At 45.3% G+C, this 220,716-nt stretch overlaps 6 protein-coding genes across 9 annotated transcripts; 2 read left to right on the forward strand and 4 right to left on the reverse strand.

Annotated features, from left to right (window-relative positions):
• Positions 1-1,000: 1,000 nt before the first annotated feature.
• scyl2 (SCY1 like pseudokinase 2) lies at positions 1,001-28,005 on the forward strand. The gene is made up of 18 exons (XM_088923331.1): positions 1,001-1,154; positions 4,189-4,373; positions 6,030-6,187; positions 8,870-9,014; positions 11,420-11,569; positions 12,138-12,359; positions 13,711-13,827; positions 14,653-14,778; positions 15,478-15,654; positions 15,917-16,039; positions 17,143-17,256; positions 20,458-20,590; positions 22,493-22,611; positions 23,142-23,242; positions 23,414-23,477; positions 24,162-24,251; positions 24,673-24,792; positions 25,302-28,005. Exons 2-18 carry the CDS (start codon positions 4,197-4,199, stop codon positions 25,938-25,940), a joined length of 2,775 nt encoding a protein of 924 aa, XP_088779457.1. The 5' UTR covers positions 1,001-1,154; positions 4,189-4,196; the 3' UTR covers positions 25,941-28,005.
• Positions 28,006-29,631: 1,626 nt separating this feature from the next.
• Positions 29,632-43,138, reverse strand: LOC148829975 (uncharacterized). 3 transcript variants are annotated; one of them, XM_088922917.1, is made up of 16 exons: positions 43,004-43,138; positions 41,525-41,556; positions 40,944-40,998; positions 39,553-39,688; positions 38,835-38,982; positions 37,894-38,014; positions 37,326-37,413; positions 36,592-36,697; positions 36,378-36,498; positions 35,863-35,941; positions 34,652-34,748; positions 34,011-34,131; positions 31,688-31,766; positions 31,244-31,328; positions 30,778-30,898; positions 29,632-30,425 (listed from the first exon to the last, which is right to left on the reverse strand). In XM_088922917.1, coding segments are annotated over exons 1-16 (1,452 nt in total). In that variant the 5' UTR covers positions 43,005-43,138; the 3' UTR covers positions 29,632-30,363. The 3 variants fall into 3 exon arrangements, with proteins under 3 accessions (XP_088779043.1, XP_088779044.1, XP_088779045.1); XM_088922918.1 differs by having other exon boundaries at positions 39,559-39,688; positions 43,004-43,134; XM_088922919.1 differs by lacking the exon at positions 41,525-41,556 and having other exon boundaries at positions 43,004-43,136.
• A 755-nt stretch (positions 43,139-43,893) lies between these two features.
• LOC148829976 (uncharacterized) lies at positions 43,894-54,277 on the reverse strand. Of its 2 annotated transcripts, XM_088922922.1 has the most exons (11): positions 54,194-54,277; positions 53,768-53,872; positions 52,340-52,446; positions 50,847-50,988; positions 50,315-50,465; positions 49,349-49,490; positions 47,251-47,362; positions 46,496-46,583; positions 45,912-45,999; positions 45,423-45,522; positions 43,894-44,216 (listed from the first exon to the last, which is right to left on the reverse strand). In XM_088922922.1, exons 2-11 carry the CDS (start codon positions 53,784-53,786, stop codon positions 44,161-44,163), a joined length of 1,005 nt encoding a protein of 334 aa, XP_088779048.1. In that variant the 5' UTR covers positions 53,787-53,872; positions 54,194-54,277; the 3' UTR covers positions 43,894-44,160. The 2 variants fall into 2 exon arrangements, with proteins under 2 accessions (XP_088779048.1, XP_088779047.1); XM_088922921.1 differs by lacking the exon at positions 54,194-54,277 and having other exon boundaries at positions 53,768-53,922.
• A 2,337-nt stretch (positions 54,278-56,614) lies between these two features.
• On the reverse strand, positions 56,615-66,420 carry LOC148829977 (uncharacterized). The gene is made up of 10 exons (XM_088922920.1): positions 66,288-66,420; positions 64,927-65,141; positions 63,659-63,818; positions 63,058-63,202; positions 61,290-61,437; positions 60,078-60,198; positions 59,434-59,530; positions 59,002-59,104; positions 57,961-58,081; positions 56,615-56,948 (listed from the first exon to the last, which is right to left on the reverse strand). Exons 1-10 carry the CDS (start codon positions 66,319-66,321, stop codon positions 56,887-56,889), a joined length of 1,206 nt encoding a protein of 401 aa, XP_088779046.1. The 5' UTR covers positions 66,322-66,420; the 3' UTR covers positions 56,615-56,886.
• A 2,559-nt stretch (positions 66,421-68,979) lies between these two features.
• LOC148829978 (uncharacterized) lies at positions 68,980-200,468 on the forward strand. Its single transcript, XM_088922685.1, has 17 exons — positions 68,980-69,112; positions 72,089-72,331; positions 105,949-106,017; positions 126,439-126,613; positions 133,029-133,487; positions 134,322-134,621; positions 139,391-139,543; positions 145,100-145,318; positions 149,800-149,900; positions 156,399-156,516; positions 161,637-161,723; positions 167,501-167,767; positions 180,295-180,365; positions 184,846-184,956; positions 188,108-188,205; positions 194,671-194,740; positions 200,238-200,468. Exons 1-17 carry the CDS (start codon positions 68,993-68,995, stop codon positions 200,466-200,468), a joined length of 2,892 nt encoding a protein of 963 aa, XP_088778811.1. The 5' UTR covers positions 68,980-68,992.
• Positions 200,469-208,861: 8,393 nt separating this feature from the next.
• ascl1a (achaete-scute family bHLH transcription factor 1a) lies at positions 208,862-210,500 on the reverse strand. The gene has a single exon (XM_088923782.1). The coding sequence runs from the start codon at positions 210,290-210,292 to the stop codon at positions 209,705-209,707; it is 588 nt and encodes a 195-aa protein (XP_088779908.1). The 5' UTR covers positions 210,293-210,500; the 3' UTR covers positions 208,862-209,704.
• Positions 210,501-220,716: the final 10,216 nt, after the last annotated feature.

Consider the following 220,716-nt stretch of genomic DNA (forward strand, 5'->3'; position numbering starts at 1 on the left):
ATTAAATTTGAACAGGCCTAGGTCACCGTAATGAGTCTACACCGCTGTACGCGACGTGACTTCAATGCATTAACTGGCTTCATGCCGTTGCCGCCTTCACTTAATACACTCCCTACGGACACGCAAGAGGATCACTTTTGTTAACACATATCCCTGCAATCACGATGAAGCCCTGACTGGACGGATCAGTACGAAGGTGACGAGGCACACAATTCAATTCAATTCAAGGTGCTTTATTAGCATGACCGATGGGTACAATCAGTGTTGCCAAAGCAAATGAAAGTAATGATATTTACATGAAACAAAACAAAAATAGAAGTAAAATAAAATCTACAGACATATTACAGACATTTACAACAAAGACATATTATACAATATTGACATATTCTGTAGGCGGCTGGAGCATTATTGGGAGACAGACTCACTGTTCCTCAGGCTGTGACAGGAGATCACATACTGGGCTGCCAGTTCAACTGAGTTCCCTCCTCCCTCTCCCAGTAGGATTGGGACCCGTTGTGATTCTGGCAGGTGTGGGAACTCTGGGATTAGATTTCTGAATTTAGGGAAGAATGTTTCTCTAATCCCAGAGTATCTGTCACAGTGCAGTAGGAAGTGCACCTCTGTCTCTATTTCTCCCCGCTGGCAGTGGGAGCACAGCCTGTCCTCTCTGGACAGCCAGGTCTGCCTGTGTCGCCCAGTTTCTATGGCCAGGTTGTGGTCACTGAGCCTGTACTTCGTCAGGGTCTGTTTCTGTTTGTTATTTTTTATTTCTCCCAGCCTGGAAACAAGCAGCCTTCCCTGCTCTGTAAACACAGGCTGCAGTGAACCACGTCGGTGCTCCTGCAACCCGTGATCGGATGCAGTGACGTCAGCGAGTCAGGCACGGGTGCGTTTTTTAAAGTCATTGTGACTGGGCGCTGCGAGCCTCCTCGCGGCGCCCCGCTGATCACGTGGTGCTCCGTGGGCGGAGATAGGGGGGCTGCTGCCGGAAGTGACGTCCGCAAAGCAGGTAGGGCTCTGTATGTGTAAGTACACTACAGTGGTGGGAGACATGGAGGCTTGTGGCTGCTGCCGGGGCTGACAGCTTTCAGCGTCGATTACTCACTGGAGCGCAGCAGCCGTGAAAAGCCGTTGACGTCTGGCCTAACGCGAAGGTAAGAACGCGAGTCCTTCTCGGAAGAGCGTTTCGCTGGCCGCCGGCGCGGTGTGCACAGGCAGGCGAGAGCACCGACAGAGGTAAGGGGGCCTGGAGGTGTTCCGGATTCAGGAAGCGCTGAATAAGCTGCCCGAGCCCTCAGCTTAGATGGCTTCTGTACCGTGCGGGGGATCTGGGATGGGCGAGAACCCGCCGAGGTGGGTGACAGGGCCGGGCGGGGACTTGACACCCGGAGACGGGTGGGGGAAGCATTTTCAACCCCCAGCACCGCGGACGGCGACGGGTCGCGGTGTCTGATGCAGGCGTGAGCAAAGACGCCCCTGCCTTTCTGTCTGTCTCTCTCTCTCCCCCTCCCTGCTGTTGTGTAGCCCCAACTCCGTGAACCGGGTTCGGGTCTTCTCCGCCGGGTTCGGAAGCGGATCGGTTCGGACTGTCGTGCGCGTCGGTGGGGCCCCAAGATTTCCTCACCCCGTTTCAGCAAAACTGCCCGTTTCGCCTCGACTTCCGACTGGTGTCGCAAGCTGAGCTGCCGCGCACAGGAGCCAGCAGGGACGGGCTGGCGCCTGAAGTCTGGACTTCTCCTTCCCAGACGGGACGAAGAGCAGCCGAACGAGCCCGCAGCGGTTGCGGTGCAGGAGTGAGCTCGGACAGCCGGCGCTGTGGCGATCGGGAAGCGGAGACAGGAGCCCGGTGCTTCCACCTGAGCAGAGAGCGACCGCAGAGCCCTCGGTTACAGCTTCTGAATGTCTGGGGGCTCCGAACAAGATGTAGTTCTTTACGATGTTTTAGTTTTAAATTTAAAATGTTCTGTGTTCGCCAACGGCGGCTTGATTTAATCAAGATCCGAAGACACGGCTCTTATTTAAGATTCGTGAAGATGTGAGCAGTGTATAGGTTTCAAGTTTCAAAGTTTCCGGCTTTCAATTTTTCTCCGTCATGTTGTGCCGTTTGCTGTTGCCGTTTCGAGAGCGGTTGTGAGCTGGATGTCTGGAGCACGGCTGTCTTGAAAGGGCCTGATTTCGCTAAGACATTTCAGTCTGCTCGGCTGAGAATTAGTATAATCATTCAAAAGGTGTCAAAGCACTTCACCCAGACCTGCTCCTTTTGGGACTGTTGTGTGAAAGCATGTTTTTTATGATCTTGTCAGAAATAACTGCCGTGACATAAGGTTTCAAGGAGTGGATATAAGGATGATTTTTGAGTGGAGTTGCCACCCTGTAGGCTGATCTGTCCAGATCTCAGGAGCTGAGCAGGGTTGGGCCTGGACAGGTCTGGGAAGGGAGACGTTGCTGCTGCACATGGTCTCGGTGGACCAGTAGCTCTTCCACCTGGGCTGGAGTTTCCAGATGCATGCCCCAGTATGGGGACTGGGGACACTTTGCTGTCGGAGGTGCGGTCCTTTGGGTTCTCTGTTAAACCTAAACTCCACTCGGGGCTTGAGGGTCTTGATGCCCCTCAGGTTGCCCCACCCTGTGTTCGAGGGGGGTGAAGCGGGTCCCCTCCTCACAGAGCCACAGAGGCCCGAGTGTCGCCCATTGAAGAGGCAGCAGCAGGCTCTAGGGTGTGCAGAGAGAACAGCTGCCGTTTGGGAACCGTTTCTGTCCGCGCTGGCAAATAAAAAGAACAGTGGAAACTGCAGTTTTTTATTTGAAGCAGGCGCTTGTGTTTTCGTGGTTGCCAGTCCTCCTGTCGGGGTGAGGGGAGGACCCCAGGGGTTTAACGCAGGCTGTTGTGCCGCTGGTTCACAGGGCCGAGTGGGGGCTTGTCTGAAGCCCCTCGTCTTCCGGAGCACTGCTGAATAATTCGCCACCGCCTGCCTCGTCTGCCAAAAATAAAAATAAAAAGCTCTTTGAATACAAAATTAAAAGGGTAAAAACACAATTTATTTTTCAGGTCACGTTAAACAATTTGGATGGCCTGCAGTAAGAATTCTCATTCGGTGTACCTGCTGCGCTTTTAATTTATCAGCATGTAAAAGCATGCACAGGACTTCAAAGTAAGCGAACGGCTGTATTAATGTCATTGAAGAGAAGGCAGAACCTGTATTGTGTGCTGCATGCTTAAACTACACATGGAGCCCGGTGGTGGTGGGAACGCTGTGTTTCAGATGTAGAGCCCTGTTTAGGGGTACAGCCGCAGCTGGGCTTGTATAGGGGAAAGAGGGGTGTTGACACTATGTTCTTGCCCTGAGTTTTGAGGCCTGGTTTCCCTGTATTATTCAATGAAGTCTTCTCCTCCTGTTGGAGCCTGGAGACGGTGTGTTGACTTGTGGATCACACAGAGCAGGTTCACCTCGTACACGTGCTCAGCGGATGGCCCAGCACAGTTTGAACGATTCCACTTTTTATCATCAGAAACACCAGAGCTAAGCCACCTTTTAAGCCCAGAGGTACACTTTCCTTTGTTCTTCCTTGGTGCTGTGTACTGCACAGTGAAAGCTCTCGCAACAGTAAAATGGCAGCCACAAAAAAAAATGTTCTTTAGGTTTGTGGGTACCACTGGTATTCTTCTGTCATTTTTAATGAAGTGTAGATCAGTGCCCTGTCTGCACTAGGTCACTTCTTTGTCCTCCTGAACCACATCGAGAGGCTTCACAGCAGCCTGTGACCTCCTGTTTCTCACACCTGACAAGTTTCAAAAGGCTAATAGCTACAGCGTGTTTACAGATGCAGGGAGGGCCTGCGGCCCAAGCAGCTCGATTAGGTTTTAGTCGCCTAGTGATCCGAGGACCTCATCCAGATGATTCTTAAAGGAAGCCAAAGTTTATAGCTGCAACAATTAAAGCTGAATAGCTTGTTCCACTCCCACATCCTTTTGTGTGAAGAGGTGCCTCCTGTTCTCGGTTTTAAGCGCACCTCTGGTTTGTCCTTCACTTTGGATTCTGAAACGGTCCATTGGGTTGACTTTGAGAACCCTTTGAGGCTTCTGCATACTCGTATGGGGTCTCCTCGCGGTTCCACAGCTGTGAAGGGGGTCAGTTGTTTCAGGGCCCCTGTGTGTTCCAGACTGAAGGCTGGGTGATGTCTCCTCAGGTGCAGCCATGGAGTCCATGCTCAACAAGCTGAAGAGCACCGTCACCAAGGTGACCGCCGATGTCACCAGCGCGGTGATGGGGAACCCTGTGACCAGGGAGTTTGAGGTCGGCCGGCACATTGCCAGCGGCGGACCGGGACTGTCGTGGAGGATCTACAATGGCACCAAGAAGTCAACCAAGCAGGTCAGCGGAGGATTGCGTGTGGGCAGCAGGGAGGGACGCTTGAGAGAGGCGCTGTGCTATGTAGTGACCAGCAGTGTGCCCTTCTTTTAAATGCAACCGGGCTGAATGCCTTTAAAAGCTGCTGCCGAAGGGCCTCATCACACGTTTCGGTTCCAGGTGTTTGCGTGTCTGGCTTCGCGTGTTTTAAAAGGCAGTTTGGAGTGCTTTTCCATTTCCAGGCGGTGGTGTCTCCACACCTTGCTGCGAACAGGCCTTTCGTGTGGTTACTGAACGCCACACAGATACTGCGGATGCTGCCGTTTCTGCTCTCCTCTCCACCTGGACAGCAAAGGGCGAGATGTGACCCAGCTTCTCGCCTGGCCACTGCATCGCTCCACCTGTTCTGAGTTTCAGAGGGGCCCTTCGAACACGAGCAGGGTGTAAATAAGGATCTTTAGTAGCACTGCTGGATGGCAGCCCTTCAGTTTTAAAAAGCCATTTGCCCTAAGCTGTAATGAGTGCAGTAAGATAGGTTCAGCATATCCCTGACACAGTGCCTACATGATACCGTGTCCTCTTTATCATAATTCACATTCCCTTATGCATGTACTACCGCAGTTTTACTGCATCTGATGCTTATCGACTTGGGATGGTAACCTTGGTTTTAAGTTACTCAAGCTTAGAATTCCCTAACCCACTGTTTTTGTGCCCTGTACAGAGGAACACTGTGTTCCTACGACTGCTGCTTCACAAAGTGTTCTTCTGGTTTGCCTTTCTGGGCTCCTGTGAATGGATGATGTTTTCTCTGCAGTTCCAGTGCTGTTTTTAACATGTTCAACTGTAGTTAACAGTACTCAGACTTCCTGCCTCTGGCTGGGGCTGTTTAACTTTCTGAGAGAAACGAGCACCGTGACACAAGGCTAAGAGCCCCTAGTGAGTGTTTTTGGAGCCCGTTAATCATCCGAGAATCAGGAAGGTAAATTTCCACAGGGAGTGGGGGATTGTCTCGACAAAGTTGTAAAGGGTTTTTGCGGGATTTTCCAACAAACTCTTACCGGCATTTTTTTTTACAGCTTTGAAATGAAAAAGCCTTATTGCTTTTTGTTCTGTTCTGAGAATTGAAATTTCTTTGGATGCCTGTCGCTTTAAAAAAAACACAATGTAGCAGTTTCCTCTTTTCAGTCCTGTCCTTTCATAATATAAACCAGGGCATAATGTATTTAGAAAAGAAGGTGCTGGGTTTACCACGGTTCTGCACTGCAGCACCTGTTACCATCTTTCTGCGCTCCAAACACCTGTTTCTGAACTGTGTGAGTGAATGGAAAAACACATCTAGTGCACTGTTTCTAGAAGGGAAGAGATTTACAGCTGCAGTCCAGCCTGTGGTGTCTGACTGCTGATCAGTTTGGTCTGTAAAACCTTCTTGGAACTGCCTGCATTTTCTGATTTTCTGGCCCTTTAACTGTTCGTTCTCTAGTGTTAGTGTGTCCATGTGCATGAGTGACTGGCTTTCAGTTTTTGGTCATCTTCCTTTCGTTCAGTAGCAGCATGCTGCTGGTTAAAGTAAGATGAGCAGGACTGCTGTGCGGTATGTCCCGTGACTCTCCTGCGCCCTCTGTGCTCAGGCTCTGTCCTGGCAGAGAGCTAAATGGCGGTTTTGTTGCTCTGGCGTTGCAGGAGGTAGCGGTCTTTGTCTTCGACAAGAAGATAATAGACAAGTATCAGAAGTTTGAGAAAGACCAGATTATAGACTCGCTGAAAAGAGGAGTCCAGCAGCTGACCCGACTGCGGCACCCCCGCCTCCTCACCGTCCAGCACCCCCTGGAGGAGTCGCGGTAAGGACCGCCGTTTCCCCCCGAGCTTGACTGACCCCGCGGACAAATCGTTTGACGTCTCCACAAGCCTTTCATACGCTGGTCGCCATTCTGTTAAACTCCTCATTGTCGGATTTCCTGCCAGCCAGCTATGCTCTCCGCAGGCCGAGACGGGCGGCCGGGGCGCTGGGCTGGGACTGGGTCGATTGTGGGTTCGGGTCCCGACCCTAGAGAAGCCTCTTCACCCAGGCTGCTTTAGTGACGCCCAGCAGGGTGATTTTACTGGCTTTCGATAAAATATGGCGCCTCGCACCGCTCATCATTCCCACTCCTGTAACATGTAAAGGAGGTTGAATGTCAGCAAAAGCTGCAAAGAGGTTATAGGAAGTCAGGTTTACAGGTTTGCTGATTGCATTCTGCCCCCTCAGTCCGTACTTGGCCGCCGCACCATTGGAACCAATGTCTGCTCTTGGTATTCACGTTATTATTGGACGTTATAAAATTGCAGTGGGAGATGCCAGGGGCAGACACGGGCACCGATGAAATTGAAGCCCTTCTGAAGAAGAAGGTTTTGAGTCTTGATTTGAAAAGGCACAGGGCAGGTGAGTCTCTGAAGTCCCTGTGCTCTGGGGCGCAGCAGGAGAAGCCCTGTCACCCGTGGTGTGCAAGCGCGCTAGGGGGACACGAGCAAGGGGATTTTGTGAAGTCGACAGGAAACCTGATAGGAATCCAAGTTTTCGGAATTGGCTCTGCTGCAGTTTGTCAAGCCTGTCCGTGGATGTCCGACTGGGCCATTCCCTTGCTTCCATGTGGCTTCGACCAGGTCGTGGTTCAGGTCATTGTCCTGCTGCTCTTGGATTTTCGACTCCCGTTTTCAGATTCCTGAGTGTTGAGGCTTGACGAGACGGATTCATCTAGAGCCTCTCCTCTTGGGTTGTATCCTCCACTTTCCCCTCAGTCCGGACCAGCGTCCCAGTCGCTCATGACGAGAGGCTGTCCCACAGAGGGATGCTGCCACCAGCGTGCTTGACAGCTGGGCTAGTGCCCAGTCTCTGAGGTTCTGTTGTGTTTACAGACATAACACTTTGTATTTGGGTCAAAAAGCTCAGTCTTTGTCCCGTGCAACTCTAAAACCTTCTAGCACATGTCTGCAGTATAACTCGTTTAAGGATTTATGATGACTTTTCTATAAAGTATCACTTGTATTTTTTTATCACTATGTGGGTTGTGGCTTGAGATTCAAGATCTGTCTAAGGGATTTTAACAGAAATGGATGCATTTTTTCTGAAGTCAAGTTTGATTGCACAAAGACAGAGACCATCACACTAATTTGGTGACCTTTCAAATGCACATGAACTGGTCTGGGGCTGAAAGCTTATGCATTTCAGAATCTTCTAATTTAAAAAAATAACACAAAGTTGTAACAAAAAGTGGAAACGAAGCAGGGAGGTGAATCCTTGTACAAGGCACTGTATGTCTTGTGTTTTGAGCTATTGCAGTATGGCAGCATTACATATAAATAGCATTTTTGTTCTGTACATAAAACAGAATTTGCTATTCCCAAAAGAAAAGAAATGCCTTTCAGATATTTTACAGAACCAGACATGAAAGGGTACAGTAAGTCTGTGAGGTGTTCCTGATGAGTAAGAGGATGTGTCAGTTATTCCCGCTCACCCTGTAGCCTGTTACACCTTCTGAAATGAGTGAGGTTCTGAAATGTTACAAAACAAAAGCCTGCAGATGGCATTTAGACCAAGAAGCCTAATGTTTCTGAAAACACCAGGTGAAAGATTACAAACGAGAGGAGATCATTGAGCCCACCTGGCCCGTTGGATGGTTAGTGGATAAGAATCCCATCCAGCTGTTCCTTGAAAGAAGCCAGGGTATCAGCTTCAGCATCATGGCCGGGCAGATTGTTCCACTCTCCCATCACCCTTTGTGTAAAGAAGTGCCCCATGCTGTCAGTTTCCATTTGTTCCCTCTGGTTTGTGTTTCAGTGTTCTTTCTGAAGAAATCTGCTGGGTTGAATTTGTCAGCGCCTTGGAGGATTATAAATACTTGGATCAGGATTCCCTCGTAATCTTTTGTGTTTAGAACTAAAAATGCTTAGATCCTTCTGCTTGTCACTGTGCGACATTTCCCAGACCTGCAATCTATCTGGTTCTTCTTCTCTGGGATGATTCCAGAGCAGCAAATCCATTTTGGAGTGGGTGACCAAAATTGTACTCAATATCTTGATGATGTAAATGATGTGTCAACACCCAAGTCATTTTCATAACTGGTCTAAGCAGTATGATGTAGTTTGAACGCATTTCCAACCGTCCTGTCCTGCTCTGAGTTTTGGTTTTTCAGTTTTTTTTTTCAGACGTTTTGTATGAATGGCTTGGCTGTCGCAGATGGGAAATGCATGTTGTATCTGTCCTCTGGTGTATTTCAGTAATATTTCAGTCTCTTTGCCTTAAATGGCAGCAGTGGACAGCAACAGAAATGAAATTTGTGAAAATAATCCGGAGGGGTATGCGTTGCAGTCCAGACTCCTGTCTTATGAAAAGAAGCTGCCATCCTTTGTATTCATGCACTGAGATTATCTCCGGTAGGCTGATACACTGTTTAACATGACCAAATGACCCAGTCCAAATCCCGCATGGTTAATTCGGAAAAGGAAATAACTTGGTGCCTTTTCTCTTTTTTTTTTTAATACAGAGATTGTTTAGCTTTTTGCACAGAGCCGGTTTTTGCAAGCTTGTCTAACGTGCTTGGACAGTGGGACAACCTGCCCTCCCCGGTGCCTGCGGACATCAAGGAGTATAAGCTTTACGACGTTGAGACCAAATACGGCCTCTTACAGGTGAGTGCCTTGAGCTGGACAGCAGCTCCTTGTGCTGCACGAGCGACACGAACCCGCGCGAAGGCCATCTTCCTTATCCGAGTCGCCGGCGTGAACGAGGCCAGCAGTGCCTTCCATCCTTGCGTGTGACATGCCGTTTCTGGACAGAGGCTGCTCAGACGTGACAAACTAATGAAGTGCTGTTGGTAGAGTTACCATTCATTTTTTAATCTAATGAAATTGAAACTCTTTGTGTGTTAGAAATGCGATCTGTGTCTGGTTCGTGGTCTTGATTCTGTGGCCCTCGCTTCATCACAGACTCGAGGCTTGGTTTAACGGTGGCCTTGGTTAGCAGCAGCTCGTGTCTTGTTTAAGGAGCACCCGAGAAAGATCAGCCTTGTTACATTAAACAAAAAGAGCTAACTTGTTTGCCTTTGGTTGTGATGCTATGCTCCTGAGCCTATTTTAGGATTTTAAGATGTGCTGTAGAGCACAGAATCAGGTTAAGGGTTTCAGTGGGTAGCAGTATGAGCATTTCCAGGATTTACAAACTGCAGACTTTTGTTAAAGCCAACACCATGTACTATGTATTTCAGGCATTTTACCTTATTTAGTGCTTTTGTGGCCTGTACAGTGGTGCAGTGTTTAGCACTGCTGCTTCACAGCACTGGGGCCCTGGGTTCAATTCTGCACCTGAGGTGCTCTCTGTGTGGAGTTTGTGTTCTCCCTGTGTTTACTCTGTATACTTTAGTTTCCTCCCACAGTCCAGAACATAAAGTACTGGTAGATTGATTGGCTTGTGCTCTGGGAAAACTAGCGCTGGTGTGAGTGTGTGTGTCTGTGTCTGTCTGCCCTGTGATGGGCTGGGATCCCCTCCAGGGTGCACACTGTTTTGCGCCCGTTTCTTGCTTGGATAGGCTCAGGCTCCCCCGTGACCCCGTATTGGATGAAGCAGTTAAAAAAAGAAAGGATAGTGCTTTTGAATTTATTTGATGCAAACTGAGTGAGCACTAGCAGCCTCACAGCTCTTGGGTCCTGGGCTAGAGCCCCAGCTGTGTGGTTTGCATTGTGTTTCTCTGGGTATGTTCATGCTTCTAGCTTGAGTCAGTGAATATACATTAACAGGTTATTCCTGCATGACCTACTTTCAAATTCACCCCCGTCACTGGAGTAAAGGCACTGTGGTGAGCAGGTAGAGATGGTGCACATTGTGAAAGAGTCTGCAGCTTGTTGAACCAGAAAATGCTTCAGACCGCTGTCTGGAGAATCTTCATCTGAACAGAATGTTTCACAATGTGTGCTTGGTGATTAATGAGTAACAGCCTGCGCTTTACTCATTAATCGTCACAAATTGCCCAGGCTGCAGTGTCAATAAGTGACTTGGATTCCGTAAAACACAGTCTGCCTATTTTTAATCAGAAATTCAAAGATGCTCATGATTCTCCAAGAGATAAATAACACTGCGTTTGCAGAGCCTCCCACAGTACCTCGGGTTGTTTTGCAATTAGTGGACATCCTTCTGTGGCCTGAATATGTAAAAATTCTGGGTGGATGTCAGAACCCAGGTGTCCAGGAGGGTCTTAATTGAACCCTGTGATATATTAAAGAAATCGCTTTCCTTATCACTAAAAATGTAACCGAGCTGTATGACTCACTGCAGAAAGAAACACCATCTTGCAAAGAAACTGGCATATTACATGTTTCTGTGTTGTTGTGAAAATGCATTGGTAAGCAGTGTTAGCATATGCTGTAAATGCCTTATGCATCATTAAAGAAGTGTTTTATATTAGAGGACCCATTTCATTACTATCAGAAGAATACGTTGCACTTATTAGTAGCTCATCTCAAAAGATTCCGAAGTGCTGTAGACTGAGGAGGAGACCCTCTCTATCCCCCCACTGAAGTGCCGCCTGAGTGACACAAGGCAGCCAGCCTGCACCAGCGGCCCCTGGGCCTGCAGATCAGGCAGAGGGGCTTCGGTCAGGTCACCGGGGTTAACAGCCCTACGTACGATCAGTGGCTGCAGTTTACAGTATAAATCCTGGAAATTAATCTTTATTGTCCAAACGGTGAGGACCTCCATTTAACATCTCACCTGAAGGACAGCACCTCCTGCAGCACTGTGTGCCTGGTGACCATAGTGGGGCATTGGTCTGGACATTGTGGTCCTTAGGGTAGAGCGCCACCTACTGGTCCCCCAGGACTTCTTACAGCCGCAGCCTGGTTATTCCTCAGAGGCCTCCCATGTCTGGACAGCCTTGCTTAGCTTCTGACACCAGACGATGCTGCTGTCAGTCAGATGAGATAAACTCCCAAGAACAGCACGGTGAACGTGTTCTTAAACCTGCTAAAACACGAATCCTGCCAGAAAGTGCTCTTACGCAGTTCTTTTCTTTTTTTTTTCTTTTCTTTTTTTTTTTTTCCAGATCTCCGAAGGATTGTCGTTTTTGCACAGTGGGGTGAAGATGGTTCATGGAAACCTGACCCCCGAGAATATCATTCTAAACAAGAGCGGAGCCTGGAAAATCATGGGTTTCGACTTCAGCATCTCCTCATCCAACCCCTCGGAGCAGGAGGTGGGCGTGAACATTTCCGCTGCTCCTCCTCCTTCCTCGCTTTATGACAAGGGATCCGGCACTCTCCTTGATTGCCAGATGTGTCGTGCAGGGCTGTTGAATTGGCGTTCAATCAACTGCAAAAAAACTGCCTTTACACACATTGTTCTAGTTAGTTTTATCATTCCTTTGAAAGTGTCTGCGTACACAGCTGAGGCAGTAGCACAGACATATCAGAACATTTGTTTATTCTGTAAATACGGTATTTTACAGTATCTTAATGGTAAGCCCCACTGGGGCTCGATCAGCTAGACAAAATGCTTATAGCATGCGGTTGAGCCGCAAAATGACGTGGTTGCTGTTTTTGGTGTTCTCGGTTTCATTTCCTGATTGCTCTCCGCTGCGTGGTGTAATGGCAGACGCGTTGGCAGTTTTCACTGAGAACCATCGGACCCCACCAAACAGAACTGCCAGTTCCAGAGAAACCCTGCAGTCCAATTCGAAAGCCCGCTGAAGCTGGGAGCTGTTTGTCGTAGGGGATCCAGCTGGTCTGCATTCTCACGGTCTTCGTCTTTCTCGCTTTCGAAAGGCAAAGTACTCCTGCAAGGAGTGGGACCCCAACCTCCCCTCTCTCTGCCTGCCCAACCCTGAGTACCTGGCGCCCGAGTACATCCTGTCGGTGAGCTGCGACTCGGCCAGCGACATGTACTCCCTGGGGGTTGTCATCCACGCCGTCTTCGATGAAGGAAAGCCCATCTTCGAAGTGAACAAGCACGACATCTTCAAAAGCTTCAGCCGCCAGCTGGATCAGGTGATAAAGACGGAAGTGTGCTTTCTGCTGCCGGTTCCTGGCTTTGTCTCTGTGCCCGAGAGAGATGAGCACGGCCTGTTTGTTCTCGCGAGCGCGGAAAGATGAAAGGGTGAGGCTGGCGTCTGCTCCTTATCCCTGCGTGCTGATTGTGGGAAAGGAGTTTCAGGAGTGTCCAGTGCTTCATTCCAGCTGCTCGGCATGGTGCTGAAGCCGATACTTGGAAACGGCTGCCCGAGGTCCAGGGATCAGATAGTGGCCTAGATGAGCCAGTCTGCCCCCTCTCATTCTTATGTTCCTATTAAAGACGTAATGAGAGTAGATCCCACCACCAAAACATAATAGTCTTCCATCCATCCATTTTCAGGGGATTAGTCGAGTTAAGTGGCATTTACTTATTGAAAGGAAAAGGTTTTGTCACCAGATAAATTATCTGTGAGATTTTGGTTAAGTACTGACTAATAGATTGTGAGGTTGGTTGCATTTGAAATGGCCAGATATGTTTTCCATTTGTTATTGCAGTTTCTGAAATCAAAATCACCCTTCCCCGCCGATAAATTAGCATACATTTCCAACAAGAGGTTGGTTGACAGTGCAGCAGTACATTAACGACATCGTAGGTGTGCGGTAGATAGTTTTGTTTACTGTAATTTGTAACTTCCGACATCTACAGGGACTGGAAAATAGCAGGGAACATGTTAAGGCAGTAAATAAAAAATGGCATTAAAATCAGTGAATAAATAAAAAGGCCACTTATTTTATCTGCCGATAGTCATCAATGCCTAATCCCTTTTGAGCTTGATATTATTTGTTCTTCTGTAATAAGAAACTAAGAAGTTCTCATGCGTAGAAGGAAGGCTTCCTTTGATAGAAAAATAACTCATTGTGTTTTTGTTGTTGTACAACAACAATTACAGGACTCTCATTCTTTGCACCAGTGTTGAATATTCTGATATTACCAGGTTGTCAAATGATTCTAGATGTGCGTTTACTGTTTTGTTAGATATATAAAATTATAAGAATTCTAAAACATGGGGATATAAAAGAATACGTCTGATCTGATCTGTACATAGAATAACCATTCAGCTACAAATGATGCGTTTGGTGAAAAAGCAATTCAGTGTGTGGAGCAACTAAAAAATAAGTGTTTTTTTCATTCACACAAGGACAGCTTTGTGGCTTTGTCTTTCACTTCATCTCAGCACCTGGTGGTCAGAAATCGGTGTTCTCGCAATATTCTGTGACATGACAAAAAAAACAAAAGCGTGGGGCCCATGGGTGACGTTTGACGTTTGACGGAGCGTTCTCGTGTCTTTACGATGCGTGTCGTGTCCCCTGTATCCCGGAATCCCAGCTGAGCCGCCTGAACCCCAGTGTCCTGACCCGGATCCCGGAGGAGGTGCGGGAGCACACCAAGATGCTGCTGAACGTCACCCCGACCGTGAGGCCCGACGCGGACCAGATGACGAAGGCGAGCGAGGACAGCCGGCCGATATACCACCGCCTTCCAAACCTCTCGTGCATCTGCGGGAACGTGGAATATTTTAGGCTTTCTTTTCAGAGTGGATGTGTGCTGAGAAGCTGGAATTGATTTGTAAGATTATAGAACAGATGAATAGTTCAAAGACGGGATATTCGCATTTCTGTATCCGGGGCAGAAGAGTAGTTTGTGTATTTCGGTGCACAGAGCACTGCCTTCATCAGTGAAGGCTCTGTGGCTCAGGATCTGCGCCTGTGGCCGGTTCGTATCCCCCGGCCGACAGAGGAATCCTACTCCGTTGGGTCCCTGAGCAAGGCCCTTAACCCCTGCTGCTCCAGGGGTGCTGTATAAATGGCTGACCCTGCGCTCTGACCCCCAGCTTCTCTCCCCGTCTGTGTGTCTCATGGAGAGCAAGCTGGGGTGTGTGAACAGACAAAATCCTAAGGCAAGAAATTATATATGGCCAATAAAGTGATCTTATCAGATGCAATTCCATAGGTAGGGACTCACTGTGACAGAATTTCGTAGCTTCTTTCTATTTTTTGATTTTGCTGTACTGAATTACCTCTGGGAGTAAGCAGGCAGGAGCAGCATGTTTGTGTGTATGCATAACGTTCACAGCCGTTACTTTAGAGAAGAAAGCTTTCAATAAAAACAGAATAATCTGGTTATAGGAAGGAAGTCAGATTAAACTGTTTGACATTTAATTTCCTCTTCCTGTATTTGGACAAACAAGATCTTGCACCTTGCTGTCGGTGCTGTTGTCTTTCCTCGCTGTGTGTTGGTGTGTAACATGGCTGATGGTCACTCTTCCAGATCCCTTTCTTCGATGACGTTGGAGCAATGACACTACAGTACTTCGATACCTTATTCCAGAGGGATAACCTGCAGAAATCGCAGTTTTACAAAGGGCTTCCAAAGATCCTCCCGAAGCTGCCCAAGGTACTTGACTGGACCGGAGCCTGCTTGGCTGCCTGGACAGCGCGGTCAGCAGCGGGTGGGGGTTGAGGGTGTCCGGTGCTGTTCCGCCCAGCGAGTACGAACGGGTTTTGTGACAGATGTGCTTTTCTTAATTAGTAATCGACCTCCAACAAAGCTGTTGCGTATGTTTTGTTTAACGATATGTCTGCGGATGTGTGCCGTGTCCGGTTTCGATCAGAACCGTGCTCCAGACTTGGGACAGTGTGAGCTGAGACGGAAACGAGCACCGTGCTGGGCTCACACACGCCCGGACAAGGCGTTCGGCCTTCACGTGCTGTCAGAAAATGTTTATGTGAATCTGTTCTCTCAACCGCTCAAATGTATATTTTTAAGGTTTGGGAAAAGTAATATATGGTTATCACCAGAGTTTGGTTAAGTTACTTTTTAAAAAGTAATCCATTAGCATTCCGGGTTAATTGTGAAAGGGGCTGCTTTCATAAATGAACAACTTGTGGGAATTTTTCAATTTTAAGGGGAAATGTTTGGGTTTAAGTTCCATTTGCACGCGTTGCGGAGATTACCGTGATCGATGACTTCTGAAAAAAAGATTCCAGTCGGCCCGTTGATTTCAAAGCGCGGCCCCTTGTGCGAGTGCCGGTTGTGGCCGTGTGGTGCGGGCGGCCTGGCGCTGGAAGTGCTGACCTGTTCCGTGTCGTCCAGCGCGTCGTTGTGCACCGCGTCCTGCCGGCCCTGACCTCGGAGTTCGTGAACCCCGACATGGTGCCCTTCGTGCTGCCCAACGTGCTGCTGATCGCCGAGCAGTGCACCAAGGAGGAGTACGTGAGGCTGATCCTGCCAGAGCTGAGCCCCGTGTTCCGGCAGCAGGAGCCCGTGCAGGTACTGCACCCCTCCCCCCGAGGGCATAAAACGGCATCCACAAAGAAAAATGTATTTTTTTAAACGTGATCATGTTCTGTTTTTTTTTCATGCACACAGGCTAGCAATATGGTGAGTGGACTTGTTCTGTGAAAGTTGTTCTGTGTTTTTTTCTCTCTTAATTCTTCAAAAATGTTAAGCTGCAAACAATATGTGCATGGCTCGAGGTCGTGGCGTTCGACAGGTTCGCATTTTTAACTCCCCCTTTTTCCCCCCCTTCCAGATTTTGCTAATCTTCTTGCAAAAAATGGATTTACTGCTGACTAAAACCCCGCCTGACGATATTAAGAATAATGTCCTGCCGATGGTTTACAGAGCCCTGGAAGCTCCCTCCATCCAGATCCAGGTGAGGCCAGCAGTCAGGGCTCAGCTGTGCGGAGATGTGCAGGACATGGCCCGAGGCCCGAGGCCTGAGGCCCGAGGCCCTGGGCTCAGGACAGCGCTTGGCCTCGGGTTCTGCTCTGCTCTCGGTGGGGCAGGACACCAGTGGTCTCGGCGACACCAGGCCACACACTGCTGTACTGAAGACCCCACGGTCACGCTTGGCTTGTAAATGGGAGGAGGATCCTTGAATTCGGGTGAAGAAAAGGCAGGAGGAAAACAATCCTGTTAGACTCAATAAAGAAAATAAAAATGTGTAAAAGTTCTAGGTAAGAAAATGGCAGATTGTGCTGCCATCCATGGTGGCAGTTTGAGCAAGGACTCGCATAATTCATCTGCATTTCCACCCATTCGGCTTCTTGCAAGGTGGTACGTTTTGCATTTCTGCAGGCTATATGTATAACAGTGCGTCACTACTGCACTTGACTCAATGCACTGAGTTACAGTTGCCTGTGAAATTGTGATACTTAATTCAGTGCAAACTGATATTTCCATGTAAATTGGAGAAAGACATCAATGAAGTACTAGAAAGATCTGCAGCCCCTAGACTGCCTGAGGTTTTGTCCTCTTATGCATAAGCAAGTTCACAGGAGTGCTGCCAAGGCGGATGATTTTCATGGAATTCTGTATGGAAAGACCTGAATCAGTTTTTATACATTACATATTTGTTTAAGACTAGACTCGGGAATCGGACTGAACTCCCCTTGAGACCCTTAACGCTGTGAGGTCAAAATTGAGCAGAGAGCCGTCAATCTAAAATAAACCCAAAAGGAGGCTTAGATTATGTGACGAGAAGAGTTACTGGGTTTTGCAGATTTCACAAGTGTTTTGTGTCTTCACAATATGAAGACATAGCTGCATGTGGTATTACAGTAATTAGAGAATACCCTTATTTGTAACATTGTTCGTTGTTGGTGTGGAAGAGATGTCCTTCCGTTGAGAAACCCCTAGATGAACGTGGAGACCAGTCCGTCTTTCCAGAGGATGCAGTCAGTTACAGGAAGAAGGGTGACGACAGGGTAGTAGTGAGATGACTAACGTTCATGTTGGTTTTCCCCGTTTCCACAGGAGCTCTGCCTGAACATTATCCCCACGTTTGCCAACCTCATTGATTACCCCTCCATGAAGAACTCTTTAATCCCCAGGATTAAAACGGCCTGTCTGCAGACGTCTTCCCTGGCGGTGAGCTGAACAACTTGCTGTAGTTTGTAGCGCAGTTCATCATTCTGTGCACCTCTCATTACTGGTATAAATGAACCCATTTCAGTTTTATTGGTAACACACCGCATGTGTGCTACACACACCTGGGCGACAGCAGGGCAGTGGTCAGTATTGCGGCCTCGCAGCTCCAGAGCCCCGAGCTCAGCTCCTGGGGTGCTGTCTGTGTGGGTGTGGGTTTCACAAACCGTGTGGGTTTCCTCTGGCGGCTCCAGTTTCCTCTCTCGGTCCAAAGACTTGCTGGTAGATAAATTGGCTTCTGGGAAAGATGGCCTTGGTGTGTGTGTGTCTGTGTGCCCTGCGATGGACAGGCGTCCCGTCCAGGCTGTATCCTGCCTCACGCCTGTTGCTTGCCAGGACAGGCTCCGGCTCCCCTGTGACCCAGTACCGGATGAAGCGGTTTAGAAAATGGATGATAAAGAGATCCACACACTGGTGTCCCACCGAATGACAGGCGAGGAGTGGAAATTCAAAGCTGCCTGTTGCTGTTGGGGTTATAGATAACACTAACTGTAACACTGGGAGGCACTTCAGTAGTACAGATGGCGTTCTGATAAAGGAATTGCTTAGGGCTGGAGAATTTTAAAGTAACAATTCTTCCATATTCGGCATATTTCTGAGATCTTAGCCTGGAACAAGGCATCCAGCCGTGTCGTTAAAGCTGATGCCTTTCCAGCTTTCAGTGAGTAGCAGAACAAGCTCCTCAGGTCATTTAGTACTAATAATTCAATTAGCTACTAGTATCTCAATAAGCGAGATGGCCTGAATGACCACCTCTTGCCCGTAACCCTGCAGTTTTGAGCCTGTAAGGTGTTTTCTTCACTGTGGTCAGTCTGGGCGCCGGCCTGCTGTGGCCTCCATGTGTAGCTCTGCTTTCCCTGGCCTCCGCGACGCCGCTAGCCTCATCTCATCTTGCCTTCCCTGTTGTTGGAGTCCAGCCTGTTTCTGGCTCGTTCTCTCCGCTGGCTACCCGTCGCCTCATCTGGTCCGATCTCGGAAGCCGAGTGAGGCTGGGCCTGGTTGGTACTGGGATGGGACACCTCTGGGGAAAACCTGGGGGTGTTGGTGAACTAGTAGGTGGTGCTCTTGTTTCTGGGCCAGGATTTCAAATCCAGTGCCCCGGTATGGTGACTGGGGACCCTGTGCTGTATGAGGGGTCATCCTTTGGATGAAACATTAAACAGAGTTTTTAGATGGATACTTTATCAGTACTGTATCAGTACAGTCAGTGAGAAGTGCAGTAAAAAAAGAGTATATAGAATGGCTACCGTTACAGATGATACAAAGCAAACCCGAATGTACAGTACACAAAAGATATATTGCACAAATCCCTAGCATATATTGCACAAAAATCAGTTGTAAACAGGAAAACCAGCTGTAAAAAGAGAAATTCATGTTTAGTCCAAAAACCAGTAAATTTCGCTTCTGCCCAGACACGCAGTGGATGAGGTTTAGAGTCTTATGGCAGAAGGCAAGAATGACCTCCTGTAGCGCTCCCTGTCACACCATGGTTGGATCAGCCTGTTGCTAAACGTGCTCTTCATTCTCACAAGCATGTCATAGAGGGGATGGGAGACGTTGTCCATGATGGCCATTAATTTGGACACCATTCTCCTCTCAGCCACTACCTCCAGGGGGTCCAGGTCAGACCCAATGACAGAACTGGCTCTCCTGATGAGCTTGTTCAGCCTGTTAGCATCCCCTGCTCTAATCCCAGAGCCCCAGCATACCACTGAGTAGAAAATGGCGCTCGCAACAACCGACTGATAGAACATACTGTACTGTATGTAGCATCATACTACACACATTGAAGGACCTGAGCCTCCTCAAGAAGTAGAGTCGGCTCTGTCCCTTCTTATAGATGGCCTCGATGTTCTTAGACCATTCCAGTCTATCGTCGATGTGCACTCCCAGGTACTTGTATGAGTCCACTGTCTCCATGCCACTGGATGCAGACAGGAGTAGGTTGGAGTCTCTTCCTCCTCCTTCGTCTTTGCCACATTCAATTGCAGGTGGTTCTCCCCACACCACTCCACAAAGCTGCTGACCAGTCCTCTGTACCATTCCTCCTGCCCACCCTCAATATATCGCACAATTGCAGAGTCATCTGAGAAGTTCTGCAGGAGGCATGACTTTGAGTTGTATTTAAAGTCCAAAGTATAGAGGGTGAAGTGGAACGGAGAAAGAACTGTCCCCTGAGGAGCCCCCTGTGTTACTCACTGCCTGTTCAGACACACAGTCCTGAAGTCTCACAAACTGTGGTCTGCCTGTCAGGTAGTCAGTGATCCACGAGGTCATGGAGGCACCCACTTACATCTCCTCCAGCTTCCTTCCTAGCAATAGGGGCTGGATAGTATTGAAGGCACCGGAGAAGTAAAAAAATGTCATCCTCACAGTGCTGCCAGCCTTGTCCAGGTGTTAGTAGGCCCTTTGCAGCATGTAGATGATTGCATCTTCCACACCAGCACTGGGCCGGTAGGCAAACTGCAGGTTGTCCAGTGATGAACTGACCAGGGGTCTCAGGTGGGACAAGACCAGCCTCTCCAGTGGTATTTTAACTCTTTAGTATTTGGTTTCATGGCACTGTTTTTAAAAATGTGGCTGCCAATCCTAGTGTCATGGCTATCCAGGCTTTGCACAGTTTAGCCTCCTTAGGGTTCTCCTTTAATTCAGTTTAAACTGCTCAAAGTTTATCACTCCTCCCTCTGATCAGCTGTGCAGTGGGGCTGCTGGTGGAGAATTGCCTCTGTGTGTCTCCCAGGTGGGGCTGCTGGTGCAGAATGGCCGCTGTGTGTCTCCCAGGTGCAGCAGTACTACAAGGTAGTACAGTGGGTCCCCTCTAATTTGTAAATGGCTTTGAGATCATTCCGGGTGTAAAGTGCTATACTAATGCAAGGTCTTCCTTGAGGAGACTGCCTGCAGAGGAAGTGCCCTGGGGAGGAATGTCAAAGTTGCAAGGAGTTCAGTTCGTAAGTCTGCTTCAAGGCGAAATGCAGGTTTTCTTCCCTTCGTCGTTTATTGCGGATGTTCTTCAGTATTGCCTAGACCCATAACAAGTACAGCGTAGATGATATAACCCACATCTTTAATGAGCTCTAATCAACAGCGTCCAGCAGCTTGTCGGCTTAGTAGAATTTCTGATCGGACCTTAACTTTCTTCTGCAGGTCCGCGTGAATTCCCTGGTCTGCCTGGGCAAAATCCTGGAGTACCTCGATAAGTGGTACGTGATAGACGAAATTCTGCCCTTCCTGCAGCAGATACCCTCCAGGGAGCCAGCGGTGCTGATGGGAATTTTAGGTAACGTTCTTTCTGTGCCCTTTGCTGATCTGCAGTGCACACGCGTCGGTTTGGGAAAGCATCCGTTCTCGGCACCGTCTGAAAACGTTACGGTCCGCTGGAATTGTCTGCTTGGAAGTAAACGGCAATGTAAAATTAAACATTTAAAAAAAATGATTTGAAGAAGTACTGACTTCGTGGACATTTTAAATGTGGCATTGTATCTGCCAATCACTGTGTGGTCGTGGTTCTCGAACTGTGGGGCGGGGAGCTTCTGTGAGTGCTGGGGGTGCTGGGTGGGGTGTGGGACGAAGGAGGGAGGGCTGTGACCCTCTGAGGAAGTGAGGAGTTGAGCTGCGAGCCCCTGCTCCCATCACTTCACAGAGATCCGTGGCTGCTGCGCTGCCTGCCTCCCAGACTGACGTTGGGAGATCATGATTTATTTTACTTCACAGCCCACAAGTAATGATGGCGTGCACGGTCTCTCAGAAGCACTTGACTGTGTGGGGGGGAACCTTCAGTCATCAGATCTTGCTTAAAGGAGCCATTATAAAGCCATGTGCTATTGCTCTGTAATAGTTACTAATGTCGGGCTCGACACAAAAAGTTTGCATCCTTTTTGTCAACCTTTTTTTAGAATTATTTTTACTTTTGAAGTGATATTAAAAAATAAATAACTGAAATTACAAAACATAAAGAGTAATTACAAGAAGTCAAAATAAAAATTGTAATGATGCCAAAAGGTAAAATGTGATAAGAAGGAATAAAATGTCAATATGAAATATCAACATAAAATAAAAGGGAAAAATAAAAATATAATTAAACAACAAGCAATAAGACAAATATTATCTAAAAGCTAAATTAAGAAATATATTTTGATCTGCTGCTTCTTAAACTAAAAACTAAAAGTGGCTTATATGCGATTGTGGCCTCTTTATTGTGCTCATGTTTGAGAATATCCTTGTTTGTTTCCAAGTTATTTTCTCTGCTCTGCTGTCTGTCCCACAATAGGCCCCTCTTTGAAACAAATTACTGTTGTTTACTGAGGCGGTCTGCCTGAAGCAGTTTTGCCAGATCAGTCATCTGGAGAAATCATTTCACAGCAAACAATATTTTATTCTGCATCCGAATACATTAAGAATAGTAGTCTGGTCTGACTTAGATTTGGTTAAATTTTACACCTGACTTCTAAAAAATAAAAGACAGGACATGCTTTTGATACTTCCATAAATTTCTCTAATGAGGATGCTCTATAAAGCAAACGTGATGTATTTTAAGATTGACCACTGTGTAATAAACCATTAGCTCAGCCAATCCATATGTGTGGCGGTAGTATTGTGATCTTTGAGTGTGTGCTCCAGTGCCATTGTGTTGTAATTCTGGGATTTTATTTTTCTTTCCTGTGGGACAGATTTGCCCTGTGGTCTTTCTGGATGTTACTGTTCTAGAGAAAAGTGAAAATAAGATAAAATCAGTTTATTAGCCCTATACAATTTCTTGCATGAGGAATTTGTCTTTTCGCAGACCCCAGCTTGCTCTCCATGAGACACACAGACAGGGAGAGAGAAGCTTGGGGTCAGAGCGCAGGGTCAACCGTTTATACAGCACCCCTGGAGCAGTTGGGGTTCAGGGTCTTGCTTAGGGGCCCAGCGGAGTAGGATTCCTCTGCCGGCCGCGGGATACGAACCGGCAACCTTCCAGCCACAGGCGCAGATCCTGAGCCACAGAGCCACCGCTCCGCCCCTCCGCCCCAGATGATCTCTGAAATGCTGAAACTAGCTCTTTAGGTTACCACTTAGAATAAAATAGTTCTATACGGTTTACAATGGGTTAAAAGTTCAAGAAAAACTGCCGTTTCATTGAAAGAGTCATTTAAATCATTTGGGGCCGATGTCTCGGAAATGCTGTGACGTGTCTTCACAGGGATCTACAAGTGCACGTTCTCGCACAAGAAGCTGGGGATTCCCAAAGAGCAGCTGGCCGGGAAGACGCTGCCCCACCTCATTCCTCTCAGCATAGACGGCAACCTCAACCTCAACCAGGTGAGTTCAGAGGCGTTTCTGTCCCTGCGCCTCTGGGCTCTCAAGAGGTGCGGAGTAAGAGCAGCCCAAAGCTGAAATAGCCCTGCTTTGGGGGAAAGCATGAGAGCTGCTTGGAGATCTCGTAGTCAGTCTCATTTTGGGCCGGCGTTGAAGAAATTTAATTTTTTTTTACATTTCATTTCTGAACATCACCCGCCCCCCCCCCCCACCCTAAATACTACTATACATCACGAGCAGGGTTCTCTGCTTTCTGCTTAGACTCCCTGGGCTACAGAGTCACCGGGGTGGGGTGGGCTGTGGATAACGATTCACTTGAGGGTCTTGCAGTCTGGCCAGGCAGATGAGCTGCACATGGTTCCCGGAGGAGCCTGTGCTCTGGAATGAAGGCGCTGCGGAAGAGGTGCTGTCATAGACAGGACTGAGAGGCTTGGCGCTGCGCACCACTGGTGACGCGCTCGCCTGCTGACTGCAGCGGTCAGAAAGAGCTCTGCTGTCCCTAAACTGTTTTCTGTATGTTTTTTTTGCACAAGTTCAATTCCTTCATGGCTGTCATCAAAGACATGCTGAGTCGCATGGAGGCCGAGCACAAGACCAAACTGGAGCAGCTGCACATCATGCAGGAGCAGCAGAGGTAGGCACAGCGCGGCGTTGCTCCCGTTGGTTCACATCGTGCCCTCGAGCCGAGCTGCGCGCTCGGGGGGCTTCGGCTGGGCAGGCGTGGCTGTGGCGCTGAGACAGCACCCCGGACGATGTCGTTTTCTGTTGAATCTGCGCTTCACGTTGTCTCTGTTCTGTTGCTCAGGGGGCTGGATATCTCGAGTCAGTTAAACAAGCCCGAAGAGCCGAAGACCAGCCCCGGCAACCAGGTAACCCCCCGGTGACGCTTGCACACAGAAGCTAGCTGTGCTGTGTTCGCCAGTTTCCCCTTCAGGCATCTGTCGTTGTCATCTTCACCACCTGTCCACCTTTTAAAATATGCTGCTCCAGTGGGTTTTGCAACTGGCACAAACTCATTAAAATGGGTGAAGAGAGAAAAAACACGAGAGCCCCGTTTGACTAACCCCACCCCACCCCATCCCGGCGGCACTGCAGGGGGAGTCTGGGGGCAACCGTGACGTGAGCCAGACTCGAACCCGTGGCCACAGAGCTCTTCCTGCTCCTGGGCAAACGCCTGGACAGGTGGAGCCGCTCGGGCCTGTTAAAGAGGGAGTTGAGAAACCACAGCGTGAGAGACTCAGTACAGTGTTGAGGAGGAGGCTCGTGTGGAGCTGTACAAGGAGGGAGAGGCAGAAGGCCTGCTTTATCTACCAGGCTCCAGTCCCGAGTTGCAGCACTTGTTTTCCCGGTCTCTATTAATTAATCCGTCCATTAAAAGACTATCAAAGAACATACGGTCTTCATTCTCAAATTTTTATGAAGGATCTCACAGCGATGGATAAATAACTTATTTCTGCTGACCAAGCCAGTTTAGTTTCCCGCCGTGACTATGCAGTCTGCGCAGGCCAGGTTGTGGGTGCGCTGTGTTTTCAAGCCCGTCTCTCCATTTCCAGATGGACAGGATCTTCGGGGCTGACACGGGGAGCGCCAGCTCGGACGGAAAAGACAGCAGGCCTGCGGCCTCGGCCGCCCCCCCGTCCAGGGTGAGTCCAGCTCCTGGCCTCTCACCCGGCTGGGTTGCCTTCCACCGCAGCCTTAATAGAACCAGCACGTTGCCTGTTTGGAGTACTTGCAAGTTGTTTTTTTTTTCCCCTACTCGGAAGTTTGGGATTTTATTTTACTTCTGCAGCGCACTGGTTATAAGGTGACCAACGTGTTCAGCGGTCCAGAGGTTCCAGTTCAGTCCATTAAGGCACCAGGACTGGGAGCCCCTGTCCCAGAAGATGAGCCGCAGCAGAGGAGGACATTTCTGTGGGGAATAATGCTGTGGAGGCCTGGGGCCCAGGAGCCGAAGTTCCTTTGAGAGCAGCTGTCTGTCCAGCAGGAGCCAGCCTTGGTCCTCTGGCTCCCTCGGCGGGTCAGAGCGCCCTGCGCTGTTTCACTGCATTCGCACTCTTTCTTCAGGTTTCGCTCACGCTGGAGGAGAAGCAGCGACTGGCCAAGGAGCAGGAGCAGGCAGAGAAGCTGAGGAATCAGTTGCCGCTGGCTCCCAGGAACGTGAAGCCGACAGCGTCTGTGAAACAGGTCAGACTGAGGACGCTGTCGGCCGTGAGCGACCAGGGCTGTTCCTCACTGCCGGGGTCTCTTTAGAAACACAGGCAGCTCTGGAATGAAGCTTTATTCGTAATCCGTTGTTTTTCTTGTTGGAAGTTAATTTAATGTGTGTTCAGCTGTGAGTTTATCCAGATCCAAAAGGGACAGTTGTAATTAAATTAAGGAAGAGAGAAAGGAATCCTATTCCCATGGTTTATTGATTTATATTCTTTAGGATGTTTAGCGTGGTTGGAAATGGCCTCTAGACATCTGTGGCAGATTGCAATGCCTCCCTGTGTCAGGGGCACTCCTTGAGCCTTGAGCCAGGTACTTCACTCTGCCCGTTGACAAATGGGAACCAGTTTAAGTTGCTTTGGATTTAAGCGTTGGCCCACTGAATAACAACACCGGGAGGTGGCGCTGACACTTCCTCGGTAAAGGAGAGCTGTGAGCAGGCCTGGCCCGCAGGTGTACTGACGGGTGGTTTTCCTGTGCCCTAGGCGAAGGACCTGACGAGCACTCTGCTGGACAACGTGTCCTCGCTGGGGAACCTGTCTCTGAGCTCCGCCAAACCCGCCGCCCCGCAGGGCCTCGGCTCCGGCTTCTCCTCCGCGTCTCCGATGGGGAGCCTGAGCTCGGCGGGGGCCGTGAGCAACGGCTTCAGCTCCGGCGTGGGCTTCCCGTCCTCGGGCCTGGCCCGCGGGCTGCCCCCCGCCCAGAGCGTGTATGGTGGCATGGCCAGCACCACAAGCACGCCCAGCTTCGGCTCCCTGGCAGGGCTGGGCCAGCCGGGCGCCATGGTGCCCAGCAAGCCGACAGACATGTCCGCCCTGGACTCCCTCTTTGGGTCCCAGAAGCCCAAAGTCAGCTTGAACCAAATGGCCACCAAGCCGGCTCCCGTGACGGCCGCGCCCAGCCCGTGGCTCCACCAGTTTGTGGGACCTCAGGCCCCCCAGAACATGAGCGTGCCCCTGGGCACCGCGCCGCCCGGCATGCTGGGGCAGGGGGGCTTCGGCATGCAGGCGAACCCCTTCTACAGCCCCCAGAACTTCTCCCAGCCTGGCGTGCCCTCCGCGCCCAGCAGCACCATGAAGACCAGCGCCTCCGCCAGCAATGACCTGAAGGACCTCTTCGGCTAAGACTCCGTCAGAGAGACTTCCATCTTCACGTCGAAGAAACCTAAAGAAAAACGGCAGGGGTGCGCTGAAGCAGATCGTTGCTGAAGCAGATCGTTCCTGAATCTCTCCTCTTTCGGCCTCAGTATTCCTCTGGTTATTAGCGTACTGTATTTCGGGCTGTAGGGTGGAAAGGTAGCACTGCAATCATCCTGTATTTCGTGTGCGCGGTTGTAGCACCGTCTGCTTAAAAGGACAGATGTGAGAAACCGTCTAGGGGAGGAATAAGGAAGCTTTTGTACTTATGTATAAGAATGACCTGCAGGTTACACAGGTAACGCACCAGAACGAAAAACTGTTCTTTGATTAATTGGGACCACACCTGAGGTTTCAAAGTGTTTAGTTACACAGAGCTCTACTGTTAAAATGGAGGATTCTGATGTTGACATTCACAAAGTTCTGTGTCTAAACTTCAGACAATCACACAACACTTAAAGGCATATGACAAACCTGTCCATGGTAAAAATGCTGAATAGACTATTCCAGAATACCCCCTGTTTTCTCATTTTCATCTTAAAATCTTCATACCTTCTTTCTCTACTTTATTTTAAGTTTTTGTTTTGCTGCTTCGTAATACCACAGGGCCTTATTCTATGAATGTGATACATACAGGGGTGATGTATTTTTTAAGGAATACTACTGCTGTGCAATTTCCAAACCGAATTGTGATGTCTGTGTTTTTATGGGTAGGCAGAAGCCGTCGCATCACAGGCTGGCACGCTGCCTTGGTTGAAGACGTTTTGCAGGCCTCTATTTTTTTTGGATCTAGGACCAGACAGCGTGGCTTGAGAGTATCGTTGTTATGGAACATCTCAGCCAGTCTTGGGCAGTTGTATCTGCATCTTTTATGTGAAATTCAGTTTGCTGAGCATAACACTGAAGCACTGTAGAAAAGGGTATAGTCCTAGGCTTTTGATCTGCTTAGAAATGAAAGTAAAGATTTAATTGTATATAATTTTTAATTGACTTTGGCAGGGACAGCAATTAAGGGGATGTCTCCTGTTCGTCGACGGATACTTGTCGAAGGCTAAGATGCCTACTTGAAGGAGTTGGGAGGATGGACTAATTTGTAATGTAAAGGATTATCCAAGAAACAGTTGTGTCCAGCAATAGACCACTTTTAAATAGAGCATAGATTTTTTTTATCTTCCAGTGCAACTGTAAGTATACAGTATGTTGTGTTTGTCAGATGTTGAGCCTTAATTGTGTTGTTTTCTTGTGCACGATAATTTATTCAGTGTCATCTTGAGGCTGGTGCCGGTTCACTTTCTCTGCCACATATTTCATTGCCATGGCAACCCGGACCCGTGACACAGCGTTGACAGGCGAGAAACCAGAAGGAAGCCCGACGTTTGTGCCGACTCGATGGCAAGCAAAGAGCTGTCTGCGAATTAATACATTTTTCAGACTTTTTGGGATATGAAAGCTAAAGGCACACCTAATAGTCTTTATTGAGTACAGACCCAAAGGCCCCAGCAGAGGGAGTTAGTTGCAGTACATTGTGCACTAGAACAGAGCAATCCCTGTACAGCGCCTGCTCTGATCTTCAGCCAATTAGATTTCTCGGCTGCATCGTTTTAAGCCTTTGTCTCAGAAAAGACAAAGTACTGGCACTGTGGGGTGTAAATGGTGGAACATTCCCTTTAAACATGGTTTGCATCGGGGATCACAGACCACAGGCGACGTCGGGGTTTTAAGCTGCATGGGATCAGAGCACACAGGTGTGACGGAGAAGGCTTGCTCAGAGCTTGTCCGGGGCCACCCCCAGGAGGACAGTCACCCCCTTTCTGCAGGCAGGCCCCTCAGTAGGGTGCACTGCACCGGTTCCTGTGTTTCAGCACAGGCTGTGATGTCTGCTGGACTGTGATGTTTGGTAGTGGTGTTAGTGAAACAGAAAGGGACAGCCTGGGTATGACATCATTGTATGACATCACTGGACAACTATTTCCAAACAAGTCAGAACTATTCTTATACTGAATTTCAGATTCTTTAGATAAAGATATCTAATAAATGTTCTGTGTTGCATCTTTGTGGGCTTCCTGTGGTGAGACTGTTCTGTGTAAAGGGAAGGCTACTTACACTGCTGAATGTCCAGTTTTCATCCGACTGAACATGCATACATCCTGCCATGGCTGCTATCTGTCGATTTTGAAAGAAACTGGTCGGGAAGGTATGTGTGTTCTTAACCTATTCAGCTGGGCGTAACAGACGTCCCTTTCTAGGGAAGTAAAGCAATACTGCTTATAAGAGGAAGAAAAGATCCTTTCCAGAGGCAACTTCACTGCACGATCAATTCAGTTCAGTTTGCGCTGCACAGCCATGGTGCTTGAGCTGCTGCCCTGAGCTTGAGAGCGGACTGGATGAGAGCCTCCAAGCAGGAGAGGAGGCATCTCTTTACACAAAGGGTGGTGGTAGTGTGGAAAAAAGCAGCCTGATTTCATTCAGAAAAACAGCTGGATAGATCCTCAGATCAGTTTTCTACTACTACCCAAATGGGCTAGATGGGCCACATCCTGTCTCCGTTCTTCACTGCATTTTGAAATATTTTGGAAAATGAATTGTTCGTTTTCCTACATGTGCCTACGTGGTATGGTGTTTTGTAAACAGGAGTTTCTGCAGTTCTGCTCAGTGAAGACAAAGAGGCTTAGTATTATTTTAATGTAAATTTGAGTCCCCACTGTAGAAAAGAAATCCATTACTTGTAAAACCAAAAATTCCCCCTGGCTCTAATCTAAATTAAATCTCTTTTGCATTTGTTTGTTTTTATGGTGTGTTTCAACATTTTGTACTAAGTGCATGAAATTGTTCATGCAGTGAGGCAAATGTTTAAATTGGAAGATGGCATAATGAGATACAAAGATAAGCTCCATTCGTGGCTCTGGTGTGCAGAAGCAAACAGCCTGTTGTGAGTGACTGCTATGTGCCCACTGTGACAGACTAAAGCTCTTGCAGCCCTGTAAGCTGCCTTCACAAGAAGAACGAGGAATACCTCACCTGTTAAGATCCCATGCTACTACTATTTTACCCATTCAGTTTCTAGAACTTAGACATGTTTCTTAATTAGTGAGTCACTGTCTCTATCCCAGCGCTTCCCAGCCATGGTCCTGGAGGGACACTGTCTCTATCCCAGCGCTTCCCAGCCATGGTCGTGGAGGGACACCGTCTCTATCCCAGTGCTTCCCAGCCCCGGTCCTGTAGGAACACCATCTCTATCCCAGCGCTTCCCAGCCCCAGTCCTGTAGGAACACGGTCTCTAATCCATCTGAACTCGAAGTCTTCAGTGTTAATTGATTACTTCATTGGTCTTCTTGTTTCTTTAGTTTTTCCCAGATGCCCAATGTCAAGGGTGTTGAAGTATTTCTGATTAACCAGCTCTTACTGATTAATTAGTTGAACAGACAGGTGGGAATGACACTTTCAGACATGCCTACTGTGGGAGTGGCAGTGTATCAGATACACCCACAATAGGAGGGGTTATTTTGGACATGCCCACTGTGGGAGTGGCATGGTGTTGGACACACCTGCCATGGGAGAGGCTATCAGACATGCGTACTACAGAAGTGACACAGTATCAGGCACGCTCACCATAAGGATAGGATCCATAGGTTCCATTTATTGTTGCTCAGTCCGAAGATGGATTACACCGACAAAGTACTTTGAAAATTGGAATTTGCTTTTATTGCACAGATCCCAGTTTAAAATTGTGCCTGGTTTAGAAAGACTTCTGAAAAGTTAAAAATAAAAAAAAACTATAAATGTGGGGGTTTAATGCATTCCTTAAAGTGCATAAGGAGGCACAAGGGCTATACATGTACTCTTGAATTACAACCCTGATTCCGAAAGCATGGAGGCATTTGAACCACACTGCTGCGTTTCTTCCCTGCAGCTCGATTCCATGTGAGTTTCTTCTCAAGTTAAAGGCAGGACAAGAGCCTTGCTTAGGTCATTATGGCTTTTTACTCAACTACAGCTTAGAAACTTAGAAGCTAGTATGTTCTCTCCAGTCTGAACAGAAATTAAATTTCACGACAGTGTATGCTGATAAAACCAGTGAAAGAACAATCTGAGGGCAAGAGGATCATTATATCACTGAATCAACGGGCAGCTCTGTGGGCAGGAGAGGGTTGCAGGTTGTTCAGAGGGTCTGTGTGGATCAGTGCTGCTGTCTTCAGCTTCACAGTTGGCAGTAAGTCAGTCACAGAATTATTGCTCAGAAACACGACTTGTTTTGGCAAATAACACGCAGGACCAGTTTCTCTCCTCACGCGAACAAGATACAGGCCCTCGTCCCTGAGATCTCGTCTTGGGCAGAAAGAAGTCATGCGCCCCCAAGGCCTTGTGTGCCACTGGGGCTCCCGGTCCCGTTGGCCCCCTCAGAGCAGGGAGGTCACAGCTGGATGCGGCGAACTTGTCGATTCGTACGAGTCATTAGATTCGTCTGTGTCATGGCTGCAAAACATTAAAAATCACATGAGCAGAAAATGCTTTAAACATTACAACCAACCTCATTTTTTAACTCGGGTGGCTTTTTCTTTCAAGAACTATGCGTTCTTAACTGTGAGTTTAAAGATATTCCCACGAACGCAAGATGCTGTCGATTACCCTTCTGGACACTAAACAGAAGGACGTTGTCGGACTCCTCCAGACAACGCCTGCAAGGTCCTAACTCACCGTTTCAGTCCGCTTGAGAAAAACAACCTGCAGTTCTTCAGGTCTGGGGTCAGTTTTATATCCAAAACACGCAATGAGTACTTTTGAAATGTTTTTCTAGGTGATTTCTTAGCTCAATTATGATGCCTACCTGAGAAGTCCAGTATGTAGTTGAAAAGCCCTGCGCTGAAGTTCAAGGTTCCTGCTGGATTCTGCAGGTAACTCCTCTCAATGTCATCACTGGAGACAGAGCTCCCACCTCCAGCTGCACCCTGCAAGAGACACCTGCTTTACTTTTTCAAGCATATAAGGTAGTTATCTCAAACACTCAAGACATAATTACAGTCCTAATTTGCTCTGTAAGATGTAGTTTATGTAATTATTTTGATCGACTGTACATTAGATTTAAATGTGCTGAAAATTTGATGTGAATCAATTTAAATGATTTGAAGGTGCTCAAAACATAAAAGTGACGAACAACTGGCCCTGTCTAGCTTGTTTGGTGGACAGAAGTTTATTGATCCAATTCACTGTTCACCGTTCAAATCCATCAGAAAAACATTCTGTGTAAAAGAGCTGCCTTAGGACAATCGTGAAAGAGGAATTTTCATTTTTACCTGAACATATTCCTTCCAGGTGCCATCCACATCTTGAAACTGCCAGGAACAGTTGGTATTTACTGATGTCTGAAAGGCACTAAAACTGTGTGGAAAGAATATACCAGTACTTTACTCTAGTAGTTCTCCAAAACACAATCTCCAGTCATTATCTAAACTTCAGATAAAAAGAAATAAGACCATCTTGTTTCAGTACTGGAACCACCGAACTCAGATTATTGTCTTAACACACAAAAAGCATATGGTTAAAATTCTTACTCCAGTATTTTGATGAGAAAGACTGAGATAATATGTACACAAATAAACTGCATGAAAAACTGAAAGGGTAAATAATACGTTGGCAGCTTTTCTTTTACGACAACCTATGGAGCTACAATACTGGCCAGCAATCGGAGAAACATTTAACCAGGACCTGTAAACCTGGGACTTTGGCACAGCTCATACCTGCTTGCTGACGAAGTCCCCTTAATTGTTCTTCTCACGTCTCGTTTGGTCCCATATGAGTTATTTTTCTGAAACATTCCTATAAATCAAAAAAGCAGACATTTAACAATGCATGGTTAGATCAAGCTAAACTTATCTTACCTTAACAGTAAAATGCCTTTTATATAATGAGACGTTATCCTACACAATATACACTCTATATATTATATATACAGTGCAGTCCATAAGTATTTGGACAGTGACACTATTCTTGCTGTTTTGGCTCTGTACTCCAGCACATTGGATTTGAAATGAAACAATGACTCTGAGGTTAAAGTGCAGAATGTCAGCTTTAATTTGAGGGAATTAATAGGTGAACCATACAGGAATCACAGCCCATTTTATACAGAGTCCCCCCATTTCATGGGACCAAAAGTAGTTGGACAATTGGCTGCTCAGTTGTCTCTTGGCCAGCTGTGTGTTGTCTAGAGTTGATACTAGATGTGGCATTTACTGTACATCTGGAGTCTCTTACTGTTGTCTCTCAACATGAGGACCAAAGAAGTGTCAATGCCAGTGAAGTGGGCCATCATGAGGCCGCAAAATCAGAATAAATCAATCAGAGACATAGCCAAAACATTAGGTGTGTCAAAATCAACTGTCTGGTACATTGTTAAGAAGCAAGAAGGGACTGGTGAGCTTAGCAATAGCAAACGACCTGGTAGACCACAGTAGTGGATGACCGAAGAAGACTTTCAATCGTGAAGAAAAACCCCTTTTCGACTGTTGAACAGATCAGGAACACTCTTCAGGATGTAGGCACAGATGTGTCAAAGACTACCATAAAGAGAAGAATACACCAGCATAACCTCAGAGGGTCACCACAAGAAGCAAACCATTGTAAGCCTTAAGAACAGAAAGGCCAGGTTACAGTTTGCTAAAAAGTACATAAAAAAGCATCTAGAGTTCTGGGACCAAGCCTTATGGACAGATGAGATGAAGATTAATCTGTACCAGAGTGATGGAAAGAGAAAAGTGTGGAGAAAAAAAGGAACTGCTCATGATCCAAAGCAGACCACCTCATCTGTGAAACATGAAGGTAGTGTCCTGGACTGGGCATGTACAGTATGGCTGCCAGTGGACCTGGCTCACTTGTCTTTCTTGGTGATGTGACTGCAGACGGCCGCAGCAGGATGAATTCTGAAGTGTACAGAAGGATCTTATCTGCTCAGATCCAACCAAATGCTTCAAAACTCACTGGACAGCGTATCACCTTGCAGCAGGACAATGACTCCAAACATACTGCTTAAGAAACTATGGAGTTTTTCAGGGCAAAAAAGTGGAATGTTTTTGACTGGCCAAGTCAATCACCCGACCCGAATCCCACTGAGCCTGTGTTTCACTTAATGCAGACAAGACTGAAAGCAAAAAGCCCCCGAAACAAGCAGGAACTGAAAATGGCTGAATCACCAGGAAAGATACCCAACGTCTGGTGACGTCTATGGGTTGCAGACGCCAGGCAGTCATCAATTGCAAAGGATTTGCAAACATGGCGAATTTTATTTAAGATTATGTTAATGTGTCCATTTACTTCTGGTGCCCTGAAATGGGGGGACTCTGTATAAAAAGGGCTGTGATTCCTATATGGTTTACCCAATACAGACATAAATACCCTCGGATTGAAGGTGACATTCTGCACTTTAACCTCATAGTCACTGTTTCATTTCAATGTGCTGGAGTACAGAGCCAAAACAGCAAGAATAGTGTCACTGTCCAGATACTTATGGACTGCACTGCACTGTACACTATATAGGAGCTAGTATTTTAAAATGGGCAGCTAATTACTATTCACATTGCTGTGATACAAATGTACTGTATGTGTTGGGAAGAGTTCATGTTAAAACCTAATCCTTTATATTTCAGAGCCGATGACTTGAAAAGTTATGGCTTACAATGTGTGTGTAGAGTAATACATATCCTAAAAGCCATTTTCCCTCGTACAAGTGCCTGTAGTGGTGCTGTAACGAGACCCGGTTACGATGACAGAAGCCCTAACATTCTCAATAGAGCTCAGCTCTGCCTGGAGAAGCTGGATTGTCACTGTTGCATCAGGGAAAATGTACAACCACATCCTTTTAAAATGTGAACTAAATAAACAGATACTGCACATAACAGCCCTTCTGCCACACCAGAAGGTGCATTAACCAAAAATATCAGTTTAAAATAAACTCCAGCATTTATACACATTTTATGACATTTATATTTTGTGGCTCAGGGGTAAGGACTGTTGCTGATAAACAGCGATTGAGTGAGCTGCAGGCACTGTCCATGCGGTAGGGCACACCTGGGAAGTCCAGAGTGTAGCTGTATCTCCCTGCGGTGAAGTGGACCTGACCGTGTGGGTTCTGCTGGTAGCTCCTCTCGATGGCATCGCTACTCACAGAGCTCGCCAGTCCTGCGCCGCTCTGGAAACACAGTGCACCAGAGACCTTTCTCATTCCTTCATTAACAAATATTCAGTGTCTCTTAACTCCACACCATATACTCCTCAAGGCTTTGACAACAAAACGTCATTGACTTCAATAAGAGGATTATTGTTTTGCGCTCTTCACACAATTACAGTGAAGCATGACCGATTGCTCCACAATCACAAACTGTATCTCAGACGTAGGAACTGTGGTTTCATTTTTCATTAATCAAGCTGTAGAGCACCTAAATTCCATGATCTAGGTAATGTCACAGAAATGCATAGTCTCTTAGGAATGTAAAGATTATAAGTGAGAGGAGCCATTCAGCCTGTTTAGCCCATGTGTTTGCCAGTTCCTGTTTGACCCAGGGTCTCATCCAGCTGTTAATCTGAAAGAAGCCAGGGTGTTTCACACTCCCACCGCCCTTAGACTTTTACTCAAACCACTGGCTTCAGTAAAATCACGGGTCTGGCAATAGTCCACAAAAAGCAAAGAACCAGATTTGAAACACGCTTACACCAGTATTGTACTCAATCCACACCCCTTCATCGCCTCTGAATTCCCAGACGGGATGGCCAGTGGAGGGCGGGACAGGCAGGGAGAGGCTGGGCATTCTGTTGGGACAAGAAAGAGGTCATGACTGGAGCGAAACAAGGTCTGACATTCATTCAGCAGTCTGACTATCAGTCACTGAACCCCTGCAACCTCCTACACACTGCAGGCAAGCGTCAGCACTGACAGCCTCAGACTCCACACGCCCCCAGGCGAGAGCTGCCTGTGGGGCAGACCAGCGACGTCAGGTCTTGGGCAAATGAGAACTTTTAATAACTGGAGATAATCCTGGATTTTTGCGAATGACCTCAAGTAGATAGAACAGAGCAGAGCAAGATCCTCAGGTACCTTTCCACAGAGCTGTGTCAGTTCAAGAAAGAAGAGCAAGTTAACCCACAGATGATGCTAAATTTTAATGGCACATTTTAAAACAGTAGTACTCTCAGGGACCCCAAGTCTCAGCTGTGTTTTGCCTGTGAACAGCCTCTTAGTATTATAATGTGAAAAAAAAGCTGCTGAATGCTTTACTATATTTCAGCTGTACATTTTCTGATGGTATAATATACAGAAATTGCTTTGGGATTTGTAGTGGAAAACATAAATCTTCAAATCATAATTTTCTTCTGACCAGTTATATACCTTTTCCCTATAAAATGATTTCAAAATGTTCTGACACTTTCCCCGAATGCTATTGACGATGCTAATAATAAGAGCAGCTATTGAACACAGTTGAAAACTACTCTACATAATTTGAAGTGACAGCGTGGCCAACTGCAATAATTATAATAATGCAATAAGATCATTATGAACGAGTGCTTGTTAATGGTGGTTTAGTGAGGAGGCCATATCAGCATCAGGGGGCAGAAGGACTAAAAACACAAGAGCTTATTTCCACGCTGTCAAGTAGAAAGAAGAAACATGGTTTTGGCTGTGAGCTTCCTTCGGGTGTCCAAGTGTGTGCCCGTCCCACCCCTCTGTCCTCTTTCCTGTGGGAGGAAACCCACGCAAACAGGGGGAGAACATACACATTCCACACAGACAGCACCCCAGGAAATGAACTCAGGGCCCCGGCTCTGCGAGGCAGCGTCAACAGTCTGAAGAGGGAGACCGAACTTCAGCATGCTTCCTCAAAGACAGTATGGGCTCGTGACGTGCAGGAGGACTTGCTGCGCTCACCGGACTGTGTGCTGTGCTGGCCTCTGAACTCTCCTCACTGATCTTCTGGTTCCTAAGGCGGAGTTGATTTGAACCATCACTACAAAACAAACACAGCATTTATAAGCCATTTTGTTTCCTAACACCTATTTTCTCTTGTTAGAGAAGACCTGAGAAAAATGTTGACAATTGACTCGGATAAGATGATTGTCTTGACACAGTTGCCAGACATAAAAAGATTTTTAAATGAATGTTTTTTTTTAATGCATCAAAAGCAAGTGATGAATCTCAGCCCAAAATAAAATGAATCGAGTACTGACTGGTTGTAGGAAGCATGAAATATATTTTCAGCAGCTATACCACACTGCAGGGTTCTGACTCTCTGTTGTCATTAAAACGATTCAGTCATGCTCTTGGGTGAACAGCATTCCTGTTTGACTTTGAGAGAAGAAATATTCTGAAAGTGCAAAACACAAGATTGCTCATCAGATGCCCAGTAGCATGTGGGAAACTTTGTGGGAACGAGGAGGAGACACCTAGGAAATCCAGAATGTAGCTGAATCTCCCAGCTGTGAACTGCATCTGGCCCTGCGGGTTCTGCTGGTAGCTCCTCTCCACATCACGGCTGCTGACAGAGCTCGCTGCGCCCGAGCCGCTCTGGAAAACACACAGCCTCTCTTACACCGGCACTCAGCCAGAAGCGCCTGCCGCGAAGGCCACGGGAATTAAGAAGAAGAAGAGGCGTCTTACGTTTAGCCCATATTCCGTCCACACTCCTTCATCTCCCTGGAACTCCCACTTCCAGCCACCAGCAGGGGGCGAGCTCATGGCGTGGCCCTGCACAGAGCCAGCCAGGCTGCAGCACCGCAATGAAATGGATTTAATTACAGCATCTGACTGACTTTATTGTTCAAGTTCACCAACATGAATAATAGCATTTATGACACCTCCCTTGAAAGGGCCATTCTCAGTCATTGCATCTTCACGTTATCCCCATATAGATCCCTATTTCCTGAAGGTAGCAATGAGTATTGGCTTCAACAGCATGGTGGGATAGCTTGTTCCACACTCCCACGACCCTTTGTGTAAAGACGTGTCTGCTGTTCTTGGTTTTAGATGTACTTCCACACAGTTTTCAATTGTGTCCAGTGGTTTATGTCTCACTGTTGAATCAAAGTCCATTGGCTTGACTTTGTCACTGACCTTGGGGATTATGAATACTTTTTTCAGGACTAAAAAGGTTCAGTCCATTCAGCCTGTCAGCGTAGGACATTTCTATAAGTCCTGAAATGTATCCGGATGTTCTTCTCTGGACTGGTTCCAGAGCAGTAATATCTGTTTTGTAACATGGTGATCAGAGACATAGGCAATATGCTAAATGAGGTCTTTCTAGTGCACTGTATATTCTTGAGAAATGATGCCTTCGGGACATTCAAATCAAGGGTGATTCTATATTCACAGTTTTTAACATTTGTTTTCTGCACCTGCTTTTTCTCTTGACAACGGAGTTTAGTTTTGGTCGTCGTCTCACCCTCCTCTGAGTTCCAGTGGACAGGTTAGTTTGGGTCATCGCTGGAAAACACAAGCAAAATGTGGTGTATCTTACATTAAAATGCATTGCCTGCAATCTCTGGATCGCACTTATATGCACTTTTCACTCTAAATTGAACGCATGCTTTGGAATACAACACAATGTTAAATGTTTTGTCTAGCTGTTTTTTTAATACGTTAGCCTTTTAAAGCATTCTGTCTTCAGAATTTCACATTTCTGTTTACAGACTTTTCTGTAATTCAAGAACAGTATCTATTTTTAGGCTCAACTTCTTGAACTGCTGAAATGGGAAAATATTTAGATCTGTTTTTCATTCACAAATAGCATGTATGAAGTAATTTCAATTATCTGCTGCACTGCCAAAGTGTGATAAACCTGTGCAAAACATCTTTACAGAGCACTGAAAAGGAGCAGAAAACTAGATTACTGCCATTAATCCTGTTATCCTTCTGTAGAATGCAGTGTGTCTTGTTGATAAAAAAGCAGTCCAGTTTTCTTACTTGTGAAATTAAGGCAGTAAGACACATTTCCCACTGTGAAGTTGCAAGATCCTCTGGGATTGAGATTATACTGCTGCTCCACATCACTGCTGCACACAGATGAGTTGGAATTTGGCATGGCCTTGGGCAAGAATACCAGAAAAGTTACAAACGAGAGCAATTTGTTCACATCCTCAGGATTATGTGGTAGCTACAGTAGGACTACAGATAATTGACCTGAGGATCTCATCCAGCTTTCTCGAGAGAAGGCAGGATACCTGCCCCTGTGGAAGTACTGAAGGCACTGCTGAGATCTTTTCATACTGAAGAATGTGAAGGTTTATTGGGGGGGGGATGCTGAATTGTGCACATTGGCTCAAAGAGCTACCAGCAGATGATGAAATAGCAGATTTTTTTTTTACGATGCATAAAATAATAAAGCAAATCTCAGTAATGCAAATCTTAATGCTGTTTTTTTTAATTAGAATTCAAGTTATTTTTAAAGCCACCAGGTTTGGAAGAGCCAATTATATATGTTTATCACATCTCCGTTCACAGCTACAAACACTGCATCTACACACAGGAGAGATGAGGAAGTGCTGACTGACTGCTTTGACACGCCCATGCCCTTCAGGCCAATTGTCTATTAACACATGACAGGAAGTACAGCCCCGTACAGAGGCTCAGCGCTGATTGGAGGAGAAGTTTGTCCTTCAGCAACAGCACCACATGGGTGCAAGCGCCCAGGAGGTTGCAGGGGGCACTGTATACTGAGAGCTGACAGAGCCCTGACCCACTAATCCCACGCCACCCTCAGCAGATCTCTGCCTATTCTGCGCCCTCACTTGGGGAGTCTTGGTCCTTCGCCTACTCACAAGACCCAGGCTGATTTCAGGTTTCATAAGCCTGGGCTAATATGTGCTGAGTTTGATTTTTTTTTATTTCTCTGCAATTTTGCTCACCTGGGTCCCAAATTCATACCAGCGCCGATTGTCAAAGAAGTACCAGCCGTGCTCCTCTGTGTCGCCCGGCGCCAGCAGGTTATGACGCAGGAGACTCAGCTGGGCTCCGCCCTGCACCTCCATCTTATCAAAATCAAGGAAAATGGGGCTAAACAGAAACAGAGAACAGGCCGGAGGTGAGGAGGCGTTCGCAAAACAAAACAAGGGTCGCTCAGCTAAGCGTATGAGAAACGCGCAAACACGGGCCGCGAGTGTGAATCTCCATTGCATCAACACATATCCCATATTCCTTTCTGCACGCGGGCACGAATATCTACAGGAAATTCGTTGTTCTGAAAGCAGCGTACCCACGTGTCCGAGAAACTGAAAATACCTACAGCGCGACACACCAACTGCATCGCTAGACTGAAACGGGCGCCAGCCAGGGCACCTTCCGCGGTTGGAGAGCGCGACGCACAGGCTGTAGTGACCTCGGGTTGTGAGGCACGTGTGCACAGGCTGTAGTGACCTCGGGTTGTGAGGCACGTGTGCACAGGCTGTAGTGACCTCGGGTTGTGAGGCACGTGTGCACAGGCTGTAGTGACCTCGGGTTGTGAGGCACGTGTGCACAGGCTGTAGTGACCTCGGGTTGTGAGGCACATGTGCACAGTTAGAACCCATCCAGACACCGCGTCTCGGAACGTGAAGACACACGACAAGCTGGTCCGCCAGTGCCCACCCGTACTGCGGCGTGTTGAGCGTGATGCCCTTCGCTCCCGGCTGGCAGTAATGTGTTTCTATGATGTGGTCATGGCTCAGGTTCAGCCACTGCTGTCCGTCGTGAAGCATCCACTGGTAGGGCTTTTCCTGAGACCCTGGTGGACAAAAGAAGTGTCTTTGTTATCAGGATTTTATCCTGCAGGGGCAAATACAACACAGCAAGCCCTCGCTTGACTTAAACAGACTTTTGATTTAGCTGTTTTAACTCTAGTTCACGTCTAGTGAGGTCAGTGGTGTTGACTTGCGACCTACTGCCAATACACACAGGTCCAACACATGAACGGGAATTTCCCGTGAGGAGCTGGACGGCTTGGCGATTTTGTGATTTTGTGACCATTCCGGTACAGTGAATAAAAGAACCTGTGGTGACCCTCTGAGCACTCCCTCGGAGCAGACAGAACGGTTCAATAAGAAGATGAATAAGTGATACCAAGATGAAGGCGTCGTATTATCCCAACCGTACAGCGCAGATGGAGCTGGTCTCGTCTGGTGTTCACACCCAGAAAACACCCACACATACAAGCAGGGGACATCGACACCGGGTCGTAAAATCAGCCAGGAAAGTATCGGAAATTACCGGACCCCCCTTTCCCCCAGTCTGGTAAAGAGAGGGTACGCTGTACTGTATCACACAACAGTGTATTTAAAGAAACAGTGCAGTGGAGCAATGTATTTATACACATAATGTGGTTATGTAGTGTTTACCTATCCGGAAAGAATATATACCTGTATAATACATATATCTCATGTAACAGTGTGTTTCTGAGGCAGAACAAATGTCATTTTTGATCTGACAGAAATCTGGCAACAATGGACACCCCTTCCCTTCCTATTAGTCCATTAAACGGAGGGTGTACTCTACCTGTGAGAATAGCGCGATCTGAAAGCTTCAGTGACAACCAAGGGGTTACCCAGCTCTCTGAGGGTGGTGGGGACCCCCTTTCCAAGACCTCCATTCTCAATGGGGCTCTCTCACTGTTGAATCTGACTCCAGAACAAACGGGGTCACCAGGCGAATGAATGGTAACAACAAATGCTGGGGAGTCAGTCGCCCAACAGGACAAGCGCTGCCCTCGGGAGGGGGGCAACTGAGTGGGAAAGTGTTCTGATGATATTGGGGTGGCGTGTTCCCACTGCCGGTATTCTTTGGGGACACCCCCTCAGAGTAACTCCACGGAAGAACCAGCACTTGTCAGATCCCGCTGCGGAAAACCGCCATCGTGAGACACGTTTAAACGTTTAAGCTGCTTGAAACTAAATATTTCATTTCAAAACCCGACAGCCAAACTTTTCAGGAAGAGTTTGGCCCGCAGACAACAGCACGACTCTTCACACAGCCAGGGATCTTACCTGAGGAATTCAGGGTCTGGGTCTCCTCGTCCTCTTCATCACTTTCGTATACCGTCTAGCAGAAAAAGATCAAGTACAGCACTAGTTTAAGATACCATTGATAAATATGCTAAATATTTTACAACATATAGTTGGGAAATTATTAAGAATAATTAATTAATCATTGCTACACTTAGACAGTGCTTTTCTGGACACTCCACTCAAAGCTCTTTACGGGTAGTGGGGATCCCCTCCACCACCACCAGTGTGCAGCCCCACCTGGATGATGCACCAGTACTCTCCCCACACACCAGCTCTCAGTGGGGAGGAGAGCAGAGTGCACCAGTACACTCCCCACACACCAGCTCTCAGTGAGGAGGAGAGCAGAGTGATGAAGCCAGCTCACAGACGGGGATTATTGCTCTGTTAAGTGCATCTCAAATGGATGGGATCTGTGCATTCTGCAGCGATCCCAATGTGAGCAAGCCTGTTTTCTGCTCGAGAAGTGCGCTGGGATGTTTTGTTACACGTAAGGCGCTATATTATAGAATAAGGGCGTTGTTCTGAAGCTTTGGAGAGACGAGGGTTTTTTTCGTACGTACCAAAACTGACTGGCTTCCGAAAGAGGTGAACACTGCATAATAAAAGAATATGGATTAATTTAGTGGTAAATCTTGCCCAAAAAGCAACACAGGCACAGGGAAATGTAAAGTATAAAAACGGAAACGTTTAGGTTAACAAACATGAAGCTTCTTATTCGGTGTTAAACAACATACTGCTATCAGATCTACACCACGCCAGTATTGTATATGGCCGATAAAGTGATCTTCCAATAACAGTAAGTCTGATGGTGGGGTGTTAGTAGACAGGATTCGATTTAGTCTCTTAACGTCAATAACAATAAAGTCCATATTATCACTTCAGACTTACTTTTCTATAAAAAAGTATGGAAGCCCGTAAAAAAAGCGCTATGGTATCTCAGAATTACGACTTAAAAACTCAGAATTACAACTTAAAAACTCAGAATTACGACTTTATATCTCGCAATTGTGACTTCGAAATAGCCCACATTTCATTGTCTGTCCTTCTGTTATTGTAACGGATTCGGGTTCTAGGGCTTGTGCCCTCGCCGCTCCCGCCCTCCTTCACTGCATGGGCTCGAACCCGGGTCTTGCCAGCTGAGCTCAAGAAGACCTTCTTTTTTAAGTAAAACAGGACATACAATGGAAATATGTAAAAAGTATACGTTTCAGCTTTTATAACTGTGAATTCCTCTGGATGTGAAGTGTCTAGTTCTGTATCTTTTTTTCAAATTCTGTCTCCGTTTTTGTATTGCTGGTGTTTAAATAAAAACTTTTTTTAAAAAGCCCACCGTCCACTACTCCATCCGGGTACTACGGAAGCCTCACTGGCGGAAATGGGATTCTATAAAAATTAGTGTAATTAATTTGATTTTTACAAGACACGTCTTCAGGCCTATAGATCCTATGATCCTGTACGATTCATGAATCTAGTGTAACGGACCGGCCGAATACAGGTTGTACGATCTGGTTGCAGTGTGGTGACAGCACCGCCCTCCCCTGCGCATAACAGGGCTGCTGGCCGCCGGGGCTACAGAAAGTCTTCTTGAGCTCAGCTGGCAAGACCCGGGTTCGAGCCCATGCAGTGAAGGAGGGTGGGAGCGGCGAGGGCACAAGCCCTAGAACCCGAATCCGTTACAATAACAGAAGGACAGACAATGAAATGTGGGCTATTTCGAAGTCGCAATTGCGAGATAAAAAGTCGGAATTCGGAGATACTAAGTCGGAATTCTGAGATTGCGAGATACCATCATTATCGTCTTCAAATATTAGTATACAAACGACTTTTTTCCCACAATCTAGACAAACAAAAATAACTCGGTAGAGCCAAAACAACACTCGAGCTCAGCACAGAATTAACTTCATCGCGATAAAAGAGCAGCAGGACCGGCGATTTAGGATGGTGCATTTTCTCATTTCTTTACACAAAACGTTGCTGTCATACGTCCTAAAACCTGCAGCTGTACTTCGCTTTGCACACGTTCGGTCGGCCGCGCTTACTTTTGGGTTGTATCCAGCGGACCAGCGGGTCGGGTCAGCCGTCTCTCTCGGCCCAGCGCCGGCTGGAGGGGAGTCGGGAAGAAAGCCCCGTGTCGTGTCGGCGCTGTAGTTTCGGTTCCATTTCTGCGCAGTGACGGCGCAGGAGAGGAGGGGCGGCGCGACCTGCGCTCGCCCAGTACCGGGAAATCAAGGAACCTGCAGAAACCGAAACGGAATGAGAGCAATGCACACATCATTTTCATTTAACACCCCTACTCCTGCCCTGGTATTTGTAATGACCACGGAGAGTTTAACATTTCATCCGAAGGACGGCGCCCTTTTACAGTATAGTGTCCCCGTCACTGTGCTGGGGCATAAGGACCCACACAGACCACAGGGTGAGCGCCCCATACTGGCCCCACTGACACCTCTTCCAGCAGCAGCCTTAGTTGCTGCACACCTGCTGAACGTGCTGTTGCATCCAAACCACAAAATAGGTGTAGACAGTTAATGGTTAATGAAGCAGAGCAGAACTGCATGTGATCAGGTTCTGTTTGAAATTAAGATTGGTTTTAAAATGACAGAACAAATCGAGAAGAGCCATTCTTCCTTTGTCATTTCTCTCACAGTGTGTTTTTTAGTTGATTAAGTGCGGAACAGCTTGTTGATGATGACTGTATCAGTGAAAGCTGGCTCAGGTGAGAGAATGGTGCCCATTTATTGCCAAAGATGTGTTTTACAAATGGCTCCTTCTGACTGTAGGAGAGGCTCTGTTCTCAGGTGGTTTATAGCTTTGCTGGTGCCTGAAGCATTTTGCCTGGTTTCTGTGTAACAGCCTCCAACTGTAAAGCCAGGAGATATCAGAACAGCTAAGTTGTTGCACGTTAGTGAGTTACACAGAGACTCCACCATTTTGGAGGATGCAAATATGTTTAATAACCTCTGTATAAAATAAACCCATAGAAGGCAGAATCCTGAGGAATATATTCTTCATTTTCTTTATTGAGGAATGTTATCCTGCCAGTTCATGTCTTTCTTTATAGTGTTTGTCGAAATTTCCATCCTTCCTAAGGGAACAGGAAGCAGTGTCATGGCCAGTGTGATGTTAAAGCAGGAGAGGGAGAGGCGATGAGGGCAGCGGTTGCTGGTCTCGGCGCTCTTTCTTTCAGGAGAGGTGGCTACACTCTTCGGATTTTCCGAATTTTGCCTGTGTCTTGGTTCTTCTGTGACATTGCTGCAACACGAAAGAGGAGGCACTGTTAACACTCCGCATCTCTGTTTCTAGAGCCCTTATGTATGACATACTGTACAGTACATGCAGTCTGGGGAGGTGCATTTAAAACTGAAAACTGCAGGTACTTCTGTACTCAGAGGGTGGTGGGAGAGTGGAACAAGCTGCCCAGCCATGTGGGTCCGATTCCCCGGTTTCTTTCTAGAAACAGCTGGATGAGGCCACGAACGACCAACCTGGCCAGATGAACTGAATGGCCTGTTCTTGCTCGTGACCGGTCTTGTGGTCTTATTGTGTGTATCTGTGGTCACCAGGGGTCTCCGACCCTTGTCCAGCAGGAGGAGGTCCAATTCTAACATCGCTCTCCTGCTCCCCTCTGTGTAAAAGCACCACGTCTGCACACAGCATGTCTGTATTGACACCCCTCCCTCTCCCTCAACATTGCAGCACTCTCTTCCTCACAGGGCAGAGGAGGAGTGACGGTGTGGGTCTCCAGCCAGCACTGTCATTTCCTCAGCCAGGACAGGTAAAGCCACAGTACTCGGCACGCTGTCCCTTCATATCCGTCAGCTCGTTCCAGCATTGTTCACATTTGACCAAACTGCTGAAGCGAAATGATGGAATTTAGGGATCGCTTGGGACCAAAATCTGTCTACCCTTCAATCCTCAAAGATCGGAGTGCTGTTAATCAAACAGGAGTATTGCTTAATTAATGACTTCTAGTCGATGACAGTCTGCAGAAACGTGTGAGTGATGCGCAAGACGAACTGGGCTGGGCCTGTCCGGGCCCAGGGCTGGGAATACACACAGCTGTCTGCTCCGGTGGGGCTCACTGTCGGATTGAAAGGCATCTGGTTGTGAGGAAGTGGCCACTCTCACAATCGATCATCAGAGTACCACTGAGGTCTCCACATTTACTCATGCCCCTGCTAAACGTTAGCTAAAAGCTGACCTTTCATCCAAATAAAATCCAGGTGTATATTTTTTTGTTTTCACAGAACAGGATACCATGGAGATGGTCTGAATACTTTTGCATTATTTGCATTGCGTAGTCTGTTTATTTTTCAACTCTGTAACAAATATTTTTTAAACAAAATTCACACGCACCTGTTTCTTTACAAAAGGTTTCTTGGATGGATGGGCTGATGGATAATGTATTCAGGTCTGCTGGGGAGTAACTCAAGAAGAGGAGTTTTACACTGTGCTTACCTGAGAAATCTAGCACATATGAGCTTGACCTGATGGTAAATTTCATCTTCCCCTGTGGGTTCTGCTGGTATTCCTGCTCAATGTCCGGGCTTGAACAGCCCTGAAGATACAGAATACAAGCTCTGCTGATGAAACAGTCAGCACACAGTTCTCTGAATCACACCTAGAAACACGTACAGTACAATGTATCTTTTTGTTAAAAAATTCCTTATGCAAAAGTATCTTTCTGAGATCCACTGGAACACCCCAAGCAACATACATCTGTTTGTGCTCAACGTGTTACTGACAATAAAAGCATTAACCTCTGCTGTCTACCTGCTGGAAATTCTTCACACAATAGTCCCACAGAGCACTGTGGAGCCCAGGGAGTTTGCGTAAAACCTAAATACTCTTTTCAATCAGAAAATATGACCATACGTTTTGTTTCTGCGCATGGAATACAGTATATTGGCTGGGAATACTCCCCTGATCTTTGTTGTCCTACTGTACCTCTTCCGTGAAGTCGTGCCAGTTTCCTTTGCTGTCGCTGAACTGCCAAACCCTCCCGCCAGTGAGAGACATTCTAGACATGGACAGACTGCAAAAACAACATTTATTACTTTATAGTTGCAATAAAAATAAAATGTTGTCAGTGCGCATCATGATGTGGGTGCAGGCCTGTGGTCTTTATAGCCACACTTGTCTTTCTCAAGCTATGTTGCTAGTTTCCACATCGTACCATGACCATCTGTGAGCAATAAAGTCTCCGCACCAACTTTTTACCATCAGAGCAGGAATTGTGCTTCAATGTGAATTTTCCTTGATTTTCTGCAAGACAAGTTTCAATCAATAGTAATCCTTGCTACTAATTACAGGCAGTGTCTGGCAGTGTTTTTAAAACCAAGGACAGGTACTTCTTCATTACTCAAAGGGTGGTGGGAGGGTGGAACTACTGTAGATAGCCAGCCATGGTGTTGAAGCTGACGCCCTGAGATGGCTGGATGAGACAAGTGGGTCAGCTAGGGTCGGGCTGGGTGGGCCGAGCGGGCTGTTCCTGTGCCCCGGTCTGCAGGTTGGAGAAGCGGGCCCCTCACCTGCCAGCCCCCGCAGCAGGAGGAACGAACAGGGGGCGCCGCCTCAGCCTCCTCTTGGTGGAGCTGCTCTCGTTGATCTGATTCATGTCTGACGTGACAGCGAGAGACAAACACACACAGGGTGAAGCTGCACACCCGAGACAACGCTGCTTTTCACTTGCTTCCGCTCTTTAAAAAATCACATTCTCCTTGATTTCTTTTGCATTTCCCACACTCAGCTAATTTTTTATGTTAGAAAACTAAAACTGTGCCAAGAGCCTACCTTTTATCGTTCTGTAAATTGATTTTTGTTCAAATTGTAGGATTAATTTTCTTCTAAAGACTTAGTTTAGCAAAGCATAAATTGACTGATCTGATTGCAATTTTCATATTTGAAGATTGGTGGTCATGACTGGCATTACATATACATTATTAAATATCCAGAAATTAAATCGTTTAAGCCTTTTTGTGCTGCTTCAGCCATCTTTTGGGCATTCCAGGTTAGCTCGTGTATGTATGCTGGTTTACAAACATGCTGATGTTTCTACACATAGAAATTAATGTAAATTATTCAACACTGAGCTTTAGAATGCAAACTGCTCTAGTAAAATGGGATAAACAAATTAGGAAACAGGCATAAATTAGGATACTCCAACTTATTTTGATAAGCAATTAAGTGCATATCTGGCGCAAAATATATACAATTATTCTTCCGTAAGCAGATCAAATATCAACATCAAGTATCAACAACAGAGTGAAAATAAACAGTAGCACACCTTTAAAATTGATCACATAGCCTTTTGATCCTACTGAAAACTTGAAGGACCCACATTTATTTTTCTGATATTCTCTCTCAATATCCTTGCTTGTGACAGAACAGTTGGAATTCTACAGAAAAAGTGAGAAAAGAGAGAAAAAAAACTTGAAAAGTGAATCCAAATTGCAGCTTCTCATCCTTCCAAGGCAAACTCAAAATGTTCACAAAGGCAGAAATCTCGTTCTGTATGGGGATCTGAAGTTACAGCTGATGCCCCTAATCACTGCTGGTGGTAGACCAGCCCACTATTAGAGTTTTCCCTGACGTTTTGTTTGAATATATTATCTGTCTATCCATCAGCAAACCCCTTTTGTAACCACTCTATCTAACACAGGGTCACAGGGGAGCCAGAGTCTATCCTGGCAAGCAACGGGCACAAGGCAGGACTCACCCTGGATGTGGTCTCAGCTCACACAGGGTGCACACAGACACACACACTCACAACAGGGCCAGTTTTCCCAGCAGCCAATGAACCCACCAGCTTGTCTTTGAACTGTGGGAGGAAACCAGAGCACCTGGAGGAAACCTTCACGAACACGGGGCGAACGTGCAAACTCCACACAGACAGCACCCCAGGAGCTGAACCTGGGATCCCAGCTCTTCCAGGCAGCAATGATAACCACTGTGCCTCCCAGTATTATATATATATCAACATGTAACACATAAAGGTTAGGATATTTATATCCTGCTGTGCAGGAATTACAATACAGTAGATGTCTGTTATCAGGATCAACAATTTACTTAAAGCCTCCATGAGTGTTTTTACTATTACAGCAGCTTTGATTGTTATTAATCCACCATGTTCTGGGGAGAGAAAACCAGGCTGCAATGCTCACATCAACCTTCATGAAACTGGTCACAGCAACTCAAGGTCAACTAGACATGAGCAGCCAATAGGAACTGCGGTAGTACTGTAGCTACAGCACAACATCACACTTACCAGCCAATTCTAATATGACTGTTTGTCAGCAGTTCTTCATCGATAATATAATTTATTATAACATAATTTATATTCTAATCAATTATTTTAACGTATATATTTAATTTATGCATTATCTAATGTATATATTAATTTATATTATAATATAATTTGTTCCTCTCTGCACATCCATGAAACCAGAGGGCCGTTTTCTGTACTTCACGATACAGATCTATCAGGATTAACAGTTAACTGATCAAAACTGGCTAAAACTGGATGGATGGAAGATAAAACATATAATTGTGTTTCTGCATCAAGAAGGAAATAACACTATCAGCGAAGAGCAGTGCAATGACGGGGTCACTGGGGGTCAAAGTCACCGTGCATGGTGATCACCGGGAAAACAAGGCGCTGTATCTCGGGAACGATAGCAGCACACACGCCACTTTCAACGGCACAAACGCAGCACTAACGAATGAGGGGGGGTTTCATCGTTTGTGCTGTCTGTAGGGGGGCAACTTCACGGGGCTCCTGGTCGGAACCGACTCGCGTCCTGCTGTTTCCCCGACAGCAGCAACATTCCCGCGAGCGCTCAGTCCCGTCCCGCAGACGAGGTCGGGACGTCTTTAAATCAAACCTTCAATTTTTCAGTCAAGCTCCCGATCTATTTCCCAATCACATTAACTCCCTCCTTATTTAAGTCTGTTCAGAACCCTACTATCGCCCCCCCTCTTCCTCTTCTGAATTATAAGCCTGTTGTCCTCCTATCTTTATTCTCTGGCACAACGACTCGGAAGAATCATTTTCGTTAAGAAGTTTTCTTTAAATGGTTCAGGCTCCATCTCGGCAAGAAAGAGGGGTTTGTTTTTCCTTTTAAAGTTTTTCCTTTTCTGCACCGACTCGCCAGCCTTTTGTTATTCCGGCTGGGAGGCGTGTGCCCCTCTCTTACTTTTTTTCCCCCTTTCTTTTCCCTGTTCACCATTTAATTCGGACCGACCTCTTAACAACTGCCTGCATTCAGCCCGTTACTGTCATACCCTGGTCACTGCACACCTAAAAGTGCACTGAGTCCTGCGACAGTACAGTATCGCCTGCTGCACCGTTACACTCGGTATATATTATTAGAGGCCTCCGAGACCTGCTCCCCGCACGGGTGCCATGCTGTGTCTCCGCGGTAGTACCACAGCCAGGTCGTCGGTTGCGGGTCTGTAAATCCCTGCCGCCGAATCCCGAGATCTTTTCCACGGACCTTCATCGCACCGAAGTCGATCGAAAGGCGTCTGCAATTGGAACAGAAATGTTTGTTTATCACCCCCTTAGGTTTAAACCAGTACTTTAAACGCGGGTGACTAAGGCATCTGACCAGTTCCATTAAGTACTCCAACCTTATTATCTTGCGTTTTATTAACTAGAACACCGTCACTGTAACACTCTGCTCTCCTCCCCACTGAGAGCTGGTGTGTGGGGAGTGTACTGGCGCATCATCCAGATGGGGCTGCACACTGGTGGTGGTGGAGGGGATCCCCATTACCTGTAAAGTGCTTTGAGTGGAGTGTCCAGAAAAGAGCTATATACTGTAAGTGTAAGGATTAATAATAGCTTACAAGGGTGTGTAAGTGTTCTACTAACATAGGATTAGTATCATAGATATGATATTAAATATTTAATACAATTAAATAAATTATGCTTTGAGTTCCATTTGTCTCGCATGCTTATTTCCAGATGTGTTGTCTGGACTATTGACCAGTGCAGTTGATTTTGATGGGTGTTGCATAGGCAGCTGAACCTGTAGGTGCTGCCAGAGTCGATAACTTTCATGGACGTCACAGTCCGACAAAACAATGTTCCAAAGTCCCTCTAAACTCTACAGCTGTTGTATTGCTTATCCGTGTGGGAAAGTGTCCAGAATATACAGTAAGATCCAGATGACTGAGAGATGGGCACCAGGTCCTTGGTGTCGATATGGATTTTGGTATTCGTAAGGACCTGCACAGCTGCCATTGTATGTGATTCATTGTCTTTTCTGTATCTTCATTGCAGAGCAGGAATTCACATGATTCCCTTTGTATCTCCAGGAAGTCTTGCAGCAGAGTAGAATCCTTACCCATACTTGGTGTTGTACAGTCTCAGGCCTTTGACTTCGGGCAGTGAATACTGAGCTTCAATAATCCAGTCCTTGTCGATGTCCAGCCATCTTGAGCCTTTCCTGATCTGCCACTGGTATGATTTATTTCTGGGTCTTTCACCAGAGGATCCTAACAAAAGGCAGCACATAAAGAGAGGCTGGTGAGCTTCTGAGTCCAGGTCACAAATCACAAAAGTTAATCTAGAAACTTTAGGAAAAGCTTGAATTATGTGCATATTTGGAAAGTATGGAATGTTCATGGTTGAATTTTTATAGTATGGTGTACCAAAGGGAAAATACATTTAAAAATCTTTATTTTTAAAAAGTGCTTTATTTAGCATACAGATAAAACAACCAATGTTTTCTGAGAGGTAAAATCACTTGTGTCTCCTTCTGTGGGTCTTATAAAAGTATGATCCACAAAGAAACCCTGTCTATCGATGTTTAGTCACTCCAGCATAAAATGAAAAGCTGTATTATTAATAACTGTGAAGAAAATCCCCCAACATACCACTATTATCTTCTTCAGCACTGTGGGACAACTGGCAGCGCTTTCCGTACTTGCAGTGACCATTGAAGAAGTACTTGCAGATGTGGAGGTATGTGCAGTTCCTGCCGTTCTTACACCCACTGTTATTATAGTACCTGCAAGGCTGAGAGAGGAATGGAGAACAAGAATACCAAGAGACTTCTGCAGGTTCAATTATGAACAGAACTGAAATCCGTTTTCCCTAATCTTTTCTCCTCTTTGGTGTCACCCTCGTTATTCGTATTTAGCCTGTGTTACTGTGGAACCGAGCACAAACAGCACATTCACCGAGAGAGTGAGCGAAGGGAAATCTGCCTGAAAGACTGAACCGAACCCAAGAACAATGTGGAGAACCAGCACACCTTGAGGTGTGGCTTGGGAGTCCTGCTGGCACACAGTCATACAGGACTCACTGTTGGCCCCCACTGATTTCCAAAGGCAGCTGGACCGATTTCGCCAGCCCCTGGCCACTCAGACAGTGGTATAAATTGGATCTGAACCAGTTCTTGGCAGGAAGCAGGCCCATCTTACCCTGTGATGTGTCCAGAGCTGTCCGTCGGGAGCTCTGTAGGCCAGTTTATTAATGGGATCTGGCAAGACTGGGGTGGGTCCCGAGTGCCTCAGCTGCACGGACTGAGCCCCGCAGGAAGGCTGGGGTCAGGTCTGAGGCGCGTGGTGCTGCAGCTGTGGCAGCTTCCAGCTGTGCACAGGGCCTGAGCAGGGACTGTCCTGGGGGGTTTGAAAGTCCCTTTTCTCTCGAGGTTCCTGTACAGCCTGCAGCCTGATCACTCAGAGCGGCACTCGAGAGGGAGAATCAAGAAGATTCCTCTCACTTCTATAGCGCTTTTCTGGACACTCCATTCAAAGCTCTTTACAGGTAATGGGGATCCCCTCCACCACCACCAGTGTGCAGCCCCACCTGGTTGATGCGCCAGTACACTCCCCACACACCAGCTCTCAGTGGGGAGGAGACAGAGTGATGGAGCCAGTTCAGAGAGGGGGATTATTAGGTGAAGCCCAGGGGGAAATTTGGCCAGGACGCCAGGGTAACACCCCTACTCTTTTCGAGAAACATTTTTAATGACCACAGAGAGTCAGGATCTCGGTTTTCCATCTCATCTGAAGGATGGCACCTTTTTACAGTATAGTGTGCCTGTCACTATACTGGGGCATTAGGACCCACACAGACCGCAGTGTGAGCGCCCCCTACTGGCCCCACTAACACCTCTTCCAGCAGCAGCCTTAGCTTTCCCAGCAGTCTCCCATCCAGGTACTGACCAGGCTCACACCTGCTGAGCTTCAGTGGGTTGCCAGTGGTGAGTTGCAGGGTGATATGTCATGCTGGGCATAAGGGACTTATCTGACTGTGGTGTAGCTGTAGGAGTATTGGAGATGACACCATAATCCTATGTGATTCTGCTTTCTACACGCTACAGGAATATCACATAGTGGAGCTGTTAGTGTAATCCTCTCACCTGCTGAATGGGAGACAGGTCTCTTTCTTGCTCCCCTTCAGAACTGCTTAAGCTCTCGTCATCACTGCTCTGTGAAACTTCCTGTTCATTGTCGCTGAAAGAAGATGCTTAAAGAGACATGAACGCTAAGTTGGGGAAATGAAGCTGGGTCTGAAGAGCAAAGGTCCTAGATGGTCTTCAAAACCAATTCCTCATTTAATGTGCCTTTTTTAAAATAACAGTTTTTTCCTGTTTTGCCATTCTTGATTATTCTAGAGGAAAGTGTGGCTCCTGACTAGAATTTCAACACAACCCTGTTTATGATTGTGGCTTTAGGGGGGAGAAATGGCAGCTTCACTATGTGTCAGATCCTAAACTTTAAAGGACTGTAGCTCCGATCTTGAGCAGATCCCCTAAGTTTCTGCCTCAGAATCCATCGGACAGCTACAGTAGAAGCCACATTTAGGGATATGACTGTTTTTTACATACTTCAGTTTTGACTAACATGAAAATCATTTCAATTGTTAAAACACTTTAGGGTGATGTTTATGAACGCTGAAGCTCAAAGTGCCTCCTTTTTAAATATATATCTGAAAAGTGCGTGATACTGAACGTTACTGTAACTTCAGATGACACTTTTTCCCAGAGAGAATGATATGATCCACACTCTGTCAGGAAATAATGGAGCTGTGTCTCCTCATGCAATTGTGTACGTAGTGTGAGAGACATTTTGCTTTGATAACCATCTGGAAAAAGTCATGCCTATTGTAAAGTGTTGCTTTATTGTAAAAGCAAAAACACGGAGCAAAGGTTTCATGAAGAGATAAGTACTTGTGGCTGCAGTTCTGCCACTATGTATTAAATTTCTTGTAGTGTTCAAAGGTTGGATCATCTCCCTTCCTTTGTATTCTTTAAATGTGTCTAGATCCAAAACATGGAAGGATTTGTTTTAAGTGATTACAATTCCCAGAACATTTCACCTTCACTAGTCAGATTTTATGTTTTTTGGAAGATAGTAAAACTAAACTAATTGCATATTCTCATTTTGTTACTGTTACTCATTTTAATGCAGCCTCAATATTTCTCATGAATTAAAGGCATTTTCCTTATAGTATTTTTCAAGGAATTAACATAATTGTAACATCCTGAGCATGTGTGCTCAGCCTTAGTTGAAATCTGATCATCAAGCAAAATAAGCACTTCTGAGGGCATTGGCTTCAAACACATTGTAACCACAGTTTTGTGTATATATATATTTTCTCTTTCTATATACTGTTTTCTCCAGCAGGTCACATTTTCCATTAAAAAAAAAACAGAAGTCCAAAAAACAGAAGTTTTTTTTTAGTTATGCAAACATAGATCAAAATTTCAAGATGTGTCCGTACTGCATTTGTAGCTGTTAATTGTATGTTGTCCGGTAGACAGAATATAAATCCGTTCGGACCTTACCTTCTGCTGCGTGAGCCATATCTCTCCCTCTCTTGGCAGGAAAACCCGGCTCGATACAGTCTGTTCACCTCCTTCCTCTTTCCAGAGGCTGAGGTGGAGCTGGTACTGTTGGAAACACAGAGAAGACGGAGCTTAAAAACCCCAAACTGAAAGTGAAACGGATAGATTCTTCAGGAGGGAGTGTTACTTCTGCTATGAGGGTGTGTTTCGAGTGTGAAAAACCACCACCACGCCTCTCCCAGGCAGGGCTGCACTCCTGCAGAGAGTGCTTCAGGCGTCATTCCGGATGGAAAGCTCCGAAGAAATGCAGTGAGTCATGAGCCATGTTTGTTATGAGTGAGATTGCTCATAGCGGTGGAGGGTTCGAAGACACTAGGGCTATGTGTGCCGAGTGTTTAAGGTAAAGGCCTTGTTATCTGGACTCACCCCGTTCTGCAAACCGAATCAGCCTGTGTTGCTGACGACTGACCCTCCTTGTGCTCGGTTAGGATGAGACGTCAAACCTCAGGTTCATCCACTGGTCTCTGCGTGGAATACTGTGGGTGAAAGTGTCCGCTCCTAAATCGCTGCTTACAATCAGTCTAAATACTGTGTGAGACGGGCTGCAGTGTGCCCACCTCCATTTCATGGCATCCTCACTCACCGGTCATCCTGGAATTGTTTTGTGCCGATGGAGGTCACATTAGTAGAGGGCCGTGGAAATGAAATGCTGTATGCAGTGCAAGAATTAAGGGGAGTTTACTGGATCCTGTTAACCTCCTGCCCAGCTTGGTGAGGGAGACCTGAGAACTGATGTGAGCCGAGTTGTGAGCAGAACAAGTGGGAAGCACATCAGTAAGGGGGTGAGACTGCACATGGCCAGCCAGCTGAGGCTTGTGGGATTGTGTTGTCATTGATGTGATTGCATCTGCCCCTCTGTAACACACCGTGTGCCTTAAAATTCCTGTAGATCTGGTTATCTGGGCAGACTGTGGCTGATGCCTGCAGCCAATGTGACATTCCAGTCCCTCTCAACTCTGAAGATAAGAACCCAAATTCCTACGTTATAAACAAAAGAGGAAGCCAGTCAACCCTTCTAGACAGTTTGGTAGTTAGAAGTTAATTGATCAGAGGATCACTTCTTGAAAGAAGCTTCATGACTGGGTAACTTGTTCCATACTCCCACAACCCTTTGGGTAAAGAAGTCCCCCGAAGTCAACTGCAGGAGGAACAGACGCAGCACTGAGGGGTTCCACTCACCTGCTGCAGTTTTCTGTTCGGTCCTGCAGAGACAGAGTGAAGGATGGCTTTACACTGAGGGTGAATAAACCTCATTTATTGACGTGGCTCAAAGAAAGTGAAGCTGTTCTTTGATGGTTTAGCATTGCCTTGTGGAATGACTCACGCTCACGTTTGTGACACTTTAATTTTTCCAGCACACGACATTTGCCTCAGATAAAAGACAGTCATGTGGACTCCAGACACAGAATATTCCCAAATCGGGCGAGGAGCAGTTAAGGAAACTATCAAGCCTGGTGGTAGAGTGGATCTGACAAGAGATCAGAACTTGGATTCATATTTAGATCAAATCATAACTTGGTCCTATAAGCCAGTTGTGGAATACACATGTAATTCTTTAAAAAAAAAATACTGATCATATCCAAAAAACATATTAGTGTGCCCATTCATACATTAGGACATTTTATTAAAACAATCTGGATGAAGTACCAATCAGACCACTCCTCCAAACTGCTGCTCTTTCTTAAAGTCTTTCATGCTTCTGGTTCCGGTGAGTGGACACCTGTAGTCACTGAACAGGACTGTGTTTGTAATTTGCAACTGATGGGGAAGGGGGCTGGATTATTCTGACAAATTTTGCCAACAAAGTCAGGCACAATTTCAGTCCAGATTAATTTGATCTTTATTGAATTGAGGATAATATGGCTTCAGTAATGTATCCTGAGGTTTAATGCTTATTACATCTGCATTTTAGTTATTTAACGAATGCTGATATCATTTAACTAAGAAGTGAGGGAAGCTGTCAAGCTGAAGCAGGTGGCCTTCTGGGACTTGCAGCTGAGAGGCACCAGCAGGTTAAAAGGACTGCTGTGAGACTGGTCGCTGGAGCGAAGGCTCGGGCAGGGGAGGAGTGTGGAGAGGCCATGGAGGAGGACTATCGATGGCCTCGAGGCTGTTCGGGCAATCCGTGTGGCGCCTGGGCAGGGGAAGGGGTGACCTCACCCAGGCTGTCCTAAGCAGGGACGGGGCAGTACTGACCTCTCCTGGGGAAACCGTTGAGCGGTGGAAGGAACACTCTGAGGGAGTCCTCCACCCGGTGGACACGCCCTCCTAGCAGGAGGCAGGGACAGACAGACCTGGTGCAAAGCTCTCAGTTTACCAGTGGATCTACATCCCTGTCCTCACCCGTGGCCATGAGCTGTGGGTACGAGATCGCAGATACAGTACAAGCGGCAGAAATGAGCCTTCTCCGCAGGGCTGCTGGGCTGACTCTCCGTGACAGGGCGAGGAGCTCAGCAATCCGGGAGAGCCTCGGAGCAGAGCCGCTGCTCCCTCAGATCGAGGGGAGCCGGTGGAGGTGGTTTGGGCGTCTCGTTAGGATGCCCCCCGGTCAGCTGTTCCGGGCACATCCCACTGGGCACAGACCCCGTGCCAGACCCAGGACACACTGGAGGGACTATATCTCTCGGGTGGCTTGGGAGCGCCTGGGGATCCCCCAGGAGGAGCTGGAATCTGTCGCTGGGGACTGGGAAGTCTGGGATGGTCTACTCAGCCTGCTGCAACTGCGGCCCTCACCAGAAAAAGCGGAGTGAAGATGGATGGATGGATTCAACTAATGCATTCCTGCGCTTCATAAAACATCAGAAAATGTTTATTTTATTTCTTGGCAGTTTGTGGATGAAAATATGAAAGCGATCAGAACCCAGTCAGACAGGCAGGTGGTATTAACATCTGAGCAAAGAGACGGCAGATTAAAACACATTGCACTTGTATGCTGAACTGATCGCTGCACACCTATCTGAAACAACATGGCAGTGACAGGTACAGTAGGTAATGGTTTGTAAACAACCGAGTCAAATGGCAGTTAATCCACATCCAGTCTGGGATCTGTTGTTTCTCAGCTACATCAGACTCCTTCGGATTCTCCGTTTCTTCGTGGATGTCAGATTGGTCTGTGTCATGTCTGTGTGAAGGGACAAGTCAGTTAGTAAGGCTAGTCCAAAAACAAATTACATTCAAGCCAAAAAAACTACCACGGCTAGTGAACATAGCTCATGACTAAACATTTTTCATTCAGTGAGCTACCTTTGTATTCACTGTATAATGCAAAAGCCTTAGAACGGAAGGCAGGCGGGCCTGACTCTGGTCTTGCAGGCCTGGAGTGTCTGCAGGTCTTCATCCCGGCTCGGCTCTGTCAGGGCTGGGAGACTGGGAGCTTGCAGCCCTCGCTTTCCTCAGCAAAGGAGCCCAGGCCCGCGAGAAGCCGCATTCTGCCCCGGTCCACTCAGACTCGCTCGGGGCAGATTTCCTGATCCCCCTTCGTCCAATTAACCATTCTGTTTATACGCTGTTTTGCCACTGGTGTGGTGCTCTGTCATTGAGCTGCTTCCAAGACTATGATGTGCTTAGCATTCTGACCTGTGTCCCCACAGTTTTCTCTGCCTGAAGAATTCCAAGTCTGTCCTGTACCTGATCTGCCCGATTATGAGTCTCCTGCCGAGCACCTGTCCAGTGGCTCCACGATCTCCACCAGTTTCCATCACAGCAGTGCAGCCTCCCTGTCTGCTCCTGCCCTGAACACTGCGTTCACTATCAGACCAGCCCTGCTCTCAGCACCGCTGTTGAGTCCGTATCTCAGCCCCCACCCCCTTTCCCACCTCCGTCACTCTCCGCCCTGCCTCCGAGCTCCGCCAGCCTCTGGGAATCACCCAGCTCCTGTGTTTGGATGAGCAGCCTGTCGGCAAGACGCGGCTGGCTCTTCCAGCTGGCCACGTCATGACAAGTTCTTCATGTTTTAAGAGACACTGTTATTGGCTAAACTGGACCAGATAATTAATGTCTAGCTCCTCGGGCACTGCTGCTCATAAGAGAACTAGAGGCTCTGCAGACACACCAGGCCTATAGGGGAAGAGTTGGACTGCACTGATATAACAGAAGGAAACATGTTTTAAAAGATGTGTGTGATGTATGTATACCTGAAAAGCTCAAAGAGTACTGGAATCCTCCAGCTTGGAAATTCATCGATCCATCACGGTTGCTCTGAAACTGGGCTTCTATATCTGCGCTTGAGACTGAACACTCAGAGTTGGTACCACTCTAAAGAACACAAAAAGAAATGTGAGTGCAGCTTACCACTTATCACTTACAAGTGATTTTAAATAGCAGAGATCTAATAAAGGTATTAGAAAGACTGATACACTGTAGCTGATCAGACATACAGTATAAGATATGGTTGTAAGCCAACCCTGTTTGCTTACGATACCTCCACCCAGTAAGAGGGAGCAGTCTGAGATAGCAAGGTTCTGTATGAATGAAAAGTAAAATGCAGTTCAGTTCTTTGCAAAAGGCCTCTTTGTTTGCAGCTTTTCAGCGGTTTGAAATGGAAACTGTGACTGAGGACAAGCCTGTGATCTACATCTCCTTCCAATAAGATTTTTCTTGCTTGCCTTTTCTGTAATAAATAATTAAATTCAAACTCAGATACTAAAGGATTGTCCTGGATAATCCCTCGCTATGTGAACAACCTCTATGAGTTTTTGTTTATATGAGATGTAATATTTCCTACTACCTAGGATAGTACCTAATGCTTACGCATTTGCTAAAGACTGTAATGATGCAACTACTGTACTGTATCATAAATAAGCAATAAATGAGCGTTATTGTTTCCTACCATTTATTTATGCATCGGTTTTAAATGACTTTACACACAATACTGGAATAATTAACCAGGAGTGTTATTGTTTTCATACTTCAGCACCGTTCTGTGCTGTATTAAGGTGCAGTTTGGATGTTTGAAGGGATATATTTTTAGTTCAGGATCTAATTGGAAATCATAAATGGGAAGTAAAGGGAATTTAATTTCCGTTACACCAGTTTTCACCTTGCGAGCAGTTTTCGAGGAATGAGCTAAGCTCGCACAACGAGGAATTACCGTATACTTAAACTGCAGGCTTCAAGGCTCGCGTAATTAAAATCACCAAAAACAAATGCTGTGTCGCAGCCCCACGGCCACCTACTCTGTGCTTGAAGGTGTACCATCTTCCACTGTCCCCCTCGAACTGCCAGACCGGGGTGGTGCCTCTTGGAGACACCCGCAGCTGCTGGAGAGAGGATTCCAGGCTGCAGGACGGCCAAAATCAGATTTATTTGCAGCATTTTCTAATAACAGTTCAAAAACAATTAAAAAAGAAAATGTTTTTTGCAAAATAAACAAAGCAGATTTACAGTAGAGGGGATATTTAGAATCACATCTCCATGCTGCTTTACTAAACTCACTTGAAAAGGGACATATCTGTTCCTTTCACATTCCTGAACTGCATAATATCACCCCCGATGAGTTCTGATATGTACGCATTTTCAGAAGCTGTTTATTCCTATTACAAATGCATATCTAAACACTTAAATAAGGCCTTAAGTCAGTCCATCCTCCCAGTTGCAAAAATTCTTACCTTTTATTTTTCCTTCCCTTTTTTTGTGGGAGTATAAACTGTGGCCGTCTTACTATACGCCTCTTATGGCCAGTTGCCATGTTCACCTGCTTCATTTCTGTTTGAAATAAAACACAGGAGTGTGTCTGTGACAGACGTCAGATACTGGGCATTGGGAGGTCACACCTCACTCACTGTAGAGTAATTAAAGTTTTAAAACATCAGATAATTCATTTAGATAATTCATGCCATAGTGTAAGAATCAGTTCATGGTAAGAAAAGACACTTCATCGTCCAGTTTAACATATCTGTCCAGTGCGATCCACTTTTTTGTAAACTGGTATTTTGTACTCTTTTGGAATTTACAGATTAACAAAAACAATGGCTTGTGAACTAGCACATTGATCTGACTAAGAAAACCACTTTTTGATTTTTAAAAATCCAACCAACTTTCTTCTATATCTCTGTTTTATAACTAATAATTATTAAAGGACACAAGTAGAAACTCTGTGGAAGTGCTTTTAAAACAGAAAACAAGAGGCACTACTTTACACAAAGGGTTGTGGGAGTATGGAACAAACTACCCTTGTTCAAACTACCCGAATGGCCTCCTCTCACTTGTAACCTTCTCATCTCTGAACTGAGCTTCCGCGTGTGTGGCATACCTCTGAAATTGATTTCGTACTTCGTCTGACCGCATGTGAACGTGAAGGATCGTCCCGGCCTCTTCTGGAACTCTTTTTCGATTCTAGAGCTCTTCACTGGAGCAGACTTGCCTTTCGGACCCTGCGAGAGACAGACGGCTTGTTTTCTGTCATAGAGCTTCCCCTGGACACCAACATGACATTCACCAGGCCACAAGCACCAGGCGCCCTTATTTAACAGGGGACTCCTAGCTTGTCACTGGTCAAACTCCCTAAACACGTGGAGCACTTAAAACAACATTCTGTTTATTTTGTTTTCTGGAAATAGCCTTATCTCATAACATAAAGAAAGCATTTCCATCCATCCATTTTCTAACTGCTTTATTCAATTCAAGACTGTGGGAGAGCTGGAGCCGATCCCAGCCTATCCCAGCAAGCAGCTGGTGCAGGGCGGAGTACACCCTGGACGAGACACCAGCACATCAGAAGAAAGCACTTCCTCTATGTGTTTTTATTCCACAGTACGCACAGTGTTTTACACTCTCCTAGCAGATGAAGTGAGGCAAAGAATGAATAATGTTAGAGAAGATTCTGCTTTACGGGTGTAATACTGCAGCAGTTACAATAGGAAACAGGCTTCTGAAGCTGAAGGCTGCATCCAAACGCAGGCAAAGGTAAGCGGCCAGTGGTCAGCCAGAGAAAAAAAATCAAATTAAGCACAGAATCGGGAACTTTGTGAAAGTACGGGCGAGAGTGAGAGTTCCCACGATTTGTGATGTGATTCTGGCCCTTCCCGCTCACTAGCCACTATAGTGATGAATGTCATGTGACGTATGTGCGAATAAGTACAGGTTGTGCAGCTGACATTTCACCACAGAAATGTTCCAATGTTATCTGCATGCAGAGTTAACAAGGAAGTTCCATTTATGTGCAAAACTGTCTTGGAGTGAAGAGCAATATTCCCATTGGATGAAAAGAGATGTCCTCACAAGCCTGCTTGTTTACAGTGTCACAGGGCCGGATGTTCTGTTGCCTCGTTCTAAATCACATAACATGGCTCTGTTCTGCGCAGACCTGGAAATGTTGTCTATTTTGTGCTGTAAATTGGAGGTTTTGCACTCTACTGTGTACATTTGACTTTTACTGTGGTTTGTCATGCGCTCATCAATTCTGATTATTTCTAACCCCGAAATATAAAAAGAGCGTTGCAGTTCCCCTTGAACCCCTCTCTACCTTTTCTCCATACAGCGTCCAGCCCTGTTTCCCATGGCAGTACCAAAGCCAGCTTGTTGCCTCCTGACCAGCTCCACTGGGGCTTTTCCGTCGAACTTTGAGTTTTTTCTTCAACACCTTCATCTTAGTAAAGTCTATAGCCACCACCCTGCAGGAAGAACGCCAGGGTCAGACGCTCCTGTTCCAGATGTGAGCCCAGTGGCTCACTCCGGTAAAGCACAGCTTGGCCCCCGTTTCTCTGAGGTCTGTACACGTCTCTGTGCTTCACCTCACCTCCCCCACTCCACTGTGCTGCGCTTTTACTTTCACACCCCTGCATAATGCAAGGATGGATTCCAACAACACTGGTGCGAGGGGATTAGTCTGGCTGCTATAGACAGAGACTGCTTTTCCCCAAACATCAGGGCTGTTCAATCCTACTGCTAGATAACTGGTCTGTAGTAGTGAGTATGGTAGTAATGGTGTCCAGTCCCGGTCCTGGAGGGGTCAGTGTGTCTGTAGCAGGGCCGTCCAGTCCTGGTCCTGGAGGGTCAGTGTGTTTGTAGCAGGGCTGTCCAGTCCTGGTCCTGGAAGGTCAGTGTGTCTGTAGCTGGGCTGTCCAGTCCCGGTCCTGGAGGGTCAGTGTGTCTGTAGCAGGGCCGTCCAGTCCCGGTCCTGGAGGGTCAGTGTGTCTGTAGCAGGGCCGTCCAGTCCCGGTCCTGGAGGGCCAGTGTGTCTGTAGCAGGGCTGTCCAGTCCTGGTCCTGGAGGGTCAGTGTGTCTGTAGCAGGGCTGTCCAGTCCTGGTCCTGGAGGGCCAGTGTGTCTGTAGCAGGGCTGTCCAGTCCTGGTCCTGGAGGGTCAGTGTGTCTGTAGCAGGGCTGTCCAGTCCTGGTCCTGGAGGGCCAGTGTGTCTGTAGCAGGGCTGTCCAGTCCTGGTCCTGGAGGGTCAGTGTGTCTGTAGCAGGGCTGTCCAGTCCTGGTCCTGGAGGGTCAGTGTGTCTGTAGCAGGGCTGTCCAGTCCTGGTCCTGGAGGGTCAGTGTGTCTGTAGCAGGGCTGTCCAGTCCTGGTCCTGGAGGGTCAGTGTGTCTGTAGCAGGGCCGTCCAGTCCTGGTCCTGGAGGGCCAGTGTGTCTGTAGCAGGGCCGTCCAGTCCTGGTCCTGGAGGGTCAGTGTGTCTGTAGCAGGGCCGTCCAGTCCTGGTCCTGGAGGGTCAGTGTGTCTGTAGCAGGGCCGTCCAGTCCTGGTCCTGGAGGGCCAGTGTGTCTGTAGCAGGGCTGTCCAGTCCTGGTCCTGGAGGGTCAGTGTGTTTGTAGCAGGGCTGTCCAGTCCCGGTCCTGGACGGCTGGTGTACTGTATCTCCAGGATTTCAATCCAGCTCAGGTTTTAACCACCTAAGTCAGGTGTTTACTAACTTAACTGCACAATTGTAACAGCTTCTCCCAACTCTTCAGGTGAAGCTGTTTCGAATAGACCTGGAACACATGTGCCGACACTCTGGTCACACAGGACCAGGAACTGACACCTCTGACAGACTGTAGCTGCATCCCTACGTGTCTCTGTCTCTGGAGAGTCTAGTATTGGAGGGTGGGAAGAACGGTGCTCTGGAAGCCTCTGCCAAGCTCTTTCCTACGAGCCGAGGCACTGCAGTAGCTACTCACTATTGCACAATTGCATTACAGTGGTTCTTCTGTACGTTAACTACTTGTATATATTCTTTCTGAAAAAGATCGACCATGGTTCCTGACCCCCTCCAAACTGTCCTGGCTTACTGCTGAGAGTTCTACTCACCCGAAAATCGTGTTGAACAGTTTGATGCCTCTGACGCTGGGGAGGGAGTACTGAGCCTCTATGACGTGGTCATTGGTGATATCAAGCCATCTCTCTCCACTGCTTATCTGCCACCTGTAGGGCCTGTCGCTGTTCCGCTCTGCGCCTGGGATGGAAACACAAAGATGTGGAAGAGCTCCAGCCCGCTCGGCAAGCATCGTTTTGTTCAGAACAGGCACACGCGCTGGGGAGCTGGGTCAGACGGATCTGTTACCGCACAGGACTGGGCCTGGAACAGACAGGGCCCTTCCCCAAGCATCAGACAGAATAAGGCTCGCTCTACAGTAACACCCAGCTGCTCCCTTGAAGGATAATTCAAAAAGCAAAGCAAGTTTAACATAAATACTGAAAGCACAATAAAACCGTCAGTCATCCTGAATGAGACCACCACTATGATTTGTGTTTTTTAAACCCCATAGAGTTGACGAGCAGACTGAAGTTCACCCATCAAAGCGACACTAACCTGCAGTTTTAAGGTTTATTAATATGAAGCTCTGAGAGGGTCAACGTTAGTTGCTGAGTGTTACGGATGGGAGGTTCTAGCGCATGGGGTGGCCAGTACCTTCATCTGAGGAGGACTCTGATCTCGAAGCAGCAGCGTGTTTGAGATCACACTGGGAGCCGTTCCTGCAGCTCCCCTTCAGATAGTACTTGCAGATGTGCAGGTATGGGCACTTCTTCCCTTTGGTGCAGTGACCCTCATTGTAGTACCTGCACGGCTTCTTAATGAATGAATTAAAGAGAGTAACAGTTACAAGCTTTAATATAGAAAGTGCAATATTATAAGAAAATCTACCCAGAAATATGTCATGCTGCAATCATACCACATGCAATACAACGAATAATTTCCTATAGATTTCTTCATGTTACTGCTTCGTGTTGTGCTTTGTGGAATTAAGAGACACTATGATGTTTGTGAGGCTCTCCAGCTACACAAACAACACTGGCCTGATCTGAAAAGCTGTAGAAGAATGTGGAGTGTCTGCACTCCTCACATGGCGAGCGCCGGCTCTCCTGACTGTCGGCGATGAAGGAGCGGCTGCAGACCTCGACACCGGCTGAGAGGAGGCAGCCCTCAGCCCTCAGCCCTCACCATCCGGATACCTGACTGCTGCACTCCTAGGAGTTTAATCATGTGTTTGAATCTGGCTTCATCAGTCTGCTCTCCTCCCCACTGAGAGCTGGTGTGTGGGGAGTGTACTGGCGCACTATGGATGCTGTCACATCATCCTGCACACTGCTGGTGGTGGAGGGGATCCCCATTACCTGTGAAGGTCCAGAACAGCACTATAGAAGTGTTCTTGTTCTTCTTCATCTTCATCTTCTTGTTCCTGTCTGTGTCTGTGTCTACAGGGCTCCTCACACCACCAACACAGCCTCTACACTGTTTCTCTCTCCCTGCTTGTTGCATGAGAATGTCTCTCACCGGCACCACCTGGGGCTTATAATCAAGAGGTGACCTCCCTTCGCTCGCTCCAGAGCCAGGCCGCTGGCTGCACTCTTGTCATCTCTCATAACCTCAGAGAATTATCCTAATGTTTTTCTTGAGCCTCACAGCTCGCCTTGTCTCGCCTTAGCGGAAACGCCTGATTCTGAGCGACTCCTCGCCTGCTCTCTCCCTCCACTCGGGGTGTAAACGCTCAAGCCCATGAAAAGGAAGTCCACAACCCCTACACTGTTACACAGGCTATAACAGCGTTTCCACCAGACTAGACAGGGAGGGTTTTGACATAACTGTTTGCCATACTGTGATTTGTGCTTTAGAGTCCTGCTGTTCCCAGCTGCAGGAGCACGTAGAAGAACAGAAAAGCTTTTTCCTCTCCATCTCACCTTCTGTCTGGCGGCCTGGGGAGACGGTGTTGCCCCCTGTTGCCCTGAGTCGTCGCCACTCTGCCCCTCAGTGCCCGAGCTGTCGCTGCCCGACTCCTCCTCGCCGTCGTCGGTCTCGCTCAGGCTGTAGTCTTCGTCATCGCTGTCGTCTTCCTCGCTCTCGCTGGCAGAAGCCTGCTGCTGTGTCTCTGGGACGTCCTGGGCAGGAGCGGCCTCTGTCAGCGCGGGTCAGGACAGACAGACACCAGAGCCGGTCAGGTATCAAACCCCTCTCGCTTTTCCAGGGGTCCCACTGGGGGCTCGGGGGACCTCCTCTCACCTCTGACCTCTGATGACTTTGTGCAGCCGTTCAAAATCCAAAATCATAAGAACACAGGAGAGGTTACAGACGAGAGGAGGCCTGTGAGTGGATAACTGATCCCAGGATCTCATCCAGCCATTTCTTTCAAGACACCAGGGTGTCGGCTTCAGCAGCATGGCCAGGCAGCTTGTTCCACGCTCCCACAACACTTATTGCAAAGAAGTGCCTCCTATGGTCAGTTGTAATTGCACTTCCAGATGGTTTCCACCTGCGACCTCAGGCTCATGTTTCATTATCAGTGCCAAAGAGGTCCAATAGGGTGACTTTATCAAGCCCTTCGAGGAGTTGACTTTCTAGACACAGTGTTATTTGTTGAAGGTGAATGGTAGCTGTATTTATTGCACGGAGGTCCACTGCGCCAGCAGGAGCGGGACAGCTCGCCGTGCGCTAGGGAGGAGCTGCGTGAAGACGGGTTCTTACCCCTGTCATCCACTCGCACCGCAGACCAGACATTATCCCTTGAGTAAAAGTCCACGAGTTATCCGCCAGTGGGTTTTCATTCGGTCGCCCTACTGGTTAATGAATACGAGTCACGTCTAAAAAACTTGTTTCCAAATATCGGGATTTTTTTTCCGCGCCCATCCCCAGTTTCTTATAACGAATGACGTGAGCCTAAAAACTCTTAAAGAAGAAACGTCTTCTCTTGACGAACCGCGTTTTCTCGGTGTATTTTCTCCCCGATGCCTCACAGACCGGACTCCGGTTGTCAACAAGGCGACGGTGTGATGATTTTACCGAGAATCGCTGACATAAAATACGGGAAAACGAGGGGTTTGACACTCAGCAGCTTTGGTAAAATAAAAACAAAACTCAAAGCAACTGCCTGTCAAAACAAAACACAGTGAGCAGGAAGATATTTCAAGTTTACATACTATATACTTTCAGTTTCTTTAAAAAAAGGTGATGTTATGTTTTCTCCCAGTTTAAGAAGTAACAGCTGAAAACGGCATGTTGCTAATCGTAGAAAATGTGCAATCCTTAGAAATCGCCAGAGACTTACCAGCCAAAGCAGTACTGTCGGAGCTAGAGGCCATGATCGATAGAGAACTGGGAGAAGGACGGTACTGCTGGCTCTTACAGACTGGAGCACTTTCGGTTTCATTTCACCAGAAGCGGAGCTCTGCGTGCTGTTCACACCCGCCTGAACTGCTGCACGCTGTCCTCAAGAGGAAACCGAAACAGAGGAAAGAAGATGGTTTGGAGTTGTGTAATATTGTATATTGGATTGTAATTTGCGCTCAGCCTCAAAAGCTTTTAAAAGCCGAGTTTATCACAAATTTTGTAAAGGGAATACAATGCAAATGACTGACACACTGTACAGTTATTCGCAGCTTATAAGGCATATTTTATTTCCAAATTAATTTTACTACCACCTATTTCGACATTTATAATCTCTATAAAATAAAATCAGAGATACAGTGCTATCTCGGAAAACGCTGCACACACCTACGATTTTCTAACTCTAGAACTGATGCTTTCTTTCCTATAGTTGCAATCCAAGGATGTACCTCATTTAAAGGGTGATACTCAGATGTTTGTGGACTCTAAGGTGAAGAACCTAGTGCTCGGACTTCTAGTAAAATACACTGGCTCGCTGTTCTTGGTCAGTATACTACACGAAGTTGATATATATATATATTAAGGATATTATTTTATGTTGAATATATGTAGGAAGCATGGATACAATCGCTACATTATTATTGAAATTTGAATAAAAATAATCTTCAAAAAATAATAAAATGCACTATTTTTGCCTGAAGACAACAAACGTTTTGCAGAAGAGCAAAACCTCCTAGGTAAGAAAGAATGAGCAGCGCGGGCAGCAACCTGTGTGGTGCGTTTGCGATTGCAACAGTGACACCGTGTGGCTGCTGTCGGCGGTGCAAGGCCACTCACGCCACACGGCTGAAGTAATGCAGTTTGATGTTTTAATAAAAATAATTGCTTACACTTATATAGCGCTTTTCTGGACACCCCACTCAAAGCGCTTTACAGGTAATGGGGACTCCCCTCCACCACCACCAGTGTGCAGCCCCACCTGGATGATGCGACAGCAGCCATAGTGTGCCAGAATGCTCACCCCACATCGGCTATCAGTGGGGAGGAGAGCAGAGTAATGTAGCCAATTCATAGAGGGGGATTATTAGGAGGCCATGATTGGTAAGGGCCAATGGGAAATTTGGCCAGGACACCAGGGTAACATCCCTACTCTTTTCAAGAAGTGCCCTGGGATTTTTAGTGACCACAGAGAATCAGGACCTCAGTTTTACATCTCATCCGAAGGACGGTGCCTGTTTTTACAGTATAGTGTCCCCATCACTATACTGGGGCATTAGGACCCATACAGACTGCAGGGTGAGCACCCCCTGCTGGCCCCACTAACACCTCTTCCAGCAGCAGCCTTAGTTTTTCCCAGGAGGTCTCCCATCCAGGTACTGACCAGGCTCACACCTGCTGAGCAGTTGTGAGTCGCAGGGTGATATGGCTGCTGTTTTGTAATCCAGCCTGTTTTAAATTAGCATTAAATTAAACGAAATTAACATGAAATGTGTTAGAGGCGAGGATTCATCTCTTCTCTCACTCTGCTGAACGGATGGATCAATGCAGCACTAAGAAGACAGTGTCACGCTCATCTGTCTGAAATTATAAATAAACAATGAGAGTGGTTTAGAAAGCTACAGGGGCAGCCCTGTCACACCAGACTGCAGCAGAGTTGTGCTCACTATATTTGTTGGACATTAAATGCATAAAGGAGATTATTTGTGGGATTAAGCCCTGAATGCAGAAAACTGTTAACAATTATCAACTCGTTCAATTAGTGGTACAATTAGCTTAACTGGCTATGAGTTTACCTGTAGCCAAAGTCAGGAGACACAGGGGTCCTGATATCCACACACCTGTGTGTGATGAAGAGGGACACGACAGGGCTGGGCAGTAGCGTGTAAGTGTACAGGTGTGGGTAAGAGAGGGCTGTGAAATCTGAGCCGCGCAGCAGCTGAATATTAACTCCATCAGCGTTGCACTCTGAGCTCGAGCTGATGTTCAGCACACAGCCTGGCAGGAGTGACCTTTAGACTCGTAGAGGGATGTAACTTCACGGTCATGAAACTGCTGAGGAGCAGTGTTTAAAACTCTTGCGGTTAAAATCCCCGTTCTTGCACTGCTTATGGTCGTGGCCAACGAGGACAGCTTCAATTTCCGCAGTGTCTTCTGATCCTCCCCACAAGTCTGGAACCTCTGCTCGGGGCGGGCCAGCTGCAGCACAAGAAGAGCACGCGACCAGAGCGCCCTTCTTTACACAAAGGGTTGCGGGAGTGTGCCACAAGCTAAACCCAGGCACCTGGTTGAAGCAGATACATGCCTTCCTTCAATATAGTCCGAGATCCTGGGATTGATTAAGTAATAAACAGGCTAGGCTGGCCAAGTAGCCTCATCTCGTTAACACACTATAAACAGGTTCAGATGGAAACAGTTTAGCAGTTTATTCGCTTCCAGATTGTCATCAGCGCCTTGAGGCCTTGTGGTTTTGCAGGTTGAATATTGACAGCACCATTAGTTTCTTTCAGCATGCCTGGGCATTGAAACTAAGCCCCCGCGCAGCTTCCTGAAGTGGGTCAGCGGACAACATTTTTTTTCCCCCCTGTCGGTGGAAGGGGACTCGGACGGTGTTTTATTAAAAACCTGCCTATTTCTTGTTGTTGGTTTATGGAAGCTCCGCCAGTTCCTTGCAGGCTGACCTGGAGGTCTCCCTGTTTTCAGAGAAATCCCGCAACTACACGCAGCTCCCAGCAGCCGCTGGAACCGAGGAGTGGAACATGTAGCGGGGTGAGTGCGGAGATACAGTACTCCCGTTGGGACAAGGGATGACAAATTAATTCGATTTGTGGGATTAACTGTTTATGGTTCCATTATTTTTCTAGTTGTTCCAGACCTTTGGACTGCACGGTTTCATCCGTTTTACCCGTGATTTTCAAAGAAAACACAAAATGCACGTTTCCTCATTATTTCGTAACATTGACAAGGATGATCTTTCTAAGAGGTTCAAGCGTATGGGCTACAGAGGAACAAACATATATTCCAGATTAATTCCACGCCAAAAAGTAAAGTAGAAGGAGGGAAAAAACAAAAACGTTTATCCTTCTTTACACCCGAAGAAAGCTCATTAGCCAACTACGTCTTTCTAACGTTATAAGACTTTAGATTACACCAGTCAGTTGGGGGGGGGGGGGAATAAAAAAAATCGTTAGTCCTTTTAGATCAAGGTGCAAGTCGCTCTTACACTTTGTCCGCTGTCATTATCGTCAGCATCACGGCACTTGGATTATCTGGTGTCTAACACGTGGGAAAACACCGCTAAACCACAGTTTGTAAATTATGATTGCTAAATGATCATAGTAAGATTATTTATTTCTGCGGAGACCCTCTGTTTCAGTGCTACTTTTCTGAAAATTGAATAGCTCGGCGCAAAGGCAGGTTTGAAGACGAACACTGACCACGTTGTGCATTCCGTAAAACAAATTTTAATTATGATTAATTTTTAACAACGTCATTTAAAACTAAAATTTAAATAAAATAAAGCGTGGTTTTAAGTCAGTGGTTCTCGAAGTCTGACTGGACGGTTTTGTCGATTTTTAGATATTATTGACTCTATTTGAAGTAAAGAAGTGGGTAAATGTTGGAGCTCACCTTTTGAATCTAAAACGAAGGTTGCTGCTGGAAGAGGTGTTAGTGGGGCCAGTAAGGGGCGCTCACCTTGTGGTGTGGGTCACAATGCCCCAGCATAGTGACGGAGACACTATATTGTAAAAAAGGTGCCGTCGGATGAGATTTAAAACTGTGGTCTTGACTATGTGTGGTCATTAAAAATCCCAGGGCGTTTCTCGAAAAGAATAGGGGTGCTTCCAGTCACTGATCTTTACCAGTCATGGCCTCCTATTAATCCCCATCTCTGAACTGGCTTCCTCACTCTGCTCTCCTCCCCACTGAGAGCTGGTGTGTGGGGAGTGTACTGGTGCATCATCCAGGTGGGGCTGCACACTGGTGGTGGTGGAGGGGATCCCCATTACCTGTAAAGAGTTTTGAGTGGAGTGTCCAGAAAAGCGCTGTATAAGTGTAAGGAATTAATTAGTAGAGGACCGTGTAAAATTATATTTCAGATCTAAAGAAAACAAGCTAAAAGTAAAATAAAAAATCTGTTGGCAGTGTTAATCTTTCAAGAGTTTGAATATGGAAAATAAGAATAAGCAGAAAATGAAAGACTATCTTCTAAACTGGGGTTTAAATTCTGATAGTGATCATAACGTTTTGATGCAGATCTGAATCATAAAAAAATTGTAATTTTAAGAGAACACTGCCAAGCACAGGAAAAAATCCTAATGAAGCCCTTTTCTGTTTTCATTACTTTTTAAAAAACTCAAGCTTGCACTTTGAACATTAGTCCAAGAGGGGGAGATACAGCACCAGAAAAATATTTCTCCTTCAACTTCCTTTTCCTCTCATTTCTAATCTCTAATGAGGTGACTGTATTGATTGTACTTTGAGAATGGATGACTGCTTGAATCTGACAAGTGCAGTGATGCCTTCAGTGACAAACTAGAACCTGAAAAACCTGAGCACAAACACAGAACTAAGTTCAAGTGCTACAGAAAAAAAACCACTGAGAGTAACTGCTCTCACTGCAGTTTTTTTTTGTAAACCTGGTGTTCAATTCTATTCTGGCTTCTCGCACATAGAGATTTTCACATTTAGATGGCTTTCTAAGGCAGGACTGAGAGCTCTTGGCTGGTCTCTTCCCTGGACAGGGTGCCTGTCCATCACAGGGACACAGGGAAAGGGTCAGTTTAGGGCAGCCAATCAAACCTAGACAGCATGTCTTAGAGAGGTGGGAGAAGCCACACAACCACTCGAACACCATGACTACTGCACCCAGGTTTCTGAGTGTGAAAATGACCCGGGACCCCAGGGCTGTAAGGCTGTGAGGTAATAACAGCCACTCCTGCTGCATCACTCTGTGCACTTTCAACATTGATGGAACAGAATTTGAAACAGAACGAGCAAACGCAACATTTTGCTGATTTCTAATGCTTGATCCCTTTACAAAGTTTGCCAAGATGTTGAATTACTGCTGAATGAGCCACTGTTTGAAATAAATGTTGCATGCTGTTCTTGGTCCGTTGTAAGGATATTGTAATAAGATAAGCAACAGGATGATTCCTGGCTCTATACATCAATACTTGATGTTTTTTCTGGCATCCTAATGGCTGTGTTCTTAATCTGATTCCAGTTGTTTCAGTTATTTTAATAAAGGGGACATACACCTGAACTAGCTTTAATTCAAAAGATTAAGCCTTTCTCAAGAGTCTGGGAGCAGTGAATTCTGAATAGAACCTCATCAGATCATAAGAACCCAGTGTCAGTGCGAGAGCCAAGATGTTTCCGAGGGAGATGAGTTCAGACCAGATGTTTTGACCCGTGAGCATCTCGCTCAGTTTTTATTTGCCTCTTTTACTTCAAGAACCTAATTGCCTGAAGGATTATCTGCACAATCAGGCCCTTGTATCACCTGCGCAGGTATTGAGCTTTGAAAGACAACCCAGGGTTCCCACAGGGCTGCAATACTGACCCTGGACCAAGGACAGCAGCGCTGGACATATAGAACAACGCCCTGTGTTTGGGGAAAACAGAACAACGGTGAAAAGCGCTCGGGATGTGTTGCAGAGATGGTCCTTCAGTAGCTCCATGTGTGAATGATGTCCAGGGCCAGATCACTTTAACAGCAGTCCCATTTCTCTTGACTCGCAGGCCCCCCTGTCTTCAGTACGGGTTCCGAGCAGGCCTGCGGACAGGGACCCCTGGACAGCGCGCACACGGGGACCCCCATTGCCCGCTCCTCGTGTGCCGCCTCTCTCCACCAGCCTCAGGAACGGGGCTGTTGTGTGGCTTTTACCAGCTGCGAGGCGCCGCGGACCCCGACACCAGCCCACACGCAGAGAGCCCCCACGGCAGGGGAAGCCCCCCCAGAATTCATGGGTCCGCAGGGAACAGGTAGGCCCGAGCCCGAATATACCCGTCAATATTCATCCCGCGCAAGGTCGATGAGAGCCTGACCCTCGCAGTCTTCCTTGCAGCCCTTGGCGTGACGCTGCGCTGGGAAAGCTTGGCTTTGTGCTTCCGGGGGCTTGAGTACTGTATCCGACACACTTGAGGCGGAATGACACAGGCGCGACGGGAGATCCTGTGGGACAGGCAGGGCAGGTGATGACCACAGCACCGCCCTCGGCTCGTCTTGCGTCGCCACAAGAGGGCGCCGCGCTGCGTTTTGCGCGAGGACAGCGGCTTTCAGCTCTGCTTGCTCTGCTGGTGGTGGAGCTGCTGTCGCGAGCTCTGATCCCATCAGAAATGTTTGAGGCCCTCTTTAAAAAAAAAAGTACTGATGAAAGAAACATTCTGATATTCACAAATTATCTAATTGTTCTTGGGTTATAATTAAATGAATCATAGGTAGCCCTTTCGTAATGTCGTACCACATGTTGGCAGTTGACGGAATACAGCAGTAATAATTCAATTTACATCCACAGCAGGGGAGCAATTCAACAACACAGTTTCATGCAGTACTTCTCTTAAAGAGGATGCGGAATACAATTTCACATCAAAAACCAAAATCTATTGTTACTGTGTCTTCTAAAGTCATCTCAGTCCTTAATCTCCCCCAAATTCATTAGAGTTTTCATTTCAACAGTCAAAGTGATTTTCAGCAGTGAATTTACTATTAATGAACAAGGGAAAGGTCAGTGGATAGTTGACAATTGCTCCATTTGTAAAAAAAATTACAGCTGCTTTACGACTTTATAACCCAAGCTCCGAGCTAGTAATCTCGGCTTTAGAACAAACTGAAAATTGCTACAGCAACAAGTTAAAAGTTAAAAAAGAAAAAATGACGCAATTTGCAATTTTCACTAAAAGTTCAATTTTCTTTCTCCGCTCGCACAATAGACATCTTTGGCAGATAAAAATGCAGAGTTAGAATAAATGCAAGCGTCATGAAAGTAAAAGGGGAAAAAACCCGTCAACAACAAAGGACTGGATAACCCTTTTTTTTCTGTCGTACAATGGGAGGAAAATAATGACTTTGCTGTATACTGGGTACTTTGAGGTCATCCGGTTTGACGTATCAGGCAGATTCCTCTCGGTCAGGGACGACCATGCGGTGTGTCTTTGTTCGAAGCCTGCCTGTGGCTCCAGCACAGTGTGGAGCACGGATGATACGTGGAGAGGCTGAGAAGAGAAAAGCCCTGCCAGCAGTCTTTGTGAGGCGTATCTTGCAGAACGCCTGCCATGCAGTCCGGAGCACAGTTCCTGATCTCCTCTGACCTTTTTAGCCTTGTTTGCTATATTGGTTTTAATCCTTTTGCTTAAAAAATGTTGACTTTGATGTGAGTTGTGTGCCGGTCAGAGAGTATCACTAATCTCCTACTGGAAGGAAGCTTGCAAGAGACCACAACAGTGTGTGTGTATTGTGGCAACATCCCTCCAACAAAAGCATTAAGGAGCTGTGATCCAGTTTGTATGTCCCAGCCTTTCTAATTGCTGCCATGTAGTTTACTGTGGTGAGGCTGAGAAAGGAAGACAACGTCTCGCCAGATAACTCATTACCAATCACAAATATCTGTGAATACCTGAGAAGGATCAATACCGTTCTATTAATAACTCTAAACGTGATTGTTCATGTTGGTGCAGCTGTTAGCAATGTTGCCCTGCAGCCCTGAGGTCCTAGGTTCAATTCTCAGGGTGCCATCTGGGTGGAGTTTGTATGTTCTCACTATTTTCGTGTGACTTTCCAACAGGTACAGGGTGTACCCTGGCTTGTGCCCAGTGCTTGCTGGGATTGGCTTCGGGTCCCACACAACCCTGTATTTGACAAAGTGGTTAAGGAATGAATAGATGAAAGGTTTTTGATCCTTGCCATGTACGGTTTAGTGCTGCTTCACAAACTGTGAGCTTGTACTTTCACTTTCAAATGCCCTGGTGTGTGTGTGCTCTTCCCTTTGTGGTGAAGGTCTTCTTATGGTTTACTGATCCAAGAGGGAAAAACTATTTACTGGCACAGCCAAAATGTTGTTATAGTCTTTTTTTTCTGCTTTTCAGTGTGGAATTAACCTCTGCTTGATCTTTGTCAGTCAACAAACACTGACATAACTACCCTCTTCAAGATATAAAGAGAACAGTCACACAATGCACATTGAAGTTATTAGGCATATGGTCAACAAGGCATAGTTGATATAGAAAAGAACATCGGTAAAAACCTAATTAATTGGCAATTTGAGTAAAAATATATAAAACTATGGAGGTGGAGTTGGTTGGTTTGCCGAGTTGAGTGTTTTCCACTCTGAGCTGGTAGAGTAAGTACACTCCAAACTGGGCTGTCAACTGGAGAAAGACTCAGAAATTGCAAATTTAAAAAAAGTTATGATAAGATCTCATACATGCTGCTTTAAAAAATGAAAGCCTTTTTTTCCCCTGTCAGAAACTCACGCCTTCTTCCTTCAACAATCAAAGACATAGTACGAAACCTTTTCCTCAAAGTTAGCCCAATGGATTTTGTACACTGTACTTGCATCAGGTCTGCTCGTAGTCTTCTCTGTTCCAGACACATTATTCTCCCCATGTCTGTGGAGTATATCGTACCATAATCATATTTGCTGCACATGCTTGTTAAAATAAATGTCCTTCTTGGCTTCACTGCTGTGAAGATGTAGAGGTAATCCTGTCCTGAGTGAAGGCTGGGCTGGGTTCAGGACCAGGAGCCACACTTGACGGGAGAGGGAGGGGGCAGCTGGGTAATAACGGAAAGCTGTTTTTTAGAGTAGCCATTGGATGCGTATGGACTGTTTGTTTGACAGAATAATTTCCAAAAGCATACGGTGGGCTCACCACTCAAAGCACAATGCCACTGCGGCCCAGATCCCATCTAAACTTCTACACAAATGCAAATTACCAACGGGTGAGGTTCTTAGAGAAGATTCCTTGGAGCCATCAAGCACTGGGTTTGAAACTTGGTGATCAGCATGCGGTTTGTAGATTTCATTGAAATATATATATATAATTTTTAATTGTGTGTGAGGCCTGCAAAATTCCACTTTGACTTATTACAACGAGAAGCTTGTTGGCCAGCGCTGCCGGTTCTAAGTTGTAGACCCAACCGCTTTGTCGGATGAACATGTTCCTTCCTGTTGCTCTGGAGTGAACCCTGTCATCATCACTGGCTGGTGGGCCTGCTACCCCCGGCGCTGGCGTAGGAGAAATCTGATAACCACTTCTCCGCTGGAGTCCCTAAGGAAATGGTTTTCTAATTGACACATTCTCTTATTGAATTAAGCTGCCACCCCTGCCTTCCTCTTGTTACCAATAAATATCCAGCTGTTCTCTCTAAGCCAATTTATCTAATAAAGCGAACCCACTCCCTCCCTGCAGAGCAAGTTCCCTTGTTGATGTGACGTGTAAAAAGATGCAGTATCTCATTTTAAGAAGAAGTGCTCTAGGGAGAACTGCTTTCCTCTGGCTGGCTGTTAACTGCATCTAGATCAGCGGCCTCTTTTCAAACCCATGGCTAGAGGCTAGATGTGTTTTATTGCCTATCCGCTTGCTGGGGAAAAACGGCTCAGCATCTCATGACCCCATGTGAATCTGTATTTTCAAACGCCAGAGCCAGGAGCCGGGACAGCGGTGACGCCCAATGCCATCATGCCGAAGTTTAATTCCTCACCAAAAATAGCTCCCTGGGTAGATCAGCGTCCGTTAAAGTTTTGCTGGAGACACACAAGCTCTAAAAACAGCTGCGGAAATCGCAGACGACAGCAGCCGCACAGCCAGGCAGCTGCTAAATGAACTGTTGTTGAGGAGATATTAATTCCAGCAGTTGTGCTCCAGGGAAACAACAACTCTTCCTTTGTGTGCAGCTCTGCTCTTCACCTTGGCTGGAGGGGCACGCTGGCGTGTCTGTGGGGGGAAACACTCCCTGCGTGTGTCAGAACATCCAACAATAGTGGCACAACTGTAGCCTCACAGATGCCACTTTCACTGGGGCAGTGGCACAACTTTTTACACATATTTTGGAGGTCAACTATGTGAAAGTGGCTCCTAATTGTGTGTCTGACACCATGGCAGGTGATGACTGATGAGGCCAGTAAATATTCAATGACCATTAATAATTTCATGAGAACGTCCTTTCATAAAAAATGCAAACTTTTTGTAACATGGGTGTTGCCACATAGTGCACTGACAATCACTGAATTACTATCAAATTATATGTAATTAAACTGATAATATGAGAACAGTCGCTCGTTTATTACCAGATGTCAAAAATGTAATTATTTGGAATTGCGTAATCTAGCAAGCTTGCCTCTTAGTATGTATCTTTTTATGATACAAAGTCTCACAATGAGTATTTCTTCTTCCACTTACAGCCCCAGCAATATCACTGACCCAGCTGTAGTGCAAGAAGAGAAAATGTTAAACAGAATGGCTTCTTTCACGTAACGTTTGTGAATCTAATAAACAAAACGCTTTCACCAGCAGCCTGGTTGGATCTTGCGCCATCAGATGAGCACGGCGCAAAGGTTATAAGGATGTGCAGAAAGTGGGGGGGGGGATTAAGAAAAGGCAATTTTGAGATCGGGCCTTCAGATCTGCCTTTTCCTTTTAGTTCTCATGTTCTTACATGTGAGTCATAAAAACCTTAATCATATGAGGAGGCCATGTGACCTTTCTGTCCCTTGTGTTAAACTCTAATTCATCCCAGAAACTCATGAAGGTGTTTCACGTGGGCAGTTAATGTACATCATCATGGGTGCCTTAAGGATTAACATCCCTCTGGGATAACTGGGATGAAGGGCTTCTGTCATTCATTCAGGTCCGGGCGTCACACAGGCCTGTTGTACAGAAACATGGCTGAAGAGATTTGATAACCCACCCTGGTGCAGCGTGTCCTTCGGCTCTCCTAATGAGGTTGGACGGTGACATCCAGTTATTGACTCATCGGTGGTCTGTAACACACAGTGTGGAGTTTGAACACAAGTTCAGGAGGAGGTCACACCCTAATCTCACCTAGATTCTTCCTCCCTCCACCCAGTCCTCTCCCCTCCTGCAGCTCCCTTCCTTACAGACAGCTAAAATCACTATTCTAATCTTGCCTGCACTCCACCTTCATCAGTGCCCGAAGTACTGAAATACATTTATGCATGTTTTTAGACAGTCTGTTTCCGTTTTTAAATGGAAATGACGTCTCTTCAGCAAACAGCTGCTCGTCCATTGCAATATTAAAATCTTTTGAAAGTTCATGCAGTTGAAACAAGGCCTTTGCCTTTATCTTGTAGCCTTCACAGTCTTGTGTGTCTTGTGCTGAGATGGAGCCTTGCCCTCAGCACTAGAGGGAGCCAGAGGTGGTTTTGAAATGCATATCCCTTTACTTGTGCTGATAGAGGTCAGCTGATGTTCAGACTTTTCTCTACGTTCCATGTGTTTCTCTGTATAGCAGAGTCTTGCATGCTAGAGCAGCTAGAACTTAGCTTTGAGAATTTCTTTAATAAATAATCTCACAATCTCAAGATCTTGAGGCTTTAGTGATACTCCCTGGAGCTACCACAGGAGGCTTGTTTTGCATAGAGCATTTATGTTCGTTTTCGGCTTATTTAGGGATGGAGACTGTGATCGAGGCCAAACAGCCGTGCTGCTGCTGCTGCAGACATGAGCCGTTCAGCCAGTTTCTGGGCATGGCACTCTGTCCAGAAATGCTCTGTAAAGATTTCTGTGCCACTCTGCATACAGCAGCACTCACAACTCCAAGCTGCGTTCAGTGTGTACTAGGCTGGGAAGAAAGGGCAGAAGGAAAAAAAACAAGGGTTTTGGAAGCTTCTACTGTCGCAGCTTAAGTTTAATCAAAGGAACAATAAGCACCGATCAGGGCAGCACATGGAACTTTCCCACTCTGCATAAAAGACGGTTTCTGTGGTGCTTCACCCCGCGCAGAGTTTCAGCACTGCATGCTGTGAAACAGCACCCGCCCGCAAAAGAAAGAAAGAAAGAAAGACCGAGAAAGTCAGTCTCCCTCTGTATAATGTGATTTTACACTCCTCGACGTCCGGCGGTTTGCTTCTCAGCGCACGTGGCGATGACAGCTTAGGTCCCAGGCCCCTGCCAGACGAGAGGCTGTGTGTGAGAGTGGGGGAGGGAGGAGGGCAGGGAGGGAGGAAAAGAAGGGATGGTCCTCTGCTTCTGGGTGGACAGTCAGTGTAACTCACCAAGGCTCTGATAATAGATTTATTGGACTCACAAGTTAATAATTCTGCATTTACTGCTGTCTTGCTGTCTACTGCAGCGCCTGTTTTTCCCTTGGTAGTCTGTCTTCAGGAGTCAATTAAGGGGTTTAATGCCAAACTAAAACCAGGATAGAATCCAGTTCTTTCCTTACAGTTTATTATTGCATGAAGTCTGATTCTTCTAACACAGATGAGCTGAACAAAAGTGATGTTGTGATGTTCACAAAGACCGGTTCTGACAAATGCAGCTTTTGGTGCTTTAAGCGCAGCCTCATTTGTTTGAATGGGCCTGGACTATCCTGCGGCCTGCCAGAGATCATGAAGACAAGATAATGTCCCGACTGACACTAGCCTGAGGTGGGTTGACAGGAAAACTGGAACACAAAGAAATGAGGGGAGTGCATGAAGTATAATCTGTTTAGTCTGGCACACTTCGGGGCCCAGGAAGAAACAGGAGCTCGCTTCCCGAGAAATTCCTGGAGGTTCACAGTGACACGTGCTTGAGAAAGTGGCGTTAGATAAACTCGTTGATGTGAGGAGTGCTGGAGAGCTTGTCAGACACGGGCCACAGGCCCTTCTGGCATTGTGCTGCCTCTTAACCGAGAACAAAGGCAGGTCCCTGTGTGATGGCCAGTACACTTTCACCTGCCATGGGGCTGAAACCTCTCTGCCTCTCGGGAGCGGATGGGCAAGAGTAATGGCTAACTTCCAGGGACTGGCCTTTCTACGGCTGAGAGCCCTTTTCAGTGGAAACAAGTGAGGGACCTCCCCCCCCCAGGGCGCGTTGGAGAGTGTGCAGTTGCCCGGTGTCCAGGAGCACAGCAGAAGTGTCTGGCCTTGATGATTGATGGCGCCCATGCGCTCTGCCCGGCCAGCAGGAAACAAGCTGGTGTGTTTGAGCAGGCAGGAAGGCTCCAGCTGAGGGTTCCCAGCATGCCCCCATGCCCACTGTGCTCTGTGTGCACTGGCCAACAGAGGAAGAGGCAGGGAGGAGCTGGGAGGCTAAAGGTTAGAGAAGCAGCACGATTGTGCCGGAGGCAAGGGCAGGACAGAAGACAGGAGAAAAAGCTCTTTTTCACTGTCTAATGGGAAGGAGACGTATAGTTCTGTCCTTGGCAGGAGTCTTTGTCTATGAGAAATGCTGCACAAAAACTTGTGCTGTAACAGTAACTAACTCTACAGGGCCAAGTATGTTCTTGATGCAAATAAACATTTGGATCAGATTGTGGTCTGTTGTCAATGGTCAACACTACACCTCAGATAAATTCCACTTGAAAACCCAAAAGCTGACATTATCTTGGATGAAACTAGGTCTCTTGAAAACTCTATTATCAAAATATTTCTATGTAGAAATCCATTGCTAAACATATATATCGTATGTCACAGCCAAGAGGTCCTGTTTGTGCGGGAGGGAGACTCAATGAACTTGCACAGAAAGGAAGAAATGTAGCGCTCCCCATGGGCTCCCCCAAGGGGCAGCCGTGTCCAGAGGCATACCCAGACACATGTACAGTATGTGTACATCACCCAGGGCGCCAATGACAAAGAGCTCATGTTTGATGTTCTCGGCTAACATCCATCCATTTTCTTGCTGCTTCTCCCAAATCAGGGTCACAGGGGAGCTGGGGTCTATTCCAGCAAGCAATGGGTGCAAGACAGGATACACCCTGGGCAGGACGCCAGTCCATTTCTCAATAGACGTACTGTATCTGCTTAAATGAAAGATTATTATTATTATTATGTATTATAAGCAGTCCACTGCTGAGTTTTGTCCTATCAATATACATGCCCGCCTTCCATCCCAGTCCAAATGATTCCATTTTGTTGATTCCATTGTTGATGCTTGTACAGAGTTTGTTGAGCCCTAGCAGTACTAAGAAAGTACTTCCAAACTTTCTGAATAACACAACAACAGCAGCCACTTTCAAGAGCAGCTTTGGCTAAAGAGCAGCTAGTATAAAGCTAGGAGGATGCTCTTGTTCTAGTAATAATGCCCAGTATATCCCAAGGCATAGTGCCGGTTGTGCACACTGGTACACCATTAAAAGCACACAGTTCAGTTGAGTAGTGCTACAGTGTCCTTCCCCAAGTTTGAATTGTTGTGCATGTACTGTAGTCATGCCTGTTTATAGCATGAGGCAGGAGTGTGTGATCTCATGTCACCTGTGTGACGACGCAGCACAGACCGGGACAATGATACGTCTGTAAGACAGGCTGAGGAGTCCAATCATAAGGTCCACAAGAAATGAAACAGACAGGAGAGGTGGAGAATGCCCCAGGCAGACAGGCAGATCAGGAAGGCTGCTAATAACACCATCCACGGTCTTGTAGCAAGCAGGAAACAGACGGGGATCCTGCCTCAGTCAGACGGGTTCAGGCGGAGTGCAGGGCGAGTAGGCGACAGGCTGGTTTGAGCAAGTAGCCCTTCCAAACACAACATGAAAGCCCAGTGACAGAGTGTCTGACTGAGGACAGGAAAGGGCTTAATTATCCAGCACTGATGAGGTGAATACCTGTTAAGTGGGGGCAGGTGGCACAGACAGAGAGCCCTATCATGTTCTCACTGCAGCTCGGGGTGTTCACTCACGGGGGCAGAACAACCTGCTCTCCTCAAGCTCTTACAGGTTTCTTCTCAAAGTCTTGCTCCGGATTCTGGAGAACACGGCCTTGCAAACGTTTTTACTTTATAAGGCCATGAACTGTCAACAAACTGTCAACAGAAACAGATGTTTCTCCTTTAAAGCAGGGACGGAAAACAGGGAAGGGCTGAGCCCTGACTGTCCAGGAATGTTGGTGTTGGTGTTAATGAGATGTTGGTGGCTCTATCCAGAAGGTGTGGCACAGACATACGGTATTTGAAATGATGCCTAAAATAAGCAGTGCCTCTCAGCTATACTCACTACTTCAGTAGGTTCAGCAATGACACACTTAAAAAACCTGCTGTGGAAAAAGCGAAGCACTAGAACATTTGTAAATTTGCGTGAGGCAGTGCTGGTGGTTCAGGCTAACGCATTCTCAGGAGTGGAGGAGGTCAATGCCTTTGGTCTGCACTACACTGCCACGGCCTGGACGGGCTCCGGGCCGAGAACGAAGAGAAAGCCCCTCCAGGGACCCTTGAGAGCTCCTGCAGCACCAAGAGGAGCTGCTGGTTGAGCGTCCCTGGCTGTGAGTGCGGTAACGCAGACGGGGCTGCAGAAGGAACACTTTTAAAGACCCAAGCTCCGGACAAAAACAGAAAGACGGGAGACAAGAAACAAAGGCACAAATTGAGAGCGTTACAGTTAACGTCTCCCACTCGTTTATTGTTGGCTAACAGGCTAACTCTTAAACAAATCAACATTTCTTCCCTCTTGTGTCCTTGTCGTTCCTTGTTTCCTCAATGAAACATTTACTGTGGCATTTAAAGGACTAGGTCACTTACCACTAATTAGCTGGGCTAATTACCATCTTTATTATTTTTTGGCAATGAAAAACACAATCCATTATATTCCCTTTCCTGACACTGTAAAACACATTATATTGTATTTTATTGCATTTTCTTATTTTATTGTTTTTCTACTACTATATTTACAAATCCTCACCATTTCACTAATTTAATGCATTTTTCTTTTTCTCTCCTAAATTAAATGTTTTTTATTAATTCACCATTTTCAGATTTTACCAGAGGTGGTAAGAAAAACAATATGTCTTTCTAACCATAAAGAAAGGACATGTACTTTAACTGCTTATACTGGCAAGTGATCTGTGCTACATTTGATTACAAACTGTATTATTCACCAGGAGCAAATGTGCCTTTAACATTGTCATCTTTCAGATGTTGTCATGAATGGAGATATGTTCAGATCTGTGTATTTGGGCTTCAGAACCTCCTGCTGTTGACTTTTTAAATTAATGAGTCCTTATGAACTCCTACGCCAGTGCTGTGATGAACCTTATTATTTACTCAGTAATCAAAGCCTATAGTCCCTTAGAAACTAATTGATTGTGCACATTGTGAAAGATCGAGTAACTTCCTGTGGCACACAGATTCACAGTGCTTGCCTGTCAGGCTTCCTTCATAATGAAAAGGATATCATTCAACAATGACAAATTACCGTAAGGCTCAATATTAGTACTAACACAGGAAAAAAATAAAGCTGCTAGCCATCATAACAAAGATTAATTTAACTCTGGTGCTCAGTCATAATATTTGTACCATTTATCTCTTTTCATTTTCACTTGCTAATTTATATAATATAATAAACTAATTACATTATACTTAATGCAATGTTTATATATGAAAAGAAGTTTAAAGGCCTGGAAAAATACATCATGCTCAGTCACAACAAAACTACAAATGATATTTGGGACAAAATCAAATACACTTCCTTTAACCGTAATGTAAAGGTGTTACAATTTCCAGCATAACACAATAATCCGCCCTGTGTCAAAGCTGGTTAGAAAAGAGGAAGGCAGCTGTCCAGCTCTGCTCTGTGGTCACTCGAAGTCGCGCTGATGGGTATATAGCTTTCACCGGCCTGGGAGGGAGGCTCCCCAGGTCATCGTCTGTCAGCCGTTTCTCTTTGTCTACCAGCTTTGCATATTTCACAGCGCTTTCATTTTCTAGTCCTGTAGTCCTGGGAGCCCCACTATAGAATGGCAGAGAAATATTGTAGCCCCTGGTTTTTTTCCCCCCGTTTGGAAGGATCTCAAAATCAACATTCTTACATAAACCGCACGTATCAACATATGCAACTCAATAAGATCCCAAATTCTCCAGCATGAATTCCTAGTCCCCCCCCCCCCTTTAAGCCACGAATGTCACTTTTTCCCCCAGCAAACAAAACGCACTGTGATGGCAGCGGGAAACGGGCCCGGAGCTGTCCGTCAAGCCAGGGGCGGCAGAGCCGGGTCGTCCAGGGGGGGGCAGTGCTCTTCCAGCAATGGGCTGCTCAGCCTCCCCCCCGCGCCCAGCAGCCCCCCTCCTTCCTCTCCCCCTCCTCCTAATCCCTCCTCCCCCGGGTCTCCATGGCGACTGCCCAGACAAGCAGGTGATCCATTGACAGGGAGCAGATGGTGTCCCGTGGAGGTAAGCAGGGCCGAACAATGCCACCATATTGATCCTGTTGCTCCTCTTTCTCCAACTTCGTCCTGGAGTTTTTCAGGGGTTCCCCCCTCTCGCGGAGGCAGCGCGGGCCCTCGGCACAGGCACAGGCACGGACCTGCACCAGCTCCATAGCTGTCACACAGATTCATGGCTGAGCCTGGCCACGGGGACCTGGGAGGGGGTGGCCTAGGACAACAAGAGCTGCTTTTTGCCTTGGTTTCTATGTGTACTGTCTGCAGGTGTTTTCCAAACCTTGGCTACAGTAACTCGCTCTAAAGTAGCTCCTTTTTTTTTCTCTACGCTCCGAAGATAAAGTGTGAGTCGCCCCCCCCTCCTCCTCCTCCTCCTCCTCCTCCCCCCTCTCCTCTGCCCAAATTCTCCCCCCCTCCCTCTTTTTTTTTCTTCTTCTTCAAACTACTGAATAATCCACAAACAATGCAGGGCTACAAAGCAGTCTGAACTAATGCCGTAGCATTGCCAGGCTGGAGTCTCACAGAGGGTCACTTGTTCCTTCGTTTTTATGGAGATCAGTTAATGCATGTAGGACATTGCGTCCAGGTTTTAGAACAAGTGGCGAAGAAAGTGCACAACACAATGAAGCTTTTCTTATGCATTTAGAGCCCTGTGCCCACAAACACCTGGGGCTTACAAAGGGGAGAAAGAGTGGCTATTGTCTCCGAGTTGCACTACGTATATCAATACTTTCTCTTTGGCTCGATTGTTGGGGAAGTCGACATTGAAGGCTGATTCAAACATAAAGATGCACAGCGAGGAGCGACTGAAAGCCGCTCTCTTTTAATAGATTGGCTAATAGGTACCTATTCACCGGAGAAAATGTTTTTTAAAGTTTTGCAAAGAAACAATCGCTATGCATGTTGCCCCACTGTATAGCAGTTATCCAACGAGATCCTTTTTTATTTTAAATAGATGGCATAGAAAATAGGAATTCCCCCCCCCCCCCTCACCCACACCCCACCACCACAAAAGCTTTTCCAGTTCGAACAGAGTTATTTATTGAAAGAAATAATAAATTGGAGGGCATGCTGTGTGGTTGTAGGGGCTCAAAGACTGAGCAGGCATGTTTGTGCCTGACAGCTTGTGAAATAAGAAACAGCGATGAAAAATCGAGTAGATAAATAATCAGACGATTGTTTATTTAGTTGCAGTTGTATAAATGCATGGCTCCCGGCGATGTAGCCAGTGCCTGACATCCACTCCTAAATCAGAAACACTGCTGTGTTCTGGAAAAGTAGTGACTTGTGTTATCGAAGCATCAGAATCGTATTCCTCGGTAGCTCCTGCGGCGTAATAAGATCTGACTAATATCGATTTAGTTGAATTAAATGAATGCTGTATTTCGTTTCTGGGTGAGGTTATGCCGTTGGCTTCGCGTCTGCCCTGCCTTCTTCTGCTTGCTTTGGCAAATCCCACTCCTCTTGTTGCCGTTCATTCAGTTTGGATGAAGTCGGCTTTTAAGACGCACAATTCTCCATCCCTCAGGAGGTTTCCTTTTTGTTTCAGTCCGCACACACAACAAAACGGCAAGTGGGGACGGGAGAGGATGTTGCTCACAGCACTGAACAGCTCTGGTTATCTCACTCCTTCAGCCTGGTGCCCGAGCAGCAGCACACAATGCTCGGAGTGGAATGCCACTAGTTCTGTGTGATTATCTACAATAAGTGGGAAACACACTGCCCACAGGTTCAATTGAATCCAAAACAATCAGAGGAGGCCCCTGTGTTTTACTTTTCTCTGGAAAGAAATGAAAATGTTTATTGCCCATGAGTCCTGGCTTGTTCGTGAAAAAAATGATCTCCACTCAGAGCAGCCTATGTGTTTCAGAAGGTGCATCAATTTTTATAGAAAAGTAAATAATCATTCTCCGTTCTGTAAATTGAGGCAGGCAAGTGTGAATTTGTCTGTTTGATGTCTCACTTCTCACTCTGCCTCACACTCCAGATAGCTTTGGCTCAGCCTCTAGTTCCTTCAGAGCAATTACTTCTGCCTCGGACCATTTGTATTTTTGCTTTTAATTATTCAGTTATTTTAGTTAATTTGCATTGTCCTGAAAGCCAGGTGGACACATTTCATGGAGCTGTTGTGAGCCAAAGTTTTAGAAGTGTTTTTTTTCCCCTGAAGAAAATATGATCTTTGTATAAGCAATTAAAAACTTGGGATCTCACATCAAAAGATAATGTTGTCTTTTACATACTGTTAATGACAGTTGTGATGGTTCTTTCTTTTGATCAGATTAAAAATATCTTTATACTGTGACTATACTAATGAAATTCTTTTTACATATTGCACCCAGAAACCTACATTCACATTTACTTTCTAAGCATATACAGTACACATACATTATGTGTAAAGATGTATATCAAACAGCACAGACGAGAATGATACTGTAGATCCCCTTTGCAATTAATTTATACAAAACATTGCAAGTAAATCTGAGCAAGCAATGAGCAGGATTATGAGACTGATAACAGGGAAATGATTTTGCGCAATTTCAATAAAAAGGAATTTTTTGTGCATATAAAATACCAGAATATAAAATAGAATGGCCCATATAACATGAAGTTATATTAAACCCTACGATTTTCAGATGTTCTCTCCTTGTACACACACATGCTGGATCTCAGGCCCAGGTCTTGCTCTGCATTAACCCCACACAGCATGGCAGTGACTAATGGAGAAATGCAGAGACCATATTGTGGCGCATGTTTGACCAGAGTGCTGACAGATTAATAGGAAGGGTAAATAGCAGCACACTCAGTGGTGGCACGGTATGTGGTGGCAGGCCTGGATGCTGCAGGGCTCTCTTGTGTTTGCAGAGGGGAGCTGCTGTGGGCCTGCTGTGGAGGCAGAGCCCAGGTCACAGGCCTTTGTCCTTCATCCGCACTCCTAACAATAGCCCTCTCAGTGCAGGACAGCTTTTCTTTCACGTTATGCAGTTCCACTGCGCAGAAACCTTTTCAACCCAGCAGAATAATCTCAGCTCGGCTTGCCACCATGCATCAACTTGAATGCTTTTGATAACCTTAATGCTCACTGAGGCCACCTCCCTAAATCCAGAGACTGTTATTGCTGTGCGGGGGAGTGCATTTATACCCGAGAACAGGCCGTTCTTTACCCAAAGGGTTGTGGGGGTCTGGAACAAGCTGCCCAGCCATGTTGTTGAAATCAATATTCTGGCTTCTTTCAAGAAAAGGCTGGATGTGATCCTCAGATCAATTAACTACTCACTACTGGCTACTGTTTTCTCATGCATTAACTGCATTACAGCTGTTTTACACATTTACCTTACAGCCAGCAAGGCTGGGAGAGTACAATTTGAATTGCCTCCCAGCCCGATGGTCTGTGGGCTTGTGAAGGAGGAAAAGAACTGGCATTTGCCCATTTTAATGGGCAATTTGCATTAACAAAATTGACTTGCAGCCCCATTTATACAGCTTTCCTGGAATGATCTGAGTGACGTACAGCAGCGCCTCACCTAGGGATTTGAACCCACATCCTTCTGGTACTGAGCCCAGAGTTTTTTGCAGATTGTTAAAATAATGCCTTCTGGAACTGCTTTAAGCAGGTCATGGTGTGTGGTAGACTTTTGCTGATTCTTTTAATGTCTTTGTATTGGAGCATACATGCAAATATGCATTTCATTGCACTTGTGCATATGACAATAAACTGAACTGAACAGAAGTATTGTACAATGCTTGGAAACACTGTATATTCTAGTTGAAGTTTCTTTAAAAATAATCCCTTTATAAGTGTGTCTTCTAATGATGGTGAGGATGATGCACAAATCTATTTTTTCATTTCTTAAACCAGATATCAAAGTTTGCAATTAAAAAAAAATATTTGTCTGCAGTTACATTTTTGGTTTTTAAAAAATACAAGAGCATGATACGTTCTTTGATCTACTTGTCTTATAGTACCGAAGCTGCATACATAAGTGATTTTGTACCTCATTAGCAAATGGGAATTAAAGTTCATTTCCATGTGTATTAGGCCATTATTATGGGTCAAACATCATTATCTTTTCCAGCCCTTCCTACCCGTAGGAGACTCAGAACTAAAAAAGAGACTAAGGTGATAAGAAAAAGGGCTAGAACAGGAAACAGTGGAGTCAGAAAGCGTTGAGACAGCATATTGCTAAATAATCAGCCGTGATTAATGACTGTGTGTATGTTCCCCCATACATTTCTGAGCAGCAGCCTAGCAACAAGCTAAGTGCCATGTAGAGTACCAATGAACACAGCTTTGAAAAAGATGCCTCTTCTACTGCACAGAACAGACTCATGTGCAGGTAAGATTAATCTAGGAACTTTGAAGAGGCCACATCGTGCAGTCCCAGAGAGGAATTTAGCCAGGACGTGTATGTGTGTGTCTCTTTCTTTTTATTTGTGAAGGTTGTGAAGCAAGATTGCCAAGTTAATTTCCCACGTCTGGGACAGTAAACGTCTTCTAATCTAATACAAACACCCCCACTCTTACAAACAGCCATGGGATCTTAAATGCCGAAGAGGCCAGTACCTCCGTTTAACATCTACATCTGAGGGACAGTGCCTGCTACAGCACGGTGTCTCTGGTCACCAGCACTGGGTGGGGCATTGGGATAGAAATTGTGGCTCAGAGCAAAGATCGCCACCTACTGGTCTGCCAACACCAACTCTACTGTGCTTAACCCACCTAAAAAGCCCTGTCTGTTTCCCAGTGCACCCACATAGTTCCTAGCTCCACAGGACTAACTGGAGGAATTTTCAGACCACTTTCTTGTCAGTGAGAAGCGCTGTAACGCAAGACTACAGGCCGTAACGGTGGTTATCTCCATGACCCTGGCTGAGCCTGCCCTGTTGTGCTCTGTGCCCTGGTGCCCCTCTGGGTCTGAGCCCCAAGCACCGGCTGGCAGTCTCAGTACTGACCTCCCCTTCATGGCCAATAAGGTGCTGTGGGTGTTTAGATTTCTCCTCATGGAAAAGCAGGCTTTTTTTTCACTTCTGGGAAAAAAGAAAACAACAAAACAAGAAAAAAAAAAACGATCAATTAGCTGCAGGTGTCTTTTTTAGTACACTCCACCCAAGGAAGGCTGCTTCACAACTGTGCCTGCAATTACTGAAGCGCTGTTAAAAAGGGCATGTTAACCATTCAAGGCATTTAACGTAGTGAGGAGAGACGTCCTATTTAATAACGACAATAATAATACGAGTAACGGTCATAATAAAACTTAAGAGCTCTCCTGGTTCTCCGTCAGCGAAAATGCAGCCGTTTGTGAACTGTACACAGTGATTATGCTAGTCTAAACACTGCTGAGCTTCCTGACAGGCCTGTCTCCACTGGTTACACTGTGCTTCATTTCCAAGAGGGGCTTGTTAATATTTTACGGCGTTTTTCTTTTACCTTTTCTAGAAGAGGAGTGGGATGGAGCCAAAAAATCTTGATCCGGAGCAACTGAAGTGGGGAGAGACACACTCGTCTTAATGATTCATGATTGGCGAGGCTGATAGACTACGCTGTTTCCATAGAGCCAGCCCCTAGATTCCCCTTTAATGTAATTAGGCCTGAAGATTTATGAATACAGCAGGCCAGAACTTGATCCATGTTCATTTTCAATTACCGCGCTGAAAAGCCTCAGCCCAGATGTCTCTATTTACAGCGCTCAAAAGACAAAGGCGAGGAGCCGGGAAGGGGGGACCAGGGCTGTCACACTTGTTAATTCTCCACTATGAGCGCTCTGCGCAGGTCTTGGCATTGACCTCAGCCGCAAAAGACAGGGACCCCAGGGGCAGGGGCGTCAATGATTACGAGAGTGCACCCCCGACCTTCTGGGGTCACGCGCTCTGCTGTGTAGGTACTTGTGTACTTGAAGTGGGAGTTTTGCACTGGGGTGACGGTGTGGAGGGAGAGAGGCTAGAGCAGGAGCGCCGTGTGAATGGGAGAGCGCTGAGGCCGGGCTCTCTCTGGTGTCTGAACAGAAAAGGCTTTTTGATTAGCTTTAATACGATTCATCGCGCAGTCCTACAGCAGTCGTCTTTTTTCCGTAATGTGACAGGAGAGCTGTGGCGTTTTACTGTAAGAGGTGAAGGGTTAGTGGGGTTTTTCTATGCTTGCGTTTGATCACCCTGAACGTTTGGGAATGATCGGACTCTTCCCATTTGGACAGTGCTGGAAACAACGGGGCAAAAAGCAATGCATTTCTGGGGCTTAAAATAGCCCATTATTAATAAGAGCTGTACATTGAAATCAAAGAACACCAAGCTGAACACCTGACGTATCTCTGCCTGAAACTCTACAACAGTTTTGCAGCAAAACGTATGTGTGTTGTTGTGAACTTTTTCAGTGTCTTCTGATCTCTCTAAACTCACTTGTCGGTGGGCTTAGTAGTCCTCACAGAAGAAGTACTGTACATGTGCTTGGGGCTTTGCTGCTAATGGGGGCTCTCTTGACAAACACGGAAACAACAGAAAAAAATATTAAATATCAGTCTGTGCGGAAAAGCACCTTTTCTCTTTTGACCTTTAAGAAATGTGTTCGAAGCACCATTGAAAACCTCTTTAAAAAAGAGTCAAGGAAAGTGAGGTTATTTCCAATGCAGGCATGTATAGTACTGAATAGCAGGCCAAGCCACCATATTACAGATGTTCTTCCACTCACTGGCTCACGTAAACACTTCTCAGTAAACTTCATATGCACATCTGCTCCTGGGAGCTGCATCAGAACACTACCAATATAACATTTATCCATCCATCCATTTTATAACCAATTCCTCCAATTCAGGGTCAGAGTATAGCTGAAGACTATCCTGACAAAGCAAAAGACTCAAGTACTGTGCCACCCGTATAGTTTTTTAACATTCACATTCTTTGTACAAAACTCTGAACTGGACAACACTAACAACACCTGTACGGCGTGTTCTACAGATCAGGATCCTGTACAGAAACGTAGTACACACCGACAGCACGGGGAGAGCCTTGTATATTAGGACTGAAGGAATAATTTTATTTTTCAATTTTAGTTGAGGTCCAAGATTAACCCACAGCTTGTCTCCTCTTCATGATAAACGTAAAGGCAACCAACGTCTTTTGCCAGTTTAACATTTACAGAGTGACCTCCCCTAATGATTAACAATAATCACCCAGGGTCTAAGGAAAAAAATAAACACTGTTCCTTCCCACAGAAGAGATGCATGACTGAATTCTGGTACTAGTCTCGCCATTTCCCTATGCCTCTTCTTCGCACTCTTTGCTTTTTACATATAAAGGCTTAAATAGGAAGGTGAGAAACAGGGTGGGAGGCGACATGGGGTTGGTGCAGCTTTCTGAAGAGTTTAGGAGAGCACCTGTGTTGTGCTGCTGGAAGCAGAGGCCTTTCCCGTCTTCCAGGAGTGTCTCGAACATGAACCTTCACAGCAGCAGGTACAGAACTGCACTGTCTATAGGCCGTCTGGGGACTAGGACCCAGCCTGAGGACGGCCAAGGCTTCACTGGTCCTGTGGGACACACTACTAGAAGACTGTACTGCAACGCGGTGGACAGCAAAGAAAGAGTAAGTTCAACGACCTTCACCTGTTTAGTTATGAAGTAAGAATTAATGGACAGTGACTTTTGTTGGTGTTTTAAAGAAAAATACAGACTTGTATTTTGTAAGTGGTGATATGGTTGTACAGACCCACAATGCCAAAAGTCCAGTCCTCTGAAGTGAAACTCCATAGCGCTTTGATTTGACAGCTTTAGACCTTCTACATCACTGCTGAGCTTGTTGCTCGTGTTGGAGAAAAAGGTGCTTCGTCGTCTGAATTTACATCTGTCAGACTCTGCCCAAGCATCTTCTGAAACACGTAATATGATTGAGATAGGAGCTGAGAGCACATCAGCACCCCAGTCATTTTCTTGAACTGTTCTGGTGTTCTGGAGAGCGGTGGTGTCTCCTCTCTCGAGGATGAAGATGTCCAGAGGTCCTGTGAGGTGGATTGAAGCGGGGGGTGGTTCCAGTTGGAAAGGGCAGATTTATCAGCCGCTGTTCAATGATGATGCTCCAGGTTGTCATTTGGGAAGGGATGGTGTGATGGGAGGAGGAGGTCAGCGCTGACCCCCAGGGAGGGGGGATGTGGGAGAAACCGGGATTGTTTTTATTACGTAGTTCTATTATGTTGTGATTTGGATATGTGTGTAGACCACCCAAAGTTATGTATTGAAAGGGTTTCGTTTTGGTTTTCAGTGCAGGAGTACAGAGTACCGGTCTTTGAAGGCAGCAGATTATCACAAGAGCGTGACAAATTGACGGTAACGCAAAATTCCAAATTAAACACAAAATTGTGAACTTTGTGAAAGTACTGTATAGTTGCCATGTGGTCAAGAGTTTGCGCAAATTGCAGGAAGTGGCCCTTCCTGCTCACTAGTCTCCGTAATGACTAATGTTATGTGTCTAATGTAATGACTAATTTGCTCGTGGTCTACAGTACGAGCAAATAAACACAGCTTGTACAGCAGACATTTCACTGCAGTATCTAAGTTCATCCTGACATGATCTGCATGCAGAGTTAACACGTAAGTCTTATTTGTCAGCAAAACTGTCTCGAAGTGTAGAGGGCGATATTTCTGTTGGATTAAAAGAGATGAATTCACAAGCCTGCATGTTTATAATATAATAGGGCCGCTTCGCATGTCGTTGCCTCGTTCCGAATCGCAGACAATGATGGAAATATGGCGCTGCGCATACCTGGAAATGATGTACAGTAAAGTTACGGCATGCATTTCACTTTCATTGCGTTTGGAAATGCACTCGTCGATGCCGATTCATTCTAACCCCGAAATATAAAAAAGGGTTGCTGTTCCCCTTTAAACAAGCCTCGGGATTTGCAGTCACTAAGCAAAGTCCTTGTCAGACAAGCACCTCCCCTTTCTTTGCAGCAGAACCTGCAGCGCGGCCCCTGGTGAGGCCCTGTCCCGCAGCTGTGCAGGTGCCAGCGCGGCACAGTGAGTCTGTCCAGTGTGCTGGCCTCCATACCCCACACGCAGTGGCCGTCTCCCCTGCAGGAGTACAGCTACTGCACCGCTCCGGTCCTGGCACTTTCAAAGCGTGTTTAAAAACACAGCTCTACGGGTTTCCAGCCGCATTCAGGGGAAAGACTTTAGTGTCCAGTGAGAAACATCATTCACACACGTCTTCTTTCTTTTTTTTCTTTGCCACTACTGCGAATCTGTTTTGTCCTCAGACTCCGCCTGGACCAGATGGAGAGTTCTGTGAATCTTTATTCTGGAGGCTTTTTTTACTGCTGATGTGTCAAATAAGACTTGATCCCATCAAGTCTTTGGAATTAGGATAACGGGAACGAATCTGACTTTCTGTTCTCAGCTGATAATTTCCATCTTCAGTAGGAGCTCCTTCCTCTAGCTTGTTGCTTCTTCAGTATGTTACTGAGGGAGGTCAAGGACCTCTTGAATTGACTCTGAATAATAGCAAGGCAGTGATTAAAGAGAGCCCTTGGTTCTCACAGACACCAGAAGACCACAGCTCTTTAATTTTTATCCTCCTAATTCAGGACTTACAGTCCACTGCTGTTGGTCTCCATTGTTAATCATCTTGAGCAAACGGACACCTTCCCTAAACCCTGACACATCCTTTTAATGGGCACTTAGCCAACTCTTCCATTGTGTGGGAGGTAGTGTAGCCTAGTGGGACAGTCTCTGGGTTCATGACTGCTGCATTGTGGGTTCACACCCCTGCTGCAGACACTGCTGTTGTACCTTGAGGGAGGTACTTTACCCCTAATGCCCCTAGACCATCCAGCTGTATCAACAGGAGCCAGCAATGCTGAAGGTAGCTCCTGTGATGGATTGGTGTCCTATCCAGGGGGAGAATCACATGCTCTCTGACTGCTTTGCATCTAGAAACCAGAATAACCTGTGGCTCCACGAGTCTTAGTTTGTGGCTCAGTGACCTACTCAATATTATTTTGCATGTGTTCGTATTAATAGTTTGTTTCCAGTGAACCCAGAGGTAAAAACCCACTTTTTTTCCCTTTCAGTTTAGTTATTCACCTTTTCTTTAAAAGAACCCCTGTTAGTACAAATGTGAAAGGAGACAGGCTTTGTCTCTTTTACTGTAAGTCCAGCGATCTCGGTTCTGCCCAGCTCCGATGCCCTAATGAATTTTAATGAAGCAGCGCAGCAGGTTATTTCTGTTTATCAGGGCGATCAAGCCACTCTGACCAGAGTGTCATTTTGGTTTCCTGCTGCTTCCCCCAGCTGAGAGGACGCAAACAGCTGTATCGCTGACTTCTGCCCATCCTATTGTCACGGGCCAGGCAGAGCCATATTGTGCTGATTGCCATTAAATTAAAGCAGAAAGGAGGCAGGTCAAATGGGGAGTGCGTCAGGCCAGCAGGGATCTCCCCTGCCCTTTAAAGCTTGTTTAGGGGTCGCAGAGTCAATGCAGTCACCTGACCCTTGATGAAGCCTCCAACTGCCTTTGTGCTCTGTGGCGTTGCTGGGAAGAACTTAATTAAAGACAATTGAGTTTCCTTCCTAGCATCGGCGCTTGCCTGTACCCAAACCTCAAACACCTTTTTTCTCTCTCGTCTGTGGGTGGGTGTGCTCTTGTATTTTGTTTTTCTTTTAACTTTGAAGTCGGGGAGGCAGCCCTTTCCTACTGCTCAGATTCTTGAAGGTTTGGATTCTAGCGTCTCAGGTCACAGTGAGGATTTAATCTGACTCATTGCTCTGCTGTCTCTCCCAGCTCCCTCCTTTGTGCGAGAGTTGCAGGGCAGGGACTCCCCTCTCAAGTGACAGTTAATCAACAGCCGACACATGTTGATTCAAGACCCCCAAGCACAGAAGGTAAATGAAAAAAGAAAAAGTCTTCGAGGGTCTGTACCCATTTTCTTTAGATCTCTTGGTCTAGGTCGTGCCTTTCTGCTCTGTTTTCTGAGATCCCCTGCTGTTACTGAGGAGGGCATTCCTGTTTGTTTTGCTTGGAACAGAAAAGTTTGTGCAACAAATATTTTCCCTGATTTGACAATAGATGCACAATAAATATCTTAGCGCAGTGTTAGCATTGCAGCCTCGCAGTGCTGGGGCCCTTGGTTTGAATCCTGGGGTACTGTCTGTGTGGAGTTTGCATGTTCTTCCCGTGTTCACATGGGTTTCCTCTCACAGTCCAATTACATGCCGGTAGATTAATCAGCTTCTGGAAAAATTGGCCCTGTTGTGAGTGTGGGCATATCTGTGTGTGTGTCTGTGTGTGTCCTGCAATGGCCTGGTGTCCCATCCAGGGTGTAACCTGCCTTGCACCTGTTACTTTCCAGGATAGGCTCTGGCTTCTCTGAGACCCTGAATTGCATAAAGTGCTTAGAAAATGGGTGGTTGGGTAAATATCTATATATCTATATATACATAATTACTCCTCTGTGGTTGGGGTTTGCTCATCTGAGTGGAAGGATATCTACAGGGTATTTAATACAGTAAGGCCCATATTCACACAGGATTGTAGCACAGATATAGTATGGCATTACAGTCACTTTCTCCTTAATGGAAGAAATGAGAGGTGCCGAATAAAATGTATTTTGCTATAGTATATAGATGTGATCTGTGAGTAACTCGCTCTTCAGACGTTTTACACCTGATAAGAATGTTTAGAATTGCCAAAAATATTCCAATGGTTTAAGAAGTGACCGTGACTAAAAATGTCATCTGGAAAAAAAAACCTTGTCCCAGTCTCCCTTCAGAAACTACGAGCCCTGAACTGGTTGGCAGGTTTTAATTAGAAAGATCTAACCTTGTAAAACAGCAGTGGAATCAGCCCTGGCTACTTCACGATGGGTGGTGGCTAAATTCTGATTTAATCCGGCCAGAAATGTGACTGATCCTAAAAGAGGTGAAATCTAGAAAATCTCATATCAGTTGGCAAAGACATAAAACTGTAGAGATCCGCACTCTGAGTTTTAGGGCTTTCTAAATTTCTATGGTTCGTACTAAAATGTGCTTGTATTCTGCTGGCCTGTTATGTTATAATAAATAGACAACTGTTCCTTTAGAGTGTTATGCGGATATCACAAAACATTCTTTTTTAGATTACAAAACACATCCTACACGTGTGTGAGTTTTCAAAACGTCCTGCAGGGACAAGCTATTGAATGTTTTATTCAATCAAATCAGGATCTAAAGAAAACTCTGCTTGGGTTCATGATAAAAAAAAACTTTGTTCTAGATCTGTGGCATCACTGATAGATTCCTGTGGGAACCCAGCATCTGCGCATACACTATTGTTAAGCCACATTTCCAGATGGCTCTTTCTGCTTCTCCATCTTTTAATGTCTATCCTAGTTGCGGCCGTTGCTTTCAAGTGTAGGATTGTGTAGAGAAGCCAAAAAAAGCTATTTGAAGTTTGCTTTCTAGATGCATTTCCCCCCTTTTGTCAGGTCCTGCTCCTGCATCTGCGCTCAAATTGAATGTGCAATTTGTTTACTTTCAAAATCTGGGAGAGAATTGGTTCTTTCGGCAAAACGCAGGTCGTAGTAGCCTTTTGAATTATTTCAGAATAATTTAAGAATCGATTAAATTGATTAAAAAAGAAATGTTTTTTGGGGGTCCGTATGGGCCCAAACTGGAGCCTCCCTTTGGGTCTGGACCTCTTGGCTCAGTGCAGTGCCCCACGTACCCCATGGGGGCAGAGTGAGGAGGTATAGACAGGCTCTTCCTCCTGCTTCCCCATCGAGCCCATCAGGTGTCCACTCGCTCCGAGCTCTGCAGCCACACGCAGGAGGCTCAGCAGTGATTGCAGGAGAGAGATGTCCCTCAGTGATGTCACAAAGCCTGCAGGTGTCCAGGAAGTAGGAGCCTCCTATTCGCTGCTCCCTGCCCAGTGCTGAGCCAGACGTGCACCGCCATGTGGGGAACCTGTGTCGCACCAGGTACTGGCAACGTCAGGGTGACAGAGCTCAGCGTCCCACCGCAACCTTTAGCATCTCTCACATTAGGTCTACCAGAGGGAAAATTAAACACCTCGTAAAAGAGCCCATGTCAGGGCAAAGAAAAGTTTAGTTATGAAGACGACAATGTAGGGAAGAAATTAAAAAACAAACAAAAACCAAGAATATACAGTATTGTTTAGAGCCTAGAATTTAAATCAATAGATGTGGTTTAAAAAATGTATAACGCAGAAGTAAAGCCTCAATTAGATTATTGCGTTCAATTCTGGTCAGCACCTTACAGGAAATACATCACTGCTCTGGAATCAGTCCCAGGAAGGGCAGCCAGTGACATTCTGGAGCTCAAGGCAATATCCAACACTGACGGGCTGAGGAAATGGAACCTTTTAAGAGCTGAACAGAGCAGACTGTGAAAGGGCCTGAGGCATTCACATCCACAAAGGCCTTGACAAAAATCAACCCAGTGCAATTCTTCAAAATAAACACTGAAACATGTGCCAGAGGTCACAGATAGAAGCTGTGTGGCTGGGCATTTAAGACCGCGAACTGGAGGCCATTCTTTACGCAAGGAGTGGTGCAGGAACAAGCTCCCCAGCCAGCACATGGGCTTCTTTCCATGACCGAACGAGATCCTCCTTCCAGATCAAACAGCTAGCAGTGTCCAAACAGGCTGCAAACTGTTGTTTGTCATCTTTTTTACAGTCTTCAAGAAATGATCTTGTTTAAAAAATAATAAATATTACTCCTGAAAAATGTCCTTTGAATGATATGAATAGCAGTGGCTCGAAAGATGTCGGGTCACCTCTTGTCAGCTTGTCTGATGGCGCTCCTTGTCCAACACGCATGCTGCCATTGAGGGGAACGAGCCACACTGCTCCGCGTGGCCGCAGTTACACGGTTTAGGAGGCTTTAACCCAACAGAGCTTTGACAGGATGTCAGGGGTAGTGGGCTGCAAAGCTGCAGTCGTGTACAAAGGAGAACAGGCCGTGAATATTCGGATAAGAAGGCGCAAAACCCATTACTGGAATCCCACGACAGTAACAGCAATCCCAAGCTGCTGATATTCCACGAAGATACTGTAGTTCAGGCCCAATTGCCCAATTGAAATACAGCGTCCACTTCTGTGCTCCTGCTTATTGAAGAATTGATTAAATGCCTGCTCGTGTAAACTGGCCCAGTGAGAGTGTAATCGGGTACAAGTGATTAATAAAACATACAGGGGCTGGGCGTCAGCGTGGCTCTGGTCCCTCGGCGGCGAAGGACAGATGGTTCACAAGCTCTGAGGCCTGCTGAGGCTCAGCTTCGTCTTCTAGCCCCATTAGCATGAAAGAGAAGCGTAGCTTTTGCCACCAGCTCTGAACAGGTGATGTGACCTTTTCATTGTCCGCCAGTTATCATTGATGTTTCATTTAATTTTTGTCTTTGGGGCAAACAGCTGTAGAAATCCCGGATGTATTGGATGTAGCAGCTCTTCCACCTGAACCACAGACTTCGAGAGTTGGCCGCTTGAAGGAAGTGTTGTAGGAGACTCTGCCTCACTGGTTGAACACGATGTGTGTAACCTCACCAAGCCCTGTCTCGAGCTGAGAGCTCAGATGGGCAAAGCTGAATGTACAGAGATATGCTTTGTTGCTGTTGAAAGTTAATTGGTAATTTAAAAAATATATGTTGATCAATGAGCCAATGACAATTAAAAAGCAATATGATAATTCTTTGAAGCATATTAATCTCAAACTCTTTTTGGTATGTGTTTTGGACTGATTATTTCTTTGCGTTCTTGCCTTTCAAGTATGATAGAAAGTATGAAAGTGGTTTGTTTAATGATCTCCCACTTTACTGCATTTCATTTCACGTTCTGAGAAAGCCGGGGTTCTTACCTCCTTAGACTGAGAATGGCACAGGGAACAGCAGAGCTGCCTTTTAGCACCTGAATAACAAGCAAAGAGCCGATCCTTCTTTTGATCACTTTGAAGTCACAGAGTGTAAAAGCAGTGTCCCAGCAGATATGGCTTGTCGCCTGCAGGAGAGGCAGGACTGTGCAGACATGCCTCTGTGAGGTCTTCTGCTTCACTGATGTCCAAGAGGGGTCGGGCCAGGCCAGCTCCTGACACACAGGCGCCCCTGGCCAGCCAGCTGACCCCCGAGACTGCGCCTCGTCCTTTCTCATGCTCTGCCTCGTGTTGTTCACTGCACACTCAGGGGGACGAGCTGAGAAACCGTTTCCCCCAAGCCCGAAGCGCTCAGGGAATAACATCCGAAGAAGATGCCTGCTGACATCAGCCTCTCCCCCCTCAAGCCCCTCTCGCTCTCTGGACAGCTAGGAATTTTAATACAGAGGCTCCAGTGAAGCAGGTCACACATCCAGTATTACCGGTTCATAGCGGGGTTTCTCATTCTTATTTCTCTTCTTATTCTTATAAGAACTCTGCTAATAATACTAATTCCGCATGTACAGCGTGTAGGATTTCTGTAGTATCTTTGCTGTGCCCCGATGGAAGAAAATTTGAACATGGGGGAGTCATTTTCAGTTTTTTTTTAAATTAAAAATACATATTTTAGAACTGAGAATAAGATCCAACTTCTTTAAGATGTTTTGTGTTATTTTCTGTGTAAAGAGGTATACCCAGTAACTGAATATTTTTAAAAGAAGCATTGCATATTCGACGCTGTATGATCTCAATTCATTTTTATTTAACATGTGTCAATGTTTCGGTAAGCAAGCCCTCATCCTGACAACTTGTTTGCCAGAAGAATGCTGACAGGTTAAATAAGTGAAATTTGTTGTGGACTGGAGAGAGTGTGCATTCTGCTGATCCTGCTATTTTCAGTGATTTTTTTTTTATTGGAGAGTGTCTCCATGATTTCTAAGTCTTTTTCTTCTTGTATCACAATTCATGATCCAGAGACTGAAAAGATAACTTTGTGGTTTGTGAATACAATAATTGTTCTATCTGCATTTTAAAATCCATTTCAAATCCAAAAGGGCAGATTTCCTAGAACTGGAACTTCCCACAGATACCCTGCTGTGGTTAAAATGGAAAACATTTCTCCGAAGCTGAACAAAAAACAGCGCATGAAAAGGCCATGCATTAATCTGATGAACAGGTGAGCAAGGAGCAGGAAAACTGTGCTATGTTACAACTTTTCAGGTGAAAGAATGCAAGGCTGAGGAGTAGCTGTCTGGTGTGATTCTGCTCATTGAGGGCACAAAGGCAGCCCTGTCAGTCTCTCTTATTCAGTGAAGAAATCCGTGTCTCTTCAGATGACACGGTCCATGATGAAGCAGGGCCAGCCTCGCAAGTCTACAAAAAATAGCAAACTCTGCCACCGATTAGAGCAGAGATGTTTTTTTCCCTGGCGGGCTGTGCTGCCCTCATGCATCAACAAAACCAATATTTTTATTATCGTTACACAGGATTAGAATTTGCCCAGTTTGTCTTGTGAGGTTCTCTTCTTCTATGATGCTAAGATTAGGATGCGCAGTTCCTCTGAATTCAAGAACAAAGGAACAAGCATGGAACTTGTGCAGGAACACTACAGCATTCGCTAGCTTGCTGTGAGCATCGTGAACTGTACTTCAGCAGATGCACAGGAAACCTTTGTTTCACAAGGTTTATGAGAAACAACACCCAGCACAAAATGGAGCAGACAAGAACAAAACCACACCCAGTAATTCAGTAGGTCAATGTACACTACTGTGCGGGGCCTGAAGGAGACACACTGGCAGAAGATTGATCTTCATACCTCCAGAATCTTTCTAATCAAGCATTATTTCCCTGCCAAAGAGTATTTCTCTTTAGCAGAAGCTGCCGAATTCCTTCCTCGGGGGTGTGCAGCCAGTTCTGTATAGTAAATTTCACAGTATGGAAAAAATAAAACTCAGAGACTTACAGTAACAGTATGTCTGAAAATGTTTAACATACTGTACAAACCAACAGCTGAACATTTTACAATGTTGTTTCATATATATAAAAATTAGGTAGTTCAGTAAGCACACAATAGCAAATCAATTATTTGCAAAGACTGCCCAGATATCAAGACTGATAAAAATAGATTCAATAAAACATATTTCTTATACAGTATAGAACTATATACTGAAATCATTTTTTCACTATTACTTAGAGGAAATACAGTCAATCCAAATCACGCTGCATTTCAAATACACTGTTACAGACATCCTCCTCATCACCCAACCAGTTTCCTGATTGATTGCTGCTGCCTTATAGAAGAAAGGATGTCTGAAATTTCAGTCAGTGGATCACAGGTAGATAATCCGCTGGCTTGATGGTGCACCCTGCTTCTCCAGGGTCCCAGGATGTGTTCCGGCTCTGGCCTCTGTCTGTGGGGAGTCTGCATGCTCTCCCTGTGTGTGCGTGGCTGTTCTCTGAGTGCTCCTGTTCAGCATTGTTGCATGGAGAGGGGTCAATGAAATGGGCTTTTCAAGATTTAAGACAAATGAGAAGAAAATGCTCGGCCTGTCTGGCCTATCGGGTAGCAGGTACTGTAGTTTTAGCTGAAGAATCTCATCTGGCTGCTTCTTGAAAGAAACCAGGGTGTTGACTTCAACAGCATGTTCTCCTCTCCCACAACTCTTTGTGTAAAGAAATGCTTCTTGTTTTCACTTGTGTGCTGTTCACTTGTGTCCTCCGCTTTGTGTTCCACTCTTCATTCTGAAGGAGGTCACTGGGTTGACTTTGTCAGTGTCTATAGGATTAAGAATACTAGGAATGGTTCCCCTGGTAGTCTTAAACTTCTTAGTTCAAGATTAAAAAGGTCCAGTTCCTTCAGCCTGTCAGATTAGGACATTCCCCTTAAGGCCAAGAATGTACAGTATTTTTTGGCTTTTCTCTAGACAGCAATATCTTTTCTATTATAAGGTGGAAAAAGAGGTACGCAATATTCTAAATGAGGCATTTTGTTATTTTGAAATAACATCCCTTGGTTAAAGTTTTAAACTTTTAACTACATATCTTAACTTTCCTGTTGCCTTTTTTATTGTTTCTCCACATGGTTTAGAAAATTGGTAAAAAACACACACACACACACGCACACAAATCTCAAAATGTTGCTAGAGCAGGAAACTATTTTTCCGAGTGCCTATGACATGTGACTGGGAGGTGCTGCTCTCCTTGTTCATTAGCCAGAGTGCTCTGGTGCCTAATGTTTGTGATTACCGCTCTCGCTGTTGCTGTGAGTCCACGCAGGAGATAAACCGTCTTCCCTGCCTAACCTTCGAGTGCAGTATCATATTACATTTTCATTAGGGCAGGATGGTGCAGGCAATTAAGGAGCAGACCTCTTCGGGCTGAAGAGGCAGGGCAACTAACTTTCACTTCTCACGCACCTGACTGCCAAGGTGGCTTCATTTACCAGTGCCTGGGGTACTTGTGCTCGGCTTTGTGTGCTCCATGTGCCATCTGTCTGCACTTCACTGTTAACTAGGAGCCATTTTCTTCCCTTCTCCTCGCTGCACTGCCTCTCTTTTTCCTATTTTTTTGCGGCTTCTGAACTAATACCTTTGTGTTCCTGCGCTGTTGCGTTCATCTGTGCTGCTTTCAGATCTGTCAGCTATTAACACCCACCTTTTTATTTTCTCATGTTTCCTATTCTTCTGTCTTGCTCTGTCGAACTGCACAGTGCCCCCTCCCCCTCACCCCCCCAGCACCCCCCTTTGTTCTAAATATACTTGATTTAGCTTCGAATACCTAATTAGTGCCAACAAGGTAATTGTTTCCTAAGTGCTCACAGTTTGCTGTTTAATTGGCTCTTATTTATCAGCCCCTATTATCAAGCTGCCCTTCAATTAAAATTAAAGCGATTGTAATGAATTTCTAATGGTATATTCATAAGAATTGAGGAGGAATCAAGTTCAATGACCAGCTGGAGGCAGGCACATTCTGCAGAACATGCACCTCGCTGAAGCAGCAGCACAGACATGCCTGCCTTGGGACAGGCTAAGTCCCATTAACCTTGGTCAGTCTGAAGTGTTATGCATTAGTTCATTAATTTATTTTTATAGAGAGTTATTTACTGAACCGTGGCACAAATAAGCCTGAATTTAAGTTATTGAAAGGCATACTTTCTTGATTTGTGCTGATTGCCTTTGTACCTCAGAGCAAAGGTTACAAATGAGAGGTGGCAATTGAGCCCTTCCTGCCTCTTGGGTAGTTAGTAATTAATTAGTTGATCAGAATCTACTTTCTTGTCCACATGCAGTGGAAAATTTCCTTTGGCCCCAGTGGGACAACTGTAAAAATAATGTGTACAGTATACAGCGTACGTAAAACAGTCAGTGGATTTTACTGATGTACAGTATACGATTAGTGTAATATCAATAACAATTCCATATAATACGGCACAAAAACATTAGATTCAAGTGCGAGACACAAGATTGAAGTGTGGGCTGCATGCATATACTGTATATGCTCTGGAGGGTCTCCTACATCAGAGTTTGAAAGAGTAACAGCACTCGGAATGAATGTGTTCTTAACGTTTTCTGTGACCTGGATGGTAATCTTTCAAACTGGGAGAGTAGTGGATCCCAGGACCTCATCCAGATGTTTCTTAAAAGAAGCCAAGGTATTGGCATCAGCCACATGGCTGGGTAGCTGGATCCTCTCACAATCCACAATCAACCTTTCCACCAGCCCATTCCCTGCGCCCGCTGTCTTATTTCAGCATGGCTCTGGGCTTGCACTTGAAATACCTCTTACTGCATCGCTCCAATCACATGAGCTTCTGGTTGTTTCAGTGCCATTAGTCTAATCTCTTTGTCTTGCTCAGGGCTTTCTGATCCTCTCATGAGCTTCCACAGCAGAGGTAGGACTGCACAGGAGGTGCACTGAATTCCAAGAGCTGGGATTCACTTCCACAGCCTGCCCTCCATAATAACAATTCCTTACACTTCTATAGCACTTTTCTGGACACTCCACTCAGAGCTCTTTACAGGTAATGGGGATCCCCTCCACCCCCACCAGTGTGCAGCCCCACCTGGATGATGCACCAGTACACTCCCCACACACCAGCTCTCAGTGGGGAGGAGAGCAGAGTGATGAAGCCCGTTCACAGATGGGGATTATTAGGAGGCCATGATGGGTAAAGGCCAGGGGGGGATTTGGTGAGGTTACACTCCTACTCTTTTCAAGAAACGCCCTGGGATTTTTAATGTCCACAGAGAGTCAGGACCTCAGTTTTACGTCTCATCCGAAGGACGGTGCCTGTTTACAGTATAGAGTCCCCATCACTATACTGGGGCATTAGGACCCACACAGACTGCAGGGTGAGCGCCCCCTACTGGCCCCACTAACACCTCTTCCAGCAGCAGCCTTAGCTCTCCCAGGAGTCTCCCATCCAGGTACTGACCAGGCTCACACTGCTGGGCTGCAGTGGGCTGCCAGCTGTGACATGCTGGGTGACATGGCTGCTGGCCACAGAAAAGAAGGACAAGAGGGGACATCCCTCCCCCTCTCTACTGAGCCGATTGATTCCATTAATCAAAGTGGGCGGATGGGCGGTGGGCTAGGACGGGCTCCGAGGCTCCTGATTGGAGCAGGTGAAGGCAGGGGCTGCTCCACATATGTCTGCTGGAAAAGGTTCTTTATGGAAGAGCCGAGTGTCGGCTGTAGATAGATGGGTCTGCTGTGCCCCGGACGCAGGCCACAGGCTACAACAATACCACGGCGCTGTGCCAGGGCGGTTCAAAGGCTGGTGGAACAGGTGGTTACAATTGACACGCTTTTCCCCACCACACATGAAGCTGACCCCTGGTCCTGTGAAAAGATATGAGGTTACGAACTGTGAAACCACCCGTTTAAACAAGTCTGACCCTTTCTGGACAGTGTTTGATGCACTGCTGTGATGGCATACTGGCTCTTTTCTGGGAAACAGATTGATAATTGATGGACTTCTGGCTTGCTGTACTGCTGAGATGTGATAGGACAGAGTCTAAAGAGTCTTTACTCAGTTATTGTGTTGTTTTGTGAACTTTTGAGGAGTGAGGGAACCCCTTATCCTTGATTGTCATATTTTCTGCTGGTGAAAAGTTTATTGTGTAGGTGTTTTCTGTTTTTCACTGAGGTACAGTTGCACACCACTGTCATGACAGTGACAAGAATGATGATAAAGGAAAACAACATGGTATTGTATGTTTATTTCGTGGGTTAGAGTTGTACACATGACACAAAAAGATATTGCTGCTCTGGAATATTGGAAGACAAGCAAGCAGGTCAGACCTCCTGGGCCTAAAGAAATGGGATGTACAGAAAGTTTAAAGATGCTGACTCTCATGAGGAAACAAAACTATTTTTTACTATTTTTTTTGTCTGACACTTTTATCTAAAGCAGCTTACATCTGCACCCATTTATAGAACTGGGCATTGCAACTGGAGCAGTCTGGGCAAAGTACCCATGTTCAAGGGCGCAAAAGCTGCGTCTCACTTTGGGATTAGAACCCACAACCTTCCAGATCCTGGACCCTGACTGCTGCCCTTGAAACAAATGCTCAGATCCTGAAAGGTTATGGTCAACAGGAACCCCCTGGACTACTTTAGGACCCCTAGTAAGACAAGGGCTGCTGGAGTCATGATGAACATTAGTGAACGTGCATTTGGGACTGGCACTTTCTACCCTACCGCAGTGCACATCCTTAACATGCCTCAGACTCAACGCACTATGCATCTTTTTTCTGCCACAGTTTTTGTTCCAGTACTGCACATTTATTATTCTGGTTATATTATTTATTATGTTGTAATGTATTGTCTACGTTGTGTGATGTTGTCCATTGTACTGTGTCCTCTGCTGTACTGCGTACTGTATGTCCCGAGAGATCAGCATGAATAAGAATTCCCATGTACAGTACATGTACAAATGGCAATAAACTCCTCTCTCTACTCTACTGAATTCTACTCAGTTCTCTACCCCGAGGGTGGTGGGTGTCTGGAACAAACTAACCAGCCATGTTCTTGAAACTGGTACCCTGGAATTCTTGAACAAATTCTCTCGAGAGCTGAGAATCTTTTTATCACGAAGGTACTGCTACTAATATTTAAGGAAAAGAGTATATAGACTGATTAACTTTGCCTCGTCGGTATTTTTTCTAATATTTGTCTGTTAATAACAGTAAACAAAAAAGTATAATAGAACCCTTCCCTCTCAGTATAGAAGTAATCTTTACGTGTTTACACACAGTTACGTGTTCATTTTTGGCACTAATAATCTCACTTTCATGCTCAAGGAACACAGTAGCAAACTGGCTCATTTTGTTTTGTAAAGGCCGGATGATTTTATCGCCATGGACCGTGAGAGGAAGAGAAACACTGGTGTGCTCTTCTTTTGCAGGCCTCTCCCTGCTACGTGTCCTTCATCAGAGGTGCGATGCTCTGGGACCGTGGAGTTTACCACCACACTGTAAGTAGCCCAGGGCTGCAGGCAACGGGACGTGTTTAAGGGAGCAACAGAGGTGCAGGTCAACATGGAAGGGAATTACTGTATATCCGTGGCCAGTATCACGCAAAAACAAGCGTAAGGGTAGTGCTGTTCCTGTGTTAGATGGCATGGACGGAAGACAGCTGGCAAATGAGCTCAATGTGTTTTACACCCATTCTGAAATGAAACACACAGCCACCCTCGTCTATAGTGCTGATCTCCCAATATTGGGTGAGTCTATTATAATTGATTAAGCAGAGATGTGTATACAGTTCAGGAAAATTAATCTGAGAAAGAGCTCAGGTCCTGATAATGTGTGTGGAAGAGTTCTGCAATCTTGTGCTGATCAGCTGTGCGATATTTTCAGTTTGCTTTTTCAAATGTCCTTAAATCTACAAACCATCCCCTCTCTGTAGAAGAAATCCATCGTTATCCTTATTCCAAAAACTGCCCGGCCAACCGAGTTTAACAGCTACAGGCCAGTTTCTCTTACATCTCTCCCAGTGAAAGCTCTGGAGAGACTTTTAAAGCAATACATTACAAGGAACAATGTTTCCATTGGATCACCACAGGACTGTGTTTTATCTCCCTTACTGCATAGTTTGTACACTAACAATTGTAAAAGCAAACACGCAAATAGACATCTCATTAAGTTTGCTGATAACACGCTTATTAAAAGATTGAGAAAACCATCATGGACCCTTTACTAAACGGTGTGACAATTCTCTTTGCAGTTAAATGTTTTAAAAACAAAGGAGCTGGTCATGGATTTTAGAAAAAAATGCAGCACCTCTCCAACCTACTTTAATTATTGGTCAGACTGTAGAAATTGTCAATGACTGTTTGGGACAGGTCGTAGACAAAAACCTGAGCTGGGACAAATGCTGCAACACCATTCATAAAAATAACTCTTTTCTGAGGAAACTAAGCTAAACTAAGCAAGGTGGAGAACACCAGCCTAACACTTTTCTACAAGTCTTTTATTGAATGTGTCTTTACACACTGTCTCACTTGCTGGTTTGGTAACATCAGTACCATTGATTGTGACAGACTGGGAAAATAAGTCAAAATAAGTAGCAGTTTAATTTGGGCAAATAAAATTGCTTATACATCCTCTACAAACACAGGGTGGCAAAGAAAGCAGTGTGTATTATGGATTGTGTCTCTCGCCCCCTCCACTGTGAGTTCATACAGTACTTCTCCCGTCTGGGAGACGCCTCTGTGTCACCAGGTGTGATACTAACAGACACAGAAAATCTTTCATCCCCACTGCAATATCCATTTCAAACAATACATTGTAACTCTCTTCTCCCTCATCTTGCTGTAACACTGTTACACTGACTTCTTGGGTGGTAATATTTTGTCTGTCATTGTGTTGTTATGTTGGGAGTGTGCTGTACAAGACATTTCCCCAATGGGGCAATAAAGCTTGAATTCAATTATGACGCAGAACAGTCCAAACAGCCAAGCAGTTTTAGGTTTTGTTTGAATGCAAAGTTCCTGTACAGTTGTGAGCCTTAACTTAAGTGAGATCTCTTGTACGTGGAATGTGATGACACCACAATAACTTGATGTTGTTATGGAAGTGCATGTAAAACCTAGAGCAGGAGAGTTTACACAAAGGGTGGTGGGAGTGTGGAACAAGCTACCTAGCCACATAGTAGTGATTATCCTGGTTTCTTTCAAGACGGCTGAATGAATCTTGATCCTTCGTTCAAGTGTTAGCTAACAAATGTGCTAGACAGGAAGACTGGCCTCTTCTCATTTATAACCTTTCTTTGACGTAAACCAAAGCTGATCTAGTCAATGACATCACTGCCCCGCATGATGCAAGCAAGTAATCCCTTTCGTTCTGTTGACAAGAATTGCAATGGGACAAGAAAAGAGGTAATATGACTAAAATTGTTAAGTATTGTAGGAAACATTTTTTAGGGTACAAAGTGACCTATTATGAAGTGCTGGAATAAATTGTGAACAGTAATACATTTGGTAGCTTGTAGTTAAAGGAAGAGGTAATGGTTACTTCCACCCTGAAAAAGCAGAAAGAAGAAATACAACATTTTGGCTGCTGAGCCTGGCACAGGCCCAGGTGACTCCCAGACTTGAGCCGCAGCGTCTGTGCCAGCTGACAGACCACGCATTAAACCTGGGCCTATTGGTGCACGACACTGTCTTTCTTTCATCTCGGGGGAGTGGCATGCCTGTGCCCTCACTGAAACACGGCCCTGGCTGACACTCTGATTCACAGAGACGCCCCCGGTCAGGCTGGCCTTCTCCAACCTTCCACTTCACTCGTCGGGCTGTTCGACGCGTGTCGCTTCGACGCCACAGTCCTCACTGGTGATTTCCTTTAACGAGATCCAAATTGGCACAGCAGGTTGTCCTGGCTTTTCTTTCCTTGTTTTTTTTTTTTAAAAAAAACAAAACGTGTCTGTTCATACTCTGAATACAGACTGTTGAGGCCTATTGGTTATCAGAGGACATGTTTGCGAAACAGAGACATGGCTGCTATCTCGACCCATTCCCATATGCAATGGGAGTGGGAGCCAAACACAGATGTTATGGGGAGCAAGGGCTAAGGCTCTGTAACTGGCAGGTTATGGGATTAACCCTGGAAGAGCTGTTAGTGGGGCCAGCAGGGGGCCCTCACCCTGTGGTGTTTGTGGGTCCTAATGCCCCAGTATAGTGACGGGGACCCTATACTGTAAAAAGGTGCTGTCCTTCGAATGAGGTGTAAAACGGAGGTCCTGACTCTCTGTGGTCATTAAAAATCCCAGGGCGTTTCTCGAACAGAGTAGGGGTGTTACCGTGGCATTCTGGCCAAATTTCCCCCTGGCCTTTACCAGTCATGGCCTCCTAATAATCCCCATCTCTGAACTGGCTTCCTCACTCTGCTCCCCTCCCCACTGAGAGCTGGTGTGTGGGGAGAGTACTGGTGCATCATCCAGGTGGGGCTGCACACTGGTGGTGGTGGAGGGGATCCCCATGACCTGTAAAGAGCTTTGAGTGGAGTGTCCAGAAAAGCACCATAAGCAATTATAATATTTAATTATTAAATAATTATTAAATTTCATGTGAGGCAGTGCTGTCACACCCTTGAACAAGGCACGGTACCCAAACTGCACCAGTAAAATCTGTGTAAATGGGTGCAAATGTCATTTGCTTTGTGCAAATGGATTAGCAAGATAATTTAGTAAAATCTGTAAATAATTCTTTCAGTGTTTGGGTAACAAAACCTTTGTACAACTACTTACTCCTCTTTTAATGATGGATAAAAGAGGAATTACTTTATTAGGTGTTAAGAAGCTTTTGTCTCTTAAATGTGAATGTGGATAGAGCTATTTGAGATTCATGTCCGCAATTCATAGCGACGGTACTGTCTCAACGGGCTGAGAACCGATTCAAATTGATACCCGTGATATCTTTATCCTCCCCTCTGTCTCGTATGTGCAAACGGAACTCAAAGGGAACACCAATTAGACATGAAGCACTAAGCCCAGTTTTAGATTTAAAGGTTAACTCTGGAATGGTGGGCTAGTTTGATGTTCAGCTAATTAAAACAGAGGATAATTTAAAATGAGGCAGGATGCTACCTACATGCACATTAGGGAAATTGCTGACCTATTGTGTCTTCGCTGCCAGTGTGGAGGTCCCTCACTTGAGAATGCCACTTAATCAGAGCTGAACCCTTGTGACCTTTTCTCAGAATGTCCCCACACACACACCCGGGAGAAAGGGCCGTGGGGTTGGTGCGTGTGCGTGTGTGTGTGTGTGCGTGTGTGTGTGTGTGTGTGTGTGTGTGTGTGTGTGTGTTGAGCTGGCAAACACAATCGCCGTCGCAAAGTTGCCATGGAGACCTCAGAGTTTTCACAGCCTGCATCCTGTGGGGGCCTTTGCTTAAACAAGCAGAATGGCAAGACAAAGGCTTCGCTGCAGCTAATGGCCTGATTTACATTTTAAACTGGCTTAAATGTGCCCGTGGTCTTCCCAATTTACTCCTTTAAGCCAGCCACAGTAGCTTTGATGACCCCTCTTTGGGACTTCAGAGAGGAGGGGAATGTGACGAGTGGTCTTCTGAGGGGATGGGGTGGGGTGTGGGAGGTGCCTTCACTTCCATGCGTTTTTGAGGATTCCTGCCCCTCACACTTTGGAAGTTTGGTTCTTTGTTTAGGCTGGTACCATGCTATCTTTCATTGCTTTATTAGTGAACTTCCCGATCATACACCCTTGCTCATTATATACAGTATGTACAGGATATGTATATTCAGAGATTCTGTGTTTTTGAAGTATTTGGGAAACCTAGGATACGCTGTATACTTTGTGTGCAACGGTTGTTACCTGGAGAGAACACTCTTGAGAAAGCACATCCTGAGGGTTTGAAATGACCATTTCAATTTGGGGACATTGAAGTGGTGGATCCCTGAGTTGGAATGTACTTGTGTCTCTGCTAAACTGTCCAGGGTCTTTGCAGTCACACGTGAAGCATTTCATTCACGACCCCTTTGTCAGTCTCTTCGTCTGAGACCTCTTTAAGCCGTCAGTGTAAAAACAGTCGATTTTCGTAAACTGTGGAGGTATTGCCCACATTCATCACAGAGTTAAACACGCATAAAAAGGTCTGGCCTTAAGATGATGGCACCGGCACGTGACCTGGTGCACTCCTACATTTGCAAGTGCAATTTTATTTGGCGACATCCGCTCCAGGTTTCTTTGTAGGAGGTTTCGATGAGTGAGCTTGGTCTTAAAGCACTTGTAAGGCGCTCTGTGGCGGTGCAATCGAAAGTCACACCAATTATAACCAGATCTTGTTATAATTCCCAGCACATTCCTGTTTTGTCAGCATAATTTATATTGACTTAAACAAAGCAGAGACTCTGTCTTAATGCATTAAATTCCTCAGGCTGGTTGTCACTCTGTGTCTGTATTAAAATACTGAAATAGAAGAGCCTAATAAAGTATTGTTATGCTGCTGCAGAAAAGCACTCTCTTGTTAGCGATCCGGTAAACTCCTTCTGGCACGAAAACCAAGCCTATGGCATTCAACTTCAGCTGAACTTTGCTTTGGCACAAATACAAATACAGTATACGTCTTTTAATGGATAGAAGCTCACTGACCGACAGACAGATTGTTTAAAACACATTCTCATTGGCTAGATTTAAATCTTCACTCCTGTCACCAAGGCCACAGCCACTGAGAACAGGCTACAGGCCAACATCTCAGGAGTATCGGGGGAATTAAAGACCTGCAGGAAAAATGATGCAGGTGCACAAACATGACTATTTGCAGGAAGAGCGGAATTCATTATTCTTTTAGCTGCTCAAGCTTAAGTTTTGAGAGAAATTATTTTGTTCTAAAACACATAGAGTGCAAAAGGCTGTTTCCATGTGCTTTGCTTCAGAGAAATTCAGCCTCGTTCGGCTTTCGTATTTCAGCTGCACGGCCTGAGTGAGTTCTGTTATCATCCAAATACAGCACAAGAAGCAACTGGAATTACCAGCTGTGACTGGGCAGATAAAGATTTTCTTAGCTATATTTTTACAGTTTGTATATACACAATTGACATCTGGTGAAAAAATGAAAAAACGTAAAGAAATTTAAAACATTTTCTGAGCGAATAAGAAAATAAGTAATGAAGCAAACTTGTGGTTGTACAAAACAAATCATATTTTTGATTAAGACTGCAAGGGCCTCCGTATTCACATACCTTACATGTTATAATTTGGTTTAGGTTTCATATTCATTATATATCCAAGAGTTTAATCCAACATACAGTTGTACTGAGGACTGTTGTAAAGCCTAACCTGGTAAACAAAGTTGAGTCTTTTCACTGCGGACAAAACCCACGAACACCATAGGAAGAACATGCAAACTCCACAGTGGTCATATCACCCTGCAGCTCACAGCTGGCAGCCCACTGGAGCCCAGCAGGTGTGAGCCTGGCCAGTACCTGGATGGGAGACTCCTGGGAAAAAAAACTAAGGTTGCTGCTGGAAGATGTGTGAGTGGGGCCAGTAGGAGGTGATCAATTAAATTCAATTTATTTTTATATAGCGCCTTTCACAACAAGGTTGCCCCAAGGCGCTTAACAAAGCAGGTGACCATACATGTTGTGAATACAAAACAGAAAAGACAACAGAGGAGAGAAACCAAAAACGCCTTAGTAAGGAGAAAAAAAGGTTAACTCTGCAGTCTGTGTGGGTCCTATTGCCCCAGTATAGTGAGGGGGAAACTATACTGTAAAAAGGTGCCGTCCTTCGAAAAAGACATAAAACCGAGGTCCTGACTCTCCGAGGTCATTAAAAATCCCAGGGCCTTTCTCAGAAAGAGTAGGGGTGTTACACAAATTTCCCCATTGGCCTTTACCAATCATGGACTCCTAATAATCCCCATCTCTGAACTGGCTTCCTCACTCTGCTCTCCCCCCACAGAGCTGGTGTGTGGGGAGTGTACTGGTGCACTAAGACTGCATCATCCAGGTGGGGCTGCACACTGGTGGTGGTGGAGGGGATCCCCGTTACCTGTAAAGGCCTTTGAGTGGAGTGTCCAGAAAAGCTCTACAGTATATAAGTATAAGGAATTATTATTATTAATTAGGACCCAGGAGCTGTGAGACATCAGCACTAATGGCCACCCCACTGTAGAACCAACTGCTGAATATGGTTTTGCCACAGTATGAAAATGTTCTTTTTTTACTCCTTTCTTAAAAAGGTCACTTTCATGTACAATGTGTTTCAAGTGGAGAGCAGCTGGAGTGCCATCTTGGAGCAGAATCCCATCAGACTAAATTGGTGATCTGTCATTAAACGGGTCTCACCAAGCAGAGTGTCTTTAGTCAGCACTAGTGCTGTAGAAATTGTATTGAAGGTTTTTTGAATGGGTGATTAAGCAAAAAGAGATCGGCAGCACTGTAGCTGAGAGGAAGGAAACTGTCATTTAGCACCATTAGAGCGAACACACTGAATATTAATGGTAATTGTAAATGGGCTTTGTGCAATTTGACATTAATACCGCATTTGCGAGGGATTTCACAGCCCTGAAATTAATGCAGCAGTTATGTTGCAGTTATTTTTACTGTTTTATATATGTGTACAGTTCAGTGATGTGTGATCTACAGATTGAGCTTTAAATTAAAGTTCCAGAAGTCGCAGAAAAACACAGGAACTCAATCTTCTTGGTCTCGAACAGAGAAGATATTGCGGGGACATGAAATTAAAACAGAGATGGGGAGGCACTCCTTTACCCATATGGCTGTGATATTCTAAGATGATACCTGTTTTTTTCAAGAAAGGGCTGGATGAGATCCTCAAATAAATAAGATAAAGATAAGATGACTTTATTGGCCATATGCAATTTCTTGCATTAGGAATTCATCTTTTCGCAGACCCCAGCTTGCTCTCCATGAGACACACAGACAGGGAGAGAAGCTGGGGGTCAGAGCGCAGGGTCAGCCATTTATATGGCACCCCTGGAGCAGTTGGGGTTAAGGGCCTTGCTCAGGGGCCCAATGGAGTAGGATTCCTCTGCCAGCCGCAAGATATGAACCAGCAACCTCCCAGCCACAGGCGCAGCTCCTGAGCCACAGAGCCACCGACCCACCGACCAGCCCATGAACTAATGAACTTCTGACTACTAGAGGGGCTGAATTGACTCTTCCATTCTCATGCTCTTATGTTCATGCCTTCAAGCCACGTTGTTGTTGTTTCTTAGGTTAAGTTAGTATAATAGTCATGTATTTATTTCTCCTTATAACACAGTTTAGCCTTTGCATTTGCTTCACTTTCTGTGAACTGGAGAGCTCTTTGCTTCTCTCTAGTGTACAGTATCCTGAAGGCTGATGTGTGTCTGGCCAAGGTCTTGATGACATTTCCATATCCATTAACTATTATGAAAATGAACTAGATGAACTAGATGGAAGGTAACCTCAGCAGCTATATCACCCTGCAACTCATACAGTAGCTGGCAGCCCACTGATGAGACGTAAAACCATGGTCCTGATTCTTTGTGGTTATCAAAAATCAAGGGGTGTTACGCCTGCAAATTTCCCATTGGCCCTTACCAATCATGGCCTCCTAATAATCCCCCTCTCTGAACTGGCTTCCTCACTCTGCTCTCCTCCCCACTGAGAGCTGGTGTGTGGGGAGTGTACTGGCGCATCATCCAGGTGGGGCTGCACACTGGTGGGGGTGGAGGGGATCCCCATGACCTGTAAAGCGCTTTGAGTGGAGTGTGCAGAAAAGCGCTATAGAAGTGTAAGGATTAATTATTATTATACTCTCTTAAGAACACAGAAATGTCTGAGGACTGTGGGGTGAAATATAAAGATCTGTTACTGAAGCAATATCTAATTGGGGATTTCTTTCCAGCAAGGGACAAAGCAAAGTCTTAAGGTTGTTTTTCGGGTGGAAGAAAAAAAGGGAGGAATTGATAAACAGGGTGTTGAGAAACATCTTTTTTTAAGATACCAGTACCATGCTATAGTGTGAAGCCCATGTCGAAAATGTGTGAGCGTGATCACTTAATCATGAGACTGCCAGTATCTCACTACTCCGAACCCCTCAGTTCCAGTCGGGGAAGCCTGCACACTCCTCTGCTTCTCAGATGATCTTCTTGGTTCTGTCCACACAAGTCACTATAGTTTGCCTCCAGCTCAGTCAATTGGCACACAAGAATTTTACAGTTTTTCCATGCCATTTCTGAGATTAGATTAGACATTTTAACTAAAAGAAGCTCCACAGTGTCAAACTCAATCCCCAACGCTCAGTTCTCCATTTATACACTAATCACAAGCACTACTGCAGCTCTTCCATCTCGCTCTTCCCTGGGAACCAGATCATGATAGGCAACCATTACTTTTTCCCCATTCCTAGCTCTTCCAGCTGAACCTGTTTGGCCACAGGACCCCAGTCTTTAATAAAAATGTGTATCCCTGAAACAGCTGCATCTGGTTTGAAGTTTGCAACTTAATCACACAATCTAAGATAGCCCTTCTAGCTCATAATGTTGAGACAAGAAATAATTAAAACTCAAACTGTGGCTGCTCTTATAAGCCTCCCAATTAGTCTAGAGGAGTGACCAATCACATCCAGAGCCATTCCCACCAGCTCCTTTTCCCTCACGTGGAATTTAACTCCCCCTGAGCGAAACTTTATCATTCAGAGCAGCTGTGCCTCATTCAACTGCTTCTTCCACTGCTTCAACTGCTTCAGCCATCCTGTCAGAAAGACAAAAGACATTTTTAGAAATGGCTTTTCCTGTTCGGATAGCCATGCTGCATCTCCCTCTAGTCCTGAGGTTTATACGGTGCACTGGGCGGACTGGTGTCTGTAACGCAGCAGGAAATCTTTGGGAGCATCACTGTTTCAGAAAGTTATGGCTGAAAACAGAGTGAGGGTTTCATTATGGAGCTCCCCATTGCATCTATTACATCTTGTGTGTGTGCAATTATCAAACCAAAATTGTGGCAGTACCTTGCCTATACATATTTTTGAAAGGTTTACCTTTCGTCTCTTGAAACAGCACTTGCTAAGTTTCTCTATAAATGGCCTACATGAGGTCATGGGTCACAGCCTAAGGCAATAGGAATTGTGTCAGAGATGCAAGGGACCATTATTTTCAGTTGAAAAAGGGTGACATTAATATGTAAAATAAGCACAATATTGAGTGAATACAATGTACTGTGTTTGTTGAGTGAAAAAATTGCATTCCCTTTAACACTGTTGTTTCTAATTTCTAGAACTGCTGTTTCTTAAAGGACTGCAATCTTCAAATAAAAAGAATAGATACAGTCACCTCCTAGCTTATTGGCACATTTGATGAGCAAATTGGGTGTATCAAATTAGCAACACAGGTAATGAGTTATATTTTATGGCCAAAATTATGGAAAAAACTGTTTTCTTGTAGTCTAACATGACTGCTCAGAGAAAAACTTTTTTTTAACGTGTATTTATCTTATTTCTCAAAAGGATAGGTTTCAAATTATTGCCAAATTACTACTGCCTCAACATTTTAATTTTTTATATTCATCTCAGTCTGAAAGAACTATACTGTGGCCTTCCATAGCTTTCTGTTTCACTGGGGTATCAAAATGAGGTAACACGCATGCAGAATATAGTTCCGTCACCATGGGGAAAAGGGGAAAAGCGAAGAGCTCTCAAATGAAAAGAGACTAATGGTTTTTGACCTTCATAAATCAGTCAATCTTACAAAAAAACTACATATGTCATTAATCACTATTAGGGGAAATAACTAAAAAGTTTAAAACCACTGGAAAAGTGGTCAACTTGCCTGCTGGAGAACTCAAGTGTACCTTGCTATCGTGCACAATGATGAGGAACAACAAAGTAATGGCAGATTTAACTACGAAATCAATATTTTGTGGGCAGAGGGCAGTCCATAAGCACACACAGAAGGACATCAAGGACCTGGAAATATTCCGCATGGAGGAATGGTACTGTATAAAAGTCCCCCTAATCTCTCATATAGCATCACGGAAAAAGGTTCAGTACTGTTATCCTTGAATGATCAGGCTGCCAATAATTGCAGAATTGTTTTGGAATTTAATCACTTGAGAAATATGTTATTTTGATTGATTCCATTGAATTAGTAATGATGTCATGTCATTTGCCAAACCGCTTTATACCATACAGTGTTGCGGGATGCTGGAGCCCACCTGGCTAGCAACGAGCGCAAGGCAGGGTACATCCTGGACAGGGCGCCGGTCCATCGCAGGGCAAGTGCAAGCCAAGCATACATGGGGACAATGTGGAGGCCACGGTAAAGGCCGAGGGGGGAAATTTGGCCCAGACACCCGGATAACTCCCTACTCTTCTCGAGAAATACCCGGGGATCTTTAATGACCACTGAGAGTCAGGACCTCGGTTTAACGTCTCATCCAAGAGACGGCACCAACTACAGTATAGGGTCCCGCTATACTGGGGCATTAGGACCCACACAGACCACAGGGTGGGCACCTCCCACTGGTCCCACTAACACCTCTTCCAGCAGCAACCTTAACTTTCCCGGGAGGTCTCCCACCCAGGTACTGACCAGGCTCACACCTGCTGAGCTCCAGTGGGCTGCCAGTTGAGAGCTGCAGGGTGATATGGCTATTGTCTTCATTAATTATGTAAAAATAATGTAATTATTTGAAAATTGCATTATAACTCATAATATATTATTCATTTTATGCAGCCTTTTTTGCACTTATTTATCAAGGGTGCTTATAATTCTGGACGAGACTGCATGTAAAATTATAAATATCGTTTATGTAATATTGAGTATTTCACACCATAATTATGGTGCTCAAAATAACTTTAGTTTTGGGCTTTCATAAACACTTGGAAGTTTCTTTCATATGATGGATGTTCAGAAATATTATATAATACTTTGGTGAAGCTCTAATTACAATGAAATGGGCCTATAATGCATACTGTATAAAGGAATAATGTACTTTATTGTTCGGCTATAACTCACCAGGTTTATTCCATGTTGAAAGGAAAAGAAAGAGACACAACGTTTCAACGGTGGAGTCTTCTTCATGGCATCTCTTTTCTTTTCCTTTAAGCAGGGAATAAATCTTTACCTGTTCCTTTGCAGCCTGCGCCTGCTGACGCACTTTAATTTTTTTTTGATCAAGTTGGTTTGGAGCAATGTTTCAGAGGGAAGCCCATTAAAGATGTTGTAGCAAGCTGTAGCTGGTAGAACCAGGCTTGTTTGAACTCTCAAGATCAGCAGCGCAAGATCAGTGCCGTGATCTGGAAGGGTAGCTGTGGGTGAACTTTATAAACTGGCAGCGAGTTATTACTTACTGACGTTTTCTAGAAACGAATGGATGAGGACAGATTCCAAGTGGAACCCCCAGAGAAGAAGTAATGTCAACTACATTTGTGGGTGGAAGCTTAAGAAGAGGGAGGAGAGAGTACAGGGCCAACACTGCACCATTTGGACACCGGCAGAAGAGGGGGGAAAGGGGAGGAACACCATCACTGTGGGAGCCTGGGTTTGTGACTGGGCCATGGGCATCAGGGCTGGCGAGGGTTGCAAACAGAGAGGCCTGACCAGTGCTGACAGTTGTCAGTGAATAAAAGAGAAGAAAGTAAAAAAATGAGGATTGATTAGATAATTTAGAGAAAAGGGGAGAGACGAAACAGCAAAGACAAGCTTGGGGCTGTGGTTTTTCCGGAGTTCAGGTGAAGGGTAACTACATCAGGAGAAGGAGAGAAGAACAGACATCACGGATGTTTTCCGTGGAGAATGTGAGGTTGAAAAGACATTTTTTCGTGAAGGAAGCATGGAGGAGGTGAATGGCGATTGGATCACAGATCATGAGGAGATAATGAAATGCTGGACCGACAAAGGTAAAGTCCAGCAGCACAGAGTGCAAGAGACATCTCCGATGAGTCTGACATGCAGAGTGAGAAAAGACTGCACTCAGAGCTGTGGACAGGAGAGTATTTACTCTATGTGTAAATTAGTGGAAATGCAAGATTTCAATTTGTCCTGCTCCCGAACCTGTGCGAAACAACACCACTTGCTAGATATCTTAAAAAACATAACACTTTTTTACTTAAAATTGTCAGAAGTATCTCCAAATCACACAAAGGATATAACAGAAAAAAACTTTTGAAAGGCGTCTTTTCAAGTATTTTAATTATTTTTTGACCATACACAAGACTTAACACACAAATGTGGCTAATGTGTATTTTAGCTCTCTCTGGAAAATGCACAAATTATGCAAAACTGAACCCGTGTTCGAGTTTTTCCCCTGTTATGGACAAATTCCTTTTTACTGTAAAGTTAAAACACCACATGTCTCCATGAAGCAAAGTGCTCTATCCTGTTTCATAAAAAGGTGGGGGAAAAGCTGTAATGAAAAGGCACCTCCAGATACACATATTCACTTATTTTTAATATTTTAAATGATTAGAAGTGTTTACCCACCCAGATGTCTCTAATCCAGGAGCCCTTTCTGAAAGTTCAGTTCTCGCGTTTTGCTGTTTACAAAGACTAGCAGTACAGATGCATGTGTGCTGGAGCTGAAAAGAGGAGTAATTATCTCCCAGCGAAAGGAGAAAGTTCGACTGAATGCTAAGCTGCATTACAGGCTGGCTTCTGACACGAGCTGATAATCAGATTTTCTTCCTTAAATCCGTGGGGCCTCAACAATGCTCCCCACTGTCTGAGCTTCCCAATATTAAACTTAATTAGAATGAGCAGAAACACAAATCTGAATTATTTAAAAATCTGTTTTTTCATGGTCAGTCCTCCAGAGGGTTTAACCTTGTTAAAGCTAAGCCTGGCTTTTTTAGTTGTCAGAGTTCTAAAGAATTAACTTTTTATGAAGGCAAAGAAATTCTAAATAACTTCTATTCATCTTAGAGACATTTTCAGCTTTTTGTCTCCAGATAAGATAGCTCATTTAGTGTCTGTGCTATTATGTAGCAGAACTCTCTTTTCTTTCTAGAAGCCATCTGGAGAGTCATCTAATAGACTTCCTATATTCATTTCAACAATTTTGCATCTATGTTAGCTCCTAATTAACGGCAAAAAATAATTCTATTTCGTAGACCTTGTAATATAAGGCTTATGTGGGCTGAAGCCATGACTTCATCCTTTTCCTGAAAAATATCAAAAAGGCCAAAGTGCCATGTGACTACTAAAATTCTGCCACCATTCCTTAATTGAACCTGATTGAAATGCTACTGTGGGCAAATTAGATAAAACAAAGAGTGACTCCGGGGCTGAAACGCCAACTGTGTCAGGTATAGTGCATCACAGACACAGTTTGTTCAGCTTCCTTTCTGTTTGGAAACATAATGAAGACGTGAGGATACTGTACTGTATGTTACTCTTGGGGAAAAAGTGTATTGTCTTATTTCATGATCTAGATTTGGGGCTTAATGAGGTAATGTCTATTTGCAAAGCCCCTAAACCCACTGGTTTGGATTGAACCTATTTCATTTAGGTCCGTTTTTGCGATAATATGCACCCAAAAAAGGAATGGTACATGCCTATTGCAAGATTTTTAAACAAAGTGTTTAATTGATAAAGTTGTTTGATATTGCACTATATGCACCAAGCATAAGCAGAGCTGATCTTTTCACACCAACATCCGAAGAAACAAACAAAACCACAATTAAAAACTAGTGGAAAGATGTGTCTTCTCTAAAAAATACTGAATAATGTTCTTCATGACCTCAGAGGGTTAAATAGCACTGTACTATTGCCTTTTCTAGGTTGGGAACGCATGGCTTCCTTGAGCTTGCTATTCCATATGTCAGGAGTTCACATCCAGCTGCCTTTTGAAATGAAATTATTTCTGTGGTGATCTCTGTGCGCGTCAGAACCGAGGGGCTCCCACCCCAGTGCAAGGTTACAGTGTAGTTTTGGGGTTCAGGGGTATAAGGGATGGAATGTTAAAGTTTCAGGGAGGCAGGAGTGAGAAAAGACAGATTTCACACTGGCAGGTGATTGCTGTTTATCTTCTAATGAGAAACAGCTTGAGATAAGTTCTTTATTTTTTGCTTTTAAGATTCCTCAAAGTCTTTGAGCTACGAGCTCGTTGATTTGCAGTGTGACTGTGTGATTGTGCATGGTCCCAAGCTAAAGAGAACAATCTGAATCGTAACCATAGGCCGTTTGGTTTACACGAATGGCTAAAATGAGTTCTGGTGCCAAGAAAACGTTTGCGAACCCTCTAGGTTGTTTAGATATGCCTGAAAGTCACTTTTTTCCAGTCTCTCTCTGATTATGATATGACCTGTTTGAACATTTCTGACCATTATACAGCACAAGGTTTGTTTGCCTGGTACCCAATTGTTTAACCACCTGGTTCTTATTACCTTCTTAATTGTGCTAAGTAATTGTGCTAAGTAAACGAAGGGTTCACTTATTAAACACACAGGACCCTGATTCTTATTTTTTTTCTACTTTATACACCATTGCCTCTCAGGTAACATTGAATTTCTGAGTATTTACCCTAGTAGTTATTTATGAAAATATCAGTTCTGCTTAAATCTGAGTTTCATGGTAAGAAATTGTACTTCCCATAATTGTATTAGTTTATCAAACTTTTATTGGTTTCACAAAGTTTTTCTCAGCACTCTGCAGTTTAATTATACTGTAAATGACCTAGTAGTTCCAGAAGGGAGTATTTGCATCAATAAGTTATCTGAACATTAGATACTCTAACTCTGTCATTTTTGGAGAAGGTTTTATTATAAGACGACCGAACAGAGTGGTTGAAGTAGGCTTCATGTGTCTTCCAAAGGGACATTTTCAGACATTTTTGCTACTCTTTCTTGAGTAAAAAATATATATATTTAAAATGAGATAGTTAACTAAATCCCAGGGTTAGCTTTACTTGTTGAAAAAAAATAGTCAACAGAGAAGTTCAGAGACAAAGACAAACGGATTAACGTTAGAAGTGCTTGTGCGTGGGGCTTAGAGAAGTATTTATTACGTTTAAATGTCGTTCTTTAAATGTCAGGCAGGACCAACAGAAGTTCTGCTAAATTATTTCCTGACAGAAAAGCACTTTGGCTTCGGCATGTGGGCAGACACAGAGCCGACTGAGTGGCGTGTGCTAGGCGATCAATCACGAAAATCAATATTTACTGTCCTGGCATATTTTATTGCTAACTGGACTTTGTTTGAAAAGGATTCCCAACACACGTGTCTAGTGCATTAAATACTGTTTTTTTCATCTCTGGGTTAAACAAGCAGCAGAGGAAAAATGCATACTTTCCATTGAGCAGTGCAACCAAAGGACATGGAGACTCAGAAAGGAGAGTTTGCATTAGTGACTCCCAGCTGCAGGGACTCGAAGACGTGCACCCTGAGAGCAGCGCATCTGTGTGTGTGTGCATGCACGTGTAAGTGTGTCTGTGCATGTGTGAGTGTGTCTGTGTGTGTGCGCGTGTGTGCATGCATTTGTGTGTGTCCATTCGTGTATTTGTGAGTCCATGGGTCTGTGAGTGTTTGTGTGTCTAAGCGTGCCTGTGTGTTTCATTGCTGCTAAAAGAGGTGTATTGTTGTGTGTGGCAGGGAGAATTAGTGTGTAGAGTCCATTCCTGCTATAAAATCATAGAATCACGCGACAGAAGAAATCTCCACCTCATGAGTGGGACATGTGTCGAGAGAGCAGTTACCGAGCGGCAGCGCAGCGGTGCCATTTTCCCAGAGCTCTGTCAGCGTCAGCCCCGCAGTAACATTCACTGCCCCATTGGTGCTGTTTGAAATCACATCTTCCTCTTCAGACTTTCACTTGACTTGTCCCGTTGCTATATACCTGAGCCTGGCCACAGGCATGCTCCACGCATGGCATGTTAGAGGGAAGCTACAGAATGAGAGGGACTCCGGCCTCAGTTGGTAACTCCTTGTAACACCAGACGAATGACCCATGTTCGCGTGGGAGTGTGGAACAAACCGCCCAGCCATGTGGTGGAAGCCGATACCCTGGCTTCTTTCAGGAAACAGCTGGGTCCTGACATCAGTTCATCTCTAACTAGTGAACGCTCAGGATGGGCCCAGCTGGCCTGCTCTTGTTAGTAACTGTTCCTGTGCTTCAGGGTGACGGCTGTCCTTGCGTTGCTACTCTGAACGGAAGTGAAAGAAGTATTGGAGGTGGTTGTTGGCACCTGCATGCATGGTGCTCTAGGTCCTCTCTGGAGCATGGGTGGCCCAAACCGATCCCGATGAGCACTTCCAGCTGGGTGTATAGTTCCACTGAAATCATCAATCACTATATCCTTGGAACAAATGGTAATTGCGACTAATTAATAAAAGCCAGCAACGACCCCAATAAACATGTTAGGATGTTGGATAAAAAAAGATGACTCCCGGCTGGTAGAATATGAGCCTATCCCGTGGTTTACTAACAGTGGAATCTATAAGCTCTTTTGTCTTTAATTTCTAGTTGAAGTCAATGGCAAGCTGTTCTACTGGACTATGAGGTCCTTCACTTACAAAACCCTGACAGCATTCTGCAATTTACACTGGTATTCCTTTAAAGTGGGCATGCATGTCTCTTACAAATGACCAGCTCTTGTTGAGGAAGCTGTGCCCCAGGGAGCCAGATTAAATGCTGTGTCCCAAACGAGATGAGAACATTAGATTTCTTTAGCCTACTGAGATTTTCTTTCCTCTTGGAAAGATAGATTGTTCTTGTGCTATTTACTTTCCTTTGAAGTGAGATGTATTCAGAAAGGATATTACATTGTCAGATGGACTGTACTTACTGTAGTGTAATGTGTATTATTGTATCATTTCGTTACACTGTGCTGTGTTGACTGTGCTAGGCTGCTGTTGTACTGCAATTTCCCTCACGGGATCAATAAAGTATCTGTCCATCCATCCATCCATCTACAGTATCTATCCATCTATCTATCTGTCTATCTGTCTGTCTGTCTAGCTGTCTGTCTGTCATTCTGTGGAAGATAACAATAAGAAGGGTTACACACAAGAATAGGCCATTCAACCCATTGGACCAGTTTGGTTCTGTGTATCTAATTGCCCCAATGCCCTCAGGCAACCATTCCTTTAAAGAAGACCGAGTGCCGGCTTCACTGACATGGCTGTGGGCTGTAGACGAAACGCTGGAACAGGCATGGCGCTGGAACACAGTGTTTCAGTTTGCTTTTCTTCTTGATAGGCAGTTCATAGGGAGCAAGATAATCTGCCCAGCACAGCTAGATATGAAGAGGGTAGTCGGCAGTGAGTTTTGGATCATGTTGTCTATCACTTCCTCAGGAGAGACTCAGAGATTTGGCATTTGTTGAAAGAAAAAAGGACGCCCTTCGATTAAAATATGCCTTGCCGGTTAAAAGCAGTGTGAATAGCCATAACTCGGATGTACCAGAAATCAATGTCAAATGTAATTGAGCTGGCTTGTGCTTCCTTCCTGCTGAAAAACAGGGTTTGAAACCAGCCGAGAGGTCTGCTGTGGACAGTCTAATGTGGTTATGAGCATCTCTGGTGACTTCCAAAAAAAAGGACGAGTTCATAGTGGAAGAAGAAACTGCAGGACTCCAACTCCCAAAACAGGATGTTCCAGAGAAAGTCTGTTCTGCTGTTGTAGAAACAAGGAGCAGCCTGAGCAGGGAAATCAGTTTGTGTGAACTTCAGATTACAGCTCTTCATTTGATTAATTCCAGTTCACAGATCCTTTGGAAATCATTCCTCAATTCCTGAAACAACGAATAATGACAGTAATACATTTCAACAGAGGTATGACTTCAACTTCTACAGTTAATAATAACTAAACTGCTATGATTATATGATGGTTACTATTTTGTTTAGTAAACAAATATACAACCAAGTTCTTCCTAAGTTAATCGCATTTGGAAATTTTCTGAATGTAGTGTTAAACCTAGGTTTTATGCCATACGGGATTATACAATTTTGTATTTCAATTTTGGACCTTAAAATGGTGACAACTTACTAGGAAATAAAATATTCTTATTGGAATACATATACTTTTTATATATATATAGATTCTCTGCTGCACAATAGGATGTAGGAATCAGAATTTCCAGTATTTGTTGAAACAGAGATGAGAGTAGTGCAGAATACACATTTTTTATCAATCCATCCATTTTCTAACTGCCTCCTCCTGTACAGGGTCGCTGGGGAGCCGGACCCTATCCCAGCTTGCAAAGGGTGCAAGGCAGGATACACCCTGGACAGGACGCCAGTCCATGGCAGGGCACACACAGACACAGACCAGTGCACACTCACACCAGGGCCAGTTCTCTCATCAGCCAGTGAATTTACCAGCAGATCTTTGGCCTTTGAGAGGAAACCCAAGCCCATGGAAACTGGAGGAGAACATACGAACTCCACGCAGACAGCACCCCAGGTCCGGAATTGAACCCAGGCCCACAGCACTTTGCGGTAGCAAGGCTAACCACTGCACAACCTTAACATCCATAGTTTAGTTATTTGACTACATAACAACTGTATGTGCATTTTAAAGAATGTGCTTCTATGTGCGGTGCAAAGTTAGAGGCTTGGCACAGGAACAGAGCCACACTCAGAATGTCGTTTGGTGCAATTCTCTCCCCTTTCAGCTGTGTTCCCCATTTCTGCAGTTCTGACAACGCCGGCATTAAGCGCCTTTAAAAGGACCACAGCGTCACAGGTAATTCACAAGACGCACTTTCGAATGATGTCCACAAGGGGGAGCCATAATTGAAGAACAGCGACTGTTATGAATGGAATTTGATTCTGCCGAGTTTATAGCATTTTCTTTCTATCCTTCAAGTCCTAGAGCTCGGAGCTGAAGATCCCAGTACTGTAATGCCGTCTTCCCATTTCTGTCTTAGGTTGGCAGCTTTCTGCGAGGACGTTCTGCTCTTATTAACAGTAAAATTAAATAGACTTTTGGAGTCAAAAGGCACATGGCACGCTGTGCAGAAATGCCTTGCCTTGAAAGATCACAGTAAGAGGCAGTAACATGTCTGGGTTGTAAAAAAAGCAGCTTGCACCAAAGAAATAATATGTTACGTTAAAATTAAAACAACAAAATGTTTTTTGAGAAAAGAATTCGTTGTGGACACCCCTTACATACTTTTACATAATACTGTACAGGCTCCTTTGGGATATTGTTAATTGTCCACTTAATCGACCCAGCAGAAAATTTCAGCGCAGCCCAGAATAAGAGCACAGTACTTGACATTCAATCAGTGCTGTGCTTGTGGGCTGTACACACAGAACTCTACCAGCGTGAAAGTGTGATGAGATTCAACATTCTGAACAATCTGAGCAAAACCCTCTCTTCTGAAGTGGCTGGTGGTCATCCCATGAGTACGAGATGAAAACTAATAACAATGTGGGGCAAAGGTTATTGGGTGATGGTGATGGTTTAAGGCTGATAGATGAAGCCATGTCTGCCCTTTGCGTACAAGCAAATTATTTTGAAGTTTCCTTCAAATTAAAATTCTGCCAATTAAAAAAAGAGCTACTCAGTTGAATCAGTGTAATCTGATCTGCAGGGTACTTTAGAGTTTTTTTTCATTGCTACGCCAGATATCTTTTCAGCTGAAACCCTGCCCCTCGCTATGGAAATCAAGGTAGGGTTTCCTAAAGCTGCGTGCTTGCGCGTGGCTGTGAGAGAGAAGTTTTGAGAAAAGCATACGGGATTCAGATATATTTGTTTTTGAATCATAAGGGTTTGGACAGATGTGACTCAGGCAATAAAAAACACAAATATTCAGGTCACACATACAGTATACTGTATGTTGCATTGCGCCTTTCTTAAAGCCTCCTTTCCCAGATCTCTTCGGTGCCTCCATTATTCCGTGGTTTGAAGGAGAATCATTTCCTGTTTCCTGTTCTCCTCTTCGGACCCTCGCCGTGACGATAATCTCATCCGACGCTCTCCGGTCCTGTCCCCTCTGTTCCAGCACAAGGCATCCAGCAGCTGCCCTTTCAGACCCTGTCCACGCTTCCTGGCTCACATGAAGGCCTCTCCGGGCTCTCTGCGACCTCCCCAGCTTCTCGGCACCACCCCCAAACCTCTGGCTCGCCCCCCTGTGACCGGCCGGAGACCCACCCTCTCCACACTGAGGACATGCCCAGGTACAGCCCCGGGGGACCTGTGGTTACCGGAGACCACCAGAATCGTTTCAGCCGCACTACATATTTCTATTATTGCCCTCAACACTCAGGTTAATGGATGTCACTTAAAAGGACTTTTGATTCAATGGACTAGATTTGCTAAAGGGGAATTTAACCTGTAAAAATTCGAAATAGTGGACTTGCCCCTCCATAAAGTCTAGGCAACATCTGGTAAAGCAGTAACTGGTCTGGACAGCGGGCCTGGTTTCATTTCAGAAATGTAGTGAAATAGAAGAAAACAAAGACTAAATGAACAAGTGAAGGTTTATTCCTCACTGAAAAGGGGAGAAAAGAAAGACAGCACTTGAGCTGTGGAGTAAAGCTTTACTTGTTCCTTTGCAGCCTGCACTACACAAGTTGTTGTTAATGTTTCCTGTGCTGTAGGGATGTTTCTTAAAAAAGAGTCAATTAGAAAAAAAAACTAAAGTGTTAACAATATGTAGAAAAAAAGTCCCTTCCCCCTATTAGTCTACTAAAACCAAGGGATTACTGAACCGTCTTTACTGGATCTTCAACCCTAGGTACGCAGACATGTGTTTGAATTGTTTCTAAGCTATCGTACCAGGTGAGTAAGGAGACCCAAGAGTTATGTGTCCAAGAAACAAAATAAACACTTAGAGGAGCGATTGCAGGAGAAGCCAGCGCTGGTTCTAGAAAAAAGCCCATGGGCCACTCTTAAATCATCAATGTACAAACACAGCACTGTGATGGAGTTCTAATGAAAGTTCGGGAGGGATAAAGGCAGTTGAACTAATTAAGCTCAGCTGACACAACTCCCACCTAATCCTGACGTAACGGCCTCAGTTCTCATACATACCTCACGTCACCCTCTCCTCTCCCTCGCTCATTTTTTCATCTTTCCTCCACCCCGTCTCCACCCCTGCCGCTGCCCCCTGGTCACCTTCTCGCCTGGCAGGCGTGTCCTGGACTCCCCATCCTATAGCCGGGAGGTCAGCCCCCCGCCAAGTTTCCACACGCACAATAAACAGACTTCGGCTGCTGTCATTCCTCGTGAAACCATGGAAGCAGGCCATTTGCTCCATTAATTAATTAATTTAGAGATCATCTGAAATGAAAACGTCCCTGTAGCATTCCTGAATCACCACCAGCTGCTCCTGATGCAGCTGAGACAAAAAGTGATCAAAATTCCACGTTCCAAGTCAAAAAAGTATCAAACTGCCGATCTTCAGGGTCACTGAGAGGAACTGCTTGATTAGGTCTGCTGGCCATGCTTGGATTTGGAAGGGATAAGGTGCTTGGATTTGTGAGTAACTGCTAGATGCTCTCTTCTCATTCAGAGACTGCTGCAATTCAGAAATGAGAACACTGAATGCAAACTGTCGAAAGAGAAAACTTTGCTGTTCCAAAAATCACAAATTTATATTGTGTCAAGTGCCTTTCTTCTAAAATGACAAAAAGCAATGTTTTGTCTACAGAAAACACATCTGAAAGTGATAAATCTCTCCAAATAATAGTTGTATTCAGTATGTATCAAAAATGAAAAGGTAAATTACAGTTCAGTCTGTTCTTGGTTTTTAATTGCATACTACCTGATTAACCTGGGGATTATAAGTAAAATACTCTGAAAAATGTATTTTACACCCCACTTCTTGTATAGTTAATTTTTGAAGTCCCCCTGAGTCTCAATACTTGGTATGTCTGGTTTCTATTAACCTATAAATTGCAGAATATTAGCAAGACATTGGCTAAATCTGCAACATGCTTGAGTGTTTGTATTTGCAGCACAAAGTCCATGCTTTTTTGTACAAAATCTCGGTAATATCTCAATATCTTCCATCCTGAACATGCAATAATAAGTCTGACCCCAAATGTGTATTTATTTAAAAATGCATTGGCCAGAGTTTCCAAATCATTTCCTGACAATCTAGTGCTTTGTTTGTTGCCTGAAGTCTTAGTTTGAAGCAGACACGAACTGAATGATAACAGTCGTCATTCAGTTCAAAGTCGTTTGTTTCGCTTCAACGGCTGCTTTGCACACAACTCTCCGTCGGCAGTTTTCTTCAAGGTGGGAGCTCACACAGCAACAGCCATCAAGACGACCTGGATCTTCTGCTGCTGCGCCTGCGAGTACGAGTCTGAAAGGGTCGCGGCGGACGGGCGCTCTGTAGTCTCGGAACTCGAGCTGTTTTTAATGCACAGGCATTTGTCACCTGCTCACCATTAACATACATATTCGAAGGCGCGGCAGTGAGCGGGAGAGCATTTCTCTGCACTGGGGTCTACTACTAATTATTCAACCATATGGCGGCCGGCTCAGCAACAATCAGCCCACCCCCTTGTAAAAGCGGAAAAGGGCTCAGCGGTTTCTTAGGGCAGTTTACACAGCTACAGCGCCGCTGACACACGCCATTCAAGCGGCCCCTTGAATAACAGATGGGATAAGTCTGGGAATTGTGAAAAGATCATTGCATAAATCTGGTACCCAGCTTCTGCTCTTTATTCTCCAGAATGACTTTGGTCACATGGTACCGGGGTATAACAAGCAGGGATTGTCCAGGGAGGATTTCCCTGTGCCCTTTCTCTCCCCTCTCCCGGGCAAAAATATTCTGGCTGCCGTTTTTATTTATCGAAGGGATCAGGGCCGGAGATGAAAGGGATTTCGGACGGGTGGGTGGCAGGCACTGTGGGAGGGTTGAGTGAGGGGGCGCTCGGTGTTGGTGCTGGTGATGGTGGCAGGGTGGGGGGGGGGGGGTTATATCCACTGATCCTCTGCTTTTTCTGCATCGGAGAGCCACTGGTGGCTAGTTAGGAGACAGACAGGGGTCTTTTCATTAGTCTGGTATCAGGGCTCTCCTGGTGACTGGTCACATTGCTATAGAAATCAGAGTCAGTCCTGCTTTGAGGACTTTCTCTGTCTTCCCTCGTACTGTATTGATGAGCACAATGAGGCCTCAGTCGGGTAGATCCAGCAGGAGCAAAGTAAGCAGGCTTTAATTTCAGGAGCTGGGATTCTCTCGGAAGTTTCTCTTTGATGCCCGATTTGAGCGTTTTCACCGGTACGGCTTTGGAAGATCTTTGACCGATATTTTAAAACAGATGTGCTCTCGCGGGCGATAAAAAAAGGCCTTCCATTTTTGAAGTGTGAAAAGAAGGCTAAGACCGTGGAACGATGTATCCCGTGGACACTAAGAATGTCTTCTCACTGTGTGAGGTTGTCTTTGCAGACACAGTCAGCTCAGTGGGATAGTTTGGTGATTGAAGCCGGAGGTTTCTTTTAGGAAGGTGGGAAACAGAGAACGAGAAAGTTCTGAAAAGGAGAAGCCAGAGCAGCTCAGAACAGAAGTTTGATAAGGACAGCAAAAGCACAGGCTGTGCACAGGGGCTCTCTTACCCCATTAATAATAATGATGCCTACATACCACTGAAGACAGAAGGTTCCAGTCATGAAAAGTGCAGAACTGTGGTAAATGAACTTATTTCACACGCGATTTGTAATGGAGGGACTACAAAACGGAAAATGAAAGTCGAGGAAGTGAATCCAAATTAAACTGAAAGTTTAAGGGGTGTCATTCCACGGTATTGGACAAAAATAAAGGATTTGCACGAGGCATATAAAAGAAGTGAAAAGGCCAGTGTTAGCGGTTTATGCCATTTCTGTGCCCCTAACACAGGGAAATGTGCAGATCTCGGTGACGTGACAATGGAACTGACAGCTGAACACTTGAGCCTGTTAAGAACCCAGTCCTCTAACCCTGAACCCGAACCCCCAGTCAGTGTCATTATCGTTATCACTGGGTATCTTTCATTGTCAGTGTGATTGCTTTCTGTTTAACCTGCAGGTGACTAATAACACAGCCGTCAGATTACTGAACTCCACCCCTACCACTGGCTCACACTGATGTGCTTTTTTCCTCACACTGCTTGTCTGACTGAACGTTAGTTAACTTGTTGTTGTCGTTGCTACTGCTGCTGTTCTTCAGGAGTGATTTGTGTTGTGGAAAAAGAGATACCATGCCTGGAAAAGACAATAAAGCAGTGTTCTTTTTTTAGTAATTATAACAATATTAAATTACTACATCAATAGATTCCTCTAGACCTATTAAAATGCATAATCAAAGTTAAGAGAAATGACATCCCAAAAAAGACTGTTACACGTGGATCTGTTGAGTGTGTACTCTGCAAACACAGATGAATGAAAAGTTGTACGTGTTTAACAAATTCAAAATGGAATGTGAAAGCGGACTTATACACCCAGTGCAGTTTTCCTTCATATTTTCTAGTATGAGCTCCAGTGTCCTCTCAGGCTCATGATACAAACCGCTGTGTCTGTGCCTCATTGCGGAGACTCTCGGAAAAAACCCCGGAGCCTCCGAACATCTTTATTACTGTGCTGGCAGCACAATTTACCTGGGACCTGCAGCTTTTAGGACAATATTTAAAATATACTATAAACAGTATAGATACAGTACTTATGTACAGAAGGAAGAAATCCTACACATTAGGAAACCATTAATACCTCTTAATCCATCTGGTCTTTTAAAATGATTTTTGCTTCATTCCGTTTATTTGTTTGACTCAAAGTGAACCTCACGAATCCATGGGTTTGAAGATGAAAGGTTCACAGTCCTTTTTGCTTTGCAAGGACCGTCCTCACCTGCTCACACTTCTTTTTCAGGACACTTCAGACTTGCGAGTCAGGGCAGACATAGATTACACGAGACATTTGTCAGCTGCACTAAATTAATAAATAGCAACTCTGAATCTCCTATGACAATGGCCGTAATCAGGCGTAATAACAGACACCGCAGTAAATCAAAAGAACTTATACTTCCCTATGTTTTACATAAATTATATCTGTGACAGTGCAATTAAAACTAAAAATTGAATCAGCTTGGATGTAAGATTGAATGAATTCACTCAGATGTAAATTGGCTTGCATTCCTTGTTTAGTTTAAGAAGCAATCAGTTCTTGTGAAGTGGATCTTTGCTCTAGCACTGTTTTAAAACGGGGAAAAAATTGAACGAGGAAGCACTTTTCAGGAAAGTTACAGAGTTTTTTTAACCATATATATTTAGAATAGAAGCTACTGTCTTTAGATAGATACAGTAAAAGAAATAAAAATACATTTATATTCTTGTGAATATAAAGTATCCCACCATTCCCAACCACTTTTCTGATAAAAAATGATTATCTTTTAATGTCTTTTGGATAAATTTGCTCTCATTAACTACCAGCAAGGACTTCATTTAAACATTAGTGTATTACTCCAACGTTTATATTTACTGCAATCTGTTGCAACCTCAAAATTGGCCAAGTACTTTATTAAGACCTTAAGTTTACTGTTGAATTGAGAGATGCCTGGATAGTCTAGTAAAACAGGAAACCTTCACTTTAAAACCCAGTGAACTGGGACATGTCACAGGCAAGCCCCAGCAAAGTGTGTCGGATTTTCCTTTTGAGTCTTAAATTATGATGAATGTGGCATATTGATGACCTCCACACAGGACCTCATGTTAATTATTCAAGCCCTTTCTTTGTGCGTCTTGAACAATGCCTGTCATTAAAGAGCTCAGCGTGCCAATATACCCCCCTGGTAGGGTGTCAGAGCTCCTCTGATTGGTCACCAGGAGACGTCATGTGCCATTGATGGCTCTGACATGGAAGATGCATGGCCCGGGTCCTGCCCAGAGCTCCACTGCTGTGCCTGGCAGAAAACGCTTCTGACCCACACAGCCTCACTTCACACAATGTCGCACCCACCGCTGACAGCACACGGAGAAGAAAAATGCATGTAAACAGTTTGGAGTGGAAGATGTGTTGGCACCATGGCGGTAGGGCTTTCTTTGAAGCTTTCGGATCTTCAGGAATATTGTCTGATAGCAAGACAATGGTCACCAACATAATTGATCAATGTCGAGGTTTATCTAAAGCGCATACATGGTGCGGTGCTTTAATGAAAGAAAGGGGCATTCAGAGAAGAGGTTGCAGGGATTAAAGAGATTATGAAGAAGGCTCCGCAGCCGAAACGTTGTGTTTCCTTTCTTCTCTTTTCAGCAGGGAATAAACCTTTACTTGTTCCTTTGCAGTCTACGCCTGCTGACGCAGCTCCCCCACCTGAGCTACTTTTAAAAATTGTGTTTGCTGTTGACAGATGGAAGATCTATTTGCTTTTACAGTTTGAAGAGCTGGGCATAATGAATGACAGCAATAAAACAAAACGCATTAATTCGTTATGGTTTGCTGAGAAATTGCGTTACCTTTTACTTTTGTGATCACCTTAAAAACTTAGGACCAAATTCAGGATACAGTGTATCTGATACCTCTTTGGAGCTCTTAAAGAGAACATTGTATTCACAGATTCTTTGGTAAATTGCATGGCAGTGTATGGAATTCATAATCTTGTTTTGTCTTAAGTGCTCAATCCTAAAAGAGGCCTGCACCAAACCCAGAAGACAGCACAGCGTATTCCCATCCAAGTACCGGACAAGCAGCCCAGGTCTCCTGCTCCTAGCCCAGCCTCGTCGGAGGAAGACTGTGGTAGCAGCCCTGCACACGTTCAGGAGCCAGCAGGAGCCTGCCAGAGTGGAGGGACACCTGAGGCGGATGCCAGGGCTCTGGAAGAAGAACAGGAAGAGAAGACGAAAGAACAGGAGATCATCTGGAACGGTCCTGACCCTGCTGATGTCCACCCCTCACCTGGCGATGTGGGCCCCACGAGGGACGTCATGTCTCCCACCCTGTCGGACGCTGGGGGCTCACTGTCCAGCTTCAGCAGGCCGGCCTCCAGTCTGTTCAGCCGCAGCACCTCGCTTAGCAGCGGGAGAAGCTCTGCACTTTCTGGTACAACACCACACCCCTCACCCCCACAGTCCGGTAATTTAATCACAGAAGCACCTGAAGGATACAGCTTCTTGCTCCAGACCAAAGTTTATTTTGATAGGTCTTCTTACTCTTTGGTTTTCCTTCATTTTTTTAAATGAAACAAGTGAAGGTTTCCCACCTTTGCTTCCTAAATTACACTCAGTGGAACGTGGAACAGATTTACTTCCTCGAATGATAAAACAGTGTATTGATTAAATTATGAACACCACCTGATATGGACTGCAATAGATCATACCGTAGCTATTCTTTTAAATTTCTTTATGCATGTATGCTAATTAAAAATGCATTTGCATCTGTAACAAAACTCTGATGCTTATGAGGTTATACAGTAATTCTCTAATTCTTCAGAGAATCCATAGCTTGATCATTACACTTCACAGTTCTGCCTCTGTTTTCTGTTCTTCCTTTTAAGCACAGCCATTTTGACATGTGTTAGCAGCATCCAAGGCAGGAGTTTCCCAGCACATCATAACGTGATCACGGAAAGATGTGTGTGGATGTGATCCCTTAACATGTCATTTGAAGCCCATTGTATAGCTCAGTGGTGTTAGGCTGTAAGACGAGTTTTTCGCTTTGGTTGAAGGAATAAAACGTTTCCGGATTTCTGAGATTGGATTAAAAGAGATGACGTTTTGAGTACAAACGGCAGAAGTTAAAGATTTAAATGTGTAAAAGAGCAATGGCGCTGATCCTGTGGACGTCATTCATGGGACGTGGCCAGTTGCTGTTCAGAAACGCCGACACTGCTTTGACCTTTGGAGTTCTGCTGCTGCCCCCCGGGCTGGGTCCTCCGTTTACAGCACGGTGTCCTGTCTCCGTCTGCAGGCCTCAGCAGTGCTGGCCGGGAAGGCAGCCCCGTCCTCTCCGGGCTCTGCTCCTCCTCCTCCTCCCGGTCCCCTGGCTGGGCTGCTGACGTCCTGCCTCCGAGCCTGGGCCCCGGGGACCCGAGCAGAGGGAGCCGGAGGAGCGGGCCGAGCAGACAGGCCGCGGGCCCTCCGGGGCCAGGAGCCCGCGCTGAGGGGACGCACTCGCAGCCGGAGACGCCGCTCTCCTCCGTGGAGGAAACCTGGCCGGACCTGGAGCTCCGCCAGTGGCCAGTTCTCCCGCCCATCTCCCCTCAAAGAGGTTAAGAAACTTTTTCCTTTTTTTTCCCCTCCAAATTCCATATGGTATGTTCACAGGCTCCTCCGAGGGCATTGTGAGCACTTATTTACCCAAACTCCTGGGGAGATAAACAAAGAAAACCACAGCCCCGGCCCAGAGAAAGTGCCTCAGATGCACTCGTTTCCACTGGATCATTGTGACACTCTTGTCAGGCTGTTTTTCTGGGGGGGCTTAATAAATAATGCTGAAAGGTTTTTCCACTAAACAGAGAGGGAGCCTTTTGATAAAATGCTGGTAGCGTTCGATTCAGAGCGTTTCAAAGCGTGGGGCTCTTACAATGGGCGGTCTGCTCCTCGTGTGCCGCGGGCTCAGGCTCCTCTGTCTGGTATTATCCTGTCCTGAAGAGCCGGGGTGTAGCTGTTAGCCATAAATCCCTGCTCAGCACAGTCAGATGTCACCATCGCAATTAACAGAACAGCCTCTTTGCCCCTTTTCACTTTCTCTGGACGTGTCAGTTAGAATTGGGGGGAGGAAGTTGAAACCACTGGTGATAAATCTCAAACTGCCTTCGTGCCGCAGATAAAAAAATTCTTATTATTTCTTTTTAAAAATGTGTCTGCTGCTTTCTCATCAGCTTGGAAGCAGGTGAGCACAAGTTTAGAGGGACTTTTAAATGACTTTGTCTTTTGTTAAGAATTCAATATTTCATTTCAGAAATGAATGTTTTAATGAACAAATGGTTTCCCAGAGCACTGCATTACATGTTCTTGGGGCATAACAGGTATCAGAGTTCAGCTTTTCCAAATCCGGTTTTCACTGCCTCTGTGAGGCACTTGAGTGTTCAGGATGAAATTCAGGCTTTCTTGTGAAAGCTTCAGTAACCATCGCATTTGAAGAAAATGTGGCATTCAGGAAAAAGCCCAAGTCTACCATGAAAGCTTAGGTAACCAAACCAACAGTCTCCCCTCTCTGCCCAAGACCAGACTCACACAGTGGGACAGAGTCTCCTCTCTCTGTCCAAGACCAGACTCCACACAGTGGGACAGAGTCTCCCCTCTCTGTCCAAGACCAGACTCACACAGTGGGACAGAGTCTCCTCTCTCTGTCCAAGACCAGACTCACACAGTGGGACAGAGTCTCCTCTCTCTGCCCAAGACCAGACTCACACAGTGGGACAGAGTCTCCCCTCTCTGCCCAAGACCAGACTCACACAGTGGGACAGAGTCTCCCCTCTCCGTCCAAGACTAGACTCACACAGTGGGACAGAGTCTCCCCTCTCTGCCCAAGACCAGACTCACACAGTGGGACAGAGTCTCCCCTCTCTGCCCAAGACCAGACTCACACAGTGGGACAGAGTCTCCCCTCTCTGTCCAAGACCAGACTCACACAGTGGGACAGAGTCTCCCCTCTCTGCCCAAGACCAGACTCACACAGTGGGACAGAGTCTCTTGTGAATGGCATCACATCCCTGGAACTCACTGCACAGATTAGAGACTTTGTAACTTTGAATGCTCAAGCCTTGCTTAAATATATTTTTCCTTAAAGCTTTAAACATATACTGAATTTTGTTTGTACTGGGCTGATTTGGCTTTCTTTACTGTCTTGTTTCTTCTGTTATATGATATATATATAGTAGGTGCTTTATCATACAGTGCTTTCAGTGTAAGGGAAAGGGATTGTCGCTGGCCAAGCGACCAGGTTTGAATCAAAAGAAAAGAAACTCCCAAACTGCAGTCTTCAAATGCAAACACAACTGGATTTACTGCCATCAAAATAGGGATAACAAAAAAAACCCACACAGGAGTCCTCTCTGCACACCTTCCCTCCAAGGCACCCTATCCCTACTGAGCTCTCCCAGTCCCTTTTACAGCCCCTCCTCTCCCAGGACCATCCTCTCTTCAAGCGACTCACTCACATCTTTTCACAGACCTCTAACAGAGATGTGCAATTTGATCAAAATAAGGTATTTAACCATCCATAGAAATCTATACATTTTAACAGAGCAACAGTTATGCAACATGCAACAGTTATATATCCACTTAAACAAAAGAAATAATCTTACATCTGTTATAGATGGCTCACCAGTAACCTTTCCCCTTAAGGCCATTTGTGGGAGCATTGTGGGATACTACAAACAGGAAAGGTGACTGGTAGCCATCTTGATCAACACAACACAATACAATACTCCACTGGGGAAACACTGCAGTGATTTTAGGGAAACAAAAAAGGTAAGTATCATTCATGCTTCATTCGTATCACATACAAACTCACAAACTCAAGAGTGTTTCCCAGAAGGGAAGAGGAAAATATTGGAGTATTTCATATTCATCAAAGGAAAAAAGAAAACAGGCACTCTGTCCCAGGGATCATAACTACTTTTGTATTGTTTGTATTGTATCGTCCTGTCCTGGGTATACCCTGCTGTTTGCTGCGGTAGTCCAGCTCTCCCGCTACCCTGCTTTGCATAAAGCGGTGTAGAAAATGAATGGATAGCTTATCATCATCATCTAGAAAATTGCAGAAATACCAGTTGGTCAAGAATTAACAGCCTTCACACAAATTGATACTCTTCTAAAACTTTTAGTTTTTTCCATTGGCTCCCTTAGAAAAGAAAGATTTTTATTCCAGCCGAACTGAAAAACAAAAAACAAAACACATGAGCAGGCAGAGGAAATGTGGTCCTGATTGATCAGTTAAAAACTCAGTATTGTCTAGAAAGTCTTGGATATCTTTAGGACAATCCGAAACATGGGCTAAAACAATGAAGACTTTCGTTTCAATGGTGATAGTATTGCTGACGCTGCTGGCGATCTTGGGGTGTCGGAATCAGCTGCTGGCCCTTCCTGGCGATGTTGCCAGACCGTGCTTTTCTGTTGCTCTTTCAGATGGATGACTTCTTTGTGATATGCGCAGTGTTCCTTTTCAGATGGCCGCGCAAGGGCCCAACAATCGCTAGTTGACCCTGTCTTGACCCCTTTTGAGCATCATCTTCAAAGTCTAACTGTCCTTGACAATGAGGGAGCCCGTCTCATTGTCCGTCGCTTCACATGCAACCTCAACGTCGAGTTAAATGGCTTTCAAGTGCACGACTTGGCCGGAGGAAAGGAGACAAAGTACCCTGTTGTTACTGAGTGACTTCATTTGAGCTTCTTGGTGCTCCCATTGCCTGTGGAAGAATGGCATCTTCTTGGAAGATGAAGGCTCCCTTGACAGCAGCAATATGCTTTGAACTGTTGAGTCAAATAATTCTTTTGTCTTCATTTTTCTCAGCAGAGTGCAACAAGTTCTGCCGACGCTGATACGCACGATTGTATGGCCCCTTGTGTTCGGAGAAGTCGACAGCGCTGTGTATGCGTACATTGTTGGGCTAGCACAGAGGAAAATCCATCCGTGAAATGAGTTAAACTAAACATTTGTTTTGTTCTGTTTTTGATATTTTATTGTCACCTTTATCTGAAGGACTGTGGGTTTTTCCCTGTGCATTCTGGTACGAAAGACTAGACAGTCCCTTTAATTAGTCTGACAAAGCTCAGCGTTTCATTGTACGTTTGAAAAACAAAACATTTTCTTGAAAAAAAAACTTGTGACACTCTATGCAAACAAATATTTTTCATCAACATGTTGTTGTCTCCAATATTGAGAAGAACACTCATTTCACTCCTTCTTGAAACAGTGCTTGAAACATTTGAAGTGTCCAGTCGCTTTACACTGTGTGCATGCACTGTGCATTTTGTTAACACAGGAGAAACTAATTGTTTTTGTTTTTCCACTCATTCCAGAAAATTAAACATTCCTCACTTTCACATTTCTAAAGAAAACCATAAGAGACTCTTTACGTTTCCAGTTGCCGCTTCTATTAAAGTCTTCTTTGTAATTCTAAGTGCCTTTAAGCCCTTTATTCCTTTAGAAGTCAGTAGATATCCAGGAGAATCATTCCATTTGTTGGTGATTCAGTCAAATTCTGATTCACAGAATGGCTAAATTTAAAAGGCTGGCATACTTAATGTTTTGGTGTTTGGTGTTAATTTTCCTGGCTGAGGAAACGACAGGCCTGGCTGGAAGGTGGAGGCTGAGGCGACCCTCCTCTCAGTGTGAGGAATGAGCCTGGGAGTCAGGTACAAGGGTGAAGACAGGGTGGGGTGAGAAAACAAGATGCCTTTAAAGGAGGCAGGTGAGACATTTATACATAAAAGAGCGGAAGTGCAAGATAACAAGTTGAACTCCTCCCCGTCTTCAACCTGTCCGTTCTCTAACCTCCTGATCGAATTCAGGGTCACAGGGGAGATGGAGCCTATCCCGGAAGGCAACGGGCACAAGGCAGGATACACCCTGGGAGAGACACCAGTCCATCCCAGGACACACAGACACACAAACTCACACCGGGGCTGTTTTTTTTACAGAAGCCCCTTAGCCTCGTGTGTCCTTGTTTGGACTGAAGCGCTGGAGGAAAGCCATGTGAACACGCGGAGAACATACAAACTCCTTGCAGACAGCTAACTGAGGGAACTGAACCCAGGGCCCCAGCGCTGCAGGGCAGCAAACTTTTGTTTAACAACTTCACTAAGATCAACTGTACACCTACTATGTCAGAAATATCTTCCTTGGTACCGTGGGGAAGGTTCAAATGAACTTTGAATGGAATTGGTGCAATTAAATAGTTTTGAGCAGAGGTTGAGAAATGGAATAAACTACAAAGGCAAATATCAAACATCACTTCTTTATAAAGTGAATTTTTCTTGTTGCTGGTCATAAAATCTCTTTGTCCTGTGTTGTTGTGGTGTTCTTTCCAGACTGCAGTGAGCTGGGATCTCACCCCTCTCCAGACAGTGATGTCCAGTCAGCCATTTTCAATGAACTGGATGCCCTTGTCCCAAGAACAGGCTCATCTGTGTCTCTGGACTGCTCCGACAGCTTTCCTGGGGGACGCAGCTCACCTGACACAGGTACAGTGAGATATAGCACTTACTGAAAAAGGAGCACAGCACGCACATTTTAATGTACAGTGCCTTGCAAAAGTATTTAGACCCTTCTTATGGAGTTCCATTTTGAGAAAATGATGCAAACACTTTTTTAACTTCATGTTTAGTTCAAAACCTGTATGCTCTTTTTGGGTAATTCTCTGCCATACCTGTTAACTCGAGCTCTCTCAGGTTGTCTGGGGCAGGCAGCTTTCAAGTCTTTCCTCTTCCCAGTAGGATTCAAGTCAGGAGTTTGACTGGGTCGCTCAAAGACGTTCACTGTCTTCTTCTGAAGATGCTCTTGTCACGCTCCTGTTCACATGTGTGGCCAGCCGTGCTCTGCCCCCATGAGAACGGGATGGGGAGGTGTCTCTACGAGGACGGTAGCAAATATTCCTGTCGATCATCTCGTTAGGCTGGCTATTTAAGGCGACGTTCTCCGCTAGATGGGTGCTCTGACATTGAGCTGGTGGAGTGAAAGTGTCTGCTCAATCTAGCCACCTCAAACATCTTTATTCCCTAGCGTTTTTTGAGCACCGATCCAGGGGAGGTTCGCCTTCGCTCCACAGTCATTATCCGCTGGTCTCTGCTTTTTCTCCACCTGGCTCAGCTGTCTGTCTCCCTGAGGGGCTCCACTCCAGCCTCTCCGCTGCCGCTGGCCGGCCAGCCTCTCTCACGCTGGGCTACCTGCCTGTTTCTCCGCACATCACTCACCCAGCTTCCCCCTCACTCTTCTCTCCCTCGCGGCCTTCAGCCTGCCTACCTGCTCTCTCTCCAGTCGTCTCTCTCGGGGAACAGCTGAAGAGCCTTGGGCTTCGGCTTGCTCTGCAGTGGCTGCAGCATACAGTAACTCACATGTACAGTAGCTTCGGCCTTGTGCTTTGGCTCAGTGTGATTCTGGAAGGTGTATTATTGACCTAGTTTTAAGTCTTTTGCAGACTGAAACAAGGTTTCCTCTGGTATTTGCCAAAGGCACTCAGCACAGTGCCTTTTCCCCAGAGAATTCCCAGAATTTTCCCTTCATTGCTAACAAGCTCTCCAGTCCCTGATGAGAAGATGCATGTCCATAGACAGCAGGGACAGTGCTGACTGGGATATCTGCTGTGTTTGGTCTGCAGCAAACATGTCAGTTTAGACATGAAAGGTCCAATTTGAACTCATCTGACCACAACACCTTCTGCCACACTTTTGCAGGATCACTGTGTGGCTCATTAAGGTAATTTTGTGCACATTACACCAGTACATTCAGCACTCACCAGCTCTCAGTGGGGAGGAGAGCAGAGTGATGGAGCCAGTTCAGAGATGGGGATTATTAGGAGGCCATGACTGGTAAAGGCCAGGGAGAAATCTGGCCGGGACTCCAGTGTAACACCCCTACTCTTTTAATCAATCAATCAAAGTTTATCTATCAAATGCACAATACAGCGTGCACCAGTAGTTGCTGGCAATAAAATGTCTTTTCTACAAGCTCACCGCAGGAATAAAAATCATAAAATTAAACTTACAAAATAAGGTTACATGATAATAGAAAATAGTGCAATAGAAATTGAATAAAATAAACTCAGACAGAGCTCAATATAAATATAATAGCTGTCCAGGGTCTATGCAATACATTATGTCCAAGTAGTGCGGTTATGCTGAATACAGTGAAACCTGTATGTCCATGTAGCCACTATGGGTGATTTGCTAAAGGAGCTGCAGGTTGGCTATTTAGTTTTTAGAGAAACCCCCTGGGATTATTAATGACCACAGAGAATCAGAACCATTGTTTAAAGTCTCATCCGTAGGACAGCACCTTTTTACATTTGAAGGCTTTGAAGGGCGACCTCATTCTGAAAGTCAACACCACTCAGAGTTCCGGGGCCTCCAGTAATGGAAGCGTTTTGTACAATCATTGTTACATTTAGATACTTCAATGTTCCCCGTGCTGTGGAAATCACACGGCTAGCAGCATATTTTCTAGTTTATATTTATATCATCCTGACAAGGGTGCGATACGTATAAAAACAGAGCAGTTTGATTAAAACATAATTTTATGTAAATAGGTTTGCTTTATGAGACATTGCTCTGAGTATTTTTGTAATTTAAAGATATTACTCACAATGGAACGATAGTGTAACTGTGTTAATTTTAAACTGGAGATCCCGGTAATCCCCTAACCTGCATAATCATCTTTTTGCACGTTAAGGTGTGGTGATTAAACTCCAGTGTCATTTATCATCCTTTCCACTGGGCAGTCCCACAAATCTTCGGCAAGCTTGCTTGTGTGCGCTGTGAGAGTCGCACCCGTGCCTGACTGGCTGGACGCTCAGCCTCGGGGCCCTGTCGTCTTGTTTTCTTAGTCCTTGATTTGTTTATGTAGACGGTGACACACAATGTCCCTGTCGTCTCAGGAGGGCTTAGCTTTCAGATGGAGAGTGTGGTGTTATGTAGCGAAGCTGACTGCCTCCCTCAGGGTATACTGTAGGAGAGATTTTCATCGGCTAATCCTTGGCAAGGTGTTTCACCAAATGGGCTGAAAAAGACAAACAATTACTGTTCCTTAAGCTATTAGGGAGACAAGCTTACGGCAGGCTGACAGCAAAGACATTCAGAGTAGATGTATTGATGCTTTGTGTTTTTCTCATCGTTTTTTTTAAAGCTTCACCTTATCAATCAGAGCGATTGAGCAGGTGAGAATGGGCATTGAACATATCTGGTTGCTTTTCTCTGAGCAGAGTCATGAGCTGCAATATGTTTTTTGTAACATGGTAAGCAAAATGATGCACAATATTCTAAATGCTTCTAACTATACATCCCAATATATCCAAATAATTTCTTTGCCCTTTTTTATACCTTTCCCACATTGCCAAGAAGATGAAAATGCTGGTTATATTTCAGTAATTCAGTAATCTCATCATGTCTAATATTTCTTCAATGTGAATTTGACCAATAATGGGACATGTGCTAAGCAATTCAGATCAAATAACCCAAATAACTGTAAGCAGGTGTTAAAGTCACTGAGTCTGGCGAAGCAGAGTGCCATTCTCTGTCAAGCTGTACATTCTGTTTGCACGGTTGTCTTGTTCAATTGTAAAGCACCCTACTCTATGTGTGTGATAAGACTTTAACCCTGGTCTGGTGTTTCATCTACTCCGCCCTCGAATGATCCTGTTGCTCATCCTCCTGCTGCCTCACTGAAAAGCATTTCTTTTCACATCTTCTGCCTTAACTGTCCAATATGGCCGCGACTCCAGTGCTTCTCAGTCAATCGTTTCAGATTTTCTTGGTGAGCAAACCATTTTAAAGTGTCTTATAAAACCTGAGATTTTCTTTTGGACCATTAAAAACATAGAAATAAATGTCTATGTTAAATAATAATTTGGGTCTTTCCCAGACTTCTCTGCGAGAGCTCTGTCTTTACTGTTTAACAATGTTACAGGTTGGCAGAATGTTGACAGTATTCAGTACTGTGTCTGTACTGCGTCTTTCTCCTTGTTTCCCATCTTAAAGGGCTCCTGTGCAGAAAGCATATTTATAAGGTATTTTAAAGTCCTGTGTTAAAAATATTTAAATGTGTCCAGTCAAGTAGTGTGCATTAGTTCTAAATTATTTTTTATTTCAGAAATCAATCTGTTTTGGAGTGTTTTGCAGTGATGCTTTTACATCTTTTCAGTACATCAAGAGTAAGACACGTAGTTATTTCTGAGGCAGTACAAGGGTTTAACAAGTTTAAGTTTTAAGCATTTAAATATTGCAATAGTGGACCTCAGAAGAAAGGGAAAGACATGATACCATTTTTTTCTGCTTTCCCTTATTGCACTTCAAGGTTAATTATTAATATTATTGTTACTATAATTTTTCTTTTTTTCAGGTTTATTTTGACCAACAAAAAAAACCAAACGTTTACAAGATTTTTTTAAGCCACACTTTTTGTCAATTTGCTTTCATTCATATTTCCCAAAACAGAATTGTTTCTTACTTTTTACCACTTCTGCTTTTTAAAAAAAATACCCCCCTCCTTCAAAGCATGGATTTTAAAAAAGGTTTCTATGTTTTAAATGACTGAAATGGAATCTCTGACTCTGACTGGAGATTCATGAGAAAAGTGAGTGCCAAACTCCATTGCAACAGCCTGGAACTTTTAGAGGAGAAACTCACTGTAGCATAGCTAAGGCAACACAATGAAAATGTCCCTTGATGAAAAACCCATCAATGAACTCAGAAAACTGCTCTCCAGTCATGGGCTGACATTTGCATGGGCAAAGTGCCAGTAACACTTTGCTACAAATCGAGTATTTAATAGCGTGTGACTGAGTGAGCAGAAACTTACTGGTAACTGTCGTCACTGTCAATTACACATGTCCCTCAGCAGAGAGCTGAGCCACTTCTCTCTCTGATCATAACCTACTGGGAACAAGCACAGCCTTTCTGTGCTGGGGGAAGAATGGTTTGTGTAATTAATTTCTAATTCTATTTGTTTATTGTTCACAAATGAGGCTAATTAAATTGTGGTTTCATGTTGTCAAATCATGGAATTGGCATTTGGTATTGTACAGGACAGAATATAAGCTCTTTTGACCACCCTTCATAAAATCTTTTTTTTGTTTTCTCTCTTGGATGTACAGTGTGAGAGCCATATACTTCTTCTTTTCTTCATCTAGCTGCTGAATTCAATTAAATCGAAAATGATAAATTCATTCTTTTAATGCTGCATCATTATATGGACCAAATCGATACCACGAAATATCCATTTTTAGGTCCTCAGATAACAGGACAGATGGATAAAATATGAACATACCTCCTGCAGTTGAGCAGAGGAATGACATTGTTGCAGTCCAAGTAAAACAAATAATTACAGAGTCCCATTGCCTGTTGACCTTTACTCTAGTACACAACGGTAAAAAACACAATGGTGTCCTAAAGTGAGCAACAGATCTCCGAAGCTAAGCAAGGCTGGGCCTGGGCCACACTGGGATGGAGGGACTTTAAGGAAATCCAGATTGCTGGTTAAGAGGAAGACGCAAGAGAAGAAGAAGTAAGAGGACCACTAGGTGGCGCCCTTCCTTCTAAACTAAACTTCTCCAACCAATGTCCCAGTATGGTGACTGGGAACACCGTGCAGTGGGAAGTTTTGTATTTCTGGAAGACACCTCCAACCACACTGCAGACTAGTTGGCCATTAAAGACCCCAAGGCACTTTTCAAAGGATGAGGGGACCTCACCCAGAAGCCTTGGCTACATTCTCCCCTGGGTTTGTGATCACTGACTTCTCTGTGTCGTGGGCAGAACAGCAGCTATGTATGACCCAGGTGGCAGTGGATCCTTTTCTGTATACTGTATAAAACACTTTACGATCCGTTGGGACACAAGGTAGCACATACAGTAAATCTATAGAGTTATTATTAGTAGCAAAGCACAGGCAGTCGAGAAGTGTGAGAACAGAAGATTAATGGAAAATGACATGACAAACTACTGTATAGCAAATGAAAGTAAATGTTTATCAGAGCAGTGTCCTGTAGTTGGGCAGAAGAAATGCGCTGTGGCTTATTTGCTTTTCAGAGCTGTCAAAGAGGACGTCTTCCCTGACTCTGGGCAATGGGACCGAAGCAGAATCGCTGTCTCAGGTGCGCCTCCTGCTGCTGGACCATCAGAGCTGGCAGGAGCCCCTCCTGGACCCCAGTCCACTGCATAGGGGAGACCTCCTCGCAGGCCCTGCGGGGTGCCATGCTGCTTTTGGAAATGGAGTCCGCAAACAACACAAGGGCCTCACATTTCCAGGTGATTCTTAATATCTTCCTTTCCTCCTCTGCAGCAAAGATGGAGAGCCACGGTAGCTGGGCATTAGCTGGCAGATGTGTGAACAGGAGAGTGGAAGAACACAATGACGCTGGCTAACGTCTGGTAGACAGCAAGTCCTGTCAGCAGACCTGATAAAAGGTGGCAGCGCCTGCTGTCAGACGGCCTGCAAACCCAAGGGTGATGAAAGCTGAAGGGCAGTTGTGTTTTCCATGCCCAGGTATTTGTTGAAAACTCACTGCCAGTGCTGATGGAGGTTCACTAAAGCAGCGGAGAGGGTTACTCTCCCTTATCCTCCCATGCTGCTCGTGCAGACCGATATGGATGTTTACTAGGAAGCCTGAAAGATAAGCCCGTCTGTTTAAATAACCACCTGCACGCCAAGCAATGAAGCACATGCTTCTTGGGCAGAAACACAGCACCCGGAGCAGGGTCATTCTTTCAAACAGCGGACCCCAATGAGTAGTGGAGGAGTTTGTTGCCACATGTCCATTGAGATTCTTATTCGCACTGATCTCTCGGGAAACACACACACTACAGCAGACAAAACAGTACAACAGGCAGCACCACACAACGCAGACAGTACATAATAAATGACAGCCAGAACGACAAACATACTGCGGAGAGCAATACATATACAGTATAGTAGTGAGAAAATAAACATAAGTGCGTAATGCAGACGTGCATCGAGTCTGAGGTGTTGCAGTTAGCTGTTGAGGATACGTACCTCAGGAGGGTAGAACTGCGGTCCTGGATTGCCTCATGTCTGCTGGTGTTCCAACTGGACCCTTAATCATTGGTTCTGACTAGTGCCTATAACTGATCTGTTCACTTGTTAAAGGCTTTTTTTTCTGCAATCAGTTCTTGGTTTCAAACATTCCCTGTTTACATTATTTCCAATGACTTTAGAATGTAGAATTTTCTTGCAGGCCTTTCCTCAATTTGCTAATTAAGAATTTTTTAAGCCTTTAATACTTACTAACAGGCTCCTAACAGACCATTTTAGGATGAACAGACACAAGTGGGATTGTTTTTTCTATTTGTTTTTTCCAAGTCCAGCTGGTCCCATTTCAGCTAACACACCTGGATGGGGGCCGTTCTGAAACTCACTAATTAGTCCAGGGTGGATACCAATGACCAATCCCATTAAATTTCATATGAGCTAAAAGCAATTTCAAAAATGAGTTTCTAGCAGAAAACTGATATCAATTACCGTAGTAAAGGACTCAGCTAGAGAAAATCCAAGCAGGAACACAGTCACTCAAGACTAGGAGTGAGCACGGTTTCAGTGTGTCCACAGACTCCGCAGTAGGTGTGTTCTGTCCCATTACAGCAGTGTGGACCACATATGGACAGAGGGTGAGAATCACTGCTGTACGCAGTATTGCCATAGGAATACCCATCCTTTGGCCTTGGACACTCATAACTTGTTAACAAACCAAAAAGCATGGGCCTTCTCCTCCTAAGGTTTTCTGGTGTCTATAAATTGTAGTTCAAACAGACATGAAAGTTAGGCGTGGTGGGGGTGTGGAACAAACTACCCAGCACTGCTGTTGAAGCCGGTGCCCTGGCTGGATGAGAACTTGGATTAATCAGCTAACGAAAAAAAAAATGAACTAGGATAATATAATGGGCTCCTGGTGTTTGTGATTGTTCTTAAGTTTCGATGTGCATTTCTGACATGCGCACACAGATTTCATGCAGCCCTCCAGAGGTTACCGTTCTGTTAGCCACGACGGGTGTGCCTGTAACGTCACAGGCACGGGCGGGTGGAAGAGGTGAGAAACGCGATGTGTAAACAGCGCCTCTCCAGGACAGTTAACATCTGTATTTGTACACCTGCTTCCGCACTGGAAGCTCTTTATCTGGGATCCGGAATCAGCTTGTCTCATGAGGGTTTAATTTTTTCATTACCAAAACATTTTGGTGGGGTAATCTACTGCATACGAAAAGCTGACATCCACTGCCCTTGAAGCCAATGGCTTTGCAATGTGCTGCATGTAATGTACTATATTAGGGATAATCTGACAGTCCTGAACAGACTTGCAATAGTAAAACAATAAACCTGAACGTAATTATGGCTTGTAAGTAAAACTTAATGACCTCATATTTAGTAGTAGTCCAGTCTGACAAGGTACATTTATCATTAATAAGAAAAGCTAAGTAAGCATGCTGCCAGGAAAAGAACAACAAAATCAAATATAGACTGTAAACTAGGAATACTGAAAGGGAACTGCAGTCCCAATTTGTCTGACTGGTTGTTAAATCTTGTATCAAAATGAATTCATTGACATTATTGTAATATTTTACAAATTTTGAATTAAGCAGAGAATTGTGAACTTTGTGAAAGTGCTGTAAGTCGCTATGCTGTTGCAAACTCACATTCGAGGTCCGATGAATTGCAACGTGATGTGGCCCTTTCTGCTCACTAGTCCCTGTAATGACTAATGTACTGTACTGTGATGTAAGGGAAAATGAGTACCGATTGTGCCGCTGACATTTCACAGCAGAAAAGTTCCAACGTGATCCGCATGCAGAGTTAACAAGTAAGTAGTATTTGTTGGCAAAACCGTCTGAAATCGAAAGCAATATTTCTATTGGATTAAAAGCAATGTATTCAGAAAGCTGCTTATAATAAGGCTGCATAATATCACTGGAGGTTTCGTTGCCTCGTTCTGAATCGCAGAATATGTATGGATAGAATATGACAGATACTAATATTATAATTATTTTGTAATTTTGTAGCTAAAAGTGACTTTTTGATAAATACAAGCTTTTCCGCAAAACTTTTATTTATCATTATATTTCAGTAGTGAAGAGTTGTGTTTTAGTCACAACACAGCAAGCTTTTCTAGGGTGACTAACCTGGCTGAAATTCTAAACCTTCAACAGTGCCTTGTACCCTGCTCCTACCACTAGCAGTGTAAAGCACTGAAAGGGATGCATGTTGATTTCCAGTTTTGGAAAGAGAATACTCTAAAGGAAAGGGGAAATCTGAAAAACAATTACAATGCTACAATCTAGAGATAGAAACACTACAAGACACTGTTGCCTGATTATAAGTTACCAAATAACTGATACTAATATCACATCATCATCACATCACTTTCAATAACCGCTTATGAAGTACAGGGTGACATGGGAGCTGGAGTCTATCCCAGGAAGCTACGGGCACAAAACAGGATACACCCTGGATGGGACACCAGTCCATTGCAGGCCACACACAGACACACTCAGACCAGAGCCAATTTTCCCAGTAGCCAATTTACTTACCTGTGTGTCTTAAGTAGAATGGAGTCTTTCTGATTTTACAAATTCATAAGAATACATTTGAAGTGTACATTTGGGTGAGAAATATAGGGTTTCTTACAAGAAAATTATTTTTATTTAACAAAACCTTGACTTGTCTAGTAATATTGATACTAAATGTGTCATCCAATAATGCCCAGGAGAGTTATCCATTTAGACAAACAATCTGCATGAGACACCTCATTGTTCATTGAAGAGGGAAACAGGAGAATCTCACCTGGGATTCAAACCCTTGGCCAACACCTAGCCTGCTATCCCACACTTCAGCCTGTGGTGTTGTTAGGTTGGGCCTAACCACGGTGTTACTCTCACCCCAAACAAAAAACAAAACTGATGTGTATCAGTCCTCGTTCACCTGCACAAACATACAGTAGGCTGTGGTGAAGTACCACAAATTTCACTGTGGAAAACACCATTTGGCTGGCAAGTTATAATCCTCTATACTGTACACATACAAATACTGTATTTTGTATACTGTACTGTATTTTGAAGGCACACCTTCCAGCTTTATGGGGTGTTTTAAGACCATGACTTTAAGACTGTGTATTGTAATTATCTCCTGCCAGTAGAGGTCATTTGGTCCTCCTAGCTCGTTTGGTAGTTAGTAGTTAATTGATCCAAGGATCTCATCCAATTGTTACTTGAAAGAAGCCAGGGCAGGTTAATAAACCTTTGGACTCCTGGCATGTCACAGGCTACAGTTTAACAGTGAAATGCAAAATCAACCAAGGCCATGTTCTGTCTTTTTAATCAGTTTCACTTCCGTGAAAACGGGCAGTGAGTGATACAGTACACGAGTACATCTCATGTGCTGAAGGCTGTCCTTTTTTCAGCAGATTTGTATTGACAAGCAGGGTGAAATGCAGAGGGGTGGCACTCTCACATTAATTCTTAACAAAATCAGGCAGCAATTTTAAAAGGCAGCTGTAATTAGACCTTACCCTCTAGCGAGGAGGTATGTGTCGGCGGAGTGCGATACTCCTGATGTTAATGCTTGCTGGAGATGTGTAGAGTAACCTTATACAACCAGGCATGTTCGCCCTGAGTGCCGCCCTTTCTACCCAGTCGGCGGGTTGTTGGATGTTTTAGCTGCATGCTGATTGCTCTCTGTTGCGTTCGCTGGGCTCCTCATACAAAGTCGTCTCTTCTGGCAGGCTTCCCGAATTGCCACACACCTGCCTTCCCTGGAGAGCCCAAGCTGGTGAATACTTGTGCAAGTAATGGCAGAGATGACCAGCAGAGTATTTGCACAATGGTAAGCCCCAGCACACTGCATACGATCTATATTTATTGCTATATAATAGACTTTTATAGAGTTTATTTTTGCTCCAGTCCTCTGAGCTTTCTGTTAACCTTAACATCAACAAAACAGCATGACTAATTCTTTAGATCACTGGATGAACAGCTCACCAGAGTGCCAGTGTTCACTGCTCCTGTCCTGAACAGAGAGATGACAGTAGAAGACTGTAGCAGTTCTGCCTAATGGTGGGGCACTGTACCCCGATTGCTTCCACGTGTATTGCAGGCAAGAGTTTCTGGATGATGATAGAATACGAATGAATATCTGTAATGCTTATTGAACAGATATCGCGGGTGTCAAACACAAATGCACCGTATTGTTTACCCAGCTGCTGTGTAGCTCAACCCGTTCTGTGAAAATGAGGAGCCCCCGCCCCCCCGATTGTGATTGTTTCCATGGAGATGTTATGTATTGAATAAATAGGAGATGGGCAGGGAAGTATTACTTTCAGTGCCCAGTTGCACTAATCTATCTGGAGATTGAGCGAGTAGGTCGCTGTGCATCACTGCAGGAGAGGATAAGGTGGATATTCTACTCTGTAAAGAAGCCCAGAGCCCAGTCTTCTAAATCAAAAAGAGCTAGGCAGTAAGTGTTACCATGCTTCATTTAGCAAACACAAGTCACCTCTCATTCAGGGCACCCTTTCAGGGTCCCCACCACAACAGATAACAATGAGATAGGAAGAAATCACATCCTTAAACTCTGTGGCTTTGTAAAATCGTTGCTCACCTCACTATACACAAGCTGTACGTGTATAAACACACCCCAGATGGTTTTAACCTCGGCTGTAATAACTAGTAAAATGTGCAACATTTAAAAAGCTATTTAAAAAACCACAGAGGTGGGTTTGAATTTCTTTGTATATCAGTCCTTGTGGTGTTCCACAAGGGTGCATTTTAGGTCCATTGTTTTAAATAGATTACAATTGTACAGCTCTAAACCTTAGAGAGAACTTTCACTGTTGTGCTGACACATTGCCTACTTGATTCACTGGGTAAACATAGTGTTGTTTCACTGGAAAGTTTATCTTTCAGGATCTATGTTCAAATTATTAACCATTATGTATATAGGTAACATAGAAAGTGTGTTGTTCTCTCTCTCTTAATCATATCCTTCACTGAGATAAGAATTAACTGAAGAATATGTGTTTGCTCTATGTGTGAAGCCTGGATTTTATTTACAGAATGTCTCTGAGGGCTGCCAGATACTGGCACAGTATCCAGTTGTGTAATATGTTCATGAACTGTGAGGTTATATTTTACATATGCAAAATCCATTCTGTGAGGTACTAAGCAACCTTATATCCTTCTTATATCATGGCTTTCCAGTATTAACTATATTTTTGCATTAGTTATAAACATTTCATAAAGATATCTATTTTGCGCAAAGTAGGCACAATCTGTTTATAATATCCTTCCCTCTCTTCATTAACAACAGTACAATATCTTTCCTTTATATAGCATACTTTGTGTATACATATGAATGTTTGCTCTAGCATTTTCTTTCTAATCAATGTATTTATTGTGTGCATTATTCTAAACTATAATTTTTATTTTTGAAACTCAGTTTGGCTCAGTTTGAAAAACAATAATGCCTTAATTGCAGCCTTTTCCCTTAATCTATAACTTTAGTCAGAAAGTGAAGGAGGGTGAGGGGCCAAACAAACTAGGAATTCTCCTAATGATATTAAGACATATCAGACCATCAGCTAGTGCCCACCAAGTCCTAACAGTAAATAAAGCTAACCTTAAGTGACAAATAATACACATACATTTTACTTGTAAAATTTGAAGGTCAGGTATGTCTTAATATGTAAAACCATAGAATCTTAAGGGTACTTTCTTTTTCACATCACTGTATTTCCAAAAATTAGATATTTTCTTTTTATCTGATGCTGAGAAAGACATGATTTTATTTTGTCAAGACTGGGCTACCATACATCTCTCTTCACTGAACTTACCAGCCATATTACACATGAGCCTACAGCCTTACTGAATTCAGCTGCTGGGGTCCTTGCTAGAGCACAAGATAGAGCACTTATAATAATAATAATAATTGCTTACTTATATAGCGCTTTTCTGGACACTCCAATCAAAGCTCTTCACAGGTTATGGTGATCCTCTTCACCACCACCAGTGTGCAGCCACACCTGGATGATGCGACGGCAGCCATAGTGCTCCAGAATGTTCCCCACACACCAGCTCTCAGTGGGGAGGAGAACAGAGTGATGAAGCCAGTTCAGAGATGGGGATTATTAGGAGGCCAAGATTGGCTTCGGTTTTAAGTCTCATCTGAAGGACATCGCCTGTTTACAGTAAAGTGCTTTGTCACTATACTGGGGCATTAGGACCCATATGAACTACAGGTTGAGCACCGCCTGCTGGCCCCACTAACACCTCTTCCAGCAGCAACCTTAGTTTTTCCCAGGAGGTCTCCCATCCAGGTATTGACCAGGCTCACACCTGCTTAGCTTCAGTGGGCTGCCAGTTGTGACCTGCAGAGTGAAGAGTGATGCTGGCCACTTATGACTCCTGTGTTGGCATCTCTGCATTGGCTTCCAGGGAGATATAGAATTCTTTTGGAAATCCTGTTACATGTGTTTAAAGTACTGAAAGAAACGGCACCAGATCACTTGTCTGAGAAGCAGCCTGGATGTCTGTCTGACCCTTTGTGGACAACTGACTGGCTGCCTCTGTGCTTTGAGGGAAGGAGTCTTAGAAGGAAAGCAGAAGCTGCTTTCTGTGTTTGGGCTCTGCGTTGGAGGAATTATCTGCCAGATAACCTTTTAAATCTAAACTAATTTTAAATCGAGGATCAAGACTTATTTTTATTTTAGAATTTAGCTATCTCCCCATGCTCAATAATTGCAATTGGATAAATATTTTAGAACCATCCAGGGGAATGTCTACATTTTAGACCAGGGCACCCCTTGTAACCCTTTGAAATGGTTTAAATTTGGACACTGCTTTGGACATTTATTTGTGCCCCAAAGATTACCATCAATAAAGTCTGAAAGACAGCATGTTAGTTGTGTATCTCAACAATCAGAGCGCTGACTGCAAATCAGGGGGCATTGTAAAACTTAAATACATATATATATATACAAACCGTGTCAAAATCAAACCACACAGTGAGAGGAGCTATCTGTCACTACACCGATTCTAACAATACCATTTAAATGTAGACAGGAAAAGGCTGCTGCTAACAATTCCCTAAATCAGTTGCACATCGGCCTGAAAGGATCTCAGCCAGCCATTCACCGGGAGTGGAGATAAGGCATTTTATCTATAATACGTTATTATAAGTCTATCTCTTATCACTCCTTAAGCATAGAAGGAGGGGTCTTGCCGGAGCACGTATTGTAGTGAACAGGAGGTGTGCTCATGCTGTGACACAAGGAGGAATTGGAAGGTGCAGTTACTGTGTCGCCTTTCCCTACTCTTCTGAGGCTGGCTCTTAAAAACTAGCCTCTTGTTTTCTCACAGCACAGCCGCTGTTCCACTTCATAAGAGTGCGTGTCTACATTACATTGTGAGCTGACAAGAACGAGCCCCTGCTCTGACAGGATCAGCGGATCTCCTAAAGATCTCCTTCAATAATAATAAGGAAAGCATTAGGAATGAGCAGTGGAGGAGGTGAAGGAGACCAAGGACAATAAACATGTGGCATCAAACTCGTATATTAAATTCCACCGCCTGCAAATGTTGACAGGCAGAAAGGGTTAGGGGTAGCCTCCAAATTGAATATATATATATAATATAACATATGCAGAAGGTTAATGTATGTTTTACGCATAGTCTGTAATGTTCTAACAGTAGTAAAAAATGCTGCAGCTTTCATTTTCTCTCAAGTCTCTCTAGACCGCAGTTTTCCAGCCCTGTCCCCAGAGGACCCCTGCGCTCTCTTATCATTCGAATGGAATGGTCTAAACTTCCACGTAGTCGACAGTTGTTATCCCATCAGTCAATGATGGGCTGAAACGGGTGGGATCGACACTTTCTCTTTTTTGCTGCAGTGGTCTTGTTGGTTAAACTGCCCTTTTAAAAAACAAAAGGAGGAAAACCCGAGCTCTGGCACAGATAGTGCTCATTTCTAATCTTGATCTGCTGAAACTGATCTGAAACTTTCAAAAGAACTTCAGATAGTTTGACGGTTCACTAAACGTGATCATGAAAGATCTTGTGCAAATGACAAGACCATTCAAACCCAAAAGACATGGGGATATTTCCGGACAAGGACAATGTAAAACGTCTCTAGATCACTTCAAGTGCTGTTTTATTTAAACCGTTCCATAGGCTATCGGCACAGCCAGGCCATTAGTTAATGAAAACGCCCAGCATGGCATGCTGCTAAAACTGCACAAGACTGGGATTTAAACGTGAGTCCTTAGAAAGCCCAGAAGCAGAAGGATCTTAATGTTTGATGTTGAGGGGTGAGTCAACAATGTAGTCATGCAAATAGTTTTGCAGGGTGATGAATTTTTTGTTGGTGCGAAGCTAGTATCAGTACAAAGCAAGCAAAAGACAAGCTACAGCAGGTGTGTGGTCAATTGTCATGGGCCGTTCTGAGTAAAAGCTTGCAGTTTATGTTAAAAGGAGAGGGATCAGACTGCTTTGCAGAGCTCCCATCAGGTTGCCTTCTTTTTCTTTGGGCTGCTGTCGTTCATAGACTTTTGCCACTGAATAGATCAGACGGTACGAGGGGTCAATGAGGTGCCCTCTGTGTGAATACACCCTGCCACCAAGCAGCCACTGCATCATGGGAGATAATGGATGTTTGGCACGGTGCAGGTGCAGCAGCACATGGACAGTTTAATCTGTTCTGTATTCTGGGGACGGATCGTAGAGTGACCAGAACAATTTGTCATTGCTGGAGCTGGGCAAAGGCGGTGTCAACACAGGGGCACAGCTCTTTGGTAAAGAAAGGATTTAGCATTTTTTAAGTTGTCGAGCGGTGATAGGCAACGCTAACACTTTCAGGCTAATCACTTCATCCAAGTGTATGCCAAATTGTTTCATTTCACAAAGGCAAGACAAAATGCAGAAAGTACTTATTCCTATAATCTTGCCAGTTAATCCTGAAGAAAAACAGAAAAAAGCATGCATAATATATTTCCATGTTTCTAAATAACTTATCTTTATGAGAAATAGTACAAAAACTGCTTGATCCACCTTATGTTGCTGTGAAATATTATGGTATTAGCATTCTATGAGATATGAAATTATAAGAAAGTATGTATCCGGTTGAGCTGTTTCTGTTTTTCTACATGTCTTCTTATTTTAAAAAAATGAACAATAACAAATGTAATGCTAAAAAGCAGGACTGTCTCCTTTGCACAATGGCGCAATAACATTTTTGTTTTATTCTCGAAGACTTCTGCAGTTATTTCTGAGCACTTATTCTTGAAGAGTAGATTTCATGCCCTGGGATCGATCTAATAAAACGACCCCGTAAAGCACCTCTGACCTCTCCAAACGCAGCTAAGGCAATAAAGGTTATTTAGTGGCAAAATCAATTGCCCATTTGAAACCAGACAATGACAGAGAAGCAGGCCTCTGAGGTGGGAACCTTGTTATTACAGAACTGCTTTCAGCTTGCATTGACACCTGGACAAAGGAGACCTCCAGAATGAAATCGCACAGCCATTTGAAAAATGATAGCTGTTAGAGCTCAATCTGCAATTGTTAATTACAGCTGATAAATACGATGATGAATCTATTCAGTATCAGCTAGGGGTTTTAACCTTCAGCCTGTCCACAGGCACACTACTCTAAAAGAGAACAAAGGAAGAAATTTTCACAGGTGGGACTGCCTGCGTTTGGAACTTAGTCATTTTGTCTGATGAATGTAGAATACATGTAGTTTGCTTTCTTAACACACACCATCTTAAGAGTGGTTCTGATGAGTACTTTTCTGCTGCAGCCTGTATGCATGTAGAGTCTGTGAGTCTAATGCTCTGTACAGAGATTGAAAGTGTTTTGCTAATATTTTTTTAACTTTTTTGTTTTTTGTACAACAGTTTCTATAATTGTATTCAGCACGAAAGTGTCAGTGAGCTTAGTGGAAAGTTCAGGGTCAATTACTGTATACTGCGAAATGGACATACAGTACTTGTGTTATTTTGTGGAATAAAATGTTAAAATAAAAATTTATTGAAATAATAAAAAACAGTACCCAAGAAAAGTCACATAAATTAGGAATATGCCTGGCACCTGAAGAAGGCCCAACAGCTTTCTTTCTGCTTTCCAGCACAGAATTAACCTCTACTTGTTCCTCAATGAGGAATATCGTAAACGCAGAGTCCCCGATAAAAAGAAGAATCCAGACCTCCAATCCGCCAGCAGGACTGTGAGCCTTTGCCTTCAGCTGTGAGATGAGTGCTAGCTCTCTCAGCTCTGCCCTGGCACCGTGTTGAGGACAGTCTTCCTTCTTGTGCACTTTCTTCCTGTTCAGGTCTGCTCAGAGGCAGGCAGTCAGCCTCTCTCCTCTCCTTGGAGCTCCTCTGTGTCCAGCCCCCCCTGTTCTCCCTGGGTGTCCGAGGAAGACGGGGGCCGTGATTCTGCAAGCACAGGTAACCTGCACTGTCTATCGTAACAGCTTTAATACTTATGCTCCCTCCTGTGCGGATTATAGAATGTTATAGGCTATATACCAGACACTGTACTATATGCTGTACTCAACACAATATGCAATACACAATTTGACAGTACAGTATATTATATACAGTACTGTGGGTGGCATGGTGGCTCAGTGGTTAGCATTGCTGCCTCACATGGCTGGGGTCCACCATGTTGCCACCCAGCGTTTGTGTGGGTTTTCCTCTGGGTGCTCAGCTTTCCACCTACGGTCCGAAAACATCCTGGTAGGTTAATTGGCTTCTGGGAAAATTGTCCCTAGATCTGAATGCATGCGTGTCTTGTCTGCCATGTGATGGGCTGGCATCCCACCCAGACTGTACCCTGCTTTGCGCCTGTTGTTTGCCAAAATAGACTCCGGCTTCCCTGCAACCCCAAACTGGAAAAAGTGGTTAGAAAATGGATAGATAATATTCTATACTGTATTTTATATACTATACACAGTACTATTTACTGCACACTGTGCACACTACTATATACTATACCATCTACAATACTTTCTACTTTATACTGTAGTCACTTTTGGGAACTATTCAACAAATGTACATCAGAGAAGGCGAAGACAAGTCCCCTCGCTCATTCTTACATGTCTGTTACCGCTGGGACAAACGCACATGGCTTTGTCTTCATGCCACATCACTGCACAGACTTGCCTGCATGTGGATCCCAGGCCCTGCAGTTTCCTGAGCCCGCCTGGTGGAAATCTGAGAGAGGCAGCCCGTTGCGAGCAGAGGCTGGATCGAACATGTGGCAATGAGAGGAGGCCATTCCGCACCCCTTCCCTGTTCTGTAGTTAGCAGGATCTCAGGATCTCCTCCAGCTGTTTCGTGTGAGGAGCCTGGGTATGAGCTTCAGCAACACGGCCGGGCAGCTTGTTCCACACTCCTACAACACTTTGGGTAAAGAAGTGCCTCCTGTTTTTGGTTTAAAACACACTTTCACGCAGCCTCATCGCGTCCTGTGCTTCGTGTTTCACTGTTGATTTGAAAGTCATCAGCTGGGTTGGCTTTCTCGCTGTCTTTGAGATTCTGAGTCCTTGGATCGGGTCCCCCTCTTCGACTTCTCTGTTCAAGACTGCAAAGGTTCAGTTCCTTCAGCCTGTCGGTGCAGTTCATGATCTTAAACCTCCAGAATGAATCTGGTTGCTCTTCCCTGGACTGACTGCAGAGTAGCTGGTTAAAGGGTCTAGAGTTCTCTCAAGCAGCTGGATGAGGTTAGTCACAGTTTTCCATTCTTACACTGTAATTTGTTGTCAGGGGGCTTTGTAGGATCTCAGTCTTTCCCCTGGATCACTGGTTCTGGTAGCATGGAAATCAAACACACCCTCTCTTCAGCTCCTGTTGCTATTGTATCACCTGCAGCCAGCAAACACAGTTTTCTAACCTCCTTTATAACCCCTTTGTCTCAGGGTGTTTTAGAGCGTTTAAAGGCGTAAGCAGAACACAAGTAAAAGACAGAGGAGTTAGAGGGTAACTAATGCAGATGCAATGGTCCTAAATAAATGCCAAGTGGGAGATCTTTGCATCCAGAGAACCCACCGTTAAAACAATTCTTTCCTTAGTGACATCACTTTGTTTGACTTTCCCTTACGCAGAAACCATTGAAGCCCATTAAGACTGCGTAGAAACTGTACAGTACTGACGTGTATAGGAAACGTCTTCATCAGCCTAATGTGTATTACCAAAGTCAAAATGTTAAATATAAACATTTTAAACATAATTTAATGTAACATTAAAGCATCCAGTCCCCCCAAAGAAATATTCTAGTTTCAGAATTTAAAATGCTATTGTAGCTAATCCACATAATCTAACATAAAAGTATGAGGCTTATGTGTTTGTCAGTGGTACATGCTGTCATCCTGTCATCATGTAAGCTGTCAGTATAATGATGTTGATGGTTACTTTAGCAGAGGTAGCAGCAGAATGATTGTCTACATTTAGCTAATTATATAATAATAATCATCATCCTCACTTGTATAGCACCTTCAAAGTGGCATCTCAAAGAGCTTAACAGTGTTTTATGTGTAAAAAACATTTATAAGAACAGCAAATTATAGAATAAGCACACATACAAAACACAAAAGGAAGGAGGAGCATCAAAAGATACAGGGTCATCAGAAAGTGGTGCAGACACAGAACTAAACCATACTGCGGCTGCTGCCACTACAATTACATTAATATATTAAATAAATGAATTCACTCTGCAAAATTAAATTAATTGACAGTATGACAGAATTTCACAAAATCCAAATTAAGCGTAAAATCGCGAGCCTCTTGTAAAGGACTGTCTCACTGGTGAGGAACCACTGGTCTCGCCGCGGATTAGAGCTAGAGTTCACACGAATTGTAACATGAAAGTAGCCCTTCCTGCTCACTAGTCACTGTAGGCAAATAAGAAACATGGTCTCCTGCCAATGTTAATTATTAAGAGTGCATTTTAGTTGTTTGGCAGGTTGCCCGTTTTGTGCAGCACTTACAGTAGTATCTAAACATGGTGGCTCTGTACTTTACCATGTCCCTGCTGGGTTCACTGTGGTTTGAAATGCACTCCACATTGCCTTTAAAGGGGAACTGCAACACTATTTTTATATTTCGGAGTTAGAAAGAATCAACATTGATGAGTGCATTTCAAACCACAATAAAAGTAAAATATACACAGTAACATGTTAAACCTCCAGTTTACAGCACAAAATAGACTAAATTTATAGGTGTGCTCAGCTCCATGTTCTGCGATTTCGTAACAAAACTTCCGGTGATGTGTTGTAGCCCTATGACACTTTAAACAAACAGGCTTTTGGATATATTTCTTTTAATCCAATAGAAATATTGCTCTCAATTTCGAGACGGTTTTGCAGACAAATGCTACTTACTTGTTAACTATGCATTCGGCTCACGTTGGAACATTTCTGTGGTGAAATGTCAGCTGCACAAACTGTTTTTATTTGCTTGTAATTGGCATTGCATTAGTCATTACAGAGACTAGTGAGCAGAAAGGGCCTCATCATGTTGCAAATTGTGGGAACTTCAGTGTAAGTTTGTGACAACATGGCGCTTACAATACTTTCACAAAGTTCATGATTTTGTGCTTCATTTGAACTATTTAAAAAAAAATTTCTACAATGTCAAGGATTTTTTTAATTTAATAACCGGTGTGAGAAATTGGGACTGCAGCTCCCCTTCAAGTATGCCAGATTGTACTAGCCCAAAATGGTATTTATTCTGGACACTGGAATTAGTTAAGCTCCTTATTTTTACAAAAAGTGTCACGGAAACTATATTGACCAAAGAGTCAAGACCTTGGTTTAATGTCTCACTTAAAGGATGACATCTTGCATAGCGCCTTGATCTGAAAATTCTGGTCCCGAAGGAAGAGCACCGCCTACTGGTCCACCAACACCACTAACAGCAGCAGCCTGGTTTTCCCACCACAGGACTGACCAGGTCCATCCTTGCTGAGCTTTTGAAATCTGACTCAATCAGGCTTCAAGGTGGTCCTGCAAAATTCGCTGGGATTTCACAAAGTGTCATTTCCTGTGTAAGGGGTGTTCCTGAAAGGGCAGTGGTGAGGGACAGCCAGGAGGAGAATCTCAGTGCCCTTCAAGCGTCGTATGGAAAGTGGAGATAAAATGGACATAATTGGAGATTAAATCCTGCTGGGGGTTTCCTTTGGCTGCTCCTGGCCCACTTGCCCTCTGGAGCACTGGAGCACTTTGCTGAAGAGCTGTTCAGCTATTGCTGAGGGACATACTGAGAGGCTTAGGGGAAGAATCAGATCCAGGCTTGTGAGATTGCCGACAAAAACCTCCTTCTCAGCCAGCAGGATTGGCAGAGAAATGCTCTACAGTATCCCAAAAAAAACACATAAAGTACCAGATGTATTTTAAATAATTATCCCTTGCTTTGTGCTGAACAGTTATTCCATGGCTTTTACGTCTGCTGCAAGAGTCTTTAAGACAGATCCACAGTGTAGGCATAGGTAGAGATTATTTATTGCCTGGAACAAGAGACAAAAATCCTGAGGACTTTCTTCTTTTCGTTTTGACAGGGTATCAGTTTGAAAGACATATAATGGAAGAGGTGTCAATGATATCAGTAATCATTAACTTACTGTATGGCAATCTAGTATGCATGTTCGTGACACAGTGTAAACTGCTCATTAGAACTAAAATGCCCTGTGAAATGGCCCTGGGCGGAGCGGTGGCTCTGTGGCTCAGGACCTGCGCCTGTGGCCGGTTCGCATCCCCCGGCCGACAGAGGAATCCTACTCCGTTAGGCCCCTGAGCAAGGCCCTTAACCCCAACTGCTCCAGGAGCACCGTATAAATGGCTGACCCTGCACTCTGACCCCCAGCTTCTCTCCCTGTCTATGTGTCTCATGGAGAGCAAGCTGGGGTCTGCGAAAAGACAAATTCCTCATGCAAGAAATTGTATAGGGCTAATAAAGTGATCTTATCTCTCTCTCTCTCAAGAAATTATAAAATCTAAATATGGAGGCATCGGTATTGTTGCAGGCATGAGTGTTACACAAGACAAAGTGTAAATTGCACTAAAAATCAAATTGCACTATACTTTTCTAATTTAGTTTAAGATAAAACAAACCTGATCCCTTGTAGTTTGGCATGTACTGTACAACAAAATTTGCAATGTCCTGCCTCAACAGGTGAAAAGGTTTTCTGTTAGAAGAGTACTGGCATTTTGAGATCTTTCTTCACCGAATCAATTGTATGCAGAGTAAAGAGGTCTGCAGTGAGCTCACACCTGAAGAAGGCTCCATGGCTGAAACGTTGTGTTTTCTTTCTTCTTTTTTTCAGCATGGAATTAACCTATGACTTGTTCCTAAAGATAATAATGTTCTTCAGTACTGGAGTGTCAATACTACTGTGATGGTAGTAGACAATAAGTGACCTGCACTGGATTTTAAGAAATTTGGTTTTGTGTGCTTCAGGTGCTAGAAGTGTTTATTGGTTTCTTCATTTAAGTTCACTTTTCAGGATGTAAACAAAAATCAGTCGTTTCTTTATTCCAGAAGTCCTTCTGATTTCCCTTATTCTCTCCCAGATCTCTGTGAGAAGGCATCGGATATGGTGTGCGGAAAGGATGAACTCACAAAACCTGCACAGCAGAGTCACCATGAAGGAGCAGCTGGTGAGCAGTCATGCCTTCCTCCGCCTGGGGTAAACTTCCCACTCTGCCAGCCTTTTCTGTGTTTGCACCTTCTGCAGATAAACTGTGGTGCTCGAACTCTGTGCCACCAAAAGTGTTATATTCAGATGCAGGAGAACAGTAAAACAAACAGTTTTAAAGTTGCATGTTAAAAAAAGCCTTTTAACAAGAATCCTAAGCACCAAAATGTAGATTTGCACTGCAGGGAGAAAGCCGCTGGCTGCTGGAAAAAGAACCATCTAGATTCTGCAGCAGTTAAAACAGTGAAGGGCTCAGATCTGGTGGACAGGCCCTCTACCGCACTGTGACGACGATTGTCTGTGTTGTTTCAGTACAATGGCTTTTAAGAACCCAAAGACATGGCCAGGACCCATGAAATGGATTGTTTAAAGGTCTGCCCCAGTCTGAACAAACACACGAGAAAGAGCCCAGCAAGCCTCTGCCTCTGTCTGAATGCCTGACACCATGGCGTACACACAGCGACCAGTACAAGCGCTAACGCCGCATTTCTGCTGAACCTGCTAGCTTGCTTTTAGAATAACAATGCGCCGCTTGAAAACACAGGTGCAAAGCTAAACAATCCATCAGAAAAGGGAGGTTGTGCATTGAAGAGATAGGAAATTGCATTTAAAACCAAGAACAGGAGGCACTCCTTTACACTAAGGGTTGGGGGAGGGGGGTATGGAACAAGCCGTCCAGTCATTTTGACAATGCTGGCAACTGGGATTCTTTCAAGAGTTAGCTGGATGATCGTCAGATTGATTAGGTACTCACTGCCCAGTGAGCTACATTGGATGAATAGCTTAATCTCTTAATTGGGTTCTTATTCTTTTACATTTTTCTGAAGAAGGAGGAGACATCAATTTTTTTTTAAAAAAGGCTAACGACACTTTACTTTGCAGTGTTAGCCTTTTTTTAATCCTTACTTATCGTTGTAACATTTTCTTTGTATATTCCTTAAAATATTATTAACTGACCGTATATAGACAGTAAAACGTAATTACATAACTCTTTAAATTTTACATTAGCTGTACTTGATTAACAAAACAGATATTACTAAGCCAACATTTTGCAAACAAAACCTTTACATCAGAAAGGGGCCAGTTAGTGGGGTAAACAAAGCCTTATTTATCCTTTCTGACTTTAATAAACACAACATTGCTGCCATATTTTTTTCATGGGTTTTTTAATTCTATTAGGATGCAGGGGACTTTGCAGGCCGAGCATTTATTGGTGTGTTTAGCATTCAGCTGTTACTTAAGATGTTAAAGTGCAAATAAATGTTCTAATCAATAGGCCACAAAGCCGACTAATCTGGACTGACCCACAATTTGTTAAGGACGCTTTGGAGACATGGCAAGATTAAGTGCATAAAGGAGATAAACACTGGGGCAGAGATTAAAAGTGTTAAGGGTAGGATTGCTTCGCCCTAGACCACACACTGACAGTGGATATTCTGTAGCTATTGTCCTGAAATCCTTCACGTTTTACACACCAGCAGCGGGTACTTTGATTGGCACTTGTCAGGACTGATAGAGAGACCATGATGCTTTGGGAATGAGGAGGCCGAACCTGTCAAAGGCTTCAGAAGTCAAAGGACAGCAACCCCCCCCCCCACCACCACCACCTCCTGAATAATTTGTGGGTTTTCTCCCACCTCCTTTTTTTTCTAGGCTGAAATAAAGCTCTGGGTGGCATCCCAAAGAGACTGCTACTTTGTTGAAGCTCAGCTCCGGGATTGTCTTGGCTCGCTCCCTTTGAATCCAGCTCCCATCCCTTTTTCAGACATATAAAGAAAGAGATACAACTTAGATCTTCTTTCATTTTTTTATGGTCTCCAGCGGTGGTTCAGGCCGGGAAAGGGCTGGAGATGGGATTTAACTGGGCCTCTCTCAGCCAGATCCACCTATCTGCCCCTTTCAGATGGCTGTGTTGGTATGGAAACCAAGCCTGAGTGCTTGAGACGACTGCCCATCCGTTCAGGACCAATTCAGTTGCTTCCAGCTGTAAACAATCGAGCACAAAGAGTACTGGGTGCTGATCTGTCATTTCATAAAGCTGACAAATGACAAAACACAAAACTGGGAATTTTCATATTAAGAGAATTTTTAGTACATTTTTAGTATATTGTATAATAGTAGTACTTATTTAGTATAATAATGGATACTAAAGGTAAAAAAATCTGTCAAAGAGCTTATTATGCCCCTCCAGAGCAGAAACGAGCAGTCCACAATACACTTGTATGTGTTTTTTTTTCTTCTTTTACTTTTTAATGTACTTTTTTGGTCTTTTTCTTTACTCATGATTTACAGCTTCCTTCGGTTCAGAAAGGTGCTTTATAAATAAAAGTAAATTATTGTTGTTGTTGTTATTAGGATCATTTGAGAGGTAAAATGCCATATAAATGTAAGACAATCAACAATTATTAATGGAACAGTGTCAAGGAGAATGACTGCAATAATACCATATCATTTTGCTTTGTTTGCATTATCAGTGGAAATCTCTACCCATAATAAAATTGATAGAAACCGTTCTATTAAACATTACAGTATTTTTAATATACAGCCACTGATTCACTCTACAAATTACATTTTACAGAAGCAATGATCAAAAGTAAAGGGCATCATTTAGTGAATATTTAAAAAAATACTGACTTTCTGAAACGTTTGTTATAATTCTTTCTCCCATATTTTGTATGTAGTAGGTGTATTATTTGCTGTTAGTGATTTTGCATCAGATAAGCCTCTTTTGATATACTTTATCCTTACCTAACTGCAGTCAGTAGAGTTATGATTAGAGATTAGTAGAGATTGATTCTGATTCTGGATCAATTCAGTATCTGCCCTGTTTATCACTTTGTGCTGCATTGTGCTTTAACAGGCCTCGTCACAAGGTGATCCGACTGCCTGCTGAAACTCAGAGGTGCCGCAAAGGTCTCTAAGCATTGCAGGTCAGATAGGGGTCAAGGTGGCTGTTACTTCCCTTAGTAACCAAGACCATCTCAGTGATGTGCGTTTAATTAGACAGTTATATAGACTCAGCACACAGATATATGATTTACTATTATGGGATATGGATCAGAAAAGGTCTGCTTTCATTAAATACATCTGAAATGCAAAATATTCAAGAAGCACAGTATTCAGTGATCAGCCAGGAACACCTAATGAAAAAATAGCATTTGAAGTTTTTTTTTTTCTAATTTATCTTATTTAGGTTAAAATTGCAGCCTGACCGATTGACCGCTGCTGTGGATAAAAACAGCAGTAAAGGTTTAATGGATGATCTTGTGGATCAACAGTGAAAAACACTATATGTTATTTCTAAAGAGAGACAGAGCTGTGTACATACAGTATGACAATATTGGAAACGAAGGATTAGAGTACTGACATTTCTGGCTAGGATGAACTGTACTGTATATTAAAGTAATAGCCTAATTTACTGCTGCTTGTTAAGGTGGGCTTGATTGTTTTGTTTTCGTTTATTTGAAATCTCGTTAAAATCCTGAATACAGAAGTTTAATTATTATTTATCACTTCCATCTCAGTTCAGAGATTATTCTGGGTGTTATTGTCTGAACCCTTTCTAGTGCAAGAGCATGCTTTCTTATTGTTTGATAAAAAATATTTATTTTAAAGTTCCAACATTATGGCACAAGGCTTGTATTTGATGTTTCACTTTTATTAATGCAACACGCACAGAGGAATAAAGGATTCTGAGTTTTTGTAATGAAACATTAAATAACAAAATTACCAAACTGTGTCTTGAAAAACTCAGTTAAGAACATATCAAAGAGGAGGCCCTTCTGTTTATTTTGCCTGTTTCTTGAAAGAGACCAAGGTATCAAGCTTTAATGACATGACTGGTAGCCTGTTCCATACTCCCACCAGCATTTGTGTAAACATGCGCCCCTCTGTCACGATTATAGTCCCCCCTCCTTAAGGGTGCTCCAGCCCTTTCACTTTAGACTTCATTCTGTGCACCTGATCCCTTTTACCCAGCCCACCTTAAAAGCCAGGCGCTGACGCTCATCCTGGCTCTGCATCTGGTTTCCGCACCATGTGAGTCCGGGACCTGGAAGCGCCTGGTCCCGTTAAGGTTTTACCTCTGTTCCTGTTCCTAGTCCGCCGGTTCCGACCCGGTTCATGGTTTTTAATTCCTTGTTTTGATGGATCTCCTGGCTTTGGACTTACTCTTGTGTTTTTGGATACCCTCTAAGGATTACTCTCTTGGATTGTTTGCCTCGGCCACACCTCCCCCGTGCACCAGCGCACTTTGGACACGCCCCCCTGTTTTCAGCCCCGTATTCCTGCATGACGTTTTCCCAGTGTTTCCCCACTTCTTTGGATTGTGTCGTCCGCATAGGGTCCGGAAAGAACTGTTCGGCACACCCTTGTTCTCACTTTTACATGCACTTCATCTTAGGTTCCACCTGTGTCCTCTGGTTCATGGCTCTCTGTTGATGCAGACTTTATACGGCATTTCTGCAAAGAAGCCACAACAAATAGCCTACAATAAGAACTTTGTCGTATTTTTCCATGAGAAAATGTTCGAAGAAAAGATTAGGAATTCATGTCTTTAAAGATAACCTAAGATTGGACTAAAAAGGTTTGGTTCCTTCATTACTTTAGGACTGGTACTATATATGGTTTCTATTCTCTGAACTGATACCAGAACAGCAGGACCTTTATTTACACAGTGACCAAAATGTACACAGTATTCTAAATGAGGTCTTACTAGTGCATTATACAATTTTGTGAATGATCCCTTGATTTAAACCATATGCTTTTAGCAATATGCACTAACATTATTTTCCTTTTTGGTGCTTCCCCACATTGTCTAGAAGATGTGAACGACGCGTCAATATAAACACTCACGTCTCTCTCATAGTAGCCTCTTTGAGCTCAGTGTTTTGTATTCGTAGCTTTAGTAAATTTTTAACATTAAATGTCATTAGCCAGGAAGGCATGGTGGCTCATTGGTCAGCAATGCTGCCTCACAGAGCTGGAGCTCTGGGTTGAAATCATGGGGTGCTGTCTGTGTGGAGTTTGTATGTTCTCCCCATGTTCATGTGGGTTTCCTTCCACTGTCCAGATGTACTGGTAGGTTAATTGGCTTCTGGGAAAACATGCCCTGGAGTGAGTGTGAGTGTGTCTCTCTGCCCTGTGATGGACTGGCGTCCCTTCCAGGACATATCCTGCTATGTGCCCGGTGCTTGCTGGGACAGGCCCCGGCTCCCCTATGATCCAGAATATGAAGAATAAACTAGAAAATGGATGGATGGTTAGATGTCATCTGCCAGATTTTCATCCAGTCTTCAATTTGATCTAAATCTTATTTTATCTTCCTCTGATGCTTTGACTGAGTTTGTTGTAGCCTCATGTAGAGCACAGCTGGCAGCAACAGACAAGTACAATTGGGTGGAGTGGTGGCTCTGGATCTGTGCCTCTGGCTGGAAGGTTGCCGGTTCCCACAGCTGACAGAGGAATCCTACTCCGTTGGGCCCCTGAGCAAGGCCCTTAGCCCCAAATGCTCCAGGGGTGCTGTATAAATGGCTGACCCTGCGCTCTGACCCCAAGCTTCTCTCCCTGTCTGTGTGTCTGTGTCTCATGGAGAGCAAGCTGGGGTATGTGAAAAGACAAATTCCTAATGCAAGAAATTGTATATGGCCAGTAAAGTGATCTTAATCTTAGAATTGTCCGCCAGCAGAGCAAGCCCCGCCAGCACACATTCCCAGATCTGCCGCGCGCTGTCTTTTCCAGGCGGCGCAGACAGGAGTGTCCCGGGAAAGAGGGAGCCCAGCTCCGGTCCAGGCTGTGTGAGGGCGAGTGAGAGGGCTGCTGAGGGAGGAAGAGGGTGGCGGAGATGCAGAAGGAGGCGTCCGAATCAGGATCTGGAGGAGGAGGAGAGACAGAGAGGGGCAGAGGAGAGGAAGGCCAAAGTCCTCCACATCTACACCAAACTCCAGGAAAACAAGTCCTCAGTGGCCCGGGCTGTCAGCTCCACGTGCTTCTCTCAGTTTGAAGACTGTAAGTCTCTCTTCACACGATTCAACAACAGTACATTCCAGCTCACTTCAATACCTCCATGAGTCTTTAATCTTCTGTCGTGTCGGATACCTTAAAACTTCTTTCCCCTGTTTTTTTTATTTTAAATGTAAAAGCAGTAGATACACGGGGTAAAAAAAAAATGGCACCATGAAGAAAGGGGTCGTGTACCATCATCTGTCATCGCTTGGAGTTTAGTGTAATCACAATAATCTGGAGTTGTCCTGCAGCTGTTGTGCAACTGTGCTACCTTGCAATATGCAGAAGCCTTCAGTGCACCTAATGCCAAATCAGCAGCATGTTTTCTGCAGCTGCCCTGCAGGAGTAAGCTGGCCAAAGAGAGGACTGTACCTCCTGGCCAGCAGAGCGCTCCAGGCACTGCCAGGGCGCATCTCTCCTCTGAGCCCTGTGTCCCAGTCTGCAGGGGGCACAGGCTGACCCGGACCCACCTGCTGCGTCTGCTGTAGGGCCTCCTCCACATGAAGCTGAGTGCTCTTCACACTTTGTTAAAAACGTTACACTTCTTCGCTATCCCTTTGATTAAAACAGAACTTCTTGTTAAATTATATTAGTTGTGGGTATAAATAAACACCTTCATTTGAGAACTCCAAAGAACAGCTTGTATTTGCTGCTAGGTTGCACTGTGTTTCCAGAATCAAAGGAATAAAATTCAAGCCCTCAGTACTGCTAAAACAGAATCAGAAACTCTGCGCAGAGAGGCAGCTACTGAAATGAACAGCTTGAGAGTAAATTTTATTTACAAAATTTCAGATCTACTTAGAGGCTTTATTTCTGTTTGTTGTTTTACTTGTCAAACCTTGTTGATGAGCTCAGTGCAAAATGAAAAAATAAGCACATCTTAACTGTTTCTGAGCTTGATCACAATGGTGTGCTGCTCACTGCCTGTCCTGAGTGGGGTGGGTTTAATAAAATTTGCCGTTCTTCAATAGGCCTGATTGCAGTATGAGCACAATCACGGCAATCACGCCTGATTGAAGGATCTGGCAGCAGTCCTGCCACAAGCCCACTGTATATTATTGCACGGTTTTAGAAAACAAAGAAGGAAGAAAGATAAGCTCATCGATTTGGTGATAACAGTCCTTGCGAGCTCATTTCCTCTTCTTTTGTTTGCGGAGAGCCTGCACACGCTGAGGAAGAAACAAAAACAAAATGAAAGATCGCCTAGCTTGTTGTTGTTAAGTCACAGGAATTACTGCTGAAAACAGTTCATAATCTCACCACATGCCACGTACACCAATTTTCTAATTACCCGGCCCTTTTCCCCTTCTGAAGTCTGATCTCCTGAAGTGGAGTGCTTCATCGTGGGTGCGAGGGTGGGCTGTGGCTGTTTACGGCTGTCTGCTGTTCGCGTGCTGAAGCCAAACGTTTCTGCTCAGAAAGTGATCTTTCGCTGTGCACACTGCAGTGATCCTGTGAAATCCTTTATTTTAAGAAACCTTTTGGTGCAAGCAAAGCACACTATACAATGTACTGTAGTCTTCTGTTTACAATGATAGAAGAGCACTTTGTAGTTTTAAAGAGCCCTTTGTACTGACTAAGCTGAGCAATGCTCTCACTGCTGCCACTCTCCTTTATCAGGAAAAAGGTGTCATTCTCTTGGGGGTAATCAATATTTATTTTGCTTTGTCAGAAACAGGACAAGTCCATAGATTCTGCAGTGTAAACACTAATGGTTGTACTGGAATCATTAGATCATATTTCTTTCTGCAATGGGAGTTTCACAGTTAAAGCAACTCTGCTGTGATTCATCGTTTCAAAACCCACTGCTGAAGACTCAGGATACGATTTACAGAGTGAACGTGGCCAAGCTGAACGGTCCACACAACTTTTACTACACTGGTATTTGGAAAACAACAAGGCACAGTTCCAGGTTATGTGTTTTGTTTCCTTAAAAACAAACTAACATTTTATAGCATGAGGGATTGTGTTCCCTTTCCTTCCTTCTTGTACATTAGTAGAATCACAGTATTGTAACCTAATCTATTACAGTAATAGTAATGTTTAGTAATATCTTAAGTCAGTTTCAGATAATTCCCCTTTTCAAGTCTTTCTATGTTTAATAAGGCAATTATAATGTTATCATTAGTTGTATGGGCTGCTGGGTAACAGTAAATAACTGTCCTTGTGTTGCAGTATTTAGTATAGTTAGGGCAGTGGGGCTCTGGATTCCCAGCTGGAGGGTTGCAGGTTCAAATCCAAGATGGGGGTCACAGCTATTGCAACCTTGAGTGAGGTATGGCATTGGCCAGCTTGCCCCCAATCCACCCTGTTGTATAAACCAACACAAACATGTGTCTATAGAAATAATTAATTGGAATTATCTCTATACATTGCTTTGGAGAAAGGCATCGGCCAAATCAATCATTAAAAATAGTTTCAGGGAATCTCAGTTGTCAGTGTCTGAAATCTCGCCCTGAGTTCAAAGTAAATCGTTCACTCACAAGTTACAAAAGCAGTATATGGTGTTGGCTTTCCATTGGGTGGATGAGACACACTCCTCTGGCAGTCCAAAGCTGGGCAGAGGGCAGTAATTTTTACTTAATTTGGCCCCAGTAAATGACAAAGTAGTTTTCTCCACAAGCCATTCCTCTATCACCTGTGAAATGACCCAGCTCCCGTGATCAGTGTTAATCACAGTGGGTCTGACTGCTGTTTTCAGCACATGCATGGTATATTCATCTGAGTAATTTGTGAACATAGCTCATCATTATTAAATGGAAGCCATTAATGGTGGTAATTGGTCTTAATTGGCATCTACCCCCCCCCCCCAAGCTGCAGGCAAACCCAAAGAAAAAGAAACGAATCTGTGAACAGTGCACTTGAATTAGACTTGGCCTTGTGTGTTCTTCCTTCCTGGCACCCCGGCGTGTTTATTTAGCTGAGAAGCCCACAAGGAAAGGCAAGAGGCTTCACTAGACGTGTAAGAATGAATATTGGCTCTGTCTCTTCCACTGCTGCAGGCAAGCCTTTTCTCCTGTGCCCTGCGTGATTAATCCCAACGCCTCGTTAAATACATTGATTGCGTTTTAATTTGCTTATATACCTGTACCCCACTGTGTGCACGAGAGCAGTCCAAGCGTTATCACTTTAAGCAGGAATAAGGCGTGAAAGATGAGATGTTTGCAATCCAGGGAAAACACTGGCAGCTTTCCAGTCCTTGGTGGTTTCCTCCTGCCGTTGAGCCCCAGATACCAGAACTACTGTATGTATTGAAGTGGGAACGTTCAAGTGCTTCCTACCTGTTTCTGCTGTTGTTATTACAGCCCTGAATAGCTCCATCAAAAATGAAAACACCCCTGTTATGAGAGTGAGCATTCAATGAACAAAAACGAAGCTCTTTTAGTGCGTGTGATACCGAGCTTTTGTGAAGCCAGTGTTTGCACAGCCTCTAGTTGGGAGTACCTTAATGCACTTGACATGAGCTCATAATTACTGGGCAAACAAACAACACAGCTATTGATAAGCAGAAGTGTAGCACATGTTTGGCTTCTTTGAAGAAAGGTAAAAAAAAATTCTGTCAAAGAGCTCATTATCCTGGTCCAGAGCAGAAATGAGCCGTCCACAATACACTTATTAATGGCACAATGTCAAGGAGAACGGCTGCAAAAATAGCGTATAATTTTGCTTTGTTTGCATTATCACTGGAAATCTCGCAGCCAGTGACGGCAGGCCAGCCCCTCCGCGCAGGCTGCTGCGTGTGCCCGTGTTTACGACTTCATTCTGCTCCTTCCCGACGCGGCCCGAGCCAGGAGCGCGGCCGCTTGCTGACAGGGCGGTGAAAAGGCGCTGACGTGGGGCTCCGCCAGCCGTGGGGCGACTTTCCACACCGCGCGCCGCTCGGGGGCGGGGCGGGGAACCGGCTCACCGCAAGCCGAGCGCGCACTGAGCGTGTCCTCTGTCCAGCTGGCGGCGCAGTTCTTGAGAACAACTCTCTTGCAGGATGTAAAGTTACCTTCAGTTCTCAAGATTCCACTCCAGGCTTGATCCCTTCAAATGTATGATGATGATGATGATGTAAAACACACAGCAAATGCACAGCATGGAGGTTTAAACTAGTTTAAAAGTTTGAATCCAGGCTTGAACATCTGCCAATTCCAAAGTCAGGCTATATCATTGAAACAGAACATTTACCCCTTATACTGTACGTACAAAAGTTCTACCTTGTCCATGTTGACTATCCCATAGGTCCTAGGGTGTCTGTGCAGGGGATCCTCAAGTTTAGCTCCTTTGTTTTGAATAGGTGGGTAGCTGCGTCAGCATGCGTAGGCTGCAAAGGAACAAGTAATAGGTTTATTCCATGCTGAAAAAAAGAAGAAAGAGAACACAACGTTTCGGCCGTGAAGCCTTCTTCAGAAGGCTCCACGGCCGAAATGTTGTGTTCTCTTTCTTCTTTTTTTCAGCATGGAATAAACCTATTATTTGTTTTGAATAGCCTCACATGTACCAGACGTCAGACTTGTCTATATTTACTCCACTCAGTTTTGTCCCCCACTTTCTGGCTGGATGCTACTTTAGCAAGTTTCCAGTCGAGGGCCACTGTCCCAGTCCTGGGCGAATCTGAGAAAGAAAGAGGAAGAAGTCAAGGAGCTGTGCCGATGGCTAGTGAACACCACTTCTCGTTTCTCAATGTGAAAAACGGATATTGTCATCAGGCTTTATCTTATGTGCTTTTAGTACTTGTAACACTCCTGTCTCTTATGTGCTAACACTTATGCTGTGCTCAAGTATAGAACCTTATCTTTCTTCAGCCGGAGGTAGTGTGTTATGTTGATTTCTTCACCGCTGACCTCCTGAATTGCTGTACATTATCATCTAATTTATCAACTACTTCGCTTTCATTATCTACATTCCAAACTCTGTTCTGAGACACCTCACATCTGCTTCTTGTGGCCTCAAATGCAAGATTTCTTTCTATTTTTAAATGAGGTGCTTACTTTCTCCTGATCATTTCCTTCACTGATTTATGAAAGCGCTGCGGTCACTGGTGTCCAGCCTCTGGTTCACTTTCTCTCGGTGTGTTCTGTGCTTTCAGCAGAACCTCTTTTAACTGTTACCACCCCTCTCTGCTGACTCCATAGCTATCTCATCCCCTCTACTGCTGTTAAATGCTGTTGCCTCCTGTGCCCAGGTGCTCTTTGTGGTGTGCAGTGCTACACCCACCTCTTCCACCCATCCTCTCCCTTCAGAGTGCTGCGTATCCACTACTGTTGTGTTTGGCATCATCATTCTCTGTCAGCCACGAGTAGCATGGGGGGTGTAGCTTGAGCATGGAGTACCTTGACTTCCTGTTTGAAGTACTGTCGATGTCGTGAACTGAAAGTCAGGCTTCTTATCTTCCTGGCGCGAAGGAGGAACATCTACTAAGAAATATTCAGCCAAGACTCACATCTCACAGTGACTCTACCTTTGTCAGCTAGACTAGCTGAGAGAATTTCAGATCTCTTCCCTGAAATTCTTTGAGTATTTCCTGTTCCCCTGGGCTAGTTTTGCTCTGCTTGTCTGTGAAAGCAGAACTCTTGTTCATCTCCCAGCATACTCTGTCAGATATGGGATGAGCCTTGAAACGTGACGAATTTCATGTCAGCCTCCTGTTTGTAATTTCTTGGGTGAGATTCCTGGGGAGCGGTTTACCTGAATAGAGGGTGTCGGCGCCCTCTTGCAGGTGGAGGCCGAATTACAGGCATCCTTCACTACCAACCTGTAAAACAAAATAATGTTTCAGTGATTCCAACTGCAACATACTTGCCTGGTAATGCAATAACTTCTACTTCCTGTATTTTTTCTCTAATACTCCAGGCATTTTATGTAAATGCACTTATCTGATGATTTTGTTTTTATACAGTGTTCCCTTTTCGACTCTATGGCTCTACAGATCTACCTTGCAGATTGTCTTTATATTCTGCCCCTTCTGTTCATTCTATTTTTTTAATTTGGTTGTTTTTGAAAGTCTCTGTAAAGCCTTAAATTATGTAGAAAAATGTCATGTCTTACAGTGCAGGAATAATGTCCCAGGGAATCTAGGGCACCGCTGATATACTGGTTCAGTGCTGAGTTATAGAATTCCATAATTTATGTCTTTCGTCCTTTCTTTCCTTCATTTAATTGGTTTTACTGCACCACTATACCTGAGTGAGTGGTGGTTTTGTAAAAGGAGTTAATTTTTCCAGGATGTTCATCTGTTGTCTGTGCAGCAGGCAAACGTGCTATGCACTTACTGCACTTCTTTGTTGTTTAAAAAAAAAAACAGTGTCAGGGAATTCCATATGAAATACAAAATATGAAAATTCTCATGCAGAAATTAAGCTTTATTTTAACACCACTCAATAAACCATCCTTGAAGAGCACTTTGGTGATTTTTATTATTGCACAGGTTTTCTGTCCCAAACTGTCTGTCAGTGAACAAGTATCAGGGAACAAGACTGTCAGACCTTCTTGAGGGATCACAGAAACCACATCTTCACAGAACCTATATATTTGCAGAACTCGCACTGCCACACTTCCACTACACTCTCAGCAAGCATGCCAGCACGCTCATCTCTCCCCAGTAGCTGGCTATTGAAAAACATGTGTGCTGTATTATGCTTTAATCAGCGGTCTTGGCTCCTGTTTATGATCAAGTTAATTATAAAAAATTAGATTGTTGAAGTAGTCCAGAAATGATGTCCACAATTTGTCGCTGTCCACAAATAATTATCAGTCGAAATTCACTTTTACCTTTGCTATTTTAAAGAACTGGGCCACGAATATAACCTATAGATGACCTCATAGATTTGGACAGAGAACTGGGGGCACTTCTGTAGAAACCTTTAACTTGTTTCTTAAAGGTTGCCAGTACAAATGGTACAATACTAAACTGAAATTCCTAAGCTTTTCAAGTCATTGTCTTAGACATGAATCAAAGTGTTGACTGTGGAAGAATGAGAAGAATAGATTTCAAAGAAGGAGGTACACCATGCTGTTTTGTGTGGACCGTGTTCTGGCAAAAAAAAGGGAATTTTCTAACTGCAGTTTGTAGACATAAATGTGTTAGCAGTCCTTTAAAAATCTGCAAATAAAAATAATTAAATACAATACTTTAGGCATTACAACTGGATACTGTGGCTGCTCACACTTCCTGCATGACACAGTAAATTTAAAAAACAAATTGAAAAAATTGAAACCTTGGCTCCCTAAAATCAAATCTAGCAGGCCTATTATTCCTATTATTATTGGGGCTGAATCGCCTTTATTTCATTACGGATTACGTTTTTGCGAAATTACTCCTGGCTTTTCTCTATGTAGTCATTCTGCAGATTAACATTTTCTGGTAGACTGCACGTTAAAGGAGGCAACCTGTGTCCTCTAAGCGAAAGTAAAAAAGCCATCAAGCGCCGAAGTGTAATCAGATAAGGATATCAGGCCAGCATTAGTGTGTTAGCTTTGTCCAGGGCTCCAGCTTTCTCAATGGGCTGAAGCTCTCTCTTCATTTGTCACCCCAGCGCACCTTTTGTGTGGGTAATTTCCCATTGGTATTGCTCTGAGCTGCAAGTCGACTCGTCTCTTGCTTGAACTATTATTTCCTGCAAGCTTCGTGCATGCGTAATGAACCCAGAGAGGATTTACAAGCTTATCAAGGGAGAAAGTGTCGGTAAGAACTGATAAGGCCTTAAGACCACGGAGACAAAGAAATTTCCATTGCATCCAGCAAACGGACTGACTGCCGCTGAACAGATTTGTGAAAGATTTGATTGGGTTTCGCCAGATGTCTGAGTAGCTGATGTTTAGGAAAAGCCTCTGAATCCTGGTCATTCGGGATCCAATCAGAGCCATACTGATGTCCGAAAGGCCAGTCACAGTTATTTGCAAACAGATGTACAAGCCAGAGCTCTGGGTTTTGATCAATCAACCTTTAACAAGGAAACTTGACTAGATGTGAATATAATCTTTTTGCATGAAAAAAGGAAGTCGCTCTGTGCCTCATTTTGATGGTGGATAAGTGGATCAGCGCTATAGATCGAGGAAGCCAGCCGTAAATATTAAATAGCTAAGACCTCGTTTTAAAATGCAGAATTGACCTCAGAAAAAGACAAAGAAAGTTCCTGTAGTTTATTACAATACATTTAATGCTATTTTCAAACAATTAAATAGAATTTTAAAGATCTGATTCTTCATTCATAGCCTAAATATTCAGAAGATGTAGCATATTTTGCAGTATTCCTTTTTAGGTGAAAAATACATATTTTAGGTAAAAGACCTATTTAATATTCTTCAGCAGCTTCAGAAGCCTCATTGTTTCCCCAGAGCTGTCATGAAGTAAATCTGGAACACAAACTCCCTGGTTTTGAGTACAACCCGTAAAGGCTGAACTGAAACCAACACAAAAACAAGTTGAAAGAGAATAGTTTCATAGATCAAAGCATTAGATTCATGTTCTCAATACCATTCAAAATTCTAAACACAAAACCCAGATGTCAATCTCTCCTGTTGAAATTCAAAATGAAATATTTGATTTATGTAAGCATCGTTACAATCATAAATGCTGTAAAATGTAGCAGTTTACTCTAAAATACATTATAGCCCTTAACCCTATATAGTTGGGATGTATTTTAAAATGTTAAATAAGGATTCAGCAAATGCTTCTCTAAAACTTGTTTTACAGCTCCTTGCAGTACATTTCTCCTGATCTGTATCTTTCTACAACTTTATCTCTGAGTTTATTTTGAAAGCTCCTTAGTCTTCATGCTGAATCTTTGCTTTAAATACAGTGACTGAGGGACCTCTCAGAGACACTCGTATATTTATTGTGAAAACATGAGAACAGCTATTATTGCACACAGATGGAGGACATACAACTACGTGTGTGAGTTTACAAATTACTTTTGAGCAGCTGAACTAATTTAGGTTTGCCATAGCAAAGGGAAAGGATACTTATGCAATTTTAGTTTTGATTTTTTCCTCGGCTTTCTTACTATCATTTAACCTTCTTTCAGCCAGACAAGTGTCCAGTTTGAGTTTTCACAGTTGCAAGTTTTGATTAAAAATATTCACTATTAAAAATGTACAATCTATATACAATGCATCATCCATAAAAAAACAAAATGCAACGTTATTTCAAATAAATGAATATTTTTGAAAGGCATAGATAGGCATCTCACCTTCCTCATGACTAAGAACTTATGATTCTGCGTCATAATGGAATCAAGACCGGCATTAAACCGGAATCTGAGTGTGAGTTTAAATCACATTTTGAGGTTCCCCAGTAATATCTAGGAAAGCAGCAGTGCGATCAAAAGCACATCTCTTTTAATGCAGTCGGTGTGAAACTTGTTTAAAAAGTACGGTTCACGAGGAATAATGACATCGAAGAATCATAAGCTTTGTGGGTGTGTATTGACTGTTTAAGTATGATAAGTTTTGGCTTAACCTCCTGGCCGGAGGACGAGACGGCTCAGCCCCCATCCAGAGAAAGAGGTTAAACCAGGTGGAGATGGGGAGGGGGCAGGATGCAGGCAGCAAAACTCGAGTAGAGGCATGGGCAGTAAACACATACAGTATATACAGTACGTAACACAATTTGTAATTTAAATCAGATGAGTGAGATTGTCCTGTCTTTCATTATCTCTCCTGAACTTCAGCTAAGATCTTCCACGAAAACGTTTAATTTGCAAGGCTGATAGTCCTTCATCGCCCAGAATATGAAGATACAGTATGAACAGACAGACCTCAGCCCGGTTCCCCATTAGGACCCCTGGGTGAAAGGAGGGCCGCAGCCCAGGGATAGGAGAGTGACTGAAGCTTTTGGCTTAGAAAAAAAAAAACTCTTTTTCGAGTGGCAAAACTATCGTCAAAAACAAAGTAAGTAAGGAAATAAATCGCCACCAGCCAAAACGGCACCCAAAATTGAACTCTTTCCTTACTGTAAAAATGAATGACTTACAAAGCAAGATTTGCTATTTGAATCGAATATACTGTATGAATCTGTCAAAGAAGTGGAGTGACGTATTCTAGTTCCTTATAAGTTATTTATCTTCAGGGTCATCAGTTTAATGAGCACGTACAGTATTCGCCGGCAGCACAGAGGGTAATCAGGTGCCACATGATATCCAGCAATATGCTCAACAAGTCATTTCTCTCTAAATGGGAAGGTAATATGAGCCACTGTTGATGCCCTTTGCGCACTGTCAGGCCCCAACGTCATAATCAGGATGCTCACAGCCATCTCCTCACCTCACAAAGAGCGTAGCGGGTGCCAGGGGCAAAGTACAAATTAAGAGCAGAGACTTCCCAAACCATGGCTGTGTAGCGCCCAATCTACAACATCCATTATTGTCAGGACTTCAATTACAGCGCATGTCAGAATCCCCGGATAACATAATAATGTTATGATTCCTGAAAAGAAATGTTTTACTTAGGGAGCTAAAAAGCAGCTCAGTGTAAAAATCACACCCAAAGACAATCAAGCTGCTTTAACATCAGTTCAATTCAAAATAATTTCCTAAGTTATTTCTTAAAGGTACAGTGCCTTGCACATTCAAATCCTTCAGAGGTTTTCAGATGTTGCTTGATTATAAATGATACCAGCACACTTTTTTTCCCAGTCTGTATTTGTATCGCAAACTCGCATGCTCAAACAGAACGTTTTTAAAGAGTAAATTAGTCGTCTTTTCAGCAGATATCATGAAGAAAGATGCTGATTGGAAAACGATTTGTATCATTTGTATTCCTGCAACATTTGAGAACTTTTAAACGGTCTGAATAATTTGGCATTTTGTCTCCTGCCTCCCTCCTCTAACCCATCTTCGCCCGTACAGCTGCCCCTTGGTCACTCCGCAGTCTGCAGGGGGTCCCAGCCTCCTCGTCCTGTGGCCAGGGGGCTGGTCCTCACTCTTTGGGTCAGTGAACATCCTCAAACCTCTAATTCTTCAGTTTTGTTGCTCTTCATGAAATGCAATTTCTATGGACAATAAACAGTAAGGAGTACTAAAATGAAACTAGATAAAGAAAATCAATGAAAAAATAATAGTGTCACTGTGCAACATCCCTGTGTGAAAGAAATGAATACTGATATGATGCTGTTTGTTGACAAGTTTGTTGGTTGTTGGTGTAGTATTGTTCCTTGAAATACTGCACCAGAATTCTGAGCCCAAGAGCGGTTGCTTTGTTTGTCTGTCTGATAGAAATGCCATAAAGTTTAAAAAAAATGACCAACATGAGCTGCTGTTTCTCACCGGAGTCATGAAGACCGCCTTTTTGCTATCAGCATGATTGATGGAGTCCGGCCTGCAGGAGAAGGTACCACATTTTCTTCTTCAGCAATGAGAAGGTCAGTCCAGAGAGTGCGGGAAGCTGGCTCTGGGAAGGACAGGGGTCACTCCACTTGCTACGTGTGATCATGATCGGACTGCAAAGCCCACAGCAGAAGAAATAGTCTGCTTATCAGCAGCACAATTGCAGCTCACTCTCTGCATGGATGGAGACCATTCAAGGTGGACAGCTGAGAGATGAAACCATCTTCTTTTCCTGGCCCGGGGCAATGTGGTTTTGGAAACAAGAAAGTGGCGGGGTGTCTTATTCACAGATGAATGCCATTGTGCTCTTCACACACCTGAGGGAAGACAACTTGTTTGAAGATGTTGCAGTGAGCGTTGTGTTGCTCAAGCCATTCAGTGGGAGAGGGGGAACACGATGATGAGGGGACGCAAGACAGGGAATACCCTACTACTGATGACGTCCTCCAGCCCAGAAAATTACACTCCTGCAAGCCAGCCTGGGAATCTTGGGTTTTCCGGCATGACGATGCAAGACCACACAGTGATGTGACCTGAAGAAGGGAGATGTCAAGACTTCCGATGGCCTACGTCTCCTCCAGACCAGAGTCCTACAGAACACCTGTGGGATCGGCTTTATAATACTATCAGCAGGAGACAACCGCCACAAGCCACCATTCACCAGCAGCTGCAGCTGGGCAGGAAGAGTGGCGGAACATCCCACAGCTGTCTGTCCAGCCCTGCGTGTCAGGAATACTTAGGAAGGCCATACGGACAAAAACGATCTTTTCGTCTGCTCATTTTGATTTGATTTGATTCACGTTTTGATAGTGATTAATATGTATGTCCAAACCATTTGATTAAATCCAGAACACATTTCTTTAATGTATGAGTTTCTTCTGAGTGTTAGTAAAATGTAGCTCATGTAAAGCAGAGAAAAGAGGAATGGGATTATTGTAGCAAGCTGAAAAAGGCATTTATATTCCTTCTTGGAAAAGCTGGCAAATTATTGATTTAAGACAGGTGTCTTGAATGGGAAAAAAAGATTTTTCAAAGAAAGACTGCTGGGTTTTTAAGCACTCTGTTATGCAACACAAGCATATTTCTGAGTTTTTTTCATCCGTTTTGTAAGCATGCTCTTAGTGGTGCATTTGGCAAAGTCAGTTTTAGATACAGAGGAGTGTTTGTCATTTGTACAACTAATGACTATTTCTTTTTGCTTCCCTGTTTTTTTTTTTGCAGTTGACTTTTTGGCAAAATACTGCATTTTCAGCCCAGAGAAGTTGGCTGAGTTTAAAAGAGCTTTTGAAGTGGTAAGTGTTGTACTGACTTAACATCTTCCCTGCACAGCCAGAGCCATCAGAGATCAAGACGTTGGAAGCTGAGAATTGCAGTGCACTATAGTGTATTGCTTCACACTTCAATGTAACTATACAACACAGACACACTTTTTCTCCCCCAAGAACAATTTTATTTCCGCTCCAGCCTTTATTCTTTCTTAAATTCTCTCTGTTCCTTGGCCAGAAAGGAGGACTGAATCTGCCCAGAAAGGAGCCGCTGGCCAAGTGGAGGGGCAGGCGGTCGCTAGTGCATTGTGATCTGAATTCACGATTAGGCTGGCCTGTGTTTAATGTGGGCAGCATGGAGGTGCAATGTTTAGCACTGATGCCCCGCATGCTGGGGCCCTGGGTTTGAGTCCAGGCCTGGGGTGCTGTCTGTGTGGAGTTTGCATGCTCTCCCCACGTTTGTGTGGTTTCCTTCTACAGACCAGGAAACACACTGGTAGATTAATTGGTTTCTGAGAAAACCGATCGTGGCCAATGTGAGTGTGTGCGTGTCTGTGTCTGTGTGTGGCCTGCGATGGACTGGTATCCCACCCAGGGAGTATCCCTCCTTGTGCCCGCTGCTAGCTGGGAAAATGGATGGACAAATTTAAAAGACACTCCAATATACAGTTGAAAAATAAAGTTCTCTGTAATGTTTCCTTAAAATAATTTAAGTCAGGAAGGGACTTTTTAGAAACAATTTACACATTGAAGGAAGTGTTGACGTACAGTCGAGAGGACTGTCCAAATGCACCTGTCAAGCCTTTTAATTGAAGGATTAAGTTTAAATATTGCTCACAGGTGAACGTAAAAACTATGTTGAAAAGAGAAGAAAGGAAACAGTGTTTTGGCTGTGATTGGCTTCTTCACACCCGAAGAAGGCTCCACAGCCGAAACATTGTAATTATATATAAAGCTTTACTTGTTCCTTTGCAGCCTGCGCATGCTGACACAGCTCCCTGCTTGAACTATGTAAAAACTATATTCCTTTACACCTTGCTTTCCTACATTTTGTAAAAGGCAGTCGTGTTCTTTTTATGCCTCCTAAAATTGGAATCAGCAATTGTTAATCAACACAGTTTAGAAACCTGTTGATACTTATTTCCACCGAGTGCTAATTTATAGAACCACAACTGAAAAATTGGACCTTGATTGCAAATAATGGTAATAATAATGGAAGAGAAGGTGAGCAGGTTTTTTCTAATTAATTTAATGGCTGGCATTGGAGTCACAGCACATACAGTATGTATCTTTTGTTAATGTTAAATATTGTTTTATTTGTTTCAGTTTTGAAACACCACGCTCACCAGAAGCTACCGCCTAATAAAGCAGACTATCTGCCGTTTTTGCTTTTTCCAATTCTCGAACAAAACTGAATTGTATTCTCCAAAAGTTTTTTTAAAGATTTTTTTTATTTACAAAAAACAACAAATAATGCTTTTACATAAACACATGAACAAACCTAAACATCTAAAAAAAAACATCAGCCTCTCAGGGCCTCTGGCCAGCGACAGCCTCTTCCTCTATGGGGCAGGACGGATCACCTTTCCTGGGCAAATCATCCTGGCACACTGCCAGTCAACATTCGAGTTCTTAGTCTCTGGAGTCTTCTGGCTGTCGAAGCAGCCCTCCGCACAGCACGTCTCTGACGGCAGGCAGGCATACCACCCCGAAGCACATGCAGTAGATCTCACTGTCCAGGTGCTGCCACTAGCAGTGGTAGTGCATGGGCAGAGACTGGTGGGCATGGGTGTGCAGAGTGGAAGTGTGGCCTTAGTCCAGAAGATTTGGGCGGCTCTCAAAGAGCACCATCCAGATAGCTGTCTGATTGGAGTGTTCCGGTGTTCCGGACTCTGTAGTTGTGGCTGCTGTGTCTGACCAGGGGCTCCATCTCAGCCAGGTAGGACAAGGTCTCTCCCATCACAATGACATTGGTCTCCCCGCCAGTCATAGATGGCCCGATCTGAGATACAGATAACCGGTCTGCACCAGCAGCTAGGTCCATAGGGGATACAGAGAAGGTCTGGTATACGGTGAAGGCAAAGTGCTCATCTGCAGTGCACCCCTCCAGGGAATAGCAGGAGGACATCTCAGGGTCCATACCCTTGGCCAGACTCTGGGCAGGAGACAGCCTCTCTGATCCACAGGGCACCTGCCGACTATGAGAATCCTGAAGCCATCTTTTGGATTAAGGTTGCGATAAGATCAAGGCACCTTCATTTCCCATCTTTGTCCTCCTAAGGTGACCTTTCTTATGTTAATCATTTCTGACCGCTTGATAAAGCGACAGTCTTTAAAGGACTAGCAGAGTTACTGGAACACAGCTGTATCCTCCTGCTGGTTCAACACTATTTGCTTAACTTTGTTACCAAGATGTTGCAAACAGGGGCTGGCACATTTGTGGTTAATTCAGGTTTGAAGGCCAGAGACAGAAATGACAGTAATTCACTGTCCTTCTGTAAACAGCTGTCCACAGCTCTGGGTGGCTTCCATATTCATGAAGGGGTTGATGACTGAGTCTTGCATGCTTTTGTACATCACAAAGACAGACAGTTTTTTACAAACCTGTCTAGGTGTGTCTCTGTGTCACAATCTGTCTTTCAGGTGTAACAGAGAAGTCTGTTTTTCTTATTTCTCCTTCAGTTACAACAGCCAGGATAGATGCACTATGAAATTTCAGTCATCATATTCAGTAGACACTAAGTATTCTGCCTAATATTCTGCTCACACAAACACTGTTTACTTCTGTTATCCGATAGCTAAGGAGACAGATCAGCTGTACAACATTTACTCACCTTCTATTCGAAGGGTGTCAACGTCAGAGCATTTCAATAACTTCGAAGTCAAGCGGCCCTTAATTAGGGCTGTTAGGAGCTTGTATTGTGTGTGAAGGAGAAAAGGAGCGCAGGTGTTCAGAAGTGAGGTGCATTTCGTTTTGTGCTGTGCTTTCCCATTCACCAGGTTTGTCTTTGAACAATATTATTCTGAGGGAAACTTGACAGAAATAATACACAAAGACTGAGCTTCTTTCTGCAGAGGCAGCACATTGATTTTCTAACCCAACAAGTTGAGAAACTGGGGATCAGGTCCTGGAATAGATTCAGAGATTTGGTTTATGGAAAGGATAATAAAAGATTAGTTATATTGTACAGAGAAAGAAGACTCAAGATTTAGGCTTCACAATGTATCTCAATTTCTGATCAGTCTTAATATATATATTACATATGTATAACACATGAGATAATGCTAAGTATTTCTGCAAAAGTTAACAAGAAGTGTATGTGAACAGCAATAAAATTTCAACACAACTGATCTTTGTCCTGAAATCATGCTTGCCCTTGTCAGGTCACCTCTGAACTGTAATATACGATGATGGAAGACTGACACATGAACAAAAATTGCATTCCCATTCTAATTAAAGCAGGTGATTTTTATGTAACTTAACAGCAATCTTGATGGACGTCAATCAATGATAGATCTTTGAGATAGAAGCCTACTGAATATGTTTATGTATCATTATTTTGCAGAATTGTCACATAAAAAGACTATAAACAAATTTAAGACTGTTAACAATCAGTAACGCAGACTTTAGCATGTGTAATACTATGCTGTATGTTAACGTATTTTGTGTGCACTTGGATGTGACACCCATTATAATGAATACAAATAATTCTAAATTATCCACCATTGACAGCCATGTGTGAAGGTCTTTAGCACTACAGAATTTCAGAATAGAGGTAGCTGTGCTTAAAAGAGAAGGGACCGCAGATACCTGTCTTTGGCAGCAATAGGAGGCCAAGGGTGTAAGCCAAGCTCACTGGGCTCTGAACTCCCGCCCGTCTTGCAGCTCTGTAAAGGCTGACCTGAAGAATAGTCTGACCTCTTGCCCTTTATGACAGAGGTTAAATGCACAAGGATCTCAACAGTGTTTTTCTGGTCTGGAGTCCTAGCTTGTCAGGCTTATCGATGGCACATTTTCATTAGAATGTAAAGGGTTATTACTCCCAGTCGCTCATTGCTTTCAAAAATCAAACTTGTAACGTCAACATCTTTTTCGCAGAAGAAGCAAGCAGGTGTGTTGGAATGGGGGGAAAGGTCTCTGGAATGGGGGGGTCTTGCATGGTCATAGTGAACGAGTGACCGAAAACCAAAGATCCTCTTTCTTTACAAAAGGCACAGAGTGCTGTGGCTATCGAGCTTTCCCATGTCGAAGGGGGTCCCCACGAGACATGCCCACATTTTTATCATGGAAATGAGCTTGGTCGCCTGTTCAAAAATGCAATTATGAAGGCGAATGGACTTCGTGGTTTTACCTGCCATAGCGAATACACTGCGGTCATTTCAGTCATTACTGAAAAGGTCCCCAATTCACACTAATTATTCAAGAGGCATCGTTAAAATGTTTTGTGCATTATCGAAGACGGGAAATCCAGAATTGTTCAAAGGGATTCCCCTTCTGTGTTTCCAGGCAGACAGCGACGGGGATGGCTATCTCACTTGCTTTCAAGTTCTTCTGGCACTGAAAGAGATTGTTCCCCCAGAGGCCCTGAGTGACGCTGAAGAGATTTACGTTTACAGGGTAATTATCAGAAAGGCTGGTGCCTTTCCTGGGAACTACAAGGGAGGCTTAATTTTGTATAATTTTATAAAACCCTCAGGCCACTGAATACTGTTAAACCCTGCGAGAAACTGACACAGCAGCTCTCATAGGCAGGAGTGTACCGCTGATAAACGCAGTTCTGTGCTGGTTTTGAAATCAGTACAAGGAGGCGTACACAGGACTGCAGGGCACCCCTACCTGATGATACAGTACCTCCAATCTCTGTCTGTAGAGTAAGAACTGAACCGATCTAATTAACCCATCAAGATACTCGAGCTCTAACTGTCCTCCGTAATCAAATGTCATTATGTGAGTCCTGTTCAGCCAGCTCCTCTTCCTGTCCTGAGATGGTCTAGGAGAGCTGGGGACAATCCAGCCCCTCTGAAGTAGCTGACTAGAGGGCGTGTGTGGCGTCGGTGCAGCTGTGTCTGTTGGGCCCCGCAGTGTGAGATGAAAAGCTATAGACTGTGTGTGTTTCCAGCCTTAACACCTCAACAGTGGATCCAGTGCTCTGTTGAGCATAATTAAGATGAGAGAGTCATTTGGCTTTTCTGATTAAGACATTTTTTACAAATTGCTAATTCTGTACGGGGGGAAAATTTGTCCTCTGACACTTTAAAAATCTGACTGAAATCACTTAAAAAATCTGAATACCAGATAAAACTGGTATTATACAAATACTCTACAACAAGAACCTTGAAATTATTACACATAATTCTGCTGCAGAGTTCTCCATCTTCTGTAGCTTGGCGAAGAGAAAAAGTTGTGTTAGGAAATCCAACAGTTTTTCTTTTTATGCATCCCTGAGAGGAAATCACCTTTTTCACCTGTTCGGTCGGCATCACCTTCTGCCAGGTATTCAGGAGAACAGGGTCACTGTGTCCTGTTTAAGTGCCATTCTTTTCAAAATGTATCTTTGTACTATTTTCTGTCACGAGGAGGTCTAAACCTCACTTTTGAGTTTTCTCATCAAAGCTCATCAACATCTTTTCTATGCACTGTTTTCTGAGGTACTGACAGAAAGAATCAGCAAACCCTATTTATTTTTTTACAGTAAAAAGGGACCTTTGTCTCTCTCGCGATCAGTCAGCAATATTGTCCGAGTCAATATTAGATCCACTGTGTGTTTCATACTAAACAAACACTTATCTTGCCTGGGTGAAATGTCTTTTCCTTTTTCCCTTTCTTGGGTTTATTTACTTGTGTCTCTCCATACCTTCTCTTTCCCCCTAAAGATGTCAAAGCTTTGAAAATCACTTTGTCCCTTATATCAGAATATAGTGAACACGCACATGGTGCTATTTTTTCATATTTACGTGTTTGTATTAGTTTAGGAGAGAAAACAAACCCTGCCATTATTTCTGAAATGATTTAAATGGGTATTTTCTCTTCAAGAATTATTATCATTTCATAATATGATCTAATTTTGTATATATAATACCTCAGGATGTTAGGGTTGTTATTCATTATATGAAAATTATATGAAAATATCACATATAATATCAAGTTTATTCTGAGAGCAACACAAAGTCTAACTATTCAAACCATCTGGGCTTTGGGGATTGATTGGTCCAAAACCACAGGCCAGCTGTCCACTGGACCGTTCCTGGGCCATCGTCCCAGTCCTCATCATTGTTCCACTACCAATCTCCAGGCTCCCATTCTGAAGGATTCCAAATGAAAATGCTTCGCTCCTGACTAGAAAGAAAGCTGTGCTCCTCAGAGCTCTTCCCTGGGCTGTGGGCCGTGTCTTCTCAGCCCTGCGCAGCACCTGCTGGCCCTGTGAGCCACGGCAGGACCTACTGAGAGAGATGAAACGTCTTCTCCTCTGTTTCAGATTCGCCTGCACGTCACAGAGTCCCCGACAGCCTGTCAGCACAGGTGTTTTCAGGCCGTGTTTGCTGTGGGATTACCTGGAATGGGATGTCTGGAAAAATGAACGGGCACACTTTCCAAACAAAGAGTTTGGAAAAATACAAAAAAATATTTGAAAACAAATAGCTTGTAACGCAATTTAATCTTAGCCCTGCCTCGTTGTCGTCTAGTCCCTTTTGGCAGCTGCTGGTAAAGACTTCAGGATTCTCAGGGGCTGGAGGGGTTAACGTTCTGCTGAGTCACACCTCTTACCAACACTTCTCACCCTCGGGCACAGGGGTCTTGCTCAGCTGGCTTGCTCCACAGCTCACTCCCTGCCGATCTGGGCAGTGAGTACTCTTTTTTTTTACAGTTTTACATCTACAGACTCATTTCTTCAGTCAGGGTTTTAATCAGCGTTTGCCTTCTCTCCTTTTTTCTTACATGTCTATCTCTGCCTTTTATTTCTATATTAACGTTCAGTTGTTATTTTGATTTTTTCTTTCTCTTGTTTATTTTGCCTTACCCTGCAAAGAGCCCCTAAACACTGTTGGTGTACATGGGCACTGAAATAAAATCCTTGTACGCCTAGTATTTATTTTCTTTCTATAGTTTTTAAATAAATATGTATTTATGTTTAATCATCTGTATATGATTTAATTGTTTTAGTTTGTATTGACTTAAGAGAATGAGTGTAAAATAGTGCTGTGAAGGAGTACTCCTCTACTGATGCTTTTTAAAGTATTCTTCAGCTGGATGTGCTTTTCTGTTGTTCACTGTGCCGCCCTTTCTCTTGCAGTCCTCTGCGATTGATATACCTCGGTGTAACACAATATGGCTTCAATATACATTAAACAAGTGAAAGCCAGCACCCTCTGCGCTCGATAGCAGGGGCACAGTACGAGATGCTGTGTGATGTGTTCACTGGGGCCCATCACAGCCCTTTGTCTTTCTGAGCTCTGCATTCACTCCTCACCTTGTTGCGCTACACTTACGAAGGTCCAGGGGCAGTTTTCCAGTGGGCTCTCCTGCAGCACCCGTTCCATGGTGTGTGTCTGCTGAAGTAACACAAGCACGCGAGCTCTGTGACGTCTTAAGTCAACTTCCAGGGCTGCTTCTTCTGCATTCTTGCAGAATATTGAATTAGTCCAGGACTGACCAGCGTTATTCGCAGTAAAAGGTCATAGCCCTTGCCCTCTGATTTGACAGTGTCTGAGTATAACTCTCTTGTCTCCTCTGTCTGTCTGTCCCCCTACTCGGCGTCCTCTGTCCCCAGATTTTGGAAATGGTGGACTACCACATAACAGATGGCCTGACAGACCTCAGGCTCTTCGCCGTGATGGCCAGCTTGGCACAGAAAATAACGACGCTGGAGTGAGTACCGACGGAGCCGTGAATTTTAAGTCCGCAACCACAAAGGGGTTCAGGGAACGATTGTTCTCCCCCATAAATAAGGGGAGAGGATGGGTCTAAGTGGCTGTGGAAATAGATTAAGTAGCTGTTTACACTGCATTGGAGTGACCTCCCTCCCATTAATCCAGGCTAGAGGTGAAGGTCTAAGCCATCAAGCGCCACATTTCAGCGAGCGTGTCAGCAGCGCTGTCACAGGGCCGGGTAATTAAAGCAAATACCACACACACAGAGCTTGAAGCCACAGCCTACCAGTTGATTACTTCCCATATGGCACCAGGTTAGAGTCAGTTTTCCCCCAAGTCTCTGTCCCCCTTGTTCTCGAATGTCACTTCTGTTTCTGCTTCATCAGGAGTTAAGGGGAGGAGGAGGAGGAGGGGGGGGGGAGTTGTGTTATTATGCAGGTGAACTTTTTCCAGATCAGATCCTTTAAGGACACTTACAGAAAAAGGAAAAAAATAATATAGTCACGTTTCATTTCATAAGCACAGGCTCCCAATTTTATATGCCATTTGTAAAAATAGTTTTGATTCAAGGCTGGCTGTAGTTGCATGACTGTCCCCCATCAGCTTTATAATTTACTAAGCTTTCTATGAGTAGGGTGCCTGGGCAGCCTCAGCCTGGCTTTCCTGGGCACCTGGCCAGCAGTAGTAACCAAGGCAGTGTGCAGAGGAGAGCTCACCAGAGCAAATTAGCTCCCCTACTGGTGCAGAATAAGCCACGCTCTAGTCACGTGCCAAGGTGGTGTGGCAGATCTCGTAACACGCTGCCCGACTGAAGCTCCATTGTGGCTGCAATTCAATCCTGCTCTCTAGTTTTGAAGTAAAGACTTGCTCCTAGCACAGCTCACGCTTAATCATGTTTTTGTGCTTCCCAGAAGCCCTTTGCCACCTCTCCTGGCACAAAACGATATGATTTTTGACATTTCACCGATCAACAGAGACTTGATTATGGAAAATCCCTGCTTCCGCAGACATGAGCTCCGACACAGAGCCGTTCTGTCTTGCAGTGCCCATACAAAAAAAAACCAAAAACAACTGGCTGAAGATCTTGTGTTGAAGGTTTCTGTGAAACTGACAAAGACGCCTTTGTTACCCTTCACATCCAGAGGTTAAAACCACCAGACAGCGAATCGGAGGATCACCTGGGGGTGACTGGGAGGAGTGAATGGTAACCATCACATTCACACTAGGCGTCCTTTTGCCTTTTTTTTGCCTTGATGGGAACAAAGGGGTGGCCACAGGGGAAGTCCTGTTTGAATTAGGCAAGGAGAGAGATCACAACAGACGCTCTCTTTCTCCCCTGGCACTCTGACCCAATCCATCTGCCCCTCGGTTTGGCCATATGCTGCAGGAAGACTTTCCCTCTGAAGCAATTTCACTTTAAATGCATCTGCAGCTCTCTGCTTTCACCCCTAGAGCAGCGAGTCCACATTCCTGCAGTGGACACTCAATGTTGGCGGAGGGGACATTAAGGAATAGCCCCTTGAGATGAGAGATGCGCTCCTCTGTGAACTTCACTGAGCACTGTAGCTCTGCAGAGGAATGGGAGGTGCTCACCACACTCCTTTCACTGCTGCTTGTCTCCTCGCGCCCGGCGCAGGTTTTGTCTTTGCTCCCAGATCAGACACGTCAGATTGGTTTCCGTCCAGTAAGTCACACAGTGCCTGCAGTCGCTTGCCAACTGATGGTGAACTGCCAGCCTTTGCTGATTTCAGAGACTGAGAACTGGCAGCACAATAAAAGAGCCAACCCATTTTCAGTGTGCTGGCCCGTTATCTGCATAACATGTCCCACATTTAAAGTGCATCTTCATATCTTCTATCCCACAACCATGTGTAATTCTAAGAGAAAGGCTCAGAGTGTTTTCTTAAAGGGAGTCTATCTAATAAAAGTGTTCCTTGCGAGACACTTATATACTGTGTACTCGTTTCAGTAGTCAAACTCAGTTATGCCCTGCTGGCGAGTCCTAACAAGGGCAAATCAGCTCTCTCTGGCTGCTGACTGACTCCGTATACACAAAATTGCAATTAGAAGTTTGTCTCCGCTTCTGCTTCCAAGCAGAAGCGGAGATAGTAATAGCTAGTAATAGAGTAATAGGAGATAGTAATAGAAATAGTAATAGCTAATTAATAAATATCTATCCGCCATATTCATAATTTATGTATCCAATGGATTGCAAAGTGTAACCATTGAAAGGAACGTGACACAGATGAAAGTGTGGAACAAAATGTGATCTTCAGTTCTGCTGGTTGTGTAACATCAGTGTTCAGTGTATCTGCTGGTGGCTTTGGGCGCAGATAGATTTTGAAGGATCCCTCTTCTCTTGTTACGGAGGCAACATGCAATGTGGGATGTGCCCCTAATCAGCTAAAGAGCAGCGACTCATGCATTTTAAAGTCACAAATCAAGCTCAAACAAAAAGACATTTATCTTAATTAGAAAAAAAAAACGTGTTTTTCCTGTTCAAGAAAAGTTTAAAGGATCAGAATTACTGAATTGAGCTTTGTGAAATTTAGTGTGGGAAGAAAGAATTGATAAGTTTCTGAAACTACACTGTGCTCTGCTTAACTTTGCAAGACATGTAGTGTTATATTTTGAGTTCAATTCAATTTATTTATATATAGCGCCTTTCACAACAAGGCTGCCCCAAGGTGCTCAACAATGCAAGTGACCATACATGTGAATACAGAACAGAAAAGACCAGAAGACAATGGAGGAGAGGAACCAAAAACTCTTTAATAAGGAGAAAAGAAACCTCCAGGGGTCCAAGGTCAACTGACTGCCCAACCCCTTTGGGCATGCTAACATTATATAATTTAAAAAAGGAATAAAATGAATGAGGGTATTAATCCATCAATCTGTCATGTCTTCTGTGTGCAGATCTCTGTAGACCGGTAAATTCCTCCTAAACGATAGCTATATGCACAATGTCCCTTTTGGATCCATGGCAGTGATGCAGCATCCAACTCAGATGGTGCCCAACCCGGGCGCCATCCGGACATGTGGGGAGGAGAATAGGATAGTTTGGTCAGAACAGATGTATCTACCTGGTGGGCCAACACAGAGACACACAATGGCAGGGACAGCAGCACCAGCAGCCATGGTTGCAGCAGGCTATACTGTAAGGTGTGAGTAGGCTAGGCTGAAGTGATAGGTCTTCAGTCTGGATTTGAATACTGAGATCGACTCAGCATCCCGAACATGGGGTGGGAGACTGTTCCATAAGCTAGGGGCCCTGTATCTAAAGGCTTTACCGCCAACTGTTATTTTATTAATGTGTGGAATATAAAGAAGACCTGAGTTCTGCGATCTAAGCGGGCGACTTGGATGGTAAACATTAATAAGTTCCATTAGATAGACAGGTGCCTGACCTCTGAGAGCCTTGTAAGTAAGGAGAAGGAGTTTGAAGTCCACCCTGTACCTGACAGGAAGCCAATGAAGAGAGCTAAGTATGGGGGTTATATGGTCGTACTTTCTGCTCCTAGTAACAATTCCAGCTGCTGCATTCTGAATTCGCTGTAAGGTGTTGAAAGAGTGATGGGTGCTCCCTGATAGTAGGGCGTTGCAGTAGTCTAACCTTCTGTACACAAGAGCATGCATTAATTTCTCTGTGTCTTGAGTGGAGAGAAACTGCCTTAGTTTTGCAATATTTCTTAACTGTAGGAAGTGTGTTTTCGATACTGTTTTAACATGAGAGTTAAATGAGAGCCTTGTATCTAATATGACGCCTAGGTTACGCGCTGAGTCTTTGAGGCAGATTTTTAAATCCTCTGAGTTGAGTGCTGAAGTTATAGTAGTCCTATCAGTATTGTTGCCTCCAGACAACAGAACCTCAGTTTCGAGTGACAAAGTTTTCACACATCCAAGACTTTACTTCATTAATGCAATTAACTAAAGTGACAATTGACGAGTTGTCGTTGGGTGTAAACGAATTGTATATTTGAGTGTCATCAGCATATGCATGAACATTAATATTATGTTTTCGAATCCATTCTGAAAGCTTACCGTGGACTGGCAGGGCTATAACTGCACCAGATGCCCTTTTCTCACCAAAAGAAAAACATCGGATAAATAAGAGCTTTTTGTCATAATTGCTCTACCTCACGTATATCTCTAACAATTGTCTTACAACACATAAGAAAACTGGTTACGATCTTGTGAATTCAGTCAGACACTTGGAAACTATGCTACACTGTGTGGCAACATTGTGCTTTCACTACTGTATACTGTACATACACACTGGTTACAGGAAACATTTGGAGTTCTCGTCCATATTGCATTTCTGCAGAAGCAGACCATTTCCACTGAGCAGAGAGAATACTGTCAATCTAATTCTGTCTGTTTCCAAAAGAACAGTAGATCCCATGGTGTTTATTTCCTGTAATTCCCTGCAGTCGAGCAGGGAAAGCATTGTTCTACATATTCAAAAGTGAACAGGTAACACGATCCTCCTCAAAGAGAACGTGGTTAAAAGCCTGTGCATTCTCTCTCTCGTGCCCTTCAAAAATATACAAGATGACTAAATCTAGACCATGCATTCAAAAAAAAAGCTATTGAAATTGAAAGCTTCATCATTTTTTTTTGCAAACTTTAACTGGGTCAGCATGTGTTTGCGTCTTACACAAGCTTCTTTAAAAAGGACTGCCAAATTATAGCATTGCATAAGTGTGAGACAGGCGCGCCAGATAGATGCTGGTTTGTCCATGCCAGTAATGACTGAGGTGCCGTGGTTTGAGGAAGGGCAACAAAAGAGTGAGGCCAGGCGCAAGGCCGGACCCTGGCACAGCTATTCTTTTGGGTGTTGTCTTCCCATTAGAGCTTTTACTGCAAACCAAGTGCAATTAATGATCATTAGCTGTGCTGTCTCCCCTCGTTCTTGTCAAAGGCCCTGCCAAGGCCCTCTCTGTAGCTGGCAGGCCAATGAGAATACAGGAAGCACTCATGCATGCCATCAGGCTGGTGGCACAGAGCCGGCAGCATCCTTGTTTAATAGGGCATTCACAACTTGTTAGTGGGGAGATGCAGAGGGTCTGGCCACGGCTCTGCCACACGCTGCAAGTATACGTCTGCCTAAAACAGAGGCGTGCCTGTTTCTGCTTCATTATTGTGAAAGCCTTTCAGTGTCAGCGAGTGGTCACTTTGTGCACAGGCCAGTCCGTGTCCTTCTGACAGTTTCAGCCGTTATTCGGCTGGGCCAGGCTTGCGTTCCCCTTAATTGTTTCAGCCATGAGGCAGTGTAAGCAATCACAAAGGACTCAGAACAGTTTATCATCAGCTCATGAACTTGACAGGAGACTTACCCGCCAAGAGTTTAGCACTCAAAAAAAATACTACGCGAACTCATGTTTCGGTCTCTGTGTTTTCAGCCTCCTAAGGCTGATGTCCTGTAATTTCTCATCTTTTACGCATTTTCGTTTTATCCTAGATTATATTTATGTGGATTCTGTTTACACAGTAGTGTTAAACATCTGCCGGTCACATTAAGGTCAGGTTGTTAGTTTTTTCTTTCTTGAAACAGATTGCGTGGAGTGAAGGTGAACTGATACTATAAATTCCCCGAGCAGAACCCTGGATATTTTCTCATGTTCCAATTCCACAGACTCCATATACAGGCAGGATGGTAATTTTCATTGGGACAGATCTCATCCTGGTTTGTAGGTATGAAGCAATTAGAAAGCACATGACTCTTCTCCTGGATGGGATGGCAAAGCACATTGCATACCTACAGGCAGTCAAATCCAGCTGATTATTCTAATCCATTCTCAGACTTTTCCTTGAAATCACAAGGCAAGGGGAAAGTTTTCTTATTATTTAATGTGATAGATATGTGCGAGCATTAAGTCTTTGTCAGTGTCGTAATGACTCACGTTTTCTTAATTTGCATCATGGTTTCCCTGTATGCTGTATCCCACCCTGTGCTTGTCCTTTTGCAGAGCGCTAGAGCCAGGGCCGGATTCTGGTGTTCATAGGCCCTGGGCACTCTCACTCCGAAAAGTGCAACAAGAGGGGGAAACGCCAATTGAATGATGTCGCCTGACATGATGCACTTTAAACTATTCCAATGCTAATTGATGGAGCGAGTCGAGCGACCGTCACTTCGATACTTCTAGTTTGTAGAACAGCCGCTAGAGAGCCCGTGATTATTGATTTGGAGCACCGAGAGTCGATCGCTGTTTTTTGTTAGTCACTAGTGTCTCTCTCCTTCATAGGCCCTAAAAAGTTCGTAGCCCCTAGGCTCTGTGCCTACAGTACCTCATGGGAAATCCGGCACTGCCTAGAGCATTACTGATCTAGTTTGGAAGTCATTCAGCTGTGGCAGGCCACCTTAAAATACCAGCAGCAAACATTATTTATAACTCGCAAACACCATAAAGATTCAGGGGGACACCCACAGTTTCACTGATAGACATATATGTATATCTTTCAGCGACTTCATGAGATCCCTCATTGGCACACTGGACTTTAAAGCACTGGAGCTGAAGCTGTACAAAGCCAAAGTAAGGAGAACCTGTGACTGTCATTCCACATTGATGATCTATCTGTCTCTCTGTCTTTTTTTTTCTTTACCTGTGCTTGTGTTTGATGTATTTCAAATTTACTGTGGTCTTTAACAAAAAAACAAACGTAGCACTTTCACAACCCCATCTTCTCCTTACAGTCCTGGGAAGTCTCCTGTTCGACGATCTGTTGCTTCCACTATAATTCAATAATTCATTCACTCTAAAAAAAAAGTACAGTATGTCAAAATATGACCACTGGGATTTGGGCAAAACTGAGCACTTCAATGAGCAACGGTGAGGTCTGCAGCTGTTGCCAAATCGTTTTTAATTTTGTGTGTTTGAAATGAAGTGAGAGGGCCAAGGGGATGATCGCGAAAAGCGAAAGCAAACCTGAGGTGCAGGCAGAGAAGAGTGTGGCTGACTGGCGGTTATCCCATGACCCCCTGGGAATCCCTCATGAGCCCAGGAGCCCCTGCAGCTGGACTCGGGGTTCGGCCGCAGCGCACCCCGGGGTGGCTGGGCCAGGGCTGCCCTCAGTGGCTGTAGAGGCAGGGGGAGAGATGAGTCCCAGAACAGTGATTCACATGCAGGACAAGAGCTTATAGAGCCGAAGTCACACCCAGAGGCTTCTAAAACCCAGTCACAGGCAAGGTCTGCGGACACTGGAAGCTTTCTTGCATTCAAAAATCAGCACGTCTAACTTGTCTGTATGAGATCTGTAGGCAGAAGCAAAAACCTCATTTACTTATAGTGCTTTATTCATTGCACTCCTTTCTGAATTGTATGTGGAGACATACAGTATAAGAAGTTCAGATACAGTATATGACTGGTTTATGAAAAGTGCTTAGGTTATAATATCTGCACACAACGAAGGCTCCACAGCCAAAACGTTGCGTTTTCTTTCTATCTGCACACAACGAAGGCTCCACAGCCAAAACGTTGCGTTTTCTTTCTTCTCTTTTCAGCATGGAATAAACCTATTACTTGTTTTTTGATCGTCATATTGCAGGTAAAAAACCAAATGCATGTGAAACATCTTTAATTTAAATAACCAACACATTGTTTCAGACTGAAATTATATATAAATTTGAGTACATTGGTTACTAGTGGCATTCCACTGCAGTGTATCTGGTTAAGGCAGTGGTTTGGTGTTGATCTACGTAGAACCCAGTGTTGTCCAACTAGCTTTATAGTGTATCACTTGATATCACTGTAATATGATCATTATTGTGACTACAAGACTTATTACTGTTATAAAACTTATAGTGTAAACATATATATATATTAATTTTAGGTTGGTAAAGTCAATGTCTGCTAAAATACGCTTTGCCACAGAACACAGCTATTCAATTTTTAAAAGTAAATACAAACTCTCTGTAATGAATTAGGAAACCAAAAAAATATAGATTCAGTTACATGCATTTTTAAAACACTCTTTGCAGGTCTCCTAATTGGGTTTATGCTTCACAGTGTGTGTTTAACCTAAATGAGGAGCAGTGTAATATTGCAATTCACAATGGAAAGGCAGGAATTACATTCAGAACTGGTGTTAGGTTCTGCTGTGAAAGCTGGGCACCATGTCTGACCCGAGACTTGAAAGAGGGCTCATATCTGTTATGCAGTAATTTTAACCCTGCTTATATAGTTTGGGTTTATTCCGTGTAGGCCTTTGTAATTACAGAGTCGAACGGGAAAGGATTATTGTTGGTGTGAGTGCCAAAGGATTACCCGAACTTATTGAACAGGATGCATTCGCTGTGCAAACAGGTGCACACATAAAGGCCAGCGCAAGGGTGAATGAATGCTGAGGTCTTCCAGTTTCACCCGGGCACTGAAATTAATGGGCTTCTGAAATGAATGAGTGTAGTTAGATTACGATTGATCCACGCTCAAATTATAGGAAAGAGTGGTGCTTTCTCTGTTCTTTTTCTTCAGTTTGCCAGTGTGGTTATCCCATTTCAGAGCTTATTTCTGCTCGGCCCCTTTCGTGCTTCAGGTCCTGGTTTGCAGCACAGGTAACAATCTGACTAAAAGTTGCTGTAAGCGCTATAAAAAAGAACATACAGCTCCGTGCTCAGGTGAGGAGGCAGGCGGTATCCTGGAGACCTGTCTTGGCTGAATTGTGGAAATGAGCTTGGATACCAGCGAAGAAAAATGTCCTGTTGCCATTCCCATCGCATTTATTCGGCATATTGGTTTAATCACATCCACACTTCTTTTCAGTGTTCAGATAAGCTGCTCAGTTCCCTGAACACGAACATAGGAACAGTCGTCTGGAAATGACGAGCTATTACAGACGAAAAGAGCACCTTCGGATTGCTGCTGGGCTCCATGCAGACAGGAAGCGTCAAAATTTGTGTTTTTAACCAGTTTGGCACGGCGCTCAAAAACTCCACAGCTCTGCTCCTCAGGTTTTTGTGTTGTTTTTTCCCAAGGCCCTGCGCGGTTCGGGAAACTCACTCCACACTGTTACGGATTTGCTCTCCTCGTCGGTGTGCAATCGTGACATCGGTTTCATTGAAAGCAATTATTGCCAAGCTCGCATCCGGCTTAGCTCGAGAGCTTTGCAAAGTTCTGAGAAAGCTGCCTGGGGGTCTTGTGAAGAAGGTCCCATCGCTTGGAAATGTTTTCTCTGCTTTGAAAACGGTCTAAGTGCGGAGCAAACAGAACCGTGTGTTCTTTGGGGGTTCGGCCTGCTTCCTGTTGTCATGTATGAAAGGACAAATAAATTCATCTTTTACTTTTCTATACAGGGAGCCTAGAGGCTGTATTGTTTAGTGATGTTGGCAATGGGACATTGATTGGGGTTTCAATGTCAGTGCTACAAGCTTAGTTTATTCTTGTATCATGTAATAATAATAATAATTATAAGCTCCTTTCCAAACCCAAGGACACAGAGTTTTCTTTCACAGAAACATGATTTGCTGTAGTGCAAAACAGATTAATTCATATTTCTATGATATTTCAAAACACAATTCCATTTGGAATACATTATATCTTGAGGATGTTAATATTTCAGAAAAAAACAATAGAGCTCCCCGTTTTATATAATCATCCCTCTTTCTTAAAGCATTCATATTTCATTGCATATTCCTTCACATTTCTCTCTGTAGAAAAAACAGACAATACGTCCTCTTCGAAAATGAACCATGACCTTCCAACATCCAGATCAAGTTTGAACAAATATTATTCTGGCTGGTAACACTGCAAAAAAAACAACCTAAATAGACTTTTAACAAATCTAACACAGGTGTCTCTAATAGACATTAACGTGATTAACACTATCTCAGGAGGGGAAATTGATACTTCTATTCGACATTGATTTTACATATATATGTATTTAGGCCACACGAATAAATTTGCAGTTGAAATTATGGAGACACCTGGAGGTTTGACTGAAACTCGAGAAAGCAAATACTGCACCATATCATTACTAGCTTTTGAAATGTATGAACATATGCAAACTTAACTCAGTAAAGAGCTGTGTAAGAGAATATGGCTTTGCAGTATATGAGAGACACCTCTTCTCATTAGAAGACTGAAGGATCTGTGATGACCTGTATAGCAGCTGCACCTGTAATAAACATTCTGTCACACACCTTTAGGCCTAGTGACACCTAGTACAGTCTTTTCATTCCTGAAGATCATCATCACATCTTTATTGGCCATATATTGTACATCACCGCGTACAGGACACCAGCCCATCATAGGGCACACACACTCACACACTCACACACCCTGGACAGGACTCCAGTCCATCATAGGGCACACACAGACACACACCCCCAGACAGGACGCCAGCCCATCACAGGGCACACACAGACACACACCCCCAGACAGGACGCCAGCCCATCACAGGGCACACACACTCACACACCCCCAGACAGGACGCCAGCCCATCACAGGGCACACACACTCACACACCCTGGACAGGACGCCAGCCCATCACAGGGCACACACAGACACACACCCCCAGACAGGACGCCAGCCCATCACAGGGCACACACACTCACACACCCCCAGACAGGATGCCAGCCCATCACAGGGCACATACACACACACTCACACACCCTGGACAGGACGCCAGCCCATCACAGGGCACACACAGACACACACCCCCAGACAGGACGCCAGCCCATCACAGGGCACACACACTCACACACCCTGGACAAGATGCCAGCCCATCACAGGGCACACACAGACACTTACACTCACACACCCTGGACAGGACGCCAGTCCATCACAGGACACACACAGACACACACACACTCACACACCCCCGGACAGGACGCCAGCCCATCACAGGGCACACACACTCACACACCCCCAGACAGGACGCCAGCCCATCAAAGGGCACACACAGAAACACACACACTCACACACCCCCGGACAGGATGCCAGCCCATCACAGGGCACATACACACACACTCACACACCCTGGACAGGACGCCAGTCCATCACAGGACACACACAGACACACACACTCACACACCCTGGACAGGACGCCAGTCCATCACAGGGCACACACAGACACACACACACTCACACACCCTGGACAGGACTCCAGTCCTTCACAGTCCACACAGACACACACACTCACACACCCTGGACAGGACACCAGTCCATCACAGGGCACACACAGACACACACACACTCACACACCCTGGACATGGCGTCAGTCCATCACAGGGCACACACAGACACACACACACTCACACACCCTGGACAGGACTCCAGTCCTTCACAGTCCACACAGACACACACACTCACACACCCTGGACAGGACGCCAGTCCATCACAGGGCACACACAGACACACACACACTCACACACCCTGGACATGGCGTCAGTCCATCACAGGGCACACACAGACACACACACACTCACACACCCTGGACAGGACGCCAGCCCATCACAGGGCACACACACTCACACACCCCTGGACAGGATGCCAGCCCATCACAGAGCACACACAGACACACTCACACACCCTGGACAGGACTCCAGTCCATCACAGGGCACACACAGACACAGACACACTCACACACCCTGGACATGGCGTCAGTCCTTCACAGTCCACACAGACAGCACCCTGGTCCCTGAATTGAACCCGGGGCCCCAGCAATGCTGGCCACTGCGCCACCCTGCCACCTGTTCCTAAACGTCCACCGGAAAACACGAAGGGGTGTGAAAACCCCTTAGCCTACAAGAGGCGGAAGCTGGGTAAGGCCGGATCACATTCAGTATCCTTTGTCCGTGCATGGGATGTTTCCCAACGCTCTCTGTAGGGAACCTGCGAGCTACTTCTGTACGGAATGAAAATGTAAAACCCGCCTGCAGATTTGTGATTTGTGTCCGATCTGTGCAAGTAAGCCTGACCCCAGTAAAGAAACCGAATGAGACGGAAAAGCTCGCTCCTTTTATTTACCTTTGTTGTGTTATTATTATTATTATTATTATTATTATTGTTGTTGTTGTTGTTGTTATCTCTCCAGCAACTGTTCCTGTGCAACATCGACGCCCGGACGCGCACCATCAGCGCGCGGCAGCTGCTCGTGGAGCTGAAGGCCGGGGGGATTCGCGAGGAGCACGAGCGGGCGGTGCGGCGCGAGCTGAGGCACATCCGCTCCCTCGACCTGCTGGGCTTCCTGACCTACCTGCCGCTCTTCCTGCTCATTCACAGCTCCGTCGTCGCCAACCCGCTGGACGACTCGAAGACACTGTGACCCCGAGAGGGCTGGCTCCTGGGAGCGGCTGGTGGCGGATCTCCAGTCGGTGTGATTAAACGGGATTCATGCGATGTGATCCCACTCCATGGGTCTGATTAAATGCGAGTTCTTCAGTGCGAAAGTTCGCGAGGGGTGAAGGCAGCCGAGCTAATGAAGCCCAGCTGCCGCAACTCACAAATAATCCTGACGTGATGGCCTCAGCTCTCCCCCGTACCTCCCTTCGCCCCTGCAGCTGCCCCTTGGTCGCCTTTCACCAGGCAGGGGTCCTGGACTCGTCGGGCCCCAGCCAGACGAAAACTTCTCAAGCTTCAATAACCGAGAGCCCCCTACACACCCTGGGCCACCCCCGCTCCTCGTGTAGCGATGTGCTGACAGGCGACCGGTTTGTTCGCACGTCCGAACAGTAGACCCAGCCGCACAGCTGGCGCGGGGCACACCTGAGAGGCACCGCTCCAACACTCGCAGACAGGAGTGTAATCTCAGGTGAGCTAGCATACAGGACTGCAGGCTGTCCTACAGCTTGAGGTTCGCTTTACGTGTTAAAAGTGTAGCTCCGCAATGGGCCGGCGGACTGTCTAAGGTCAGAGTGAAGAAAGCCTGGTGTGTGGGGAGTGTACTGGTGCACTGCTCTCCTCCCCACTGAGAGCTGGTGTGTGGGGAGAGTACTGGTGCACTGCTCTCCTCCCCACTGAGAGCTGGTGTGTGGGGAGAGTACTGGTGCACTGCTCTCCTCCCCACTGAGAGCTGGTGTGTGGGGAGCGTACTGATGCACTGCTCTCCTGGGGAGCGTACTGGTGCATCATCCAGGTGGGGCTGCACACTGGTGGTGGTGGAGGGGATCCCCATTACCTGTGAAGAGCTTTAAGTGGAGTGTCCAGAAAAGTACTGTATACAGTACATGTAAAGGCATTATTCGTTATTATGTTTATTAGAAGGAGAACATTTGAAAAAGGAGTAATACATGATTGTTTGTATTTAGATGTGTAGGACATGAGAAAAGGCACAAACGAGAGGAGCCCTTTGGAAGGTCCTGCTCTCTGGGTTTGTCCCCTGTGCTGTGGGACTGTGGGTCTAATCACCCGTCTAATTTCAAGACACGGCTGGATGGGATCCTGGGATCAATTAGCTACTAAAATACAGAGAAGCTACATGAGATGAAATGGAGTCCTTTGTATCTTTTCTTACAGTATGTCCTGCATGCCCACAACTACATGCGAAAGAACAGGTGTAAAGGTTTATACCCTGCTGAAAAGAGAAAAAAAGCGACACAGCGTTGTGACCCTGACGCAGTGACCCTGGGTTGGATAAGAGGTAACTAAGAGAGGTCTTTCATTTCTTCTCTTTTCAGCAGGAATAAACCCTTACCTCTTCCTTTGCAGCCTACGCCTGCTGACGCGGCTCCCTACATGAACTACTACAGCTACCTGTTGTATATAAACTGTATATAGATAAGAGAAGATCACTTTATTAGCCATATACAATTTCTTGCATGAGGAATTTGTCTTTCACATACCCCAGCTTGCTCTCCATGAGACACACAGGCACAGAGACAGAGAGAGAAAGGCTTGGGGGTCAGAGTCCTTCTTGGATGATGTGTTATGCGGACGATGGGAGGCCATATGCTTGAGTAGTCGCCTTAATTCTTACTGTAATACAATAGTTCAAACCGCAGGGGCCACGGGCCTACTGTATACAGGATAGACTCCTGGACTCGAAAACATTGAGAAACTTCACACGTTTTCAACACGGCCAATAGAAGGACGTGAATTGACGTTCTGAAGTAGTATGACTCTCGGCGCGATACAGACCAGCTACTGTACGTCTCCTTCAATCCCGACCAGGTAGAGTACAGTTAAATTAAGGGAAACGCCGCACGCAGTGCTGTCTGTGGTACTGAAATGTAAACGCGGGTCTCGGAGTTTGCAGCTCTCCCGGGAAGGAGTGCAGCCCCCACCCCAAAATGAAAAAAGTGTTTTTTATGTACTGTACGAGTCGACATTTTTATAACAGCAGCGTGCAGAGAACAGCGTCTCCGCTTATAACAGCACGCTTCCCCTTCTTTCTGCATCTCATGAAAAGACATCTCCTCTCTCTCTCTTTTTTTTTTACAAATCAGCATCACTAATTGGTGACTGGGGCTCTTTTGCTGGTCTCCCCGTTAAAATTCAAGGGGCGTCCCCCCTGTCCCTGCGCGCTCTCCTTCTGCATCTTTTCAATCGTTAACAACAACAACAACAACAACAAAAACAACAACAAAAAAGAAAGAAAAAACAACAAGTATTTTTTGCCTCTCAGCGGAAAAAAAAAAGAGAAGAGATCTGCCTGTGTCGAAGAAGAAGCTTTCCCCTCCATGTCTGAGACGACAACGCATCGTGACGCCCGCTATTGAATTCCAGCATTGTAAATAAAATGTCCGGAACACAGGCCATTTCTGAAGGCTGAATCGGAGTGGATAGGGTCTTTAACACCGGAGCATCCCCTGCGCTCGCAGCAATGCCGTGGTCAGTGTGTGAGAAGGGTCCTTTAAAAGAGCTATTGTTGGGCGTTGCTAAGTACTCCTTAGCAACGACGAGGCCAAGCTTTCCTTCGACCGTATGAAAAAGACGCGTTTTTTTTTTTTTTCAAACGAGTACCCTCTTGTTCATGTAATTAATAATAATAACAACATTTAACCGGGGAAAACGAAGCCCTTCTCTCTCAGGCAAGATTGACTGTGAACCTATTTCGTGATTTACGCCATAACCAACCCCAAGCGTCTGACACCGGACTGATATTTAAACTGACACTTTGATGTTTTAAACACTAAAAGCTCACACTTCGGCCAGCTTCAAACGAGCAGTCAGTGCACCATTAGCCCAACCGAGGAAAAAAAAAACAAACAGGAGAAAAAAAATAAGAGTCGAATACAGCTTTTAAACGAGGCTTCAATGTAACCACTTTCTTGTTGAGTTTTATTGAGGATGAAAGAACATAATTCCCTTCAGTTTTATTATTAGTCGTAGTTGTTGTAGTAGATGTAGCAGCATCAGTAACAGAAGAAGTAATAGCAGTAGTAGTGGAGGCAGTAGCTGTAGTACTAGAAGTAACAGTAGGAGTGGTTGCAATAGTAGTATTATGAGATGTCAAAAGCAGAAGTCTGTATAAAGGCAAGATAAATACAAACACTAAAAGGCACCAGCATATATATATATAAAGTTTATCATTCCTATAAAAAAACACAAATTCTACTTAATGGATGAGCACAAAAATCATTATGATTTCATTTATGCACTGGCTTGATTCACCGCAATTAAGTAACTTTTCTTTCTGTGGGCTGTGTGAAACGTCACACAGACAACTCTCTGCTTTAGGGGCTGATAGAAACAGACTTCAGTCTTTTTTTACTTACAGTACATCACGTTGAAGGCTGATAAATATCATCTGTGCTTGTTGCTTCAGATTAAAAACAGTCTAATGAATCGGATTCAGCTTCCTGAAGACACAGAATATTATTTTGCCTGGCTGAATCAGCTTAGTGTCTTCATTAAGGGCCTTGCGGGGACTGGATTAATGCCCCTCTCTTTCCTCGGTCGCATGTGAAAGACCCAGGGAAACAGGAAGCCAGCGAAACGAGGGCAGAAAGGAGTTTGCAGAAACGCTTAGCTATCTCTTCACAGCCCTCCTCCTCCTCCGTGGGCCCCTCTTGGTAACCGCCTGGTAAACCTGCGAGAGGAATGTGAGTTCATAGTCGTGTGCTGATTGTCATTACGGCCACCAAATTGCACGGCAGCTCATTAATCATAGACTACGATAGGCAATCACTGGATGAAGAAGAAAAAAGACGACTGAATTCAATAGAACCCAGGGAATAAAGCCTGGTAAATCATGTTTAACATGCAAACCTTGCCTGCAGAGATAGGAGCAATGAACAAAAAATATCGGCCTCTTTTAAAAAAGAAAACTTCTACTTATCTCTGATTTGCATTCAGCTCCCCTGAATGGTGCTTAAGCCTGTTATTTCATTCATTTGGTGCAGGGCCTCGCACAATGCCAAGTCTTACCAGAGACCTCTACAGTGTGTGACCCCCCAAAACCAGTCTTTTTAAGGCAATTCCACGTCACTTGTGTGTTTGAGCCCCACTACATTTCAATGCTGGTGCCTCCTCAGACAAGAGCATTCTCTTGGAATGAAAGGGGATGCCTCAAGCCATTCAAACGCAAAATGGCAGAAGGAGATGACTGGTGAATCAATTTCCACAGCCCACCCAAACCCACGATAGCCTTTTTCTTTTTCTTTACGGAAGAAAAAAATGTATCTCTCTTTTTTTTTTTGTTTGTTCCAGTTTGGGTTTTTTTAATGGTTTGTTTTTAAGGCAAGAGATTGGGTTTTCGTCAAAATGCAACGTGATGAATCCACAGAGACCCATTTCTGATGACGAATTGACTTGTTTAGCGGACAGCGTGTCTATTTCCAGTTACAAATGTGCCATTCACCCAAGCTCGAATGCTCTTTGTCATGTTTCCTCGTCACCATTTCAACACACTTACAGTATCCCTACTCCTTCTGCAATTGACTTCAACGTCATTCGAAGCTGTTTTAATTAGCAGTGGGCTTAATTTCGAGGACAAGGTGAGCCACCTGGCCCCTTTGAGGCAGGACTGGAGACAGGACACGCCTCACATTCCCTCTAGACTGAAACAAATTCAGGTGGAAACCAAGCAGACCTAGACTACTGGCTTATGCTCTTATTGTCAACCAGAGATACAGGTCAGGACAGCTGAACCTCCCTTCTGACTTCTTGCAAAGAGTTCAGGCAGATCAGGGAGATGAATGATTTGACGGAGGGCCAGCAACAATTTTTTAATACGGGTTTTTGCACAATGTGAGCAAGGAAATTGCGAAATAGTGCAAATACAAAATATTCAAGAAGCCGTTATATTTTAGTGTTTATATTGAAATAGTACCTAATTATAGTTAAGCAGCATCTCCCGTTCAGCACATCATTATTCACGAGGAATGACAGCGCCCCAAAATCGGAGCATAACGAACTATCGTGGAGTGAATATTTGGCTTAACCCGCTTGGCTGAGGGCCGGCCTCCTGGCCAGAGGACGAGGAGGCCAGGACCCCCCCGCAGGGTGACCAAGGGGTAGCTGCAGAGGGGGAGTTGGGGTGGAGGTGGGAGGCAGAAGTCGCACGCGAGGGAGAGAGAGATCGCATTTGGTATTTATAGCGTTCGGTGGAGGAAGGACGAAGGGAGTGATTGCTAATCGCTAACGGCCAGGGATGACTGAGCGTGGTTGTTGTCATCCCTCCCGAACTTTAGTTAAATAAACTCCAATTCTTCAACTTGCGTGTTTCCCATTGGACCCCAGGTGACTAAAGGTGTCAGGCTGGTCTAGGGCCTGGTCTACAGTAGAAATGGACAGCTCTGTGCCACAGTGTGCTTTAGGCCCTGCGGAATAACCTGGTGAAAGGGGTTCCTCCTGAATCAGCCTCCCATCCAGGGCTCAGTCGAACTCCAATTCAACGTATACACCTCCCTTCTCCCGGTCTGAGTTTCTCCTCTCCTTCTCCTCTCTCATAGCTGGGCCAGAGTGTCACAGAGTCAGGAATCCTCCCTCCGTTTGTTCCATGAGGAAAATAATTTTTTAAAAAAACGTCCAGAAGGTGAAATAAATGAGAAGGGTTCGGTTCAAATACATCTTTTAGTTTTGTTTTATTTTTTCAAAAAAGAAGAGAGAGAGGGGGGGAGACCATTTTCTGGCCCTGTGTTTTAATCGACGTAAGTTAGGAGCGAGTTCAATCAGCCAGTGTCAGTCATTCCTGCTGTGGCCAGTGGGATCACAGAGGGGTTGTTTTCAGCCGGGCAGTGAGGCTGCAGTCGTTAGAAGTGGGACACGGCTGTCCTACTCTTGGGGAGGGGGTACTGTACTTGGCTTAGACTCCTTCAGGAAAATACACGACTTAGTACGTGGGCATCGATTATACATCGGTTTTTCCTTTCTTAAAGAAACCGTCAGCCAAATTCATTAAAGAGATGAGATGAGATAAGATCACCCTGTTGGCCATATACAATTTCTTGCATGAGGAATTTGTCTTTTCGCAGACCCCAGCTTGCTCTCCATGAGACACACAGACAGGGAGAGAAGCTTGATTGATATTAATTTGAAAAACAAAAGATACAGTTTCTTTATCACTTCTGCAGAAGCAACAGGGAAGAACAGGCGATTCGACACGGCGGTGTCTGTCCCCTGCGCCTGACAGGCCGGTGAAGGACGGGGTGTCCCCTGCGCCTGACAGGCCGGTGAGGGACGGGGTGTCCCCGACAGGCGGCCGGTGAGGGACGGGGTGTCCCCGACAGGCGGCCCGGTGAGGGACGGGGTGTCCCCGACAGGCGGCCGGTGAGGGACGGGGTGTCCCCGACAGGCGGCCCGGTGAGGGACGGGGTGTCCCCGACAGGCGGCCGGTGAGGGACGGGGTGTCCCCGACAGGCGGCCGGTGAGGGACGGGGTGTCCCCGACAGGCGGCCCGGTGAGGGACGGGGTGTCCCCGACAGGCGGCCGGTGAGGGACGGGGTGTCCCTGACAGGCGGCCGGTGAGGGACGGGGTGTCCCCGACAGGCGGCCCGGTCAGGCTCCTGCGGGATTCTGGCACGGGCGAGCGGCGCGGCGGAGCGAGCGAGCACAGAGGGCTCCAGTCTGGTCTGGTTTAATCCGCGCCTTGAAGGATATACTGGACCTTGAAACCCGCCTTTAAATCGAGCTCTTGCCTTGGTTCAGAAAAGCTGGGCCCTGCTGTGCTTTTATTTTCATGAAGCCGCGCGGCAGATATATTTTTTTAAGAAAGCACTTCGCGATTTTCCAGATATCAGATGATCTGAAGCGATTTAAAAGCGGGTATGTACTCTTTTGGATCCTAGAGCGGATATTGGCAATCGATCAATCCATCATTACTGTGCGTTTACAGTGTCACCTAGCTTGCGCTTTTAACGTGACGTGCATTCCCGTTAGATCTGTGTTGTCTGCGTCTGTTTTATAGGTAAGTTCACAGGTAAAGGAGACAGCCGCTCCGCGCGGAGTATCTTTCGGTTCCAGGTGAGCGTGTTTAGCGTCCGCCTTCTGCGCGTCCCAGAGGCCGCCTGCGAGCTGCTGCAGACAAGCACTGGTGCCCCGGGGCAGGTCTCAAGGGCCTGGCGCGCGCCGCTGACAGCAGGCGCATGCCATCGGCCAACCAGCGCGCGACCTCGGCGATTCATGCAGCCAGGCACGCGCCCAGCTGCAGCCCTCCAGTCGCCCCCGCAAAAAAACCCAACAACTGCTCGAACTTCTGTATCCTCTCAGCTACACTGACATGAAAGGGACGGTAATGACCTCTAAAAACAGCGACGAGGTGTGGTGCTGCTAGGCTCATTAGCCTCTTCAGTTGCCTCATTCCTGTCAATCTGAACGTCAACTGCAGAACTGTTCGTCTGCGCCGGAATCGCGTCGTTTCGTGACATGAAGGTGTTTCGGTCACATTAAAACGCGAGCGCACGCGTGAGTAGGATCTTTAGCGCCCGTCTAACACCTGCTAGAAAAACCAGGTTAAGGTTAGACACCCAACTGCGGATGTACTGCATGCCCTCCGTGCGCGCAACGCCTCGTAACACTTTCTTCTCCAAACGATGCCTCTTTGTCGAGGTGATAATAGTTATAAAACCCCACGCAGCGTGAACAGGAGCGTGGACGTGGCTTCGCGAGAGCTGCACATGATGACCTAGCGGGGGTCAGGGGGCGAGTCGCCGAGTAGATGTGCTGTATTCACGCTCGATAATGCTGCTGGTCTGCGTGAAATACACGCCAGGCGCCTGGTGCAGGGACGGGCCGTGGTGGTTCCGGGCGATGAGGCGGATGTCATGGGGTCTGCCCTGTCTTACTCTGCCCCCCTAACCAATAGCCGCTCCAGATCCACCCGCGGAGTTGGGTGCGAACGGAGGGCCCGGGCGTCTTCTTCAGGGACCCTGAGAGCCGAGCCGCAGCCCCTCCCGGGCGTGCTCAGGAGCGCGGGCTGGGCAGAGCCCACCCGAGTCTGAAGCACCCAGGCCGCTCGGGGGGGGGGGGGGCAGTGTAGCTCCCAGCTGTCAGCCTGGACCCTCCGGTCTGACGGCTCTGCTTGCTCTCGCTCCCGCGCTCCCCGGGTCGAGCGGGCGGGCGCGCGGAGCGGCTCGTCTCTCTTCGTGGCTCTCCGTGATTCGGGGCGCCCGCTCGCGCGGAGGACAGAGCCTCCGCGTCCGGACGCGCGTGTTTCGCCCCCGCGCACGGACCGCACAGAGCCTACCTGGCTGTGGTGTCAAGGTGTCGTCTGTCCACACGCTGGCAGGAACGGGGGGAAGAGCCCGTAAAAATCAACTACTGAACGCCAACACATGCGCTTTAGAAAAAGTTTGTTTTTATTATGAAACTAGTATATATACTATATATAGAAAACACGGACTCTTTTCTTAAATACACCCAGTAGGAAAGGCAATGGTATCGGAAACATAAGCAGAACAGAGCCGACGGGGAGCCACTGCGGTCTGCGTTTGGACAACAGCTGCACACACCTCGCTGGGGAGAGGGACGCTCTTGTGCACAGACCCCCGGAGTGAAGTAAGACACGGCGGTGCTCGGAGTGCGACCGGGCAGGCTGAGGCCCCGTCAGGAGGCAGAGGTGAGAAGCGTCACATTCATATATCGTCAAGATACACACATCTCCAAACCGTTTGTACAAAAACGCCTATAAATCTCTCTTATGTACAAAAATAGCTTAATATATTCCAAAAAAACAACAGGTTAGAAACAAATAGACTTTTCCATATAATAAAATCCGCAAAAAAGATTGGAAGCATTTTTGTTTTAGAATCAGAACATTACAGGAGCTTACAAAAATACGTATTACGTTCTCTGATTGGGTTTAGCATAGTTCGAAAATAATGAGGGAGAAGTACATTTCAGGGCTCGGCTTTCGCGCGGCACAGCAAGGCATCGAGCTCGGCGTCCTCGGCGGTCAGACCAGGGCTCGCTGGCTCTACGGCAGCGCCCTCCTCTTCCTCGGCACGGCTCCGCGCCCCGGCGGGGCACAGCAGCGCCCTCCTCTTCCTCGGCGCGCAGTGCAAACGAGAGGGGCGGTCAGGTTCTTCAGCTGTTGAGTTTCTGCCGCCTCCCTCCAGGCGCGCTGGGAACAAGTCCGCTGCCCGGCGCGGAGGTCGGGGTCCCCCCGAGCGGCAGGAGGCCTCAGAACCAGCTGGTGAAGTCCAAGAGCTCCTGCTCCTCGGGGCTCAGCGGGTCGTACGATCCTTCGTCCGAGGAGTACGAGGAGACGGGCGAGCCCGCCATCGAGTTCATGTCCTGCGAGTAGCCCTGGGAGATGGCCGGGGACAGCACCCCCGCCCGGAAGGCGGCGCTCACGGCGTCGTGCTCGTCCAGCAGCTGCTGCAGGGCGCGGATGTACTCCACGGCCGAGCGCAGCGTCTCCACCTTGCTCATCTTGCGGTTGGCCGCGCCGTTGGGCACGTGCTCGCGCAGCGTGGCGAAGCCCATGTTGACCAGCTTCACGCGGTTGCGCTCGCGCTCGTTGCGCCGCGCCACGGCGGCCGGCTGCTGCTGCGGCAGGGTGTACCCGAAGCCGGCGAAGGTCAGGCGCCGCTTGCAGCGCAGCAGCTCGGGCGAGGACGAGCGCGGCCTCCGGGCCGCCTTGGGCGCCGGCTGGCCGCCCGGGCTGTCGGCCGGGCTGAGCGGGGCGCCCTGCGCGGCGGCGGCGGCGGCGGCGGCGAAGAAGCAGGCGGGCGGGAGCAGGTGCTGCTGGCTGGCGCCGAGCTCCATCTTGGCAGCGGATGCCGGGAGGAAGAGGAACGGAGGTCCGCTCGCTTGTCCGTCTCCCCCTTTGTTTTTGGTCTGACTTTGGGGGGCTGCGGTGGGAAGGGCCGGGCGTGCCGCTCGTGGCGCTCGCGTGGGGCTGCGGTGAGCACGCTCTGGCGGCGCTGTGAAGGCGGTCTCGCAGGCTCTCGCCTCGCGCGCTCCCCGGGCCGGAGTGAGTGCCGCGAGCGAGCGGCGGCGGCTTTTTCAAGACACACACGGCCCCACGCGCGGGGGGCTGGCCACGCCCCCGCTGCCGGCTCGCGCTCCCCTCCGGCTCGCCGTGTTGTTGCAACGCGTACGCCGGGCGCGTGCCGCCCCAGCCCCTGAACAAACAGCTCCCGTCTGCACAGACCGGGACTGGGCCGGGCCCGCTTTTGTTCCTTCCTCCTCTCCTGCGCCATCCAGCCTCGGGCTGCTATCCAATTAGGAGAGCGTGCTCCGTCCCTCTTCATCACACGGCGACTTGGTTTTCAGCAGTGGGGTTTGAAACTTGAAAGCCCCAGGGCACACGCGAGGAGGAGAGCACCGACCACTGCGTGTAAACCGCTCTATAAACAGCGAAAGCGTCTTTCGTTAGCCAGCACTAAACCTTTTTTTTTAATTTAATGCTGCAAAACTCACGCATAGCAAAAACGTTGCGAAGTCTGCATGACACCTCTTTCGCGAATATGAATTCGAATATGAGACAGTATCTTCCATCATAAGTAATGTTCATGAACCCCGTGATCTTTAAAAATCTAAAAAAGATTTCAGCGTGGGGCTGCCTGCGTGGAAGTGAAAGCGTGCTGACCTGTAGCGCTTGATACTTACAAGTGACCAGACACGGTTTCCCTTCACTCACAAAATAAAAAAACTTAAAAAAAGTTAAGACCGGAGTGGCTTCAGACCACACAAACAAACAGAAAGTGCTGTTTGTGAGCGAGCAGCAATGACTGTCTAGTGCTGAAAGGATAGCTCTCTCCGCCAGACCGGGGCAGTACGCGTGGATTTCATCAGGAGCAGGCTGACGACGCGGGTACCGCGCAGACAAGACGGATCTCATTTAAATATAGATCCTCTGCGACCTTTTGAACGGAGAGAACGGCCTGTATAAAATCGGTAAAGTCCTTGTTTCCCGTCGGCCTGTTTCTCTGTGAAAACCGACGGGGTGTTAGAAGCCCGTTGAATTCTCCAAAGCGCCTCAATCTTTTTTCCCCATTTCGAGTGTGTTGGACGGGAGTTGTTGTGATACTTGGTTCATAGTCAGCTAGAAGCTCAGCTTTTCCCGGCGGGTTCCCGTTTTAACTAAATATTCCTTAAACCGGGCAGAGCGGGGATCGCCGGTGCGCGCAATTCTTCAGCTACAGGAGTTGGGTTTTTTGTGTGTGTATGTGTGTGTGTGTGTGTGTTTTTAAATGATTTGTTACACTCTGTTTTGTTACAGTAGGCGAGCGAGCGTGTATTTTCTACAACTTTTCCCTCTTCAATAAAAGTGAAAGAAGAGGTCTTTCAGACGGACACAAACCATCCCATTCCCTTCAGGGTAGCGGTGAATAGCTGGAAGAAACAAAAAAAAACAACACAAAAAGACCTTACAATAAATTGTCCAGTTTTTCTCTGTTGGCTGTGGCATTCAAGATCAAGCCAGTATTCAAGAACCAGCCCATTTTTTGCTCAGCAAGGGAGTTCAGAACAGAAGCGTGGGGTCTATTCACGGCGTCCCTGCCCCCTCGGGGCTGCGGGGCTCTCTGTAACCTATCTTCCATGCCTTGTCAGAGCGTTTCTGGGGTCCAATTAGTGCCCTCTGAAAGCTTTCCCTTATTCTCCGCGATCTCCAAGCGGCAGAAGAGCTCTGCCGAGCCGCGCTCTGTTTTGACTGCTCCAATCATTGCTCGGTGACATAATTAGTATGACAACTGGACGCTGGCGCTGGGGTAGCAACCGCTCGATTTCGTCAAGTTTAGAGCGGTTGCCAACGACCGGCGCGGATTTAAAAATAAAAAGACACAGTGAAACGCGTTCGCACTTCTTTGCCCCCTCTCTTCTCCTCAAGTGCAGGACCGGGACGCGATTTCAGTTGTGTTTCTCGCCGAGCGCGCCCTGCTCGGTGTCCCGGCGGTTCCGCGATGCTTCCTTCGGTGCCCGTGTTATTAACACGCGAGATCTGATTGGTGCCAGCAATCACTTTAAAAATAATTTTTTAACCCCCCCCCGCTTTACAGAGTTTAAACTGCTGGTGTTATTTTTTTTTAAAAAAGAAACACAAATAGTTACGAGTTTCGTGTTGTTTTTTTCTTTGATTCGGCGCTTCAGCCCTGTGTGCTATATTAAAACACATTTTTATAACGCCATGAGCGGGACCCCGAATTTAAAGCGATTAAAAAGTTCCGAACCGCGATGCAGATCGAAGAGCAGGAGTGCCGATCGCCCGGGAGGTCTCTGAGCAGCTCGGGCGGACAACAGTCACATTTCCTGATCATTCAGACCCCTTTCCCACACAGCGCCTGTTTCGCCGGTTCGAGAAGTTTCCGAAACACCCCCCCTCCCCCTCCCGAGCTCCAGCCCTCCGGACACGGGTCCGAGCGGGGCGGCGAGCCTGGCGTCGTCCCTCGTGTCCTGCTAAACCGACATTACTTTTTACGAAAACATTTCGAACAACAGAGGTCATGTTTTATTTTCCTTGTTGTTGCTGGGTTTTTTTGCGGGGGGGGTAGGAGGGGTGGAGTGTGTGTGTATGGGGGGAGGGAGGCATTTACTATAAATCACATCAATTATAAACTGAAAAAAAAAATCGAGCCAACCATCGTTGGAAATACTGTACACAGCTGCGCGAGTAGCCCCACTCGCCACGCGGGGACCGTGGGCACCCCGGGCGGCGGCCGGTCGCGCGCCTCCCCTGTGCAGCCACGCGACACCTGCCCGTCACGCCCCGCGGCCGGCACCTTGCTTCTCGGGCACGAGCGCTGTCCTCCGGGGACGGGAGACGGGTCCGAGACTCGTGTCAAAACTGACCCCACTGGAAGGGAAGACCCTCAGCTGCCTACTGCACACACACACACAGAGAGAGGTGCCGACGGCTCATGGCGTCGGCGCATCTCTGCGGGACTGTGGAAAACCTCTGAGACCCCAGCCACAGGCCCCGTGTAGTCGTAACTCCAGCGGGAGAGCGGAAGAATGAGGCCTATAGCTTCCTTCAGTGTCTGGCAATGTCTGCTTTGTATTAGTACTCCTTTTCCGATAATTGACCAGGAATTGGCTACGCAGCGACACGCGGGACGAATGGCCTGGATGCACACAGACGGGAGTCATTCAGAGTCATTATTTCTGCTCCTTTTTCTTTTCCAGAGAGAGCGATTAGCAGCTGATAAAGACGGAATAATAAGCGTGTTGACCAAATACCCAGAGAAAGGGCGATAGCGCGCAGGGAAGCTCTTTCTTTTATTGACTTTGTTAACCATTCGAGAGAGGCGGCAGGTGCTGCTCTCCAGGTGCGTCAGGCGTGGAATCCCCTGCAGCCATCGGAGCCATTTAGTAAATTAATTCTTTGGCATGAGGTCTGAGGAACATCCTGCGACTTGTTGAAGCAGGTAGCACGCTGCCGGGAGACGGCCCTCGGGGGCCCCCTAGCGGCGCTGAGGGGGATCGGCGTCTCCGAGCCTCCGTCAGCCTGAATCCGTCCCCGATAGAGACAACACAGAGAGAGAGAGAGAATACTTAATGACGAGACAACCATCATCCTCACCACCAGAAAACTTTTTTTCTGTAGGATCCCGATCATTTTAATGTTTGCGATACAAACATAAGAACACCACAGAAATGGTTCTGGAAGCTAAGGTTTCTGCTGGAAGAGGTGTTAGTGGGCCAGAAGGGGGCGCTCACCCTGCGGTCTGTGTGGGTCCTCATGCCCCAGTAGAGACGGGGACACTATACTGTAAAAAGACGTCGTCCTTCGGATAAGACTTAAAACTGAGGTCCCGACTCTCTGTGGTCATTACAAATCCCAGGGCGTCTCTCGAAAAGAGTAGGGGTGTAACCCCAGCGTCCTGGCCAAATTTCCCCCTGACCTTTACCAGTCATGGCCTCCTAATAATCCCCCTCTCTGAACTGGCTTCATCACTCTGCTCTCCTCCCCACTGAGAGCTGGTGTGTGGGGAGAGTACTGGTGCATCATCCAGGTGGGGCTGCACACTCTGGGTGGAGGGGATCCCCATTACCTGTAAAGCACTTTGAGTGGAGTGTCCAGAAAAGCGCTATAAAAGTGTAAGGAATTATTAAGAAAATAATGTTTGTAATGTTCTGCAACTTGGTGAAGCAGGTTACTGTCGGCAAAGTTACCTTTATAAAGCAATTTAAGTTACAAGTTACTTGTGAGAGAAGCTGCTTGTTTCGATTGTATACAGTGACTGCAGACGTTACTCACCTTCTTGATACTTTTAACAAATAATTTTAACACGACTAATTTGCGAAGTAATGGATTATGTTTCTACAGCACTGTAACTCTCCCCCAGCACATTAAATTAAAAAGAAAATACGATGCTCGATAGAAACATCCGCCGGCATGCGGGGAGAAGGGCTAACGAGGACGCAGAAACCGAGCGCACCACACTGCGCGGGGCGACGCGGCGCCTGTCCGTGTCTGTCAGACAGGCTGCGGGATGGGAGGAGGCTGGTTAGAGGGGTCTGGACCAGCGTGACGCCGCGGAGCTCCCCGGACCCGTGCCTGGCGAACAGGCCGGGACAGGTGCGATTCTGGGCCGCATCATTGAATGTGTGGTAGGTTGCCACGGTAACATGCTGTTTTCGTGCAACGCTGCGCGGCGGTTTACCTGTCCTGACTTGCTTTTTAGAAAAAAAAACGTTTTTTTTTGCTTTTTTTTTCCAGAGCCAGTTACTGTACAGTCTATCAGGACACGCGTTTTCGAAAACCCCAACGGAAACCGCCGTTTCACGTAAGTCAAGAACTGGGGGGGATTCCTTACAGCGGGCGGATCAGTAATGTAATACCAGTACTAAACAAGGGGATCGTACTGAACCAACGGGCAAGTCAGCGCATCAGGCATACGATACAGGACATGTTCGCAATTATATTTGACGCCGTCGAAGCCACCCACCCGAACTTTGTATTTGTATAGAAACGTTTTTGTTGGAGACATTTTCTTCGGGATCTTTGGAAAGCCTCGGATGAGGTGCCGCATGACCTGTTCCCTCCCTTAAAACTGACGCCGTGGCGGTTAACGCCGTCGGTTCTGGTCGGAGGTGGCCGGCTGCCCCGAGTCTGTGCCAAGACGCCGCAACTCCCAGCAGGAGCAGGCGGGCTGGCCAGTGTGGCCTGAGCGTGGGGGAGAGCATAGCCCGCGGAGCGCTGTGCTGAGCCGCACTGGGCCCAGGGGATTAACAGGGGACCTGACAGGAGCAGACAGATGCGTGAAGAGGTATCTCTGAAGATTTATTTTCTTCAGAATGAACAGTGAAAAAGGAAACTCGGGGCACAGACGGGAACTACATCGAAGTGTCTTTAAAACAGAGAAAAGATAGGAGCTTCATTACACAAAGGGTGGCGGAAGCATGGCGCAGGCTGCCCAGCCCAGCTGGATGAGATCCTGGGATCACTTATAGCTACTAACTTCCCAAAGGTGTTGTCAGTGCAGGTGGTTCAGACGAGGCCCAGGAATGGACAGGTGTCATGTCAGCAAGTGCAAAGACACTGTATATATTTACAGTCCATACGGTAGAGACTCTTGTAAATTCTTAGTACGGATTTTGAAGTAAGCACTGTGACAGTCTGTGATAAGGAATGGTCTTCTGAAGGCTCACACTGACTTTCCCTGCCTGGGTCAGAAAGCGTAAAGACATTTTTATTTTCCACTGACCAGCAGCTCGATCGCCATTTTTTCAAAACAGCGGGTTGTGTGTGTGTGTGTGGAGTCCTGTCCAGGGTGAGTCCTGCCTTGCTCTGTGTGTGTGTGTGTGTGTGTGTGGAGTCCTGTCCAGGGTGAGTCCTGCCTTGCTCTCTGTGTGTGTGTGTGCGTGCGTGCGTGCATGCGTGTGTGTGTGTGTGCGTGTGTGTGTGTGTGGAGTCCTGTCCAGGGTGATTCCTGCCTTGCTCTCTGTGTGTGTGTGTGCGTGCGTGCGTGTGTGTGTGTGTATGTGTGTGTGTGTGTGTGTGTGTGTGTGGAGTCCTGTCCAGGGTGATTTCTGCCTTGCTCTCTGTGTGTGCGTGTGTGTGTGTGTGTGGAGTCCTGTCCAGGGTGATTTCTGCCTTGCTCTCTGTGTGTGCGTGTGTGTGTGTGTGTGTGTGGAGTCCTGTCCAGGGTGAGTCCTGCCTTGCTCTGTGTGTGTGTGTGGAGTCCTGTCCAGGGTGAGTCCTGCCTTGCTCTCTGTGTGTGTGTGTGCGTGCGTGCGTGCATGCGTGTGTGTGTGTGTGCGTGTGTGTGTGTGTGGAGTCCTGTCCAGGGTGATTCCTGCCTTGCTCTCTGTGTGTGTGCGTGCGTGCGTGCGTGCGTGTGTGTGTGTGTGTGTGTGTGGAGTCCTGTCCAGGGTGATTTCTGCCTTGCTCTCTGTGTGTGCGTGTGTGTGTGTGGAGTCCTGTCCAGGGTGATTTCTGCCTTGCTCTCGACAGGCTGCGTCTCCACCGAGACACTGTGCTGCATACAGCGGTTAGAACACGTGCAGCAATGGATTAGACTCCAGTGTTACAGTTCCGTCGTCTCGCCACCAGGGGGCGCCCCAAGCCCTGGTGGCTGGCCCAGCCGCGGCAGAGGCGCCGACCCTACAGACGGCTGTGGCCAATCACGGGCTGACCAGTGTGCCTGCGGCTCCGCGCCTCCCTCCATCAGCCGTATATAATCGGCGCTCGCAGTCCTTTCAGCGCTCAGTATTGTATATCTCGGGTCTGAGCTCAGGTCTTTATTTTTCTGGGGGTTTTCTCCTGTTACAGGTACTCTGTTTCTTGTCTTTTTTTCTTTCTCCTGTTCGGTTGAGTCCTTGTCCTTGTTCTGGTTCTTATTTAAATGGTTGTTACTTCTAGTTTCAGCTTGTTTCCTGTCTCCTGCTTCTGGTTTTCTCTGTGGATCGCCTTCCAGGTTCATGATTTAGGGCAGTTTCTAGACTTTGGTGGCAGTTTGTATATTATAATACATGCTGTTAGATGTCCCTGTCTGGGACAGGGAGCCTGCACAGGGTCCACACCTTTGCTAATTTGAGTTGTCTAGGCAGCAGGTACGGTACATCCAGTGCTACCTAATAATAATTCCTTACACCTGAGACAGCGTTTTTCCACTTAAAGCTGGTCAAAGCTCCACTTTACAGGTAATGGGGATCCCCTCCACCACCACCAGTGTACAGCCCCATCTGGATGATGCGCCAGTACTCTCCCCACACACCAGCTCTCAGTGGGGAGGAGAGCAGAGTGATGAAGCCAGTTCAGAGATGGGGATTATTAGGAGGCCATGATTGGTAAAGACCAGGGTAACACCCCTACTCTTTTCGAGAAACAGTCTGGGATTTTTAATGACCACAGGACCCCAGTTTCACATCTCATCTGAAGAACAGCACTTTGTTTTACAGTATAGTGTCCCCGTCACTATACTGGGGCATTAGGACCCACACAGACCGCAGGGTGAGCGCCCCCTACTGGCTCCTCTGACAGGTACCTCTTCCAGCATCAGCCTAAGATTTCCCAGGAGTCTCCCATCCAGGTACTGACCAGGCTCACACCTGCTGAGCTTCAGTGGGCTGCCAGCAGTGAGCTGTGAGCTGCAGGGTGATATGCTGGCATTAGACGCACATGGTAGCACACTTCCAAGGGGATAGTGAAAGCTTTTGGTTTCTGAACAAAATTTAATCCAGATTTCATCATCATCATGGGATGTGTTTGTCTCCAATGATTTTGAAAAGGGAAATAGGATATTTTTCTCATGCCTCAAATTTGAGTGATTTACAGTAACTGAATTTTACTTAGAGATATAAAAAGTTGAACAAACTAGGACCACAAAAGCAAAAAGAAAATAACTCCCGAATATTGAGATGATTTTAATGTTTAAGTATCTGATATTCCATAATTAATCATCTTATTCTATTTCTTTTCATCTAAAGTAGAAAAATTGTCTTTTGCTGCTTAAATAGTGACAGGGAAAGTATATTTAGGTGACATTATGCTCATGTCACCACAAAGGCTAAATTCACCTTTTGATCTCTTTCTGCCCCACGATGCTGGTAACTGACATGTGCTCAGTGAAATAGTTTTTCTAAAATGGGACCAGTCCAGAAATTCAAGTCAGAAACCAGCCTGACCTTCCACCTCTGTGAGTGTGTACTAGACTGAGCTCAACGTGTCTTCATATTCACAATTTACAGTACCTCACCCCACTGTGATTACTGTTACTACTGTACCACCAGTGCAAATAATAATAACAACTGGAATAGCACAAATAATACTTATAAATAATTAGAAAAGAAGATCCTGCTGCCTCACAGCACTGGGGTCTTGGGTTTGATTCTGATCTGGGGGGTCTGTCTGTGTGGAGTTTGTATATTCTTCACATTTCCACACGTGTTTCCTCCTGCTGCGCCCGTTTCCTGCTACCTCCCAAACCGAGGAGATGCTGGATAGATAAATGTGTTCCTCTCAACTGCCCCTCTGTGTGTGCCTGTGTGCAGCCAGTCTCAGTGCGCTGTGTGAGTTACAGAAGTGATGTCACCCCCCACCCCCCAGGAAGACCTCGATTAAGTGAGGGGAGCAGACAGAAGAAAAACACAGGAGCACACCATTGCAGGCATGACAATATTGTCCCCAAGCTACTGCTCCCTGCCACACAAGCTGTTCAGCTATTAGTTACTGTAGATCACCTACTGTTCCACCAGGCAGATGGCGTCGGCTCATCTGTCATGTCTCTTCTGTGCTGCTGTAATCCTTAGGAACTGGGGGGCAGCCCATCTCTGCAGTGACCGGAGGACTCTGCTGAACTTGGGTCTCACTGCGATGGCACCTTACTTTAGCCAATCTGACCAGACAAAGGTGATTCTGAAACACCGGACAAGAGCAGGACAGGGACTCCGAAGTGGGACAAAAGTAAGTAAGCTTTTCCTCACAAAGCAGGCTGTCCCAGCTGGGACTGGTACAAGTCATAGCCTTTGCTTAATGTATAATGTGCAAAATTACACCGGGGTCTTCTGAGACGCTATTTGTCAAAGGTTCTAAGGAATTATAAACAGGCAAATTTCATCTTAAAAATTGATTAACCAAAACTGAAATGGATTCATGTTAGTTACATCAGTTTTCAGCGCAGAAATATCTCAGTGTGACTTTTGTATCTTGCGTATTGAGAAATATTGCTGTTTATTCACCAATCGGATTCAAAGGGCATACGAATAGATCACCTTGTGGCAGGCCGTTCCATTATAGAAGTAGCCACTAGAGGCCGCCAGAATCAAGACTGGTCCTCGTCGATGTACGGTCATCTCACCAGGCGTGAGATTCATAAACGAACACCAGCAATGATTATGACTGTGGGCCAGTGACCCAGTGTGCCCTGTTTGGTCGCCAGCAGCTGATTGGCCAGGGTATTGGCGTCCACAGCATGACAGGGCAGCTTGTTCCACACTCCCACAGCCCTTTGAGTAAAGATACGCACCCCCCTCCTCGAGTGTAAATGCACTTCCACAAGGTTTCCACTTGAGTCTCACTGCTGATTCTGAAGTCCAGTTTGTTTGAATATGAGAATCAGGTCCCATCATTATTTTCTCTCTTCATGAATGAAAAGTATCTATTCTTTTAGCACGTCAGCAACAGGATACAATTTAACCCAGGAATGTGTCTGTTGTATTATTGTTATCCAGTTATATTATTGATTAATTGTTTGGAATGGGTGCATTTCCAGAGAGGGTAAGCTTGTGATTTGTGTGTATAGGGTGTGTCAAACTGCAGAGACTGAGGAGGGAATCAGTTATCAATGGAGATTTAGAGACAGGTGGTAAACATCTTCTCTAAAGCTGTTTTGGGGTTTTTATCTGAAATTGTTTTTTTTTAATATTGAAGAGTCTTTTATCTGATTTTTTTATCGCTTTGATTATTTATTACGTCTTTAAAAGTAAAGGCAGAACTCTTCTTGGACCTGGAAAGGATTGAAAATCAGAGTGTTGTATGTGTGAGGGTTCCCTGAGTCACCCACACCACGTCACCTACAGATTCAACATTTGTCCAACATATAAAGGACCTTTCAACACACAGAGATATCAAAGTATCAGTTCCATCAATGTTAATCTGGGTGAAAACTGGGCATCACAGGGTGCACCCTGGACAGGATACCAGGTCATTGCGGGCCAGACACACACATACCCACACACTCACACCAGGGCCAGTTTTCCCAGAAGCAAACTAACCTCCCAGTATGTCTTTGGACTGAGAGAGG

This window comes from Atractosteus spatula, chromosome 8, assembly GCF_055471065.1.
Source record: "Atractosteus spatula isolate fAtrSpa1 chromosome 8, fAtrSpa1.hap1, whole genome shotgun sequence".
NCBI classification, from domain to species: domain Eukaryota; kingdom Metazoa; phylum Chordata; class Actinopteri; order Semionotiformes; family Lepisosteidae; genus Atractosteus; species Atractosteus spatula.

Bases quoted from the DNA above. Each gene is read 5' to 3' on its own strand.
- scyl2 (XM_088923331.1), top strand. From the start codon at position 4,197: ATGGAGTCCATGCTCAACAAGCTGAAGAGCACCGTCACCAAGGTGACC. The intron at 6,188-8,869 runs GTAAGGACCGCC...TTTTTAATACAG, and splicing joins CACCCCCTGGAGGAGTCGCG to AGATTGTTTAGCTTTTTGCA. The intron at 9,015-11,419 runs GTGAGTGCCTTG...TTTTTTTTCCAG, and splicing joins CCAAATACGGCCTCTTACAG to ATCTCCGAAGGATTGTCGTT.
- LOC148829975 (XM_088922917.1), bottom strand. The intron at 39,689-40,943 runs GTAAGATCCCTG...TTTGTCCACCAG, and splicing joins CCAGACCCTGAATTCCTCAG to GGTCTCAGGAAAAGCCCTAC. The intron at 30,426-30,777 runs GTAGGCATCATA...AATGTTTTGCAG, and splicing joins CTACATACTGGACTTCTCAG to CCATGACACAGACGAATCTA.
- LOC148829976 (XM_088922922.1), bottom strand. The intron at 45,523-45,911 runs GTACAGTAGGAC...CTGTATCTTCAG, and splicing joins GGCACGACTTCACGGAAGAG to GGCTGTTCAAGCCCGGACAT. The intron at 44,217-45,422 runs GTAAGCACAGTG...TTCGTGTTGCAG, and splicing joins ATATGTGCTAGATTTCTCAG to CAATGTCACAGAAGAACCAA.
- LOC148829977 (XM_088922920.1), bottom strand. From the start codon at position 66,321: ATGGCCTCTAGCTCCGACAGTACTGCTTTGGCTG. The intron at 63,819-64,926 runs GTGAGATGGAGA...TCATTCATTAAG, and splicing joins CCCAGGCCGCCAGACAGAAG to AAGCCGTGCAGGTACTACAA. The intron at 60,199-61,289 runs GTAGAGAGGGGT...TGTCTCTCGCAG, and splicing joins GGACGCTGTATGGAGAAAAG to GGTCCGAAAGGCAAGTCTGC.
- LOC148829978 (XM_088922685.1), top strand. From the start codon at position 68,993: ATGGAAGCTCCGCCAGTTCCTTGCAGGCTGACCTGGAGGTCTCCCTGT. The intron at 139,544-145,099 runs GTACAGTGAGAT...TTTGCTTTTCAG, and splicing joins ACGCAGCTCACCTGACACAG to AGCTGTCAAAGAGGACGTCT. The intron at 184,957-188,107 runs GTAATTATCAGA...CTCTGTCCCCAG, and splicing joins AAGAGATTTACGTTTACAGG to ATTTTGGAAATGGTGGACTA.
- ascl1a (XM_088923782.1), bottom strand. From the start codon at position 210,292: ATGGAGCTCGGCGCCAGCCAGCAGCACCTGCTCCCGCCCGCCTGCTTC.